General features: G+C 40.5%; 1 protein-coding gene across 1 annotated transcript; it reads right to left on the reverse strand.

Moving 5' to 3' along the window:
- Positions 1-73,967: 73,967 nt before the first annotated feature.
- CD109 (CD109 molecule) lies at positions 73,968-228,437 on the reverse strand. The gene is made up of 33 exons (XM_047763806.1): positions 228,176-228,437; positions 226,726-226,898; positions 198,610-198,638; positions 191,560-191,790; positions 185,384-185,509; positions 166,874-166,913; positions 162,886-162,970; positions 152,818-152,914; positions 152,240-152,381; positions 151,180-151,289; positions 148,196-148,420; positions 147,327-147,428; positions 147,175-147,237; positions 146,630-146,806; positions 143,290-143,442; positions 126,164-126,238; positions 125,263-125,323; positions 120,312-120,453; positions 119,234-119,351; positions 117,395-117,508; positions 114,839-115,057; positions 113,727-113,871; positions 110,103-110,279; positions 94,575-94,656; positions 92,135-92,363; positions 90,856-91,021; positions 88,521-88,711; positions 87,108-87,263; positions 85,666-85,731; positions 82,082-82,224; positions 78,317-78,464; positions 77,221-77,323; positions 73,968-75,250 (listed from the first exon to the last, which is right to left on the reverse strand). Exons 1-33 carry the CDS (start codon positions 228,247-228,249, stop codon positions 75,063-75,065), a joined length of 4,350 nt encoding a protein of 1,449 aa, XP_047619762.1. The 5' UTR covers positions 228,250-228,437; the 3' UTR covers positions 73,968-75,062.
- Between the last annotated feature and the right edge of the window lie 45,700 nt (positions 228,438-274,137).

Below are 274,137 nucleotides of genomic sequence, written 5' to 3' on the forward strand. Positions count from 1 at the left end.
CATAATTGGTCAACCCAGAGAAGGTCCTGGTTGGTTCCTCCTGATTTGGTCCAAGTAACTTCCTGCCACTTCCTTAATCCATTTTACCAATTGATGAGCAAAGGAGTTGAGGAATAAATCATGGATAGCATATTATATTATTCTTCTAGAATAATTTTATGTGGCTAAGAAGTCACCAAATTATCAATCTTTACCTTTGCATTTGGTATTTTGTTCCTTGATATGTCACTAGGTTTGTGCTATGAGACATCAATGCACTTCAAATTATGAATTACTTAAATATCCCCCCCAAAAAAAATAGTCTACCACACAAAATAAACTAGCTTTGCACTGTCTTCTCTTGAATTTTTTTCAGTAGTCTGCATAAACTCTACTGATTCCAAAAAAAACCCATTCAATTCAGGAACCATGTCTCACACATTTTTTTATTTTCATCCTCAGGCACAATACTACTACACAGCAGGATTCAATGGAATTAAGCAATGTTATAGAAGCATTTAACTTAAACGGGTTTCTAACATACGGTCTCTGGAAAAAGAGAAAGAATGAAAGGAAGAAGAATGTTGAGAGAATTAGCAATTATATAGGATGGTTAATTCTCCCACCCATTCTGGTATGTATCTACATCTACCATCTACCGAGAGAGACAGAGATAGACAGATAGAGACAAAAAGAGAGATGATTGAGATTTCTGAGTAAGTGTGAAATGGTAGGTGTGGAACTGCTTTGTTCTTCCTCTCATTTTCTTGTTCTTCCTCTCACATTCTGTAAACTTCTCAAGGTATGTTCACATCACTGAGCTGAGTGATTTTTGCCTTCAAATATTAATATTTTTTTTCATGCAGGATGAATCAAGATCAAAGCCAAATATGCCATCTATTTTTCAGTCCAAAAAAAGAATTTTCTGTTTCAACACTAGAGGTAGAACTGTCTGTGCTAAATTTTGTAAGGGATATGAGCACATCTTCCAAGTGGCATTTTCTTAAGGGCATTAGCTTCTTCACCGCCTAGCTTTCCCTGTTGGTTTTAGAATCTATGCCAGATGAGTAAATTTTTTTTTCTCGCAGGTCCATTTTAGCCCCATCTCCTACTGTGTTCTGTATTTCAAGGCACCACAGTTTCCATTCAGTAGTTAAGCTCCTTCTTCACATATGTGACTGATCCCCTTTATTAAATTCCCTCTGCTGAAAAGCCTATAATGTTCATATCATTTCCTAGCTGGATTCTGGTTGATACAGAACCTAAGCCACTTACCAAGTAAGACAACCTGGCAATTTTTATTTCTCATTATGTAGCTGAAAACCACAGCTGCTGTACATGGGTACCAACTAAGTCTCAGAGACAGAGTTTTAGGTGAAGCAGAAAGCAAAGCTTCATTGCTTTGCCAGGCAAAGGAGGACATAGCAGGCTAACACCTCAAAATTGGGTCCTGACTTGAGAAGGGATAGCAAGGGTTTTATAGGTTTAGCTCAGAAGACAGTGTTATTGATTAAGGTGTCTACATTATGCTCCCTCCATAGATCATTTCAGAGTCATCAAGGCCAGCATCAGTCAGTCCCGTGATGGTTTCTGGTTGCCTTTGGGGTTATTTTTCCTTAACCTTCTCTCTGTAAAGAAGATTGCTTAGGGAGTGTTTCATTTACAAAAACAAAAAACAAAAACAAAAAAAACACTAGGTGCAATATAACTCTAACTAAAAATAACTATTAGTAAAAGGAAGCAATTAAGCAAGGAAGAGATCTTTTGTAAAAAGCCTGAACATTAGGTATGATATTACTCTAACTAGAAAGTAAATATTATTAATAAGTTAGTGGGCCAAGACAGTGCATAACATTAACTCTTAAGTCAGCCTTTTGAGACTGAGGGGAGGCCTAGGAGGCTAAAGGAAAAAACATTTTCCTTCAAAACACAAGGACTTAGGGGCTTGTACACAGCTGCAGTTATGGATTATGTTTGAGTAACTAGGAAAAAAATAGATGCTACTCAGAGAACTAAAGGAAAAAACATGAGTAAGAACATAGCACAAGGGGTAACTCTATCTTTTCACTTCTGAATGTCTCACAATTACTAAGAACCTCATCTGTGGATAGATAATCCTATGTGAAACCCAGATCCTCTTCAAAATTTGAATGCCCAAATACAAAGAAATGTTGTTTGTTAAGTCGCTCATTTAATGCCAGATGGTTCATTTGAATTGGACTGAAAGAGTACTACAAGCCTATCTCCCACTAAAAACTGCATGATTTCATTAGTTAAAGTCATTTCCTCTCTCTCTAGGAAAGTTAGCCTAGATCAGTGGCTCTTAAACTTTTGGAAGATATCAACTCATCTGAGACTCTGATGAAAGCTATGGACTCTTTTCCCCCCCAAAAAAATGGACTTAGAAAATGTTGCATACCACTTCAGGGATTCTCAGACTTTTTGAAGCTTATCTGTTGTTCTTCCAGTGGTCAATGGGCTGATGGTTTTAAACCCCTGAACCAGATCTTAGACTATTCCCAAGGTCCATTTAATCCTTAAGTTTTATGGGTTCGCCTATATCAGGTCAGGAAGATAAGACAGAAGAAAAAGGATATGAGAAGACTGCCGTGGTTATCTTTGATGTTTCTCAATAGACAGCTGACAAAGATTTTCCCAGTCCTAGGACACACTCTTTCCCAAGTGCCTGAGATGAGATCAGCTTCTTGGAGTTATCAACTTGCTGGCAGGCATACAGAGCATACAGAGCATGAGGGCTGGAGATGCAGGCTCACAGGGACTAACAATGGAGCCAGGCTGCTTGCCATCACCTCCCCTGTCTGTGAAAAAGCTGGGGTAAACCCTAGGGGCAGGCAGAGTACAAATATTTCCAAATTTCAGGACAGAAACAGGAAAATTTAATAGAGCTCAGGTTTGACTCAACTGTTCCTACATCATTCGTTTGGAAGGCTCTTTTTCCACCTCCCACTCCCCCACTTTCCTAACTCCCATTCGTAGACTCCTGGTCCCCATCTGTTTCTGAATTGCCTTCTGCATCCACAGACCATGCCAAGATCTAATGGGAACACTTTCCTCTCATGAAAAGCAGGCGTAGTTCTGATCAAAAAAGGAAATGCTAACAATTCTAGAGCATTTTGCAGATAACAGAAAGAAAAAGCATCAGTTTGATATTTAATTTAAATTTGAAAAGCATAGCCTTAATTCTTTTGCTTTGCCATAATAAACATATATATTTTTTCTCTTTTTTGTTTTTCCTTTTTAGGGCCACACCTGCAGCCTATGGAAGTTCCTGGGCTAGGGGTCGAATCAGAGCTGCAGCTACTGGCCTACACCGCAGCCACAGCAATGCTAGATCCTTAACTCACTGAGCAAGACCAGGGATCGAACTTGCATCCTCATGGGTAGGTCAGGTTCTTAACCTGCTGAGCCATAATGGGAAATCCAATGTATATCATTTTAAGATATATTTTTAAGTGTAAGTTGTACAAAATAGTTGATAGTGACTATGTTGGTTATCAGAAGACCTGATCTGTAAGTCTGCCATTAATTATTCACAGGACCCTTGAAAACTTAATGTTTCAAGATTGGGATAAATTACCTCTGAATTGTAAGCCAGCTCCAAAATTCCAATGATTTGGCCAGAACTTCACCATATATATATATATATATATATATATTTTGAAGAATACTGGCCCTCAAGATCTTCCTTCAAAGAAAATAGTATAATATCTAAAGAACTTTGGGAGGTCCTGCAAATCTCTTCCCATCTTCATCTAATCCCTTAGAGATTCCTTATACATTTGAACATATTAAAGGCTATGATAAATTTTATAAAGGAATAGAGGAAGAAACATGCTTAGGGAGTTCCTGTCGTGGCTCAGCAGAAACGAATCTAACTAGTATCCATGAGGACACAGGTTTGAGCCCTGGACTTGCTCAGTGGGTTAAGGATCCAGTGTTGCCCTGAGCTGTGGTTGTAGGTTTCAGACACAGCTCGGATCCCGCATGGCTATGGCTGTGGTGGAGGCCAGTGGCTACACCTCCAGTTTGACCTGTAGCCTGGGAAACTTCATATGCCATGGGTGCAGCCCTAAAAAGAAAAAGAAAAAGAAAAGGAAATTCATTAAAAAAAAAAAGAAAGAAAGAAAAGAAAAGAAACATGTTCAGCTTTGTTTAGTTCACCATTTAGTAAGGGAATTTGAATTAGGCCTCAGAAGTCTTGCATTAAATTCCACCTTTTGATATCTCATGAAGTAGACATTGAGAAACATTGTTCAATTTTTAGCAAATACGTTGGTGGTAGAAAATTATTCTCAAGAAATTGGAGTTGTTAAAAATTAGAAGGAAGTAGACATTTCTAGATCACATCTAGCATTTTATAATCCAAAATCAATACTAATCAAATCTTAAGTGGATCCCTTGATGAAGAATTAAAGTGTTTATAAGGATCACACACACCTGAACCTGGAAGGATGCGCTGGGAGGGGGAGCACTTCCAAGAGACAGTGCTGCTAGCTCCACTCTGAATCAGCAGCTGGCCAGGCTCCATGGCATGACTGACCCTACTCATTGTGCCTTCAGATACACAGAGCCAGATGCAAGTGATTCAGACTTTCCTAACTCAGTAAAGTTCTTAGCAAATATATTGGTTTCCTAGGGCTACTATTTAAAAATGCCACTAACTGGATGAGTTAAAATAGCACAAATTTGTTGTCTCACAATTCTGGATATTAGAAGTCTCAAGTCAAGATGTCAATAGGGCCATGCTCCCTCTGAAACCTGTGGGGGCAGGGGTGATTCTTAAATGCCTCTCTCTAGCTTCTGGTGCTTGACAGCCACCTTTGAGGTTTCCTGGTGTGTAGCTCCATCATGCCAATCCTCCATCTTCATATGGTGACCTCTCTGTCTCTTTCTCACATGCCTATTCTCTAAGGACATCAGTCATATTGAATTAGGGACCCATCCTCCTCCCTCATGACCTCATCTTTAATTATATTTACAACGACTCTACTTCCAAATGAGCTCACATTCTAAGGTCTGCGGCTGAGGACTTCAGCTTATCTTTGGAGGGGACACAATACGATCTATAACAAGACTCTGGGACTTGCTAATAAAGGTCTTAGGTCCTCCTGTGGAAGGCTTTCCCAAGACCACTAGTCATAACAACTTGTAGTATTTATTGCCTGCTCAGGTTATTTATATGTTTGTTTATATATATTTACATATATATTTGTTCATATATTTACATATATGTTTATATATTTATATATATTATTGACATTACATTGCAAATTATTGAATTTACATTCTCATCTAGTGTATGATACACCTTAAATTCTACTGACTGTGAGAGCAACTGAGTTTATCATCTTTTTGTTCATTAAACAATAAAGCTTATTATATATAAGCTACATTTATATATAATTTATATATAATTTATTATATTTATATATGATTTATTATATTTATATATAATTTATTATATTTATATATGATTTATTATATTTATATATAATAAGCTTATTATATATAAGCCTATATTTTCTATATTAACTTCCTCCACCTAGAAATTGGGAAGAGTATGAAGGGAATGGCAAGGAAGGGGATAGAAGGCCTTTGCTTTGGCTGTGTGCCTAAATAACCATCTTCTGAATGATAGTAAACTGGGTATAAAGGATAAGGAATAGAGCTTGTGCTGCAAAGCCTCAATAAGGATCCAAATAGAACAGAAAACTGGAGTTCCTTTGTGGTCCAATGGGTATAGACTGCCCCCTTTTCTTGTTTCTTCTTTAATTTACAAAAATATTCACTGAAGGATTTCTTTAAATTTTCCTTTCCTCTCATATAAGTAATTTTAACAGGTTGTGACTACTTAAAAGAGTGGCTGGGGAGTTCTCTGATGGCCTAATATTTGAGGAACCAGCATTGTCACTGCAGCAGCTAGGGTCATTGCTGTGTTGTGGATTCAATCCCTGGCCAAGGGATTTCCACATGCTATGGGCACGGACCAAAAAAACTCCAAAAAGATCAAAGAGAACAGAAAATTCCAAACAGCTTTCTAAATCTGTGATTTTTTGCTTCATCACAGGATGCAGACATGCAGCCTTCAAGGGGCAACATTACTGCAATGAACTAGGTGAGCCCAGAGCATCAGGACTGGTGCCATGACCACAGAGTAAACTCAGAACTATCACTACCCTTTTGCTCTGAATACCCTTTTCCCATTTGTATGAGTTTTCTATTGCTGCATGACAAATCACCACAAACTTAGTGGCTAAGTTTATGACAAATGTCATATCTCACAGTTTCTGTTGGTCAGGAATCCAGGAATGGCATAGCTGTATTCTTTGCTCAGAGTGTCACTGGGTTGAAATCAAGTTGTCAGCCAAGGCTACCTACAGCACAGGATCCTCTTCTAAAATCATTAGTTGTTGCAAAATTCATTTCCTTATTGTTGTAAGACTGAGGTCCCCGATTTCTGGCTAGATGTTAGCTAGGGTCGATACCAACTCCTAGAGGCCACCCCCTTCCTCACCAAGTGGCCAGCACTGGCACTTCACAACATAGATGTTTACTTTCTTCCAAGCCATTCAAAAGACTTCCCTCTGATTCCGTACTGTTTAGCTAGTCATAGAAAACCCTCTGCTTTTACAGGGTTCACATGATTAAGTCAGGCCCCTCAGGATAATCTTCCTTTTGCCACATAACACAACCTAATCATGAGAGTGACCTCAAAACTCTCACTGGCTCACCCACACTGAAAGGGGAGGGGATTATACAAGCAGACCTCTCTTAATTGTGCTTCACAGAAACTGCATTTTTAACAATAGAGGATTTATGGCCATCTTGCATCAGGCAAGTCTCTTGGCAACATTTTTTCCAAGAGCATTTGCTCACTTCTTGTCATTCTGTCACCTTTTCATAATTGCCACAATATTCCAACCTTTTTCATTATTATTATATTTTGCTATGGTATCTGTGGTCAGTAATCTTTTTTTTTTTTTGGTCTTTTGTTGTTGTTATTGTTGTTGTTGTTGTTGTTGCTATTTCTTGGGCCGCTCCCTCGGCATATGGAGGTTCCCAGGCTAGGGGCTGAATCGGAGCTGTAGCCACCGGCCTACACCAGAGCCACAGCAACGCGGGATCCGAGCCGCGTCTGCAACCTACACCACAGCTCACGGCAACGCTGGATCGTTAACCCACTGAGCAAGGGCAGGGACAGAACTCGCAACCTCATGGTTCCTAGTCGGATGCGTTAACCACTGCACCACGACGGGAACTCCCTGTGGTCAGTAATCTTTGATGTCACTATTGTCATGGTTTGGATTACAAACTACACCCGTGCAAGGCGGTGAACTTAATTAATAAATGTTGTGTGTGTTCTGACTTCTTCATTGACTGGGCATTCCTCCATCTCTCTTCCTACTCTCTAAGACACAGTAACATTGAAATTAGGTTAATTAATAACCCTAATTAATAGTCTAAATGAATAAATAAACCTCTAAGCATTCAAGCGAAAGAAAGAGTCCTACCTGTTTTACTTTAAATCAAAACTAGAAAAGATTGTTTACTGAGAAGGCAGGTCTAAAGCTGAGAGAATCAAAAAGCTAGTTCTCTCATGACAAAACAGCTAAGTGGTGAATGCAAAGGAAAAATTCCTGGAGGAAATTAAAAGTCCTACTCCAGTGAACTCATGATTGATAAGAAAGTGAAGCAGCCCTCTTGCTGATGTGGAGAAAGTTTTAGTGGTCTGGGTAGAAGATCAAACCAGCCACAAAATTCCCTTAAGCTGAAGACAAAACTCAAGCAAAGCCCTAGCTCTCTACAATTCTGCTAAGACTGAGCGTAATAAGAGAGATTCAGAAGAAAAGTGTGAAGCTAGCAGGGCTTTGTTCATTAGGTTTAAGGTAAGAAGCCATCTCCATAACATCAAAGTCCAAGAGGAAGCAGCAAGTGTTGATGTAGAAGCTGCAGCAATTATCCAAAATATCTAGGTAAGATTATTAATAAATATGGCTACAATAAACACCAGATTTTCAATGCAAATGAAGCAGCCTTCTAATGGAAGAAGATGACTTCTAGGACTTTGATAGCTAGAGAGGAAAAGTCAATGCCCTCAAAGATTCAAAACTTCAAAGCACGGGCTGAATCTCTGTTTTAGGGGAAATCCAGCTGGTGACTTTAAATTGAAGCCAAAGCTCCCTTACCATTCCAAAAATGCTAGAGCCCTTAAATCTACCCTGCCTAGGCTTTATAAGTGAACAACAAAGCCTGGATGACAGCACACCTGTTTACCATATGGTTTACTGAATATTTTAGGCCACTGTTGAAAACTACTGCTCAGAAAAAAAGATTTCTTTCAAAACGTTACTGTTCATTGACTATACACTTGATCCCAAGAGCTCTAACAGAGATATACAATGAAAGTAATGTGGTTTTCATGCCCATTAAAACAACATCCATTCTGCAGCCCACGAATCAAAAAGTAATTTCGATGTTCAAGTCTTATAATTTAAAAAATACATTTTGTAAGACTACAGCTGCCATAGATAGGTACATACATAGTGATGGACCTGGGCAAAGTCAATTGAAAATCTTCTGGAAGGGATTCACCATTCTACACGCCATTAAGAACATTCATTATTCATGAGAAGAGATGCAAATACTAACATTAAGAGGAGTTTGGAAGAAGTTGATGTTGATGTTAACCTCTATAAATGATTTTGAATGGTTCAAGGCTTCGGTGAAGGAAATAACTACAGATGTGGTGGAGATAATGAGAAAACAAGAATTAGGAGTGGAAACCTGAAGGTGTGTTGAAATTGCTGTAATCCCATGATAAAACTTTAACAGATGAATTGCTTCATATAGATGAACCTACTCCTGGTGAAGATGCTGTGACAACTGTTGAAATAACAGCAAAGAATTTAGAAAATTACATAAACTTAGTTGATAAAAGAGTGGCAGGATTTCAAAAGTACTCCCTTGTGTAAAATTCTGTCAAACAGCATTGCATGCTACCGAGAAATTGTTCATGAAAGTCCTTTCAATTGTCAATCAAAAATTGTCAAAGTGGCAAACTTCATTGTTTTCTTATTTTAAGAAATTGTTTTGAATTTCACTGTGTTTGATACCTAAAACTAATATAATACTGTAAATAAACTATTCCTTGGTTGATTGATTGATTGATTCTTTTTTTTTTGGCCACCCCTGCTGCATGTGGAAGTTCCCAGGCCAGGAATTGAACCCACTGTACAACAGCCAGCCAAACCACTGCAGTGACAACACCAGATCCTGCTTCACCACAGGAAAACCCTAATTCCTCAATTTAAGAAAAAGAAATCAACATAGCCTCCCCAACCTTCAGCTACTGATACCCTGATTAGTCAGCAGCCATCAACATCCTGGCGAGATTCTCTACCAACAAAAAAATTATAACTCACTGAAGGCAGATGATGATCAGCATTTTTAAGCAATTAAGCGTTTTTTATTAATGTGTGTACATTACTTTTTTAGACATAATGCTATTGCACACTTAATAGACCACAGTATAATGTAAACTTAATCTTAAGATAAACTTATAATGTAAACCTAAACATGAACCAAAAAATTCGTGTAACTTGCTTTATTACAATATTCACTTTATGGTGGTGATCTGGCTCTGAACCTGCAATATCTCTGGGGTGTAATTGTAACGAGAGTGAGGGTCATGAGGGCTCATCTTAGAATTCCACCTACCATGTCATTTAAGGCTTCTGTTATGTGTATCTTGGCCACTTTTATGGCCTTGATGGTGCTTTATTTTATTTTATTTTATTTATTTATTTACTTTACCTTTTTTGGGGGGGGGACTACACCCACAGCATGTAGAGGTTCCCAGGCTAAGGGTCAAATTGGAGCTGCAAGTGCTGGCCTATACCACAGCCACAGAAACGAAGGATCCGAGCCACATCTGTGACCTACAGCACAGCTCAAAGCAATGCTAGATCCTTAACCCACTGAGCAAGGCCAGGGATTGAACCTGTGTCCTCATGGATACTAGTCAGATTCATTTTCACTGAGCCAGGACAAGAACTCTGGTGGTGCTTTTTTTAGAAGTATGAAATATGTGAAAATGATATCAGAAGTCAGAAGCAAGGAAGTTTTCAAAATATTTCTAAAAACTAACATGTTTTAGTTCTTCAAAATTGTCTGGAAATCTATCAATAGGATGGCACTCTTTTTGCTGGTGTTTTTGGGGAGAGGGGATATTTTCAGAGAAACAAGTTCTTTTAAGTTATACAAACCAGCAAAAATAGGAGTGGGAAAGTAAGAGAATTTGTTTCTTTTATGATGGCCACACCTGCGGCATATGGAATTTCCCAGGCTAGGGGTCAAGGTGGAGCTAAGCTGTGGCCTACACCACAGCCACAGCAACACCAGAACTGAGCCACATCTGTGACCTACACTGCAGCTTGTGGCAACACTGGATCCTTAACCCACTGAGCCAGGTCAGGGATTGAACCCACATCCTCACACAGACAACTTTGGGTCCTTAACCCACTGAGCCACAATGAGAACTCTGAGAATGTTGTTTTTAAGTATTTTTCAGTTCAAAAAATACTGAGATATTTTGCACAAGTTTAAATACAAGAGAAAGTTAATCATTGTAAGACTAAGAACAGCTGGAATAGCAGAAAAAGGAGTTTAAGATGACAGGAAATTGCCTTTATGCATGCACACATTATCTATGATAATTTCTTTGCATCTAGGAATAAATGTTTTTTATTCACAGTGAGCTTTTATACTGTCTCTTGATCAATGAAATCCTATCACCAAAGTTCTGAACTAAAGAGACTCTATTCTGCTAGACCAAAATTCCATCTTCCAGTCTCTAGACATATTCCTCATACTCAAGGCCCCAATATTCACAAAATTTGAAAGTAGATGCTTGCGAGTCCTAGGACTCAAAACCAATGAGTATAAGCCTTTTAGTTTGGACTTTGAAACAAATATCTCACATCAAACTAAGGAAAAGCATTATGTGCTACAAATGATAAATGTTGGTGGGGATGTGGAGAAAAGGGAATACTTGTACACAGCTGGTGGGGGAGTAAATTGATGCAATCACTGTGAAAAACAGTATGGCATTTCCTCAAAACTAAAAAAATAAAATTACAATATGATCCAGCAATTCCACTCCTGGATATCTATCCAAAGAAAATAAGAACATTAATTTAAAAAGAACATACACCCCCATGATCATAGCAGCATTATGTACAATAGCCAAGATATGGAAGCAACATGTGTCCATCAACAGAGGAATGGATAAAGAAGATGTGGTGTATATATATATATATATAGGAATATTACTCAACCATAAAAAGAATGAAATTTTGCCATTTGCAACAACATGTTGGACTTGGAGGGTATTATGCTAAGTGAAATAAGTCATACAGAGAAAGACAAATACTATATGCTATCATTTATATGTGGAATATGAAAAATAAAAATTAATGAATATAAAAAAAGAAACAGACTCATAGGTACAGAGAACTAGTGGTTACCAGTGAAGTGGGGGGCAAGACAGGGAGAGGATATTAAGAGGCACAAACTATTGGGTATAAAATAAATAAGCTACAAAGATACAACACAGGAAATTCAGTGAATATTTCATAACTACAAATGAAATGTACCCTTTAAAAACTGTGAATTAATTTTATTGTATGGCAGAAACATATAATTTTGTGTATCAATCATAACTCAATTATTTTTTTTGTCTTTTTAGGGCCACACCTGCAGAATGTGAAGGTTCCCACGATAGGAGTCAAATCAGAACTATAGCTGCCACCCTACACCACAGCCACAGCAACATGGGATCCAAGCCTTGTCTTCCATCTACATCACAGCTCACGGCAATGCCGGATCCTTAACCCAGTGAGCGAGGTCAGGATTGAACCCACATCCTCATGGATGTTAGTCCATTCGTTAACTGCTGAGCCACAAGGGGAACTCCCATATCTCAATTTTTTAAAAAAACATTAGGTGCTATACACCAACTTCTGAAAACATCTAAGAGGAAAAATACAATTCCTCTTATTAATAAGGAATAATGGATAGAAATAAATATGTTTTATATGTATTTTAACATTCTATTTGTTTATGTTGGCAACTGCTCTGTGACAAAAACAAGGTTTTGGAACACCATTCCAAATTGTGTCATTCTAAAACAGAGGTTCTAGAATACAGCCCAAAGCATTTTCCCACAAAACCAGTCCTATGTAGAGCACAACAGGGTATCCAAAGGAGAAGGGGGAGTATAGAGAAAAGGTATAAATTTATGCATTTGGACTTGTATGACTAGCTGATATTTTATTTGTGAGAAAAATTTTCTAAGCATATGAAATCAGGATGGGGATTGAAGGAAACATGCTTTAATTTACTTACTAGATAGACTTTGTTTCATTTGGAATCATTTCATTTGTCTGCTGGTAATAGAATACCTAATTCATGGTGGCTTAAGCAGTTAGTATATTTACTGCTTCCACAACAAGTAGTCCGGAGATAAGTGAACCCAAGGTGGATTCAGAAAGTCAATGATGCTGACCCCTTCCACTATTCCAATCTTCCCTCCTCAGCACAAGTATCTTCACAGTGACTACAGAGTGGCTGTCGCAGCCATGCACATCATCTTTTTGCATTCCAGGTAAGGCAGATGGGAGAAGAAGGAAAGTGTCTCTCTTCTTATCAGAGAAGATCTTCCTCAGAAACTTCAGCTGATACCCCTACACCTCATTGGCTGAAAGTGGCTTTCATTGCACCTGAGCTGCTTCACTTTCATCCATTTTTTAAGTGTCTTTCCTTAGATATCTTTTAGAAAAATTAAAAAGGATGGAGAAAGTTTGTTTCTAAATGCCATTGTCAAATTGAGGTTTCTTGTTCCTTACAGAATAAATAGGGGTCCCCACCTACCTGAAATATTTACTTTTCATAGAATTAAAACTAATTAGCTTTTTGAATTCATGCTCCAAAACATTTATTCTCCACTCTCTGAACAGCTTTTAATGAAGCCAGAGCCATGGGAAAAGAAATTGCAAGACAGCCCTGGTACCTGCCAAGAGTTAAATCTAGGACAAGCTGATGGTTCCCTTCTCCAAAATCAACTCTAGAAAAACTGTAGATACTTGAGGAGATCACAGATTGCATCAATTAATAATGAATAAACAGATAAGGAAACCCCAGAGACTGAAGCCTGCCGTGAACTGGCTCATGTAAGAGTTGAGTAGGGTAGCTGAAGCCTAGGAGACAACAGTGAGGGGAGAGACTGGAGGGAGCCTATTCTGCTCTTGCCTCAGCCCAGTTTGTCTTGAGATATTCTCTTCCTAACCCTCTATCACAAGTATCATTAGCAATTGTAAGGCCATTTGTGATCACAATGAGGAAATATCAGAGCAGTGCACAAACACAGCTAGGGTAAAAAGATTTAGAAAACAAAGAGCACCACCCATCCTCCAGTCTCCAAAGCCCAGGGCTATGGGTTATAATCCAGGAGGAATAGTACTCAGCTGTAAAAAAGAACAAAATAATGCCATTTGCAGCAACATGGATGAAACTAGAGACTCTCATACTAAGTGAAGTAAGTCAGAAAGAGAAAGGCAAATATCATATGATATCACTTATATCTGGAATCTAATATACAGCACAAATGAACTTTTCCACATAAAAGAAATTCATGGATTTGGAGAAGAGACCTGTGGTTGCCAAGCAGGGGAGAGGGAGGGAGTGGGATGCACTGGGAGTATGGAGTTAATAGATGCAAACTATTGCCTTTGGAATGGATAAGCAATGAGATCCTGCTGTATATCACTGGGAAATATATCTAGCCACTTATGATGGAGCATGATGTAGGATAATGTGAGAAAAATAATGTATCTATGTATTTGTGACTGGGTCACTTTTCAGTATAGTAGAAAACTTATAGAACACTGTAAAACAGCTATAATGGAAAAAATAAAACTCATTTTTTAAAAATTTAAAGAAAAAAAAAAGAAATCCAGGAGGCCATCTTCTCTGATACTGCTTTTCCACAAGGGCTTCAAGATAAATCCCTGACTAGAGAGTGAGTAACAGAATGGATCAAGCAGAGGTTATCAGCAAGGGTTCTGTGGTTCCCAGGCTTCTTCCCCCCACCTAGTCTGCTGCTGAGGAGGGGCTGGACCCCATCCTCTCCCCAGCACTCATTACCATATAGAATAGCTGGTAGCCCCAGAGGATCCCACACCAGCTGAAATGACCAACAAGGCATCTGAGGAGTATAATGTATATTTTTTTTAAGTTAACAAACTGGAAAACATACACCATGTGAAGAATTATTGGAACAGAAAAATCCAGATTTTAAATTAAGCATGATAGATATTATCTAGGAGATAAAGGAAGAATAGAGTGAAAAAAGGACAGAATTTAAAAAGGAAAAAAAAACAGCCCAATGGAAATATTAGATATGATGATAAAGTAGTCAAAATAAATACGATAAAGGATTTGGGTAATAGGAGGCAGGTCATTTTAAGATGAATTGTAAGAAGACTGGATTGAGGCAATCTTTTTTAAAAAGCATCAAAAAGGATAAAATGAGAAAAATTTAGAGATATGAAGGCAAAAGTAGAAGCAGCAAAATCCACACAATAAAAGTCTTAAAAAGAAACAATTCAAAATTAAAAAATGAAAGAGTACTTGAATAAATAATGGAGATAACTGCCTTAATATTGATTAAAGACCTCATATTGAAAGGGCCAATTTTGTGCAAACAGAAAAAAACGGAAAACCACACATTGATAAATAAATGAAATCAGAATATTAAAAACAGACAAAATCTTTAAAGATTCCAGAAAGAATAGATCACCTACTAAGGAACGAGAATCATATTGACATCAAAATTCTCAACAGAAGAATTAAATGAAAGAAAATAGTGAATTTATTTCTTAAAGCACTAGAGCAAAAGTTTTCAACCTGTAATTTTATACCATCAAAATATCATTCAAAATATTTTAGTATTGGTGTTCCTGTTTCGATGTCAGTATTAGGCATAAGATGGTCCTCCTTTTAATTCCCCTTTTTAACAATTTTTGACAACTATTACTGTATCTATCCATGAAGAAAAGTACCTCTGTGGTAACTGTGGGATCCAGCGCCATATGCCAAGAGACCCAAAAAGATTCTTGCCCACCTGTGCATCAGGTAATAGGTAGAATGATCTCAGTAGAGGCTGCATGTGGAACCAGGACAAGCTTACAAATCAGCCAAAATCTCTCCTAGCCACAGTCAGGAAAACCAAGAGGCTGATGACTTTGTAGACACTCAGAGATGAGAGAGACTTTGCAGGAGTCCAGCCTTCCCAAGGAGATACCAGCACTCCATTGGGGGAAAAAAAATACAGGTTTAGATGCAATGGAGACAGAAAAGGAAACCTCCAGTGCTGTCCCTCCCCCTAGGTAGCATTGTATGGGACTGAACTAGCTGGAGGAGCCCCAACCCACAGGAGAAAGGAAGAGTGGTGAATAAGTGTGCAGCTCCCCAGCTGTGCAGGACAATGCTGGAGAAATTCATTTCTCTTTTGCAGTAGCACCCACACTATTGAGGTAAGAACTCCATGGAGGAGATCAGGAAAGAGACAGATAAGAATATCAAAAGGCATTAAAAGGACATGGTTTCTTGCTAACTGCTTCCTTGACCACTGCAGGAAGCTTGACCTACAAGCCACTGAAAGAGCCTCACACGAGGATTCCCCTGACCTATGGGCACCCCCCAATGATCCAAGTGCTAAAGCCACACTTCCCCCACTGTTCAGCCAGCTCAGTGTGTTGCTCCTGAGAATAGAGGCCAGAATGAGTCCCAGTAAACAGGGAGTCCTTTCTGGAAATAAGCCAGAGAATGTGTGGCAAGGGAGAATCCACAAGCTTGAGCTGTACCATCACCTCCTGGAAAATAAAAAGAAGCTTGCAGCACCAGCCTGGAGAGTTTTAAGAACCAGAGAAGACATACAAGCTTAAGAATTCTGCCCCAGGAGAAAGGAGAAGTATAGAGCAGATGTAGCCATACAAGGTAGGAGAAAGTCCCAGATACAAAAGGACCAATGAAAGATATCTTCCACCCAAAGACAACAAGTAAAGATTTGAGGAGATGTCTGCTGCTACAAATGAGAAAACATCATTGCATACTCCAATGAACATGACGAAACAAGGAAACATATCATCACCAAAAGATAACAATAGTCATCTAGTAACTGAATTCAAAGACGTGGAATTTTGAGAGTTAGCTGATAAAGAATTCAAAATAGCTATTTTGTGGAAAATCAACAAGCTACAAGAAAACACAAAAACAATTCAAAGAAATCAGGAAAATAATTCATGAACAAAATGAGAAAATTAGCAAAGAGACAAATTTAAAAAAAAGAATCAAAAAGAAATTCAGGAGCTGAAGAATTCAGTAAGTGAAATAAAAAATAAAAAGAATCTACAGCAGAATCAACAAGACAGAAGATAGAATCAGTGAGGTAGAGGACAGAAATTTTGATATAACCCAGAAAGAGAAAAACAAAGAAAAAGGGATTTTTAAAAAGAGCAAAGAAAGTTTGGAACTTTCTATGGAACACCATCAAAGGTACAAATATTTGGATAACTGGAATTCCACAAAGAGAAGAGAGGGAGAAGGTCACAGTGAATCTATTTAATGAAATAATACCTGAGAACTTCCCAAATCTGGGGAGAGATGTGTATATCAGAGTTCATGAAGCTAATAGATAACCCCATTATCTTAATACAAAACAACCTTCTCCAACACATATAGTAATGAAACTGTTGAAATCAAAAACAAGGAGGGAATCCTAAAAGCAGCTAGAGAAAAAAAGATTATAACCTACAAAGGGACCACTGTTATGCTATCAGTAGATTTCTCAGCAGAAAATCTACAAGCCAGTAGATGGATAAAAAATATATTCAAAGGGTTGAAAAAAAATTCCAGCCAACAACACTCTATCTGGCAAAGTTATCCCTTTTATATGAGGGAGAAATAAGGACTATCTCAGGCAAACAAATGTTGAGTAAGTTCATCACCACAAGACATGACTTGAAAAAAAATACCAAAAGGAATTCTTCAAGCAAATAATGAAAAGATGCTAATTAGGAACATGAAACCATACAAAAATATATCACAAACTAGTGAAGCTATATATTTAGAGTTAGATTCACACAACTCTAATTCTGTAATTTTATGGTGTGTAATTTAACTACAGTATAAAGATTAAAGGAAAAGAGTATCAAAAATAATTATAACTTATATAATTTGTTACCAAATAATATAAAAAGAGGCAGATCATGACATCAAAAACATAAAAGAGGAGGAGTAAAAGGATAAGGCTTTCGTATGGGATCAAAGTTCAGTTGCTTTCAGTTTCAAAGGAACTGTTTTATCTATGTTTTATGTAAGCCTCATGGTAACCGTAAATTGAAAACCTACTAAATTAACCAAAGATAAAAAGAGGAATCAGTATACCACCATGGAGAATCACCAATTCATAAAGGTAGGGAGACACAGGAAACAAAAGGCAATGGAACTACAAAATACCCAGAAATCAATTAATAAGAAGGCATTAGTAACATGCCAGTAATTACACTAAATATAAATGAATTAAATTCACCAAAGAGTAGGGAGTGATTGGGTGGAAAAAAACAAAGCTTAACTAAATGCTGCCTAAAAGAGACTCACTTCAGTTTTAAGGACAACAAAGACTTGAAGTTATAGGATGAAAAAAAAAATAATCCATGCAAGTGGAAACACAAGAAAGCAGAGATAGCTATAATTAAATTAGACAAAATAGATATTAAACAAAAAATAGGAATAAGAAATAAAGAAGAACATTATATAATAATAAAGAGGTCAATTCACCAAGAAGATTAAAACAAGAATACACACACACACATATAAATGTACCCAACATTGGAGTACCTAAATATATTAAGCAAATACTAACAGACCAGAAGGGAGAAATAAATAACAATACAATAACAGTAGGGAACTTAAATACCACACTTTCAGCAATAGATAGAGAGTCTAGACAGAAAACCATTAAAGAAGTAATGGACTTAAACCATACTTTAGACCAAATAGACCTAAGACGTATATAGAACAATCCATCCAACAATAGAAGAGTTTACATTCTTTTGAAGTGCATGGAGAACATTCTCCAGGATATATTATATGAGAGACTACAAAACAAGTCTAAGCAAATTCAAGAAGACTGAAATCATACTAAGTATATTTTCCAACCACAGTGCTATGAAGCTAGAAGTCAACAAAAAGTAAAACTGGAAATTTTTCAATCATGTGGAAACCAAACAATACAGTCCAGAACAACCAAGGGATAAAAGAAGATATCAAAAAGGAAATCAATAAATATACCAAAACAAATGAAAAATGGAAACAACACATCCAAACCTATGGAATATTAAGAAAGGTCTTAGAGGGGAGGTCACAGGATAAATACCTACATTAAGAAAATAGAAAGATCTCAAATAAACAACCTAACTTTATACTCAAAGAACTGGAAAAAGAAGAAAAAAAAAAGAAGCCCAAAATTAGAAGAAGGAAGGAATTAACAAAGATGAGAAAGGCAATTAATAAAATAAGAGACCAGAAAAACAAAAGATAAGATCAACTAAACTTGATCTTAAACTTGGAACTTCTTTTTTTTTTAAATAAGCAAAGTTGACAAAACTAGAATAACTAAGAAAAAAAGAGAAAAGGCTCATATAAATAAAATCAGAAATGAAAGAGGAGACATTATAACTGATATTTAGAAATATATAAGATCATAAGTGTCTACTATAAATAATCAAATGCCATTAAATTGGACAACCTAAAAGAAATGGATAAATTCCTAGACATATACAACCTAACAAGACTTAATCATGGAGAAATTTTAAATATAGACAGACTGGTAACAACTAAGGCGATAACAGTAATCTTATCTCCATATACAGAATAACCCAAGATAAGGTGGCTTCACCAGTGAAGTCTACCAAATATTTAAAGAAGAATTAGTACCAATCTTTCTCAAACTCTTCCAAATTTGAACAGGAACACACACCCCCAAATTCATTGTATTAAGCCAGTATTACCCTGGTGCCAAAGCCAGTTAAAGGCACCACAAGATAAGAAAACTAGAGACCAGTAAACCCTAATTAATGTAGATGCAAAAATTATTAACAAAATATTAGCAAACAGAATTCAATAGAACATTAAAGGGATTATACAAAAGAGATTTATTCCTGAGATGCAAGGATTGTTCAACTCCCAAAAGTCAGTAAATGTGATATGCCACATTAACAAAATGAAGTATAAAAATCACATGATTATCTCAATAGATGCAGAAAAAGATCTCACAAAACTTAGCAAACTTTCATGACAAAAACCCTCAAAAAACTGGGTATAGAAGAATATACCTCAACATAATAAAAGCCATGTATGATAAACACACAGGTAACATCATACTCAACAGTGAAAGGTTGAAAGCTTTACCTCTAAGATCAAGAACAAGAGGAAAGTGTCCATTGTCACAAGTGCTACTCAGCACTGCACTGAAAGTCCTCTGAAAGGCAGAGCCACCAGACAAGGTAAAGGAGTAAAAGGCATCTAAATCAGAAAGAAAGAAGCAAAACTGTCTTTGTTTGCAGCTGACATACTCTCATGTATAGAAAACACCAAAACTCCACCAAAAAACCATCAGAACTAAAAAACAAATTCAGTAAAGTAGCATGATACAAAATTAACATACAAAAACCAGTTGTGTTGCTACACTAACAATAAACTACCTGAAAAACAAAGAAAACATCCCATTTACAATAGCATCAAAAAAGTATAATTCTAGGAATAAAATTAAGCAAGGTAATATTCAGTATACTGAATACTATAAGACATTGATGAAAGAATGGAAGGCACTAATAAATGGAAAGATATCTCATGTTCATGGATCAGAAGTTAATATTGTTAAAATGGCCATGCTACTCAAATCCATCTATAAATTCAATGTAATCCCTATCAAAATACCCACATTTCACAGAAATCTTAAAAAAAAATGCTAGGAGTTCCTGCTGTGATGCAACAGGATCAGTGTTATCTCTGGAGTGCTGGAACAAGGTTCAATCACCTACCCAGCACAGGGGGTTAAGGATCTGATGTTGCCTCAGCTGCAGCATAGGTTGCAACTATAGCGAGGATATGACCCCTGGCCCAGGAATTACACGTGTTCCTGGGCAGCCAAAAAAGAAAAAAAAAGTCTAAGGTTAGTATGGAAGCACAGAAGACTCCCAAATAACCAAAGTAATTCTCAGGAAAAAAAAGAACAAAGCTGGAGGCACTATACTTCCTGGATTCATATTATACTTCAAAGCTATAGTGATCAAAATAATAAGGTGTTGGCATAAAAACAGACACATAGGAGTTCCCGTCGTGGTGCAGTGGTTAACGAATCCGACTAGGAACCATGAGGTTGCGGGTTCGGTCCCTGCCCTTGCTCAGTGGGTTAACAATCCGGCGTTGCTGTGAGCTGTGGTGTAGGTTGCAGACGCAGCTCGGATCCCGCGTTGCTGTGGCTCTGGCGTAGGCCAGTGGCTACAGCTCCGATTCAACCCCTAGCCTGGGAACCTCCATATGCCGAGGGAGCGGCCCAAGAAATAGCAACAACAACAACAACAAAAAGACAAAAGACAAAAAAAAAAAAAAACAGACACATAAACCAATGGAACAGAATTGAAAGCTCAGAAATAAACCCACACTTATATGATTAATATTTGAAAAAGGAGCCAAGAATGTTTAAGGAGGAAGGAATATTCCCTTCAATAAATGGTACTGAGAAAACTATATAATCATACATAGAAGAATGAAATTGAACCTCTATCTTATAAAAATTTATTTGAAATGAATTAAGGACTTAAACATAAGACTTTAAAGCATTAAACTTCTAGAAGAAAACGTAGGGGAAATTTTTCTTGTCAATGGTCTTGGCAGTAATTTATTTTTTGGATATGACACAAAAAACCCAGGCAATAAACACAAAAATAAACAAATAGGACTACATCAAACCCAAAAGCTTCTGCACAGTAAAAGAAACAATCAAAAAATGAAATGGCAACCTATAGGATGTAAGAAAATATTTCCAACCATATTTCTGATAAAGGGTTAATACACAAAATATATAAAGAGCTACGGCTCAATAGACAAAAAGTAATAACTCAATTTTTTAAATGGGCTAAGGATTTGAATAGATATTTCTCCAAAGAAATAAAAATGGGCAATACGTATATGAAAAAAATGTTTGACATCACTAATCATGAGGGATTTGAAAATCAAACCACAATGAGATATTACCTCCCACCTGTCCAGATGCATATTACCAAAAAATAAATAAACACACAAGAGTTCCCGTTGTGGCACAGCAGAAACGAAACTGACTAGTACCCATGAGGAGGCAGGTTTGACCCCTGGCCTCGCTCAGGTGTGTTAAGGATCCAGCGTTGCTGTGAGCTGTGGTGTAGGTTACAGATGAGGCTTGGATCTGGCCTTTCTGTGGCTGTGGTGTAGGCTGACAGCTGTCGCTATAATTTGACCCCTAGTCTGGGAATTTCCACATGCCACAGGTGAAGCCCTAAAAAGGAAAACACACACACACAGAAGACAAGTGTTAGTAAGGCTGATGAGTAAAGGGAAACTGTGCATTGTTGCTGGGAATGTAATTTAGTGCAACCACTATGGAAATCAGTATAGAGCTTTCTCAAAAAATTAAAAATAAACTGCCATATGATCCAGGAATCCCATTTCCAGGTATATATGTGAAGGAAATGAAAATACTATCTTAAAGATATCTGCACTCCAGCTTTATTGAAGCATCATTCCTGGGAGCCAAAATCTGGAACAACCGAAGTATCCATTGACAGAGGAAAGTGTAAAGAAAATGAGATCTCTATATAAATGTACATATATATGAATATTATATTATAATAATATATAATGTAATAAAAAAAGAAAATCTTGTCATTGGTGACAATATGGATGAAACCTAAGGGCATTGGGCTCAGTGAAATGTCAGACAGAAAAAGAAATCCCATATGATCTCATTTATATGTGAAATCTTAAAAAGTTGTACTCATAGACACAAGAATACATTGGTGACTGTCAGAGGGCTGGGGTTGGGAGAAATGAGGTATTAATCAAACTTTCTCTCATAAGATGAGTAAGTTCTGGGAATCTACCTTTGGCATGGCATGGTCCCACCGTGATTCAGCAGAAACAAATCTGACTAGTATCATGAGGATGGAGGTTCCATCCCTGGCCCTGCACAGTGGGTCAGGGATATGGCAATGCTGTGAGCTGTGGTGTAGGTCAAAGACACAGCTTGGACCCCGTGGTGCTGTGGCTGTTTATGCCAGCAGCTGTTAACTCCAATTCCACCACTAGCCTGGGAACTTCCATGTGTTTCAGGTACTGCCCTAAAAAGCAAAACAAAACAAAACAAAACAAAACACACAGACAATTGGATTAGGAAGATGTGGTATATATACACAATGGAATACTACTCAGCCATAAAAAAGAATGAAATAATGCCGTTTGTAGCAGCATGGATGGAACTAGAGACTCTCATACTGAGTGAAGTAAGTCAGAAAGATAAAGACAAATACCATGTGATATCACTTCTATCTGGAATCTAATATAAGGCACAAATGAAACTTTCCACAGAAAAGAAAATCATGGACTTGGAGAATAGACTTGTGATGGCCAAGGGGGAGGGGGAGGGAGAGGGGTGGTTTGGGAGCTTAGGGTTAATAGATACAAACTCTTGCCTTTGGAATGGATTAGCAATGAGACCCTGCTGTGTAGCACTGGGAACTATGTCTAGTCACTTATGATGGAGCATGATAATGTGAGAGAAAAGAATGTGTACATGTATGTGTAATTGGGTCACCATGCTGTACAGCAGACAAAAATTGTATTGGGGAAATAACTATTAAAAAATAATGATAACAAAAAATGAAGTTTAAAGATTAAAATAAATAAATAAAAAGAAAAACAAAAAACAATACTGGACTGTATGATTGAAAATTATTGAGGGTAAATTTTAAATGTTCTCACCACACAACACACAAAAATGAAAATGATGAAAATTCATTTCCATATGAAATGATGGATGTAAAACTAATCTCATTTTGGAAATCATTTCACAAATACACGTGTATCAAATCATCGTGTTATATATTTAAACTTACACAATATTATACATCAATTACATCTCAATAAATTAAGAAAAACAAAATAAGACAAAATCATTAAGTCAAAGCTTTTCTAGGGTCTTTAAATTTTCTAAGTCCGTGTTTTGTTCCCCTACATTGTCTTAGTTACTCCTATTGACTGTAGCTATGGTTTAGTGATATGAAGCTGCAGATTTCTTTTTTGGCACTGTCCTTACCTAGTTTTCAATTTTTAAAAAATGGTCTGACTTGATAGGCTTATACTTTTCTACAATTTTCTGGAACAACTTGTATTAATGTAGAATTTAATGATTCACTGAAAATTTGATAAACACAAAATTATTTGGGCTTGTTTTTTCTGTTCCATCTTTTGGGGGGTGGGGAGAAATGGGGCAGAAGGAACATCTTTGACTACATTCTCAAAATTTTTAGGAGTTCCTGTTGTGGTTCAGTGGTTAACGAACCCAATTAATATCCATGAGGATGCAGGTTTGATCCCTGGCCTCACTCAGTGAATTAAGGATCCGGCATTGTTCTTGTTTTCTTGCCTGGGAAACTCCATATGCCAAGGGTGTATCCCTAAAAAGACCCAAAAAAAAAAAATTAATGTTCTTTGGCTTATCTAATTTTCTATTTCTTCTTGCACCTTTTATTTTTTTGGTCTTTATTTGGTCACACACTTTATTTGGTCACACCTGCAGCATATGAAAGTTCCCAGGCCAGGGATGAAATCCAAGCCATATCTGCAACCTATGCCACAGCTTCAGAAAAGCCAGATCTTTTAACCCACAGCACACAGCCAGGGATTGAACTCACCTCTGCAGCAACCCTAGCTGCTGCAGTCAGAGTCCTGGCCCACTGCTCCACAAAAGGAACTCGACACTTATTTTGACATCTCAAATTTTTCTAGCACTTTGACATTTTCATCTAGGTTCTCAAATATATTAATATACAATTGTTCATAAAATTTTTTATTTTCTAAATTTCCAAAGTTTCTATAGTCTCCACTTTTCATTCTCTATTTTATTTGCTTTCTTCTTCTTTTTTTTTGTCTTTTTTTTTTTTTTTTGTATTTTCTAGGGCCACACCCACAGCACATGGAGGTTCCCAGGCTAGGGGTCTAATCCGAGCTGTAGCTGCCGGCCTTGGCCAGAGCCATAGCAATGCCAGATCCGAGCCGCGTCCGCGAGCTACACCACATCTCATGGCAAGATCCTTAACCCACTGAGCAAAGCCAGGGATCGAACCCGCAAACTTATGGTTCCTAGTCAGATTCGTTAACCACTGAACCATGACGGGAACTCCTTTTTTTCTTTAATCTTGCTAGAAATTGGGCAATCTTATTAATCTGCTCAAAGAATCAGCTTTTGGTTTTATTACTTTTCACATTATTTGTTTGTTCTCTATTTTACTTATTTTTCTCACTATCTATATTATTTCTTGTTTTCTTGCTCATTTACGTTTACTCTGTGGCCCTTCCCCAATGTCTTGAGTCAAACAGTCCACTAATTTATCTTCAACTTTCTTGTTTCCTAATAAATGTATTTAAAGTTAAATCCTCTATCTGCTTTAGTTATACCTCACAGAGCTTGAAAACAGAGTTTTTTGGGGGGTTTTGTTTGCTTTGGGTTTTGGGGGGGGTTGTCTTTTTGTCTTTTCTATGGCCACACCTGCGGCAAATGGAGATTCCAGCTAGGGGTCCAGTCGGAGCTGTAGCTGTCAGCCTACACCAGAGCCACAGCAATGCAGGATCCCAGCCGCGTCTGCGACCCACACCACAGCTCACGGCAACACCAGATCCTTAACCCACTGAGCAAGGCCAGGGATCGAACCCACCAGCTCATGGTTCCTAGTAGGATTTGTTAACCACTGAGCCAAGACCGGAACTTCAGAAAACAGTTTTTATTATCAATCAGTTCTAAATATTTCTTGTTTAACCCAAGAATAATTTGGTAACATATATTTCCAAACAGATGGTTTTAAAATAGCTATTTGTTGGTAATCTATAATTTTATTTTATTATGCTAGAAGATTCAGTATATATAACATCAATTCTATGAAATGTGTTCAGTTCCTTTATAGTTAAATATAAGATTTAATTTTTTAAATATTTATACTATGCTTATAAAAGTTGAGTATTCTCTGTTAGGTGAAAAGTTCTCTGTATAGCAAATAGCTGAAGCTGGTTATTTATATTGTTTTTGTCAAAGATATTACTGCATAATTTTTCTCTGCTTGACATGTAATCTTCTGAGAGGATATGTTAAAATCTACAATTAAATTTTTGATTTATGTATTTCCCCTTACAGTACACTCATTTGTCAATTGATTCATTTCTTGATGATTCTAATGGCTTTTTCATAAGTAACATTCTTCTTTGTCCTTTGTGATAGATTTTATCTTACATTTTAACTTTCTAGGTATTGTGTTTATCATCTCTTTTTCATAGGTCACACTTAAGTGTATATCTTTCTCATCTTTTTCAATTTTTCTGCATCTTTTTGTTTTTCATATATTTCTTATAGACAAAAATACAATATTTTTAAAATTCAACCTAGGAGTCATGTATTCTTATTTGGTAACTTTAACCACTTGCATTTATTACAATTGCTGTTATATTAGGTTTTTTTCTATTATCTAATATTTTCTGTTTACTTTGCTTTCCCAAAGTTTTCTCCTTTTTTCTCCTTTCTTGTTTCTAATCAGATTGCTCGTCTTCTTCTGATTAAAAAATTACATAATTTATTTTTATTCTGATACTGATTTTCTTTAACATAAGACTCATCCTCACATTTATTAATTTCTATTGGTTTCTTAAATTTACCACTACATATATCTTCCCCCATTGGTGCTTGTTAAATATTCATGTACTCAAATCTATTTGGCTTTCAATCTCTTTTCTTCTGTATATTTCTCCAGATGTTAATGTTTTCCAGAGTTTTAGTTCTTTGTTTTAATGATTTTATTTTCTCTAGTTCTTTTCTTAGTTTTAGAATTTTTATTAGATAACTCTTACTTCCCTTATTTCTTGTAGCATCTCCTGCTATAGGAGGAGCACATAATTATTTTTTCTTTATTCAGGGGGAAGGGGAGGAGGAGGGGGAGGCAGTGGGGTGGATTAGGAGCTTGGGGTTAATAGATGCAAGCTGTTGCCTTTGGAATGGAGAAGCAATGAGATCCTGCTGTGTATCACTGAGAACTATGTCTATTCACTTATGATGGAGCATGATAATGTGAGAGAATAGAATGTGTACATGTATGTGTAACTGGGTCACCATGCTGTACAGTAGAAAAAAAATTGTATTGGGGAAATAACAATTTAAAAAAATAAAGAATAAAAAAATTTTAATTAAAAAAATTTTAAAAGATCTATTAACAACTTTGCAGTTTACAATATAGTAATGTTGATCATAAACACTATGCTGTGTATTTGCTCTTCAGAACTTAGTTATCTACTAACTGTAAGTTTTTACCCTCAAATAACATCTCCCCAATTACTGCAGCCTCGGCCTCTGGCAATCACTCTGTTTCTACAAGGTCAGCTTTTTTTGACTCAACATAAAAGTGATATCATATAGTATCAGTCTGCCTCTGTCTCACTTATTTCACTTAGCAAAATGCCCCAAAAGTCTATCCACTTGTTATCACAAATGGCAAGATTATCTTCTTTTTCAAGGTTGAGTGATATTCCTTTGTGTACTTATACCCCTTTTCCTTTATCCAATCATCCACTGTTGGATGCTCAGGTTGTTTCCATGTATTGTGAATAGTGCTGCAATAATGGGAGTGCAGATATCTTTTCAAATCTGTTTTCATTACCTTTGGACATATACTTAGAAGTTGGGATTGCTGGATCATACGGTAGTTCTTTTTTTTTTTTGAGGTAAACCCAACTGTTTTCTATATTGGCTCAATCAATTCAAATTCCCACCCACGGTGCATTAATTCCCCCTTTGGGATAGGCTTTTGGTGTCATATCCATAGCCAAGACCAAATTCAAGTAGTTTTTTTCCCTGTTTATGGTATCAAGCCTTATCTTTAAGTCTCTAATCCATTTTGAGTTAGTTTTTGTGAGTGGTATAAGATTTCATTTTATTGCATGTGGCTATCCAGTTTTCCCAAACCCATTTATTTCACCTATACTATTTCATTGGTTTATGTGTCTATTTTTATGCCAGCACCATATTGCTTTAATTACTATAACTTTGTAGTACAGCTTGAAATCAGCCACTGGCAGTGCTCCACTTTAGGCAAGGTGGCTCAGTTGGCTCCCTGGTCAGGTAGGGCCTCTGCTTATACCCCCAGTTGGGTGGGCCTAGAGGCTATGCTTCCTGGTTGAGCGGGCTTGCTGTCCAGGCTCCCTGGTCAGGCACTACTCTGTAATTGGCCATTGTCACTGGCTGGATTCCATTTCTGGGTGTGCTCTGAAAGCAAACGGGGCTGAAGGCTGGGCTCTATACCTGAGAATACAATAGGCTTTGTTCCAAGTTACTACACAATTTTCCTGGTCAGTCATGGCTAGAGTTTACGCTCCATAGTCAGGCAGAGCTGCTGACAGGGTTTTCTGCGCAAGTGGGGATATACGATGGGGCCCAGGGCTGCCAGAATCTCTGGCTAGCCTTCCTGGTCAGGTGAGACTAGGAGCCATGCTCAGCAATTAGGCGGATCAGCAGACTTGCTTCCCCATCTATATGGGGTCATAGAATGGGCCCCACAGCCAGTACAGCCCATCGGCTGGGAGTGCAAAACAAGCAGAACTGTCAACCAAGCTCCTTGGACAGAGAGGGCCACTAGCTGGGATCTCAGCTCAGGCCCACTGACAACAGGAACATGATCTGCCAAAATCTGTAGGCTGATTGCTCTAGACTCCTCCCCACCTCTTCATCTCTGTCTAATCTCCGGGTATACAAAGATGAATTTCTCATCCACCTCCGCCCACCCTCTACACACACACACACACACACATCCCAGACCACAGTGACTGTACCAGAACATGCTGCCAGTATAGTCCCCAAAACAACATAGCTCAGAGTCCTGAAGGCACCAAAGCTTGGGGCTGCCAAACCACATCTCAGAATTTTCTAGTTTATTCTTCAGTTTCTTTCAGGCATAGGCCAAGGGAATAGCACTTTTAGTTGAATGATGTTTCTCCCCAGGAGCACCACTGCCAGGACAAGTCAACACTAGCTTCACCTGGGTAGGAAAAATCCTTCTCCCTAAAGCTTATAGGGAGTTTGTATTCCCTTGTGAAAAGATGAGGCAAAAATTAGGGAATCCTAATAAAATGAATCAGTGGCAATTTTAACAGCATTTGTAAACTAATTTCATCCTCATTTCCTCAAATTTGTTTTTACAAAGATCAATACAATTTTTACATAAATTTTAAAATCCATACATTTACATGGCAGGAAGAAGTCCAAATCAGGACATTTTATAAATAAGAAAATGGCAGAAAGACTGGTGAAATTTTCCCTGCTTTGGGGGACAGAACCAGGACTTGAACCCATATGTTCTGACCACCAATCCAGAATTGTTTCCACTCTACTATGTTGCTTTTCTGATCATGATGCATATGCATATTTTGAAAATAAAATTTTAAAGGAAAACTCATTAAAGTCATAGTGTTTTAACTCACTACAAAATAATTTTGCTGAGCAATTAAAACATAACTATCTCATTTATGACTTTACTTAAATAAACACAGCAGGAAAAAATGAAATTAACTAATCAGAATTTCCTGCTTGGGGTTTGTACCATATAAGGCAATTTTTTTTTCATTTATTTAGAAAAAAATCACCTTAATGCTTATTAACATTTAGAAATATAAGAAAGAGGAGATTTTATTCTCTTAAATTTGCCGTAGATTTTAAAAGTGATGGAGGGTAAATCGTCTGCATCTGTGAGTGAAGTAGCCTTCTCCTATCTTTTGCTTCAAATCCTTCTGTAAGCACACTTACCAAACCTAGCATCAGTGCCAAGATACTAAACAGATAAAACTGAAAGCAATGGCGTCTGGCTGGGAAGGAAAAACAGAAGTAATGTCTCCTTTGACTTGGAGGCATGATTAAAACAAATAATATTAAAAAAAGGAATGCCTTCCAGTTTAGCTACAAGCTTCCCAGTCTGTTGGGGCTAGCCAACTTATATCATCAACTAGGGTCTAAATTAAAGGAAAATTCCTGTATTGACTATTCAACAATGAAAGCTGTTGGAAACTGTTTCCTAACTCATGTTCCCTGTAAGCTCTTCCTATAAATGACTGAGCCATAATCAGCTTATCAGTTGACATGTTTCATAATGGCTTAAAAGGATGTCCTATTTTTCTCTAAAGAAATGTCTTAACATGTCTGTGAATATGCATATACTGCATAGTCTCTGCTCTTTCTTATTTCCTCTTAAAAAGAGTTCACACAATCACAGAAGCCCCTTGAGCCCATCAGTATTACAACTCAGTATGCCACTTATCTGAGATAAAAAGAATCTTACCCTTGGTCCACTTTTCGTTCCCTGACATTATATTTCGTTTTCCCATTCTCATTACTAACCACAAAAATTTGTGGTCATCCAGCAGTAACATGATAGATACCATAATAAAAATAGCTCAAGTTTCATTACCCTAAAAAAATTATACTTAAGCAGTTCCAGCTCTTAACCAAATGATCCCATTCTAAGGAAATATTTAATAATAAAATTTTAAGTCAACAAAATATGCGGATATCTCCTTTTAACTAATTGCAATTGCATGGAATTCATTTGTATATTTATTCAACCACCACTTTTTGAGCACCAGGTGTTGTTCTAGGAGTTGGCAACCTTATTCTGAACAAGAAAGTAGATTGCCAAGATAAGGAAATTAATAAAGTATTTGTATCACTTCAATGAATGACAAAGACCGCAATAGAAATAAAGTAGCAAGGCAACAGGAAGTGATTGTTTCAGAGATGAGGAGGGTGGAAATGGACAGGAAAAGGACAGGAAATGGACAGGGAAAGCCCTTCTGGAAACAAAATTGAGCTCAGACCTGAGTGACAACATGCAGGCAGAATGAGCACTCCCCCGAAACAGCAGGTCACAGTGACCTGCCAGGTGGTACCCATGTGATTCTAAGAAGCTCTTCTCCAAACAGCTGGACACAAGGCAAACTCTGTACCTCCAGGCCTTCTTGTGATCAACACTGGATGTAGGTAAAATTTGTCTTGGGCATCTGAAGTCCTTCTATCCATCCTTCTGTTCCCTCCCTACCCTTTACTGATGTCACTTACTGTCACCTTCCTCTTCCCACCACTAGCAAGCCCTGCATGTAATATTACACTATGATGCAGGGCTTTCCAAACTACTCACCAAAAATCCCTCTGCAGTGGGGCTTGAACCCATGCACACAGGGCTTGTGCCCCATCTGTGCTGTATCCTTCAAGGCAGATATGGAAAACATAACTCATAGATCAGGTTCTCCAGAAACGCAGAGTGACTAGGAAGACTCAGACTCACAAATAACCATCAAGAACCCTCAAAAAGATGTGCATTAACCATGTGGTAGAGACAAACCACATGGTTAAATCACTGTAATGGGAGCTCCTAAAAAGGAAATGCCACCACAGTAGATGTATTAACTTGGAGGCATTAACTTAGACTCATTATTGTGACCATGCATTTTTCAATTTTGCCTGTCTTCCTCCGAGATGAGAATCACATCCAATATGTCCCTATAACTTTAAACCCTCTCAGCATTTTCAACATCCTGGAGGTTTTTATTTCACATTAACTAAATAATTTTGAGGGAGTTCCCATTGTGGCGCAGCAGAAAAAAATATGACCAGTATCCATGAGGATGTGGGTTCAATCCCTGGCCTCGCTCACTGAGTCAGGGATCAGCATTGTCATGTGCTATGGTGTAGGTTGCAGACTCCGCTCTGATCCTGCTTTGCTGTGGCTGTGGTGTAGGCCAGCAGCTGTAGCTTCTATTCAACCCCTAGCCTGGGAACTTCCATATGCCACAGGAACAGCCCTAAAAAGCAAAAAAAAAGAAAAAAAAATTAATTAATTAATTAATTTAATTAAAAGAATTTTTTTGAGAAAAACTCTAACTTGCTATCATAACATCATCAGTTTCATATTGGAGCCAAACTTGATCTTGTTATCTCGTTATCATTATGCTCCCATTTTACAGAGAGAGGGGCTAAGACTTAGAGAAATTCTGTGATGCCCAAGATAAAGGCAGGCACCAACCTTTGTTTTTTATACTAAATTGAAGTATGACATTGCAATTTATCTTTCTAGGTTTAAAATATTCAGTGTCGCCATAACATCAGATAACCTTAAAAAGCAGTTGTTAAGGGTGCACAGGGGGAAAATTGCATTGTAAGATCTAACCAATGGAGTTCCTGTCATGGTGCAGCAGAAATGAATCCGACTAGGAACCATGAAGTTTCAGGTTTGACTCCTGGCCTCCCTCAGTGGGTTAAGGATCTGGCGTTGCCATGAGCTGTGATGTAGGTCACAGATGCAGTGCTACTTGGATCCCACATTACAGTTGCTGTGGTGTAGGCAGACAGCTGTAGCTCCAATTGGACCCCTAGCCTGGGAACCTCCATATGCCATGGGTGTGGCCCTAAAAACACACATAAAAAAATAAAGAACTAACCAAGAAGAGTTAAGATGAGAACTCAGGGGCAGAGAGTCAAGGGTACAAAGACAGGCAGAGAGCACACGCAGCTCATAACAGCATCAAGAGGCTGATTTTAGAATTTTCCAAATGACTATAAAGCATCATTGAAATTATCAACCATACCAGGTGAAGGGTAACCAAACACAGCTACAAAGAGTAGTGTAACCACTAGCAAGACACTTTACTGCCTCCAGATTTTCATCACAGAATGAGCCATATGGACCAAAATATTGGACTGTACTCAGTTTTAGCTCCATAACAGTATGATCAGTAAATTTAGTACAACTGAACGTAAGAATGTTCCCTACAAAAAGGAAAGTAGAAAATCAATAGGAACTGTGTTTTTTAAATGCATTAAATGTACCAGACATCAATAAACCAATAGGTGAACTCTAAGCACTTGTGAATGCTAGGCTTACCCATGACCTACATTTCCTTCTCTTTCTTCTTATTCTTTCTCTTCCTAATTTTCTTTATTTTCTCTATTTGAACAACAGGCACATTTCTTTTATAATGCTAACACATTTTAAAAAATAAAGGCTTCACTGAACAGCATGTGCAACAATAACTGAAAAAAACCCAAGATCACTTGTTCTTCAAGTTTCATGTAACCACAGGGTCACTGGAGGTGTCCATTTTTACCAGGAAGGAAGGAAGGGTACTCGCCTCCAGGGCAATTTCCACTCTGGCCTTTAAGATAAGCTCACTATTTGCACAATTTCAGTTATCTGAGATATTTCTGCTAAAATAAATATATTGGAAAATGCAAAATTTAATCAAAATGGTAGTAAAGTATTTACAAGGAGAGTACTAAGTGAAAGTACCAGGAGTGGCTGGTTGGAAGGGGTTGAGGAGGAAAAGAAGCTGACAGTGCTGCTTCCTTTGGAAGAGGTCAAGGTCTCCCCACAGCCAGGATGTGAGCCGCGCACTCCAAGCAGTGTGTATAAACTTGTTTACAAGTGCCTGAGAAGGAAATGGACTTTGAAAGAGACTTTGTTGAAACTGCTTGGCTTCTTCAGGTCTGAGAGAATGGCATCAGGGGTTAAAGATCCTCCATGGGTTAAGGATCCAGCGTTGTCATGAGCTGCCCTGTAGGTTGTACGAGTGGCTCAGATCCCATGTTGCTATGGCTGTGGCATCTGGGGCTTGTGGACAAGAATTGGGATCAGGAGCTATTTACATTTCAAATACACATTTGCTTTTGAAGGAATCAATTTCAGATGGTTTGGAGGTTTTATTTGGCGCCCAAGCCAGAGGAGAACTCCCATGCTTCAGTTTTGCCTGTCACAAGACAGTGGTGTTTGCATAGACACCTGGTATCCCAGGGTCCCCCAAGGAACCAAAAATCATGCAGGGGACAGTTGCACACAACCAAGAATTTTTCTGCACAAAATATCAATGCCCTGAGTAAAATAAACCAGCCTCAAAAAGACAAACACTTATGACTCCATTTATATGAGATGGGGAATCGTTAAATCCATAGAGAGAGAAAGCAGGATGGTGGTTGCTAGGGGGTGAGAATATGGAAGAATAAGGATTTATTATTTAATAGGTACAGAGTTTCAGGTTTGCAGGATGAAAAGAGCTCTAGAGGTGGACCATCACACAATGGAAGAATAAGGATTTATTATTTAATAGGTACAGAGTTTCAGGTTTGCAGGATGAAAAGAGCTCTAGAGGTGGACCATCACACAACAATGTGAATATATTTAATACAAGTGAGCTGTCTGTTAGAAATTGTTAAGATGGTGAATTTATGCTGCATGTATTGTGCCTCAATTACAAATAATTTTTGAAAACACAGTGGCCCCTCCAATTGAGATACATTAAATCCAAGCCCAATTCTGCATCTGCCAACTTGAATGTCAAAGCCAAAGAACATGCTCCATTCTCTGGATCACTCAGCACTGACCAGGGGGCAGGGAGCACCAGGAGCCAGACAGGCCACTGTCCCATGAGATATAGACAATAACAAGCTAGTGCACATCAAATCCTTCCTTGTGAGATACATATAGAGACTTCATTCCTCTTGGTTTAAGTCCTCAGAAAACACTTCATGTGACTGCCTGTATAAAAATTATTTTTAAATTATAAAACAGAATATAAACAAGGCTTCTTTTTCAACATACTCAATCCTGCTCCAGCGAATTAAGACATTTGACCATGAGCAGAATTGGAAGGGCCTAAGTTTCTTAGGACACAATAGATACTATACATTAAGGAGGAAAGAACACATTCACTTTGCATAATGGCATATCACTATCAAAAATGCAGACTCTTACACATCACTAAGGAAAATTTGACAAGCCTACAGAAAAATAGGAAAGTATTCGAAAAAGCAATTTCTAAAGATATTCAACTAGGCAAAAAAAATATATGGAAATGTGTTCAATTTCATTAATAATTCCAAACGTACTAATAAGATATTTATTGACAAGATTATAAGTGATGTGACTTGACAAGTGGCCCTCTCCATCCCCTCCTCCAAATGAAAACAGAGAATAAATTCGTTGACTAAGAAAAGTCTTCATTGAGCTCTCATCTCACAGATTGCCTTTGTATTTGCAAAGAAAGAGACAGAAAAGAGCATGTAAGATACGTTCCTATTCCAGCAGCCCCTAAAGTACATTGATCTGGAAGCAGGAATAAAAATAAAAACTATATAATACTATCCTGCACAGAAAGACGAAGCAGCTTGCAAATTATAAGACAAAAGAATAATAGAGAGCTCCTGTTGTGGCGCAGCAGAAACGATCTGACTAGTACCTATGAGGATAAGGGTTCGATCCCTGGCCTTACTTAGTGGGTTAAGGATCCAGCATCATCATAAACTGTGGTGTAAGGTTGCAGACACAGCTTGGATCCCAAGTGGCAGTGGTTGTGGTGTAGGCCAGCAGCTGCAGCTCAGATTCAACCCCTACCCTTGGAACATCCATAGGCAGAGGGTGCAGCCCTAAGAAAAAAGTTCTTTCTCTTCTTTAGGAGTTTAGACTATCCAGTACCTGAGCATTCAAGCTTAACCTTGGGAGATACGTGAGTACTTGCTGGGTTTCACAGGAGTAATAGGGAGAAAATCAGCCCACAGCCCACTCACTGTCTATCACAAAAGACACTAGGGGAGAACGGGGCCCTCTCCCACCCTCAATCCACTGAAAGAGACTTGTGCTCCAAACCTTCTCGGGAAGAAGGCCTTAACTTCTTTCTAACTACTTGCTCTCTTGAACTTTGGGGAAAGTCTCATTAAGTACAATATATTACTCTCCCCTTCCTTTTTTAAATTCCCTTTTTCAAATTTCCTGGGCCCTTTAATAAAGAAAGTTCAAACACAAACACCTGAACTGCTAGTTTGGTGGGTTTGGGGGAAACTGGGATACAGGGTATACAAAAAGGGTCTTCACTGTAGCCTGTGGGAGTAGGTAGAGGGGTCAGTACCTAAAGGTAGGAGGATCATGTCCTAAAGGTCTAGCCAATGGCCAAGAGTAGGGAGGCCCCGCCAATACTATAAATTTCTTATTGTCAGAAACAAGTCTTCTCCATTCTTCTACCTTGTTTAGTATTGAACCCAATGTCCATAATAACTGCTCAATTCTTCCTCAGGCCCACTTTGGTGGGGACTCTCAGGTGACATTTTCTTTAAATAACACATAAGTGACTCATTTTCCTCCAGATGTTTCTCTTCTAACTAGGATTTTGGTAAATCATTTTATTAACTAAAATACTCAGTGATAGATTACAAAGGCCATGGGGACAGAAGGAAGAAAGTCCCTTGAGACAAAACATCGCATCTCCAATTCTTCTGGAGTGAATTGCATGTGGTCCAGTTTTGGCCAAGACAATCAATCACTTCTGGTCAGGTCCTGAAAGCAGTGGGTGAGATGCTTCATGCCCAACTCTCCTGGAATGAAATAAAACAGCTATGTCTGTAGAAAACAGGTTGTCATCATTAACAAGATAGCCAAGGAGTCACTGGATAAAAAGTAACTTCTCTCCCTTCACAGGAGGCAGAACATGAGTCTGTCAGGGAATGCTCTTTAAATTAGGGCTTTGAAATTTGGAGAAATTGCAAAATTCTCTTCATTACTACCACTTCCCTAGAGTCCACAAGACTATGCAACAATGACACATCTGGAGGCTTCAGTGCCATTTGGTTTTGAGAAATAAGTGGGATCCCCTGATGTAATATTTTCCTTTATTTAAAATGTTAGCTTTTTGTTAAGAGCAATGTCTTAGCACCAGATGTCTAAAACTACCTTCAGGATGGATCTTATCTCAGAACAGGAGGGTGTATTTCAACTACTTAAGAGGGAAAAAAGACACACATTTCATGCTGCACATCAGAGTAGCCTAGGATGCTAACAGTCTTCCACAACATCTATTATAACTACTCCATCATCACCTGATAAAAGTCTCCCCTAGATCCCTGGGTGATGTGTCCTTCCCAATCAGCAGCCATAAGGGCAGAGAGAAGGAGCTGAAGAGGATTCCTAAGTCTACAGTCAGGACTGCTCTGCGAGATTTTGTGTCCCACTGACCCTGGCACCTAGTCATTCTAATTATTGGAAATGCCTCAAAAATATGTCCTCTGCTCCTGCCACTTCCCTGGCCTGGATTATTGAAATAGCCTCCAAAAACTTCTGTATCCACTTCAAACTAACTCTCTTATCACTCCAAACCAACCCACATATCACATTTGCCTTTATTTGTAAAAAGAAAAAATTTACGTGGTTCATTTTGACACAGTCTCCAGATTAATAATAAATCATTTATTAACTAATTAAATAGATAACAACAATAAAAAATTGCTGCTTGTAAAGTTCAAGCACCTCAATGCAATACCCAGTGGAGTCCCATCCTTTCCCTCCTAAATACAACTCACAGAACAGAACTCACCTCACTGCAGCTAAACACAGACACAGATTGAAGTGGAACTGGATCTCTTTAGGTACCGCTGGGCTATGGCCTCAGCAAAGGTGCAGGTCTTCAGCAAGCCTGGCCTTGAGAAAAATAAGGGACAAACAGGGAATAGATGAGTAGGGCTATGAACAGCCTTGGCAAAAAAGTGGGGCTTCTGACTTGAACTAAAGGGTGAATGAGGTCCAGGATGGGTGGAGCCACCTGAGAGATGAGCCCTTAGAGGCACCCTGAGAACACAGCTGCAGAGATTAACCTTAAACTTGCTTATCTGAGGGAGCATGCAGTGGGAAGGGGGTGCACCAGCAGAAGCCAGTGAGCCTCCAAGGCAGGATGGAGTGAGGATTCAGCTGTAGGTTAAATAGATTCTCATCCAGTCCTTTAGCCTGCTGTGTCTCTCACTCAGGTCTACAAGGCAGCTGAGTTCTGAGTGTGCTGCTGGGAACTCTCGAGTTCTAGATCTAACACTTTGGTGCTAGAACTCGGTGAGCAGCACTGGACTGCCTGCGCAGAGTGCCATTTTGCATTTCCAAGAAGTGAGCTGTATCACAGTTTGTCACCCACTAGCAATGGCTAGCAAGCAGGTTTGGAATGTAATCACACATGAGAAAGAAGCCTTCTCCAGGAGGCAGATTTTACTGGCCTAAGCAATTCTGCATGAAGAGGTAGTAGGATCAACCACTGGGCACAGGACCAAAATGCCTGCACACAAGAGAGGGTGGTAGGGCTGCCATCACTGCAAATTTCTAAAGTTTGCAAGAAGACAGCAATGTCTCAGGTACCACTTTTTTTTTTTCTTGTCTTTTTGCCTTTTTCAGGGCTGCTTCTCACGGGCGTATGGAGGTTCCCAGGCTAGGGGTCTAACCTAAGCTGTAGCCGCCGGCCTATGCCAGAGCCACAGCAACTCGGGATCCAAGCTGCATCTGTGACCCACACCACAGCTCACAGCAACGCCAGATCCACAACCCACTGAGCAAGGCCAGAGATCGAACCCACAACCTCATGGTTCCTAGACGGATTCATGAACCACTGTGCCACAACAGGAACTCCTCAGGTACCACTTTCTAAGACTGGAAACAAGATGGACTTTTCCCCAAAGAAAACTGGTGAGAAATTTTTCCCAGTTGACTTTAAGTTCATTCATTTTGTTTTCTGAGCAGTTGGCATTAGCTGGCATCCTGAATAAACTAAAACCAAGTTTCTGTTACTGTTGTTTGTTTGGTTGGTTGGTCGGTATTGTTTTGTTTTGTTTTATCTATACTTCTTACATCAGATTCTATTGTGTTTCTTCCACGTCCTTAGTCTACACTGCATGCTAGGTTCTGGGGCCATCACTTTCCCTGGTTACTTGCTAAAGTAGTAGTGTCATGACTAACCCACCAGACTTGTTTTTAAAAGTTTTGTCATGGAGTTCCCGTCGTGGAGCAGTGGTTAACGAATCCGACTAGGAACCATGAGGTTGCGGGTTCGATCCCTGCCCTTGCTCAGTGGGTTGTGGATCCAGCGTTGCTGTGAGCTGTGGTGTAGGTCACAGACGCGGCTCGGATCCTCCGTTGTGGCTCTGGCATAGGCCGGCAGCTACAGCTCCGATTTGACCCCTAGCCTGGGAACCTCCATATGCCACTAGAGCGGCCCAAGAAATAGCAAAAAGACAAAAATAAATAAATAAATAAAGGTTTGTCAGAGAGTTGGCATCAGTGATTCTGAAGTCCTGAACCAATGGTACTCCTCATGTGAGTAACACATAGGATCTAGATGTCTACACAGGGGCCTGAAACCTCTGAGACTGAGTCGAATGAAAAATGAGAAGGGGAGTTCCCACTGTGGCTCAGTGGTAATGAACACAACTAGTATTCATGAGGATGCTGGTTCAATCCTTTGCTTCGCTCAGTGGGTTAAGGATCCAACATTGCCGTGAGCTGTGGTATAGGTCACTGGTGCTACGCAGATCCCATGTTGCTGTGGCTGTGGTGTAGGCCAGCAGCTATAGCTCCAATTATACCCCTAGCTTGGAAACCTCCATATGCCATGGGTGCAGCCCTAAAAAGACAAAAAAAAAATGAGAACTGTAATTTCTTTATACTTTTAACTCACAAAGCCAAAAGAATCTGATGTTGGACCTTAATTTCTTATAATTTTATAATTGTAGGAGCTTAAACTCAGATTTTGAACATTTATATACTATTGTGGAAGGACCAAAATTAATAACTGCTTTAGAGGCAAAGGATTTATGCTGAGTTTTATTACTGGGTTTTTTTGCTTATTATTTTTTATGATCACATCTGCAGCATACGGAAGTTCCCAGGCTAGGGGTTAAATCAGAGCTGCATCTGCAGGCCACAGCCACAGCCAACACCAGATCCTTAACCCACTGAGTGAAGCCAGGGGTCAAACCCACATTCTCATGGATACTAGTCAGGTCTGTAACCTGCTGAGCCACAATGGGAACTATCTATTATTGGATTTATTTAATAGTCCCATTTAATCCACCGAAACCTTGATAAATGATGATGGGCCCCGCAGGTGGAATGGAAATTAGAAGAGAAAATTATTTTCACCCTTGGACACAAAGTTGTCTGTTTTTGGTTAATACATTTTAACACATTCCTATACCTTCTGAATGAAAATTATATATTGCCCACCAGTGTTCCCAGAATTAAACCTAAAAGAGCAGAAGTTGGTCATGAGAGATGGCTATGTGGAGGCTGTGATTGGAACTGCCCATAAACAAAGCAGATTATCTCAGTAAAGGGGGATAGCTATGCCCCCAACTGATCTTGACCTTAATGGTTAAGCCCAATGATCAAGAGAAGACAGAGGAGAGGAATGTTAGAAGGAACATTTCCTCCACAGTCCTGTTGCTTCCTCCAAGGTAGGGTAGGCACCACTGGGGTGACACTTCTGACATCTTTCTGCCCCTCCCTCTCTCAAAACAAGGGATGTGTAGTGACTTGGATGATTATCAGTTTGGGGGAGCATGCCCAGCTCATTCCTTCCCTCTGCTTAAAAAATAAGCTGCTTGTGGACACCATCCATTGTGCTACTCCTACAGGAATCAGTTAGCAGAGTTTTGACTCTCATGCTGAACTAGAATCTCAGTTTAGTCCTAATCAGAAAAAAAGATGATATCTTTGTTTCTCCTCTCATACTTCTTTGTTTTATTTCTGTTCATTCAGCACTAGAGGAGGGAGCAGGCAGAACTATTTATTGAGATTTCCACTGCTGTGCTAACACAAGCTGTTAAATTGGTTCCACCTTCCTTGAAAGTATTTCCCTCTCCTTTTCCAGTTCTTTAAGACTCAAGAACTCCACAAACCCCTCCTGAACATTCCTTCCCCAGAACCCCACCTAATTTCCACTCTAACATTCATATTAGTGCAGCCCTAATTTATATGGCATGATCTTATTTTCCCAGGACCTCTAGTTCCTGAGCAACTGGAATCCTGCTTATGTTTATTTGGAATTCCTCCATCTTTATGGCACCCAATATAATATGTGCATGTTGAAAATACTTGTTATATTGTTTTTTAATAAATGAGTATTTTCTCTACATTTATCTGGCATCTAAAAAAATGCTGACAGTTCATTACCATCATCACCACGGTCACCACCACCACCATCACCATCATCACCATCACTACCATCACCATCACCACCATTACCGCCATCACCATCATCACCACCATCACCATCATCACCATCACCACCATCTCCATCATCACTATCATCATCACCACTATCACTACTACTGTCAACATCCATTACCACCATCATCACCATCACCACGCATCACCACTCTAAAAATTAATAACAATAAAAATAAATAAAATTGAAAATGCTGAGATATTTTCCTTCTATTTTAACAGAATACAATAATTTCAGACATCTGAATGTTTCCAAAAAAGGAAAAATTTCTTACATGTGTATTGCTCTTTGTAATATATATAAATTGTGCATGGAAAGTCAAAGGAATTATATATCTCTACAAGCTGAACCTCAGAAATTTTTTGTGTAATTAAGTACTGTGTACTGAGTACCTACTACATACCTAGTCCCATTGTAGGTAAAAGGATACAAAGAAGAAAATTAGATCTGGTTCTCAAGGAGAGCACCCTTGAGATGAGTGAGATCTCAAAGTATGGCCCAAAGACATCTCATCAAAATGCCCGCTGTTAGAGTTCTCATCCTGGCTCAGCAGTATGAACCTGACTAGTATTCATGAGGATATAGATTTAATCCCTGGCCTTACTCAGTGGGTTAAGGATCTGCTATTGCCAGGAACTTAATAGGTGTAGGTCGCAGATGCGGCTCAGATCTGGCCCTGCTGTGGCTGTGGTGTAGGCCGGCAGCTGTAGCTCTGATTTGATGCCTAGTCTGGAAACTTCAATATGCCACAGATGCAGCTCTAAACAAAAAAGAAAGAAAGAAGAATGTCCTGCTGTTAAATATTCAGACTCCCAGGTCCCAGGACCCTCTGAATCAGGATTTCTGAGGATAGGCCCAATAACCCCTCACTAACTGTGCTCCCCCAGAGTTCTCAGTCACACCCAGAACCAGAGTAGAAGAGCAAGATGGAGACAGAAAGTGCTGTGACTGAGTTATGAACCCAACTCTGACCTAGACTGCTCTTGAATGGAAGCAGAATATCTTCTGGCCACCACTTCTGGTGGCAAGTGATGTCTGAGAAGAACCTGATAATGCATAATGAGTTAATAATGCGACAAAAAGGGGAAGGTTGTTCCAGCAGGCATTGGAGGTTTTATTTTCTCATTTTAATCTGCATTTGTTCTTATTCCAAATAAACTCACCCAAAGGGATGTTATTGTGGGGTGACTGTGACTGTTTTTAACACCTGTTATGAACATATTGTTCCATTTTATTCTCATGACAGCCCTTCAGAATACGGCTATTTAATATTTTAAAACCCATTTTACAGATAAAGAAACAGAGGTGAATATTTGTCTAATATCATACACCTAAAAAACGCCAAAGCTGGGATGGAAACAGAAGGACCAGATTCCGAATCCCAATGCCTATAATTTTATTTCTCCATGGCATGCTATGCCCAAAAGAAATTATGCCAACTTCAAAATACATTTTACTATCCAATCTCTTCCTTTCCACTAAGGATTCAAAGGGATTTATACATACCAGATTAGCTTTGATGTCCCCCCAGCACTAAAATTTCACAGATCTGTGAAAAAGTTTCAACCTTGTTAAAGTAAGGTCATCATTAATAGTTTCATTCATGACACACTGCCCTTAGTTTTCAAGCATGTGTTTATTTTCAAGCAAAAACTATGGTCAAATTGGGAAACACCAGCTGGAAAAAAACATCAAAAATTAATGTTATGATTCAAGTAAGAATGCAAAGATAACAGGACAAGGCCACCATGACTGAATATTGTGACATGACATCATATGCATATTATTCAAACACCAGTAAATGTTCAAAAGGAAATTTGTAGAATTAGTTCTGGTTTTGGAATCATTTGTTGGAATTAACAAACAGCCTTTATTATTCTGACTTCTTTCAATCTGACAAATGAGTAGCATAGAAGACATATCCAGGTCTGTCTTTCAAAGAGCAGTGGTATTTGCTTCAGGAGTGAATATTTTTAATTTGTGTTAACTTTTAATTTTTAAAAATTTTATTTGTTCCAATAAAGTGATCTTTAAGATTGGGTGTCAGAGGAAGAATGCAGGATACGACATATCCTTCAATATGCTTTCAACTTAAGTAACTAAAAATTTTGGCTCAATTGATTAAGGAATTTATTATCTCACATGGTAAGAATTCAAAATACAAAACAGTTCCATGAGTGATTGGTTTAGCAGTTCACTGGCACCATAAAGGATCAGGTTCTTTCCTTTATTTATTTATTTTATTTTATTTTATTTTATTTTATTTTATTTTATTTTACTTTATTTTTTGCTAAGCTATCTTCAGCAATTTCACCTCACCCGCTAGCAAATAGAAACCACAGTTTCTAGTTATTATGTTTTTATCACAATGGCCAGACACAGGAAACTGTTTCTTATTTTATTAGTGGGTTAAACTTTTCCCAGGACTCTAGCACACTCCTACTCATCTCACTGGCCAGAACTGTGTGGGATCAGCAATCTTAGCAGGAGGAAAGGGCTGCTGCCACCTGCCTCCTCACGGTGCCCTGTCACCCCACCACCAACCACCCTGCTCCCATAGGGCATCTAGAAATGTTTGGGGACATTCTTAGCCCTCATGGTGATAGAAGACACTTTGCAATTTAGACAGTGATGATCGGGAATGTTAAATGCCCTGCAAATCATGAAATTGTCCCACAAAATAAAGAGTTAACTTAAGAAAACTGCCTGAAATGACCTCCTTTCAACTTTGAAAATCACCAGCATTGGCCCCTTGGCTGAATACAGGTCCTGCCTCTGCTGAAGCCCACAGTCCACAGCGGATGGATCTGGAAAGAAAAACAGGGTTCTACTGAATGGGCAGCACCCTCTGCTCCTGCTATGCAGTGAAAGCCAGTGAGACCACCAAGAGGCAGAGACTCCTGGGAACAAATTCAAGACATTCTTCCTCCCTGAACGCGTAGATTCACACATGACGTCTTCCATAGTTTTTACATGACTTTATAAACCAGCAGCACTTCAAACGTGATCCATGTGGGAAAGCCAATGTTCTAATCAAATGAAATAATGGAAGGAGAAGACTAGGCATTTTTGGTAGGTTGATTACTTTGTGGGACTATTTCATGCGTTGCAGGGCATTTAAACATCCCTGATCTTCATTGTCTCGATACCAAACCATCTCCTATCACCATGACTGATAAAAATGCTCCTTCACACTTACTCCCTTAGTCAAAAATCATAATTACCAGTGCCCTGTTTATTAGTGAAACAGCAAGTTACACTTACCCCTAAACTGCTGCAAGGAAAGTATATATTTTATTTGTCCATGAGCGCCAACTTTTTTCAGTCAAAAGCAACAAAGCACTGTGAGGGTTGACTATGGGATTTGGAACACACCTGCAGTCGGTGACAGCAGGGGCTGGTCGAGCTAGCAGATCTCCTTCTGATTTATGGCATGGCAGAATAGGTCCTAAACTCTGCCAGTTCTCTTTGTTTTCCTTTTCTGCAATTGCTCTGTCTCTTGAAATGAGCCCTGGGCTATACTGATGAAAGATTCTAGTTTATGAAAATGAAATCATATTTTTTTCTTTAAATATCTGAAGGCTGGTCATCGTTAGAGATAAGACATTTCTCTATGGCTCCAATGGATTGGAACAGGGTCAATGGATGAAAGCTATAAGATCATTTTCTAGCAGTCAGAGTTTTCTAAAGATGGAACAGATAAGCGGTTAGGTAAGAATGAGGATGTGGGTTTGGCAGTCTCTGGAAGAGAGAGTTAAGGAATTTTGGACTATATGATATTTAAGGTCCAGAAGCCTCTTAGCCCAGTGATTAAGTGGCCTAATGAACTAATTCCCACTTCCTACTGCCTCACCCATACTTCACTGTGGATTTCATCAGATCTCTTCAGTCCAAATCCAAAAGATAGAGCTAATTTCTATCACTTTAAAGAACTAGCACATTGCAGTAGAACTGAAAAAAATTAGTTATACAAAGAGAAAGAGGTGCTTAGAATGTTTTGCTCATATTTAACTAATGTTTAAGCAACTTTCACTATTATATGATAATTACATATGTTGTATTTATGTGTTATTATAAATACATGTACAAACATGTTATTGTTATTGTATTACATGATAAATACATATGAATAGTATGTTAAGAAAACTTTCACAAATCAAATCCAAATTTCTCCAAATATTCTGCATAGTGGAGATTTTGGGAATCCATCCAAAAATCTCTAAATCACATGCAGTTCCAAAGTGTCCATCTTTTATAGTCTTCGGTAATGTTTGGCTTCTCTCTCTCTCTGGTCAGTTATTAAAAGCATCACCTCATATATTTGCTACACTCCCTTCGAGAGTCAGATATTTCACGTTTCAATATATCTTTATGTCCTATGCATAGATAAGTAGAGATATATATAATATTTCTCTTTTTTGTCCCGCAGCATATGGAAGGTCCCAGGGCAAATTGGAGCCACAGCTGCCAGCCTATACCTAACCCACAGCCACAAGGGATCAAAGCAGCATCTGCCACCTACACGACAGCTCATGACAACACTGGATCCTTAACCCACTGAGTGAAGCAAAGGATCAAACTGATGTCCTCATGGATACTAGTCAAGTTCGTTATTACTGAGCCATAACAGGAACTCCCGATATATAATATTTCTTTAAAAGTGATTAAGTGACCTTTTAGTGCTCCAGTTAGAAAAAAAAAATGACATAAAATTGATGCTCATTTGGGATAGTTTTACTACTTATAAATTCATTTATCCCTTTCCTATTTTAAGAGGAATAGATCTTAAATGATATTCTTTTTTCTAGTACTCACGCAATTACAGAAGAAAAAAAGCAATACGTGTATTCAGGAAAAATAATAAATTATTGATAAATTAACAGGGCCAAGAATTTATTACGTGGAGAAACTTACAAATATTTTTATATACCAATTACTTAATCAACATTTCAACTACAAAAACAATCCCAAAGTTTTATTTATTTTTTTAAGTATAGTTGATTTGCAGTGTTTCTTCAGTTTCTGTTATATAGCAAAGTGACCCAGTCACACACAGTTAGTTCCCTGTGCTGTACAGTAGGGCCCCATTGCCCATCCAGTTCAAATATAACAGTTTGCATCCAAAATTTATTTCTTAAATGGCATTTGTCCAAAAAAATAAACTTTAATAAAAATCAAGAAAATAATGCTTCAAAAATACTCCTTCTGAATTTATGATTTAAAAAGAAATCTAAAATAAAATCAGCTGGTCACAAAAAGACAAAAAATATATGATTCCACTTACATGATGTACCAAGAATGGTCATATTCATAGAGTCAGAAAATAGAATGGAGGTTCCAGGGACTAGAGAAAAAGGAGAATGAGGGGTTCTTGTTTAATGGATAGTTTTAGTCTTTCAACATGAAAAGAGTTCCAGAGATTGTTTGCACAGCAATGTGAATGTATTCAATACTACTCAACTGTATACCTAAAATGGTTAAAAGGGTAAATACTATGTGTATTTTACTACAATTAATAATTTTTAAAAAATTTTAAAGAAATCAATTTCTAATCCATTTCTAAGCATAATCACCCCAGCAGCAGTGGGCACACCTGACATCCAGATGTTGTTTTCTCATTGCTACTTCCAACTAAAGAAGAGGCACTAATTCCAGGGAGTGTAGGCTGAGTCTGAAATATCTTATTGTGCCAGCAAGCAAAGTAGGACTCAAAAAACTGAAGAGAACATATCAAAAAGACACAGGAGCTAGATTAACAGGGTTCTCAGTGCCCAAACTTGAAATGATTTTAGCACCAACATGGATCATGAAAGTCATGGATTATAGCATCTTAAATAAAAACAATCAAGACTTCATAGTAATACCAAACAAACCACAAATTAAATGAGAGAAAATTTCTTTAAAGTAAAATGAGTACAGTGAAAGATTTTTTTAAAATGTCTAATTATGTGTACATGGATGTAATACTTTATTTCTAATTAATTGTAAATTAACCAAAGTCAAAAATGTTAGATTAATTTTAAAAATACAACTATATGCTACTTCCTAAAGAGACACTTAAAATTTTCTTAAGTTAAAAATTATATATAAAAAGCCAACAATAAATATAGAGGGAATAATAGAGCTAGAATGTTTCTTTTTTATAATCTTCATATTAATAATTGGTTCAAGCAAGACCCATCACTGGGTGCTAAAATCATTGATTGCAAATTTGTGTGGAACAGATTATTTGCACAATCTTAAAATATATCCCCACAGACAATTTACTAATTCCAAAGGGAACAAATTACACTTTTATAATGGAGAAATCTGGAAGATACCACCATAACCTAGTGATCAATATCATCAATAATAAACCAAAATTCCAGGCAAGGGAAGGAACCCATGCCTCCACAGCGACCTAATCCTATGCAGTCAGATTCCTAACCCACTGCACCATGGTAGGAACTCTGATCACTGCTTCTTGTAACTTTTTAAATTATTGAAAGTTTACCTTGAAAAACTAACTATAATGTTGTTTAGAGCAAATACTATACAATCTCAGGTTGTCCTTCCACATAAAATTCAAAATTTATAGCCCTGGTTTTGAGGGACCTCAGTTACACCTATGATGTGAGCTAACTATTTAACTAATGATTTTCCACTACATTCATGTTGTTATACTTCAGGAAATACAATGGAAACAAAAGTATATCTAAACAAAGATGAGATACTACTGATTCCATAATGTTCTAAAAACTTAACTCCAGAGGTCCTTCTATATAGTAACTACAGCTTATTGTGCCTAAAGCAAATGAAAGTAATCTCCCAAACACTTAAAAGAGGACGAATCCTGAACTTCCTTCAGTGCTCTGCCCAGAGTATGACCTCAGCCGTTGTGCACCAGTTTCTGCACCTCAGCACTATGGGCGTTTGGGGCACAGTTGTTCCACTGTGGGGGACTGTCCTACATGCTGTAGGATGTTTAGAAACATCGCTGGCCTTGACACGCTAGTTGCCAGTAACGCACACCCTCCACCCTTCCCTTGTCATGACAACCAAAAACATCTCCAGGCATTGCCAATATCCTCTAGGGAGGAAGGCAAAAAATCACCCTATTGGAGAACCGGTGGTATAGACTGACTGACAAAAAAAAAAATAAAAAATAAAAAAAAATAAAGAAAAGAAATAAAGTGTTTGCCAATTCTCTACTTTTCTATTTTAATAGGTTTTATGTATTAAATACCCTGATTTTTTCAAATTTCAGAACATCATGTATTGTAGACTTGAAATTTGCCAAGAGTGTATATCTAAAGTGTTCTAACCACCAAAAAAAAGCATATACGTGAGGTGACATGGTAATTAGCTTGATTGTGTAGTCATTTCAAAATGCACACACACACATCAAAATATCACCTTAGGAGTTCCTGCTATGGTGCAGTGGGTTAAGGATCAGGCATTGTCTCTGTGGCTGTGCAAGTTCCATCCCCAGCCCAGCACATTAGGTTAAAGATCCAGCATTGCAGCAGCTGTGGCTTGGATTCGATCCCTAGCCCTGGAACTTCCATATGCCACAGGTGCAGCTGAAAAGGGTGGGAAAATCACCTTAGATATATACAATTATATAGCTTGAATATATACATCTATCCCTTTAAATATACACAATTTTTGTTTATCAATCATACTTCAATAAATCTGCGGAAGTTTTTCAGAGCAGAAGTTGTAGCTCTACAATTATGGAAAGCAGAATTTGTGCACTTGAAAAGAATGCATTCTGAGGTTGGGGATGCAATGTTCTAAAAATATCAGTTAAGTCTAACTGTTCTATTGTGTCATTTAGGATTTCTGTTGCCTTCTTGATTTTCTGTCTAGATCTGTCCATTTATTTGAGTGGGGTGTTAAAGTCTCCTACAATTATTGTATTCCCATCAATTTCTTCTTTTATGTCTGTTAGTATTTGTTGTATGTATCTGGGCACTCCTATACTAAGTGCATATATGTTGATAAGTGTAATATCCTCTTCCTGAATTGATTCTTTTATAGTGTCCTTTTATCCTTTTAATAATGTCCTTCTTTATCTTTCTTTATGTCCTTTGTTTTAAAGTCTATTTTGTCTGATGTGAACATTGCAACTCCCTCTTTCTTGTCATTTCCGTTTACATGAAATATCTTTTTCCCATCCCCTCACTTTCAATCTATGTGTGTCCTTTGCCCTAAGGTGGGTCTTTCAAAGGCAGCATATTGTAGGTTCTTGTTTTTTATCCAGTCTGCCACTCTATGACTTTTGACTAGAGCATTCAGTCCATTGACATTTAAGGTAATCTTTGAAACATATGTATTTATTGCCATTTTAAACCTTGTTTTCCAATTGATTCTATGTTTCTTCTTTAGTCATTTCTTTTTATTTTGTGGTTTGATGATTTCCTTTTATTTTATGCTTCTGTCCTCTTCTTTTTGATTTTGTGAATCTATTATTTGTTTTTGATTTGTGGCTGCCCCATTTTTCAAGCAGGTTAACCCCCTCTGCTTGCTTTAGACTGATAGTTATAAAGCCTTGAACACATTCTAAAAAAAGAATCTACATTTTCATACTCTCATTCCCCACATTTTATGATTTTGATGTCCTTTTTAACATCTTCATGTTTATTCTTTTTGCCATTCCTTGTGTTTATCATCACTTTCACAAATAGGTTTTTTGTTTGTTTTCTTTTTGATCTGTATACAGGTTTATTTCAGCAATTACTTTCCAATTGTGATTTCTTCCATTCTATATCTCCTTACTTTTTTCTATTTAGAGGAGGACTTTCAATATTTCTTTTAGGATAGGTTTAGTATTGCTGTATTCTTTTAGTTTTTGCTTATCTGAAAAATTCTTTATTTCTCCTCCTGTCTTAAGGATATCTATCTTATTGGTAGAGTACTCTTGGTTGCAAACTTTTCCCTTTTGGAACTTTGAATGTATCTTGCCACTCCCTTCCGGCCTGCAGTGTTTCTGTAGAGAAACCAGCTTATGGGAATTTCCTTGTAATTAACTTTTTTTTCCCCTCTTGCTGCTTTTAGATTCCTCTCCCAATTTTTAACTTTTGCCATCTTTCTTATAATATATCTTGGTGTAGGTCTGTTTGGGTTCATTTTGTTTGAGACCCTCTCTACTTCCTTTTTCTGGATATCTGTTTCCTTCTTTAGATTTGGAAAGTTTTCAGCCATAATTTCTTCAAAAACATTTTCAATTCCTTTTCTCTATCTTCTTCTGGGATCTCTATTTTGCATAGATCGGCATGCTTCATATTATCCCATAAATCTCTTATATTGCTTTCATTTGGCTTTCTGTCTCCTGTCCTGATTGGGTGATTTCCATTATTCTATCTTCCAAGTCACTTATTTGTTCCTCTGCCTTATTCATTGCCTTTAGCTCAGTTTTCATCTCAGCAAGTCAATTTTCTAATTTTTCTTGGCTCCCCCTTATAGTTTCCAGTTCCTTTTTACAGTAGTCTGAATTACAGCTGATAGCTTTTCTTAATTCCTTCAGTATTTTCATTACCTTCTTTTTGAACTCGGTGTCTTTTAGACTGAAGAGGTCTGTTTCATTGTTTTCTCCTTCAGGGGCATTCTCCTACTCTTTTAACTGGAAATGGTTCCTGTGTTTCTTCATTTTTTTATCTTTATCTTACTCTGTGAGTTAAGGGGAAACATTTATCTACTATAGTCTTGGAGGGTTATTTATTTACTATGGTCTTGGAGGGCTACTGTAGTCTTAAATCATCCCTGGGTAGCTTGAATTAGCCTTTTTTTTTTTTGGCATGAAAGCTGCTTTGGGTCTGGATGCCTATAGTTTCTTTCTTCAGCATGTGCTGGCCATTATCCCCTTGATAAAAGGGGTGCAGGTGCACAGTCTGCTTGTACTCCCATTGAGGAAGGGGCCAGGGTGGCACCTGCAGGCACTGCCTGGTCACCAAGCCCTTGGCAGTGGCTGCAGCACCAAGGGAGGCAGGAGCACCAAGCTGCACCTAGTTGCAGGGCCGTTGGCCACAGCAATGACCACTAGGAAGATAGCTGCAACAAGTAGTGCCTGATCATAGGATCCTGAGCAGTGGCAGCAACAGCACTCTGGGGGATGTGGGGGCAGTGGGTGGTGGAGGCACCTGGTCGTAAGGCCTCTGCTACAGTGACAACCCATGGAGTGATGGGGGTGGCAGGCAGTGCCAGATCCCAGGACCCTCAGTGGTGATGAGCCACACCCACATCTAGAGTCTAAGATGTCTCTAGTGGCTTGCTCCCAACTGCATATCCCATGCAAGAAGTTCCTTACCACCTGGCAGCCTTCATGTGCACAGAGAAAGAAGTTCCTATGGTGGTCCCACCCCTTCCTGGCATTCCCCAACAGTGGCATCTTGCTTCTCTGGCAGGTCCAGTCTTCCTCCCAAATTTCCTCAGCTGTGGCATACTACGCCTTAGTCACCTCAGGCAGTTACCATGCAGCCAACCCCAGTTTTCTCCCCAGGACTGGCCTCTGAAGCCCAAGCCTCAGCGCCAGACCCACCCAAGTTTTAAGGTTGGGGGCACTGGACAGTGGCACTGACCATCTGTGCATCTCTGTCTCTCTTCTTTGCTCTCCTCAGACCAGCTGTTGAACTTTTCTCTAAGGCTTTGAGGCTTCCCCTCTGCTGTGGCTGATCTCCCTGCCAGTTAGGTGGGCTCCCAGTGTGCAGATTCCTTTCTCTTTTACAGCTCCCTCCCAAGAGTGCTGGTCCCATCTTGATGCCTTTTTCTCTCTTCTCTGTTCTTTTCTTTTTTTTTTTCCGTTTTTCCTCCCAGTTATGTGGAGGTTTTCTTGCCCTTTGAAGTCTGAGGGCTTATGCTTGCATTCAGTAGACGTTCTGTGAGAATCATTCTACCTGTAGTTTTTTTTAATGTATTTGTGGAAGAAGGTGAGCTCTACATTCTACTTCTCTGCCATCTTGACTTGATCTCCTAGAATTTGTACATTGAAGTAAATGAAAACAATTGGAAGTCTTAAAACTTCCTGAAGCCCAGCCCCCATTCCATAATTTCCCTACTCAAAATTCAACAATACTTTCTACCAAAATAAGTTTAAATTCCTAGTCTTGCCTTTGAGACTCAACACAATTTCATACCAACCTACATTTCTGGTCTTATCCAGAAAAGCACCTGCTTGACCAAATCATCCTAGAAGTTGCACTCAAGTGCCACATCCAACCTCAAATCCCCAAATCAGTAAATTTTCATCCTGAAATGTTATTTCTTCTCCATAGGGTTGTGTAGGTAGCCCTGCAAGAGATAATTACAAAGATGATGAAGAAATTAATCAATCACAGTATTAATTTGGAGGGGTGGACTAAGGACTGGTATTCATAAGTTTCATAATCATTGTATTACTTTGTGTATATTTCACTTTTTAAAGATTTTTTTAAAACACTAAACATGATCTTATGCCCCAAGTATGTGAAATTTCTAAACTTGAGTTACAGGATTTATCATATACTTATAAAATGACTGTAAATCTATAATTGTAGGAGAGATTGTGCTTTTTAAATGTATATCTTGCACATGAAAAAATGTATTATGTAAAAGTACACATGTACTATAATATGCATATAAATGGGATTTTTTTCATATTAGGCACACAAATTTTTCTGATTACATAACGCTTAATAATACTTAACAATAAATAGTCATCTTGTTATATTCACTTTCTCCTATACGTCACAGCCTCAATTGTCAATATTAATAGTAACATTAACAAGACTTAAAGACAATGTCATCTTTGAACTAGAACTGCATCTAATCAATCTAAAAAGTATGAGAGCATCACTTCCTAGAGATGTAGCAAACCCACTTTATGTAAGCAGATGATTTGCACAAAGATATTTGTCAAGTTTAGCACTCAATCAGAATTTACATTTTTTAAACTAAGCTTAATTCTTTGCTGTTATAATTTGGCATCTCTTAACTAAGTTAGGACTTCCCAATTTCTGAATCAGACTCCAAAATGGCCAAATTTAAACAATCAAGGAAGAAACCCATCATACTTGGATCAAATAGCTTGGAAAAAAATAACCTTTCAGGATTTCAAGTGTAAATGAGACCTCTGCCAACTTTAAGATTCTATGTTATGGGAAGAAAAAAATACAGGGATTATGTTTCTCCTTTAGGAGTACAAGAACTTGGTTTAGAACTCTGATTTTATCTCACCTTGAACATTTAAAAAATTGAACGAATCCACTAGAATCTGGGTTCATCATCAAACCACTGTAGCATGTGTTGTTTAGAAAGGAAAATGTCATTTGGGAAATGGGACTGGAAGATTCCCTTTCCTATATAATGGGATGGAAATATTTGTTCTAAAATGGAAGACATTCTTTAAGTTTGGCTTGTTCCACTACAGAGTTTCTCATAATTGAAATGTGTGTAGCCATTCTATTCCTTATTTTTTCCACATAAAAAGTAGAGAAAATGCATAAAGTAGATGAGTAATAAAATTAGAATTAATGTACTCCAGACAAAAATTTTATTTTACTTGCATGAAGCACTCATTTCATTTCCAAATTTCCAATTATTTAGAGTAATTCACAATATTTCCCACTCTGATATTATTCACAAGCTCTAGGGACTAAAAAAGTCAAATATAAATTTGACAAAGAATCTTTCCTGGAATTTGAAAAACATACACTCAGTATGTTACAATAAAAAGACACATAGCTTAAAAAGAATGAGATCAATTCGAGAGTACATGGGAGAGATTTTAGATAAATTTAAAAGGATTACGTCACTTTGTTGTACAGCAGAAATTATCACAGCCTTGCAAATTGACTATAAAACTTGAAAAAAATACCTAAAAAAATAAATAAATGAAAGAAGGTGACAACATGTTATTTCATTTAAATAACATGTATATGATTTCTCCCATAATTATTTTGATATAACTAATTTTCTTCATTTGGACACTGACATACATATTATAGAAATTTGTCTTCATAAAAAATTTAAGTAACTGACTATAGAATTTGGAAAGCATGCACTTGATTATGCTGCCTTAATAACAACCAGTGAACCTTATTATTTCCTTAATGTATGGCACTAGGAGACACAGTATTTGTCTCCAGAAGTAACATCTAAAAGTGGTATGCGTTAACATAGTTACTACAGGATTGTAACCATGCTTTAAAAGTTAAGTATTCTATTTCCAGTATTTCAAAGCCTCATCTTAGACCCTGGTTGAATAGCTCTGTATTCTGTTGTAATATTAAGGAGTACACATGGCATAAGAAGAGCCATCTCTACAGGTGTGAGCTTACTAATCTCTTCAGACATCTACCACATTTCACAATCTTAGACAAGGCAAAATAAACAGTCAGGGCAGACTTGAAGGAGACAATGAATAATGAGGAGAAGCAAAAGAAAAGGGCAGAGTTGGAAAAGGAGAGGGGAGGAAAGTTCTCTTTTTGACTCAGAGGTAAAGAGCCCAACTGTATCCGTGAGAATGCAGGTTCAATCCCTGGCCTTGCTCAGTGGGTTAAGGATCTGGTATTTTCCTGAGCTGTGGTGTAGGTCCCAGACTTGGCTTGGATCTGATGTTGTGGCTGTGGTGTAGGCTAGCAGCTGTAGCTCCAATTCAAACCCTAGCCTGGGAAACTCCATATGCCACAGTTGCAGCATTAAAAAGAAAAGAAAAGAAAAAAAAGAAAAGGAAAGAAAGAGAGAAAGAGAGAAAGAGAAAGAAAGAAAAGAAAGAAAGAAAGAAAAAGAAAGAAAGAAAGAAAAAAAAAGAAAGAAAGAAAAGAAAGAAAGAAAGAAAGAAAGAAAGAAAGAAAGAAAGAAAGAAAGAAAGAAAGAAAGAAAGAAAGAAAGAAAGAAAGAAAGAAAGAAAGAAAGAAAAAAGAAAGAAAGAAAGGAGGAAGGAAGGAAGGAAGGAGAAAGAAAAGAGGAAATCCCATGTGTGTTTTCAGGATCATTTTATGGCAAGATCTGGAAGAATCCACCATTTCAGTAAGTCTCTGCTCAGCCTCTCCTCCCACCACACCCCTTTGATAGTACTCATTAAAGCACTTCATTGAGCACTTTGTCCTAGATAACCTTCCTACAGGTGCCAACTCTAAAGGAAACAAACCCTCATCTGAGCTTCTCTGTCACACCACCTCTCCTAGGTGTCACTCCTTGTCTGGCCAAACATAACCATTGCCTAAACATTTCTGATCTCATATGGAAAACATAAGCTGCCTTATTCATACCTTTTCCAATTTCTACTCATATCCTGAATGTCAGGTACAACCACAGATTTCCTCTCTCCTCTTTGTAAATTCAGTAACAGCAGCTTTAATGGAAATGAAGACTGTTGCCCTGTCACATTCATACCACCTTGAACACCCAGAAACCCACTCAGTCTACTAAGCAGACCCTGGTTGATTGGTGGTAGGTAGAAGGAAGAAAGGAAATTAGAGTCAAAAAAAATGGGCAAGTCCAAATAAAACTCACAGGGAAGAATATGGAAAGCATTCAAGGAAGGAATTTTAGAGATGTACACACCAAATGACAATACTAGATTCAAAAACAAAATCAGAAATACCTATAAGCCTCCAGCAGAAATCTCCAGAGCATCCTAAGTTTTACTGTGAAGGGCAACAGCTAATCTCCCATCAGTTCTGCATTCCCTATGTGGTCATTCATGCAGATCTCACAGGTGTCTCTACTTAGCTAGAATTCACCATATAGAATTGTTTGGTATTCTGATATTATCTGATCTCCTCACATTTCTTGCTCATGAAAGATGACTTACTATGTATGATTGTTATTACAACAAGCTAAAGTTCTTGCCTCCCAGGTTCATTGCTGGAAATTGCAAGGCTAGTCTCTTCTCCTTCAGGAAACCACCCCCAAAACAACTATGAAAATGAGGAACAGAAAGTTAAGCTTCACTTTTAAGAAAATTCAAGGAAAAAATAGGCAGTCCCTGTTGTTGTTCAGCAGTAATGAACCCAATTAGTATCCATGAGGCCTCGGGTTCAATCTCTGGCCTTGCTCAGTGGTTAAGGATCTGGCATTGCTGTGGCTATGGTGTAAGCTGGTGGCTACAGCTCTGATTTGACCCCTAGCCTGGGAGATTCCATATGCTTCAGGTGCAGACCTAAAAAGCAGAAGAAAAAAAAAAAGAAAGATGAAAGAAAGAAAAAGAAAAGAAAAGAAAAGAAAGGAAGGAAGGAAGGAAGGAGGAAGGAAAGAAAAGAAGGAAAGAAAGAGGGAGGGAAGGAGGGAGGAAAGAAGGAAAAGAGAAAGAGAGAACCAAAGAAACTTCATGCTTTTATCATTCCAAAACATGACACATGAGATTGGCCTGCCAAATACATTGAAAGTCAAACAGCAGTATGGGAAGACACCCAGTGAGGAAGCATTTAGCTGAAGATCTCCAACAAAGCTGTCAGAGCACAGGGAGGACAAACTGAGAAGGTAGACAAGTAGGACAAACTGAGAGCGAGTAGGACAGACGGAGTAGGACAAACTGAGAAGGTGTGAAGGCTGCATCAATGAGGAGCAGGCAAAGCGCAAGTAAACCAGGAATCACCCCTTTTTTTAGGAAGCTTTCAAAAGGTAAAGCAGAGTATATGACTATAATGTAGCTGACAATCTCAAGTGGCTGGGAAAAAATAAAAGTTCAAAACATTTACCCACACAACCCTGTATCATAAAGATACACTTGTGATATAAATTTTCTATCAGCTTGAAAAATTCGTTAACTTCCATTTCACATAAACCTCCTATAATACACAATGCAGAAAGAACTCTACTTATTTAAGGATCATTTAAGGGTGAATAAAGAAGAAATAAAAGGAATCACTGGATAAACTTCACTAAAATATCACCAAAATGTTTAGGGTTTGGGGGGAAGAGACTTGGAAGACAAATGGCAAAGAATACTCACAGGATAGATAAAAGGAAATATTAAAATTTAACAAGCTAATTACTTCTATAAAACAGAAACTCAAATACAACTCTTCTTATCAAAATTCCAATGACATTTTTCTCAGAAGTTTAAAAAAAAATCCATCCTAAGACTTATATGGATTCTCAAGCAACCCTGAATAGCCAAAACAATCTTGAAAAGAATAACAAAGCTGGAGGTCTCACAATTCCTGATAGAATATTTTTTCTTTATGGCTGCACCCACGGCATACGGAAGTTACCAAGTCGCAGCTTCCACCTAACCTGAAGCTGCAGCAACACCAGATCCTTTAACCCATTGTGCCATCTTGTGTTGCTGTGGCTCTGGTGTAGGCCAGTGGCTACAGCTCTGATTGGAACCCTAGCCTGGGAACCTCCATATGCTGCGGGTGTGGCCCTAAAAAAGATTAAAAAATAGTAGTAAAATAAAATAATATATATATGTATATAATTTTTACCAAAAACATCCATCATAGTCCTATATAAATTCCATGATTATACTGAAGGAATAAGACTTCAAAGTAGTAAAGCATGTATTATTGAATTAACTACAAAAAAAAAAAAATCAGTTCCCATAGAAAAAGAAACTAACACAATACAAATCACACAGAGGAAAGAGTTGGAGCAAATCAAAGCCAGATGATGAAAGCTGGATATTAAAGAAAGAATGGCACACAGATGGTTCAGGAGCAGAACAGACTCAGCAAAACTAAATTCAGGAAAACAGAGACCAAGTTTCTCCTGCTCCCAATTTTTCGGGAAAGCTAACTGATTGGAAAGATGTCCATCCTGAACTGTAAAACAGCCAACTAGGGCACTGATAGAACTCAGTGGCTAAGAATGTGGGCACTGGAGTCACAGAGTAGGGCTCAAAGCTCATGTCTGCCTTTTTAAGAGGCTATTTAATGTTGGGCTAGTACTCAATAACCCTAAATTCATCTTTAAGCTCAGGACAATAATAGTGCTTTTGGTTGCTGTGTGGATTAAGATGTAATACATTTAAAGCACTTGCTTTACATTCAGCTAGGTCCTAAATAGTATTTCAACAAGCATTAGCTGTATTGCTTAAAAGTAAAATGCTTCAAATTTAGGAAATGACACCACAAATTATTCCTTATTTTCCAATATTCATTATTATTAATAATGACACCCCACATTATTCTTGAACATGAACCAGGGTGATTTTTTTTCACCAGGCTCCAATTTTTCCTACGGATTACTCTCCCCAAACAAGAATAACTTCCATGTATATGATCAGAGCAGAATTTAAGGGATTGTGAGTAAAATGTGCGGGACTTAATCTAGGTCAACGGGGCTCTATGGAAGCCAAGTGAGTGCCACCGGGGGGTGGGGGGTCAGGGGGATGCAGTTTTAACAGTACACACTAGGGAACCAGGCCCCCAGGACCAAGTTCGGGCTCTCCGCCTATGGTCACATGATGTACATACCACCCCATCTTGTCAGCGGCTTCATTTGTAACATTGCACCTACTTTATATGGCACAGAGAAGGGTTACCTGCCATAGGTCAAGTAAGGAACTTATAATAGAGCACCCACACAGTAGGCTGCTGCTCAGACCTGGGCTGGCCACAGGGGGCAGCCAGGCCAGGGGTCACAGAAGAGCATGGAAAGGGCTATACAGTGATTTTCCTTTCTCACAGCAACGTGTGGAATCAATAATCTGTGATTACTAAGTAATCATAACCAGCATCTTGGTGTTTCTTTTGCAGGAGATAAACTGCCTGAGGAGGAAGAAATGGACTGTCAAGACATTCCTGCTTGGAGTTCCTGTCGTGGCTTAGCAGTATCCAACCCGACTAGTATCCATAAGGACTCGGGTTCGATCCCTGGCCTCTCTCAGTGAGTTAAGGATCTGGCATTGCTGTGAGCTATGGTGTAGATCACAGATGCGATGCTGCTCAGATCCTGCATTGCTATGGCTGTGGGGTAGGCCAGCAGCTGCAGCTCCAAATCAACCCCTAGCCTGAGAACTTCCATATGCTTCAGGGGTGGGAAAAAAAAAAAAAACATATTCCTGCTCAAGGCACCTTTGTCTGTAATTAAGCCACCTTCCTTCTTTCATGTCTGATTAACAATCTGATTAACAATAGGGGGACTTTGCCCCCCAGTGTACTGTGCAGAGAGGGCAACAATTTGATGTTCCCAAGCCCAGGAAGGCAATAAAAGGAGTCACACACACACTCACAATACACGCTCACACTCACAGGCTCACACTCATACATACCCATACACACTCTCGTACACACTCATATACACTCACACACACACCATACACACTCACACTCATATACACTCATACAGTCATACACAGTACCACATTCACACACCCACACGCACTCATACATTTACACACACAATCACAGTGATTCACATACTCTCAAACACTTATACTCACACACACTTTCACACTCATACACACATACACTTACACACAATCACACGGCGATTTGCACGCTCACATTTATACTCACACTTATACAGCACTCATACACACTCACACTCACAGTCATACACCACACTCACACATTCCTCTGATGCACCCACCTTGTCACCCTCAGGGCTTGGCTCTAAGGACAGACCAGTGGGCCACATGGCTCAGAGTCCCAGAGTCCTTGAAAAGAACTCCACTTTTAATACAGACCCCACAATTAATGTCTAATATTTCTTAGCACAGCCTTGAGTAGAAAGTAGAGAATGAACAGAAGTCTTTATTGACGGGTCTGTTTCCCAGGATCCTCAAACTTCTGTCCCCGTGCAGACGAGCCCTTGGTTATGAGAGTGGAAACACCCCTAGTGGAGGCCATGTCAAAACAACCTGGACTCGGGAAACCTGAGTTTTAGCCCCCACCCTGACTTTAACCCTGTGACTTGGGGAACATCACTTAATCTCTTAGAGCCCACACTGCATGTGGGAAGAAGTCCCACTGTCCCCACTTGCCACATGCCCTGTTCTGAATACCTGAGAGGACAAAAATCAAAGACCCTGTGGAAAAGGACGGTGGGACCCTGGGACCCTGACCTTCAAATTCCTGCTTTCAGGGTCTCATCTACAAAGCCTATAGCTTCCACACTGCCTCACAGGGAGGCATGGTTCTCTCTGAAAGTTTAACTCTTCTGTGCAACTGAAATAAGGCCAAAACATTTAGAAATTACTAACACCTGGGGGGTAACAGGAGGCGACTAAAGGAGCAACTCCCTGCAGTTTATGTGGCATAAAGCCCTCATCTTCTGCCATCTCCCTGCCCCCAGGCTTCCTGTGTGGAGAGACCATCTCAACCCCTCCTACAGGGGACCCTCCTGGGGCAGGACCAAGCCCCAAGTCCAGCCCAGGAGAGCACAGAGAGGAAGGCAAGCATCCCCTTGTTTTTATTTTCCTGTCTGGGACCCACAGTTTCTCCAGATTCAGGCCCCGGGGAAACGATGGCACTTCAGGGACATGTAACCCCTGCCAGGACTTTTCTCTCAGGGAAATATGTATCACACCCAAGCCTTCACTTCAGGAAAAAGAAGAAGAGAGAGACTGGGCCCCGTGGAGGGCCAGCTCCTCTGGGATAGTAGCAAGGCAATAGTGCACTTTCCTATCAGACAGTCCTCCCAAATGAGAGGGATTCTATAGAATCTCATAAAGCGTTTTACACAGATAAGCTAGTTCAGGATAAAAAAGAGCATGTGGAGGTCTGGCACTGTACACAAAGACAGGCAACCAAAGCCCTGTTAGCAGGTCCATTTTGCTGTCTTTTCTGTTATATTTATTCTTCTTAAGATGTGATTATTAAAGAAAAGAAAAAGAAATATTGAAAGAAAAATATATACTTAAGGATAAAGCACAAATAGGCAGAAAAAGATAGTAATAAATATATGTTAGAGGATTAATGGAAATTCTTGGATTCCACCAGGAGATTAAAATTCCACAAATTCTAGGTCAAGCTTTACTTGCCATAACTTAGTCCTTAACCAAAACAGGCTGGGAGAGTGACTGAAGAAAACGGTAACAGTATCCCTTTCTAAACTGTCCAAAGCCTAATGAGATCTCAGGATTTACTTTTATAACATCAAAAGCACATCCCTGTCTGGATAAAGATTTTATTTAAAAAAAATTATTATGCATAAATTATGCACATCCCGAAATAAGTATCCGAAAAACTATACGGCAACAGAAGTAAGCAGAATATTTTTAATAACGTTATTGTCTGTTCTTACAGACAGGAGAAAAACCTCTTAACTTCATTTCATTTTTAATGCACAAAAGGAATTTTTAAATTAGGCCACAATTGGGGGAGGTTTCCCCTGCTCTAATTCTCTTCTGCCCCCTAGTGGCATCATATTTATGTATTTTTTTCCAGCTTTATTGAGGCACTGATAAATAAAAATTGCATATTTTAAGATGTGCAATCTGATGATTTGATATATGTACACATTGTAAAGTGAGCACCATAATATAGTTCTTTTTTTTTGGTATAGTGGAAACACTTAAGATCTACTCTCCTACCAAGTTTCAAATATGCAGTATTATTAACTTTAGTCACCACACTAGGTATTAGATTCCCAGAAATTATTTATCTTACAACTGAAAAATTTGCACCCTTTGACCAATATCCCTCCTTTTTTCCCACCTTCAGTCCCTGGGAACCATTGTTCCACCCTCTGGTGCTGTGAGTTCGACTTTTTTTGCCTTTAGGAATATTGGATTGTTATATTTACACTATTAGAGTAACTCTCGTGTTAATGCCTATTGTAAACCTTAAAATCAACTTAATATACACATTTGACTGTGTGATAAAACTCCATGATCATTATATTATTAATGAAGTTAAATATGGTTTGTTTGTTTTGTCTTTTGGGTTTTTTTTTAGGGCCACACCTGCAGCATATGGAGGTTCCCAGGCTAGGGGTTGAATCGGAGCATCACCTGCTGGCCTTCACCACAGCCAGAGCAATGCAGGATCCGAACCACGTCTGCAACCTATACCATGGCTCACAGCAATGCCAGATCCTTAACCCACTGAGTGAGGCCAGGGATTGAACCTGCATCCTCACAGATACTAGTCAGATTTGTTTCCGCTGTGCCACGATGGGAACTCCTTACATATTGTTTATTAACTTGAAACAGCTCTACTCAAAGTATTTTCCCTGAAAAACTCCCAGAGACAAATATTCTAGAAAAAGGACATTAATGTGCTGGTCTAAAGGTTTGAATTCTCTTAAAATTCAAAATATGCATTACCATATTAAAGATGAATCACACAGCAGTGACACGTTTTGTAATTTCCTAAACTTTGCCACGAAGAACTTTTCCTTCATTAGACCTGCTGGAATTCTGTAAATTCATCTTGGGAAGTGCTTTTGTGTAGGCATGGTTCCCACTCATTGCTTTCTTTGGAGAATGGCTAAGAATGTCCTTCCCTATTATTCTTCTTCTTTCCTCTCCTCACATTTATTATTCCCTTTTACATCAACTTCAACTGATACTTTCCTGATATAAAATACTCAAGTTGTTTCACTTGAGTATTTTATGTCAGGTTAGCAAGATGATGGACACTCCATATCTAGGACTTCAGCAGGCTCTCAGAACAAAATCCTGGAAGGCTCCAGCAGTACGAGGGGATGGACAGGGGTACATAACATTTTGGATGATCTTAAGGACATTATGCCAAATGGAAAAAATCTCAGAAGGCCACATATTCTATGATTCCACTCACATGACTTTCAAGATGACATTATAGAGATGGAGACAGGCTGCCAGGGGACTTACAATTTGCTTGTAGCAATGTTACAATTTTTCCATCCTTTTGTCCCTTGCAGGAAAGAATTCAAACCAGAGATATAGAACAGTTTCATGCACCAGAAAATTTATTATGCAAAGCAAGGTGAAGTACACTCAGAAGAGTGTGGGGTGTCTGGCTAGAAACCAGAAGCAGCCCCCCAGTGGGGTGTGGGGGGGGTGGTCAGCATAGTGGAAAGTCCCTCCCTGTGCCCAGCATCAGTGGATTGACAAGGTGTATGACAGCTTTAGGTTATATAACTTCTCTCCTGTGCTAAGGTATACCCAAAGAAAACCCACAGGGATGAGGGGTGGTGTGAAACCCACAATGCTAATTTATTATAAATGTGGCATAAGGAACCTGGGTCATTTTGGGTCACCTGTTAGGTCTTGGTGCTGGCAGTTTGGAAAGCCCAGCTGTGCTGTTGACCTTCTACTTGGGCCTGTTAAGGCTGGGAAGTTAGTGGTCCTTCACAACAGAAGGGGTGGGGTGTCTCTGGGCATGTCCTGGTCAGTGTCAAGGTGAGGGAAGAAAGAGAAAGATGACTCCATCTGCCTTGGGGTGTAACGGCCCATGTCTGACTTGCTCCCCAGCAATAGTTTATTGGAATCTCTATGTCTTAGTCCATTGGGACTGCTCTAACAAAATACCACTGATCCAGTGACTTGTAAACAGCAAACACTTATTTTTCAGAAGTTTGTTGCAGGTCCAGCCCTAAAAAGACAGAAAGACAGGGAGACAGACAGAAAGACAGACAGAAAGATAAAAGACAGACAGAAGAAAGGAGAAGGGAAGGAAGGAAAGGAAGAGAAGAAGCAGAGAGAGAGATAATAGGAGAAAGAAGAAGAGAAAAAAGAAAGAAAGAAAGAATACGAAAGATAGAAGAAAGAAAAAGAATAAGAAGAGAAGAAATCAAATAAGAGAAGTTTTTCCGCCGTCCGATGTAAGTGCCGCCCTACTTCTGATCCTTCTCCCTTCTCAGAGAGAAGTAAGTACTCATTAACTCCCACATAACTGTGGGTTTAAGTTTTAATTATGGTCTTACTGAGAACTAGAGCCTGGGAAACAGCCCCTCAGGAGTTCTGCGGGGACTGCTCAGAAGAGACAGGGCCGGGGGCAAGGGGGTACAAGGAAGTTGGGGAGAAGCCAGGATACACATGACTTTTGCTCAGGAGTACACACAGGCAAGTACACATCTCAGTAAAAGATTATTGCCTGTCACAAGGAACAGATATCTCAGCTAATGATTTTAGGGCTTTTCTATGTCTGAAAAGATGCAAGAATCAGGGTTCATTAAATTCCTCTTTAGATATACATCTAAGGGGCTTATTCTCCAAACACAGAATGTCTCATCCTTTTTTCGTGCTGAATTCTTTTCAGGGTGCACAGCCAGTCAGCGACTGGATTGGCTACAGACTTAATCCTTCTGAACTGAATGGTAGGCAACATTCTTTGTGTTACAATATTCATTACTGACATTAGTTAAAACTAAAATATATATATATACATACATATATATATATATATCAAAATATTACTCCTGCAGACTTGGTTGAGGGCAACAAGAAATTAGATAATGCAATAACACAGAGCCATATCTGTTCCTAATTTTATAAATTAAGATTAACTTTCTATTTAGCACTTACATGACTTAATATCTACAGTGTTTTGGAATCAGCTGAAATTCTCCAAATTCCCATAACTGAAATGTAAGAAGGCACATAATTGTTATACTTGAACCATTCCATCTCCTGCATTTCTTTCTGTCCACACTTTTCCTCCTTTCCTTCATCTCTAGTTTTATATCTTTTATTTATTCATGTGGAGAATTTCTTAATTGCAGGTACTTCAAATTCTGTTACTCAAACATTTCTGAGTATCTAAAGAGTTAAAGGAAGTGTTAGGGGCTGTGAGAGACACAATATGAGTGTGATGTTATATTGTTTCTTGCCTAGTATCTATGATACTGTGGTTTGTAAGAGTGCCATTTAAAAAAAGGAAAAAAAAAACAACAAAAAAAGAGTGTCAGGCCCTTTAGTAACACTTATATTATTATGTTATTATAAGTTCACAGTTCAGAACCTACAAAATACCCTGGGTACATGAGTCAGATAGCATTTACCATAAATATGGAGTCAGAAGTTTATGGTATAGGGTAAAAATTTTGGCTTACAATGTGGCTTGTGAATCAAGACCAACACCAAGAACAGAAATTAGTCAAGTGCATAAATAAATATTAAGTAGTATAGTGCAGATGGGAAATCAGGAAGGTAAACCCCCACCACCTAGCCTTGCCTGGCGTATGCAGACACTCACTGCTGGGTCTAGTCCTCATGCCCACTGGGTCCAGATTTGGCCTCAAAACCCCTGACAGAATCCCTCCAGGTAGTTGTTATCAGCTGGTCTTCAAGAGGAATTCTACTTTCCATCCCTACTGTAAAGGTTTATTAAAAAACAGTATGTAAGTTAGCCTCAGATGGAGAGCAGTTACCTATTGTGCTCCCCCTCAGGGTGCAGGCATGCTGAGGGCGGAGGGTAAATATGGGCACTTAGCCATCAGCACCTGGTCCACAGCACAGGAAATGGCAGCTGGGAAAGCCATCAACATGCTGGAAATCACAGTCATGTAAAGCAGTGGGTTTATTCATTCCATAGTCCATAGACTGAGAGTGCCTGGTACTTGCCAGGCAGTGGTCCCGAACTTCCTCTTAAGAAGTTGTGGAGGCAAAAAAAAAAAAAAAAAAAACGTTGTAGAACTTGTGCACAGCACTTACCCTACCTTGGTCTTACTCAAATTAGGGGGCTCTACCAGTTTCTTAGGGCTGCTGTATCTAAGTACCACAAGCTGAGTGGCTTAAAATAACAAACATGTATTGTCTCACAGTTCTGGAGGTTAGGAGTGTGAAATCAGGGTAACAAAAAGACCCTGCTCACCTCTGAAACCTGTGGACGAATGCTTCTTTGCCTTTTTCTAGCATCTAGCGGCCTGCTGGCAAGCTTTGGTGTTCCTTGGGTTGCAGCCACATTAACCATGCCTCAACCTTTGGCATTACATGGCATTCTCCGTGTCGCTGTCTCCATATGACCATCTTCTTGAGAGCTTGTTGGGAGGTTCTAGCAGGGGAGCATGACTACTCATACACCCTTGACCCAGCAGTCTTCCTCCCTCAGGGAAGGTTGTCCTCTTTGAGGGAGAGGAAAAATGCAGTCTCAGGCGGATGCACAGGAATGGTGAGGGAGGAAGGGGACGCGGCTTTGCCGGCCAGGTTAGCCATATCCACCCTGGAAATCAATGGGTGAGAGTGTTGCAGCCAGACTGCCCTCACATCCTGACCATCTTCTTGGAATGCAGCAACCCTATTTCCAAACTTTGTGCCACAAGGTCACATTCTGAAGTTAGGACTTCCACGTATCTTTTCAGGAACACAATTCAATCTGTAACACAAGCTCAACTAGAAAACCTCTCAACCCCTATCATCATTATTAACAAGGGGAAAAAAAGCAATGGGTAAGATGCCAATTTTTTATTTTTATTTATTTTTTTATTAAAGTATATGTAATTTACAATGTTGTACCAATTTCTGCTGTACAGCATAGTGACCCAGTCATATATATATATATATATATATATATATATACACACACACACACACACACACATTCTCTTTCTTTCTTTGTTTCCTTCTTTTTTTTTTTTTTTTGTCTTTTTAGGCTGCACCCACAGCATATGGAAGTTTCCAGGATAGGGGTTGAATCAGAGCTACAGCTGCTTGTCTATACCATAGCCACAGCACAAGGGATCCAATCCACATCTGCGACCTACACCACAGCTCACAGCAATGCCAGATCCTTAACCCAGTGAGTGAGGCCAGGGATCAAACCCGCATCCTCATGGATACTAGTCGGGTTTGTTACCACTGAACCACAATGGGAACTCCTCCTTTCTTATATTATCTTCCATCATGGTCTATTCCTAGAGACTGGATATAGTTCCCTGTGCTGTCCAGTAGGACATTGTTGTTTATACATTCTAAATGCAATAGTTTGCATCCAGTAACCCCAAACTCCCTGTTCATCCCACTCCCTCCTTCCCCCTTGGCAACCACAAGTCTGTTCTCCATGTCTGTGAGTCTGTTTCTGTTCTGTAGATAGGTACATTTGTGCCATCTTTTAGATTCCATATTTAAGTGATAAGATACAAACTTTAAAAATGTCTGCCCCTAATGATCCTGAACCTCTGCTTAACAGCTCTAGGCATCATGCAGTCACCACCATCTGAAATAAGGTTTCTATTTGATTCCCCCTGATATTGGACCAAAATCTACCTACTTGTAACAATTCTGCAACATAAGCTTGCAAGTGACAGCTTTGGGACATTTGAAGCAAAGTGTCAGTGGCCCCACATTTCCTTTCACCAGCTGAGCTTCCCCACCTCCCTTCATCTTTCATCCTGACCCTAAAGGCAGCTCCGCCCCACATGGACTCCAGCTGATCTTCCTTCTTAAACTATGACACTGACAACCATGCAAAACACCCTGAAACACACAGGCTGTGCTGAAGTAAATCATCTCCCTTGTTGAGAAATGAAGCGCTTGCTCTCTTGTCCCTGACTTGTACTTGTTTAACCATCAAGTCTTTTTTGTGTGTCCTGCCAGTTAATGTCTCCCTCAGCCTAAGCTCACACGGTTGTTGTATCCTGAACACTGGGATAACATAAAAGAGAACAAAAGGTGATTACTAATCAGAGTGGAGAATCGTCCCAAATTCTCTCCGTCACTGCCCTGCCCTAGGGACATGACCTTGCAGCAGGACAGACAGAAGAGAGAAAGCTCTGACTCCAGGGTCTCGTGAGATGAAGAGGAAGCTGAAGGCAAGAGAGGAGACTGCGTCTTTGGTGATTCCTGAGAGGGAGTCACTGATAGAAAAAGGAGAGCTGATAGGAACTTCACAGTGGAGAAGAGAGATGAAAGAGTGGGAAGAAGAGGGAGACAGCCTCAAGGCAGCCTCAAGGGTCCACCCCCAAGATGCTCCACCAGCACAGGAAATATCCTCATGGAAACAACACAAAGTCTGGAAGGTAATATCTTGAGCTCCTCTACAGCCTGAAGGGACAAGGGAACGAGATCCAGGGGCACAACACCCCCATACCTGAATCTCTGTAATCTGGGTTCATCACTGTTGACCTTGACCTTGAACATGCTGTTACTTGAACTTTCTTCGAATGAATCACTGTCCATGAATCACTACAGCAGAAATGATGGCCAAGTAGGTGTAGGAAGGGAAAGAGAGCAACACATCAACTGAGCCCTGGTCCACTGTGGGCATCACAGACGACATCAGAACAGGCTGTGGGCTTCAAAGGGACCCACCCAGAAGCAAAAACTCAGCTGGAGAATGGGGGGGGGGTCCCTTCCCTGGGGGGGGTCTCTTCCCTCCTACACAAAGTCATCACAGACAGCAAGAACCAAAACTGTCCACCAACACATGCAGACATAGAGTCACAGCCACAACTGATCAAGCAATGCACAGGTATCAGATATTGCAAAACCTGCCCAAGATCATCCTCTTGGTGTAGGCATTCAGATCTCAGGGAGTGCAATAAACCACCTGGTGGGGAAGAAGTCAACAGATGGAAGAACCAAAAAATCTGCTCTACCCAATAAAGCTTAAGTGGGAAGATACAGCTTGGTGTGGCAACTAAGTGGCCCTGCCCATTTCCGGCCAGACTCCCTCTCCCACCCGAGGCAGCACTGGGCCAAGCAAGGCCTCAGCAGCACAATGGAACTGAAGAGGGTGTTGACATGGGACCCTGGATGGAGAAGCAGGGGCTGTGTCCACTGGCCACTCTTCCTAAAGTGACAGTTTAGAAAGATCTGTCTCCCTGGAGTGGAGTGAGTTAGAGACAGAGAAACTGATAATATATTAGAAAAACTTCACCCCACATACACGAGAGGGGAAGAGGGTCGCCCAGATCTGCCTGGCACCAAAGCCCATTTACCTGTATATGAATGCATCTAGTGAACTCCTGGCAGCCCTGGGATACCATCTGTGCTTGAGGGTGTGAGAGGAGAGTAGAGATTGTGTAGGTCAGAGGCAGGTGTGCGGGAGAACCTCATGGCATGTGGTCCAGGCTCTAGGATTTAGGGTTGAGTCAAAGAGAAAGGGAGAGAGGGAGGGAGCAGGGAGAGGGAAAGGGGGAAGGGGGAGGGGGAGGGAGGAGAGGGGAGAGGGGAGAGAGGGAAAGGGAGGAGGGGGAGAGAGAGAGGGAAAGGGGGAAGAGAGGGAGAGAGGGAGGGAGAGAGGATAAGTGGGGAGAGAGGTGGAGAGTGGAAGAAAGGGAGAGGGAGGAAACTGGGTCAGGGAGGGAAAGGGGGAGGGGGGACAGAAGGAGAGAGAAGAAGAGGAGGGAGAGAGGAAGGGGGAAGAGGGGAGAAAGGAAAAAGGGGGAGAGAGGGAGAGAAAGGAGAGACAGGATGGGGGAGATGGAGGAGAGGGGGAGGGGAGAGGAAGGGGGGAGGAGAGAGGACGAATGGGGGGTGGGGGGGAGAAACAGACTACAGCAGACATTGAAGGACAGTTTCCCCTGGACGTTCTGTGAGCTTTGAGGCATGAGCAGACCCACTCTGTCCAGGGGATAAAGTCTAGCACGGAGTCAGGGAAAGAAAAAGTCACCACTGCAGTGTGGAGACTGGAGTGGCCTTGGAGCAATGATAACTTAGAGGGCATGGCTCCTCCTTGGTTCAATGACAGAAGTGTCAGTGTGGGGAGGGCTGGGCACCTGGGAACTGCAGAGACACTGGCAATACCGGCTGTATCTTAGGAATAAGTTGGCCGCATAAAACAGAACTGATTTACTTTTGTATATTCATTTTCTATTGCTGTGCTACAAATTACCACAAACTTAGTGGTTTCCAACAACACACGTTTGTTTTCTCAGTTTCTGTGGGTCAATTCTGGGCCCTTAGCAGGACTCACTGTCTAGTCTCTGGGCTAAAACCAAAGCCTCAGCTAAGGCTTCAGTCTCTAGGGAGCTCAACTGGAGGAGAAGATACTTCTGTGCCCAGTATTCAGTTCCCTGTCGCTATAGAGGTGTTGGACACTGACGTCTTCAGAAGAGGCAGGACAGACCTGGGTGTGGGGGGGAGATGTGTTAAAATCTCAGACACGTCCAGTCACTTCGCCACTCTACTGGCTTGGAGCAAGTGGCAGGTCACACCCACACTAAAGAAGCCATGGTGGCATGAAGCCATTATGTGTTCCAGGGGTTCCAAGACTAAAACCATCATCAGGAATCAATTCTGATTCAGAACCTAATCCTAAACCTACTGAATTAGGATTTCTAGAATAAACCAAGGGTTTGTTTTTGTTTTTGGTTAAAAACCAGATTCTTTAGTGGAGTCTGATAATCATCCAAGTTTGGAAATTATCATTATAGACATTTTCAAAAAATTAGTTACTACAGCTTTCCACAGTCCCCAACCTGAGTTTCCTATGGCTGAGATATAGATTTGATAATCTAAATGTCTACTATTGTTTAAGGATGTCATTAAATTTATTTCTATATTTATTTATTGATTTTTAGGGCCACACCTGAGGCATATGGAAGTTCCCCCGCTAGGGGTCAAATTGGAGCTACAGCTGCCAGCCACACCACAGCCACAGCAACGCAGGCTCTGAACCGCCTCTTCGAGCTACACCACAGCTCACAGCAACACCAGATCCTTAATCCACTGAACAAGGCCAGGGATGGAACCCATGTCCTCATGGATACTAGTTGGGTTTGTTATCGCTGAGCCACAACAGGAACTCCACATCGAATCTTGTAGCACAATAATCCCTCCTCAAACCTCCCCTCATCCCGTGTCTCACTCTTAACCAGGTTGAGGTAAAGGAGATATGCTGTAAACGTGATTTAAGCTAAAATAAAAATAACACACAATAAACAGATGGAAATTTTCATTTTTATTGATAAACCATGATTTCCTATTGAATACACACTCAAGTTCAATAGCAATACTCTAACATTTAAAATTTAAACATTAGGAATCACCCTGGTTTGACATATAAAGTTTTGGTTTCTGGGAAAATAATGTTTTTTCAATAGTATCCTTTTCATATACAAAACAGCTTCTCAAAATAGGGGATTTATGAATAAAATCTTACAAAGCTTTCTTGTACAAAAGAAATTGTCTCTATCAGATCAACTGCAGCCTACTAAAAATCCAAAACACAAAGCCTTGAAGGACCAGAATGCAGCCACATTCTGTTAAATCTATCAAAGATCAATCTTAAAGATGTATAAATGTAACACAGGCCTATCCTCTACCCTTGATTCAATACACCGGCAGAAGAATGGTGAATGGCCATGAGAAAATAGAATTATTTTTAAATATGTAGCAGTTATATCAATATCATTCCTATTACAGAGACACACATACCAATGCATAAGCACCCTGTGAAGTGAGAAACTCAGCAATCATCTCGGAAACATGTATTCCTGTGTTACAAGACTTGAAATGGCAACATTTTATGGAATGACACAATGTTGATGAGGCACAAGAAAACACAAAACAATTGCTAGAGGCAGTTTTGAAAAAAGCCTGCTGGCCCCAATATATACTTACTTTAAAAATGTACATTTGTGGCTTAGTTTCCTGAAGAAAGTAGGATAATGATCTACTATTCAAAGTGGTGATAAAAAATAACTGCACTTCAAATTACTCCCAATATAACTTAAAGAATTTAATGTTAACATGAATAGCATTTGAATAGATAGGAAATTTTTAGTTCTTAAAAGTGCTATGCCTTATTGAAATTTGACAACAAAACAAAAAATCAGAAATATTCTTCTAACAGAAGGCTTTACTGAGGTTTATCCAAGAGTGAGTCCACTTACTCTAAGTGTCTCAAATTTACAAAGTGCAAGAAAACGATGCACCTAAGAATACATTACGGCACCTGGACCCATGGTCGCCACTTGACAAACTCCAAGTAAGTACTGCCCTTATGTCACGAAACCTTGTCAAGGAGGTATTTACAACATGTTCTTATGGAAATCAGTACTATCCTTCGATAAAGCAGATTAGGGAAAGTAAGGCTGTTACAAATAACTCCAGATTACATGCAGAAGGTTAATAAAATGGCTCCTTTAAAGAATGACAAAGAAAAGTCACACCTTCAATTTTCTTTAAACATCATAGGAGAGCCAGAAAAGGTGAATGATATCAAATGGAATTATATCAAAATAACTGAATTGTATCAAAATAAAGATAATTAGCATTTATTACCAAACTACTTATAGCTAAAGTTAACATAAATGGAAATTATGGTTAAATATTACCTTAAAAAATTATACCTATGCTCAAAAAAAATGGGAGCAGGGAGAATTGTGCTATATATATATATTTCTGATGATTCCCACATGTAGAATCTATCAATTATACATATGCTATCTTTAATAATATGCTATCATTGTGTATATAAGTAATGAACTGTTAGGCAATGGATGTATATCTGGGTTTTATACTAGTTCAATGCTCCACAGATTATAATAGAACCAAAATACTAAACCAAAGATGTTACTGTTGGGATAGTTTTAAAAACATTTGGAATGGATAAGTAATGAGATCCTGCTGTACAGCACTGGGAACTACATCTAGTCACTTATAATGGAGCATGATAATGTGAGAAAAAAGAATGTATACCTGTATGTGTAACTGGGTCACCTTGCTATACAGTAGAAAACTGACAGAACACTGTAAACCAGCTATAATGGAAAAAAATAAAAATCATTATCAAAAAAAAAGAAAAAAAGAGAAAAGAAAACCAGGTCAAACTGCTTAAGCAAAAATTAAAATGAATCTAGAAAAAAATAAAAAAATAAAAACATGAAGTATAACAGAACAATATAATAAATGAAAGCACTTCATTGATCCAGCATATTTTAATGGGCTTTAATTTCTCTTTTAGAATTATAACCAAAGGTAGCAAGATGGTGAAAACCAAGTACAACAGCGTTGTTCTGTCCTTGAATTCTATGCCTACTAGTTATTAGCAATGTTCCATCTCTGGAACCGCTGGCCAGACAAAACTGGAAATGATCTCATACTAAGTGAGGTAAGTCAGAAAGAGAAAGACAAATACCATATGATATCACTTATATCTTGAATCTAATATACAGCACAAATAAACCTTTCCACAGAAAAGAAACTCATGGACTTGGAGAACAGACTTGTGGTTGGAGTGGGATGGACTGGGAGCTTGGGGTTAATAGATGCAAACTATTGCATTTGGAGTGGATAAGCAATGAGACCCTGCTATATAGCACAGGGAATTATATCTAGTCACTTGTGATGGAACATGATGGAGGATAATGTGATAAAAAGAATATATATATGTATGTGTGACTGGGTCACCTTGCTGTACAGTAGAAAACTTATAGAACACTGTAAACCAGCTATAATGGAAAAATAATCATTTATCTAGTCTCAAAACTGGAAGTGACATATGCTAGTGTCTTAATGAGGAAGCGACATATGCTAGTGTCTTCTTTCCATGGGAGAGAAGGGGAGACTTTAGTTTCTATCAGTAAATGAAACTGATGGCCTCTAAAGGACAAGCTTCGGCATAAGCAAACTTAAAGGTAAAATGAAGTTTCTAATGTTATTCCTCATAGCATGGGAAGAAAAGAGTTGATGCTCTTAGTCATTACTGCTATGGGTCCTCCTTTTCCCCAGTGCCTGTGGCTTCTGGATCCTTTCAACCCCACGCCACTGCTGCAGCAGAGGCAGCGCAGAGAGGCCTGAGGGAGGTAGGCAGCCCAGCACCCCTCCCTAACCCCACGCCAGGCCCTTTCGGCCTGGCCTGCCACACTGCTGACCCTCTCTTTCACCTCTTTCTTCTCCTCAATCCCCTCCTCCTCATCATTTTTCATGTCTTTATAACAAAAAGAGATGCATTACAATATGTTACACAGTGAGTTTTTAACCTGAAAATCTGAAAACGTTCACAAAAACCAGTGGAATTCTAATTTTTAAATGGGGAAATATGGTCTCAAAAAGGCTACAGGCCATCTTCCAGTGGCTTTCCATTCTGGTGTTTTCTACAGGAACAGTGCAATACAATCCCCCACTACAGAGCATAAGCTACTGATGATCAGTCTGAGCACCCCCGGCAGTGGGGTAGGGGTGGCGCATCCTTGGCCAATACCCTCCTCCAACCTCACCGTAAAATACTTTCATCTCCAAAGAAAAAACCCCACACAGGAGGGCCCAAATACAAGTGCCTTTCTCAGATCACACTGTTTCAAAGATGTACCACAATTAAAAACTTTTTCCCACTTGAAAATAAATATAAGATAATTATGTATTTGATATTTAACTGCTCTCTAAACATCTATTTTCTACTCACAGGTTTCAGGCTTTAAAAACCTGAATGTTAGTAATTCCTACCTTTGTGTCCAAAACATCCATAAGCAATCCATGGACATCCACTCCACTGTAATTTCTTTAAATTTATGAAAATAAAGACATTCTTTTTAAAATATATTATTTGCATATTTTACTCTTGGATTTATTTTTGAACAGTAGAAAATACTGTCCTGAAGTCTCTTTGGAGTCCATGACAACTATGCTCCCACATCTCCTTGAAAGAAATGCTATGGAGTTCAGCAGCAAAATTAAGCCACTTTTTAGATTGAGCAAAAGATTTTTAAAGTTTTTAATATATCTAAAATATTTCAATATACTTCAAAGGAAAGGAAGAAGGGAAAAGAAGGAAAAGGGAAGAGAGAGAAGAGGAAAAACATGGAAGGGGGAAGAAAGGAATCTTTCTTTAAAATTTCACCCAGATAAATGAATATTAACCTTCTGAATACAGAGCAACCAAGGACCCAGGTGCTCAAATTTCAAGCATTTTCTGTAAGATTCAGAGCAAGCACTAGACGCCCCTGGTCTGAAACTCAGACCTCAGAGCCTAGAAGGTTCCACAGAACCCTGGCCACAGCCACAGACTTCTTTCTATGTCTCTGATCCCCATCAAACCCCAGCTTCTCTCCCAGACCACGGAGGAGGTCAGTCTGTCGCTCAGCAACAGGATTTGGTCCACCCCTGGCTTAGCGTCTCCACAACTAGCATGTGACTGCCAGTCTAGGATCTTCTCTTCCAAGCTACATAAGACACATGTTGCAATGCTCTCTGGCCCTCAGCCTAAACAGAGCTGCATGTGGGGATGCACAGGAGGGTCCCCAGCCCCTCCAAGCACTTCCCAGCCTCCCTCTGCTTCCCTCCAGAGAGAAAAGAGAGGAAGGGTAAGGGCTGAGATGTGTGACCACATTTGCAGTGTAACAACACCATTTCCCTTCAAAAAAAATCACCACCTCCATCCTAAAGCAAGAAGGAGGTCCTGAAACCACAGTGGTCATGAGGTGGGTGCAGCTGGATGCAAAAGATTCAGGCTGAGCTCCTCCCTCAGATGTTTCCTCCCATTTCCCAGGGAGAACCCCAGCTATGACAGGAAAGCAGACACTGATGAATAGCAGTGCTTAAGAGCCTAGGCTCATTTCCTTTAGAAAACAAAAAGAATCTTCTAAAATAACATTATTTATTCTGGAGAAAACACCTACCAAAAAAATCCTAAAAGATTTTAGGAGGGGGAAATAATGAAATATATAGCTGTAATAATTCTGATTTCTGTTCCATATAGAAGTCAGGGGAAGAAGAAATCTAAGCAGCTATACAAACGACCACCCCTCCCCAGCATCACCAATAACCCCACACAAAGAAAAGCACTAATTTTCAAAATAGAAGCAATATTTGATTAGGAAAAAAGACAATCCCACGTGATTTCTGGAAAGGAACACGTTACATGGAGTCCTTAGAAAGCAAATCCCAGCCAAAATGGCAAAGAGAACAGAAGTATGAAGCAGCAAAGGAGGCTGATGGCCAGGTGAGGCGGGGAGGCTGAGACTGTGCGGTCACAGCCCCCGCAGGCATTCATGTCCCCACAAAGGTCGCAGGAGGACAGCTTCGCTCTGGAGTTGTAGCTTCTCACCGCTCTCCTCCCTGTACAAGAGGCAGACATAGGCTTACACACTGTCTTTGTTTAGACACGTTGCCTCTGCCAAAACTTCAGAGCATTTCAATACACTTCGAGTTTTCCATTCTTCACGTAATTTTATTTTTCTTTACAAGAAACAACTGAAGTGCTTAAGAGGGACCCTAACTGAGAACCAAATCCAAGAGAGAAACAATGCTTTTGGTTCAATTTCTGTACCACCAGCAGTTGGCCGGCATTAAAAGAGAGAAAACAGACCACAGCTGCTCCACAACCCAACCACAACCTGAAACTCTTCCTGGAACAGGAAAGACTGTAAACTGAAGATGTCCTGAACTCCTCGAGGGTTCATTTTAGAGCGACATTTTCTAGGCATGCACCATGAAGTTCTAATCATGAGAATGATTGAGGAGAAATATTTCCCATGGACTGTATTTAAAAAATAAATAAATGTGGGAATTTCCATTATGGTGAGGGAACTAGTATCCATGAGGACATAAGTTCGATTCCTGGCCCCGCTCAGTGGGTTAAGGACCCAGCATTGCCAAAAGCTATGGATGTGGCTCAGATCTGGCGTTGCTGTGGCTATAGTGTAGTTCGCAGATGCGGCTCAGATCTGGTGTTACTGTGGCTGTGGTGTAGGCCAGCAGCTGTAGCTATGATTTGACCCCTAGCCTGGGAACTTCCACATGCCACAGGTATGGCACTAAAAAGCAAATATATATACATATAATAACAAATTTTAAAAAACAAAAAAAAATATGAAGAAGGTGGTGCCTTATTTCAGTGTCTTAAAATGTTTAGCACATAGTCTCTAAAAACTATTCAACTTGGGTAAATTTTATAGTACAAACTAATATGAAAACACTATATAATGACTGAATCACCTGGCTTTCTGTACTGGACCTGTGAGATACTAACACAGAATGCAGAGTGTCCACAGCTACCTCTCACATGAAAATGCCCATGACTCTTGTGCAGTCCAATGACTCCCTGAGACACCCAAGTGCTTATGAGACGAATGTTATTACAGGCAGAAATTTGCCCAGAGATCACAGCACCCACAGGAAGGTGGTCTGACTGCACAGAGAGGCATCCTAATTAACCTAGGTGACTTCCAAACCACATCTCTGCTTTGATGGCCTGAATTCCTAACGTTTTATAAAGGAAGAAGTCACCAGTAAAATCAAAGAGGCTCAAGTTATTTTCCAAACAGACTATGTTTTTCTTGAGATGATTTTAAAAATCTGTTAGAGCATGTAAATTTTAGCACAACAAGACTCCCTGGGTGAGGAAACAGTGGAGCCCAGCTGCAGCCTGTCCACAGCAGGTGCTGCTCACACTCTCCTGAAAAAAATCCCACCTTAAAACTGAGAGTTTATAATCATGGCAGAACCTTGGAAAATGGACGTAGCCAGACGCTGTGTCCATTTTTCTTTGTAAATTTTGTAACTGTGAATTAAAAACCTAAAACATTACGAGCAAAGCATCACTTTTTTCATGTGCTAAATGCTATTATTTACTTTTTGTAAATTATTAATTGCCTTCTTTTTTTTTTTTTCCTTTGCTTTTTAGGGCTGCTCTTGCAGCATATGGAAGTTCCTGGCTAGGGGTCAAAGCAGAGCTGTAGCTGCTGGCATACGCCACAGCCACAACAACTTGGGATCCGAGCCATGTCTGCGACCTACACCACAGCTCACGGCAATGCCAGATCCTTAACCCACTGAGTGGAACCAGAGCCTGAACCCTCGTCCTCGTGGATACTAGTTGGGTTCGCTACCACTGAGCACCAAGGAAACTCCTCAATTGTCTTCATTTGAATGGAAAGTTTACCCCCTGCTTCCCCCCATCCCTTCCCCTAAAACACCCTCCCCTACACAGCCAAGCCAATAGATAGCCACCATGAATGAATGAATGAATGAATGAACTTAGGCCTGGCTTAACTCCTAAAGAATCAGGAACTCCAGCACACACTTACTTGGCTCATAGTAATCCACTATGGACACTGAAGCATCTTGTGTATTTGACACTCTAAAGTTTCTCACAGCAGGAATATCAACACAAAACTGGGTTTCATTTACCTTGAAAAATACAAAACAGTTTTAAAGGGTGGCAGACCAAGGCTTCACGACAAAGTAAAAGACATTTCTTTCTCTTACCATCTGAGGAAACAGCCTTAGAAACTAACATTTAGGGAGCATTTCTATGCACCCAGTACCATGGTGAGCACTTTATATAAATTATATTATTTATCTTATAAAACAATCCTTGCAAGATCGGTATTATTCTTACTTCCATTTTACTGGGATATTGAGAATTAGCGTAGGTAAGTAAGCAGGCACCTAAACCAATTTTATAATGATGTCCTTTTAGTGGAAACAAATAGATGACTGCCACATGAAAGTCATTCAGGGACACAAAAAGCCAAAGTAACAACTTCGACTGAGACTCTGGGATTAAGAGATGCAAACTATTGACTTTGGAATGGATGAGCAATGAGATCCTGCTGTACAGCACTGGGAACTATATCTAGTCACTTGTGATGGAGCATAATGGAGGATAATGTGAGAAAAAGAATGTATATATGTATGTATGACTGGTCTCTTTATTGTACTGTAGAAAATTGACAGAACACTGTAAACCAGCTATAATGGAAAAAATAAAAATCATTAAAAAAAAACAGTGGAGGGGGTTCCCGTCGTCAAATCTGACTAGGAGCCAAGAGGTTGTGGGTTCAATCCCTGGCCTCGCTCAGTGGGTTAGGGATCTGGTGTTGCCGTGAGCTGAGGTATAGGTCGCAGACATGGCTCATATCCCACATTACTGTGGCTGTGGTGTCGGTTGGCAGCTGTGGCTCTGGTTTGACCCTAGCCTGGGAATCTCCATGTGCCACAGTTACAGCCCTAAAAAGCAAAAAAAAAAGGAAAAAAAAAATTTTTAAGTAGAGACAATAAAACACGAAAAAAAAAAAAGTAACAACTTTGAGAAAATGTGTAAAGTCAAGGTACATTTGAACACAAAAGTGACAGCTTTATCAAAGGTTACTTACATGAAACTTAGATCTTTCTACTTACAGAGTCTAAGTAAAGGTTGAGTTTTCCAAGGTCATACTCCACTTTCTTCAACGTCTCGCTCAGGGGAAGGCTGTCTGAGGGCACTGTAAAACCGCTGAGGAGGTTAACTTCCATGAGGGCCATTCCGCTTCTAGCTGGGCCCAGAAACCTAAAGCAGAAAGGGCAGGGTGGATGAGGACCCTTTAGGGAAAACCCAAAGCTGTTGGCAAACTACCTTCATGTAGAAATTAAAACTGCCTAGTGCTGGGAGTTCACATCATGGCTCAGTGGTTAACAAATCCGACAAGGAATCATAAGGTTGCAGGTTTGATCCCTGGCCTCGCTCAGTGGGTTAAGGATCCGGCATTGCCGTGAGCTGTGGTGTAGGTTGCAGACATGGCTTGGATCCCACATTGCTGTGGCTCTGGCATAGGCCAGCAGCTACAGCTCCGATCAGACCCCTAGCCCGGGTATCTCCATATGCCGCAGGTTCGGCCCTAAGACAAAAATAAATAAATAAATACATAAATACATAAATAAGTAAAACAAAACTGCCTAGTACTATTCCAAATATTTACTATTTCACTGAAGTAAAAAATCAGTGGAGTAAACTGTAAAAAGGTACCCCCTTTTCCATACAGGTGTGAAATTACAGAGGACGAGAATGGGCCCCTATGACAAGAAGCATGACAGGCCTGCATGCAGCAGGCATGTGCCCATAGGCTGTCACGAGGGCAACCTCTGCCCCGGCAGAGGCAGGCAGCTTCTGTTTTCCCGTGGTTGATTCCAAACTGCACTGTGTTTTTCATTTTCTCACAAGCTGATGGCACCAAGCTCTCCAGCTCTAAGCCAGGAACTGAAAAGGACGCATCCTGGACCATTCAGCAGAAGACTGAGACCAAGTCCTCCACGCCCTTCTCGTCATTGGGTTTGAGAGAAAGAAGACGGGGAGGGACAACCCTTCCTTTTCTTCTCCCACATCCTTGGAGCACATTCTGTGTTTTCTTTGGCAACTTGGAGAGAATGACAAGTCTCGGAAAGTTTTATTACATGGCTCGTCCTCTAACCCTGGGGTACTCCTTGTCAGCCTCAAAGCATCTAGGCACCAACACCATTTTGTCTCCTTTAAAAATCAGTATTTCTCTAAAATGAATAGGTGGCAAGAGCTTTTTGCGTGGAGCCAAAAGAGCTCAATGCGGTGATGGAAAAGTCTTTCTCCAACAGGAAAGTCTCTTAGCATTGTTAAGTTAGTTCCTATTGTCCTTTAAATGGCCAAAGCAAGAAGGGCCAGTAGAAAATCTTACTTTTTAAAGCAGCAAAACAGATGTCTGCCAAACATGATTGACTGAAAAGCCAGAGAGCACAAGTGCTGCCTGTGGCAGGCTGGGCCATCCAGGCAGCTGAAAATGTCTGCTGGCAATGCCCTCAGCCAGAAAAGATGCTACTGAAAACTAAGCCAGGCACTAAAACTTGAGGAGTTTGTAACCAGAGCAAAAGTTACAGATGAGAAGAACAACCAGCCGCTCAAATATGATGACTTCAGGACATTGTCCGAAGTGCCTCGGTTGACTCCGTCTTTCCACCAGCCGGGGAGAGGGGTGGTTATATTACCTCTCCTCAGAGAAACCTTGTCTGAAGTGAGTAAAGGCTTGGACCCTACTGATGAGAAGAAAGTGCTTGAAACACCAGCTCTTCTTTTTATAAAGTGCCACTGAAAGAGTTCATTTAAAATGTTATTTGTAACCCCGAGCAGATTTTTCTCAGAAAGCTGGTAGCAGCATCTAGTCCTTTACATAAAAATCTCTATCCTGACATGAAAACACTTCCCTTCTCTAGGTCCTCCAAAAAAAAAAAGAAAAAGAAAAAAAAGATATAGATATCTTCTACATAGTGAAGTCCACTGCCATTGGTACCTGATGCTGGACTGAGATGTGAAATTCCTGCATCTTTATGTGACCCTAAAAACAGTGAAGCCCCGAAGTTCCCATCATGGCTCAGCAGAAAAGAACCCAACTAGTAACCATGAGGACATGGGTTCAATCCCTGGCCTAACTTAGAGGGTTAGGGATCCAGCATGGCCATGAGCTGTGGTGTAGGTTGTAGACACAGCTCGGATATGGTGTTGCTGTGGTTGTAGCCAGCAGTTGCAGCTGTGATTCAACTCCTAGCCTGGAAACTTCCATATGCCACATGAGCAGCCCTAAAAAGCAAACAAACAAAAAAAAAAACAAAACAAAACCCTGTCCTGGCCAAGAAGAATCTTCAGTGTTGGTGGTGAGACATGAGTCCACCAGATTGCCAGCTTTTCTGATTAAATAAACTTTCCTTTCTACCAGCAACTGCCTCTCAAGTATTGATTTTCAAGCAGCCAGACCTGAGTCCAGTAACACTTCTTTGGGTATTTATTTTTATTAATTTCTGTCTCGGAGACTTAACCAATATTTACTGAATGATGGAATAACTGAAGGAGTGAATGAGAAAAGCAGGGATAATAACAGCATCCACTTTATAAGGTTACTTTCAGGATTAAATGAAATGCCTATGCACGTGCTTGATATAATGCCTGGCAAATAAGTTTGTGATAAATGCAGGTTGCTGTTGTTTACAATAATAATAATAGCTTGATGTTGTTTTTCTGGAACAGAGCCCAGGTGCAAACTTAGTAGAGTATATGGGAGTCCTGCTTTCTCCTCAGCTGAGAAGGAAGCCACTGCAGAGATTCTGATGTCTCCGTGCTGCTGGGCGAAATGCCCAGGAGGTGAGGAAGGGGCAAACACATTTGACATTTTATATCAATGTCAGGAACAAGAAGGCCCAAAAGAGTGGAGACAGTTCAGCAATGGCTAAGAAGGGTGACCACCTGGAGGGACTCCTGGAGACGACCCTGAGAGCATTGGGCAGCTCAGGGCCACAGTGGTGACCTCCAGCCCAAGGTCAACCAGACACCAGGGAGTATTTTAAAAGGGCAGGCAAAAGCTCCTCGATACCAATGCATCTTTCCGGTAACACCCAGCTTAACAGAAAATCATGAGGATAGACTGATAAGGAAGAAATTGTAAGTCTCCTGATTATAAAAATTCAGAAAGAGAACTTTCTGAAGGAGTTGCTCTTAAACTTGCATGTGCATTACAATGAGCAAAAAAGCTGAAGTCTGTGAAGTCAGGGGTCTTTTCCTTCAAGATCCTCAGATGCTCTAGACACAGACCGAGTTTAATTGTCATCTTATTAAAGACTCCCAGAAGCTCAGAGTGCCTAAGTATCCAAGGTGAGGACCTTCTAAACTGGAATATTTGTCCCTGTGTCTAAAAGAAACTATGCCTTCCACTGAACTTGCATGTTCTTATAAAGTTTTGAATTAAGTGCATAACATTAAAGGTTAAATATGAACCTGGAGTAATTATTTAACAGAAAAATGACTAACAAAAATAAATAATAAATTTTGGAATATTAAGCATGTTTCATTAATTTAAAGTTTTTATAAAGTAAACCTGAGTTTTATTAAACATTTTTATTCAAATATGTTATAAATACAAGGACTGCTTGTAAATAATGTGAGCATGTTGAGAAATACTTAGATATAATTAGCAGTATTTCTGGTTTGCAATCTGAAGTGCAATGTATAATGGAAATCTTTGCTAAATCAACTCCTTTATTTATATGGTTAAAAGTATATATTCATATGTATAGTTATACAACTAAATATATAAATAACCATATACATTTAACTAAATCTTCAAACCTACATTTTTAAGGAGAAGGAGAACAAGAAGGAGCTCAGATACTAACCTTGTACAGACACTCAAATTCAAGTGATTGACATCATCATTATTATCTTTAACAGCAATGTCTAAATCAAAGGCTTCTTGATCTTGAATAGATTTTCGGATTCTAGAAGATCTAGAATCTTTCACATTATAAATAACATTAAGCTGCAATAAATAACAAATTAGCATAAATAATAAGTTATCAGCAATAAATTGCCTTCATTGTGTATTCTAAATATTAGGTAAGGATTGTCTTTGGGATAAACCCAACTAGCTCTGCAATCTTCAACCTAGAAAAAAATTAGTTTTCCTAACACAGTATCATTATTAACAAACAATTAAAATGTTTATAAACAATGATTTTTTAAATTGAGAAAATTGTTAGGTCCAAGTATCATAGATCATTGTGGACACCATCCATGGGTATTGTTTTTTTCACAGAAAGTGAAACATTCCCTCGAGGGAAAAAACTAAACTACTGCCAACTTTCTTGAAAGGTGCCACTAACTTCTTTTTTTAATGCTTTTTATTTTTTTCCATTATGGTTGGTTTACAGTGCTCTGTCAATTTCTACTGTATAGTGAACTGACCCAGTTATAGACACACACACACACACACACACTCTTTTTTCTCACATTATCCTCTAACATGTTCCATCACAGGTAACTAGATATAGTTCCCAGTGCTATACAGCAGGATCTCATTGCTTATCCATTCCAAAGGCAATAGTTGTATCTATTAACCCCAAACTCCCAGTCCATCCCACTCTCTCCCCTTCCCCCATGGCAACCACAAGTCTGTTCTCCAAGTCAATGTGTTTCTTTTCTGTGGAAAGGATCATTTGGCAGCGACTAATTTCTAAGCTTTGTTGCCCAATTAGAGTCATTTTTCACAAACTCGAAACTTAGAAACTCTCAGGAAGATAAAATGTTTTTATTCAAGACCCTTAGTTGAACAGGAACCTGTTCAATCGCTACTGCTTTTTTTTTTTTTTAATCACAAAATGTTTTTCAAAGATAAGGAAAATATAACACACTGAAAGTCAACTGGATGTTTTCCAGTTTTACTGTGTGCCCACCGCAACATGAGTGGTGCTGTTGGGACACTGAGGAGGTGTGAGGGCCAGTGCTTTTCTCAAAGGGATCCTAAGATCAGAAGCTTGGGAATGTACTCAACACCTCCTAGGCCTGCACCATGCCAAGGTGAACTGGAATCTGTTTAAATTCTTTACCTCTTACACTTTTTTTGATTACTAAGGTTCATTACTATTAGTATATAATATTGTATTTTCTTTTACTTATACCTAAATTTCTCTCCATCTCCCTCTCTCTCCCTCTCTCCCTCTCTCTCTCTCGTTCTCTCTCTCTCTCTCTCTCTCTCACACACACACACACACACACACACACACACACTGTTCAGAACTAAACATCTAGAACCCACTGTGGATTTACATACTTAAAAAAAATCCTCTCACAACACTGTAAACCAACTATACTTTAATTTAAAAAAGTTTTCATTAATAAAAATTTTATTCAAATAAAAAAAACCCTCTCTCTAAGCCTTCTTTCAAACCTAAGAGGTCCAACTTTTTATGCTGCCACACCTAGATCATATAGCCCTCCATCCCCTGATCATTCTGCAATAACTGTCTGGACATTCTTCAACTTCTTCACCTATAATTGAAAGTGTATTCTTGGAGCAGATGGTCTCTGTGATTTCCTTATCCCTTCCCCAGGCGTGCACTTTCCTTTAGAGACCAATCTCTTAGGGAAACAAAGACAACTACTAAATTTGTCCTCTGGGTTGTCATTAATACCCATCGGCAGCTAAGTGTTAGAGTTGATATTTGGCCCACAGTGGAGCCCAAATGCTCATACAGAGAACTTCAAGAAAGCTTGCCATTTATTTCCAACAGGCTTTTTATCAACCTCAAAGAGGTTCCCATTGCCTGCAAATCTGAGCCTTTTCTGTGCCCTCCTTTTTCTTGAATGCTTACAAAAATATCAAGGAAATGTCATGAAATATAAAGGAAATGTCAATACCTGTTCCTGGGTGATTTTTTTCTTCATTACAAGAAGGGTCGATTGGACCCTACCTTTGGTTTTCTGCGTGCTGACACAGATGCAGGACTAGCAGACATCCTGACCAGCAGGTACCATATTTACTGCATGTCCCTCAAACCACAATAAAAATCATCTGACTTCAGTAATTTACCTACATGTGGTTTATTGGGAATGAATTTCAACCAGTTTGGTGGCTTGAGTACACATAATTTTCAATCATATCTCAAATACCCTGTGTATTTATTTACTCTTGGATTTACTCTGCACACTGAAAGACAGCTTGGGAGTCAGAAGGTCCACATTTTGTTAATAAAGGCCAAAACAAATTATTCACTCTTTTCTCTTTCTATCCTTTTCATTGAATACTGTTCCTATTACCTGTGATTTTTCCTGGATTTTTAAAAAAGCATTCAATGTGTTTTGAGCAACACACAAAATAATCTTTGCATTTGGAAGTTTCCAAATTACACCTGACAATGTATTCTTGGGATTACGTCTTAGCAAGCATGTCTGTTCTATCAACTAGAACAGTTGTACTGGTTTTTGAAAAAAGACCTTTTCTCAATAGCAGCCTTTTTTTAAATTTCCTCAGTAAATCTTTCAAGGTTTGTTTGGTTTGTTTTTCCTAACCAAGCAGGTCATCTTTTTTGGTGCCATCACATATTTTGCATCCCAATAACCTGGTTTCAAGTCCCATGAGTTCATGTGTTATCAATAGTGTCCCAGAGTTCCCACTGTGGCCCAATAGGATTGGTGGTATCTCTGGAGCACTGGGATGCAGGTTCAATCCCTGGCCCGGAACAGTGGGTTAAGGATCCAGCGTTGTCCCAGCTGCAGCTTAGGGTCCAACTACAACTCAGATGTGATCCTTGGCCTGGGAACTCCATGTGCCATGGAGTGGCCAAGATAGAAAAAAAAAAAAAAAAGTCTAATAGCTTCCATTCAGAATTTACATACCACCTCCATTATATTCTATCCCAATTATACCATAAAGGGTAGTGTTCTTTGGATTTTCTTCCTATAGCAGAGCACTGAATACATCAGGATCTAATTGTTTTATTTACTATAAAATTTTACATCAAAGGGACATATTTTCCACCTTTGAGTCAATTACTTGGAATATCATGTTGACCTTTATATTGTTAGATGCATATTAAAAAATTGTAAGTAAAATGCTATCTGCTTATAAACTCACAGTTGAAACTTTACCAGGAAATACAATTTCTGAGTTCTATTTTCACAAAAAATGTGGGAGTTCCCAACAATGCACGCAAATTATACTGGAGGATTTTAATCCTCACTTCAAAAAGCATGTAATACTCTCCCAGTAGATTATCAAACGATATCATTGCTGTCTACTCACTAGCCAATAACATCACTAACACTTTTGATTAAAGACAGAGATTTATTTTGCCTACATCATAGAAATAAATCATTAAGAATTTTACATGTTATCTAAGTTAAAGATTTAGCAGTGCCCCAAACCAAGGAATTATTATAGCAAGTCATATTTAACAGAATAAAAATAAACACTGTTACCTACCTGACAAATAGCAAATCCAAAACCACTTGCGGAAATATTAACTGCAGTTGGTTCTTCCACAGCAAGCTGGATAAAGGTGGAAAAAAGTGAGTAAGAGTCTCTACGATCAGACAAGATTAGGCACACTCAGGATGGAACTAGAGACTCTCATAGTGAAGTAAGGCAGAAGAAGAAAGACAAATACCGTATGATATCACTTATATCTAGAATCTAATATAAGGCACAAATGAACCTTTCTACAGAAAAGAAATACATGGACCTGGAGAACAGACTTTGGTTGTGGAGGGGGAGGGAGTGGGGGGGACTGGGGAGATTGCATCTACTATTCCATTTGGAATGGATAAGCAATGAGGTCCTGCTGTGTAGAGTCACTTGTGATGCAACGTGATAAAGGATATTGTGAGAAAAAGAATGTATGTACATGTATGAGCGGGTCACTTTGTTGTACAGCAGAAATTAATAGAACTTTGTAAATCAACTATAATAAAAAAATTTTTTTAAGTGATTAAGGCTAACTGTCCATATCTAGGTCCTTCCAACCAGCACAAGACAGCACGGTTAGCCCTCGTCAGCAGTGTTAGCAGTCTACACTCTCAAGCACTAAGAACTGTACACAGCCTCACACATCAAAAGCTATGGGTCCACAGCTAAGGGGGGTGAAGGTAGAGGAAGCTCGCATCAGCCGTGTGCAGGTCTGCCCTCCCACAGGGGTTGAAGCACAAAGGACAAGAAACAAGAGTCACCTCCCTCCTTGAGCCTTTCAAGTCTGTGGCTGCCGAGCCCTCCAGAGAACACAAGAGCACTGACTGGGACCACCAAGCCCTTCCCTTTGCCATCACTCTCCTCCTCAGTTGTTAGTGTGGAAGTGACTGCTTTCATCCATGTCCCTCAATTTCCCACCAGGTTAACCAAGGGAATAAAGTTAGCACCTAGCACATGCCCTTTATTCTATTTTCAAGCAAGGATTGACTACCGGTTCTATCAGTTGTCCTAAGAGAATGTGATGCAGCCAAGAAGAACACAGTCTTCAAAATCACAGGTTCAAGTCCTAGCTCTGCTGTTACTAGTAACATGATCTGAGCAAGTTACTTAAACTCTCTCTTAGCCTCAGTTTTTTCATATGTACAGTGGGGACAAAAGTACTTAGTGCTTAGTGTTGGTTTGAGAAGTAAATGCACATATAAGGAAATCTGGCCCAGGGCTTACAAGGAAGAGGAACTCAATTCCTCTCCCAGTAACACATGGCCCACATTTTCTCCTTTTCTAAATCTTTCTGCAGTTCTCAACCTCTCCTCCCTTCCCCAGCTCATCAAACTCAACCCAAGGAAGGTGCTCCTTCCTCCTAGGACAGGGCTGGGAATAAGTCTTTGCTGAAGTCAGCAGAAGGGAAAAAAAGGTGTATTCCTGGAGAAGAAATTCAGAAAACCACCCCTTGTCCATACCTCTGCCGTCTGGAGGAGGAAGCGATTCTCTGTGTTAATCAGAAACTTAACGGGGCTGGATGAGCGGGGCCCGACCACTGTCACTTGGATATCCGTCTTTTCTGTGTTCATCAGGGCTGCAAACTCAGACAGGGCCTTCAAGGCCACAACAGTGTCCTGTTGGGAAAAGAAAAAGCATTGTCCACATAAACAAATATCAGGGCTGGGAGTTCTTGTGGCTCAGCAGGTTAAGAATCCGACTAGTATCCATGAGGATGCAGGTTTGATTCCTAGCCTTGCTCAATGGAATCCAGCAATGCCATGAGCTGTGGTGTAGGTCACAGATGCAGCTTGGATCGATCCTACTTTCCTGTGAGTATAATGCAGGCCAGCAGCTACAGCTATGATTAGACTCCTAGCCTGGAAACTTCCATATGCCGTAGGTGGGGCCCAAAAAAGAAGAAAAAAATACCATGGTCTCCAAAAAGTAAAGTTCAGGAGTTCCCACTGTGGCTCAGCGGTAAAGAACCCAACTAGGATCCATCAGGATGAAGGTTCAATCCCTGGCCTCGCTCAGTGGGTTAAAGGATCTGGCGTTGCCATGAGCTTACTGTAGGTCACAGGTGTGGCTCAGATCCTGCGTTGCTGTGGCTGTGGCAGAGGCCGGCAGCTGTAGCACCTAGCCTGGAAACTTCCATATGCCATGGTATGGCCCTAAAAAGACAAAAAAAAAAAAAAAGCCAATTTCAGGGGTGCTTAGGACATTCACCATCCTTGAGGGAGCTCTGCTTGATTTGCCTTTGGATCTGCTTGACCTGGAGGAGACAAACGGCTCAGAAAATATCCACTGTGTGGACCAAGTTTCTGCTATACCAGGTACCATGGAGGAAGACTGGCTAATCAGACAGGGAGCTAATTTATCCCATGTGAACATTAGATATGATCTTTACATCAATGATGAGAAAAAAATAAAGTTAGCAATTTAAACCTTTAAGTTACTAAACTTTTTAATTGCCAAGTAATTTTATGAAGTTATGAAAAAAAGCAAACACATAGAGTAGAAATATATGTATATTTAATTTTATAAATTAGTCAGTGTTAGATACAAAGCTAAAGAAATTTAAAGTGATCAGGGAGTTCCCTTGGTGGCTTAGTGGTAACGAACTCAACTAGTATCCACAAAGATGAGGGTTCAGTCCCTGGCCCCACTCAGTGGGTTAAGGATCTGGCATTGCCGTAAGCTGTGGTGTAGGTCACAGATGCAGCTCGGATCACAGGTTGCTGTGGCTCTGGCATACAGTGGCAGGTGTGGCTCCAATTAGACCCCTACCCTGGGAACCTCCATGTGCTGCGGGTGCAGACCTAAAAAGCCAAAAAAAAAAAAAAAAGAAAAGAAAAGAAAGAAAAAAGAAATTTAAAGCAATCAGCACTCACCTGAGTAGATGCAAAGCCTCCCAAGCTATTTCTCTGCCTGCTCAGCCACCTCATAATTGGGATTCCTTCAGAAACCTGATTCTGCAGGAAATGTGCGAGCAGCGTGTAGGCGGCCACTTCAATATCCAGGGAGCTGGGCTGCCAGGATTCAGAAAGTCTGGACACTGCCGACACCCAGAACTGCATGCCCCCTGAAGGAAAAAAGTGGTAACTATCTGACCAATCACAGAAAAATTACAGTTTAGACCATTAAACATCCCTACCCCAGTCCAAGTTCTCCTTGATGAGCACAAAAATTGCATATATTTCTATACACGTGTATATTTATGCCAAGCAAATATATGCATATTCACACACACATAAACATGTACTTATATGCTGCTTTTTAAACTATTACAACTTAAACATTTTCATCCTTTTCCTACTACTTTTCTTTGAGGACATTTGATGTAAATACTTTTCCCAAGTGAAATTCTACACATTTGGCTCAAGATCAAAGAGCTATTTAAAAAAAAAAAAAAAAAAGGCAGTTCCCATGGTGGCTCAGTGGTTAACAAATCCAACTGGGAACCATGAGGTTGCCGTTTCAATCCCTGGCCTCGCTCAGTGGGTTAAGGATCTGGCGTTGCCGTGAGCTGTGGTGTAGGTTGCAGACGCTGCTCAGATCTGGTGTTGCTGTGGCTCTGGCGTAGGCCAGCAGTAATAGCTCCGATTAGACCCCTAGCCTGGGAACCTCCATATGCCAAGGGTGCAGCCCTAGAAAAGGAAAAAAGACAAAAAACAACAACAACAACAAAAAAAATCCATACTACATTCCAGAACATCCCAAAATATTTTAGGACATGGTGGAAAGAATCCTGTTCTGGGAATCTGCCGTTAATCAGCTTTAATGTTCTGGAAAATCCCTTTTTTTTTTTTTTTTTTTTAGAGCCACACCTGTGGCATAGTTAAGTTCCCAGGCTTGAATTGGAGCTATAGCTGCCAGCCTACACCATAGCTCACGGCAACGCCGGATCCTGAAGCCACTAAGCAGGGGCAGGAATCGAACCCAAAACCTCATGGTTACTAGTCAGGTTCATTAACACTGAGCCACAACAGGAACTCCAAAATTCTCCATTTTTCATTCTCTGAAAGTTGGTGTTCAAAGTTCAAAATCCCCAAGACCCCCAAGAAAAATGAAGAACCATGGCCAATTTAACAATTTTCCTTTAAATCTTCCTACTTGGTACCTCCCTCCTTAAATATTACTATTTAAATGATGATTACACTGAAGTGGAAGGTTAAACAATTGCCCCTTAGCTAAGCAGAGCAGCAGAAATGTCAAGGACTCCTTCAGCCTCTATGCAATAATCTAGTCCCTGGTACTACAATGGGTATTAAGGATTTAATCTAAATTACTGCTCATAATAATAATAATACAGTATTTTTTTACAGCCTCAGAAGTCCCTAAACACTTTCCACAGTTAATCCCTTCTTGAACTAACATAGCTTTGAATCAGTTGATAAGACCTAAAATTACTTCTGCCCACCCACTCCCCTCTCCACACACACCTGGATCCCTGACTCTAGAGGCCATTTGGGAGGTAATGACACCTGTACTTTTTGTCCTATTGTAGCCCATAAGGACTCCTCATTCCAAAGCTGCTAAAAAATCACATGCACAGCTCACCAATAGCATTTTTTGGCATTTGCATCTCTTTTTGTTGTTGTTGTTGTTGTCTTCTTAGGGCCATGCCTACAGCACATAGAGGTTCCCAGGCTAGGGATCGGATAGGAGCTGAAGCCTCTGGCCTACACCTCAGTCACAGCAACGCCGGATCTTTAACCCATTGATTGAGGCCAAGGATCGAACCTGCGTCCTCATGGATACTAACTGGATTCATTTCTGCTGAGCCACAGCAGGAACTCTGGCATTTGCAGTTCTATTCATTAGCACTTTCATTCACATTTTTAACACTTGCTAAGGGGTAGACCCTGCACATTTTCTCATTTAATCCTCACAGCAACTCTAAAATAGGCATTATTCCCATTTTACAGTGAGGGAAAATGAAGCCCTTAAGGGAAGTAACAGGACCAGAATTTTGGCCCAAGTATCTCCCAAACACAAGGCCTTCATGTCCACTCAAGGCCACCAAATCAGACAACTCAAAGGGTAACTGAAATACAGCAGAACACACCTAAAAGAAAGAAACACCCAGGGCCCCCAATTCTCTAGAAAACACCTAGACCCATCCTGATCTAAACCCGCATCTCATTTTCCATCCCATTCAGATGGAAACTCCGGCCCTGATGTATGGAACTTTCTCACAAGTGCGTGACGGATCCCACCCATTACCTTCTTGTTCCGCTCCTGAAGTTAGCACATTCAAAGCTTCTTTCGCTTTGGAGCTCCTCACGGATGACAGTGCATATGTTACAAGAGCCAGGGTGTAATTGTCTGAAATTCCTTTGTCAAATTCAGACTCCAAAAAGTTGATAGACTCCTGCACATCAATATTGGGCTGGAAAGAAAAATAGATATATTTTACTATTCAAAATAACCCATCACCATGTATTTAAATAAAAAGTATTTTGGAATATTCATTCAAAAAACAATCTCAATGTCTATTAAGCACCCAACTTTGTCCTAGGCCATGGGAATCACCAGCAATCATGGACATTTAAAGTCTGCCATGCATTTTGAAAATAACACTGCTTTTCAGGTTTTATAAGCAAAGAGGCACCCTTCCTTAGAGGGGAAAAAAAGTAAGAAGTAGAGCTTTTGCCAGTGTTTATCCCATTGACTATCATGAACTAACATGAAGGCAAAAAATATAGCCGAAGAAAGATACTGCTCAGATTTGATCTCAGGTGTTGAAGCTCTAAATTCAGGGAAAGTTAATATTCTACATGCCCAGTACTGGTCTAGGAAAATAGTAGGAGCTTGATACAGAAAACAACTGCTGTTTATCATTTACAGTTGGCAACAGCCAGTAAAGGCATCAATCACTGAGACAGTTCTAGGGCAAAATTAAGTTCATCAGCACAGCTCATTCTCATCCAGACATTCAGGCCCATTCAACACACTTTTTAGAGCATGGCTGTAATTTTTACTAAATTATCATATATTATAATTGCTCCAAGGTATTTTAGAAATTAAAATCCTTCACGGAGTTCCCTGGTGGCCTAGCAGTTAAACATTCAGCATTGCAGTGGCTGTGCCACAGGTTTGATCTCTGGCCCAAGAACTTCTGCATGCCATGAGCACAGCCAAAACTAAAAAATCCTTCACAATCTAAACTGGCTAGAATGCACTCCCAAATTCTGAAGAAGTTTCTGTTCCCTAAGAAATTAACTTCCTGAAGATAAAATATGTATTGACTTACCTTACCACTAACAACAACATTTATATGAGAAAACATTTTTAGGAGTCTCTTAGCTACTCTGAAAGAGTGGATCAGTATTCTTAAATTTTGGAATATGGCCACAAAGGCCAAGCAAAAGAATACTCAAATTCAAGGTTTCAAATGTAATGGAAAATGGCAAATTTTTTTAAGTTTCCAGACACATATTTGACCCATCAAGATTTACCTTCCTGATGATTGTCCACCCATTATTTATTAAAGATTAAATACCTGATACTTTTTATATCCCAGGAGAGAAGTCACAATATAAGCCGTAAGGGTTATGGGACTTTGATTGCCACCTTGAAGCTCGCTATGGATCACTCTTCCTGGCTCCCAAAATTCACCATTGGATTTCTGATGTCCTTTGAGCCAAGTATAAGTTCTGTGTAACACATTCTGATCAATATCTATGTAGGGATCAGCTTCAAGGAAACATCTTAAAACAAAAGCTGACAACCTTGGTGAAAAGGAAGGAAAGATTACATAAAACACAGTTTGTAAAGTCCACTAAATTACTGAACAAGAAAACACCAACAATCCCAACACTTTTCCCCATAGGGAGGTTCATCAAAAGGCGACCACAGGGACAAAGTGAAACAAAGTCACAACTCATGGGGGCCAGCAGGCATAGCCATGAAATTCCAGGTCAATTCCCAAAATAGCAGAGCTAGTGAAGAAGTCATGTATCTCAGGAATTCCCATCATGGCTCAGTGGTTAACAAATCCGACTAGTACCCATGAGGACTCAGATGCAATCCCTGGCCTTGCTTAGCAGGTTATGGATCTGGCATTGTCATGAGCTGTGGTGTAGGTTGTAGACATGGCTTAGACCCAGCGCTTCTGTGGCTGTGGTGTAGGCTGGCAGCTGTAGATCCAACTGGACCCCTAGCCTGGGAACCTCCATGTGCCATGGGTGTGGCCCTAAAAAGACAAAAAGAAAAGAAAAGAAAGAAATCATCTAATCTCTACTCATTATTGGAGAGAATTAAGTAAATTGTCCAGGGGTTCATCACCTCTTCCAGGTATTTACCAAGGAAGTGCTCACTGTACAGTCCACTCAACCCTAAAGCAGTGGATGAAGTATATTTAGCTCACAACCAAATTGTAGTGCTTTTAAGTTGAGGAAATGGTTATTTTCTCTTCCAAAGGACAGGAATCAGCATGTTATAGCCTGTGGGCCAAATCTGTCTGGGCCAACAGAGCCCACCCTCTATTTACAGGTGCCTCTGCCCCACTCACGATCCCCGCAAGAGCATTTAAAGGGAGAAAGAAAGAGAGGGTGGAAGGAAGAGGGAAGAAGATGCAACAGAGGCTCCACATGGCCTGCAAGGCCTGACCCATTCATCATCTGACCTTTACAGAAAGTGTGCCAACCTCCACTGCAGAATACTAAATACTGTGAAAGCACATCACTCAGTAAAATACAGGAACCTTTCTATTTATGGATCTAGAGCCTGACTCATGCCAAAAGAAAATCTGAGGTGGATCTATCTCATCCTATAAAAGATTTAGCGCCACAAACATGACCGATATTCACTACAATGCAGTTTTCCTTTATGTCTCAGAAAAATTCACTTCCATGCCCCCTTGGTGTTAGGCATGGCCACAGGACCAGTCCCTGATCATGATAAAGTGATAAGAAAAGTTACACCCAGGCTGAAGCTTCTCAGTGCCAGTGCTGGGCACTCCCGCCTTCTGTCTCCAGGCTGCAGCAAGCCTGGGGCCTCTGGGAGAGACGGTGACACGGGGAGATAGGGAGATGGTGGCTGAAACAAGGAGTGCACAGCCACCTGCTGAGCCACAGTGGACATGCAGCATGAACACAAAGCCAAATAAACTTGGATGTAGAGGGTTGATACCACCGCATACCTTGTCTAACTCTACTGACACAATCAGTCTTCTTCTAAGCAAAAAACAAAACTTAAGATATTGCAAGAGGAGAGTAATCATCCAAAATCATGTACACAAAGACTTCATTCTGGGGGAAATTCTGTGTTCTTAATCCCATCACTGTTTTTTCACAAAAAAATAACAGTAAGAAACAACATTAACTGTACCAGCACAAAATTTGTGTTGATTGTGTCTGACTAGAAAAAGAATTATGGGACGTTCTCGTTGTGGTGAGAGCCCAACCATTATCCATGAGGATGTGGGTTTGATCCGTGGCCTCACTCACTGGGTTAAGGATTCGGCATTGGCATGAGCTATGGTGTAGGTTGCAGATGCAACTTCGATCTGGCGTTGCTGTGGCTGTGGTGTATGCTGGAAGCTGTAGCTCTGATTCGACCTCTAGCCTGGGAACTTCCCTATGCTGTAGGTGTGGCCCTAAAACAACCCAAAAGAAAAAAAAAAAAAGAATTATGTCACAATCACCGCACATTTCTAACCAATTTTTCTTGCCAACTGCACCATCATCTTAAAGTATTTTATTGCTGCTTTTCCCACTTAAAAAAAAGAGGATTTATGACTTATTTTTTCTAAATAAAAATCTCTGATTTATTAGTGTTCTAAGATTGTATTTAAAAAAGAAAATCTCTTTTAAGAAAGCCAGGCTATGGAAAAAACAAGCTCCAAGCTGATACAGACACACTTGTCGATTCATGGCCATCATGACCTAGGGAGAGCCTGTTCCATGACATGGATTTGTTTCACTTGCAGAAACACTTACCAAGTGCTCCCAGAAGGGTCATCATTTCCAAAAGCACTGAAAGAGCCATCCTCCCTCTGATAGAGGAGTTCTCTCTGGTAGCCTGAAGACACCAAAACAGACAGATCATCAACACACTCAACTTACAACAAATGGAAGTTTCTAATCATGACTTCATGGTGAGGAGACATGAGCAGAGAACGGAAAGAAGGAGACGTCCAATCAACTAATGTTAAATATTTTCTGTATTATGTGTCGTGGGAGATTAAAAACATCAGGATTTTTCAAGCAGAATACATAAAGTAAGAACTGTCATATCCCCAAGTGAAAGTAAATTCAGAGGAATTCCATAACATAGACAACAATTCTAGCCATTCAAAAGCAAGTAATTAAAAAGTAGAATAGTTAACCCTATAGCATAAACTACAATGGTTTCAATATCTAGTCACCTAAAATTGATTGCTACCTAAGAAAAATACTAGCTACAGTATCTTAATTAAAGTTTAAGGCTAAAACAGGACATGAAAATACTTTCTATTCTTAGGCCAGCAACAGAAGGGAGAAAACTGCCAAATAATCTAAAGCAATGGCTCTAGAATTTTTTGATTATGGCCGACTGAGGTAAACCCAAGACCAACTAATCTAGCAAACATCAACTACAAGTTCTCACTCAGAAATAACGTGGTGGAATTCCTGCCGTGCCCAGTGGAAATGAATCTGACTAGTATCCATGAGGACACAGGTTCGATCCCTGGCCTCGCTCCATGGATTAAGGATCCGGCGTTGCCAAGAGCTGTGGTGTAGGTCACAGGCTTGGCTCGAATCCTGCATTGCTGTGACTGTGACGTAAGCCAGCAGCTGTAGCTCCAATTCGACCCCTAGCCTGGGAACCTCCACACGCCCTGGTGCGGCCCTAAAAATAAAGAAAAACGTGATGATGGCAATGAAGTCTCACTGTCTCACTACAGAACTAAACTGGGGAGGGAGTGAGGCTCATCACTTCTTTAATAAAAGCAGATGTTTCATATTGCAAACAAATGGCTGCAAATAAGAGGCAGATGTTTTGCATTTGCAAAGCAGCACAAGCAGGTCTCACAGGCCAAACACTGAAAGATTCACCACCCCAGCCCCCACGGAATTAAAATAACACTTTAATCATTAAAAAGTAAGCCTAAGCAGGAGCCAAAACCATTTCCAACTCAGGTCTTCAGCAATGACTCTCTGATAACCAGGAATTCTTCCCTGAAATCTACGGGACTCCACTGTGAGAGGTGAAGGCACAGTGAATGAACCTGCAGCAACGCCATGCAGCTCCAGGCAGCCATAACTATTTGTAAAACACTGAATTAAATCCCTAGTACACTCTAGTAACAAAAAAATTTACTTTATGAAAACCACATCAATGGTATCAATAACTATAATTAGTTATTCACATTTGATTAACAAAACATGAGTGTTAATGTTTAAAATGAGTTAATCCTCTCTTGCCATGTCCCAAACTTTTCTCCTTGAGCTTTTCCACAGGAAACCCAAATGCTAATCTCTGATTTAAGCCACAGTATGACAAAATGCACAGAAGAACATGGTGATCTTTATGACCTATGGTAAAAGAAATGTAAACAGCATTTAAGTGATGACAAAATTTTCTTAATTTGAAGAATGGGGTGTTAGGTTATAATCTTTACTTTTTTTTGTCTTTTTAGGGCTGCATGCACAGCATATGGACATTTCCAGGTTGAATCAGAACTGCAGTTGCCACCCTACACCACAGCCGCCACAGCAACATGGGATCCGAGACTGCTCTGTGACCTACATCACAACTCACAGCAACGCCATATCCCTAACCCACTGAGAGAGGCCAGGGATCGAACCCGTGTCCTCATGGAAACTAGTCAGGTTTGTTACCACTGAGCCACAACAGGAACTCCCAGTTTATAATCTTTACTTTTAAAACTGAAATATTATGGCACAGTAATTAAGTAGGCAATTTAATCCAACATGACTATGTGTCAGGAACTAGTCAAAGCCCTTTTCAGGTATTAACTCAGGTAATTCTTACAAGTCTGTCATTTCCTTTTTCGAGATGCAGAGCAAGGCTGCACAGCTGGTAGGTACTGCAAGTTACACACCAGCCAAGGCAGAAGTGTCTCAAAAGCAGCTGCTTCCTGCTAATTCACAGAGCTCTTTCAACAATTAATATAGGAAAAGTCCTTCACATAGTACTTTTCACATGCTCTCGATAAACAATAGCTAACATGGGTGTAGAAAAAGGCTTTCTAACCATTAGATTTTTAAGAAAAAAATCGACTATGATAAATTGCCTTACACTTTTCCATGGCAAAACACTATAAGCAAAGTTGAAAAACAGATAACAAATTAGAAGAAAATATTTGCAACATATGACAGACAAATGGCTAATCTCCCTAATATTAATACTATATAGATTTTATGTGTACATTTATAGATACCAATACTATTTACTGCTACGTACAGATTACATAAAGACTTTTTTTAATTTAAGGGGAAAAATAAAAAAGTCCTATAGAGAAAAAAATGGACAAAAGACAAGTACAGACATTTCACAAAAAACCAAAGAGAGAAAGACTGACCTTAAGACAGGAAAAAATGTTCAACTTAATAATAGGTGAAATACACATTAAAGCTACATAGTGAGATACCATTTCTCACCCATCATATTAGAACAAATTTTAAAGCTTGACTGTTCAGTGCTATAGAGATTCCAAGGAAACCAGTACTCATCCACTGCCAGAGGGAATTCCAGTGGCACAACTCCATGCAGAAAAATGTCTGTCTATACCTTTTGACCCAGCAGTCGTGCTTCTAAGGATCACCCTGAAGATAAACCTCCAACAATACAAAAATATATATGCAGCCTATTGATAGCAGCCTTATTCATAATTGCAAAAAAAACTTGGAAACTACCTAAATGCCCTCAAATTGGAGACTGATTGAAAAGACTGTGGTACATGTATGTGTGCAGTGGAGTACCACGCAGCTGTGTAAAAGAGGGAGGATTATCTCTCTCAACTGATGCACAGCAATTTCCAGGACAACCTGGTAAGCGAAAAGGGAAAAGTCCAAAAGAGCACATGTGCCTTCTGTGTAAGAAAAAAGAGAAAATAAGAAGCATATATTATTGAGGTACTACCTCACACTGGTCAGAATGGCCATCATTAGTTAAGTCTATAAATAACAAATGCTGGAGAGGGTGTTGAGAATAGGGAACCCTCCTACACTGTTGGTGGGAATGTAAATTGGTAAAACCACTATGGAAAACAGTATGAAGGTTCCTCAGAAAACTAAATATAGAACTTCCACATGACCCAGCAATTCCAACCCTGGGTGTATATCCAGACAAAGCTTTTGTTGAAAAAAACACATGTACCCCTATGTTCACTGCAGCACTATTCACAATAGCCAAGGTATGGAAACAACCTAAATGTCCATTAACAGATGAATGGATTAAAAAGATGTGGCACATATACAATGGAATACTACTCAGCCATCAAAAAGAACAAAGTAATGCCATTTGCAGCAACATGGATGGAACTAGAGATTCTTATATTAAGTGAAGTCAGAAAGAGACTTTCTTTCTGATTTATATGATATCACTTATAACTGGAATCTAATATATGGCACAAAAGAACCTTTCTACAGAAAAGAAACAAACTTGTTGACCTAGAGAACAGACATGTGGTTGCCAAGGAGGGGGAGGGAGTTCGATGGACTGGGAGTTTGGGGTTAGGAGATGCAAACCATTGCATATGGAGTGGATAAGCAATGAGGTCCTACTGTATAGCACAGGGAACTATATCTTGTGATGGAGCATAGTGTAGAATAATGTGAGAAAAGGAATATATATATATACATATATGTATGGGTCACTTTGCTGTGTAGCAGAAATTGACAGGACATTGTAAATCAAGTATAAATTTTTTTTAAAAAAAAGAAGAAAAACAAAACATATGTTAATTTCTGCAGTGAAAGAGAGAAAAAATAAGCTAGAAAATACCTCAGAAAGTTACCCACAAAGGACAGGAAGAAGGGTCCTGAGAGGGAGAGGCAGCTCTTTGCCTTTACAACCTTTTAGAATCAGTTTGACTGCTGGAAGCATGTTAATGTTCTACATATTTAAAAATAAAAAAACCAGAATGGAAAAAATTAAACAGCAGATACTATTAACACTACCTTAGTTCATTCTAACAAGTTTTAGTTTTCATGTAACTCTGAAAAAAAATGCAACATATAAAATCTTTCTTTGTCAGAGTTGCTCAAGGACCACAGAGAAGCAGGGTAATTTTCTAACCTTCACAAATGAAATGAAGACTTTATCCCTCAATTTTCAATTCAGACAGCATAGGTTACTTGTGGACTCCCCTCATGTGAGGGGAGGGGGAGGAGGGGAAGGAAAGGGTGGGGAGGGGGGAGAAGAAGAGGGTGAGGGGGGAGGAGAAGAGGGTGAGGGGGGAGGAGAAGAAGTGGGGAGGAGAAGACATGGGGGGAGGGGAGGGTGGAAGAGAAGGGGAGAGCAGGAGGGGAGGAGGGAAGAGGGTAGGGAGGGGGTTGGAGAAGAGGGAGGGGAGGGGAGGGGCAGGACAGGAAAAGAGGGAGGGGAGCCCTGACCCCTACCACAACAGGAGGTGCCTCTGTGGGAAGATGTACCAACCTGTAAAATAAAATTTAAAAAATAAAATAAAATAAAAGATGTACTAACCTAGAGGCAAGGACCACGTGCCTCACAGCCCTGACTACATCCACAAGGGCAGTTCTGAGCATGAGTTACATACTGTAAATTCGTGGGGGAGGTGACATCATAGGGCTGTCAGCACTGGGGGGGGCTAACCTCCAATAGGTGCTATTAACATCAACAACCAGCAGGCTTCTTCCAGCAGTGGCAGGCAGCCCAGAGGTGGGGGACTCGCAGACACTCCTCAGGTACTGAGTGCATTTCCTGAGCTGGCTTAGGTGAAACTAAGAATCCAAACCTCCAGCTCTGCTCCCTGGGCAAAGTCAAAATGGGGGTTACAAACTGAGAAGGGGGCTTAGGTGACTCTCCCGTGGGCCTCCCTCAAGCCTTCCTTCCTTGCCTTAAGCCAGCCACGCATCCCTAGGAACCTTCAGTTCCTTGTCCTCCAAATCGTCCAGCCCCATTAGAGACAGCTGGCCAGCTCAGCTCTAAGATTTACTGTCAGCACGAGTCCATGTTCCAGAGCAGTCCCCTAAATGGAAGACTTTTCATCACCATCACTATGGGTGAGGAAGGCAAAAACACTGTTTTCGCCAAACATTTACAAGGAAATCAGAGTACTGCCTTTAAGTCCATACTTTTATGAATAGTTCTTGAATTAGAAAATAATCATCTAATCAGAGTAACAGACACTTCTAAAATTTTAAATAATGATGCATAAACTGTTGTTTAAGGCCAGACAAGATCCATAATTAGTGGGTCATGAATTTTCTTTGGCATAGCCGTGAATGTATAATAGTTACAATTTATCACAGCAAATATGAAAGCACCATTCAGAGAAACACATAATAATGTAACATTCTAAACAAATTGGACTTGGTTTACCCTAAGTGTCAAAACTGCACACAAATAAAGGAAATAAGATCAGCTGCCTGTGACTGCATCCATCACTTTCTCTGGTAAGAAGCTGATGAAAAAATACTCTTGGTACTAGAATTATTTGTTATCAATTTCCTTACTCCCTCTAACAGGAAATGGAAAGTGAGAACTTTACCAGCATTTTTCTTTAGCATCTTGACTCCTGCCTCCACCCATTCTATGGCAGCCAAATACAGCATCAGAATTCTGAACCCTACTTTTTTCCTGTTTTTATTCTAATAGAGAAAAGATAATGTGTTTTCAACTAAGTCAGGTCTGAGTCTTACTTGAAAAATGGAGCCACAGGCACTACAAATGAAATATTTGAGGGAAAAAGGTAGTTTAAATCTCCAATCACTAGGTCTGGGATTTCCAGTCTTTATCAAAAACTCTTTTCATTTTACAGGTCAGTTTTTCCTTTTGACAGTAAAAGACATATGTCATTCAATGACATAGCTATTGTTTTGACCAAAAAAACAATGGGTTCAGTTACAGGACTGCTGGGTCAAGTACGATTTGAGGAAAACAATTCACTCTTCACAAATGACATTTAAATAATACAATCACTACTTGTGCCAAAGCCAACTGAATTCCTTAAAAAATTAAAATGACAGTATATTTTTCTGAAAGTGTGGCAAATGTGACAGCAAAAGAAAAAAGTCTCTGAAATGAGACACTGGAGTCATAATGAAAATCATTACAGAGAAGTTTCTGTCCACTATGTGATTTAGTCCAGCGTGTAAAAAGATGTATTTCAAGGAACTCACTGGATTGATGCTAATCGGCTACTTCACAGGCTCATAAGGCAACACACTAAAACCTGTGGTCACTTTTCCTAGTTCGTAAGAAACTTGATGAGAAATAACCATGCACCCTGGAAGCAGCTGAGAGATCCAGACCCATGGACCACACAGGGACAATTAGCCTAAAGCCCAAAGGTGTTAACACTGACATCAAAGCAGGAGCCACAGTGCACTTCCTGAGGGGCCTGCTGAGCTAACAGAGCAGATAGACTGTCCCCTCCAGCAGGGCGCTTGCCTTCTCCTGTAGAAGACAGTCAGGAGAATTCCCATCATGGCACAGTAGAAATGAATCCAACTAGGATCCATGAGGATTCAGGTTCTATCCCTGGCCTCACTCAGTGGGTTAAGGATCCGGCTTTGCCAAGAGCTGTGGTGCAGGTTGCAGACACGGCTCGAATCTGATGTTGCTAGAGCTCCGATTTGATTCCTAGCCTGGGAACTTACATATGCCACAGGTGTGGCCCTAAAAGATCATTTTAAATAATGTTAAGAGTGATGAAGAAAACACAATGGAATAACTCAAGTAAGAGCTACTACGCAGTCAGGAAGAACACCTGGAGAACAAGAAGGAGTCAGAACTGGGAAGATCTGGGGGAAGAGTATCCAAGAAGAGGCAGAACAGATGGAAAGGCCCTCTGTTCTGTGGAGCTGGGCATGCTCCCAATGCAGCCAGATGGAGCCTGGAAAGGGCAGCTTCCCACAGGTGACACGGAACTCTGGCCAGGACCCACAGGAGAACTTTAAGCAAGGAAGTGGCACAATTTTGACATTATCAAAAGATGCCTTTTAAAATACATGGAGATTGGGGAGTTCCCATTGTGGCACAGTGGAAACAAACTGCCTAGTATCCATGAGGACACAGGTTCGATCCCTGGCCTCATTCGGGGGGTTAAGGATCTGGCACTGCTGTGAGCTGTGGTGTAGGTTGCAGACACTGCTCGGATCTGGCATTGCTGTGGCCGTGGTGTAGACCGGCAGCTGCAGCTCCCATTCAACGCCTAGCCTGGGAACTTCCATATGCCTCGGGTACAGTCCTAAAAAGGAAAAAAATTGAAAAATTAAAACAATAAAATACATGGCAATTGTATTGAAGGCGAGTGAGCATATTAAAAAGGAGTCTATTTAGGAAGCTGCTGGAGTGGCCAGGTGAACAATGACAGTCTGAGTGGAACAATCAGCCTGGGGCGGAGACTGGAAGAATCACACTTGTTTTCAGAGGAAGAATGGACAGAACTTACTTGCTGACTTTAGACCCCACCTCCCTAGTTAGATGCAATTAACTGTACTGTAGCTGACAGTTAACTGAGCATTTACTACATGTTAAACAAAGTGTTAGGCAGTCCCCACCAGTAGTAGGTTGAGAATCTGACTGCAGCAGCTTGGGTCACTGTGGAGGTGCAGGTTTGACCCCTGACCCTGGCGTATCTGGCATTGCTGCCCCTGTGGCATAGGTCACAGCTGTGGCTCAGATTCAATCCCTGGCCTGGAAACTTCCATATGCTGCAGATGCAGCCATAAAATTTTTTAAATATAAAATGAATTTTAAAAATTTAGTGTTGAAATATCTCATTGAATCTTCAAAACAGCTCTAAGGAGTGGATGTTTGTCTACCCAGGTCTTATAGATGGAAGACAAGGCTCAGGAAGCTGGCCCTCTGCAGAAGGCAGAGTTCAGAGTCCAGGCCTGCCAGCCCACAGCCAGTCAGCACTGTAACCACGGCTCTGCTTCCCCTCCTGGGGGGGAACCCTCCCACTCCCCAGCTGCAGGCTGTTCATCCTGCCCACACTGTGGAGACAACATGCCTTGTGGATGCTCTGTGTCCTCTAACTCCAAGCAAACATGCAGAAGACCCCCAAACAAGCTTGGAAAACCTGCAGTCTGGTGCCCACCTGGCCAGGATGGGCCTGGGGACCAGGACTGTTTTGGGGAAAAACAAACAAACAAACAAACAAACATTTTTTAGGACATCTGCTGAGCCAGAGCAAAGTATCTAGGGCAGAAACTCAGTTTCTAAGAAATGAGTTATTGCTCCTTGAACAGTTCAAATCATAAAGCTTACTCTCTTGAAAGCATTGATATTTGATTAGCCAACACTACAGTTCATAAAGCATATAAAACATGCAATCAGTGTCATTTTCTAAAATATCTTCCTGTATTTTAAAACAGCCAAAAGAATGCACATGAAGTTGTAAAGCACCTGTCTAGTTCCTATACACACTCTACCTGAAACTGGCCAAACTAATTTCAGATACAAGTCTGAATCTTATTTTTTAAAGGTGCAGAGTTAAATTATGAAAAGCATTTCTAACTTATCTCCTTAAATATAACCATTATGGCAATGTGCAAAGGTCTCACCTGAGTTTAGTGTGGCACACACTGTACCACACAGAGCCCCTGGTACACTGCTTAAACTCATTAGAACCAAAAAGCAGATCTTGCATTTATAAATTTAAAATATGACTGATTCATTTTAATAATTAGTAGATTTTACTAAGCAAACATAGTTCATAGTTCATGAAGACCATTCCAGGTAAAGGACACGTAAAGATGCATTACATGAAGATCATGAGTACCTGGAAGCCATAGGGGAAGTGTTTTAGTATATAAGTACCATTTTTCTTGAAAACTTAGTAACATATTTTTCTACATATATGATGAAACATTTGATTTGTTTTAACCATTCTCTTTAAATAAATTAATATCAACTAAAAAAATATGACTGATTCACAAACATAGGCAGAAAGACTAGTTTTCAATGGGCAGCTTGGTCTTTGGGATCTTGGAGAATTTCCTGAAGGATTTAAGGAGCTGGGCCTGCAGCGTCAGAAATGCCTGCAGGGCCCAGCTCTCATCTGAGAGAAACCATAACACTATCTCCTTCACAGCAGAGCTCAGGCCGCTCAGCCATTCTCTGGGCCAGCCCAGCCCAGGGTGGGGGAGCCCAGAACACTACAGCTCACACTCTTGGATCTGACATCCTAAGTCACTCTAGGCTAAGCTGATGCCCCAGATTCTAACCTCTGGTGTCTCCCCCGCTACAGGACCCATGGCCCTCCCTTCCCATTTTATTAGAACCCCTACAGAGGCCTCCTGCATGCTGGTTACCCTGAAACATCCTGGCCTGATTCCTGGTCCTCCTCTGTCCTATGCTATAAGCTTCCCATAACCTAAGAATGCTGCAAAGTATCGCTATCCCATAGCACTCTCAGCGTGGACTGTGGAGCCAGACTATCCCCAGTCACCATGGTAAATCATTTAACCTCCCTGTGCCTCAGTTTCCTCATCTGTAAAATGGAAATAATAACAGTTCACCTTCCTCCAAGGGAGGTTGTGAGAATTAAATGAGAACACTTGTAAAACATTTACACAGGGATAGTTACTACCATTATTACATAGAATTTAGTTTAGGATAAATAAGTCTTGACATAATGATGGAACCTGGGGGAAAAAGGTCCTGTCAAAAATAGTGTCTTTACTGGAGTTACCATTGTGACTCAACAGTAATGAATCCGACTAGGAACCATGAGGACATGGGTTCAATCCCTAGCCTTGCTCAGTGAGTTAAGGATCCCAAGTTGTGGCTGTGGTGGAGGCCAGCTGCTGCAGCTCTGATTCGACCCTTAGCCTGAGAACTTCCATATGCTGCATGTGTGGCCCTAAACACACACACACACACACACACACACACACACACACACACACACACTGTAGTAACTAAGTTTTATAATTCTTAACTGTGGAAAAGTCAGAAAAATCATTAACAGCTTGCTTCTGGAGGCATTCACTGCAAAAAAAAAAAAAAAAAACTACGTGTTGGAAAGTATTGATCCTATTTGTACATTATACTAAGCAAGCATTTTCCTATCATTTTGCAAGAACCATTCTAATCCTCACCAGTTTGATGGACAGTGGGTCTCCCAAACCGGGCAGAACAACGAACTCAGACTCACACAGATCTTGCTAGAAGTCCCCTAACTTTCATGCCTTCCCATTGTTCACTGGCTTTAAATTTCCAGTTCCAGCCAGGAGGGAATGGCAAGAGATATTTAAAGCGCTGAAAGGAAAAAATATGCAACCTAGAATACTCTATCCAGCAAGAATATCATTTAAAATAGAAGGGGAAATAAATTTGTTTTTCCAACAAACAAAAACTAAAAGAATACAGCAACACAAAACCCAGGCTAAAAGAAATACTGAAAGGGCTTCTCTAAACCAAAAGGAAAGGAAGGAAAGGGAAGAAAAAAGAAAAAAAAAGAGGAAGAGGAAGAACTAGGACTGAGGAAACCCCAATCAGAGAGGAGTCACTCAAATAAGCCAGCATACAGATTTAATCATGAACAGGCTTCAAACAAAATAAAATTAAAAAGAAAAAAATAAAAGAGTCATCAAAATCATAAAATGTGGGCAAGAGATGTTAGGAAATAAATAACCCTTTTTGTTTGTTTGTATGTTTCTCTTCTTAATTTTAATGTAGTAATGAAGTGTTTGAACCTACAGGACCATCAGGCTAAAACACATAATTATAGGAAGGGGTTAGCATACTTAAAAAACACGGAAACCACAAGCCAAAACCAAATATTGCATTCGCAAAAAATGAAAAAAAAAACACTCAAGCAGATAATAACAGGAGACCATCCAACCAAAAAAAAAAAAAAGAAAGGAAGAATGAAGAACCATAGAATCAACTGGAACACGAGGTTCAAAATGGCAATAAATAATCATCTATCAAGTATCACCTTAAATGTCAATGGACTGAATGCCCCAATCAAAAGACACAGAGTGGCTGAGTGGATAAAAAGGCAAAAACCTTCAATATGCTGCCTACAAGAAACTCACCTCAGGACAAAGGATACATATAGATTGAAAGTGAAAGGGTGGGGAAAAATATTTCATGCCAATAGACATGACAGCAACACCCATATCAGACAAAATAGACTTTAAAACAAAAGACATAAAGAAAGACAAAGAAGGACACTACTTAATGATTAAGGGATCCATCCAAGGAGAGGATGTTACTATCATCAACATATATGCCCCAAATACAGGAGCACCCAGATACATACAACAAATATTAACAGACACAAACGGAGAAACACAAACGGGAATACAATCACAGTAGGAGACCTTAATACCCCCCTCACATCAATGGACAGATCCTCTAGACAGAAAACCAATAAAGCAACAGAGAGCCTAAAGGAAACAATAGAAAAGGTAGACTTCATTGATATCTTCAGGACACTACATCCAAAAAAATCAGAATACATATTCTTCTCAAGTGCTCATGGAACATTCTCAAGAATCGACCACATATTGGGACACAAAGCTAACCTCAATAAATTTAGGAGCATAGAAATTATCTCAAGTATCTTCTCTGACCACAACGCCATGAAATTAGAAATCAACCATGGGAAAAGAAATGAGAAAAAACCTACCGTATGGAGACTAAACAACATGCTACTGAAAAACCAATGGGTCAATGAGGAAATCAAGAAGGAAATTAAAAAATACCTTGAAACAAATGATAATGAAGACACAACCTCTCAAAATCTATGGGATGCTGCAAAAGCAGTGCTCAGAGGGAAATTCATAGAAATACAGGCCTTCCTCAAAAAAGAAGAAAGATCTCAAGCTGGCAACTTAACCCTCCATCTACATGAATTAGAAAAAGAAGAACAAAAAAGACCCAAAGTCAGCAGAAGGAAGGAAATTATCAAGATCAAAGAGGAAATCAATAAAATAGAGACTCAAAAAACAATAGAGAAAATTAATAAAACCAAGAGCTGGTTCTTTGAAAAGGTAAACTAAATTGACAACCCCCTGGCCAGACTCACTACAAAGAGGAGAGAAAGAACCCAGATAACCAAAAGTATAAATGAAAAAGGAGAAATCACAATGGATACAGCAGAAATACAAAAACCCATAACAGAATACTATGAACAACTATATGGCAACAAGTTTGACAATCTGGAAGAAATGGACAATTTTCTAGAGTCTTACAGCCTGCCAAAACTGAATCAAAAAGAAACAGACCAACTGAACAGACCGATCACTAGAAATGAAATTGAAGATGTCATAAAAACACTCCCTACAAATAAAAGTCCAGGACCAGATGGCTTCACAGGTGAATTCTACCAAACATATAAAGAGGATCTGGTGCCCATCCTCCTTAAACTTTTTCAAAAGGTCGAAGAAGAAGGAACACTCCCAAAGACATTCTATGATGCCACCATCACCCTCATTCCAAAACCAGACAGAGATACCACCAAAAAAGAAAACTATCGCCCAATATCACTGATGAATATAGACGCAAAAATTCCCAACAAAATCTTAGCCAACCGAATCCAACAACATATCAAAAAGATCATACACCATGACCAAGCTGGGTTCATCCCAGGTTCACAAGGATGGTTCAACATACGCAAATCAATCAACATCATACACCACATTAACAAAAGAAAAGTCAAAAACCATATGATCATCTCAATAGACGCAGAAAAAGCATTTGACAAAGTCCAACATCCATTCATGACCAAGACCCTCACCAAAGTAGGTATAGACGGAACATTCCTGAATATAATCAAAGCCATTTATGATAAACCCACAGCAAATATAATACTCAATGGAGAAAAACTGAAAGCCTTCTCACTCAAATCTGGAAAAGACAGGGATGCCCACTCTCACCACTGCTCTTCAACATCGTTTTGGAAGGCCTAGCCACAGCAATTAGACAAACAAAAGAACTAAAAGGCATCCATATAGGAAGAGAAGAGATCAAACTGTCACTGTATGCAGATGACATGATACTATACATAGAAAACCCTAAGGATTCAACCCAAAAACTCCTTGAACCGATCAATAAATTCAGCAAAGTAGCAGGATATAAGATTAACATTCAGAAAATCAGTGGCGTTTCTGTATACCAGCAATGAAATGTTAGAAAAGGAATACAAAAATACGATACCTTTTAAAATGGCACCTCACAAAATCAAATACCTTGGAATACACCTGACCAAGGAGGTAAAGGACCTCTATGCCGAGAACTATAAAACTTTCATCAAAGAAATCAAAGAAGATGGAAAGAAATGGAAAGATAGTCCATGTTCCTGGATTGGAAAAATCAATATTGTAAAAAGGGCCATACTACCCAAAGCAATCTACAGACTCAATGCAATCCCTATCAAATCACCCAGGACATTTTTCACAGAACTAGAACAAACAAGCCAAACATTTATATGGAACCACAAAAGACCCAGAATCGCCAAAGCAATCCTGAGAAACAAAAACCAAGCAGGAGGCACAACTCTCCCAGACTTCAAGAAATACTTCAAAGCCACAGTCATCATCAAAACAGTGTGGTACTGGTATCAAAACAACAGACAGACCAATGGAACAGAATAGAGAACCCAGAAATAAACCCTGACACCTATGGTCAATTAATCTTTGACAAGGGAGGCAAGAACATCACATGGGAAAAAGAAAGTCTATTCAGCAAGCATTGCTGGGAAACCTGGACAGCTGCATGCCAAGCAATGAAATGAGAACACACCCTCACACCATGCACCAAAATAAACTCCAAATGGCTGAAAGACTTAACTATAAGGCAAGACACCATCAAACTCCTAGAAGAAAACATAGGCAAAACACTCTCTGACATCAACCTCATGAATATTTTCTCACGTCAGTCTCCCAAAGCAACAGAAATAAGAGCAAAAATAAACCCATGGGACCTCATCAAACTGAAAAGCTTTTGCACAGCAAAGGAAACCCAAAAGAAACCAAAAAGACAACTTACAGAATGGGAGAAAATAGTTTCAAACGATGCAACCGACAAGGGCTTAATCGCTAGAATATATAAACAACTTATACAACCCAGCAGCAAAAAAGCCAATCAATCAATGGAAAAATGGGCAAAAGACCTGAATAGACTGTTCTCCAAAGAAGATATACAGATGGCCAACAAACACATGAAAAAATGCTCAACATCGCTGATTATAAGAGAAATGCAAATCAAAACTACCATGAGATATCACCTCACACCAGTCAGGATGGCCATCATTAATAAGTCCACAAATAACAAGTGCTGGAGGGGGTGTGGAGAAAAGGGAACCCTCCTGCACTGTTGGTGGGAATGTAAACTGGTACAGCCACTATGGAGAACAGTGTGGAGATACCTTAGAAATCTATACATAGAACTTCCATATGACCCCACAATCCCACTCTTGGGCATCTATCCGGACAAAACTCTACTTAAAAGAGACACGTGCACCCGCATGTTCATTGCAGCACTATTCACAATAGCCAAGACATGGAAACAACCCAAATGTCCATCGACAGATGATTGGATTCGCAAGATGGGGTATATATACACAATGGAATACTCCTCAGCCATAAAAAAGAATGACATAATGCCATTTGCAGCAACATGGATGGAACTAGAGAATCTTATACTGAGTGAAATGAGCCAGAAAGACAAAGACAAATACCATATGATATCACTTATAACTGGAATCTAATATCCAGCACAAATGAACATCTCCTCAGAAAAGAAAATCATGGACTTGGAGAAGAGACTTGTGGCTGCCTGATGGGAGGGGGAGGGAGTGGGAGGGGTCGGGAGCTTTGGCTTATTAGACACAAATTAGAATAGATTTACAAGGAGATCCTGCTGAATAGCATTGAGAACTTTGTCTAGATACTCATGTTGCAACAGAAGAAAGGGTGGGGAAAAAAATGTAATTGTAAGGTATACATGTAAGGATAACTTGATCTCCTTGCTGTACAGTGGGAAAATAAAAAATAAATAAATAAATAAATAAATAAATAAATAAATAAAAGAGACTAGAAAAAATAAATAAATAAGATTCCAGTTCCTTATGAAACTACACACCCCGCCAGGATCAAAGTCCATCACAAACACATTAGCAGCAAACAGGAGCCTGTAGCTGAGGAAGAAGCGTGACAGTGTCCTGCTGCTCACACTTCTAAAACATTCCACACCATCTGTGCTAGAATCCCAGAGCAAAGACAAAATCTGTCTAATTTGAAATACAGTCTAAAGTCAATTGACTTTTTAAAAAAAATATATTTTTACAAATAAAAGTATGTTTCTAAAGTGCTTACCTTGCCTCATAAAAGAGAGGGCTTTTTCCTTTAAATTCTCTGTCAGTTGTTTCTTTTTAGTCAGGTAGTCCAAAACATAAATATTTGGAGCAAAATTTATCATGTTCTGTTCACCACAGCCATAAGGCATTCGAATCAGTGAGGCTAAGCCATTGATGGAAGAACCAAGAATATCTCCTGAAAGCACAAGATGGTCAATACATTCAGCAAATACTTAATAACTGTACCAACTGGTGGCAGAAAAATATCCACTGAGAGCAGAATGCACCTGACACTGAAGCAATGTGACTATTCCACTGTGTGGAACCAGGCAGAAACTTTACATCAACCTCTAGGAAGACTGGTCAAATAAATGATAATACAGTGGTACTGAATTTATAGATTACTTGACAAATTAAGAGACTTTTAGCTCCTGTGTGTGTGTGTGTGTGTGTGTGTGTGTGTGTGTGTAAGCAAAAAGTAAGTTTTAAAAAATTCTTGAACAAAAATGTCAGGAGTTACATTAGGGAGTTCCTGTCATGGCTCAGCAGTAATGAACCCAACTAGTATCCATGAGGATGTAGCTTCAATCCCTGGCCTTGCTCAGTGGGTTAAGGATCTGGTGTTGCTTTGAGCTGTGGCATAGGTCGCAGACGTGGCTCAGATCCCACGTTGCTGTGGCTGTGGCGTAGGCCGGCAGCTACAGCTCCGATTTGACCTCTAGCCTGGGAACTTCCATATGCCACAGGTGTGGCCCTAAAAAGAAAAAAAATGGGGGGGAATTACATTATGAAACCATCATTCTTATACAGGAAAGAAATTTTTTCTTATTAGTGTTCTTCACATAAATAGAACGTTCTTCTGATTTTCTTACTAATACACTATAAGTTCTTGAGAAATGATGGTTTTAAGGGCAGAACAAAGTAGAACTAACAAGTACAAGCTTTTCTTCTTTTTTTAATTCTTAAAAATTTTGGCGTATGATTGATTTACAATGTTGTGATAATTTCTGCTGTACAGCAAAGTGATTCTGTTATGCGTATACACATATTCATTCTTTTTCAGACTTTTTTCTCAAGTATAAGCTTTTCAATGAATCTCAGGATCAAAAAAAGGTCATAAATATTCTTCAAAGTTACTAATAGTAAAGTTAAAGAAAATATATGCTTACCCACATTCCTTTACCCACATTCTAATACCATGATTCAGGGAAAATAAGTAAAATTTTAGAAATATGAGGCTGAGGGTTTTGTTTGTTTTGTTTTTTCCTTTTTAGGGCTGCACCTGCAGCATATGGAACTTCCCAGGCTAGGGGTTGAATCAGAGCTGCAGCTGCCAGTCTATACCACAGTCACAGCAATGCAGAATCCAAGCCACATCTGTGACCTACACCACAGCTCAGGGCAATGCCAGATCCTTAACCCACTGAGCAAAGCCAGGGGTTGAACCTGAATCCTCATGGATCTAGTTGGATTCTTAACTCACTGAGTCACAACGGGAGCTCCCAGAGGCTAAGTTCTAGTTCTAACCCTACTTTGGTTTATTTTAGAAATTTACATCATTCCTAGTCGAAATACCTAGTGAAAAATCTTCCCCCAAAAATGAATCCCAAACTAGAGGAAGCCCTCATGTGAGTAGGCGGCAGCCATGCCTATGCTCCACGTCTCTCCCTGTAGGTGCTAATGTGGAGAAGTAAGTACGGACTTGTTATTACCACTGCAGGCTATTACCACTGCAGGCTATTTTCAATACGCAGAGTGAATACAAACTTAGACTCGCAAAATTCAAAGAAATAGGCTAACAGTCAATCTGGGCTACCAAATAGGTTTACGTAAAATAAATACAATGTAAAAATAAAACTTGAAAAAAAATTATTTAAATCAAGCTTTAACATTAAATCTCAGAGCACTTAAAAAACCATAGGAGGCAGACTCATTCTAGTGTAAGGAGCAGTGGTCCACATGTCAAATTCAAGACCTCTTCCACGTGTGTGTGTGTGTGTGTGTGTGTGTGCGCATGTATCAGTGTATGTGTTAGTATGTATGTCAGTGTGTGTGTCAGTGTCTGTTTTAGTGTGTGTGTGCATGTTGCATGTGTGTGTGTGTCACTTGGTGTGTGTGCATGTGTGAATGTGTGTCAGTTTATGTGTGCATGTGTCAGTGTGTGTCTCTGTGTGTGCATGTGTGAATGTGTGTGAGCATGTGTCAGTGTGTGTGGGTGAGTGTGTGTACATGTGTTAGTGTGTGTCAGTGTATCCAGCAGCCCAAAACCATGGGAGATGCCTAGGCAGAAGTGTCCCCTTTAATAGAGAACTTATTTCTTTTTAAGAATCATATCTAAGGCTCCCCAAGACTCTCCCTCTCCAGAGAGACTAGCTGTTAGGGGTTATAATAAAAAGCATTATACTTGCAAGTGAAATTTAAAAGAAAGAGCCTCTAGAAGAGTGCCTGGGTCCTGACACCTTGAAGACCTAACAGACTCTTTAAGGGTCATTAATCTAAACCTTTCTCTCAGTTACATACAGCACAGCTACGTAAATAAGCCTTTCATGTGGAAGCTTTGCCTAGAGTGGAAAGTGCTCAGGGGTTATAGGAAGGGGAGGGTGGTAAAGTCAGTGGGCAGCTTCCTGCCGTAAAGGATACTTGTGTCCTGCCGTCCTCAATCTTGGGTTGTCAGAAGCACTCATGGAAATGTCAAAACATAGACGACCTGGGAGTTCCTGCTGTCATGCAGGAAACGAACCCTCCTAGTGTCCATGAGGATGCAGGTTCAATCCCTGGGCTCGCTCGGTGGGTCAGGATCCAGCATTACTGCGAACTGTGGTGTAGGTCACAGATGTAGCTTGAATCCCATGTTGCTGTGGCTGTGGTATAGGCTGGCAGCTGTAGCTCTGATTAGACCCCTAGCTTGGGAACTTCCATATGCCGCACATGCGGCCCTAAAAGGATTTAAGAAAAAAAAAAAAAAAAACACCATACATGCCCTAACGACAGCCCAAAATTCTGACTGAGTAGTTGGAGAGTTGTTTACAAAGCTCCACAGAAGGTCCTGATATTCTTCAGGGGTTGAGAGCCACAGAAGTCAGAAGCTCTGCTCTGAGAAATAGCCCTTCCCTCCAGCCACAGGCCAGTGTGCCTGGCTACTCAGAGATGGGTCTGCATACCAGAAGCAGCAGGATCATCTGGAAGCCTCTTAGAAATGCAAAATCCAAGGCCCCACCCCAAGCCTCCTAAACCAGAATCTGCCTTCACACAAGCTCTCCCAGTGACTCAAGACCGAGAAGAACTGGCAGAGGACACACAGTTCTCATTGTGGCACAGCAGACACAAACCCGACTAGTACCCATGAGGACGCAGATTTGATCCCTGGCCTTGTTCAGTGGGTTAGGGATCTGGAGTTGCCTTGATCTGTGGTATAGATTGCAGATGCGGCTAGGATCCCGAGTTGCTGTGGCTGTGGTGAAGGCTGGCAGCTGTAGCTCTGATTCGACCCCTAGCCTGGAAACTTCCATATGCCGCAGGTGCACCCCTAAAAAAGCAAAAAAGAAAGAAAATTTAAAAAAGAAAAGACACCTATAAACAGGTGAGAACATATACTATCATATACAATTAAACCAGTAGGGATTGTGAGACACTCTGTTCTTACCAATTGCAGTGACCTGGACTCTCTCACTTCCACTCACTGTATCAGGAGGAAAGGAGAAACTCAAAGTTTTCTGGGTAGTTTGCAGCTTTCGGTCAGTCAAGTCTAGTAAGATGGATTGTGAATACGACTTTTCGATTCCTTCAGCCTGTTGATTAAAAGGAACACAATTAGTAGGGTCTATCCTCATCTGTTTACAGAGAACAATATGTGGTCAATAGGTCAACAGCCTGGCTTATGTACGTTTAGATAATTACCCACCATGTTTTTGATTCTTGCATCAAATCTGTTAACAAATGTTTACTTTCTAGAGTTCCCATCGTGGCTTAGGTGGAAAACAAATCTGACTAATATCCATAAGGATGCAGGTTTGATCCCTGGCCTCGCTCAGTGGGTTAAGGATCTGGCATTGCTGTGAGTTGTGGTGTAGGACGCAGATATGGCTCAAATCTGGCATTGCTGTGGCTGTGATGTAGGCCAGTGGCTACAGTTCCTATTTGACCCCTAGCCTGGAAACCTCCATATGCCTCGGGTGTGGCCCTAAAAAGACAAAAAAAATAATGTTTACTTTCTAGTTAAATTAGACAAAACTTTTCATGGCATGGCAATAGAAATGACAAAAGAAAAGATTAAAGATCATGAGAAACTCTCTGAGGCAGGTCCTATTATTTAGTATCCAGAGACAGAGATCAAATATCATGTGCAAAGGCACCCTAGTCAGAGCTGAGATGCAAACTCAGGGCCATCTCATTCCAGAACACATGTACTTATCCACCATGCTGAGTTGTCTTTTTGTGCATAATGTCTTCTCTGAAAAAAATCTCTAAAACTGCTTCTACTTGTACTAAAGAATTCCAAAATTCAAAGTCTACATGTCAACTTGGCATGGGTTAATAGGGTCCCAGTATCACACAGGTTGTAAATGTAACTGAGTCACACTATATATCTAAAGATGACACTGGCAATTACCTTTAAAACACATATATGATGTGATTTTACATTCAGATGAGAAAACTATTAGGCATTACTGGGAAGGTGGAGAAGAGGATCTAAGAGGTCTTGGCCGCAAAAGCACCTTCTGTTTCCTTTTCAATCATTTAGACATTAGTATTTACCTTCACTAAAATCCTCTGGGTGAGAGCGTCTGAGGCAGCAGGTGAAATCGCTGTGACTGTGATGAGAACTTCCCCCAGACTTGTCGGCCTGACCGGGAAAAGCACAGTTGCGCCATCTGCACTGGGAACCAGGACGGTCTGCTGGTGTCCTGTGGCATTTATTTCATTCGAAGCCATGAGAATATCAAATTCATCACTTTTCTCAACGATGATCTTAACCTGGAAGAACATTATAAAGGTTTTGCATAATAAATTGCTCCCCAGCAAAATGTTGCTTTAAGTGCAGTTATATCGTGTGTCCCAAGACTAGAGGAAGATGAGACAGAAAGGTTTGGCCGAGGACAGGGTGAAAGAGTACCAAAAAGTCTAATTCCATCGACCTCGAGACATGTGGGGAAAGGGCAATCTTAGAGTTCCCATAGTGGCTCAAAGATAACAAACCCAGCTAGAATCTATGAGGACACAGGTTTGATCCCTGTCCTTGCTCAGTGGGTTAAGGATCCAGTGTTGCGGTGAGTTATGGTATAGGTTGCAGACTCAGGCTTGGATCCTGTGTTTCTGTGGCTTTGGTATAGGCCGGCGCACCTATAGCTCTGATTCAACCCCTAGCCTGGGAACTTCCATATGCCATGGGTACAGCCCTAAAAAAAAAAAAAAAAAAAAAAAAAAGGCCTTCTTCAGTTCCACTTCTAACATTAAACTCTCAAACTCTCATTTTCCCAAGCCATTGAGTGGTAACACTGTGCCCAGAAGGGTTATTTCAAGTCATGGCATTGCCACCCGCCTGACAGAACAGTGTCAGCCTGGCACACTGGTCTCATTAGAAAAACCTGAGACAACATCTCTGCTAAAATTATTTCAAGAAAACTACGACTCAGACGTAAGTCCTGAAGCATTATGTCAGTTGTAAACTTTTATAAAATATGTCAAAGTTGCCAGGCTCATCAATAATAGCATTTCTCAGGAGTTCCCATCATGGCACAGTGGCAACGAATCCGACTAGGAACCATGAGGTGTGGGTTCAATCCCTGGCCTCGCTCAGTGGGTTAAGAATCTGGCGTTGCTGTCGTGTAGTGTAGGCCAGCAGCTGTAGCCCTGATTCAGCCACTAACCTGGGAACCTCCATATGCTGCAGGTTCAACCTTAAAAAGCAAAAAAAAAAAAAAAAGAATAGCATTTCTCCATTGTAAATCAACTATAATTAAAAAAAAAAATTACTGGAAAAAAAATAAAAACCCCTTAAAGTCATCAAACTTTTTTTTTAAAATTCTGTCTCTACCAAACAAATTTGTGATGACCAGTTTCCAAGCTATCTTGATATCAGAATAAGGGGATCTTGGGATCAATGAAAAAAAAATAACATCTTTTAAGAAATAGCTTGTAGTCATCTGGCTTCAAAAAAAAAAACAAACAGAAAACGGCATTTCTCTGGGACTTCCACTGTGAATTTATTTTCTCATCTGTTTTTCAAAATTTATTTTCTCATCTGTTTTTCAAAATATTTCCTGTAGGGATAATAACTATTATTCCTATCTTACAGATGAATGAACTGCAATTAAACTATGTGTTGCAAGTGCAGTAACTGGACACTGAGCCTGGGCTTTGTGACTCCAGCTCTTCTGCTCTTTATGCCATGTTGAGATTTTTTTTGGGTTTTTTTGTTTTTTTTGCTATTTAGGACTGCATCCAAGACATATGGAAGTTCCCAGGCTAGGGTCAAATCAGAGCTACAGCTGCCAGCCTACACCACAGCCACAGCAACATAGGATCCAAGCCACATCTGTGACCTACACCACAACTTGCAGCAATGCCAGATCCTTAACCCATTGAGGGAGGCCAGGGATCAAACCCGTGTCCTCATGGATACTAGTCAGGTTCATTACCGATGAGCCACAATGGGAACTTCCTGTTGAGAAAATTTAAAAGGAAAATTATAAAATAAGAAACAATTTACTCTCTAGACACAGTGCTTTAAGAGATGATAGCCTTTTCAGGTAAGAATGTTCATTACAAGCTCAACTTTCTCTGGAGGAAAATCATTTCATTAACACCATGACAGGCTCGAAACAATGTGCCCAACCCAGCCTCCAGGGAACTGACTGGCTGAGGAGAAACCAGGCCTCTAACTCAAAAAGCCTTGAAAAACAGAATACTGTACAAACACAATGACAACAAGTATAACTGCATGAGCGAGGTTCCTCAGGAACGGTGCCTGAGTTTCAAACCCAGTCTTGAAAGGAGTACCTTCTTGCCAACATCAGTGGACACAGAAGCAGCAATGCATTCTAGAAGTGGCAGGGGAGCAGAGGAAATGCAGGGGGACAGGAAAGAGAAGCCGTGAGGCAGAGAGGCCATGCTGAACACTAAGGTGAGTATGCTCAGACCTGCTAACAATATCCTGTGACAGTAACAGGTGGAAGAAATTGAGGGCAAAGGATGGCTATTTTAAATCTCCCAGAAAGAGGCAACATGCTTAGATGCCCTAATACTACACAAACCAATCCCCGCACCTTCTTCCTGAAGTGTAAATGATGAACAAAACCTTGAGTATATTACCTCGGTGGCATCTTTCAAATAATTGAATATGGTCACTTCCAAAGCAAATTCTTCTCCTCTGATCACAGAGTAGGGAAGATTCAAAAAAATGAAAAATGGCTGGAAGGCTTGGAGCTGGAAAGAACACAATGAATACAGATTTTACTCAAGTCCAAGTGCTTCACATTTTAAGCAATTCAAAGCAAATCTCAGCAAACCTGTGACACTGACAACTTCACACAGAAATGTCCTCTTGCCTCAACAGAAAACAGTCACTTATCCCCAGTGAAGGGGGTTACATTGATTTATGTTATTTAACATAGCCATCACTACATTTTCCTAAATGCTTTCTAGGAACTAGGGACTTTACACAAATTATTTCATTCAGTCATCACACCTGTGTAGGCAGGAGTTGTGTTCACATTTTTAGAGAAGAAATCTTAAGTTCAGACTTTGTAACTTAGATAAGATGACAGCACTGGTGAACGGAGAGCAGGAACCAGACCCCGGCATGCATGAGGCTGAGGCCAGGCCCCCCTCTCACCTCTGTGCCATGCTGTTGATTCCACCCTCTGCTCTTAACGCCACTGGCCAGTGAAACAGCATCTGTAATGGACTCATGTAGAAAGTCCAAATGATGTGCCTGCTACCTCTGTGAGACATACACACATGTGTGTTCCTTATCAGTCACAAAACTCTGATAGCACTAGCCACGTTTCCCATCAGCACAGTTATTCCCTCTTAGAGGTATGTGGACCTTGGTGGAAGTGTCACAGACTGTCACAACAGGGTGCTGTTGGCACTTAGTGGTTGGAGGTCTGCATGCTCAGGACAGTCCCAGACAAGGAAGAGTTGTCTCCCTGTCCCTCATGCCTCTTGACTGTCCCTTCAGACGTTCATGTGGACAGACTACTTGCTGACAATGACCTGGGCTTACAACCTAACTCCACTTTGTATATAGAAACCCAAAGTATCTGTCAATACAGAGTGAAATTTTTATGAATACAACTATTTTGCAAAGCAAGAGAAAATTACACTGTTTTATTTATAACTTTACCAAAAGTTGCTCACAATTTCAAACATGTACATCAACACAGACTGCACCACCCAAGGTTTCTGAGTTGCTAAAACAATACATGTACATCAAACCTTATTTGCAGCTGTAACACACAGAGCTATTTTATGCATGGCACAAATATTTAAATATGTTACTATGCCTTTCGGTGCCACTATGCTTGGTCACTTACATACTGACTGTATATTATTTTATCATATATTATTTACCTTTTATTTCTCCTTAGTATTTCACTTAGGGCATCTTACTAATTTTTTGAGTAAGTAGGTATATTATATTGTCTATGCATTTCATTTTGGATGGAAGAGGGGCCAAACAAAATTTCTCCTATAAAAGGCTGGCTTCAGGTATGATAGGGGAAAGCTACTGGTCTAAGACCAATCATGGTTATTACATTCCTCCTGACAATGACGGCTTAGGAAGTGACATGAGATGCAACTTGATCAAAGAGATGTGAAGGATAATTGCTAGGGACATTTTTAGAAATTCTCCTTGTCCTTAAAGAGGGACACACAGGAACATTCTTTTCTGGCCTTTGAAAGTCATTGGACTCAATCAACAATAAACTTTCTATTCAACTCTTAATACCAAGCTAACGCATATAGATAGCAACTCAGATTCTAAAACGTAAAACCGATGAAAAACAGAAAGGAAATGCCAAGGAATCTCTAAACTGTAATCCACATTATAACCATCGTTTTGTAAAACTCACTTGCAGAGATGACCCCTTTCTTTGCTTCGGGGCTGTAACCCTAATATATTAAAGCAGCCCTTTAATATATTACCTCCACTGGAGCAGGTGTTAGTCCAAAACCTAGATCCTCAGAGATCACAAAAGCAGTTGCAACCCAAGAAGTGATAGAATCAGGTACAGTAACTTCAAATTCTTGGTAAATCCTGGAACTGAGGTATAAACATAAAGATCACAAAACCAAGAACTGACACATTTCAAAACAGGCCACCAAAATCTCAAATCACTTTTTGGAAGAATTAAAATTTTCCAAATCATTGACATCTCTAAATTTGTTTAAAGACTTAATCGTAAGGCAGTAGATCCCAAGTTCTCAAGGACTAGGTCATAATAAGGTCATAATACCACATACTGATCCATATTACAACAAAATCTTTCTCCAAGGTTATATCTTCGAATTAACATCACTTTCATAAACTTTGTATATGAAACTTTATATATATTAGTATATTATACATATATGTATTAGTATAGCTAATATATTTTTTCAAATTTAACTCACTTCGTTTCTCTCAACATGCAAAAAAGGTTCCCTCTGTGTCTCAAGTCAATGCTGCCATTTGCTTTTTGGGGGTTTACTGGGTTTTGTTGTTGTTGTTGTTGTTTTGAATCTGGCTTAGGTCTTACTTCAAGCACCTATATTTTGAGTGCCAATACGTGGGGACTTCCTGGTTTACCTGCTCAGCCACTGTATAGGTAGCACAGGGTTTGTCAGCTTAGCTAAGGTCCTCCAAGGCCATACCTCCTCTGCCGGTGGCTCACAGGGATGTAATGTGAGCAGCCACAAGGCACAGGGTAGGTTCTTCCCACCACAAGGCAGCAATGGTACCCTGAGCACTCCTTCCCCGATGAGAACCCCAAGGAAGTCAAATTTGCCCCTCCCTGGAGAAAGTCCCATCTTCTCCTTGATGACCCTCTCGCTGCCTCGATCTGCATGGACTTTATTAAACACTCGATTTAGACATAATAAGCCTCATTCTAAAAATCCCTCCTGGTCTATTTAGTTCTTCATCACACTATGTTTGTACTTACCCATGAGGAAGAGGGCAAAACTTACTGAAAACAAAGACCAAACAAAATATACATGGCCAAAGAACTTTATAAAATTTTACCTCATTTTGGTGTCCAGCCAAATCCAAGTCTCTGGAAAATGTTTCCTGACACGAGGACTGCTACCCAAGGAAAAGTCATGAAAATCTACCAAGTGACCTTCATTTTCCTCCACAAACCTCTCGGCCCACTCGACACTGTCATCTAAAAATAAACATTGATGCCATTAGGAAAAAGTCACTAAAGAGAATGATCCCCAACTCAGTCCACAGAATCACGGCACCCTCAGCCAACGGGCCCTGAGGGTTTGTCTGGTACAATCCTGTCATTTTTCACAGACACATTAGACCCGGGGAAGTCACATGATGTGACCACATGACCATGTGGCCACTAAGAGCAGAGCCATACCCCTCCCCAAAAAAAGTTCAATGCCAAAATCCACTTATAGATCAGCTGCTAAAAATAAGTTAAATCCTATTTTTAAAGCCACCTCCAACTCTGCCATCCTCCTCTCCTCAGCTGCCTAGTGCTGACTGCCTTTGCCTACACCAGCCACAAGATGTTACAATCATCCAGGTCATTAGCCTTTTTCTTTTAAAAAAAAAAAAAGCCCTGTTGACATAAAGACGCTAGATCATCTATCTCTATCCTTTCAACTTTATTATAAGCCTAAATTGTTTCAAAATAAAATGTGAAAGGAATTATACTATAGAAAGTACTATACAATAAAGGTAGAAGGATGGGTGGGAAGAGCTGCACCCACAGTCTGTGGGGGATGCAGACAAAGGCACAGTAGGAAGGGCAGCACAGGCAAAACATCTGCCATGCAAAGAACGCTGGACAGAATCTGAATGATGAAGAGGACGGTAGGCTAGCAGAAAAAAATTCATGTTGCATTTTCTCCATCCCATTTCCCTTATGTCTCCAGATAAAAGAGTATCCCGTACAAGAGTAAAAAGTAAGCTAAGTACAAAAGCATATCCAGAACACAACCACACATATTGGGGAGAGCAGCATAAAATGCAGAGAGAAAGAAATCAGCCCCAATGCGGCCAATGATCTCTCTGCTGTGGAATGGCAAAACCAAGTCGGAATGGCCATTGCCTCCCACATGCCAGGCATGCTGTTAATATCAGCTACCAAGTAATGAATAATAAACTAGAGCTGAGAGAAGACAGGTAACTCCAGACTTGTGAGGGCAGGCAGTGCCAGCCACTACACATGTTTCTGGATTTATCCTCACAACAAGCCTGCAACATAGGTCATCTTATTAGTTCCATGTTTCAGGGACAAACCCAAAGTTTAGGGAGCTTAATGGATTTTCTCAGGGTCATAAAGCCAGAAGCATTTAATGGCAAATTCCTTTCTTAACCACTATGCTGTTTCACAGCCGACAGAGAGAAAGAATTAAGGATGGTTCTGGGTTTCTGACTTGGACATCTGAGTAGATGATAGTTTCATTAACAAAGATATGGGATCATATCACCCCAAGGCCTCCTACATCAGTCAAGTCACACTGGAAAAATGAAGGCTGTGAGGACAGAAAAGATCATAAAATTGGTTTGTAACATATCAAATTTAAGGTATTCGTGGGGCATCAGGGAGAAGAAACATGAGTAATATAAACAGTCGAATTGCTCATAGTTGGGGTTTTTTGACCACTCCTGTGGCAGGCAGAAGTTCCCAGGCCAGGGATCAAAGTGGAGCCACAGCTGTAAGCAGAGCCACAGTAGTGACAGATCCTTAATTGCTGAGCCACAAGGGAGCTCCCAGAGTTGGGTTTAATGAGGAAGGTGTCGTGGAAGAACAAGGGACCAGGGAAGAATTCTACCCAACTGATTGACCACATGGTCAAGGCACTGGGGGGAAATAGGTACAGGAGGAGTCAGTGACCCAGAATAATCAGAAGTCATGACCAAAGAAGACATTTAACAGAAGTAGGGGAGTGAATGCATGTACTAAGGAGGGCAAGCATTTGAAGTGTGAGGGTAAAGAGCAAAGAGCCTGTTAGATGGACCAACCACATGGACATTCAAATCTCCCAGGATGACAACAGGAGTAAGACTGAATCTTTTTTTTTTTTTTTGGCTTTTTAGAGCCGCACCCAGGGTATATAGAGGTTCCCAGGTTAGGGATCGAGTTGGAGCCGCATCTGTGACCTACACCACAGCCACAGCAACGCCAGATCCTTAACCCTCTGGGCAAGGTCCCAGATCGAACCTGCATCCTCATGGATTCTAATCAGGTTCATTAACCACTGAGCCACGAAGGGAACGCCCAAGACTGAATCTTCTCTGACAATCATCAATGTATAGACAGGGAAAGGGAAAGTAGGTGACAGAATGCTGATTAAAGAATCTGTAGGAGTTCCCGTTGTGGCTCAGTGGTTGGCGAATCCGACTAGGAACCATGAGGTTTCAGGTTCAATCCCTGGCCTTGCTTGGTGGGTTGGGGATCTAGTGTTGCTGTGAGCTGTGGTGTAGGTGCAGACACAGCTCGGATCCCGCGTTGCTGTGGCTCTGGCATAGGCCAGCGGTTACAGCTCTGACTCGACCCCTGGCCCTGGGAACCTCCATATGCCGTGGGAGGGGCCCAAGAAATGGCAAAAAGACAAAAAAAAAATCTGTAATTGAAATTTTTTTCTGGCCACACCTGTGGCATATGGAAGTTCTCAAGCCAAGGATCAAACCCACACCACAGCTGTAACCTGCACCAAAGCTGCAGCAACTTGAGACCCTTAAACCACTGTGCCACACAGGAACTTCCTGAAATTTGGTGGCTTCAAATGATAAGGGGATTTTTAACTGTGAGTTACTGAACAACAGTCTTGAAGTAGCCAAGAAAATACTGAACACTAGGCACCTACTGACCCTGAACCAGAAAACAGGCAAAAACATTAGTGTCAATCACTTGAGAAGGTTTCTAGAAACATAAGATGCAACATGGGAATCAGGTTTCTTCCATCACAGTGAGAAGTTAGAAGATTCGCAGAAAAGGTGAGGGATACGACAGGTATCACAACCACAGAATGAGGACTGCAGCGGCCATCAGGATTCGATGAGTGAACATAAACAAAGATGGGTGAGAGCTGAGAAACACAGAGAGCCTTTCATCTGCAAAGAGCATAATGACTTCGTAAAATCTTTGAGATGACAAAATTATCCTATGAACCTTACAAAGAGGCTCAGGTATCTTGTGGTGTCAAGAACCAACCCAAAGCTGGGGAATGTGAGGTAACTGCGAACACCAGACAGAAGTAGGGAATTCACGGCTGTGACAGCTCTGGGGTCTTTCAAGATGATTTCATATAAAAGAAAAGAGAACAACTTCTAGAATCAATCATTTTCATTTATACATTTACTTCCATCAAACTGTTTTATGACTTCTTCCAAAAAGAACACTTCTTTTAATGAGGTAAGTGGTCAACTCTATTCAGCAATTCAGGGAACGAGGATGTACAGATGTGACCCTACCCAGGAAGAACTCTGATTGATGAGGCGCACGCACGTGTGTGTGTGTGTGTGTGTGTGTGTGTGTGTGTGTGTGTGTGTGTGTCTGGTGTACGTGTGTGTGTGTCTGGCAGCATACTTTAATGGCATCAGGATGATATTCTAGGTGAACAACAACAAGCTGGAGAACAAAAATGTTTCAAAAATACAATGCTTCTTTTAATTAATTCCAAAATAACACCACGCTGTTGGTGAGAATGTAAACTGCTACAACCACTATAGAAAACAGTATGGAGGTACCTCAGAAAACTAAATATAGAACTACCATATGCCCCATAAATACCACTCTTGGGCATATATCCAGATAAAACTTTCCTTGAAAAAGACACATGCATCTGTATGTTTAATGCAGCACTATTCACAATAGCCAAGGTATGGAAACAACCTAAATGTCCACTGACATATGAGTGGATTAAGAAGATGTGGTATATATATACACAATGGAATATTACTAAGGCATAAAAAACAAAAAAAATGCCATTTACCACAACATGGATGGAACTAGAGACTCTCATACCAAGTCAAGTAAGTCAGAAAGAGAAAGACAAATACCATACGATATCACTTATATCTGGAATCTAATATACAGCACAAATGAACCTTTCCACAAAAAATAAATGCACGGAGTTGGAGAACAGACTTGTGGATGCCAAAGGGGAGTGGGAGGGAATGGGATGGACTGGAAGTCTGGGATTAGTAGATGCAAACTATTGCATTTGGAATGGATAAGCAATGAGATCCTGCTGTATAGCACAGGCAACTATGAACTATATCTAGTCATTTATGATGGAACATGATGGAAGATAATGTGAGAAAAAGAATGTATATATACATATGTGTGTGTGTCTGTGTGTGTGACTGGGTCACTTTACTGTACAGTAAAAAATTAACAAAATAAAAATCACTATTAAAAAAAATAAAGAAAATAACACCACAGTTTGCAATACAAATTAGAGGCATAGGATCTTCCAATATGTCCAAAAATACAACTGTATCAGGAAATTATAGAGAGAAAATGGAATGCATTCATTACAAAGATCTAAACATGAGCTGAGGAGTTCCTATTGTGGCTCAGCAGCAACAAACCCAACTAGTATCCTTGAGGACATGGGTTTGATCTCTGGCCTCGCTCAGTGAGTTAAGGATCTAGCAGTGCCTTGAGCTGTGGTGTAGGTCACAGATGCAGCTCAGATGTGGCATTGCTGTGGCTGTGGTGTAGGCCGTGGCTACAGATCCAATTCACCCCTAGCCCTGGGAACTTCCATATGCCATGGGTGTGGCCCTAAAAAAGAAAAAGAAAAAAAAATTTTAATAACAGGAGCTGAAAGAACATTCCATGTATTTGCAAGTACATTATACCTCAAACACTGTAGGATAAGAGAAGAGAAAATGGAAATTACAATATCCACGTTCAACCAGAAAGTATTTATATTTATGTAAGTAACTAAATACATGAGATGAAAGGTATAAAGACTTTAAAAGCACTTTAACAGGTTTTACTTACAAACACCATCAATGAAATCCTTCACGAGGTTTGCATCTGTCAATACCCAGAGGCCACACTCCTAGAAAGAATAATTTTAATTTTCTTTTAAAAGTTTAAATGCTCTCTAAATTGCTAGTCCCCCATACTCCTAACTCACTCTTGTGCATTGGTTTCTGTGCAGCATGTGAAAATATTTCCCTTTTCTTAAACTCTTGCTGATTTTTGAGAGGTTAGGTACATACATGAGCATATGTTCCCTCTCTCATACCTGGACAAACACACGCACACGCACACACACACACACACGCGCACACACACACAAGCATGCATGCATGCATGCACAGGTGCATGTGCACATACACACACAAGGCAGAAAGAGCCATTTCAAAGTCAAGGAAAGGGATATAAAAGAAAGGAATTATTTGTTTAATGATAATTCCATTATTTCTCTAAAGGTAAATCTATTCATTTTCCTTTAAAACTAGAAAGATGACTATCTTCCCATTTCAAATTATACTTGTATAATATACTGCACTTCTGCAAAACATTTAATAAAAAGTTAACATTTCAGGAAGTTCCTGTTATGGCTCAGGGGAAACAAATATGAATAGTATCCGTGAGGATGCAGGTTCAGTCTCTGGCCTCGCTCAGTGGGTTAAGGATCCAGCATTGCCGTCAGCTGTGGTGTAGGTCACAAATGTGGCTCGGATCTAGTGTTGCTGAGGCTGTGGTATAGGCTTGCAGCTGCAGTTCTGATTCGACCCCTAGCCTGGGAACTTCCACATGCCACTTTTTAGGGTACAGCCCTAGAAAGACAAAAAAAGTTAACATTTCTTAATTCAGATCATTAACTCTGAAAGTGTTTGCAACAGTAAAAGAGCGTAATGTATTTGCAAATTATATAGCACACTAAACATACCTGAAAGACTGCAAAAGAATTCATGAACATGCCTAAATAATATCCTGTGTTATAAAGTTCCAATTCATGGACCACCTAAGGAGAAGATAAAATATACAGAATAAATAGATTCATATAGACCTGTTCTGCTCTCTGCCACATTTCTTATACATAACTTAGCTAACAGACAGCCCTATGCTTATCAAATTTGAAAATGACACAAATGGAAGAATAATGAGTATGTAAATATAATGTTCATAATTTCATCAACCAAAATTACATTTCTTATTTACGCTAATTTTTTATTCTGTTCAGCAATCCAGAGTTCCTAAGATGAGTGGGCCTGTTGACAAGACCAACACGTACAGGTTGGCATTAAAAAGGACTTGGAGTTCCCTGGTGGCACAGCAAGTGGAGGACCTGGTGCTGTGACTTCAGCAGCTCAGGTCACTGCTGTGATACAGTTTCAACACCTGGCCTCGGAACTTCTGCATGACTCATACTTTTGGCAAAGATAAATGGGTTAAATTTGATGGTTAACACAAGTTCTAAAGAATGTCAATGAACTAAATTCTTTGAAATAACAGAGACAATTCACGAATGAGGAAATGCAAATTACGAATAAGCAGAAAAAAATATTCAAACTCACTGATAAAGTGATGCAAATTACATCAGTGAGACAGCTTTCGAAAACAAACATTTGCCCATATCACATTAACAGTGCTATTTTTTTTAAAGAACAGTACTCATGGCTAGCAAGATGAATAAAATAGGCTAAAAGATTGCATAAAATTGGCACCACCATTAAACACAGAATTAGAATAGGACCCAGCAATTCCACTCACATATATATATACCCAAAGAACTGAAGACAGGAACTCAAAGAGATCTCTGTATGACAATGTTCATTGCAGCACTAGTCACAATAGCCAAAAGGTAGAAACAACCTAAGTATCTATCAACAGAGGGATAAACAAACAAAAGGTGGAATATACACACCATGGACTATTATTCAGCCATGAGAAGAAAAAAAGTTCTGCTACAACACGGATGAGCCCTGAAAACAGTGTGCTCTGTGAAATGAGATGACACAAAAGGACAAATATTGTATGATTCCACTATGTGAAATATCAGGAATAGGCAAATTCATAAACAGAAGTAGATTAAGGGTATCAGGGTTGCTATATGAAGTGGAAAATGGAAGTTACTGCTTCATGGTTACAGAGTCTCTATTCAGAGTGATGAACAGTTTCAGAAATAGTGGTGATGGTTGTACAACATGATGAGTGTAATTATTATTATGAGTATTTGAATATTGTGAGCATTATTATAAAAATACACCAAACTTTATTTTTTAAAATGAATGCAATGGCAAATTTTATTATATATATATTTTACTATGGTAAAAAAGCTAAGATAAAATACCCTTTTGATAACATTTTGATACATTTCCCTATTTACATAAGCATTTAAGACAGACAAATTAAGAAAAAGGTAGAAATAAAAATTATGAAAAATTCTAAGTAGAAGTTTAGAAACGCATCAAGTTTAACATTAAACACCCAAACCGCTGCTTCTGCTATGCTAACAACCACTGCTTCATCCACAGTAAGTAAAGAGCACCAGAAGAAAATAATAGCATGAGAAAACAGAACATTTCATAATGTCTCAACAGGTAGGTCAGTATAGTTAGTCTGACCATAGACAACAGAGCCATGGCCAGACAGGACAGAGGTGAAGGGTTTTAGTTCCATAATGCAAACTCTGCCACAGAACACCAAGAAGTGCAGGATGGCTTTCTGCTGACAGTGTGACTTAATGGATTATCTAGGAAGAAGCACCTCTTGCATAAAGTAGTCCTTCTTTCCTCACTAGCTGAGTGAAAAGGCACTGCCAAAGCTATAGCAGGGGAAGACTGGTGTCTGAAGATTAGTCCTGGAAGATCTAGGACACTTAAGTTAATCCAAGGCATGCAAGAGTCTATGGGCAGCACATTTTTAACAAGAACCAAAGAAGCCAGAATAGTCTCTTATCATAGGCTGCTGACTCCCTCCTCCAGAGCCAGCTCTGGAGAAACAGTAAAGGCAAGAAACTTGGATGAGTGGAAGGAGAAAACCATTGGAAGAGGAAAGGACATCCTGAATTGAAGTGCTGGAGGAAGTGGGTGGCAAAAAGCTGCTAGAGGCAACGGTCGGATGATAGGATGGAGGGAAGGTTTATGTGCGTGCCAAGTGTCTGTGTGTGTGTGTGTGTGTGTTTTCCTTTCTCTTTTTTACCAAAGTATGGTTGTTTACAATGCTGTGCTAGAGTTCCTGTTGTGGCTCAGAGGTTAACGAACCTGACTAGTAACCATCAGGATGTGGGTTTGATCCCTGGCCTAGCTTACTGGGTTAAGGATCTGGTGTTGCCGTGAGCTGTGGTGTAGGTCACAGGTGTGGCTCAGATCTGGTGTTGCTGTGGCTATGGTGTAGGTCGGAAGCTATAGCTCCAATTGGACCCCTAGCCTGGGAACCTCCATATGCCAGAGGTGCAGCCCTAAAAAGACAAAAAGACAAAAAAAAAATGTTGTGCCAATCCTGCTATACAGCAAAGTGATAACCTAGCAATCCCGCTCCTGGGCATATATCTGGACAAAACTACAATTCAAAAAGATACATGTAGCCCTAGGTTCATGCAGCACTATTCACAATAGTCAAGACGTGGAAACAACCTAAATGTTCATCAGCAGATGAATGGATTAAGAAGATGTAGTACATATACACAATAATGCCATTCACAGCAACATGGATGGAACTAGAGATTCTCATACTAAGTGAAGTAAGAAAGAGAAAGACAAATACCATATGATACCACTTATATCTGGAATCTAAAATATGGCACAAATGAGCCTATCTATAAAAGAGAAACAGGCTCACAGACATGGAGAGCAGACTCGTGGTTGCCAAGAGGGAGGGGAGAGGGAGAGGGATGGATGGGGAGTTTGGGGCTAGTAGGATGCAAACTATTATATTTAGAATGGATAAACAATGGGGTCCTGCTATATAGCAGAGGAAGCTATTCCGGCCTCCTGGAGGAAGGCTTTTCAGTTCTGCTCTTGCTTCTCTTCAGATGGTACCATTTCTTTCAATTTCTCTGCCCAAACCAGCAGGCAGCTAGCCCGCTGGCAGTCTGGACAGGATGATACAGGTCAGCACCTCTGCCCTTCTGCTGTGAATGAGAAAGGAAACAGAACCTGGACCTCCAACTCCTCCAAACCCTCAGGGCTGGGGGTCATCACCACAGAACACTGCTTCTTTCCAGGCTGTTTTTCCCTAAGAAAAAGCTTAAAAGCGAACCACTGAGTGGAAGAAGGGAGCACAGAGACCATCAAGAATAGTTTTCTAGTTCCTGACGTCCACCCTCCCCCTCTTTAAACTCACAAGACTTGCACAGATGGGAGCCTGGTGTTCAGCCTTACCCTACCCTAGGAATTTCCAAATGCCACAGGTGCAGCCCTAAAAACCAAAAAAAGAAAAGAAAAATTAGGTGGACAGACTGAAGCAAAATGTATAAATTCTCACAAATGGACTGATTCTACAAGATGACCAAATTAGCCTACACATATATATCATACTTCCTGATGTTTTGTTAATCACGATACTTAATTAACGGACATAGGTTATAAAGTCTAGATTTCAACTGACAATGGCTACAAGGATACATCAAGAATTTAAAATAAAAATGAAATGGCTGAGGCTGGATTAAGATAGAGGAATAGAAGGACCTGGAGCTCTTAAAAACAACAAAATTCACAACTAAAGGCTCAGCAATCTTTAATCAAATGGACCGGAAACCTTCAAAAAGATATCCTACTCCAGAAGACAAAAAGGAGGCCACATCCACAGGTAGGAGGGGTGATTTTGTGATATAAGCAAACCCATACCTCCTGGGTGGGAAGCCCCACAGACTGGAAACTAACTGGCTCACAGAGACTCACCTACAGGAGTGAGAGAGAGTTCTGAACACCACATCAAACTCTCTCATGTGGGGATCTGGCACTGAGAGTAAGAGTCCTGGAGCATCTGGCACTGAAGGCCAGTGGGGCTTGTGCACAGGAGATCCACAGGACTGGGGGAAACAGAGACCCCATTCGTAAAAGGTGCACACAGACTTTCACGTGCACCGGGTCCCAGGGCAAAGCAAAGTCTCCATAGGAATCTGGGTCAAACCTGACTGCAGTTCTTGGAGGGCATCCTGGGAAAACAGGGGGGAATGTGGCTTTTTGGGGGGAAGACATTGGAAGCAAAGCTCTTGGGAATATTCAGCAGCCTTGCCTTTCTCTGGAGGGTGCCATTTTGGGAAAATCTAGCCCCACCTGTCAGTTCTGAGAAGCCCCAGGGCAAATAACAATCAAGGTGGGACCACAGCCCCGCCCTTCAGTAAAAAGGCTGCCTAAAGACCCCTCAGATACACAGCTGCCTCTAATCCCATCCAGAGACTAAGCCCCACCCACCAGAGGGATTTGAATCGGCTCCACCTACCAGGGGGCAGGCATCAGCCCCTCCCATCTGGAAGCCTACAGCAAGCCCCCATACTGACTTCAGCCACAAGGGGGGCAGCCACCAGAATAAAGAGAGGCTACAACTCTATTATCTGTAAAAAGCTCACCACACCAAAAACCTGTAAAAATGAAAAGACAGAGAACTATAACTCGGATGAGGGAGAAAGGAAAAACCCCAGAAAAACAGCTAAGTGATCAGGAGATTCTCAGCCTCCAGGAAAAAGACATTAGACTGTTGATGCTGAAGGTGATGCAAGACATTGGAAATAAACTGGAGGCAAAGATGGATAACTTACAGGAAACACTGAGCAAAGAGATACAAGATATAAAACTTCAACAAGAAGAGATGCAAAATACAATAACTGAAATAAAAAATTCACTAGAAGCAGCTTACAGCAGAATACAGGAGGCAGAAGAACGAATAAGTGAGGTAGAGGACAGATTAGTGGAAATCACAGATGCGGAACAAAAAGAGAAAAAAGATTGAAAAAAAATGAAGAGAGTCTCAGGGAACTTTGGGACAACGTTAAACGCACCAACATCCATATTATAGGGGTGCCAGAAGGAGAAGAGAGAGAGAAGGGGCAGTAAAAATGTTCCAAGAAATAACAGCTGAAAATTTCCCTAACATGGGGAAGGAACCACTCATTCAAATCCAGGAGGCATAACGAGTACCATATAAAATAAACCCAAGGAGGAACACACTGAGACACATAATAATCAAACTGACCAAAATTAAAGGCAGAGAGAAAATCTTGAAAGCAGCTAGGGAAAAGAAACAAGTAACATACAAGGGAACCCCAATAAGGTTATCAGCAGATTTTTCAGCAGAAACTCTGCAGTCCAGAAGGGAGTGGCATGATATACTTAACGTGATGAAAGGAAAAAACCTCCAACCAAGAATACTCTACCCAGCAAGGCTCTCATTCAGATTTGAAGGAGAAATCAAAAGCTTCACACATAAGCAAAAGCTAAGAGAATTCAGCAACACTAAACCAACCTTACGACAAATACTAAAGGCAGGAAAGAAAAGATCAGCAATAGGAAACAAAAATTCCACAAATGACAAGGCTCACCAGCAAAGGTATATGTACAGTAAAGATACGAAATAATCCATGCACAATTATGCCACCAAAATCAGAAATCATGAGATAAAGGTGGGTACAAATGCGGGACACCAGAGATGAACTTGTAATTAAGAGAATAACAACTTAAAACAATCTCATATACATATAGACTCTTACATCAAAACTTCAGAATAACTGCAAGCCAAAAATCTACAATTGATACACAAACAAGGAATCTCTGGAGAAGAAATATATCTCATATTAAATAAGTGCATAATCCACCATGAATGGGGTCATTTGACATCATTCTTGGAATGCTGAAGTCTTCTTACATCTGATTCTGATTTCCTCTCCATCAAAGAACTTATGATAATTATAATTAAATAATGCAACTGTACAATTAAATAATACAGTTCCACAACTGTATTATTAATAACCATTTCTCTCCATGGTACAATGTAAAGTCTATAATGTCTTGTTTATAACATCACCTAGAATGGTGTAATGCCTTTATTGAAGAATCAATGAGATGGAACAAATTGTGAGGACATATTTATATAGTTACACTGTTTTTTAACCAACTTATGCATTTTATATTTTACTTATTTTCAGAGGGTGTATTATTTTTGTTATGCTTACCAGTTAAGTTATTCTTTTTACTATGCTATATAAAATATTTAATGGTATATAAGGCTTTCTTCTTTATAAATTTTAGTTGCATAATATACACAATTTTAATATAATGCTAATTTTTAAAGAAAAATTGAAATGTAATAGATAAAACTAAGTAGTAAAGATGAAAGCCATAAAATTGGGATAAAGTATAGAATAAATTTCCTATTTGTCTCAGCATATTTTCCATTCCACTTCTCCAGTGGGAGTCACTTAATCTGTTTCTTAAGATCCATGCTATAATAATCTGTGTGAATGTAACTGTGTGTAAATGTATGTATTTAATTCTTAAAAAAATAAATAAAAATAAATAAATAAATAAAAATAAAAAAATAATAAATAAATAAATAAATAAAAAACTTCCAACAAAGTCCAGTACCACATGGCTTCACAGGTGAATTCTATCAAACATTTAGAGAAGAGCTAACACCTCTCTTTCTGAAACTATTTCAAAAAATTGCAGAGGAAGGGATTCTCCCAAACTCATTCTATGAGGCCACCATCACCCTGATACCAAAACCAGACGAAGATACCACAAAAAAAGAAAACTGCAGGCCAATTTCACTGATGAACATTGATGCAAAAATCCTCAACAAAATCCTAGAAAACAACATCCAACAATACATTAAAAGCATTGTACATCATGATCAAGTGGGATTTATCCCAGGGATGCAAGGGTTCTTCAATACCCACAAATCCATCAGTGTGATACACCACATTAACAAGCTGAAGAATAAAAACCATATGATCCTCTCAATAGACACGGAAAAAGCCTTTGACAAAATCCAACACCCATTTCTGATAAAAACCCTTCAGAAAGTGGGCAGAGCAGGAACCTACCTCAACATAATAAGGGCCGTATATGACAAACCCACAGTGAACTTCATCCTCAATGGAGAAAAGCTGAAAGAATTCCCGCTGAGATCAGGAACAAGAAAAGGATGTCCGCTCTCACCACTACTCTTCAACATAGTTCTGGAAGTCCTAGCCACAGCAATCAGAGAAGTAAAAGAAATAAAAGGAATCCAAATTGGAAAGGAAGAAGTAAAACTATCACTATTTGCAGATGACACGATACTATACCTAAAGAATCCTAAAGATCTACCAGAAAACTGTTAGAACTCATCCATGAATTTGGCAAAGTCGCAGGATACAAAATTAATACACAGAAATCGATGGCATTTCTATACACTAACAACAAAAGAGCAGAAAGAGAAATTAGGGAAGCAATCCCGTTTACCATCACATCCAAAAGAATAAAATACCTAGGAATAAATCTACCTAAAGAGACAAAAGACCTGTATTCTGAAAACTATAAGACACTGATGAAGGAAATCAAAGATGACATAAATAGATGGAAAGACATACCATGCTCTTGGACTGGAAGAGTCAATATTATCAAAATGACTATACTACCTAAGGCAATCTACAGAATCAATGCAATCCCTATCAAACTACCAAGGACATTTTTCACAAAACTTGCACAAAATATTTTAAAGTTTGTTTGGAAGCACAAAAGACCCAGAAGAGCCAAAGACATCCTGAAAAAGAAAAATGGAGCTGGAGGAATCAGGCTCCCGAACTTCAGACTATACTACAAAGCAACAATCCTCAAAACCACATGGTACTGGCACAAAGACAGAAATATAGATCAGTGGAACAGGATAGAAAGCCCAGAATTAAACCCATGCACCTATAGTCAACTCATCTATGACAAAGGAGGCAAGAAAATACAATGGAGAAAGGACAGCTTGTTCAATAACTGGTTCTAGGAAAACCGGACAGCCACATGGAAAAGAATGACATTAGAACACCCCCTAACACCATACACAAAAATCAACTCAAAATGGATTAAAGACCCATGTATGAGACCAGACACTATAAAGCTCTGAGAGGAAACATAGGCCAAACACTCTCCAACATAAATGACGGCAACATCTCAGATCCGCCTCTTAGAGTCATGACAGCAAAAACAAAAATAAACAAATGGGACGTAATCAAACTGAAAAGTTTCTGCACAGCAAAGGAAACCCTAAACAAAACGAAAAGACAACCCACAGAATGGGAGAAAATCTTTGCAAGTGAATCAACTGACAAGGGATTCATCTCCAAAATTTATAAACACCTTCTGCAGCTCCATTCCAAAAAAACAAACAACCCCATCCAAAAATGGGCAGAAGATCTAAACAGACAGTTCTCCAAAGAAGGCATATAGATGGCCAAAAAACACGTGAAAAGATGTTCAACATCATTCTCATGTTTCTCATTCATAGAGAAATGCAAATCAAAAAAATGATGAGGTACCACCTTACACCAGCCAGAATGGCCATCATCCAAAAGTCTACAAACAATAAGTTCTAGAGAGGGTGTAGAGAAAAAGGAACACTATGATACTGTTGGTGGGATTGTAAATCCATGCAACCACTGTGGAAAGCAGTATGGAGATTCCTCAGAAAACTAAACATAGAACTACCATTTGATCCAGCAATTCCACTCCTGGGCATCTATCCAGAGAAAACCATGACTCAAAAAGACACATGTACTCCAATGTTCATTGCAGCACTATTTGCAATAGCCAAGACATGGAAACAACCTAAATGTCCATTGACAGAGGAGTGGATCAAGAAGACGTGATACATATACACAATGGAATATTACTCAGCCATTAAAAGCAACGAAATATTGTCATTCTTAGCAACATGGATGGACCTAGAAATTATCAGGCTAAGTGAGGTCAGCCATACAATGAGACACCAACATCAAATGCTTTCACTGACATGTGGAATCTGAAAAAAGGACAGACCGAACTTCTTTGCAGAACAGATGCTGACTCACAGACCTTGAAAAACTTATGGTTTCTGGAGGATACAGTTTGGGGGGCGGGAGGATGTGCTTGGGTTGAGGGATGGAAATTCTGTGAAATTGGATTGTGATGATCATTATACAACTACAGATGTGATAAAAACATTAAAAAAAAAGAAAAAATGAAATGGCTAATGAATGAGAGTTCAGTTTGTGTAACACTAGGTGTTCATCTATTTCTTGGTTAGTATGTTGTCTGCAGGTTAACATGATTCCACTCTCTCAATATACCACAAATTCCTGATTTAACAGGGACTATAATTATTTATAACCACTATGTACAATCAAAGTAGAGGGAAAAGGCCAGATGGCGGAGGAGTAGGGGGAAACGCTCGCTCTCTCCCACAAACACAGCAAGAAAAACACATCTACAGGTTAAACAACTTTCACAGAACAGCAATTATTCGCTGGCAGAAGAACCTAAACTCCAAGAACGGCAAGAATCTCGTGACATAACTGGGTGAAACAAAACAAAAGAGAAGAGTGAGAGAAGGGGAATTGGGGCTGGATGGGCACTCCCGAAAGGGAACTGTGGAGGAGAAAGGGATCCCACACCCTGGAAAATCACCTACTCGATGGAAAGATCAACTGAATCGGAGGGATCTCCAGATGCAGAGAAGAGCGCAGCAGTAAGTCTGAGTTCTGAAGAGCAGAGTGAAAACTGAACAGATCATCTGAACTACTGGCACAATCACTGCAAACCAAGACGCTTGGGTGGGGGCCGAGCACCGAGACCTCAGCTCTGGAGGTTAGTCCCCAGGAACAGGCTAGGGTGGGCGGTGCTGAGACTGCTTAGGGGACCAGGAACCCGTCTGTCCAGTTCTCAGGGCAGAGACTGTCTGGGAGACTAGGAAGCCGAGCATTGCAGGTACAGGGAGCAATACGCTAAGGGCTGGAGGGTGGAAAGCCACATCAGAGGGAACCCGGGAGAAGAGCTGGATCTGAAGGAGAGACAAGGCACCAGTGTTGGGGAGGGGAGAGGAGAAGGGGTGGGCCACCATAGAATACTCCCCACACCATAGTGAGCTCACTTGTCCACCAGCTATCAGAAAGCTGTGCCTTCCAGTATATCCCCCCTCCCCCAACCCTGTGTGCACATGCCGGACCTGAGGCTGCCTGGCAATCCAGTTGGCTGACCTCACCATTTGCAGGAAGCCAACCACTGCAGGGGCTTTCCCTGCCCTGGCCTGCCTGCCTTCTGAAGGGGCTACACCCCCGCAGAGCAGCACCCAGCACTGCCAACCCCCCAGGAAAAGGCCCGCAGCCCAGAAAAGCTAGTACAAGCTCGGCCTGGCCATACAAATATGCCTCTATTACATGTAATCCTGCCAATCCCTGCTGCCCTGAGGAAGAGCCCCTTGGGTTCTCAGCAGCCTGGTTGGTTGCTCCCGCCCTTGGGGGGTGCTACACTCCCGTGGAACAGCTGACCAGCACCATCAGCCCCCTAGAAGAGCCCCACAGCCCAGTAACACCAAAGCAAGCTCTGCACAGCCGTATGAAATCTGCTTCCATCACAGTGCACACCTCCCAGTCCTGTCTGCCCTCAGGAAGTCCTCCCTTGCTTCAAAGAGACCCTGTCAGCCCCGCCCACCCCCAAGAAAACCCACGTTGCCTCAAAGAAGATGACCAACAAAGAAAGCACCTGGGAAACATTCCAAAGCAGTGACAAGGCAAACCCTGCCTGGCCACGGGGAGTACAACTCCACCAAGAAAAAGAAAACAACAAGCAAGACGAAGAAGCTGAGAAACCACCCCCAGTTAAACCAACATGAGATCTCACCTAAAGCAGTCAACAATGAAACAGATCTCTGCAGTCTGACAGACCTGGAGTTCAAAAGGGAAATAGTGACAATACTGATGGAATTAAGAGAAGATATGAATAGTAATGCAGACACCCTCAGAAAAGAACTAGAAAATATAAGGAGGAGCCAAGAAAAACTAGAACATTCACTTGCAGAAATACAAACTGAGCTAAGGGCAGTAAAAACCAGAATGAATAATGCAGAAGAACGAATTAGTGATGTGGAAGATAGAATAATGGAAATCACCCAATAAGTTCAGCAGTCAGAAAACAAAATGAAAACACATGAAAGCAATATAAGAGACCTATGGGATAATATAAAGTGGGCCAATCTATGCATAATAGGAATTCCAGAAGGAGTAGAAAAAGATAAGGGAATGGAAAATATATTTGAAGAAATTATCACTGGAAACTTCCCAAATCTAAAGGATGCTGATTTCAAGATACAGGAAGCACAGAGGGCCCCAAACAAGTGGAGCCCAAATAGACCCACATCAAGACAAATTATAATAAAAATGGCAAAAGTTAATGATAAAGAGAGGATCCTAAAAGCAGCAAGAGAAAAGCAAAATGTCACCTGTAAGGGAACCCCCATAAGGTTATCAGCTGATTTCTCTACAGACACTCTACAGGCTAGGAGGGAATGGCAAGAGATATTTAAAGTGCTAAAAGGAAAAAATATGCAACCTAGAATACTCTACCCAGCAAGAATATCATTTAAAATAGAAAGGGAAATAAAAATTTTTTTCCAACAAACAAAAGCTAAAAGAATACAGCAATACAAAACCAGGCTAAAAGAAATATTGAAAGGGCTTCTCTAAACCAAAAGGAAAGGATTGAGGAAGCCACAGTCAGTGAGAAGTCACTCAGATAAGCCAGCAAACATATTTAAGCATGAACATGTTTAAAACAAAATAAAATTAAAAAGAAAAAAAAAGAGTCATCAAAATCATAAAATGTGGGCAAAGGATGTGAGGAAATGAATTCTCTTTTTTTAATTTTTTCTTTATTTCTTTTTTTTTGTCTGTTTCTCTTCTTAATTTTAGTATAATAATGAAGTGTTTGAACTTACAGGACCGTCAGGCTAAAACACATAATTATAGGAAGGGGTTAGCATACTTAAAAAACACGGAAACCACAAGCCAAAACCAAATATTGCATTCGCAAAAAATGAAAAAAAAAAACACTCAAGCAGATAATAACAGGAGACCATACAACCAAAAAAAAAAAAAGAAAGGAAGAATGAAGAACCATAGAATCAACTGGAACACGAGGTTCAAAATGGCAATAAATAATCATCTATCAAGTATCACCTTAAATGTCAATGGACTGAATGCCCCAATCAAAAGACACAGAGTGGCTGAGTGGATAAAAAGGCAAAAACCTTCAATATGCTGCCTACAAGAAACTCACCTCAGGACAAAGGATACATATAGATTGAAAGTGAAAGGGTGGGGAAAAATATTTCATGCCAATAGACATGACAGCAACACCCATATCAGACAAAATAGACTTTAAAACAAAAGACATAAAGAAAGACAAAGAAGGACACTACTTAATGATTAAGGGATCCATCCAAGGAGAGGATGTTACTATCATCAACATATATGCCCCAAATACAGGAGCACCCAGATACATACAACAAATATTAACAGACACAAACGGAGAAACACAAACGGGAATACAATCACAGTAGGAGACCTTAATACCCCCCTCACATCAATGGACAGATCCTCTAGACAGAAAACCAATAAAGCAACAGAGAGCCTAAAGGAAACAATAGAAAAGGTAGACTTCATTGATATCTTCAGGACACTACATCCAAAAAAATCAGAATACATATTCTTCTCAAGTGCTCATGGAACATTCTCAAGAATCGACCACATATTGGGACACAAAGCTAACCTCAATAAATTTAGGAGCATAGAAATTATCTCAAGTATCTTCTCTGACCACAACGCCATGAAATTAGAAATCAACCATGGGAAAAGAAATGAGAAAAAACCTACCGTATGGAGACTAAACAACATGCTACTGAAAAACCAATGGGTCAATGAGGAAATCAAGAAGGAAATTAAAAAATACCTTGAAACAAATGATAATGAAGACACAACCTCTCAAAATCTATGGGATGCTGCAAAAGCAGTGCTCAGAGGGAAATTCATAGAAATACAGGCCTTCCTCAAAAAAGAAGAAAGATCTCAAGCTGGCAACTTAACCCTCCATCTACACGAATTAGAAAAAGAAGAACAAAAAAGACCCAAAGTCAGCAGAAGGAAGGAAATTATCAAGATCAAAGAGGAAATCAATAAAATAGAGACTCAAAAAACAATAGAGAAAATTAATAAAACCAAGAGCTGGTTCTTTGAAAAGGTAAACTAAATTGACAACCCCCTGGCCAGACTCACTACAAAGAGGAGAGAAAGAACCCAGATAACCAAAAGTATAAATGAAAAAGGAGAAATCACAACGGATACAGCAGAAATACAAAAAACCATAACAGAATACTATGAACAACTATATGGCAACAAGTTTGACAATCTGGAAGAAATGGACAATTTTCTAGAGTCTTACAGCCTGCCAAAACTGAATCAAGAAGAAACAGACCAACTGAACAGACCGATCACTAGAAATGAAATTGAAGATGTCATAAAAACACTCCCTACAAATAAAAGTCCAGGACTAGATGGCTTCACAGGTGAATTCTACCAAACATATAAAGAGGATCTGGTGCCCATCCTCCTTAAACTTTTTCAAAAGGTCGAAGAAGAAGGAACACTCCCAAAGACATTCTATGATGCCACCATCACCCTCATTCCAAAACCAGACAGAGATACCACCAAAAAAGAAAACTATCGCCCAATATCACTGATGAATATAGACGCAAAAATTCCCAACAAAATCTTAGCCAATCGAATCCAACAACATATCAAAAAGATCATACACCATGACCAAGCTGGGTTCATCCCAGGTTCACAAGGATGGTTCAACATACGCAAATCAATCAACATCATACACCACATTAACAAAAGAAAAGTCAAAAACCATATGATCATCTCAATAGACGCAGAAAAAGCATTTGACAAAGTCCAACATCCATTCATGACCAAGACCCTCACCAAAGTAGGTATAGACGGAACATTCCTGAATATAATCAAAGCCATTTATGATAAACCCACAGCAAATATAATACTCAATGGAGAAAAACTGAAAGCCTTCTCACTCAAATCTGGAAAAGACAGGGATGCCCACTCTCACCACTGCTCTTCAACATCGTTTTGGAAGGCCTAGCCACAGCAATTAGACAAACAAAAGAACTAAAAGGCATCCATATAGGAAGAGAAGAGATCAAACTGTCACTGTATGCAGATGACATGATACTATACATAGAAAACCCTAAGGATTCAACCCAAAAACTCCTTGAACCGATCAATAAATTCAGCAAAGTAGCAGGATATAAGATTAACATTCAGAAAATCAGTGGCGTTTCTGTATACCAGCAATGAAATGTTAGAAAAGGAATACAAAAATACGATACCTTTTAAAATGGCACCTCACAAAATCAAATACCTTGGAATACACCTGACCAAGGAGGTAAAGGACCTCTATGCCGAGAACTATAAAACTTTCATCAAAGAAATCAAAGAAGATGGAAAGAAATGGAAAGATAGTCCATGTTCCTGGATTGGAAAAATCAATATTGTAAAAAGGGCCATACTACCCAAAGCAATCTACAGACTCAATGCAACCCCTATCAAATCACCCAGGACATTTTTCACAGAACTAGAACCAACAAGCCAAACATTTATATGGAACCACAAAAGACCCAGAATCGCCAAAGCAATCCTGAGAAACAAAAACCAAGCAGGAGGCACAACTCTCCCAGACTTCAAGAAATACTTCAAAGCCACAGTCATCATCAAAACAGTGTGGTACTGGTATCAAAACAGACAGACAGACCAATGGAACAGAATAGAGAATCCGGAAATAAACCCTGACACCTATGGTCAATTAATCTTTGACAAGGGAGGCAAGAACATCAAATGGGAAAAAGAAAGTCTATTCAGCAAGCATTGCTGGGAAACCTGGACAGCTGCATGCCAAGCAATGAAATGAGAACACACCCTCACACCATGCACCAAAATAAACTCCAAATGGCTGAAAGACTTAACTATAAGGCAAGACACCATCAAACTCCTAGAAGAAAACATAGGCAAAACACTCTCTGACATCAACCTCATGAATATTTTCTCACGTCAGTCTCCCAAAGCATCAGAAATAAGAGCAAAAATAAACCCATGGGACCTCATCAAACTGAAAAGCTTTTGCACAGCAAAGGAAACCCAAAAGAAACCAAAAAGACAACTTACAGAATGGGAGAAAATAGTTTCAAACGATGCAATGGACAAGGGCCTGATCTCTAGGATATATAAGCAACTTATACAACTCAACAGCAAAAAATCCAATCACCCAATGGAAAAATGGGCAAAAGACCTGAATAGACTGTTCTCCAAGGAAGATATACAGATGGCCAACAAACACATGAAAAAATGCTCAACATCGCCTATTATAAGAGAAATGCAAATCAAAACTACCATGAGATACCACCTCACACCAGTCAGAATGGCCATCATTAATAAGTCCACAAATAACAAGAACTGGAGGGGTTGTGGAGAAAAGGGAACCCTCCTGCACTGCTGGTGGGAATGTAAACTGGTACAGCCACTATGGAGAACAGTTTGGAGATACCTTAGAAATCTATACATAGAACTTCCATATGACTCCGCAATTCCACTCTTGAGCATATATCCGGACAAAACTCTACTTAAAAGGGACACATGCACCCCGCAGTTCACTGCAGCACTATTCACAATAGCCAAGACATGGAAACAACCCAAATGTCCATCGACAGATGATTGGATTCGCAAGATGGGGTATATATACACAATGGAATACTACTCAGCCATAAAAAGGAACGACATAATACCATTTATAGTAACATGCATGGAACTAGAGGCTCTCATACTGAGTGAAATAAGTCAGAAAGAGGAAGACAAATACCATATGATTTCACTTATAACTGGAATCTAATATACAGCCCAAATGAACATTTCCACAGAAAAGAAAATCATGGACCTGGAGAATAGACTTGAGGCTACCCAGGGGAAGAGGGAGGGAGTAGGAGGTATCGGGAGCTTGGGGTTATCAGCTACAACTTGGAATGGATTTACAATGAGATCCTGCTGAGTAGCATTGAGAACTGTGTCTAGATACTTACATTGTAACAGAACAAAGGGTGGAAAAAAATGTATACATGTAAGTGTATCTTAGCCCCCATGCTGTACAGCAGAAAAGTAAATAAGTAAAATAAAAAAATTAAAATTTAAAAAATTTTTTAAATTAAAAAACAAAGTAGAAAGCACTTCAAAATTATCTAAAGTGGGAAAATAAAAAAAAAATTATCTAAAGTGCTCTCCAACATCATTCAGAATTATTCCCATCCATTTCCCAGGACTTTCTCAAGAATATTCAACTAAAATATAATATCGGAGTTTCCTTTGTGGCTCAGTGGTTAATGAACCTGACTAGGATCCATGAGGATCTGGGTTTGATCCCTGGCCTCTCAGTGCATTAAGGATCTGGCATTGCCGTGAGCTGTGGTGTAGATCACAGACGCAGCTTGGATCCAGCATTGCTGTGGCTGTGATGTAGGCTGCCAGCAAGTGCTGCTCCGATTCGACCCCTAGCATGGGAACCTCCATATGCCACATGTGCAGCACTTAAAAAAAAAAAAAAGCAATTAAAATATAATATGAAAATAAGGAAAACTCTAGGTGGCATTTCACAGATAAGACAGCAAAGACCACACAGCCTTTTTCCAACATGAGAACTAGAGTGCATATCCTTTTCATTTAAAAGCTTTACTGATTCTTGAGTTACACCTGAAAAAGAACTAATGAAATTTCCTTTTGACACTTTAAGTAATGCAATAAAGTTTCTTTTTTTTCCTCTTTTAACGTGCATCTTTTTTGAAGCTTCATAATTAATATTTATATGGAAGATGCCCAGAAAAACTGAGTAACTTCTCATAATGATCCAAACCATCACCTTTAAATAGCCTCTCCATCTAAAAACAAAGGAAGATGTGGGGTGGACAGAGAGTCATTAATGTATATTTTTATCATGAGAAAATGGCTATACTCACATTTTCCATTGTAATATCATTTGAGATGTTCATCAGATTCAGACTTTTGTCGACAGCTACAATCCCAACTACTGAGTCTGGCTGTGTCACAGAGACCCTAAGAGAGACTTTCTCAGATGGTTCAGCATTAGCTTTACTCCAAAACAGCTGTATCTGAGAAAGGGAGAAGACAGGATTGATAAGTTGCCCTTCTTTTAAGCATTTCCTGCATGTCTTACCATTAGCAGATCAATAGGAAAATCTAGCAAAGATTTGACATTTGCCTTAGCTCAGGGACCATTCTACAATACACAAGCCTTCTTTAGGGAAGGGAGTAAAAAGAAACTTCAAGGAGTTCCTGTTGTGACTCAGCGGTTTAAGAACCCGACACAGTGTCCGTGAGGATTCGGGTTCAATCCCTGGCCTCACTCAGTGGGTTAAGGAGTAGGTCACAGATGTGGCTTGGATCTCATGTGGTTGTGGCGTAGGCAACAACTGTAGCTCTGATTCAACCCCTACCCTGGGAACCTTCACATGCCGCAGGTGCAGCCCCTTTAAAGACAGAAAGAAGGAAGAAACGGAGGAAGGAAGGAAGGAGGGAAGGATGGGAGGAGAGAAGGAAGGGAGGGAGGGTGGGAGGGGGGTGAAGGAGGGAGGGAGGCAGGAAGGAAGGAGGGAAGGAAGGGAAAAGGAAACAAACTTCACTCACAGCGCCTCTCACAGAGGCATAAATCAGAGTTTCACTTCACTTCCCTACATTTTCTCCTCCCTTTCTCCACCTCCTGCCCCACAGTTGCCCACCTGGAGTGCTGAAGAGAAGACAGGTCTGGCTTGGGGGCTGTGTGGCAGTATCCAGGAAGGGGGAGAGGAAGACAGGAAAGAAGAAAGAAACTGACAACACCCACATGCTGGCCCCCTGGACTCAGAAGGGGGTGGGTGCCAGTGAGCTCCTCAGGCCTCAAGCATGACTTTCCAAGGCAGGAGGCCATCAGACCGAACACAGGCAGGGCCCTTAGCTCTGTGTCCCCACAGCTGCCTGAACTTCCCGTCACTACACTTAGCAAAGCTAGGTCCCACAAATACTCCTTAAAAGGCATTAGCTCTTATCACAGCTGAACCCAATGGCTTTGTCATGAGGCCTCTTCCTACTAGGAATGTTGCTCTATTTCCATTCGCCACTGCCCTCATCAAAACAGCCTTAACGCCGTCGTGCCCCCCAACTTGCCTAAATTTCAGAAATGTTTTTCCAGACCAAAAGCCCCTGATTTCCCTTTTCTTAGAAAACTTGCAATTGTGAATGCTTTCTCAGCCCCTTTGAGAAGTGAGCAGGAATGTCTTTCTGGAGGACCTGGGAGCCATTCTTTTCAAACGTAATCTAGAAAGAGCCCTGACTGATCTCCCAGTGTCTGTGGGCGAACAAGAGCCTAACATAGAAAGTTAGCAAACACAGATGACCTAATCCTTTGACCAGCTCCTCCAGTACTTTTCCACTAACTCAGCCAGCACCTAAAAACCTTCCTCCTTGTGCTTCAATAGAGTCAAATGCAGTCTCTCTCCCCCACTACAACAGTCCTGAGTAAAGTCCTCTTGCCTGTTCAACCTGTCCAATGCAATTTGTCTTTGCCATGCCTCTTAAGCCACTGCACTCAGTTAATTTTTCTCCACTTAGATCTTAAAGAAGGGAGAAGGATGAGCATCATATTCAAACCTTGCACTTCTCACTCTTCACTCTGCACCTCAGAGACCCCACAGCCGCCACCTGCACTTCTATGTGCATGACTTTTATTTTATCTCCAAATATGTAGTTTCTTTGAGAGTAAATGCAGTAAATGTTATCCTTTAAAAGTTAGAGGAAGAATTACCTTTGCAAACACAATGGAAACTACTTCGTTATCTCTCTTAAGAAATTCCTTGGAACTATGTTATTTATATACTCTGTTTCCTCAAAGTGGATGAACTTCTACACTGTGGCTTTTTTATTTTTGGGTTTTTTTTAATTTTTTTATTTAAGTATAGTTGATCTATAATGTTGTGACAACCTCTGCTGTACAGCACAGTGATCCAGTCATGCATGCATACATATTCTTTTTCTCATACCATCTTCCATCATCTCACTTTCAGAGATGTGTGCCTCCATGTTCAAGCCTTACTCCTATTTTAAAACTCACCTTGGTCAGGGGATTTATGGGGTCACCAAAAGTCAAAGATTGTGCTCTGGAACTAACAGAATAGAGCATTGTCTTTTCAAGAATTCTTTTCACAAGACAGAAAAGAGAAGTTTGTCTTATATTTTGACAGTCAAAGTTAGAGTTAGGAGTTCTCAATAAAAAAAAATCCATGGATGATGACTGCCGCTTCTCAAAATTTTAGCAAATTAAGGGGGAAATGCTATCAGAGTGTACTCTGCAAATCAGTACTTTAAAGTAATGGTTATTTTGCCTCAGAGGTCCTGAAAAGATAGCCTTTAGTGAGAATAATGGCTCGTTTTCATATGCATGAGATAACTGAGTTTCATTCATCAGTCTTGCAATCCAATGACTTCTTAGAGTCTCCTACACAAGCTATACACCTTAGATTATAAAAATCACTGCTGTGTTTGGAAAACAAACCTCATATAGATTCCAAGTGCATAGTAGCCACACTCCTTGTAAATCTGCCCTGGGTTAGTTTCCAGGATGAAACAGAATAAACCCCAGCCCAGTCTGCTTCCACACAACACTATAGACAGCCTCCTACACCCTTCATGTCACTCCCACACCAGCATCAACAGCACACAAATTCTATATTGCCCTGGAATTCTAGGCCAGAGCAATATATGTACATATTGCTTTTAGGGGTGCACCTGAGGCATATGGAAGTTCCCAGACTAGGAGTCGAATTGGAGCTACAGCTGCCAGCCACGGCCACAGCCATAGCCATGCCAGATCTGAGCCACACCTGCGACCTACACCATAGCTCATGGCAATGCCAGATCCTTAACCCACTGAGGGAGTCCAGGGATCAAAGCCGCATCCTCATGGATACTAGTTGGGTTTGTTTCCACTGAGCCACAGTGGGAACTCCAGGGCCAGAGCAACATGGACTCCACCGTTTGGGAAAACCTGAAAGCAAGCTTCATGGATTTGAGTTAAATTCTTAAATCCAGGAATCATAACTTACAAACTAGACCCACAATGTCTAATAACTCAACATGTGAAAACAGATCTACAGTAATTAAATATGAAGAGATTTATCCATAGTTCTAGAAAGGAATATAAATTTCTAACAAATTTGGTGTAATGATATTTTTCTAAAGAAATATTATTTTTCAGACTTCACTAATAGGAAGTTTCCTTTTAAACATCATTATCTTAAATCTTACCTTATTTTTAAAAACAAGCTGAACAGGAATTTTTAGAACATCATTTATAATTTCTCCATCATCTTCAATATAATACACAATGATACAAGCTTTTGGAGCCCAAGAATTTTCTGGTGTTAAGGAGAAGGTTGATGAATTTTGCTTGCCTACAGCCACCAACTGCCCCCTGGACACCACCTGAAAAGAACAATACATGAGTTTTATTTTATGCAGAAGCTAGTGAGCATCTCAGTGGCAACTGCGTTCATCATAATTTTAAGCATATACACAAATTATTGACTTAAACCAACTTTGAGGAGTTCCCATTGTGGCTCAGTGAAAATGAATCTAACATCCATGAGGATGCAGGTTCTAGCCCTGGCCTTGCTAAGTGGCCTTGCTCAGAGTAAGACCAGTGATCAAACCTGCAACCTCATGAATACTAGATGGGTCTTAACCTGCTGAGCCAAAACGGGAACACCAGTAAGTTCAGTTTAGCCATGAGGTAGACACTATTTAAGATGATTCCATAATAGATCATAAATTTAGACTGTACAAGTGATTACCATATAGCTTAACTCCTTCAACTGCTTGTTGCCAATAACCACCAACTCAAAAGGTAATCCCACCTAGAAAAAAATATTTTAATTAATATAGAGTATTTAATACATACCAATGGCCAAGACAGTCCAATTATACTGTAATTATCAAGCATTACCTTTATATTTTCATCTCTTGTTTTCAGCTGGATGTATGTTTTACTGGGAGACTTAAACATACCATGAACTGCCATGCTACTCACACTATCAAGAAAAAAGGCCTATAACAAAAGCAAAAGGAGTCATAAGTTTTTAGTAACACCTTGAGAAAGGATGCTCTCTGATGAGCAATCACTGAAAGGCAAATTCACTTTGACTTCTTTTCATGCAGGAAAAATACATTTCCCAAACATTGGGTCATCATTTTACAGCTGATACTCTAAAGAAAGTGACAGCTGTACAACAGTAAGACAGTCTCCATCACTGTAATCTAAGAGGAAAGAGCACAGTCCTAATAGCTTCCTTCTGAAACAAAGGAATATGATCAGGAAACAGTGTGAGAAGAAAAAATGAAATGAAAAATGCATCCCTTCCTCTACAAGCCACTCAGTCCACCATCATGAGAGTAACACTCCAGAGGCCACACTGGCCGGGCTGAGTAACCAGGGAAAGGAAGCAAGTGGCTGGGGAGTGTGGGTCCCACGGCAGAGTGTAAGTGGGGAAACAATGCTCCCCTTTCATCTCAGCTCTGACTGAGATGAAAATACAGCTTCAAACGACTGCAAATCACCTAGCCTGGGAGTCAACAACTTCTCCCCCATATGTTCAGGTCACTATCTTACTGTGCTCTTCAAGTGGATTCACAAGGAAGAGTTCGGTCTAACTTAACCATTTCATGAAATCACTTTTAACCCTCTTCCCTGTCCTTTTAAATATAAACATGTTCATTTCCTGTGCACTCTGACCTCCCAACAGGTTGAGGGCCCATCACAGGATTTTAATGTTACTGCTGCTGTTGCAGTAACAGAAAGATGGAAAACAGAGGCACCTTCAATTGCAGCTCACTGGAATCAGCCAGGATTGGGAATTCAATCTTGAAGACTCCATTGTGGGGGACAGTATGATTTATGACCTGGATAGGCCCTGCCTCTTGATCCATACTGTCCCATCTGCTCCAGGACTTGGTATAGTTTTTCTGGGTCACCGTTATAACAACATTATTTCTTCTTTCTTCGGGAGTCAGTTGACTGCCATCAGAGCGGGTCACCTTCACCTGATGGTCAAAAGAAAACACTTTAAAATTAGGCAAGCGAGAGAAGCAAAGGATTTAAGTTTCATTGAACCCAGCTCTCATCTGTGCTGCTCCCATGAAACTGAACTCTCTAAAGTCACCAGCAGCCCCCAGCTTCCAGAATCAGTGGTCTCTCCAGGCAGTCTCCACTCCCTTCTTGGTATTATGGCTCTTCCTGCCTTCCACGGCACCACAATAAGCTCCTTCTCTTCATAGTCCTCTTTCCGCATCCCTTCAGTGTCCTTTGCAGCTCCCCTTCCATCTCCCTGTATGTGGGGACTTGTCAAAGCCTTGTTACCATTTACCCTCTGAGGGCGCAGCACTCCTGCCTCCATATCCCAACCTGTCTCTGAACTCAGCTTCACCCCCTCCAAGCCCACCAGCAGGAAATATCTACTTGTGCATCCCTGACATACCAGATTCAATATCTCAAAAGCTGAGAAACCACCCCACCTTTCCTACTCTTGCTAACACTACCATTCTGCCAGACTGAACATCTCTGAATGTCTTCCCCCCCGCACCTGCCAAATCAACTCACCCCAAGTCCCAATAGGGATAGAGTAGGCACAGGGAGTTGCAGAAGTCCCAAAAAGGGGCCATAGATAGAGAGGGAAACCTAGGGGATGTTGAGAGATCACTGTATATTGCTCCAGAAAGCCATCAGAACAAGGCAGGCTTGCTTGACTAGTGGAGGTGTGAGACATTGGGTGGGGGATGGGGTGAGGCCTGCATTCAGATTCAGACCAAGGGCAGGAGTTTCAGGACTGCCCTTCTGCTGACTTGAATACACACCTTACCGGATACTAAGGAGGAGCTACTGCTGGAAGAAAGAGGAAGAGGTGGTCTTTTCTGACCCCCACTCCCCTTGGATGATAAAACTCTAGCCCACGGGATCCTTGGGGAAGCGCTTCCATGCCTGCCTGCCTGCAAGCATCCTAATACATCTATTTATTGCCCATCACTTTATCTCTCGATGAATTCCTTCTGTGTGGAGGCATAAAGAACCTGAACCTCAGTAAGTCCAGACATCAGCTGAGTGACTCCAATTTAAAACCATGGGTTCAAGTCTACATCTGGGTTTTGGCTGGATTCAGGCCATTAGTGCTGTGAGTTTCAATTCTACATCTACGTGCTCATGACCCACATCCACCACTACAAGGCTCCCTACGGTCACATGCTGGGCTGCTGGCCTCCTCCCCACAGAGCCCACCCAGTCTCCCTGGAACACTGTTTGTGCTGCAGCTCTCCCACGTTCATAAGCCCCATGCCCTTCACTGCCCAGAGCATGAAGCCCAGTAACACATGAGACACTGTGGATCCCATGGAACCCCCAAGCCTCACCTCTTGTCTTCTCTGACCACTCCTGGACAGAAGCTCTCTGCTGCCACCACCCTGGTCCATTTACTGTCCCCTGAAGGTTCTGCCAGCCAACCAAAGCTCTAGCCTTGCATCTCACCTTAGCTCGTTCCTCACCTGCCACTCATAAACTCAAACACTAAAAATGCTGTTTATCTTGTAACAAGCATCTTAAACCATCCCCTTCCATAAAGCATTCCTGAATGACCCCCATCCCTATCCCAAAGCCAGCTCTTCCTTCCCTCCGTTCATCTGGAAGTTACCATCTGCAGATTCCTGGGTCATTTTATCTGACTGTCCAAACTATCGAAACCGTAAGATTACTAAAATCAAGAGCTACCTAAAATTTCTCTTTTCTCACTAGACCAGGGATTATTGTTTTAAATCCCTATTGAAATGCATTCGGACACTGACCTCATCCTGCCTCAAATTACAGCTGTGTGTACATTTTCTTGTCACTGCCACAAGCACTATGAATCCAGGGTAGGGACTGGTCCTTCTTGTTGGGTCAGTAAGCAGCATGCCTTGCACACTGCCAAAATTCACTCCATTAATAAATGTTACTTCAATATTCTCACAAATAAAATAAGTAGATTTGTGGATCATTTTTAATGCTACATCTATGCTAGAATTAGAGTTAGTCATTATAAAAATCAAACTGAGTTCCCATTGTGGTGCAGTGGAAATGAATCTGACTAGGATCCATGTTTGATCCCTGGCCCCGCTCACTGGGTTAAGGATCTGGAGTTACTGGGGGCTGTGGTGTAGGCCAGCAGCTATAGCTCGACCCCTAGCCTGCGAACCTCCATATGCTGTGGGTGGAGCCCTAAAAAAAAAAAAAAGCAAATTGAAATGGAAGTTTTTTGACTAGCATCTAATTCCACCCATTAATTTATAAAAGCTTTAATGTCACAATCCAAATCTAATGTAAATTATTTATTAAATATATTTTGAGGAAAAGGTTTATTGGAACTACTTTGTGTTTGTTCATTTGTTTTTTGTTTTGTGTTTGGCTGCCCCATGGCACGTGGAGTTCTTGGGTAGGTATCAGATCTGAGCTGCAGTTGCGACCTACACCGCAGCTGTGGCAATGCAAGGTCCTTTAATGCCAGATCCGTGCCGGGCTGGGAATCAAATCTGTGTGTCCTGGTGCTGCAGAGATGCTGCTGATCCCACTTCACCAACAGTGGGAACTCCTGAGCTACTCTTAGATAAATTAGATAAAGGTCATTTGGAGACCATTCTACCCGCCTCATAAATCTAAAAGGAGAAAGTACGCCTCTTGGGGTTTAAATTTTTTGAAAAGCACTGTAAGTACAAATTCTCATTCTCTTTCACTAAACTGGACTTACTGCTTTAGGTGATGAATAAATACACCAACTTACTGTGGCTGTGAAGTTGAGAGATGGCTTTAAGACAGTGGCATAATCAAAAAATTCAATGATATAATTATGTTGCTTGAAAAACACATTGGAGCTTGCATTCCGAGAGATACCTGTTTTGGAAATTGCACCATTTAGAAAGTAATACGTGACCAACAGCTTCCATCCATCAAATCCCTCCATCTGAGCTACTTCTCAAAGAGAGTAGGATGTCAGGGCACAAAGGTCTCCCTGGCGGTGCCCCAGAAATAACTACACACCCTATTAAGTCCTCTGTGGGTCCCCTCTGAGCACCACTGGTGCCCCCAGCAGTGACCTGAACCAGCAGACTCAGGCACTGACACAGTAGCCTTTTTGCTCTTTCAGGGACTGGTGAAAGCTGTTAAAAAGCAACAGAAAAGTCCAAGTAATTAACCTTTATTTTATTACTCAAAAAGAAAACTCTCTAGAAGTAGGTGAGACTTCACAAGATGTTATTTTAAAAAATAAAAGGATGGAGTTCCCTTTGTAGATCTGAGTAGCAGCCATGAGGACACGCTTTGATCCCTAGCCTCTATCAGTGGGTTAAGGATCCGGCATTGCCATGAGCTGTAATGTAGGTCGCAGACATGGCTTGGATCTCACATTGCTGTGGCTGTGGTGTAGGCCAGCAGCTACAGCTCTGATTGGACCCAAGCCTGGGAACCTCCATATGCTGTGGGTGCAGCCCTAAAAAGACATAAATAAATAAATAAATAAATAAATAAATAATAAAAGGAGGCTGGTTAGTCTACTGAAAGGTAGCTTTTCCATGTACCCTTCAAGTAGAAAAAAATATAGAGTAGCGACGGAAAAAACTATAAATACCTATCGCATGTGGCTAAACTACAGAGTCTCAAAGAAAATGTTTCCCCTTCATTACAAAAACATTCTGCAAGTTAGACTAAAAGTTACAACAATTTCAGCATTAATTGGCATCCTTAGGCAACAGTGCCCTCAAATGACACTGATGGGGGAAAAAAAGGAATAAGATAATAGAGCAACAGCACATAAATACTTTACCCTCACTTCAAAGTCTACAAACCTGTAAGAGATTCTGTCACTGTCGCTAAGATTTCTACTGGCCCAGGGGAAGACAGGTACATGTGTTCAGAAGGCCTATCTGAAAAATCCATTACCTTCTTCATCTCTTCATCGTTAAAGGAGAAGTTTGCAGATCCATTTATCTGTTTTGTTAAAAAGAAATTCAATTTCATGGAACATGATAAAGAGGATAATTTGGTAAAAAGAATATACATATATACATACATATATATATATACACATATGTATGACTGGGTCACTTTGTTGTACAGCAGAAACTGACAGAACATTGTAAATCAACTATAATAGAAAAAATAAAAAATCCTTTTATAAAATTCAATTTTATTCTTCACTTTAACAATCCAAATTTTAGAAATAAAACTCAAACTAAGTGGAAAAAAAAAAAAACTAAGTCACAACAATAGAGTAGCTCCATTTCCATTTTAATCTCATTTGTCCAAAGCTAGAAAGCTCCTAATTTTCTTACTGTCAACTTCTTGTTAATTAAGTACAAAATCTTATTTCAAGAAAAAGTACACTTACAGTTTTCCCCATTCAAATTATATCTGCAAAATTTACCTTAAATGTTTTTGTAATATTTTTCTTCACACCCCAAAAGGATAAAGGTAAAAATGTAAGTGTTACATCTCCTTTCACTGGCTTCCCATATGTATACCTGAAAAATAATAAGTGGAGTTAAACTTATAAGAATTATATTAAAAACACACTCACTACAAGTTTTTAAAACTAAAATATCATTAGGAATGTCCTTAATAAAAAGTGATCCTTGATATTAAGTCTCCAAAATGGCAAGACTTTTAACTACAATATCTCAAAACAGTTCAAAATCCATACTTTACCCAGCCTCTAAAGAGAAAATCTGATCATAATTGGAAGCGACAGTTTCCTGCTGAAAGATCTTTTAAAGATTATGAAAATCTTCTGAGAAATCTGGACTGCCCCATTAACGGCATGCCCAAGCCACAGCAACTCGGGATCCAAGCCACATCTGTGACCTACACCAAGCTAGATCCTTAACCCACTGAGCGAGGCCAGGGATCAAACCTGGGTCCTCATGGATACTAGTCAGATTTGTTTCCACTGCGCCACAATGGGAACTCCACTTTTGAACATTTTTAAACGTTAGGTGAAATTGCATTCATCATGGCCCATTACTTCATGCTCTAATATTAACCAGCGGGTTAAATAAATGGGCTCATGGCTATTGAAAGTTCACTTTTTGAAATAAAATTTAAATAACTAATTTTTTCCATAGCACCAAAATTATCTTCTTGAGTCAAATCTCATCTCTGTTGCTTTGCATATATGTATTAATTGTATCCCCACACATGACAGGACAGTCTCTGTGTGAACGAGAGGCAAGCTCGGATAAGCCATTTAACTATCAGAAACCTTGTTTAAATGTGTTTCCTGGGTTCCATCTCTATAGCAAAATGCTTGGTCATTCCAGTCATAGAAGTTAACTCTGTGCTCCACAAACCTGACAATAAACTCCTGCTTTCTGATTCCCTTAGCTGAACACAAAAAAAACAGCCTCTCATCTAGATTAACTCAACTCAAAAACCAGTGGTAACCTATGGACAATTAGTCTATGACAAAGGAGGCAAGAATATACAATGAGGAAAAACGTCTCTTCAGCAAGTGGTGCTGGGTAAGTTGGAGAGTCACATGTAAGTCAATGAAGTTAGAATGCACTCTCACACTGGAGACAAAAATAAACTCAAAATGGCTTAAAGATTTAAATATAAGACAAGACACCACAAAACTCCTAAAAGAGAACATAAGCAAAACATTCCCTGCCATAAACCAGGCAAATGCTTTCTCAGGTCAGTCTCCCAAGGCAACAGAAATGAAAGCAAAAATAAACAAATGGGACCTAATCAAACTTGCAAGCTTTTGCACAGCAAAGGAAACCATAAACAAAATGAGAAGACAACTTATAGACTGGGAGAAAACATTTGCAAATGACGTGACCGACCAGGGACTTAATTTCCAAAATATAAAAACAGCTCATACAATTCAATAACAACAACAAAAAAAAAAAAACAATCAACCCAATACAAAAATAGGCAGAACAAAAAAAGAGCAAAATAACGTCATTTGCAGCAGAATGGATGCAACTAGAGATTCTCATACTGAGTGAAGTAAGTCAGAAAGAGAAAGAAAAATACCATAGGATATCACTTATATCTGGAATCTGATATAAGGCACAAATAAACCCTTCCACAGAAAAGAAACTCATGGACTTGAAGAACAGACTCATGGTTGCCAAGTGGGAGGGGGAGGGAGAGGGGAAGGATTGGGAGCTTGGGGTTAATAGATGCAAACTATTGCCTTTGGAATAGATAAGCAATGAGATCCTTCTGTGTAGCACTAGGAACAATGTCCAGTCACTTATGATAGAGCATGATAAAGTGCGAAAATAGAATGTGTACATGTATGTGAAACTGGGTCATCTTGTTGTACAGTGGAAAATTGACAGAACACTGTAAACCAGCTATAATGAAAAAAATAAAAATAAAAATCATTATAAAGACAGACAAATGGGCATAAGGTTTTATTTATATTTATTTTTTTAGCTTTTTAGGGCCACACCTGAGGCATATGAAAGTTCCCAGGCTAGGGGTCAAATCGGAACTACAGCTGCTGGCCTACACCACAGTCATAGCAACACAGGATCTGAGCCGTATCTGTAACCGACACCACAGCTCACAGCCACACCAGATCCCAGACCCACTGATCAAGGCCAGGGATCAAACCCTTGTCCTCATGTATACTAGTTGGATTTGTTTCTGCTGTGCCACAATGGGAACACCAGGCAGAAGATTTAAACAGACATTTCTCCAAAGAAGACATACAGATGGCCAGCAGGAACATAAAAGGACTCTCATAATAGCTAATTATTAGAGAAATGCAAATCAAAACTATACTGAGGTAGGAACTGCACACTGGTCAGATTGACTATCATTTTAAAAATCTACAAATAGACCCTTAGCCTGGGAACCTCCATACGCCACAGATGTGGCCCTAAAAAAACAAACAAACAAAAAAAAAAAAAATTGGAGTTCCCATCGTGGCTCAGTGGTTAACAAATCCAAACAGGAACCATGAGGTTGTGGGTTCGATCCCTGGCCTCACTCAGTGGGTTAGGGATTTGGCATTGCCGTGAGCTGTGGTGTGGGTCACAGACGTGGCTCAGATCTGGCGTTGCTGTGGCTCTGGCATAGGCCATCAGCTACCGCTCTGATTGGACCCCTGGCCTGGGAACCTCCATATGCCCCAAGTGCGACCCTAGAAAAAGACAAAAAGACCAAAGGAAAAAAATCTACAAATAATAAATGCTGGAGAGGGTTTAGTGAAAAAGGAAATCCCTACACTGGGAATATAAACTGGTGCAGCCACTGTGGAAGACAGTATGCAGGTTCCTCAAAAAACTAAAAACAGTTGCCATATGATCCAGCAATACAACTCCTGGGCATATAGCCAGACAAAACTATAATTCAGAAAGATAACATATATTCTTATGTTCACAGCAGCACTATTCACAATAGCAAAGACATAGAAACCACCTAAATGTCCATCAACAGATGAATAGATTAAGATGTGGGACATATATACAATGGAATAGTAATTCAGCCATAAGAAAGAACAAAATAATGCCATTTGCAGCAACATGGATGGAACTAGAGATTCTCATACTAAATAAAGTAAGTCAGAAAGAGAAAGACAAATAGCACATGATATCACATATCTGGAATCTAATATATGGCACAAATGAACCTTTCCACAGAAAAGAAACTCACGGACTTGAAGAACAGACTTGTAATTGCCAAGGGGTAGAGGGAGAGAGTGGGATGGAGTGGGAGTTTGGGGTTAGTAGATGCAAACTACTGCATTTGGAGTGGATAAGCAATGGGATCCTGCTGTATAGCACTGGGAACTATATCTAGTCACTTATGATGGAACATGATGGAGGATAATGTGAGAAAAAGAACATATATATATGTATTATATATATACATATAAATGACTGGGTCACTTTGCTCTACAGTAGAAATTGACATGACACTGTAGATCAACCATAATGGAAAAAATTAAAATCAAAAATAAATAAATAAATAAATATCCAAAAAAAAACCCAAAAAACAGGCTCACAGTCACAGAGAACAGACAGTTACCAAGGAGAAGGGAGCAGAGGAGGGATGGGCTGGGAGTTTGGGACTAGTCGAGGCAGATTATGATAAAAATAGGATGTACAAACAACAAAGTCCTACTGTATGGCACAGAAAACTCTGTTCAATACCCTGTGGTAGATAAACCATAATGGAAAAGAATATGAAAAAGAATATACATATGTGTGTGTGTGTCTGTGTATGTGTAAATACACGTGATTCACTTTACTGTAAGCAGAAATTAACACAACATTGTAAATCGACTATACTACAATAAAATTTTTAAATGATAAAATATAACACACTCCAAATTAAAGAGAATAAAATAATCCATCTTTAAATGCACCATCTTCCCAAAGAAAAACAGTACAGCTAGTGGAAACCCGGTTACAGCAACTTCAGTGTCAAATTCCTTCATTCAGAAGAGTCCTCAGAACCTAACACTGCTTGCTTCTCTGAGGGAGTGCGGATTCAACCCCAGTCTGCTACAGTGGGTTAAGGATCCAGTGTTGCCACAGCTGTTGAGCAGGCCACAGCTGCAGCTTGGATTCGATCCCCAGCCCAGTTTCAAGCCCTAGGCCAGGAACTTCCATAAGCTGCAAGCCAAAAAAAATGAAAAAAAAAAAAAACCTAACACTGCTCGTACCTTGTCAAATAACTGCATAACTAAAACACCAGAATATCATGGGGGTTTTTTGCCTTTTTTTTTCAGGGTCACATCCACGGCATATGGAAGTTCCCAGGCTAAGGGTCAAATCTTAGCTACAGTTGCTGGCCTATACCACAGCCACAGCAATGCCAGATCTGGGCCACATCTGCGACCTACACTGCAGCTCCCAACAAAGCTGGATTTTAATGCTCTGGGCGGAGCCAGAGAAGAACCCGCATCCTCATGGATACTAGTTGGGTTTGTTATCACTCAGCCATAACGGGAACTCTAGAACATCGCATTTTAAGTTATATCATATTTACAATATTCTCAGACACAAATTTTTTTTTTTTTGGCTTTTTGCCTTTTATTGAGCTGCTCCTGTGGCATATGGAGGTTCCCAGGCTAGGGGTCTAATCGGAGCTGTAGCCACTGGCCTACACCACAGCTACAGCAACGCGGGATCCGAGCTGCGTCTGCAACCTACACCACAGCTCACGGCAACACCAGATCCTTAACCCACTGAGCAACGCCAGGGATCAAACCCGCAACCTCATGGTTCCTAGTCGAATTCATTAACCACTGCGCCATGACGGGAACTCCACAAATATTTTTAATTTTGATTATAACGTGAAAAGATTTAGCTTTCCAAGCCTCACCTAATTCATTTATAATAATTATGAAATGAGAATACTGACAGTTACTGTTCTATAAAGAATCTGGAAATTAGGGAGCTCCTATTGTGGCTCAGCAGTAACGAACCCAATTAGTATCCGTGAGGATGCAAGTTCCATCCCTGGCCTGGCTCAGTGGGTTAAGGATCCAGCATTGCTGTGAGCTATGGTGTAGGTTCCAGACACAGCTCAGAGCTGGTGTTGTTGTGGCTGTGGTGTAGGGCAGCAGCTACAGCTCCAATTCAACCCCTAGCCTGGTAACCTCCACATGTCGAGGGTGCATCCCTAAAAAGACAAAAAAAAAAAAAAAGAATCCGGAAATTGGGATAAACTAATCATTCCAAAAATAAAAGCTCAACAATTTTTAAAAAGGAAATCAAAGATTTCTAGGTTAGTATCATTAACAAAAAAAGGATCTTTTTTTTTTTTTCAGAAAATAACCATAGCACATCAAGTTTACAAAATAATAATAGTTTCTGTTTCTCATAACCTTTTTTTCCCCATGTCATTTCCAAGAAGCAAATGTCTCAATTCATCAAATAGTAAATACACTCTAATAAACCTTAGGTTAAATTATATTTTTGAAAATTCTAAAATTTTTAGAATTTCCAAATTCCTTGTCCACAGGAGTTATGGAAGTGACCAGATGTATGTCATGTTACTTTCTTTACAGTCCTTTAGAACCTTCTATGATGAGGGAAAAGAATCTTTTATTTTAATGAGGTAAGAATAGCGAGCAGATTTTCACATCAAAGCTAATCAACAAATGCAGATTTTTATTCATCTTGGTTAAAATTTTCAAAACTAAAAAGAGAGTGTTAACTTTCTTCTCCAGGAAATTTTTAGTAACCTCTGCATATTAACTAGGCCCTGATGGGATAGATGACCACTAGTAACCAAAACTATTATCCACTCATAGAGGTGACTGCAATAGCTAATATGAAATAATTTTTTTTTCTTTTGAGGGTGGCATATGGAAGTTCCCAGGCTGGGGTCAAACTGGAGCTACAGCTGCCCACCTACACCACAGCCACAGCAATGCCGTATCCTTAATACACTGAGCCAGGCCAGGGATTGACCCCAGGTCCTTATGGATTCTAGATGGATTCATTGCCACTGTGCCACAAAGGGAACTCCCTGAAATAAATATTTAAAAATTGTATCTAGCCACGTTTCTGTCATGGCTCAGTGGTTAGCGAATCCGGCTAGGAACCATGAGGTTGCGGGTTCAATCCCTGGCCTTGCTCAGTGGGTTAAGGATCCAGTGTTGCTGTGAGCTGTGGTGTAGGTCGCAGACGTGGCTCAGATCCGTTGCTGCTGTGGCTCTGGCGTAGGCCAGTGGCTGCAGCTCCAATTGGACCCCTAGCCTGGGAACCTCCATATGCCGCTGGAGTGGCCCTAGAAAAGGCAAAAGACAAAAAAAAAATCATATCTATAACTCAATAACAACCACCCAAATGGTATGACAGCAGCACTCATCTTTTGAAGTATATCCAAGGAACAAATGGATTTAAAGTCCTACTCTTTAACCCCAATTCAGTGATAAGACCAAAATTACTGCCCATGCAACTTACTTTGGTTCACTCAAAATAACAGGATTTTGATTGGGTATGGAGGCATCTATTATGCTACACAAAGCTTAAAACTGAAATCTTAGGGGTTACACTGCTTATCCATTTGTCTTTCAATAAGTATTTATGGGAAGCCCACTCCATGACCAGCACTGTACTGGGCCCCAAGGTGAGGCAGTGACCACCACAAAGACCCGACCCCCTTCAAAGGACTGGACTAGCCATGTGATTAGTGTTGTGAGAATTCTAAGGCAGAGGCAAGTAGTCATGCTTTGTAATTGTCTATGCAAAGGCCCCTTGCTCAGAAAAAGTGTTCTGCATTCTTGGAAGCAAAAGTAAAGTTTGGGAGGAGAGTTTGGGAGGGAAGAGAAGGTGCTGGGTGAGATGTTTCAAAAGTATGAAACTAGAAAAAAAAAACTTTGATAAACTAAAAATTTGAGCTCAAGGCAATGGTCTGGAAATTTTCATGCAACACAGTCATAAAATTAGATGTATCTTTTAGTCAAGAAGGAGGAAGGGGTGGGAAAATGAGGAGGAAGAGAAAGAGAAGGAAGAAAAGGAGAAGAAAAGGGAACTCTCCTACACTGTTGGTGGGAATGTAAATTGATGCAACCACTATGGAAAACAGCATGGAGGTTCCTCAGAAAACTAAATATAGAACTGAAATATAGCAATCCCACTTTGGGGCATCTATCCAGAAAAAAACATAATTTGCAAAGATGCATGCCCGCCAATGTTCACTGCAGTGCTATATACAATAGCCAAGACACGGAAACAACCTATATGTCCATCAATAGAGGAGTGGATAAAGAAGCTGTGGTACATAAATACAATGGAATATGACTCAGCCATTAAAAAGAATGAAATAATGCCATTTGCACCAACATGAATGGAACAAGAGACTCTCATACTAAGTGAAGCAAGTCAGACAAAGACAAATATCATATGAGATCACTAATACATGAGATCTAATAAAAATGATATAAAAGAACTTACAAAACGGAAACAGACAAAGATTTTGAAACCAAACTTATGTTACCAAAGGGAAACATGGGGGGATAAATTAGGAGGTTGGGATTGATGTATACACACTACTCTATACAAAATAGGTAGGTAACAGGACCTACTGTACAGCACGGAGTAATCTACTCAATACTGTGTAATAACCTACCTGGGAAAGAATCTGAAAAGGAATGGATATATGTATATGGATAACCAATTTAATTTGTTGCACACCTGAAACTAATACAACATTGTAGGTCAACTGTACTCCAATAAAATTTAAAAAGAAGAAAGAGAAGGAGAAGAAGAAGAAAAGAAACAACAGCAAGTCTGGATGCAAAGTAGAGAAAAGGTAGGATGTGGTAAAAATGGAGCCAGGAAACACTTTTAAGAAACTATGACAGTAGTTGAGAGGAAGATGACAATGGCCTGGATCAAAGAAGCAGCAGTGGAGAAAAGTGGGTGGATTTGAGGAGATATTGGATAGTGACTGGATATGGGGATTGATGGAGCTGGAAGAGCACACTGACTTGGCAGTGAAAGAGATGGTGGAGGATAGAGAGGAAGAGAAGAACCAGGTTTGGGGGAAGATGATCATTTAAAGTATCTGTGGGTAGTTCCCGTTGTGGCTCAGAGGTAACAAACCTGACTAGTATCCATAAAGATGCAGGTTAGATCCCTGACCACACTCACTTGGATAAAGGATCCAGTGTTGCCATGAGCTGTGGTATGCGTCGCAGACAAGGCTCAGATCCTGCGCTGCTGTGGCTGTGGTGCAGGCCGGCAACTGCAGCTCCAAATTGACCCCTAGCCTGGGAACTTGCATATGCCACAAGTTGATATATGAATAACTTGATATATGAATCGTAGACACGTCTTCACCCTTGTGTCACAGCGATTTTTTTGCCGAAAGTATGTGAAGCCAGAGTCTGCAGACATTCTGGCGTGTGGACTGCTTCTGCCAGGGGACTCCCTGCCACCGCTTGGCACAAACCCCCACCTGGAGACAAATGCTGTGAGCAAACAGTGCTGAGATGGGGCCCAGCTTCACCAGCTATTACAAAAAAATTCTGAAGCTTTCACAAACCAAAGCACAGATATGGACACATCAAAAATTACTACAAGGCACTTCTTTGAGAAGGAAAAGCAAGCACCTCTCCAAAGGGGCTGGGAGGCCCTGGTGTAAGTGAGGTATGCTAAGGTTTGCAAGCCTTTGTCAGGTCTGGAGGGAGAAGGGCAGTGAGGAGGGCCAGCTGAGGGCGGAAAGGAGCTGCGATGCCCCCCCTCCCAGGCTGCCTCCTAAGGAGACCTAGCTGCCCCACCCACTATCAGGTGCCCAGGAAGGGGCCTGCACAAGTGTCATCCTAGTCAAGTCCTTGCAAACCCTAAGGGATGGAAAAAGACAGCAAATGCAGTTTTTTTTTGGGGGGGGAGGGCTGCACTCTCAGCATATGGAGATTCCCAGGCTAGGGGTTGAATTGGACCTACAGCTGCTGGCCTACACCACAGTCACAGTCATGCCAGATCCGAGCCTCGTCTGCAATCTATACCACAGCTCACGGCAATGCCGGATCCTTAACCCACTGAGTGAGGCCAGGGATCGAACCCAAAACTTCGTGGTTCCCAGTCGGATTCATTTCCACTGTGCCATGACAGAAACTCCACAAATAAATTTTTTAAAAAAATGTTATAACAGGGAGTTCCCATTGTGATCCAGTGGGTTATGAACCCAACATAAGTGTCCATGAAGATGCAGGTTCAGTCCCTGGCCTCGCTCAGTGGACTAAGGATCCAGCATTGCCATGAGCTGTGGTGTAGGTCACAGACACAACTCGGATCCTGAGTTGCTGTGGCTGTGGTGTAGGCTGGCAGTTGTAGCTCCGATTCAACCTGTAGCCTGGGAACTTCCATATGCTGCAGGTGAGGCCCTAAAAAGCAAATAAGTAAGTAAATAAATAAAAATGCTGTAATAAATCCTGGAATGACGTGAGGGCAACTCCAGCCTATACTTTTGAGAACCACTGATCTGGAACTCTGAGGATGATCTGTGCAAAACAAGACTCTGTGCTGTTTGAGCCAGTAGATCAAAATCACTTATGCCACTGGACAGCACTCACTTCAGAGTGGGCTGAATTGGATGCTGAGTGTGGGTTTCTGACTCCTTTGCTAATTGCAATAACACAACCAAGACTCAACTTCCACTGTTGACAGAGAAAAAAAATAGCACTTAAGGGGTAAGTCAATTTAATCCATGTCACCTGAATGAGGAATAAATAAATGTACAACTTTTTTTAAAAAATCTCTATCAGATAAAGCCCTTGACAAGTCTTGGACACCAGACTCTGGGAATTATTTTAGGACTAGATCAGCTTGAAGCGGAGAAATGGGGACAAAGATCTGTGTAGACGTGGTCCATGCTTAATTATTTAATTTGTTTCCTGACCGTTGGGGTATTTTAATAAGCAACACATTTTGCTAATGTTCTGAAGTATATAATGAGCTCTTCGTCACACAGTTTCATAACAGTTTATAGTCATAAAAGGCAATATGATACTTACTTAGCTGTGACGGTGCCATTTAAACTCTTAGAGTTTAAAGAACAATATAATGGTGTCTGCAATGCAACTTCAAATTTTGGTAATACTAGAAAAGAAAAGCAAGAATATTTTAAACAATCCATTTTCCTGTCATTTTCAGGTTAACAAACTAGAAAATACAATTGTTCTAAAGGAGTCAATAACTGGTACTATGAGCTCCAAACACACATGAACACATAGATGAAAGTACTTCAGTCCACTCAAAACCCTACGAGGCTGGAAGTAGACAGGGAAAGTGGGGACCAGCTACCATAGACACTTGTGTCAGTGGAAGCTTCCATGTGAACACTAGAAGAGCTTTTATCTCTCTCTCTCTTTTTTTTTTTTTTTTTTTTGCTTTTCAGGGCTGCACCACAGCCACAGCAACGCAGGATCCAAGCCAAGTCTGCAAACTATACCACAGCTTACAGCAACGCTGGATCCCAACCCACTGAGTGAGGCCAGCGACCAAACCCAAGTCCTCATGGATACTAGTTGGATTCATTTCTGGGGAGCCACAGTGGGACCTCCTGAAGACCAGGCTTTTCCATTCAACTGTTGCCCATCAGCATGGCCTTATGCTTATTAAAACACTTCCACATCACTTGGTAAATAGCTGCTCTGAGCAGCCCCTCCCTGGGACTCTTCTCCACTTTGGCCACTAAAAGCACATCTGAGGCCCAAGACTGTCCTTCTCCTGCCTGGTAACACAAAGCAGTCACAGAGGACCCATGTCCTTTGAGACCATCCAAAGCAAACCTGGTGACAGTCTGATGCAAGGAAGTGCTCAAGAGAAAGCTGTGCAGCAGAATTTCTAGTAACTAAGTAACTAAGTAATCTCGTAACTCATAGTTACTAGTACTAAGCTGTGGCTAAAAAGCAGATACTAGCTTCTGAAAGCAATCCCCAAATTAGAAACCCCTACTTTAGTCAGCTCTATGTAATTAAGATATAAAATATTTTATAAACAGTAATATTACTTAATATAAAGCACTTCACCAGAGTAAAAAATTTTCCTTCCAATCTGTAGAAATCTATAGAAATATTCTTCTCTAATTTCACCAACCAATGAAATAGATTGGTCTCATAACAAGGCATCTCATCATTCAATTAATACAAGAGAAAAATCAAGATGACCAACAAGTCAGCAGGACAGGGCAGACCCAGGCCCAGGATAAAATCCCGTGGCTTCCTGAGATACCCTGAGGCCCAAGACCAGGCCAGGACTGGAGAGCCAACAAAGCCCCCTGATGCAGAAGTCAGGGGCCACTCACAGGTGGAATTTCCTTAAAACAAAGAAATTAAAATGTCCCCTCCTCAGAGGGCCTGCACAACGCAGGTTCAATCCCCAGCCTGGCACAGTGGGCTAAAGGATCCAGTGTTGCCGCAGCTGTGGCTCAGATCTGATCCCTGGCTTAGAAACATCCATGGCTGCCGGGGCAGCCAAAAAAAAAGGTCCCCTCCTCAAACATCACAGGTGGATAATCAATCCCCCTCCTCACTACACCCCCTTTAACAACATACAAGCACCTATCACCATCTCCATGTGAAGTTGCAATAGCCTATAAAAACTTTGGCCACCTCTGGCCACCTCTAGATCAGGCTGTCCAAAAGAAATGTGAGCCACATGGTGTACTTTTAAATTTCTAGTAGCCACATTTAACAAGTAAGAAGCAAGTGAAATTAATTCGGGTAATATTTTTACTTAACCCCATAAGTCCAAAATATTATTATTTCAACATGTAATCAATATAAATAATTATTATTCATGAGCCAGCTTTCTTTCTTTACACTGTCTTCAAATTTTGGTATTTTACACACTTAGAGCACAGTCCACTTGGACTAGCCACCTTTTCAATGCTCAACGGTTACCAGCCACAAATGGTAAGGGACACCTGAATCAGACAACATAGTTCCAGATCAGTTAACAAAGACCAGCATGAGGTAAGAATGGTTTTTGCATTTCTAGTTGGTTGGAAAAAATCAAAAGAACATTTCATGACATGGGAAAATTAAATGAAATTCAAATTTCCATATTCATAAATAAAATGGTATTGGATCACAGCCACTTTCACTTACGTATTGTCTATGGCTGCTTCATGCTACAATGGCAGAGTTGAGTAGTTATGACAGAGACATATGGCCCACAGGGCAATATGCTATCTGGCTCTTTCTCAGAAGAAACGTTGGGCTCCCTGTGCTGGTTGATCATGAGACTGAGCTGTGATGATGCTGTACCATAGCCACAAAGGTGTAAGCAAACGAGTTTCCAGGATTTCTACTGTCTCAAAAAGTAACAGAAATCAAAGGAAAAAGCTCATGTAACAACCTCAAAATAGATGTTCCAAATATACTAATACTGGGATCCCAGACCTTCATTCTCAAAGTTTCCCTCCTCATCTACCAACAAAATAATTGGGTCACCTTGTTTACATCTATGTTTCCAACTGAGAAATTATGAACATGGCACCCACAGGAAAAGGGTTTACTAATTAAAGCCTGTCTTTACCAGAGCTGACCTAATGGAAATATGGAAAATAACTGAGGTAATGCTTTAAAAAACACTGCACAAAATTTTAAATATATTACAAATACAACAAAGTAGAAAAAGACTAGATAAAAAAGTGCGTAAGAAAAAGACTAGAAAAAAAAACTAGATCGGAGTTCCCAGGTGACTTAATAGTTAAGGATCCAGATCCAACATAGTCACTGCTATGGCTTGGATTTGATCCCTGACCCAGGAACTTCTATAAACCATGGGTGCAGCCAAAATAAAAGTTTTCTAAAAAGATTACATTTTTCCAAGGAAGATGTATAGATAGCCAACAAGCACATGAAAAAATGCTCAACATCACTGATTATTAGAGAAATGCAAATCAAAACTACCATGAGATACCACCTCACACCAGTCAGAATGGCCATCATTCATAAGTCCACAAATAACAAATGCTGGAGAGGGTGTGGAGAAAAGGGAACCCTCCTGCACTGTTGGTGGGAATGTAAGCTGGTACAACCACTATAGAGATCAGTATGGAGATACCTTAGAAATCTATACATAGAACTACCATATGACCCAGCAATCCCACTCTTCGGGATATATCCAGACAAAACTTTCCTTAAAAAAGACACATGCACCCACATGTTCATTGTGGTTCTATTCACAATAGCCAAGACATGAAAACAACCCAAATGTCCATCAACAGATGATTGGATTAGAAAGATGTGGTATATATACACAATGGAATACTACTCAGCCATAAAAAAAAGAATGAAATAATGCCATTTGCAGCAGCATCGATGGAACTAAAGACTCTCATACTGAGTGAAGTAAGTCAGAAAGAGAAAGACAAATACCATATGATATCACTTATATCTGGAATCTAATATAAGACACAAATGAACCTTTCCACAGAAAAGAAAATCATGGACTTGGAGAATAGACTTGTGATTGCCAAGGGGGAGGGGGAGGGAGTGGGGTGGTTGGGGAGCTTGGGGTTAATAGATAGAAACTATTGCCTTTGTAATGGATTAAAAATGAGATCCTGCTGTGTAGCACTGGGAACGATATCTAGTCACTTACGATAGAGCATGATAATTTGAGAAAATAGAAGTGTACATGTATGTGTAACTGGGTCACCATGCTGTACAGTAGAAAAAAAACTGCATTGGGGAAATGACGATTAAAAAAATTTTTTTCAATTAACCAAGGTTAAAAAAATAATAAAAATAAATAAAGTTAGCAAATAAGTAAATAAATAAAGATCACAATAACACAACTACTGGCAATCTTGTTCCTACTCCTCTTTATAATGAACTTTTACCAAGAAAAATGTTTACACCTATAAGAAACACCAGGATTTTACCTCCATTTGGGTTTTTGCTCTAAATAATCCATCTCTCAGAAATTTCTCTTATCTCTGTGGAAAGCAATAAATGTGTTTTCCTTCAAAATAAGTTGAAGAACTCTTACCATATTCTGAAACCTGAAACGACTGATAATATGTCTGGTCCTATTGGGAGGAAGAAAAAAAAGACAAGAAAATAATGAGTTCTTATTTAATTATTTTGCTTGTTTAGCTCACAAAAAACATTTAGAAAAAATTTTAAATTACATGTATAATGATTTAATGAACAAAATGATTTACCTTAACCTGTATAAGTTTATTTTCAGTGATCTGCAACATGAAGTCTGAGATTTAATGAGTTTTTCTTGCCAATTCACTAATGTAAGACCTATCTCAATGGCCTGCATGTCACTGAAACAAACTCCTTAATCTGACTTCCATCTTTTGTGAAATGAGACCAAAATAATTAGGTAATTTAGGAATTTATGCAGCAGTGATAACACATGTCAAACTAACAGGAAATAACTTCAAATTTGGTTTATATCCTTATCAAAGCCAACTAATGGAGACAATAAAGTTACACATTAATCAGATATTTAAAATATCAAGGATAACAAATTATCATAAACCGACACTTTTTATCCTTCTAATTCCTTCTAATTTCTACCATAACTCTTAATACACTCTACCCTATTTTAACATATCATTATTTCCTGTTTCTGAGATCAACAAGAAAATGTGTAGCCTAGTTTCTTTTTTCTTCAACTCCTCATATTCCTATGTCCATTCTAAATCATAGGCAACACATTAAATAGAACCCCTTCAAAATAGTTAAGAAATTCCACGAATGTCTATTCCAATTCTGACTCCCTAAGCTTACAAAGCAAATACACAGATCAACTTTTTAAAAAATCATTCTTGTTTAATCTAAAGTTACAGTGCATAACCTAAGCTAATATATTACAAATCAACTATACCTCAATAAAAAATAAATAAAATTTTAATAAATAAACTGTACACCAAGTTATTTTTTTAATCTCAAAAGAAGGATACAGCTCATCTCAAAGTATAAGACAAATGTAACTACTTACATGCCAACAAGATAACTGCCTAACACAGGAAAAGAAACCATAAGAAACCAAAAAGACAACCACAGAATGGGAGAAAATCTTTGCAAACGATATGACTACAGGGCTTAATTTCCAAAATATACAAACATCTCATACAATGAAATAACAACAATAACAACAACAACAAAAAAAAATGGGCAGAAGCCCTAAATAGACATTTCTCCAAAGAAGACATACAGATGGCCAGTAGACACATGAAAAGATGCTCAACTAATTATTAGAGAAATGTAAATCAAAACTACAGTAAGGTACCACCTCACACTGGTCAGAATGGCCATCATTAATAAGTCTACAAATAACAAATTCTGAAGAGGGTGTAGAGAAAGGGAACCCTGCTAGTGGGAATGCAAGTTGGTGCAACCACTATGGAAAACAGTATGGAGGTTTCTCAGAAAACTAAAAACATAATTGCCATGTGATCTGGCCATCTCACTCCTGGCCATATATCCAGACAAAACTAAAATTCAAAAAGATACATGTACTCCTATGTTCATAGCAGCACTATTCACAATAGCCAACACATAGAAACAACTCAAATATCCATCAACAGATGAATGGATTAAGAAGATATGGGACACATACACAATGGAGTACTACTCAGCCATAAAAAAAATAACAAAATAATGCCATTTGTAGCAACATGGATGGAACTAGAGATTCTCATACTAAGTGAAGTAAGTCAGAAAGAGAAAGACAAATACAATATGATCACTGATATCTGGAATCTAAAATATGAGACAAATGAACTTATCTACAAAAGAAACAGACTCACAGACATGAAGAACAGACTTGTGGTTGCTAAAGGGGAGGGGAACGGTTAGGGTTGGACTGAGAGTTTGAGACCAGCAGATGCTTACACACAGAATTGATAAACACCAAGGTCCTACTGTACAGCACAAGGAACTATATTCAATATCCTGTAATGAGTCATAAGAGAAAGGAAAAAGAGTAAAATAATAATAATCATCTAAAACTTGGCTTCCTTGTTGTCATTTATAGGAGATCCCAAAGAAACTGTGTCGATCAAAGTCTTTAAGAATCGCCATATTTGTACAGCACAAATGAACCTATGTACAGAGAAGAAACAAACTCATGACCATGGAGAACAGAAGTGTAGTTGCCAAGGGGAAGGAGGAGGGAGTGGGATGGACGGGGAATTTGGGATTAGTAGATGCAAACCATTGCATTTGGAGAGGATAAGTGATGAGTTCTTGCGGTATAGCACAGAGAACTATATTTAGTCACTTGTGGTGGAACATGATGGAGGATAATGCGAGAAAAAGAATGTGTGTGTATATATATATATATGTATATGTATAACTGGGTCAATTTGCTGTACAGTAGAAATTGACACAACATTGTAAATCAACTATAATAAAAAAAATTTTTTAAATAGAATCTCCACATCTGTAACTACTATCTTAAAGTGTTTTCTTGTCATATATAGGAATGTTATCAATTATATGTCTCTGATTCATTTATAAATTCTAATTTGTCATCCTCAAAAATAAAATCAAGAAGGCAATCTACCTGTAATACTGCTTTACTGATAACATAGGAAATCTAATCTTCAGTAAGTTGCTTTTTGCTTTAGACCTGAGGTTGGTCCACGAAGGGTGTGGAACCAGCAATGTGACAATGATGTGGTCTGTTTGTCAATTTCCTACAGCAAACACTGAGTGAGTGTACATATAAAACATCACAAGAGGAGTTCCCGTCGTGGCGCAGTGGTTAACAAATCCGACTAGGAACCATGAGGTTGTGGGTTCGGTCCCTGCCCTTGCTCAGTGGGTTAACGATCCGGCGTTGCCGTGAGCTGTGGTGTAGGTTGCAGACGCAGCTTGCATCCCGCGTTGCTGTGGCTCTGGCGTAGGCCAGTGGCTACAGCTCCGATTCAACCCCTAGCCCGGGAACCTCCATATGCCGCAGGAGCGGCCCAAGAAATAGCAACAACAACAACAACAATAACAACAACAACAAAAGACAAAAAAAAATCACAGGAGGCTCTGTGAAGGTAGGTCACAGCCCTCAGCCTCAGAGGGTCAGTCTAGAGCTGCAGGGCTAACGCAAGGCTGACCTGCCTAGAGCTCCGTGTACAATGCTTCTGTGTTACTCTCTCCTCACTCGACTCACCCACACTTCCACTGCTACCCATCTTTCAAGATTAGGTCAAACATTGCTGCTTCCCTGAATTCCCAACGGAAAAGTCACATCTCTGCCCCAGTGCATGCCAGTCCTTTTTTCTTTGTCACTTATACCCTACAGCATAAATATTTAGGTATAGGGCTTATCTTGCTGCAAGTTCTTCAAGGACCAGGTTCATGTTGGACCATTTATTATCCTTTGAGGTGCCAATCTAACAGAGTGCCTGGTACCAAAAAAAAGGGCTCAAAGGATATGTATATTAGATTAAAATGGCTAGTCTTGACAAATGTGGAAAATCACCTAGTTTATTTGGGCCTCCTTTAAATAGCCTTGAAACCAATTTTTAGGCAAGTATTTGTTTAACGCATAAGTAAATTACATGAGATTATATTTGAAATGAATTCTCCCTGCCTGTATCCTATATTACTCATCATCCCTACAATTCCCAGATTTTCTATCTCTCTTTACCATCCCCTCTCCTTCATTCAGTGTATAAAACATGTCACACCTTCTGCTCTCCTGGTACCCTTAAGTATCTTTCTGTCTCCTTCTTTGTTTCCTTAATGATCCTCTTTTCTGATCCTGACATGTTGGCCTTTCCCATTCTCAGAACAATACTCTTCCCTTGAGTGAGCCCACCAACTCTCAGGGTGTTAGCTGCCATCTCCACATTTAAAGACTCCTAAATCTTTCTCTCTGGCCCATCCCTTGAGCTAGAGATTCAGACTCAAATCTATCTCTGGACACCTCCACCTGTATGTTCAACAGAAGGTCCTTGACATCTTTATCTGGATTGTAGCCTCCACCAGGGACCTTTTCTTGATGGCCTTCCCCACACTGGGTTAGATGTCCTTCCCTGCAGGGAGCCGAGGAGATGCAGGAGGCCGAGGAAGGGAACTAGCCTGATGGCACAGTTCCGAAGGCAGGAAAAAAAGCCTACCCGCCGGCACAGTTCCGAGGGCAGGTTTAGAAATGGGAAAAGGGCTTACCTGGTGGCACAGTTCCCAGAGCAAGTTCTAAAAACAATGAGGCTCACCTGCTAACCCGACAACAACGGCAACAATAACAAAATGAAGGCTTTGCACAGCAGTGCAAGAATAAAAATCGCTTCTTGGAAAAATCAGTCTTTCTTATTATTTACTTATTATTCAATCTTTCCTGTTATTTGTTTGTTATTCTTTGTTATTTTCCTATATTGTTTTGTGACTCAATAAAATTGGAACAACAAAAAATTGGAACAGTAATAAAATAACAAGAGCTTCACTTTGGTTGAATTCCCCCTATTCAGATCCAATGTAGGTAAAAACAAAGTATTCATTAGTTTGTTACAAGTATGAATAGGTTTTAGAGTTAGGTAATTGTGGAATGTACAATAGGTTAGAATAGGTTAGACATACATTATTCTTGATGGAAAAACATAATAATAATCTTACTTTTCATGAATTTTGTAGGAGGCTTTTAAGTTTTAGGAAATTAAGTTGCTTTGATATAAAAAATATTTTCTCGGGAGTTCCCGTCGTGGCGCAGTGGTTAACAAATCCGACTAGGAACCATGAGGTTGCGGGTTCGGTCCCTGCCCTTGCTCAGTGGGTTAACGATCCGGCGTTGCCGTGAGCTGTGGTGTAGGTTGCAGACGCGGCTCGGATCGCGCGTTGCTGTGGCTCTGGCGTAGGCCAGTGCCTACAGCTCCGATTTGACCCCTAGCCTGTGGCCTAGCCATATGCCACAGAAGCGACCCAAAGAAATAGCAAAAAAAGACAAAAAATACATATATATATTTTCTCATACTGTCCCCTGACCATACACTTTGAAGATAGTACCCCAAGCTTTAATCTAAAAAATGAATTTTTGTAAATTCTTGTGCTCGTGACCTTTCTAGTTGTTAAAGATTAGCTTAAAACAGTAACAGGTGGTGCTTGCTAAAAGTAACCGCAAAAAGTTTTGTGCCGTTTTTTACCGAATCGCCTTCTTTTCATATAATGTTTTTTTCACATGATGTTTTGTACCCATTATAGTTTTACATGATGTATTGTATCTGTTTTAATTAAGAGCCTTAGAACACAATGTATATCTACTGTACCATGTAATCTAAAAGTTTAACCTTTAAAAATATGACCTAAGCACTGTAATGTAAGTTACAATTAAGCTGTCTATATAAACTGCTACTTATGCTAATAAAATTTGAGCAGTCCAGCGCCCTGAAAGAAGGGACAAAGAGGCGCAAGTGCCGACACTGTCCATCCCCGCAGGGACACCCTGGCTGCTGGAGCTGGACTCAGGCACTTTCTCTCCCATAAGGCCTGTGTATAACTCAATCACTTTACCTAACGTGTTAGTATCCACTTTGTATCCATCACCTGCAACGGACCGTGAAGTCACAAGGGGCTCAGCACCTAGTTAAGCACGCCTTCAAGGTCTGTTGAAGGAAACTATGAATAAATGAATGAATGAATTGACTTTTTGTCCTCAGGCCAGTTCTTATGGGCTCATCAGATCAGCCTCAGTTATTATATAGCATCTCCTGTAAAAAACTCAAATAACCTTCTCATGAGTAGAATCAGACTACATTGAGGAGGCACAATCATCCGTCAAATGACCCATGCAGTAGTTTTAACCCTCTCCCTGCATATGAAAGGACATGACCATCAGGAAGTGGAATAAGCCAGCTATCATGGAAAACTGAAGGAAGAGTGGAAGGAAAGTGCTTCTTTCCACTGTCACTTAAATTGTTCCAATAAATTAAGAAATCATTTTTTAATCGAGTGTTGACAATGTCCTTTATACCAGATGAGGTTTTCCAGGGTATTTATAAGCAGAGAAGTGAAAATCAGGAAATAAATTATTTTACTGTCCAAGGGGTTTGAAAAGTAGAAATGAGTTTTGTCATTTTGAACATATGGTCATTACGCAATCGGCCATACCAATTTTCACAATGAGTTTAGGTTTAAAAATATTTTTACAGGTATCTGGAATCTAATATACAGCACAAATGAAACTTTCCATAGAAAAGAAACTCATGGACTTGGAGAAGACTTGTGGTTGCCAAGGGGGAGGAGGAGGGAATGGGATGGACTGAGAGCTTGGGGTTAATAGATGCAAACTATTGCATTTGGAGTGGATAAGCAATGAGATCCTGCTCTATAGAACAGGGAACTATATCTAGTCACTTGTGGTGGAACATGATGGAGGATAACATGAGAAAAAGAATGTATGTTTGTGTGTGTGTGTGTGTGTGTAACTGGGTCACTTTGCTGTACAGTATAAAATTGACAGAAAACTGTAAACCAACTATAATGGAAAAAATAAAAAGCATTAAAAACTGTTTACAAAATATATAATCAAGAATGGTAGAAGAACAAGTTAAGAATGTTGCCTATAGCCTGAACTCTACAGGGCAGACCATTCTCAAGAATCTGACCTTTAAAGTATAACACTTTTCCATTCACAAAGAGATAAAAAGTTGCAGAACTGAGTAACACTGGTCTTGTTGGAAGTTTATAGGAACAGGTGACAAGGCCCACTGCCAAAAGCTGCAAGAACAAAGGATTCCCACACCAAGAAGTTTGCAAAAACCAACCACAACCTCCTCCTCTTTTGGTATAAAAGCAGCCTGAATTCTGACTCTGGTTAAGATGATTCTTTGGGACACTAGTCTATCACCTACTTAAACTGCTGGCTTTCTCAATAAAGTAGCTATTCCTTGACCACTGCACCCCCCCCAAAAAAAAAGAATGATAGAAGATACTGAAATATTTTAAGTTAATAATAATTCAGGGAATTAGCAGCAGTTTATGCCACATACAAGCACAAAAACACTGGGGAAAAAAAAGTACCTGCATTAGTATAGAACAGGGATCAGCAAACTTTTTCTATATAGGGCCAGATAGTAAGTATATCGGGCTTTGCAAGCCAGAGTCAACACCAGCTAATGAGACGAACTGTATGCCAATAAAACTTAATACACAAAAACAGGTGTTGGGCTGTAATTGGTCTTTAGTTCAGGGTTTGCTCATCCCTGGTCTAAAGAATAAAATTTATTTCCAAATTATTCTATATTAGTCCTAGCTGAACTAAACTAAATTTGACTGAATCAAACTAAAACTAAAACCATGGAACAAAAACAACCTCAGACCTTTAGCAGGAAGTACAAGTTCCATTTAGTAAACAACTTGCCTTCACTTCCAAAGAAACAATCTGCTTCAAAATAAGTTTTTAAGATTTATTCCAGCTCATCAAGTACAGCGGGTGCCCATTCACTCTGCCAGCAAATGGGGAGTCTGACCTGAAGACCTAAATACTTGGGCAGCCTGACTGCTAAGAAAACACCTTTCTGGACAAAACAATACGAAACTCATCAGCGCCTCCAGAGCTCTGCTTTCCCCAGTATAGTCTCCGTTCTGGAGAAAAGCACGCCTTTAGGAAAGCTGCTCTTCAGCACACCTATCCACTCTCTATTTGTATTAGACGTAAGCCCTCCCCAACTAGATTTTCTACACAGCTTCCACAGCAGAATGGAAAGTAGAACCAGGATGCAATCTCTTTAATTATTTTGTCCCTTTATCCCTAAGTCAACAGTTCACTGTGATGGTTTACGTTAAGGAAATCAATCAAATGAAAGGGAAAAGATGGAAAACACACCATTTTCACTACCTTCCTAAGAAATATGCTATGACTACAGTGCAAGTTAGAGACATGAATAACTAAAACTATCTATTCCAGTTACAGATTTCCCTTCTCTAACCATGAAGCCATCCAGCTCTCAAGAAGGTTTCTATTTTTAACAAACTTCAGAAAATATGGCACACTACATGACTGCTACAAAATATAGATTTTTTTTTTTTAATGCAGGCAGCTTCTTTCAATTTTTGCTGCTGGAACAAAAAGAAATGCCAGAAACAGAATTCAAGGGCTGGATGGATTATCTTTCTTTGCACATGTATGTTCATTTATGGTCATTTTAACTGCCCAAAAGTCAGCTTTACTATTGATCTCCAGGGTCTGGATTTAATTTTTATTTAAAGATGAAGAAAGGCACTACACGTTTTAAATCCACACATAACAAGTTGTTAAAATGGAACTATTTCAGACTCAGTTTTGGCTTTGTCCCCCAACATAAGAAATGCCAACTACAGGCATGCAGTTGCAAGAACAGCACCAGGACCTGCAAAGCTTTCCAAAAACTGGTTTTGCAACTCTCCAGAAAGGAATTTTGGGAGAAAGCTATTGATGTGCTAAGAGTCACACACTCCACCCCCAGAGACCAGGAGAGAGTAACTGCCCCTCACTTCAGGCCTAGAGGAAAGGGCTTCCATCAGAGGATCCAGAGCACTGGACATGATGGGGGAGTGACCTCAAGGTGGAGCTGGAGGCACTTGACACACCTGAGAAACCTCAGCTGCTGTCCCCTGTACGGAAGGCTGAGTGGAGAGAGTGCTGTGTCAGGTGACCTGGGCCTGCTGAGTTTCGGGGAGCAAAGAAAACACGAGCTTTTGTGCTCAACTAAATGTGCAAAGGCACGCAAAGAGCCAGCACGCAGTCTTCTATCCTGATCCAAACCAGCCTCCCCGGGAGGCTTAAGGCAGCCGCAGCAGATGGAGCGGGAGCTTCAGGCTGCCAGCTGGAGAGGAAAGAGTGGAAAGCATCAAAGACGCTCCAGCTTAGAGGCCTCCCAGCCCCCAAAGTAGGCAGGGGTGCTCCACAGAACCCACAAAAGAGCCCCAAGAAGAAAAGGTGTTCTTTTTAAACACCTGCCAAGCCCAGAGAGCTCTGCGGCCAGCTAACAACATATTCAACTGCCATTTTTGTAGAACAGATACTGGCCCATTCACATGTCACCCTTTGGGGTCAAGTGGGAGTTTTTTACCCCTCACCTCTCTTGCCTCCACCTGATCAGATCCTGCAGGAGTGCAGTGCAGCCTAGTGAGTTGGGGGTAGGCAGCCAGAAGACACAAATTGAGAAAAGAGGGCACTTAATTTTATCGGGGTGGGCAAATTAATTACTGAATGCAGACGTCTGTGTGTGTACTCATAACCAAAAATGACAAGACCCAAGAATAACCAGAAAAATAGTGGGATTTGCCCTCCATTTCAGGCATTGGGTACATTTGTCTTTTCTCTAAAGTTTACATTCTTTTCTCTAAATATATATCTGTTGACTGGATGATATTTCCCTCGTGAATTCTTACTAAATTTTAAGTTCTTTGCTAATTTTACCGTAAAGATCAAGGAGGGGAAAACAAAGGATATTGCTTGATTACTATTTTATAGGTATTGAGGCTAAGTTTAAGAATAGTAGAAGGGATCAGAATAAAGCTAAAAATATAGAACTTTCCTGTTGTACGTTAGGAGGAAAGAAACACTAGCCAGTAAACTTCTAAAGATAATAGACACAGACCCTACTTGCAAGGTGCTTACAGTCAGGGAAGGCTTCAGGTAATAAAAGCTTTTGCTTGAAGAGTCACAAGACTGTGGACAAGTCATTTGAGCTCTGGGTTTCAGTGGTCTTTGGGAGACTGTAAGATTTCTGGGAAAGTAGGAGAAAGGAGAAGCCAGGGAGGAGCCAGAGGTTTGAGTCTTAAATACAGAGACGACATGTCTTCTGCAAAAGAAAAGGACGCACATGGGATGGGTGTGGACAAGGCAGACATGTAAATCTGCCCGAGGAATTTACAGAAACTCCTAGGTGATGACTTCCCTGTTTTCTTTAGGAAATACAAAAGGAGATTATCTACTGAGAGTAAGGCAGAAGGAACCAGATCTCCCCATGAGAAAGCATCTTCCTGAATCCCTCCCTCCTTAGAAAGGACCTCAAATACTCTGGTGCCATCAAGACTGCAGCTAAACATCTGAGGAACTGAAGGTGCTCCACACCCCACAGTTACTCACAGTGGTAGGACTTGGGGAGAATGGATCTAACTAATAACCAAGACACAGACCACGCAGAGCTCCGAGGCATGCAATGCCACAAGCACGTTCATACTCCTAAAAACTTTCACCATGTGCAGTATACATACATTATGATGTGTATGGGGCTTCCTAGGTAGAAAAGAACTAACTAGAAGCAAACTCTCTTTAAAAACAAATGAAAAAAATCACTCATTTAACCCTCTCTGTTCCTACTGAAAGTGGAAAGGATTAAGGTTTTCAAAAACATGCAATATGACCAACTCTTGGGCATCACTCAATGAAGAGGAAACAGCAGAAATGTTGATACAGATTTGGACTGAATGAGAAAGGTCCCCAGAGGCAAGGTTATTCCGTTTCCTGCTCATTCTCCTCCTTTCACTCCACCCAGGGCCTCAGGACTTATTTCAGTGCCTCACCTCAGTACCCAGCACCACTGTCAGCAGCCAGAGTCCAGTGAGTTATAACTTCCCAAAACTCCCTCCATGTCATTGACAAATAAGCATCATATAGGACTATAGGGAGTTCCCTTCGTGGCTCAGCGGTTAACAAACCTGACTAGGATACATGAGGATTTGGGTTCAATCCCTGGCCTCACTCAGTGGGTTAAGGATCCGGTGTTGCCATGAGCTGTGGTGTAGGTCACAGATGCGGCTCGGATCTGGTGTTGCTTTAGCTCTGGCATAAGCCAGCAGTTGTACCTCCGATTAGACCCTGGCCTGGGAACCTCCGTATGCCGCGGACGAGGCCCTTAAAAAAAGACAAAAGACAAAAAAAAAGACTATACACACATCGCATGAATGTCAAGCTTCTGTTTTTGATGTTGATAAGATATAATCACTGAGTCCATGGTTTTAAAGGGTCCAGGACCTCCCTGTACTTTCTGTGAATCTATCTCAAATTAAAAAGTTCTTTTAAAAATTAATCTTCTTGGAGTTCCCATTGTGGCTCAGTGGATTAAGAACTTGACTAGAATCCATGAGGATGCAAGTTTGATCCCTGGCCTCACTCAGTGGGCTAAGGATCTGGCATTGCCACCAGCTGCAGTATAGGTCGTACACGTGGCTCAGATCTAGCATTGCCTGTGGCTGTGGTGTAGGCCTAAGGCTATGACTCCAATTCAACCCCTGGCCCAGGAGTTTCCAAATATAGCAGGTAAGGCTGTAAAAACTAAAAATAAAATAGCAAATTTTGTCATATACACCTTAACCACAAAAAAGAGAAAACTACACAGATGATATATCTGTATGTATGACTGATTCACTTTGCTGCACAGCTGAAACTAACACATGGTAAGTAAACTTTACTCCAATAAAATTTTTTCAAAAATAAAACTACACATTAGAGTTCCCATCGTGGTACAGTGGAAATGAATCTGACTAGGAACCATGAGGTTGTGGGTTCTATCTCTGGCCTTGCTCAGGGGGTTAAGGATCTGGCGTTGCCATGAGCTGAGGTGTAGGTCGAAGATGTGGCTTTGATCCTGCATTGCTGTGGCTGTGACATAGGCCAGCAGTTGTAGTAAATAAATAAATAAATAAATACTACACAGATCAGTAAATTCTGTAGTAGAGATGTTGTGTAAAAGGACCCACAGAAGAACAGAGATTGAAGTGTTTACCCCCTGCAGGCTGACACTCTAAGAAATCAAAATTCTAGGAGTTCCCACTGTGGCACAGCAGAAACGAATCCAACTAGGATCCATGAAGACACAGATTTGCTCCCTGGCCTCACTCAGATCCTTTCCTTAAGAATCTCACATTGCTGTGAGCTGTGGTATAGGTTGGCAGCTGCAGCTCAGATTAGACCCCTAGCCTGGGAACCTCCATATGCCACAGATGCAGCCCTAAAAAAAAAATAGAAATCAAAATTCTAAAAGCAATTCCTTCTTCCTTTTCTTACTACACGCAAGAGAGAACTTGAGGTCTTTCCCCCAAAAAAAGCAGCCTTCTTTCAAGCAGAGCCCAGCAACTGTATTTTGGAAGCTTCATCTCCATTCCAGAGAGAATGACCTGTCACAGGCTGCTCCAAGTTCTTGATTCAGTTCTCATCACCGGCCGGGGGGCTTACCAGCTGCTACCTGTAGAATGCCTTAAGCATGAGAACTATCAAAAGATGTGCTGTTCTGCAAAGGACAACGGCTCCAGACCCACCTTGACAGGAGAAGCAAACTGACCAGGGGAAGCTGAGCAGGGAGGCACAAAGATAAGGTACATCTGGAAAGCTGCACAAAGCTGTGCGACCAGCAGCCCTTACCTGACCTTCCGCAACAACTAGCTCAGGGGAAAGGGGATGTAACAACTCAAAGCAGACTGTTTTTGGATTACATAACAACCTGACTCCCACAGAATATCACACAGGGCTTCCAAACAGTGACTTCAGACCTGGGGCTACTGAGCTTCCTACCTTGTATTTCCTGTCCACCAGCCCAATACTGGCTTAAAACTGAGACAAGGAGTGAGTGAGAAACTGAAGTCAGTTGCAGCCAGAAGAGTTTATGAGGTTGTCTAGTCCAGGGGTCCCCCACAGGCTGTGCCCCAAATCATGCCAGAAGCTGCTATAAAAGTACAAGTTGTGCCCTCAAAACATGCTTTAGAAAGTCTAGGCTGCCAGGGAGACAAGCCCCGCTACCACCTAGAGGGGAAGGAAGTAGCAGGGTCTCACCACTAGGGAGTTCAAAGAATAAATCAGGGGCTGCCTGTTCCACCACCCAGAACTGCCTCTCACTAGAAGGGAGGGAAGCTGAAGAAGCCTGCCTGTGGTCACAAGAGCAGGACTTCTCAACATGTGGTCCTGAAAACAAACAGGATTTCTCAGAATGCTTATTTAAAATGCTGGAATCTAATATACAGCACAAATGAACATTTCCACAGAAAAGAAAACCATGGACTTGGAGAATAGACTTGTGGCTGCCCAGGGGGAGAGGGAGGGAGTGGGAGGGATCAGGAGTGTGGGGTTATCGGATGCAAACTATTGCTCTTGGAATGGATTTACAATGAGATCCTGCTGTGTAGCATTGAGAACTATGTCTAGATAGTTATAGTGCAACAGAACAAAGGGACGAAAAAAATGTATATATGTAAGTGTAACTTGGTCCCCATGCTGTACAGCGGAAAAAATAAATAAAATTAAATTTTAAAAAATGCGAATTCCAGAGGCTCAGAGGGCTGAGGAGCCCTTTTATCTCTGGGAGATTGGGGGAGCTCCATCCTTAACCTCAATCAGTGGGTTAAAAATCCAGTGCTGCTAAAGATGTGGCTCAGAGATGGTGTTCCTGAGGCTGTGGTGGAGGCCTCAGCTGCAGCTCTGATTCAACCCCAAACCTGGGAACTTCCATATGCCACAGATGTGTCCATAAAAAGAAAATAAATAAATAAATAAATATTTTTAAATGAGAAAAAAAGATTTGCAACTACTTGGGAGAATCAAGAATACTAGTCAAGAGATAAGGTAACTAGAAAATACTACAAAAAGTGAAAATACCAAGCAATATCTAACTTCTAAAACAAATTATCTTCCCAAAGTGTATTTGTAAGAGGATTACCAAATTAGAGCACACTTTTCCACTTGACCTATAACATACATGATGTCAAACATCTCTGTCAGAGTTTCCATTGTGCACGTAGTGAAAATGAACCCGACTAGTTTTCCATGAGGATTCAGGTTCAATCCCCGGCCTCACTCAGTAAGTAGGTCAAGGATCTGGCGTTGCTGTGAGCTGTGGTGTAGGTTGCAGACCTGGCTGGGATCTGGCATTGCTGTGGCTGTGGTGTAGGCCTGCGGCTACAGCTCCTATTCAACCCCTAGCCTGGAAACCTCCATATATTGTGGGTGTGGTCCTTAAAAAAAAAAAAAAAAAAAAAAAACATGTAAAGCATGCATCTACGGTGGAGTATTACAGCTAAAATAAACCTCTACCCTCTGACAGGAGAACCCGGTGTTCCAGGAAGTCAGGGGAAAATGGATGGAAGAGGCTAAGAGACAACAAGAGGTCAAAGGTCAAAGTGTGGGCAAGACACACGCCTCCTCCAGAGAGTGCAGTCCCCATTCAACACAATCGTATACCTTCAGGATGTGCATAAGTAGAAAACAAAAAGTCAGTGCTCTTCCTAAGTTGCACTAATTTTAAGAGGGCTTAAAATAATAATCATCATCTTGCTTTGCAATGTAATTAAACTAACATAGTAAAGTCTATATGAAGACCTAGAGGGCTTACTATGCTCCATCATCATATACTACACAATGAAAGAGAGAAAAAGAAGAAAAACCTAGAAAGTTTGCTGGGTCCCAATAATTACTCATCATTAAAATCCTGAAAGTAAAAAGCAATACTTGAAATTCAAAAGCAATTTATATAACCCAGAAAGGTTAACAGTATAATAAAGGACTCCTTCACTCTTATTCTACAAACAAACATGTTACAGTTGCAGAAATGCAAAGGAACCCATAAAGTGTGTTGTACCAACAGGATAATAAATGGAAAAAGTGATTCAAAACATACCACTCTATCTGCACAGTCGCTACAAATCAAAGCTTTGGTGCAGCCTGTATTTTTAATACATTATCCTTCAGTAGTAATACTAAAATCTTTCCAGGTTTTTTCCTAACAATGTTTTTGTTTTTTCCTAAAAATTTTTTCCTTAATCCTCATGGGATTTCAAAACACTCTCCTGAAAATAAATATTTTTCTCCTCCCTACAAATTCTACTGAGAATGGGCCACTGCCTTGGGAAAATAAAAATATGGTCTACTAATGGTGGATTATTTAAATGATGAATATATTTCCTCCATAATCGTTGTTCACAGCTAAAGGAAAGGGGTTTAATAATAAACATGGAGTCCTAGAGTGCTGTGCAGGAAGGAGTCAAGGAAAGGTCAAAACTGGAGACCAAGGCTGCTTCCCAAGCACTTCTTTGACTATACTGACCCCTTGTGGCACTTTAAGGAGTTTTTTTTTTCACCAAGGGATTTTTTTTTTCCCTTCACTTTGCATCGCCTGGGGGAGCCCCCGACATTATGAGCATAGAATCATCACCCAGAACACCTCAAAGATCCTAAATTTTATTTGCCAATTATACCTCTATAAAGCTGGAAGGAAAAACATGCCATCACCCCTAGCAACGATGGGACCAATCTGCATGCCTTCAAAATGATAAACAAGTTTACAAGGTGGGAAAGGGGGGCTTTATACTCAGTTTGAGACCAATGGCTATTATATTGCTTTCATGCATTTATGCAACAAGTTCTGACCTCTGGCTGTGTGCAAAGCACTGCATAGGTCCTAAAGACATGGGGGAACAAGCCCTCACACAGACTCTGCTTACCAGGCCCTGCTGTCCAAGTGACAGGACTGGACCAGGAGAAACACAGAGGGCTGTGTTCAGAGGAGCAGGCCATCACAGACAATGCCTGAGGATATAGGCAGGGAGTCAGAAAAGCAGTAGAAAAACAGCAGTGGAAAGGCTCAGGGAAGGATGGGCAAGTTTAAGAAACTTAAGAAACAATACGTCTAAAGCATAGCGTTCAAGGGTAAGTGTACCATTAAACAAAGCCAGATTTCGTGAATGTTTTTCATTTCTCAAGCACCTCAATTTTCTTAAGAGCATGTACCTTTTTTCCCTATGAAAGCAATATGACAAGCCACGAACCACTACATGGGAAACCTATAACCTCAAATCTTTCAGCCTTTCTCCGCTATTCTAGTCTCCTCTCTCCTCTGGTACATATTCTGTGAGGCACTCACTGCACAATTTAATCCCTCGGAGGCTGCCACCCACAGGGCTGAGGTCGTCCTGCCTAGTCACTGTGCAAAGGGGGTCACTGAGTGGACAAGCGAGGGCCACCAGAGGGAGCCACTGGCCCCAAAGCTCAGGCGCTCGGACTGACACAGACCATCTTTATCTTGAGGTGGCCTAAGCGACCCCCAAGGGGCCTCACAGACTCTGCACCTTGGGACTCCTCTGCTGTCTTCCCATGTCATGCCCTTCTGTCACCCTTGTGTAGTCACTTCACTCCTGTCATGTCAGTCGTCTCCCCACAGCAATCCTGAAGATGGAGGTCAGGCTTAGCTTCCTGGCCTATTGCAGCACCATAAGCCCTCAATACGTATCTGATGGAGGATGGACAGGAGCATGGACAGACAGACAAACAGCTGATTCCTGGGGAACTATAGTGAAATCAAAAAGCAAGAACTGAGGAGTTCCCGTTAAGAACCTGACAGAGTGTCCATGACGACGCAGGTTCAATCCCTGGCCTCGTTCAGTGGGATGAGGATCTGGCATTGCCGTGAGCTGTGGCGCAGGTTGCAGACATGGCTCGGATCCCATGTCGCTGTGGCTTTGGTGTAGGCCAACAGATGTAGCTCCAATTCAACCCCTAGCCTAGGAACATCCAGATGCTACAGGTGCAGCCATAAAAAGAAAAGAAAGGGGGAAAAAAGGAAGAATTGAGAATAAAATCCTAACTCCTTAAAACGCACAATAAACTTCCTAATCCTCAGCTTCCTTTGTCCTCGGCATGCTCCAGTATCCCATTTGTCCAAATCTCCAGATACTCGAGGTTCTCCTGTACTTCCCACCTCCTCACAAGTCTTTCTCCCGCCCACGTCTCACCAACGTCTACCTTTTCCTTCTTCTCTACACACCCACGTCTCACCAACGTCTACCTTTTCCTTCTCTACAAGCTCAAATGTCTGGTTCACCTGTAGTTCATCACAGCTGCTGTGGACACCCATAACTGCTTGCACACCTTCTCATTTCCTCTGTGGCACAACCGCACCTCAGGCTCGGCGAGCTCTTCATCCTCACGCAAATGTGCAAAAACCATGGGCTGACGAAGGGGACCTAGTTCTGCTTTTAGGATGTGGCCCAAAAAAATGCTAACTAAAGGAAAATTTTTTAACTTAACTTATGAAGTACTTGGTATGTTTATCTGACCTCAGGTCGGATGCTAATGAATGATTATTCCTTCTAGGAAAGTGGTTCTCCATGGAGGAGGGAGAGGGAACATTTGGTGACATCTGGAAACATCTCTGGTTGTTAGGACTTGAAGGGAGGGGAGAGCTGCTACTGGCATTTGGTGGCTAGAGGTCACAGAGGCTGCAGCGCGTCCTACACTGCAGCCTCACAACAAAAAATTATTTACTGTCATGTCAGATGTGAGAAGCCCCATTCTAATAGATTATTTTTTAAAGCTCTCATTTGTGAATTTATATATATTTTAATAAATTCCAAAGAAAAGAATTAAGACGTATTCAAGTAATCTTCAAACACAGCACATGCACAGGAGAAAAGCTGAGACAGAGACACAAAGGGTATCTTAATGGTCCCACCCCATTATCTCAGGGCTGAGAGGTTGGCAGTAAGCAGGTGGAGAGCTCGGGAGAAAGGAGGACTGGGGAACAGAAGACTGAGATGGCTGTTTGAGGTCACTGGAATTCTTAAAACAAAGATAAAGTACATTAGACCAGTGTCATCAGAAGTCATCATTCTGAGACATAAAATTTGCCAAATATAAAAAGGAAAAAAAGGGGGGAGTTCCTGTTGCAGCTCAACAGGTTAAGAACCCAACTTGTGTCCATGAGGATGCAGTTTTGATCCCCAGCCTTGCTCAGTGGCTTAAGGATCCAGCATTCCATGAGCTGTGGTGTAGGTCACAGGTGTGGCTTAGATCCCCAGTTGCTATGGCTGTGGTGTAGGCCAGCAGCTGCAGCTAGGATTTGACCCCTCGTCTGGGAACTTCTATATGCTGCATGAGTGGGCCCTAAAGAGAAATTAAAATAAAATAAAATAAAATTTTCCAAATAATAGCTATGTATTTATTACTTAGTTTTAAAATATTCAAAGTATGCAGGAGTTCCCGTCATGGCGAAATGGTTAATGAATCCAACTAAGAGCCATTAGGTTGCAGGTTTGATCCCTGGCCTCGCTCAGTGGGTTGAGGATCCTGCGTTTCCACGAGCTGTGGTGTAGGTCGCAGATGCAGCTTGGATCCTGAGGTACTGTGGCTGTGGCGTAGGCCGGCGGCTACAGCTCTGATTAGACCCCTAGCCTGGGAACCTCCATATGCCATGGGTGCAACCCTAGAAAGACAAAAGGACAAAAAAGACAAAAAAAAATAATATATATATATATATTTTATATATATATACAGTAAGTATATATTTATTTTATATATATATAGTAAGTACAATAAACATCATTTAATTAGTTTTATAATAAAATATGAAATGTTTTAACCTTTAAATGTTACATTAAAAAACAACATTGATTATAACTCTAATATGTGATATAGGCTAACCCACTGATAGTAATAATTAATTAAAAATAAGCCACTTAAATTATCTAGAGTTCAGATAATATTTTTCAGTTCATTGAATAAATGACTTGGGAACTATTTCTCTCGCCTGAACTATTTAAATCATTTGAACATTTCCCACCAAAATATATCTATACTCACGTTCACTTGAACTTGGATGGACCAGTCACCAAGTATTGGATGGGAAGATAACTGGAAAGTTTTGGAAACGACTCCAAGATCACTTTGTTCTGACAACCACTGCTGGATCAAATTGGACTTAGGGTCCTACAATGAAAACCATACATGTTAAGTACATAAAGCCTGCCCATGTCCACAGAGTCCTAAATGGTTCTGTATGAGGCCCTGCAGGACTCCAGACCCACCCACATCTGGGACAGAGAGAGCATTTGGCCAGTGTCGGCCCCACACTACTAAAAACATCAAAATTTCTTTTCAGACTCTCCTGAGAACACCTTCATTTTGCTCTGTTTTTGTTTTTGTTTTGCTTTTTAGGGATGTACCCACAGCATATGGCAGTTCCCAGGCTAGGGGTCTAATCAGAGCTGTAGCCGCCAGTCTACACCACACCCACAGCAACGCAGGATCCAAGCCACGTCTGTGACCTACACCACAGCTCATAGCAACACCATATCCTTGACCCACTGAGCAAAGCCAGGGATCAAACCTGTGACTTCACGGTTACTAGTCACATTCGTTTCCACTGCACCACAGCGGGAACTCCAATTCTGCTCTACTTTTTAATTCTTGGCACCGAGTGTCCTTCTGCCAGAAACATGACAAAGACAAAACATCACCAAACCGTTGTTGCTGCTGTAGTTGAAAGAAAATCCTGTGGGCCAACAGGCCCGTGTGTTAAAGGCCCCTGCCTCATCATTACCACTCAACGCCACTCAGTCACTATGCTTTTCTTTTAGGGGAGATTAGTCTCAATTATGTCTGAGAACACCAACACGCCAAGAGGTCAGGTTAGCCCTCAACTGCAAGGACCAGCGTGGTCCGACATCACAGCCCCAACACGAGATGGAATTCAGGATTCAACAACAGCACTCATAGGATGTCAGCCAATGGAATGCATGAGAGACACCACTGCCTTCCCCTGCTCTCCCAGACCACCAGCCCTTCTTGCAACATTCCTCCAACCCAAGCCAGCCCAGCAGTCATCCCAGACTCTGTCCACATTCCCAGCACTGTCCACTCTGTCCCTTTAATGTCTCTGGCACGTGTCTTCTTGCCATCCTCATGTCCAGCTACCTCATCCTACTTTCTAACTATTGCAGCTCTCCCCCTCCTTCCGCACTCCTCCCATAAGGCTTCCCCACCCCCGAAAGTGTCATCCATCCAAACCACAAGGCTGAGACTCAGGCAGAAATGCTGGCACAGCTCCTGGCATGATGCAAGCAGCGAGGAAACAACAGCCTAATGGACCACCAGGAAACAATGATTTTGTGGAGCTGCAGCCTGAGAGCCACACTCCTTGGCAGAATCTACAAGGCTTAGTAAGCTGACCCCACCTACACTTCTAGGCACGTCTTTCTCCAAATACAGATTTATCTGCAACTTACCCCCAAACGCACATGCATCTAGGCTTCTACAACTGCAGAAGGCCCTCCCACAGAAGGGGAGGCCCTTCTGGTCCAGCTGGTGAAATAAGCTCCAACTTCATGCCTTCTACACATGCCTCCAACAGGCAGGAGTGACCACTTCCTAGTGAGCCCCTAGTGCATCTGGAGTTTGTGTTTTTGACATACGCTACTGTTTACAGTACCCGTTTGTTATCTGGGGGTTTTGGTGGTCTCTGTCATTGTTACTTTTGGGTTTCGCTGTCTGTTCCCTGAACTATGAACTCCTGGTAGCAGGAATCAAATATTTCTCCTGATTCTTAATCTCTAGCCTCTAACTAGAGGGAGTGGGTTGGCCCAAGTATTAGAAACCAGAAGAAACCTCTTTCCCCAAGTCGGGGAAAGTGTGAAAACTAGGTGAGTACAACGCTGAGAACTGAGCAGGAAGTGGTCTAGGAAGGGAGAAACTAATTGTTAAAACCAAAGACCAAAAGCAGGTCAAGAATAAGCAGGTCACCATCCTTGACACGCCCTGGGGCAGCCAGCTGGCTCTCCCTCTGCAGAGTGCAAAGGATTGAAAACAAAAGAAGAAATATAAAGAGCTAATAAATACATGCTGTCTAATAATTAGGGGAATGCAAATGAAAACAATGAAAAGCCATTTTTCTTCTGTGACACTGACAAAAATAATAATTCCCAGTGTTGTGTAAAATGTACAGAAAGAATTGTGCAGAGGTACAGAGTCCACTGATGTATTATTTAGGTAAAGATGCACATTTTCCCACGGCCCTACAAACAAAGGAAATCTGAATGGAGATCTTTGCTGACCTGGGGGACTTGGAGGGTTAGGAGTGAAGGAGATAATATCTCTTGTTTTCCCAAGCCAGTCTCGGCTCTGGGCATGGGACCAACAAGGAAGACACAGAAAATGTAGAAACACCGGAAATCTTCACAGAGCACAGGAGGGTCTGAATAGGCAGTGTACTGCAGCATCTCAGCAGAGCCCAGCATTCACATGAGACATACACAGGACAGCCACGTGGCTGGAGACACTGGAAAGTGGCCCCTCGTGCTCCTGGAGTCCCCTCTGGATGGCCTTGGCTCTCCCGGTGCCTCCACGCAGCAGAGAGCCTGCTGCCTATGCCAGACCATTTTGGCGATAAACTCCCTGGCTGGAGAAGGCAGATCCTTCTGTCACTCCTGGGGGCCCTGGACAAAGTGTGCGTCTAGCATGAGGAATCAGAAAATCCAAATCCCTTCCACAAGGTGGCCCCTCGCTGGGCCAGGAAAGAGGTTCTGGGTTGCCCACCACTGCTCCAGGCGGAAGTGTCAGGGCACAGTCACAGAGCAGACCCCAAGCCAAAAGCACCTGCTCCAACAGGGTCATTCACTTGTACCAGGAGCAACACCTTCTTCAGGAAGGGAGGTCGGGATATAAGCCAGCATGCCAGCTGCCATCAGTCTTGAAGGCACTTATTTCCATGGTGTAAGGTCAGACTGGCTGGAGGAAGCCAGAATTAGATCAGAGATTTATTCTACCATAATAAGGCCTCTAAAGTCCCTTTGCTTCCTAAGATGGTCAGTTCCTGGGCAGGGAAAATGAATAATACCCAATAATACACTCCCCTCAAGCACTGAAAGTGCCTGAATACATTCTGATGTCAATATTTTAGCTATATCTAGTCATTCTTGGCTCGGCGAGACAGGTCCCCAAAAGTTGGCCTCCCCCAGTTCTAAGATGCACTTCTCCATATTCGCCTGCAGGTGGTGCTGTGCTAATGAGGACAACTTTGTCCAAGTCAAAGGCTCCTGCTACACCTGACCCACTTTTTTCAGGGAAGTTTTGGCAAGAAAGCATGTCTCAAGACTAGAAACATCACAGTGGTGAACCGGGCCCACGGGACTGTGCAGATGGAGGAGTGCCAGGTGCGGGCGTTCACAGTAAGGCTCTGATCTGGCCTCTGCATGTCTCAGGCAAAGAGGTAGCTGGACCTGGTTCACGTCTGCATCCTCGCTGCTGGATGCAGCCAGCAAGAACGGCAACCATGTGCAGACTCATGTGCTGGTCCCAAAGACAGGGGCTTCCGACGGAACTTCAGTCTGAACCCCCTCCCTTCGCCAAGAGGGCTGCACATCAGCCAGGCCAGCAAGTCTCTGAGCACTTCTGGGAAAGCCCAACATGAGAGGCTGTCCAAAATTGGAGAGAGGAGCCAAAAGAATCCACAAATCAGAGGTTTCAAAGACTGACGCTAGAGCATAATAGAAACAAATTTTTGCTTGTTTTTTAGGGCGGCACTGGCAGCATGTGGAGGTTCCCAGGCCAGGGGTCAAATCGGAGCTACAGCTGCTGGCCTACACCTGCCAGCCTACACCACAGCCACAGCAACACTGGATCTGGGCCTCATCTGTGACCTACAACAAAGCTCATGGCAACACCGAATCTTTAACCCACTAAGTGAGGCCAGGGATAGAACCCACATCCTCATGGTTCCTAGATGGGTTTGTTACTGCTGAGCCACAATGGGAACTCCTGAAGCAAAATTTTTTAAATGCACAGACCAGAGGTTCAGAATCAGCAGGTTTGTTTTGAGTTATTACCTAGAACAATTTACTGACAATTTACTGACGCTTATTCACCTGAGATATAAAGGAGACTGAATGTAAAAAGACACAAGCAGACATTCACCTCTACTTCCCCCATTTTCACTTACTAAATGGTTTCTGGCATTTAGTAAGTTCTCAGGATCTGTGGATAAATGATGAAGGATGGCAGGTTTCCTTCCATAAACACGTTCGGAGAGTTACATGAATTGAGAAATGCTGTTCACTCTGGTGACTTGCTTTATTCCAACAGAGCAAAGGCAGAAATTCACAGTTGCAAACTCTGAAATATACCAGTTCCATTCCAGGAATATGCTTGAGCATGCCAACCAATATGACATTTGCTACAAATACATCTGGGCTTGAAGTTATATGTATACATGTTTGTTAGCTTGATTTTTGTCCAAATGTTTGCTTAGCTTATAACAACAGAGAAACTGGAGTTCCCGTGGTGGTGCAGCAGAAATGTATCCGACTAGTGACCATGAGGATATGGGTTCAATCCTTGGCCTCACTCAGTGGGTGGGGTGTTGCCATGAGCTGTGTTGTACATCGCAGAAGTAGCTTGAACCCAAGCTGCTGTGGCTATGGCATAGGCTGGCAGCTATAGCTCTGATTTGACCCCTAGCCTGGGCACTTCCATAGGCCACAGAGGCAGTACTAAAAAGCAAAAAAAAAAGAGAGAGAGAGAAAGAAAGAAAGACCTAAAAAATTTTAAAATAAAAAAGTTTTTTAAAAGAAACTAAGAATAGGAAGACACTGAAGTAAAAGGCCCGACTTTACCTTCCATTCTTTGTTATTCATCAGAACATTTACAATAACCACAACCGCAACCACTATCCTGACACGGGATTTTTCAGTTCTAAACTGAAGGATGTCCCAGAAAATGTGGGACTCCCTGTTTTCCATCATCATCAAATGTCTGTATTCCTACAACAAAGTTCATGGCAACACCGAATCTTTAACCCACTAAGTAAGGCCAGGGATAGAACCCACATCCTCATGGTTCCTAGCTGGGTTTGTTACTGCTGAGCAGGTAACAAACCCAGGTCCAGCTGCATCTCAGCTGTCCTCAGCACGGTTCTCACAGGAAGCCCTCAGTCTGCTAACCACACTGCCTCCAGAGCTCTGAGTGTTCCCGCAGTGGCAAAGGCCAAATGACTCTGCACCAGGGGGGATTCCTGTAACAGCTCATGATTAGTGAGCACGCACATGTTCCAGGCACAATTCTAAACGCTTTACTTGAGGGGACATCTCAGTGTTGTTTTGATTTGTTTGAATCATATCACAAAAGCTTCTGTGAGGTATTATTATTATTACACATTTTACAAATAAGGAAACTGAGGCTCAGAGAGGTTAATTAGTTTCCTCAAGGTCACAGGGCTACAATCTATCCTTAGAACAGACAGTGGCCCTTTTAAGATGTTCAGTCAAATTACGTTTTGTGTCTCTCTTCAGACCTCTCCAGTGAATTCTCATTTTACTCAGAATAAAATTCACCAGCCTGTCTATACCTGTCCCCTCACTTCCTGGGCACTTTTCCCCAAGGCACCTAACAAGCTCCCACCTCAGGGCTTTTGCATATGCTGTTCCCTATGCTGTTCCCTCTATTTACACAGTGCCATTCTTTTGTTTCCTTCAGGGCTCTGTTCAAATAGGACTTCTCTAACAATGCTACAGAAAACACTGAACATAAACTCCCTCTCTCTCTTATACACACACACACACACACACACACACACACACACCCCATTCCCTTTATAAGTATTTGTGTGTTTACTGTCTGCCCACTGGAATAAAAGCTCGATGGAATGGGGACTCAATCTATTCTGCTCACTGCCCTATCCCTTCTGAACCTGGGACATAGAAGTTTAATAAATGTTTGACAAATAAATGAATCCAGGAGGAAGCCAGGACCAGAGCCCAACAGGCTAACTTTAAAGCCTGAGCTGTTAAGCCAGGGCTCTACACTGTCTTCCTGGAGAGACAATCCCAGGATCCCACAAGAGGGAAGCTTACCCACGGGAATTCTAAAGCACCCCTGCACCAACAACGTGAGAGAACATCCAAGAGAGCCTTGGTGAGAGGGCTTGAAACCCAGTCCCGACTCCCACCCCAACCCCCCCACACACTTCATTTCCATCTGGTACTCACCTTAATTAGAATGTTTAAAGAGGTTTTGTAAGGCTTAAAATCTGAGAAGAGGGTAATGATCCGAAACTTCACTTCTTGCTTTGGTTTATACAGGGGCTTGTCTGTTTGAATGAAGACAGTTGTCCTCTTGGTCTCAAAGGATAAGCGCGTACTATTGGAGAATAAAACCTCGTTCTGAGCATGTCCAGTGACACGGAGCTCATACATCTCATCAGCACTATTCAGAGGTAGCTGGGAAAGCAATCAGACACATCAAGGTCAAGTTATTTTATCCCAAAAGTGTTTTTAATTACAAGTTCGAATTGAAATTTTAAATACACAGTATTATCAAAAGTAACTGCGATGTTTGAAAAATAAGTCCCTCCTGGGCACCAAAATGGAACAGTTTGTTTTCCCGCTATGGGTACCCTGGGGGTTGCTCTCCAGGTAAATCCTAGGGCTCCTGGATGTTGGGAGGCATGTCCCTTAGCTGTCTGGGCAGCCACCTGGCCACTTCCTATCCTAAATGCAAACTTGCTTTGCTGAAATCAGAACACCCAGGGAGTTCCCATCTGGCTCAGTGGTTAATGAACCCAACTAGGATCCATGAGGATGTGGGTTTGATCTCTGGCCTTGTTCAGTAGATTAAGGATCCTGCACTGCCCTGAGCTGTGGTATAGGTCGCAGACGTGGCTGGGATCTGGTGTTGCTGTGGTTGTGGTATAGGCTGGCAGCTGCAGCTCTGATTTGACCCCTACCCTGGGAACTTCCATATGCCAAGGGTGGGGCCCTAAAAAAAAAAAATCAGAACACCCAGCACCCTTCCGCACTCTCCTCCATTCCCCGCCCTGAAAGGCACCTCTGCACAGACTTGTCTGCTGGCCGTGCCCTCTCCAGGCTCTCTCGCTGCTCTAAGGTGCACATTCCTCCTGTACCTTGTGCATTTGTCATCGTCCTGGTGAAGCTGATGTAACTGTTTCAATCACCAGTGGAGACCCTACCTTCCAGCCCTAACCAAAAGCATCACTTCACTCCCAACAATCCTTCTGATGGGGCTCGAACTCTACTGTAGGAGAAAATGTCCCGATAAAAAGGTAGAAAGAAGAGAACCCGGCCATGATGACTAAGCGAAGTCCAGCCAACTGCCCCTAACTACCCCTCCTCCACACATCTGCTATGTAAAGTTTCTCCTGCAATTACAACCCTCACTCCAGTCCAACCACCCAAGCATGGACCCAGAAGAGCTAACCCATAAAAGGCTGTGAAACCCTTCTTCAGGGCTCAGACTCCTCCATAGAGTGATCTCCCTCTGAGTCCACCCATAATAAACCTGAGTTCTCCAACTCTCCGAGTGCTCACTTGGTTTCTCGACAGGTAAAAGAGCTAATACGTTGCAGCCACAGAGCTACTGGAGATAGTTACACTACAGCTACAGGGCTGTCGCTAGAGCTGATACACTACAGCCAAGGGACTGCTGGGCAGCTGCCGTAACATTTCAAGCCAGGAAACCAGGGCTTGGAAGAGAAGAGGAAGCTGTACCAGATTAGGGCTGAATTTCCAACCAGGAGGAGTTACACTTCACTCTCCCAAATTTCCATCTGGTGGTCTTAAAATGTCTCCCAATTCTCTAACCTTTCTCCCTTCAAAAAAGTGGAGTCTGGAGTTCCCGTTGTGGCTCAGAGGATTAAGAACCCAACTAGTATCCATGAGGACTCAGGTTTGATCCCCAGCCCTGCTCAATGGGTTAAAGATCTGGTGTTGCTGTGGCTGCGGTGTAGGCCAGGAACACCAGCTCCAATTCAACCCCTAGCCTGGAAACTTGCATAGGTAGCAGGTGCGGCCCTAAAAAGACAAAAAAAAAAAAAGGTGGAGCCTACATCCCCAGTGGCTTGCTTCTCAAGAGTAGAATTAAAAGGACAGCTTCTGCCTGGCTCTCTCTTTCCTGGGGGCAGTCAGTGCCTCGTGAGGAGGATGCTCACAAGGCCTGTGCAAAGACAGGCCCAAATGGGGAGGGACAGAGGCCAGCTGCCACCACCCACCTTTCAGCCCGTGAGCAGCAACCCTATGAGGACTCCGGAGGCCGGAGGCTGGCGAGGCCCTCAGACGACTGCAGCCTCGTGAGACCCCAAGTCAGAATCACCCAACTATGCAGCTTCCAAATTCCTGACCCACATAAACAGTGGGGATAATGAAAGCTTGTGGTTGTTTTACAGCGGAGTTTAGGGATAACAGCTTACACAGTGCATACCAAGCACACTAGTGGATATTCATAATAATAAACCTGAGATTCTAAAACACAAGCTGCCTCCCCTTGGCAAATAAGATTTGTCCACAGAGAGCTCAGAGAAGATTTTCCAGAAACAGTAGCCACCAAAAAGCTAGCAATATGGATAAGAATACAAAGGAAATATAACAAACCACCCAGAAAACGGCCAGCAGGAAATAGGGAGAAAAATACTGATGTCAGCAATTTACTTGAAATTGCATTTTTTAAGTAAGATGAATGAATGGGTGGAGAGATGAGCAGATGGAGAGATGTGATGAGCAGGTGCGGTAAAATGTTACCAGTAGATTCGAAGTGGCGGCTATGGAAGCATCATATGAAAATCAGATTTTTTTGTAAATTCAAAATTTTCATAATAAAATGTTAGGAGAAACGATCAGTAAAGTCAGTTTCCAATGATCTCTGGTACTCAATTTGCTTTCCTTTAATAAATAAACACTTACTGAGCACCGTTTAGCTCCAGGTTGTTCCAGGTGCTTGGGGTTCAATGTGAACCAAAGGTGGATGCCCCCCAAGGGCTGAGGGTCTCCCTGGAAATTGAAGTCTTATGTTCCATGCTCCCAAATGACACTACAGTCCTCAGATACTTTTAAATAGTCCTTAATACTGTAAGCCAGGAACCAGCATATCATTTGCTTATATATGGCACGGATTTACAAATAGTTCTTGCTTTAAAAATATGACAGTTGGAGTTCCCGTCGTGGCGCAGTGGTTAACGAATCCGACTAGGAACCATGAGGTTGCGGGTTCGGTCCCTGCCCTTGCTCAGTGGGTTAACAATCCGGCGTTGCCGTGAGCTGTGGTGTAGGTTGCAGACGCGGCTCGGATCCCGCGTTGCTGTGGCTCTGGCGTAGGCCGGTGGCTACAGCTCCGATTCTACCCCTAGCCTGGGAACCTCCATATGCCTCGGGAGCGGCCCAAAGAAATAGCAAAAAAAAAAAAAAAAAAAAAAAAAAAAAAGACAGTTGATGGAATTTCTTTCTATGTTGTAGATATAGTTTGATCTTTTTTAATGGCACAGAGGCCCCAAGATAGTGGTTTGAAGACATGTCAAATTAACCATGCAGAGGCCTGAAACAAAAGAGATCTATGAAAAACGAGGAATCCAAAGAGAGAATCAGAATGAACACAAAGGTGTCCGAAACACATTACTCTGTCCCCTAGTCCATCCTCCATCAGGGAGTGGACACAGGGGAGGTGGTACTGTCTTTTTGCTCTTTTCAGTTACCTCAACTAATTCTCTTTCTCAATCCTCCCCCGGTGGAAACTCCACCTCCCCATATGTAAAATTTAGGCAATCTGGGCCCCTCAAAGCCTCACTGCTAATTGTAGAGCTGGAAAGGCAGGAGTGACAGTACGGCCTTGGCACAGCAGATCTGCGTGTGCCCATGAACCAGGAGGTGTCATCGCAAGAGAACAACCTCGTGAGAGGAGGCAGGGAAAACACAGTGGGTGTTAAGCCGTCTTTATGAAAGACTCTTCCATAAGCTGTAACCTGCTTCCCACGCGGAGTGGACCCCAGAGGCAACTAAAGCTCCTGACTCCCTGCTGGTCAATTACCTTCTGCCTTCTTGGGGCTCCAGTTACTGAAAAAGGGCCCCAGAATTGGTAATAAAGGGGTTGCCTGAAAAAAGACTCCCTTCTCTCTTCTATAAGAACCAATCATTACCCCACCAGATTCTGGATCCTGTGTGTTGAACTGAGGTCACAGGGCTGGGGAAAGACAACCCTGTCTGGCAGCCGGACAAGAGTCTGGAAGTGTACAAAAATCGAGGGTTTTGGAGTTCCCGTTGTGGCACAGCAGAAATGAATCCAACTAGGAACCATGAGACTGCAGGTTCAATCCCTGGCCTCGCTCAGTAAGTTAAGGCTCTGACGTTGCCATGAGCTCTGGTGTAGGTCGCAGACTTGGCTCGGATCCTGCATTGCTCTGGCTGTGGTGTAGGTTGACAGCTGTAGCTCCAATTCGACCCCTAGCCTGGGAACCTCCAGGTTCCCTAGGACAGATGCAACTCTGAAAAAAAAAAAAAAAATCGAGGGTTTTGATCAACAAAATATCAACCAACATCTGACTTGAGCATGGCAGATTTTCAGTTATGCTAAGCTCTCTGGGTAGGTGCTGGTTCTCTGCCCAGAGTACACGGAGAGGCATGCTCAGAAAGGTTCTTCATGGGCAACAAATGACCTCTTATTCTAATCTGGGCCACCTAAAGCCATTTCATCTTCTCTGAAAGACCAACTGTCTTAAGGAAACAGAGACAACACAATAGTATTTATCCCACTTTACTTTGCTAATAATTCCAGTTACCAGAAGTAATGGAGATGTCAAACAATTTTCAAAATAAAATTGAAATTTTAAGATGGCACTTTCTATTTTAAAATATATTAGGCATTAAACTTTCAAAATATTCAAATGTCAAAAGCCACTCCCTCATTTTAAGTTGGATTTATTTACAGAGAGACTAAAAGAAACTTTTTCTAGAATATTTTGCACAAAAAATAATTTTGTACATTAAGCATAAATTTTTTTTATTTACTTCTCATTAGAAAGCTGATTTTACTGTATCAAAAACAGAAACCATGAGCTAATCAGATATTTAAAACACTTTGTTTAGGACTGAACCTATGGCACATGGAAGTTCCCAGGCTAGGGGACGAATCGGGGCTACAGCTGCCAGCCTACACCACTGCCACAGCAATACAGGATCTGAGCCACATCTGAGACCTATACCACAGCTCACGGCAATGCCGGATCCTTAACCCACTGAGTGAGGCCAGGGATTAAACCCCTATCCTCATGGATACTAGTTGTGTTCGTTGTAACCTGCTGAGCCACAATGGGAACTCCCAAAACACATTTCTTTTAATACATCCAAAATAATCATATTTATTAGCAAATACTCATGAAGACCTTAAAAAATAATCTAAAATATTACATTTACGATTATCATAACACAAGTACACCTTGAGAGGAGTCTATTTTAATTGAAAACTCATAAAAATGCAGAACCTTGTATTTTTTGCCAAGCATTATCAAATTTTCCTAGACACTTTGTGACTAAGTTTTTTAAATTTTGTTTTACAAAAAAGGGATCTAGGGAGTTCCCACTGTGGAGCAGGGGAAACAAATCGAACTAGTATCCATGAGGATGTGGGTTCAATCCCTGGCCTCACTAAGTGGGTTAAAGATCCGGTGTTTCCGTGAGCTGTGGCATAGGTCACAGACACAGCAGCTCAGATCCTGAGTTGCTGTGGCTGTGGTATGGCCCTAAAAAGCAAAAAAAAAAGGGGGGGATCTAGTCCTAAATATAACCATTAGCAAAGCTTTCAATAAACAATTGCTATATCTACATAAAACAGAAATAGTATAATAGCAAAGACAAATACAGGATGTTGGGGTTAGTATTTCATATACCTAAGACTTTAAAGATTAAGAGTAGCCAAATTTGCAGTCAAGGGTGGTTGGGACTCATAGGATTTATATAGGCATCACTGGAATCAGCCAGAGTGCACTCTTCCCGTTTATGCACCTGGTCCTTTCAGCCTTTCTGCACTCCAGTCTGCACAACTGGAGACCTCCTTGAGGAAACCAGACAGTTATTGTGCTTCGAGCTGTGATTCCCGAACTTAAATCTTACCCACTTCTGCTACAGGACATATATAGAAGTAATTTCTATAAAAGATCATTCGGGAGCACTCTGTTCTCTAAGAAATCCTGAAATAAACGTGGTTTCTGAATGTGCTTGATAAGTAACCTTCAGGAGGGAATGGGAGGAGTTCTTGCCATGGCACAGCAGACACAAACCCGACTAGTACCCACGACGAAGCAGGTTTGATCCCTGGCCTTGCTCAGTGGGTTAGGGATCCAGAGTTGCCTTGATCTGTGGTGTAGGTTGCAGATGCGGCTAGGATGCCAAGTTGCTGTGGCTGTGGTGTAGGCCAGTACCTCAGCCCCGATTTGACCCCTAGCCTGAGAACTTCCATATGCCGAGGGTTTGGCCCTAAAAAGCAAAAAAAAAAAAAAAAAAAAAAGGTAATGGGAGAATGTGGCTCATCAGGTAATGCCGACCCCATATAAGTGTGCAGTGTGTCAGGGTCACAGCCATAAGTCATCAGTCCCAGAAAAGTCCCAGCCGCCACACTGCACCTGTGCTCTGCTCAACTGTATAATCACTGACACTTCCTTTTGCCTCAGGCTGCAACACAGCTCAGCGAGGCACTGCCCTCTCCCAGGACAAAGAAACAGGTGGAGCATTAACTGCACACCCAAGATGGTAAGGCTCATTAAGGCAGAAGCAGGACCAAACCCGCCCTGGTCCCTGTGCTAACAGTCCAGTGAAGTTCTCTATTTTACAAGAGCAAACTCTCCCCTGATTTCATTATTAGAAGAGGCTAATAACCAGTCTCCCTGAAGTATTATTATTCTTAAATAATCTGAAGGTGGGAATCTAAACTTAAGCCAAACTTACAAGGAATGTAAATCAATATAAAAGTCAATAAAATATTATTTTTATGGCCACACCCACGGCATATGGAAATTCCCAGGCCAGACCAGGACTGAATCCAAAGCGCAAGTGCACCTACACCACGGCTGCAGCAACACCACATCCTTCAACTCAACTCAATGAGCCAGGCCTGGGATCCATCCTGCACCTCTGCAGCAACCCAAGCCACTGCAGTCAGATTCTTAACCCACTGCACTGCAGCAGAAACTCCAAAATATTAATTTTTTTATTTCACTAATGCAAGGTATATTTCTGAAAACAAAATTTTAAATAAATACTTACTGATGGAAGAATAAGTGTCTTGAAAGAGCCTAAAAGGAAAAAGAAAACAATCATAATTTGAATATGATGATATAACAAAAATTCAGAAGACTCTCCTAAGACTCTTTCAGATGTAGAGGGAATGAAAAACTTACAGAATCACAAACTTATCTGTCAAACGAAAACAATTTTATTAAAGCCCAAAACACCTGGGAGATTATTACATATCTTTGTCCTAAAGAATTAAGACTTAAAAGATTATCAATGAAAGTTTCTGTTGTGGTTCAGTGGTAATGAATCTGACTACCATTCATAAGGATGCAGGTCTGATCCCTGGCCTTGTTCAGTGAGTTAAGGATCTGGTGTTGCCGTGAGCTATAGTGTAGGTCCCAGACTCAGCTTGGATCTGACATTGCTGTGGCTGTGGTGTAGGCTGGCAGCTGCAGCTCCAATTCAACCCCTAGCCTGGGAACCTCCATATGCCACAGGTGTGGCCCTAAAAAGAAAAAAAGACAAAGACAAAGACTATCAGTGGGTGACCCTCCCCCCAGAATTAGTTAAGTTCTCCTCTTTTGTATTTTTGTTGTCAATGTTGCCGCTGCCCTTATTGTTGTTTTAAGGTTGTCTGTGTCTGAGGACATTTCATGCAGAAGGAAGCTGCGATTCATTTCTCATGTTCTCATAACCTCATGATAAAGGGAAAAAGGAAGGCATTAGTCAAGGCAGGGTGAGCTAGAACTCATAACTGACCCATTAGTATTAGAATGATGCAGACTTTTTTTCATGTAAGTTCCTAGGTAAAGACTGCTAATTCAACCCATGCCAATTTCTCATCAGATCTATTTATTCCAAGGGGGAAAATATTTCTAGTAAAAAATAAAAGAGTACTTCTCCAAAGTTCCCATTTAAGTGACATGCATTCAGAGGTGGTGACAGGTCTCTGTTCCTTCACTCACTTAGAAGCACTTACTTAGTGCCACAATGAACAAGACAGATGTAGTCCCTGAAGGCCACCCCGGGGGAACAGGCAAACAGAACAGAGCAGGGATTAGGTCAGTGACCCCTGCAATCAGATGAGATCACCATACATTAGTCCCATCCTTGAACACATGAACTGATTCTCCGGGCTGTTTTTTTATCCACAAAATGGGGATGCTCATAGGACAACGTCACAAGGTGGCTGTAAGGAACAAGTATGCCAATGCCTGTAAAAGGTACAGAGGAGTGCCTGGCTCGTAGGAAACACTTGCTAAGGATAAGTTATTATAGGGTCAGGAAGCTTGAAGAGTTACCCTGGCTTGTCAGTGTGCCTTTACGGCAGTGGGCTTCCAGCCTTTAGAATGGAGCACAAAATCAGTGTAAACAGGTGTCCTGTCATGGCTCAGTGGAAACGAATCTGACTAGGATCCATGAGGATGCAGGTTCAATCCCTGGTCTCACTGCCGTGAGCTATGGTGTAGGTCACAGATGTGGCTCAGATTCCGAGTTGCTGTGGCTGTGGTGTAGGCTGGCAGCTGTAGCTCTGATTTGACCCCCAGCCTGGGAATCTCCATATGCTGTGGGTGTGGCCTTAAAAAGACCAAACAATCAGTACAAAGAGTTAGTACATGTTACCCCATGTCAAGTTAGATTTATTAGGTTATTTACACATGCTTTCTCAACGAAAATATTAGATATCAGAAAACCTGACTTTCTTAGTTTTTCTCAATAAGATAATACAAATAAAGTTAGTTATTTTCCACTTACATCCTTATAAACTGTCTTGCCCACTCCCAGATGTGTGCACACCACTTTGCTGCCCCAATAATCTTGGTGAAATGCAAACATGTGTTCGGGAGCAGAAAAGCAATTCACCAAAATCACTTATCACACAGCACAGATCAGTTTATCTAATAACCACCACCAAAGAGCAAGACTCTCACATTATAGGACCCCAGACACAGAGTGCCTTGAAGGAGTTCCCATCGTGGCTCAGCAGTTAACAAACCCAACTAGCATCCATGAGGACGTGGGTTCAATCCCTGGCCTCAATCAGTGGGTTTAGGATCCAGCACTGCTATGAGCTGTGGTGTAGGTCGAAGATATAGCATGGATTCCATGTTGCTGTGGCTCTGGTGTGGGCCCGCAGCTACAGCTCCAATTGGACCCCTAGCCTGGGAACCTCCACATGCCACAGGTGCAGCCCTAAGAAGACAAAAAGACAGAAAAAAAAAGTGCCTTGAAAAGGTGAAAGAGGAAGAATAACTGAACGGATCTAGGTCCACACAGAAGGGCTGTGATAGCAGACAAGCAACATCAACAGAGGCACCTACAGAAAACGATACAGAGTCTAAGACTGCCCGTGGAAAAGGAGGGGAGAAGCTTCCAAGCTTCCAGGAGGAGCAGCAGCAAGGACAAAGGAGTGGAGGTCAGCGGGGTCGGGGTGGCGTGGGGGGGAGTTGTGTAAGCAAGACCAGAGGCAGGAGGGGCAGTAGAGGTGGGGCTGGACCAGGCCAGGGAAGAAAGCCCTTTCAGCCCAGAGCCCTTTCTCCCTAGGATGGTCCGGGTCATGCTGTTATCCCAACATTCTGATTTATAATTTGTCCTGGATTTGCTCTACCAAAATATATATAGGAGGTGGGCTTAATTTGCACAAGAGATAACTCTTAAATTGTGTAACCATGCTTTGGGAATATCACCATTTTGGGGAAAAATCTGCTGTTTATTAAGTTCTGATTTTTCATGGGAGAGGCATATTCTATACTGAACTGAAGGGAACCTGAGAGTCCCTATGATGCTGCACCAACTAAACTTGCTGAAACACTCAAAAGAACCATAAATAGAGACAACTGACAAGTCTTGTCATGTAAAAATATTTGCTAAAAAGAGGGAGGGTACTCTGTAGGCAGACTCTGCAAAATATTTGGGCTGAGACGCTTAAACAGTTCAATATGGGAAAAAATGGAACTTGAGAACATCCTCCATACATCAGAATTTTCTCCGATGTTACCAGGTAGCTCATCACATGTGGACAGAGTGTTTTCTCAACTAAAAATATTATGGTCACCGTATACCAACAGTGAACAAGCAGAGTTTGAAATTAAATTATAATGCCCACTGACATTAACACCCCCCAAAAAATGAAATACTTAGGCATAAATGTAACAAAATATGTAAAAGATCTTTATGAAGAAAACTACAAAACTCAGATAAGTGAAATCAAAGAGCTAAATAAATGGAGAGATAGTCAATGTTCATAAACAGAAAAATTCAATAGTGTAAACACATCAGCTCTTCTCAACTTGATCTAAAGATTCAATGCAATCCTGATCTAAAGGTTCAACGCAATCCTGATCAAAATTCTAGCAAGTTATGGATGTCAACAAACTGATTCTAAAGTTTACATGGAAAAGCAAAAGACCCAGAATAGCTAACACAATAATGAAGGAGAATGAAGTTGGAGGAATAACGCAACTAGACATCAACCCTTACCATAAAGCTACAGTGATCAAGACCATGTGGCACTTGCAAAAGCCCAGACAAATAGACCAATGGAATAGAACAGAGAGCCAAGAAATAGATGCCAGATACACCAACTGGTATCTGACAAAGAGGCAAAGGCAAAACACTGGAGTAAAGGGAGGGAAGCCAGGAGGAGATCTGGGCCCAGAGGAAAAGCAAGCCACCACTGTTGGGGAGGCAAGAGGAGAAGGGGCAGACCACCATAGGAATATCTTTCTCGGTGCACACGTGGACTGTCAGAGGGCAGGGAGCCTCTGGTGCAGGCCATGGGCAGCATGGCACCTCCTGCGCAGGCTAAGTGCAATGGGGCACTTCTTTCAGGATTTACAGGTGGCAGGATCAAACCACTGCAATCATCTCAGACTCCAGGGGTGGGCATGACTTGCCACCTCTAGGGGTCTGTGAACAGGCAGCACCTGTGGCCCCTGTCACCTCAGAGGTTGGCAAAGAAAAGGGCACTGCAACTGAGCATCACCCATTGCTGCTCTCACTCCCGTGGTAACACACCTGCCCTGCTGCTGCCTCTGCCAAATGCTCCGGACACCACCTACCCCCGCCTGAGGGTCACTGCCACTTCCCAGGCCCCTGAAACCAAAAGCAGCCTCCACCACCTCCCCATGAATCCTCACCACTGTCAAGGGCCTAGCAACCAGGCAACAGCTATTAGCCCTGCCCATTGCTTTTATCTTCCTGGAAGCACATGAAGCACACTATCAAGGGGATAACAGCCTGCACGCACTGAGGAAAGAGACAGCAAGCACCCATACCAAAAGCAGCCCCCGTGCCAAAAAAGAAAAAAAAAACAAATGGTCACAAAGTACCCAGGGATGCTCTCGCATATAAATAGCCCTCCAAGACTACAGTAGTTGTTTTTGCTGAACTCACAGAATAAGAAAAATATAACCACAATGAAGAGGCTCAGGAAGCATTCCCAGTTAAAAGAACAGGAGAATTAGCCTGGAGGAGAAAACAATGAAACGGACCTCTGCAGTCTAACAGACACTGAGTTCAAAAAGGTGACAGCAAAAATTCCAAAGGAATCAAAAGTGGATATGAACGAATTAAGAGCAGATATGAACAGAAATGCAGATTACTTTAGAAAAGAAGTAGAAAACATAAGGAGTAGCTGCGAAAAATTAGAAAATTCAGTTGTAGAGAAGTAAGCTGAATTAAAGGCATTGAAGAGCAGAATGAATAATGCAGAGGAACAAATAAGTGACTTGGAAGATAGAATAAGGGAAATCACTCAATCGAGGACAGCAGATAGAAAACCATACAAAAAAACATGAAAGCAACATAAGAGATCAATGGGATAATGTAAAGCAAGCCAATCTATGTATAATAGGGATTCCAGAAGGAGAAAAAAAGAGAACTGAAAGTATACTTGAAGAAATTATGGCTGAAAACTTTCAAAATCTAAAGGAACTAGATATCAAGATATAGGAAGCACAGAGAGCCCTAAACAAGTTGAACTCAAACAGGCCCAAACCAAGACATATTATAATAAAAAATGGCAAAAGTTAAAGAGAGGATTTTAAAGGCAGCAAGAGAAAAACAAAGAATTAATTATAAGATAACCTCCATAAGGCTATCAGCTGATTTCTCTACAGAAATACTACAGGCCAGAAGGCAGTGGCAAGATATATTCAAAGCTCTAAAAGGGAATCTTTTGTACACACTAGAATACTCTACCCAGCAAGAGTATCATTTAAAATAGGAGAAATAAATAATTTTTCCAACAAATAAAAACTAAAAGAGTACAGCAATACTAAACCCATTCTAAAAGAAATACTGAAAGCACTCCTCTAAATAAAAAAGAAACAAGAAGAAACAGGATGGAGGAAATCACAATTGAAAAGTACTCAAATAAGCCAGTATACAGATCTAAAAGGAAAAAAAAAAGAACACCTATTGACCTATTGTAAAAGCAAAGATAAACACAATTAATGGCAAAAGGATAAACATAAAGATGTGAAAAAAGGACATCAAAATCACAAAATGTGGGGAAGGAAAGTAAGAAAATCTTGACTCTTTTTGTTAGAATGTGTTTGAGCCTATATGACTATCAGGCTAAAGCAAGCAGATATAGGAAAGGGTTAAAATACTTGAAAAACAGGGCAACCACAAATCAAAACCAAACAATACATTCACAAAAACTAAAAAGAAGAGGACACAAGCAGAAAATAAAAGGAAATCATAAAACCAAAAAAAGAAAGAAAAGAAAGGAGCAAAGGAGAAACATAGGAATCAATAGGAAAACAAGATTTAAAATGGCAATAAATACATATTTAATAATAATTACCTTAAATGTCAATGGACTTAATGCTCTAAACAAAAGACACAAGAGTGGCAGACTGGATTAAAAAAAAAAAAAAAGACCCTACAAATACTGCCTATTAGAGACTCACCTTAGGGCAAAGGACACATAAATTGAAAGTGAGGTGATGGAAAAAGATAGTTCATGCTAATGGTAAAGACAGGAAAGTGGGAGTAATAATACTCATATCAGACAAAATAGACTTTAAAACAAAGGCTATAAAGAAAGACAAAGGACACTATTTAATGGTTAAAGGATCCATCCAAGAAGAGGATATTACACTTGTCAATATATATGCCCAAATATAGAGCACCCAAATACACACAACAAATGTTAACAGACAAAAAAGGTGAAACTGATGGGAATACAATAATACCAGGAGATTTAACACCCCACTCACATCAATGGACAGAGCCTCTAGACAGAAAATCAATAAGGCAACAGAGATCCTAAATGACACAATAGAAAAGTTAGACTTAATTGATATTTTCAAGACAATACATTGAAAAAAACAGGAATATACATTCTTTTCAAGTGCACATTCTTTTCAAGTCCAGGATTATCACATACTGAGGCACAAAACTAACCTCAAGAATTTGAGTATAGATATTATTCCAAGCATCTTCTCTGACCACAATAGCATGAAACCAGAAATCAACCACAGCAAAAGTAATGAGAAAAAATTGACAACATGGAGACTAAACAACATGCTACTAAAAAACCAATGGGTCAATGAGGAAATCAAAAGGTAAATTAAAAAATAACTTGAGACAAATTATAATGAAAAGACAACCATTCAAAATCTATAGAATGCTACAAAAGCAGTTCTTAGAGGCAAGTTCATAGCAATAGAGCCCTTCCTCAAAAAAGAAGAAAAATCTCTAATCAACAACTTAACCTACCACCTAAAAGAATTAGAAAAAGAAGAAACAAAACCTGAAGTCAGCAGAAGGAAGGAAATCATAAAGATCAGAGACGAAATCAATAAAATAGACATTCAAAAAAACAACAGAAAAAAATCAATAAAACCAAAAGATGGTTCTTTGAAAGGATAAACAAAATTGACAAACCTCTGGCCAGAGTCACCAAGAAGAGGAGAGAAAGAATTCAAACAAAATAAGAAATGAAAAAGGAGAAATCTCCATGGTGATACTGCAGAAAGCCAAAAAACCATGAGAATACTATAAATTACATGCCAACAAATTTGACAACCTAGAAGAAATGGACAACTTTCTAGATACATACAGCTCACCAAAACTGAATCAAGAAGAAATACATCAATTGACCAGGCTCTAGAAATGAAGTTGAATATGTAATAAAAACACTCCCTACAAAAAAATTCCAGGACCAGATGGCTTCACAGGCAAATTCTACTATACAAAGAAGACTTATACTCATCCTTCTTAAACTTTTCCAAAAGGTTGAAGAAGAAGCAACATTCCCAAAGACAGCCTATGAAGCCACCGTCACCCTAATACCAAAACCAAACAAAGATACTATCCAAAAAGAAAATTACAGGCCAATATCTTTGATGAATATAGACGCAAAAGTTCTCCACAAAATTTTAGCCAACCAAATCCAATAACACACTAAAAAAAAAAAAAAACAGGTGTTCCCATGGTGGCTCAGCAGAAATGAACCTGACTAGTATCCATGAGGACGCAGGTTCAATCCCTGGCCTTACTCAGTGGGTTAAGGATCCAGCATTGCTCTGAGCTATGGTATAGATCACAGACATGACTTGGATCTGATGTTGCTATGGCTATGGTGTAGGTCGGCATCTGTAGCGCCAATTCTACACCTAGCCTGGGAAACTCCATATGCGGTGGTTGCAGCCCTAAAAAGACAACAACAAAAAAAAAAATCATAAACTACAACAAAGTAGGATTCATCCCAAGTTCACAAGGATGGTTCAACATACACTAATCAATCAATGTAATACACCACATTAACAAAAGAAAAGTCAAAAACAATATGATCATCTCAACAGATGCAGAAAAACCATTTAACAAAATGCAACATCCATCCATGATAAAAACTCTTACCAAAGTGGATTTAGAAGGAACATACTTACCATAATAACAGCCATTTATGAAAAATCCATAGCCAATATAATACTCAATGGCAAAAAGCTGAAAGCCTTCCCACTAAAATCTGGAACAAGACTAGGATGCCCACTCTCACGTCTTTTATTCGATATTGTATTGGAAGTCCTAGCCCCAGCAATCAGACAAACCAAGGAAATAAAAGGTATCCAAAATGGAAGAGAAGAGGTAAAATTGTCACTCTATGCAGATGACATGATACTATATATAGAAAATCCTAAGGACTCCACACAAAAACTACTCAAACTGATCAATGAATTAAGCAAAGTAGCAGGATACAAGATTAAAATTCAGAAATCAATTGGATTTCTGTATACTAACAATGAAGTTTTAGAAAAGAAATATAACAATACCTCTTAAAATTGCACACCGCAAAAAATAAATACCTAGGAATAAACCTAACCAAGAAGGTGAAAGCAATCCTGAGGAACAAAAACCTAGCAGGAGGCATAAACCTAGCAGGAGGCATAACTCTCCCAGACTTCAGACAATATGGCAAAGCTACAATAATCAAAACAGTGTAGTAGTCATACAAAAACAGACATACAGACCAATGGAACAGAAGAGAGAACCCAGAAATAAACCCAGACACCTATGGTCAATTAATCTTTGATAAAGGAGGCCAGAACCTAAAATGGGAAAAAGACAGTCTTTTCAGTAAGTGGTGCTGGGAAAACTGGACAGCTGCATATAAATCAATGAAACTGGAACACACCCTCACACCATGCACAAAAATAAACTCAGAATGGCTTAAAGATTTAAACATAAGACAAGACACCATCAAACTCCCAGAAGAGAACATAGGCAAAACATTCTCTGATATCAACCATACTAAAGTTTTCTTAGGTCAGTCTTCCAAGGCAATAGAAACAAAAACAAAACTAAATCAATGGGACATAATCAAACTTTCCAGCTTTTCCACAGCAAAGGAAATCATAAAGAAAAAACAAAAAGACAACCTACAGAATGGGACAAAATAGCTGCAAACAATGCAACCCACAAGAGCTTAATCTCCAAAATCTGCAAACAACTCATACAACTCAACATCAAAAAAACAAACAACCCAATGAGAAATAGGCAGAGGACTTGAATAGACATTTCTCCAAAGAAGACACAGGGATGGCCAATAGGCATATGAAAAAATGTTCAGCATCACTAATTATTAGAGAAATTCAATCAAAACTATAATGAGCTACCACTTCACACCAGTCAGTGTGGCCATCCTTAACAAGTCAACAAATAACAAATGCTGGAGATGGTGTGGAGAAAAGAGAACCCTCCTATATTGTTGGTAGGAATGTAAATTGGTACCACTATGGAAAACAGTATGGAGGTACCTCAGAAAACTAAGTAGAGAACTACCATATGATCGATCCAACAATCCCACTCCTGGGCATATATCCAGACAAAACTTTCCTTGAAAAAGACCCATGCACCCATATGTTCACTGCAGCACTATTCACAATAGCCAAGACATGGAAACACCCTAAATGTCCAACAACAGATGAATGGATTAAGAAGATGTGGTACATATATACAATGGAATACTACTCAGCCATAAAAAAGAACAAAATAATGCCATTTGCAGCAACATGGATGGAACTAGAAATTCTCATACAAAGTGAAGTAAGTCAGAAAGAGAAATAAACGCAGTTCTTGATATGGCACAGTGGAAACAAATCCAACTAGTATCCATGAGGATGCAGGTTTCATCCCCAACCTCACTTATCAGTGGGTCAAGGATCCTGCCTTGCTGTGGCTGTGGGTATAGGCTGGCAGCTGTAGCTCTATTTTGACCCCTAGCCTAGAACTTCCATATGCCTCATGTTCAGCCCTAAAAAGAAAAAAAAAAAAAGGAAGCAGGGAAGAAAGAAAGAAAGAGAAGAGAAGACAAATATGGTATCATTTACATGTGGAATCTAAAATATGGCACAAATAAACCTATCTAAAGAAAAGAAACAAACTGGATTAGCAATGAGATCCTGCTGTGTAGCACTGGGAACTATGTCTAGTCACTTATGATGGAGCATTATAATGTGAGAAAAAAGAACATATACATGTATGTGTAACTGGGTCACCATGCTGTACAGTAGAAAAAAAATAATGTATTGGGGAAATTAAAAAACATCAAAAAAAATCTTTTTCATCTAAAAAATAAATAAATAAAAAGAAAAGAAACAAACTCACAGAGAACAGACTTGTGGTTGCCAAGAGGGAGGGGTAGGGAGTAGGATGGACTGGGAGTTTGGGGTTGCATCCTCTCCTATTGCATTTGGAGAGGATAAGCAATGAGGTCTTGCTGTATAACACAGGGAACTGCATGTAGTCACTTGTGGTGGAACATGATGGAGGATAATGTGAGAAAAAGAATATATATGTGTGTGTGCGTGTATGTATATATATATATATATATATATATATATATATATATATATATATAAATAACTGGGTCAATTTGCTATACAGCAGGAAGTGACAGAACACTGTAAATCAACTATAATAAAAAAATTTTAATTAAAATTTAAAAATGAACCTAGATATAGATCTTACGCCCTTCAAAAAATTAGCTCAAAATGGATCAGTGATTTAGATATAAATCTACAAAACTCCTAGAAGAAAGCATAGGAGATCTGGATGACCTTCGGTATGGTGATACCTTTTTAGATAAAACACTGAAAACACAATTCATGAAAGAAACACTTGATAAGCTGGACTTAATTAAAATGTAAAACTTCTGTTCTGCAAAAGACAATGTCGAGAAAATGAGAAGAAAAACCACAGACTGAGAAGAAATTTCCAAAAGACAAATCTGATGAAGGATTATAATCCAAAATATACAAAGAATTCTTAAAATTCAAAAATAAGAAAAAAATATTTAACTCCATTTAAAAAAACATGCATCAAAGCCATTAACCAACACCTCACCAAAGAAAATATACAGGGAGTATATTACTGGTTATGGCTCAGTGATAACAAAACCCAACTATTATCCATGAGGATACAGGCTAAATCCTGGCCTAGCCTGGTGGTTAAGGATCTGGCATTGCTGTGAGCTGTGGTGTAGTACACAGACATGGCTCACATCCTGCATTGCTATGGCTGTGCTGTAGGCCAGCAGCTGCAGCTCTGATTCAATCCCTAGACTGGGAACCTGCATATGCTTTGAGTGCAGCTCTAAAATGGAAAAAGAAGAAAAAGAAAAAGAAAAGATACAGATAGCAAACAACCATATAGGAAAATGCAAGTTAAAACATCGAGATACCACTCCACACCTATTAAAATGGACAAAATCCAAAATACTGACATCAAATGTTAGCCCATATGTAGAACAGCAGGAACTTTCATACACTGGGGATGGGAAAGCAAAATGGTACAGCCACTTTTGAAGATGATAGTTTCTTATAAAACTAAACATACTTTACCATACAATCTGGCAATCATGGTATTTGCCCAAAAGAACTTAAAACTTATAGCCACACAAAAAATCCTCACACAAATGTTTACAGAAGCCTTATCTATAATTGCCAAAACTTGGAAGCAACCAAGATGTCCTTCAGCAGGTGAGTGGATAAATAAACTGTGGTGCATAGAATGGAATATTATTCAGCAATAAAAAAGAAATGAGTTATCATGCCAAAAAAAGGCCTTTTTTAGGGAGGACACTTAAATACCTATTACTAAGCTAATCTGAAAAAGCTACATGCTATATTATCTGAACTAAATGACATTCTGGAAAAGGCAGAACTATGGGGATCATTAATTGCTGGGGGTGTGCAGGGAGAGACGAACAGGCAGAACACAGGATTTGAGGGTAGTGAAAATACTCCGTATGATGTTACAATGACAGGCATGTGACATTACACACTTGTCAAAACTCACAGAATTTACATCAAAAGTGAACTCTAGGAGGTCGCAGTGTGGCTCAGCGGTTTGGAATTGGACTGGGATCCATGAGGATGCAGGTTCGATCCCTGGCCTCATTCTGTGGGTTAAAGGATCCTGTGTTGCCGTAAGCTATGGTGTAGGTCTTGCGCTGCTGTGACGGTGGTGTAGGCCAGCAGTTGCAGCTCTGATTTGATTCCTAGCCTGGGAACTTCCATATGCTGCAGGTGTGGCCATAAAAAAAGAAAAATAATAAAATAAAAAAAAATAAAAAGTGAACTCTAATGTAAACTGTGAACTTTGGTTTTCCAAAGAATCAATGCAGGTTTTCCTCGATAAAAAATAAAAAAAATAAATAAATAATGATCATTCTTGTGAGTGATGTTGATAGTAGAGGAGGCTATGCCTGGGGACAGGGATAATATGAGAAATCTGCCCCCCAAAATAGTGTTTATTTATTTGAATGTTCAAGTTGAACATTATTATGATACTGGTCAGAGAATCTGAACAAGTAAGCAATGGATTATAATCTACTAAATAAAATAAGAGTCTATTAGTTTGTGCGGACATGTAATTTAACAGATGACTAAATGAGGGAGAAGAAGTTATTCTTTACCATAGAATTCCAATTAATAAATGTAAGAGAAATCATGGAGTTAGAAAACTTCCCAACTATCACGGTAATAATTGATTCAGGCAAAGAATCACCAAACTTGTGCGTAGAAGTGGGAAGAGTGAGACTCGTGAAAAATAATAAACCACTGCTATTTGAAGCTCCTGAGTGTTGGGTGGTTCATTCACAGCAAGAGATAACTGGTACACATTTAGATTTAGAAAGATTAACTAGCAAACCTCTCGCACATGGCTGGAGCCAGTGCAAGAGGCTCCAGCCATGAGCAGCCACTGAGCTGAATTTACTGCAATTGTAAATACACTCCACACTTCTAAGCCCTAAAACAACAGAAGAGCATGTAATCTGCTTCCATAAGTTTTATAGTGATTACAGGCTTAACTGATAATATTCACGAACTCCTGGGTTAAATTAAATATACTATTAAAACTATTTCACCTGTGTGTCTCTACCTTTCTAAGGTGTTTACCAGAAGATGTTAAATTACCTGTGTGGCAGTAATATACTTCTCTTGGACAATGCTGGTCGAGGGAACAGAAGACTTAAACTTCTGCTTAGAAGCAATAAAATGAACAACAGATCTGACTGCATACAAAGTTTAAATTTTGTGAATAAAATATAACAAAAAGTACTACTTACAATGCCCCCACAGCATAACACGTATTAACTTGTTTAATCTTCACCCTAACCCTATTATTATCCTTATTTTACAAATGAGAACTTGAGTCACAGAGACATTAAGTGACTTGCTTAGGGTCACATAGGACAGAAGTAATAGAGCCAAAAGTCTAAGCCACTGTCTCTCAGCAGCAGCACTTTTTTTTTTTTCTTTGCTTTTTAGGGCTGCACTCATGGCATATGGAAGTTCAAACTAGGGATACAAGCTAGGGGCCAAAATCAGAGCTGCAGCTGCCAGCCTACACCACGGCCACAGCAATGCCAGATCTGAGCCAAGTCTTCAACCTACACCACAGCTCATGGCAACGCTGGATCCTTAACCCACCAAGTGAGGCCAGAGATGGAACCTGAGTCTTCATGGGTACTAGCCGGGTTGGTTACCACTGAGCCACAACAGGAACTTCAGCATCTGTACTTGGTTCTTGCATTCTACCTCCCTTTGACTACTGTAAATGCTACACAGCCTGGGAAGCCTCTCTGTGCACCTGGCACCCGTTCCCTCAGTCCCAGAGGTTCAGCATCACAATCCTCTTAGTCTCTGTTTCTCCTCAAACCTGTTAGTCATTTAGAACCTAGATCCTCCTTCCATGCTTCTCCCAGCCCTTAGCTACACTATAGGTACTGCAGCAGTGAGCCAAATAAAATAATTTGTGTTACACGAGAACTTCTGGAAAGGATATAAAAACTAGACAATTTCTCTTTTTATCAGTTCTTCACACTACACAGTTTTGATGCCTCTGAAGTTAATTTCAAGATCAGGAAGATCCATCTTCAAAGGAAAGTTCACCACATCTGTCTAAGGTCGGGGTCCCTTGGAGGCGGACTCTGAGATGGTCTTTCACGTGCAAGGATGCGCCTGGACGAGGACCCTGAGAAGCAAAGGGGGGATTGGGAAGCAGGATGGGGAGAGGGGGAGCCTCAGCACAGGCTCCAGATGCATCCACAGGGGGTGCTGTCCTGAGTTGGGGGAGGGGCTGGACCCAGAGGGAGGGCAACACTTTCCAGAGGGTGCAGCCCCCAAATGGGCTGGGAGAGAGCCATCGGCTACACATCCCTGATGGGGTGGGTCTGGGTGATACAGCCTGACACCCATCCCAGTGTCCTGCAGTGGAATAAAATCAAAAATATTAAACTGCAGGGAGCCGGGCCCCAACACACCAGATGACTGAAGAGTCACTGGTTTTTCATGACTTTAAGATAAATCATCGAGGTTGACTATTTTGAGAGCTTAGTGCTTCCTTTCTACTAGGGCCTGACTCACCAGTCACCTGCCATCACTGGCAAGCTCACAAAGACTAAAGAATAAATGTGTAGGAGTGGGGAGGATTTACTTTTATCTAAGTGACACCAAGCAAGGAGAAAGTAAAAAAAACCTTTGAGGAGTTCCCGTCAGGGTTCAGCAGTTAACTAACCTAACTAGTATCCATGAGGATGTGGGTTTGATCCCTGGATTCACTCAGTGGGTTAAGGATCCTGCATGTGGTGAGCTGCGGTGTAGGTCACAGATGCAGCTTGCATCTGGTTTTGCTGTGGCTGTGGTATAGGCCACCAGCTATAGCTCCGATTCGACCCCTAGCCTGGGAACCTCCATATGCCATGGGTGCAGCCCTAAAAAGAGCAAAAAAAAAAAAAGCTTTGAGTCTACAATCCAAATAAATCTAGTTGGTTAATTAATTGGAGGGCAAGTATTTCTGATTTAAAGTGCAGGAAATCCCATTCGTGGAATTTTTTTTTAATGTAACTCTTCACAGAGTCAAAGCTTTGAGGGGCTTTCTCATTAGAGAAATTGAAAGATGGACTGGGCCACATGCCTGGGTCTCCCTGCTCTGACACATGACCATGTCCTTCACCCAGGAAACACCCAGAACCAGAAACAGAAGCTGCACCCAAAGCTGCAGTGTAGGGCAGAGGGGCCCCATCCACCCACATCTTGCTGATTCAGGGAAGGACCCAAAAGACGTACAGAGAGATCCAATTTAGGGCCTCCTCACTTGTCTCATGTCCTTATTCAAAAAGTCAACTTGAGGGAATTTCTGTCATGACTCAGCAGAAACAAACCCAACTGGTATCCATGAGGACACGGGTTTGATCCCTGGCCTTGGTCAGTGGGTCAAGGATCTGGCAGATGCAGCTCAGATCCCACATTGCTGTGGCTGAGGTATAGGCCGGCAGCTGTAGCTCCAGTTTGACCCCTAGCCTGGGAACTTCCATATGCCTTGGTTGTGGCACTTAAAAAAGAAAAAAAGAAAAAAAAACATAAACTTGAAGTACTTGACATTTTTTTCAACTTGTTGTCTTCCCTCTAAATGTACGGAGGCAGCCTGGAATTTCCCAGGCACTTCTTAAGTATTATTGGAACATCCTAACATTCTAGCAAGAATTTCCAGCAGCAAACTATAAAACTGGGAGCAGAGTGGTGGGAGTGCAGGTGAGAAACAGTCATCTCTTTCTCGGTGGGTGCCAGGTTGAGGATTAAACAGTATTTGCAAACCATGAACTTTTTTCCTCTCTTTTACAGGAGCTGCAGTCACACAGAAGAAATAGTCACCACATCTTAAAACATTGCATGAGCTCTTAATCACGGACTAAATCCTTCTCGTGTTACTGAAGGTAACTCTGTACAACTCAGATCGTTTCTGTGTTTAACCAGAGAACATCGATCTTAAAACCCTTCCAGTGCTTTCTCCCTCTCAAAGCCACCAAAGCCACTCAAAAGAATCCTTGTTTTAAGGCTTCACACTTGGCACAGGCCTGAGAGCTGGCCGTCGTTTGATTTACAAATAGAGTCCAAGCTATTTTTAAATTGTGTAATAAGCATACACAAAAACTAACCTTTCCTTAACTTTTAAACACCCTCTGTAATGCCATATGCTACCTCTTCTGACTGCTGTGCTCAGCAAACAGCTCTGGGGAGACTCCCTGAAGGAGAATGTGTAATTGGAAAGCCAACTCAGTCTAGAAATAGTCTCTATGGAGGAAAAAAAAAAAAAAAGGATTTTTCATTTATGTGCCTTAGTGTTTACTGCTTAATTACTTTGGGCAGCTCTCTGCTACTCAGTAACATACAATAATAAACTTAAGGAAATCACTGTTTTAGCTGAAAATTTTGAACCTCTTTATCAAGTTATTCTTCAGCATTTTCTTTGATCACAGATGGGCAAAGTGGAAAATGGGTTTTCTACCACATAATCCATGGAAGACAAAACCTTAAAATATAATGTTTCTGCTTCACGGTATAATGTCACTTTTAAGCCAAGGAAGTCTTTAGTCAATTCAATCCATGCAGAAAACACAAGTATTTTAAGCAAAACCAAACAAAAAACTTCCTTTGATCCCTTGCATATTCCTTTAATTTTTTTTTTTGTCTCCTGCCTCCCCTCACAAATATCTCAATAAATACGTTTCACAAATAATGTTTTGTTCCATTAGACTGCTAAGTATAAAAAGGTCAAAAGCCTACTAAAAGTAAAATAAATAAAAGAAAGCCCGCTAAAAGTAAAATAAATAAAATAGCACAATGTAAACTAAATGTGAGGTTCTATACAAATGAAAAACCAATCAAGCCAGGCTCTGGGCTGCTAAATGTACAGAGCATTTATTATGGCAAGGTTGGGCCAAGTCTGGCTCATGCCTGTTTTTGTACAACTAAAAACATTTTTGCATTTTATTTTTTTATGGCCCCACCCATGGCCTATGGAAATTCCTGGGCTAGGGGTCAAATCAGAGCTGCAGCTGCAGGTCTACACCACAGCCACAGCAACACAGGATCTGAGCCATTTCTGTGACCTACACCACAGCTTGCAGCAACTCTGGGTCCTTAACCTGCTGAGCGAGGCCAGAGATTGAACCTGCATCCTCATGGTTACTAGTCCGGTTCTTAACCCACCCAGCCACAATGGGAACTGGGTTTTGCATTTTAAATAGCTGGGAAAAATAAAAAGAATATTTTGTGACTCATGGAAATTATATGAATTCCAAGTTCAGGTTCCCAGACCAATTTCCCTTGCTGTACAAGGACACGCATTTGCTACACACTGACTGGCTGCTTTCATGCCACAAAGGCTGAGTAGCTGCAACCAAGACCACAGGCAGGCAAAACCTAGTGCTGACTAGCTGCCCCTTTATGGAAAAAATTTACCGGCCCCTATGGGATGGTGAAGGGAACTTTTTAGGAAGACTTCCGTCTTCCTCAAGGGATAAGGACTAAGGCTGAAGGCCCACTTGAGTCACAAGCAAAGAGCCACCGGGCCTCATGCCAGGCTCGTGCTCAGGAGGGAAGCACCAAGCTAACATCTGAGGCTGGGAGATGCTCGGCACAACATAGCTGACCTTCCCAAGTGTTTCCTGCATGCCAGGCACCATGGAAAATGTCTTAAAGCAGTACATGACTAAAAGAAAAAAGAAATGAGTGAAATTAATTTTAATAACACAGGTGTGTAATCCCATTTATGCAAAAGATTACCATTAAATGTGTCATCAAAAAGAAAAAACTGAATTTTATTGCATTTTTGGCATTCAGTATTCAAAATCCAGGGTGTATCTTATAGTCCATCTTAATACGCATAAGCCATATGTCAAGTTCTCAAAAACCACGTGTGGGAGTTCCCTTCATGGCTCAGTGGTTAACGAACCCCATTAGTATCTATGAGGATACGGGTTCAATCCCTGGCCTTGCTCGGTCGGTTAAGGATCCCGAGTTGTCACGAGCTGTGGTATGGGTGGCAGACGCAGCTCAGATCTGGCGTTGCTGTGGGTGTGGTGTAGGCCAGCAGCTACAGCTCTGATTTGACCTCTAGCCTGGAAGTCTCCATAGGCAGAGGATGCAACCCTAAAAGGAAAAAGAAAAAAAAAATGTGCCTAGTGGTTAACATACTGGGTAGTGCAGCTCTAAAACATTGTCTCTTTTCATCGTCACGACAACTTTTTGGGGTGGGTACTATTACCGCTGCTGTTATGCAGACGAAGAGGTCACACAGGTAGTAAGAAGTAGTACTAAGGGTCCAGTTCCATATTAGCTCAGGGGACCCTTTAGGACCTGGTGTATCTCACAAGCTGAACAGTACAGACCCCATATTTTATTCTTTCTAAAATATGAGTCCCAAAGCCCTCACCCACCCTCTCTGCTGCTCTTCTGTATCAGGACACACCCACTCTTCCCAGTTTTCCCTCTTACCCCTGTTTTGTTGCCTTGAGCCCCACTTCTTTTTTTTTTTTTTTGTCTTTTTAGGGCTGAACACATGGCATATGGAGGTTCCCAGGCTAGGCATAGAATTGGAGCTACAGCCAAGGGCCTACACCACAGCCACAGCAACTCGGGATCCTTAAGCGAGGCCAGGGATCAAACCTTCATCCTCATGGATACTAGTTGGATTCATTTCCGCTATGCTACAATGAGAACTCCTACAATTCCACTTCTTACTCACACTTAGTCTAGACAATGAAATTCCTCTCCTCCACCCCCAGCTCCCAGCAAGGTGTGCAACCCCCACAAACAGCCTTTCCTGGTTTCCACTCTCCTGCGCCCCCCCCCCCCACAATGCCATACAAGTGCCTGCCCTGCATTCCAGTAGCTGTGTCTGCGACCTACTGGAGGGTCCCAGGTGAGGGCATCACCAGGGAACAGCTCCCATTCTGTGCTTCTTTCTCCAGCTTTTATAACTTATCCTGCCTTCCTACAAAGAGAGGACAGATCTGTACAATTCAGAGGTAACAATGGCAAGATTTTCTAAAACCATATTTCCATGTTATTCTTTATCTCAAGGTCAAACTTGAAAATACTTCTTTCCTTGCTCATTCTCTTCTATCTCTTCCCTATATCAAAGGAAAAAGTACATTTTTTAAATTTTTTATTACAGTTGATTTACAATGTTCTGTCAATTTCTGCTATACAGCAAAGTGACCCAGTCATACATACATATACATTCTTTTTCTCATAATCTCTTCCATCATGTTCCATCACAAGTGATTGGATATAGTTCTCTATGCTGTACAGCAGGATCTCATTGCTTATCCACTCCAAATGCAATAGTCTACATCTACTAAACCTAAATTCCCAGTCCATCCCACTCCCTCCCCTCCGCCTTGGCAATCACAAGGTTGTTCTCCATGGGTTTTTTTCTTTTCTGTGGAAAGGTTCATTTGTGCCATATATTAGATTCCAGATGTAAGTGATATAATATGGTATTTGCCTTTTTCTTTCTGACTCACCTCACTTAAAATGAGAATCTCTACTTCCATCTATGTTGCTGCAAATGGCATTATTTTGTGCTTGAAAAAGTACCTTTTTTAAGAATGACCCCCTCACCCATGCTTCTAACCCCTGAATTATCCACCTACCCCTTTGCATCAAGCTTTTCACCTCTTTACTGGGCCATTTGAGAGACAGTCCTCCTAAGTCCTTTCAACCCTCAAACTCGTACAGAGTGGAATCCTGCACAAGTGACATTGAGAGGAAACCTATGGCAGATGAGTTGTGAAGACCTCTGGCAGACTGCATTCCAGGGAGAGATCCGGGTGGGTGCAGAACCCCCAGGTCTGAGCATGCCAGGACCTGTATGAAGGCCAGAGTACCTGGGGATGAGGTGGGAGTTGTAGGAAACGAGCTCAGGGGGGCTCTGCAGGTCACTGGAAGGCCACTGGATTGAGAACAATAGGGCCATAGTGTGGGAGATGAGGGGGAGACAACCAAGGTGGCTTAAAAAAAAAGTTCCTGTTGCAGCTCAGTAGAAACGAATGTGACTAGCATCCATGAAGACTCAGGTTTGATCTTTGGCCTTGCTCAGTGGGTTAAGGATCCGGCATTGCCATGAGCTGTGGTGTAGGTCACAGGCACAGCTTGGATCCTGTGTTGCTATGGCTATGGTGTAGGCCGGCGGCTACAGCTCTGATTGGACCCCTAGCCTGGGAACCTCCATATGCCTTGGGTGAGGCCCTAAAAAGACAAAAAAAAAAGAGTGGTCCACACTTTCTGATTATATTTTCTCACCACTCATATATTACTGAAAACTTGGCTTTTGCTCCCAACAACTGACTCAAAACCATTCACTGGAAGATCACCCACACCCTTGTCTTTGTCTTCCTCTCTTCTCTGACCTTCTTGGACACTTCAGACTATTAAAACCTTCCTTGTCATAACTCTTTCATCCCTGAGTCTCTGACACATCTCAGCATCTCCAATCCATTCATCTGGGCTGCTCTCTGGCCATCCATTTCATCAACCTCCTTTCCTCCTCCTAAGCTCCTGCCATCAGGTTTGTTCCTTCCGTAAGCTCTGATCTTGGGTATCCCATGTCCTCCCACCAAAATTTCAAATTGTGTCTGCCTCTATGAAAATGGTGAATTAAACCCTCTCCCCAGCTACAATTTCAAAGCCACCTGTTGACCATCTCTAGCCGATGTCTCCTCACAGTCACACCTAAAGCGGAATGGGACATCTCAGAAAACACACACAGCCCTCTCTGTCCTTCTCACAACTGCCACTCCCAGGCCAGCACGCCCTTCCCTTCTCCCGTATATGATGAACTGTACCCACAACATGCCAAATATGTCAGCAGAGGTGGGACATTCATGAATGGACATTTGTACAGCTCCCGGTGGAAAAGATAACAGTACCAGGCCTAGCGTCACACACAAGAAGCACTGTTTACCAACCACACTGAATTTTCTATACAAACAAGAAGCAAACAGTCTCCAGCCTCTGCACTTGTCATGTTATACGTATCCTTCTGCAGCTTCTGAACCTTCTCTAATGCTTCTGCCCTGGCTCCCATCCATTCACGTTCTGCACATAGCAAATAATCGACGCATGATAAACTGGTAAGGGGACATGTTATGGGGAAACAAGGAGTTACCACACTGAAAAGCTCTCTTAACAGCAGAAAGGATCAAACAGCAACCCAGCCCAAATTCTTATAGGATCTGCCTTCTATTTCCACCACAGGCCCTCAGTGAGTCACCAGGACTGTGACTCATTCTGTGTGAGGAGAGGAGAAGCATATACTTCACTTGGAGTTGAAAGAATCAGTCTGTTCACTTTCAACCTCACTTCATCACTGATTCATAAGCAAACTCCAAGACATGTTTCTTTACTGCTTTAAGTGAACAACAAGGCTTAGGGCTTGCAAGGCACATACAGGAATCTGGGCGGGGCCCGCAGTGGCCATGAATCATCACAGACTTGCAAAGGCTTGCCTCTCAAGCTCAAGCTTCCAGTACTTGGTCGAGAACAATCCATGAGAATTGTGCTAACTAGAGGGCAGTTGTGCTCATTTGAACGTGGCTGAGAATCACTTGCGGTGATTGCTTAAAATAAAGTTTAGATTCCCTGACCTGACCTTTGTCTTGAGCATGTGACCATGAACCTGCACTTTAAGAAACACAGCATCTAGTTTCAGAAGAGATCTGAGGCACCTCACCCCCACCCCAACCCAACCCCAATGCAGGAACCACTGGTCCATAAAGAGCAACTGACCTTGAACTGAAATAAGAAACTGGCACAAAAATGCACTTCTTAGGTCACCTTATTTTCTTTCATACCACAAAATTCAACATTTGCAAATATACCCTAAGTCTCACACACAGTTCCCACAGTTCTAGATTCCTAGAGTGTAATCAAACTAGCATGAGATTGTAAATTTGGGGGCCTTGGTCTGTTTCTAGCTCTGCCCCCAACAGGTGGGTAATTCACCTTCAACAAGTTCCCAAACACCACCCCTCAGTCCCCATAAATGAGGTGACTGATTGGGCTTTTATCTGAGGTCTCCACCTGCTCTGACAACTATGAAGCCCAAACAAAATGAGGAGAGCTGGCACTGCATCTTACAACTCTTAGATCCAGATCAGATTTCATGAGATCCAGCTCCAAACTACCACACACAAAGAAAATGATTTTCAAGGAAGACAACGGGTACTGCATGGCATCAATATCCCGAAGTAAAGTAAAAAAAAATTATCAATATCCCAAAGAAAAGCAAACGGAAAAAATATTTCATACTCTTTCAGGCAGTAGAAAACCTTGAAATTCAAATCCAACAGAAGCAACTTCACGTTCAGGCTGTGCTGTTAACCATGTTAACCCAGGAAAACTAGTTGTTCTCTCTCAGCTTCGGTTTTCTCATCTTTCAAATGAAGATAATAGTGCCTTCCCCGTCGAGTTACTGAAGTTAAAATTGTGCATAAGGTCCCTGGTGCTATAAGGAAACAGTAATACCTTACATCCCTTCCATGCCCTCCTCGTGAGGTGCCTTTAGAATTCCCTGTTCAAGATCATCCCAAGAGGTGACTCAGAATTGCCTCTGACCTTGACTGCTGCCATCACCTTCTAGTGACAATGGCTACCATTTTCTTGAATAATTCCTATGAATTTAAGTGCTTTAAACATGTTACCTCATTTCGCCCTCACAATAACCATATAATTGTGCAAGGCGGGAACCACTGCTCTTCGGATGAGAAAACCAAAGCCTAGTGAGAAGGTGACGGCTGACAGCCGCACAACCACCAGTGGAAGGGCACCCAGCTAGCCTGGCTTCAGAGCCCAAGCACATCATGACCTCACTCTGGTCCTTTATCCTCCTGCTCCACCTGCCTATTACTACTTATCACACACAATACCAAAGACATGAATGAAGGGCCCCACACTCTTTAAAAACAATTCTCATGTCACTACGAGTTCAGACAGAGCCCCACAGGCACAGCTGCCTGTGAAAACCTTCCCTGGGAGACCTGCCCACACAGCACACTAATTAATGTACTCTCACAAACACCATGGCACTGACGTGGATCTACGAGCCATGAAACATATGTTCCATATGTTCCGGGAGGTTTGTTTCCACCAGAAAGCCATCCAAACTAAATTGGATTTTTTTTTATCTTTTTGTCTTTTCTAGGGCCACACGCACGGCATATGGAGGTTCCCAAGCTAGGGATCTAATCGGAGCTGTAGCCACTGACCTACACCACAGCTCACGGCAACTCGGGATCCTTAACCCACTGAGTGAGGCCAGGGATCAAACCTGCTACCTCATGGTTCCTAGCCGGATTCATTAACCACTGAGCCACAATGGGAACGCCTATAATGTTTAATTCTTAAGGAATGGGAGGTAAACACCGCATTAGCTGTCCAAGACTTTAGGACAAGAAGAAAAAGCAAATTATTAAAAGCTACAGACATGGTCGTAGAGCCCACCTCACCCAAATCCTTCAGTGGGAAGATGGGAGCAGGCTTGGCACCACAAAGAAACAAGCAGGAGATGACCTGCTAGGCACCCAATGTTTCAGTTGAGATTTTCTGTTTAGGTTTTTTCCTAAAATCAGGCGTTAAGTGAAACCAGCGACAATGAGTTCATTAGTGGGGAAAAACAGTTTACTATTTGAAGTAAATCTCATCTAGGAAAAACAATGAAAGTTTACAAGAGAACATTTCAAATTGAGATAATGGGAAATAAAGTAGAAATTATGGTTTCAAGGACTCCATATGTTTTAATAGATGATTAGATAGTTCTCATTTATGACCTGGGAATTCAAATGTTCTTAATTTTTTTTAACATGACATGGAATCCAAGGCAGCATCACGGCAAAGTTAAAGATCAAGAAGGTAAGAAATAAGGTGACAGACTTACTCTCCAACTAAAAGATAGTCTAACTTGATTTCAAATACCAATAACTGCTCCATCTTCCTTACTCTGAATATTACTACCTGTTGATTTTTACCATGTTTTATCAATAATATTTGCTTAACTCTTTCATACCACAAAAGATAAGATTATGAACCTAGTTCTATTCACCATAGAGATGATGCTAATGACAATGATGGTGATGATGGTGATGGTGTTGATGGTGATGATAGTGCTGGTGATGGTGGTATGATAATGACAAGTACACTTCAATGCCTGAATCTCACCAAAGAGGCATTAATACACCCTAGTCACCTCTTCAAAGTTTATTAGATACACTTTTTCTCAAGGGCTATTTAGGAAGGAAGGAAGAAAGAAAGAAAGAAAATTGATCCTCAATAAATAATGAATAAATATGTTTAAAAATTAATATGCTGGAGTTCCACCATGGCTTAGCAGTTAACAAACCCAACTAGTATCCCTCATGACACGGGTTCGATCTCTGGCCTCCCTCAGTGGATTAAGGATCTGGCATTGCCGTGAGCTGTGGTGTAGGTCACAAACACGGCTCAGATCTCGCATTGCTGTGGCTGTAGTGTAGGCCGGCAGCTACAGCTCTGATTTAACCTCTAGCCTGGGAACCTCCATATGCCACGGGTGTGGCCCTAAAAAGACAATCAATAGATCAATCAATCAATAAAATGAATAAGCTAACTGTAATGTAATCCATGCTATGGGCCTCAAGGATGGAAAAAATTTTTCCCCAGATCAGCCAAACAAATAAATGAACTCTCAACAGGGGCTCAAGATGGTGGAGGACTAAGACAGGGTGCTCACCTTCTCCCACAAACACATAAAAAAAAAAAAAAAAAAAAAACTACATGTAGAACAATTCTCACAGAACACCTATTGAATGCTGGCAGATCTTTAACTTCCAAAACGGCAAGAAACCCTCCACATAACCGGGTAGAATGAAAGGAAAAAAAAGAGAGAGAGAATAAATGAACTCTTCCTTGAGGATAAGCCATACTTTTCTGCCTTTATTAAGGTATAGTCTGTCTGCAATTCAAAACCTTTAGCTATAACTATTTCTGACACAAATTAAGCTAAAAATACATTCTGATTATAGTGAAATACTGCCCTACTCCTGTGGTTTCTAAGACCAGACCTGCTAGAAACAGTTCCCCTCTTACCCAGCTCTGCTAGAAGATGAATCCTTGTTAAAACCAATTTTTTCTTGGCAGGAACTTCTTGGAGGCCCTCATAAGAAAATGATTAAATAATCAGACCTAAAATGTATTTATTTGTGTTTATGTGACAAGGAAAAAAAAAATGAATCCCAGGGAGAACCAGACCCCATTGATTTAGAAAGTGCTCCTTTATCTACATATTGTTACACCTCCAGAAATTAGATAAAGCAGCGGATGTGAAGACAAGGAGGGAGGAATGTCTTGGTCCTTAAGTCCTAACCTTACAGGAAGCATCTGCTCTGAGAACAATGACTCACAGCCCCTGACAGCAAAGTTAACTGTTCCCCTTTGAAAGAGAGAGAGTTCTCCAGGCAATGGCGTTTGCCAGCTGAGTCCAAAAGAGGCCCCAGAGAGCAGTGCATTTTCTCTCTCTTTCTCTCTTTTTTTTCAGGGCCACTCTTGGCTATCAAAGTTCCTAAGCTAGGTGTTGAATCTGAACTGCTAGCTGCCAGCCTACACCACAGCCACAGCAAGGCAGGATCCAAGCCAAGTCTGTGACCTACATCACAGCTCAGGGCAATGCCAGATCCTTAACCCACTGAGCGAGGCCAGGGATCGAACCTGCATCCTCATGGATCCTCGTTGGGTTCGTTACCTCTGAGCCACAAGGGAACTCCCATTTTCTCTTTCTTTTTCAAAGATCCATTCTGTTCCCAGGGTTGTGTTGTCTGACCAGATATTGGGCACTTTCCAAAAGCACATGACACACTTTCCTCCCAAAGGAAAAATCTAGGAATAAAGTTAAAAGCCAAGCTACAATAACACGCACCCCAGTGTTTGTACTATTTGCACAAAAAAAAGAAAGGAAACAGACAAAGGAGAATGCAGAAAAGACAATGCAGGAGAAATTCTAGAAAAGAGTATGCAAATGTCCATGCAAAGCCCAAATGTTTATCAAAATCATCCTTGTTATTCTGGACCTTTGCACTGCAGTAAAACTGCCACACTAGCAGAGCCAAAATGATAATTCTTATTCAATAAATGATGAAGGTGGAACTCCTCAAAGTGTTTTCTGCTGTGACTCAGTATTTCAGTATTTTCTTTATCCATTCTCCTAAGACCAAGATTCATTCATTTTCAGAATAAATAGTTCAATCAAAGTAGAGATTTGCCTCCATGTAAAAAGGAAATTACACTTCCTGCATCTTACTCTACAATAGCATTACTACTGACAATGTTAATGGCTGTCATTTATTGAGTACCTAATGGTACTGGGTACTGACTTTAACTTTATAACTGCCCTGGGAAGTACATTATCCCCATTTTATTTCTTTTAATTATTTTTAAATGATTTTTATTTTTTCCAACTATAAGTTGGTTTACAGCATTCTGTCAATTTTCTACTGTACAGCAATGTGAGCCAGTCACACACACACACACACACACACACACACATATATACATCCTTTTTCTTACATTATCCTCCATCACAAGTGACTACGTATAGTTCCCAGTGCTATACAGCAGATCTCACTGCTTATAGATGAGGAAATTGAACTACCTGCCCAGGATCACACATCAGTGCTAAGACTCAATCTCAGAGCTTAAGCACTAACTACACTTCATCTCCATGGAAACAAAGTCTCTCAGGTTCCTGACATCACTGCTACAAGAGACACAGTGGCTTGGCCTCTGCACACATCACCTCTTTCTGACTCCTATCCCAAACTCGCCCACCCAGTCTATCAACTTCCCAGAGAAGAAAGAACCTTGGATGTATATAAACTTTGGTTTTATCTCATTTCATGATAGTGTTCATTTCTTTTTTTATTTATTTATTTTATAGCCTCACCCACAGCATATGGAAGTTCCTGGGCCAGGGACTGAATCTGACCCACAGCTACAGGCAACACCAGATGCTTTTAACCCAGTGCACAGGGCGAGAGATCGAACCCACACCCCCACAGCAAACCAAGCCACTGAAGTCAGATTCTTAACCCACTGCACCAGGGCGGGAACGCCTGGTGTTAATTTCTATATGCTAATGAAAGACAAGCATTTATATAATGAACTACTGTGGAATCCCATCCACCCTTCGTTTTGTGCCCTTAAATGATTTTTTTAAGTTAACTCTTGGAGTTCCTTTGCGGCACATCAGATTAAGGATCTAGCATTGTCACTGCAGTGGCTTGGGTTGCTGCTGTGGCACAGGTTTGATCTCTGGCCAGGGAACTTCCATATGCCATGGGCGTGGCCAAAAAAAAAGTTAATTCTTAACATTACAGGAATTTATGCCTCACTTTCTAGCCTCTAACTAAACATCTAAAACTGCTTCTAGCCACCATATCCATAGTTGGGTGGTAGGATTTTATAACAACTGATTTTAGTTTATTTTCTTTACTTCCACTGTTTATCAGGTTGCTAGCAGTGAGTGTATATTTACCGTTTCAATTAGGAAAAAAAATCAATGTTTGTTTTAATGAGGAAAAAAGTTTACATATTTAACTATTTACCCACAAAAATTATTTTTCCCTTAGTATTGAAAAAGACATTCATTGACCCAATTTGATCCTGGGCCTGGTTAGATACCATACTTAAAACAGGAGATGTGGGTTCTTTTACAAATGGCTCCCATTAAAAACTTCTGCATTATCTTTCTTTTTTCCTGTTACTTAAGAAACTAAAAAATATTCTATAAAACTAGACATTAACTCTAGCTCTTCTTTTCCTCCTCACAGGCCTACTTAGTAAAATCCTCTGCACCCAATAAAGAAATATGGTTATACATGGTTTGTATAAACCCTACATAAATATGATTTTGTGTCACATCTCCTCTTCTGGGCATACACTGGCTGGCATCCCCAGCCTCTGGCACAGCTGAACATGGCCATCAGAAGTGGAAGCATATGAGCCACATCCAGGAGTGGCCATAAAAACCTCCACGAAAGAAACTCCATGCTCTTCCCCTGCACCCATGCAGGCCATGTACTGATGATGATGGAGGCACAAAGAGGAAAGAACCTGGGTCTCAGGATCTGCACCAGGAAGAGCATCCCAGGAGCACCGTTTTCAACTCCACTTGCCTAAGAATTCAAAGTGGATTCCATAAGCCACTGAAAAAGAGGAGCTTCTCCATTGCCCCATCTAGCACATGGCTTTATCGACACACTCCACAGTTACATAAGACTATCACAGAAGCATAAGACTCTGCGGTTTAGCTTACCTTTTTCAAAGACTCCTTCTGCTTCCAGGACAGAGACGGTGAGGTTGGCTGCCATCTTGACCAGCTCCGCTTTCACAGTGACCTGTGAGGGGCTGTGTTCCAGAAGTTCCACCCCAATAGTCACGTTTCCTCCCGGCCGGATGATCCCAGGGGCTGTTACCAGAAACCTGGGCCTAAAGAGTTCCCCACGGGGGGAAAACAAAATTTCTTATCCTCATATCTCCATTCTTTTGAGATCCTCAAATTTCACAGATAGGGAGACAGACCCGCATGCTTGTCCATTGCAACTATTCCAAATAATATTGACCCCCCTGCTCCATTTAGCAAATAAAATGCTGTTGAAACAACAATAATTCTCACAAATCCATTTTTTCATCCAGTTTTCTCGAGATTTAATTGATATATAGTGCCATGTAACTTTAAGGTGTACAGATAATGATTTAACTTACATACATTATGAGATGATTATCACAATGTTTAGTGAATAATCATCTCATAGATACAAAATTAAAGAAAAAAGATACATTTTTTCACTGTGATCACAACTCTAAGGATTTACTCTCTTAATAACTTTCATACATAATGTAGAGCAGTATTAAATATATTTATCATGTTGCACATGCCCATCAATCAATTTTAATGCAGTAATTTGTGCACCGCTAGAGGACAGTGTCATTATTTCCATGTTACAAACCAGAAGTAGCACAGGATGGCTTACACTGGGACATGCAGACAATACTTGGAAAGTACAAGCCTCTGTACTTCTCCTTTACAGAAGACATCATCCCAGAGTGATTTTTTTTTTTCTTGGCTTAAAGGCCCCCCCACCCACACACAAACACACACAAATACACATACACACAAACATGCACTTGTGGATTTTACCTGTTTCTTATCTTGGGCATCTACCCAAGAAAACATCATCTAACCAACACCACTGATCAAAATATACCAACTGAAATGAAACTATCAGTAGTGATATTTCCAGGTGGAGCAGAGCATAAAAATCGCTAAAACAGCAATTTCTCTGCCAAAGCTAGTGGTTAGGGATCAAGGGCAAAAACTCAGGGCGGGAGGGGGGGGGGGAGTGATTTCCATTAATGAGGTGTCTCCTTAGTTATCTTCCTACAAAGTCTGCACCTGAACCCATACTTAAGCCACCTCAGCTACACCTTGCCGATGCCAAAGTTCAGACATCTTGTTTGGAAAAACAGGCATGCAAAAAATATCTTTAAGAGAAGAAGGCACATTATTTGAAAGCAAAAAGTTGAGAAAAGCGCAGAGGCAACGTGGACTAAAAATAAAAGGACTGTCTTTAAGAAAGCAGTTATGGCCAAAGACGCTGAAACAACCTCGTGGCTGGAGAAAGTCACTGCCCCCTGCCGAGCTGAACGATGTAGGATCTGAGCTCCAAGCCCGCGCCCCAAGCCCGCGCCCCAAGCCCCCCTACCCGGGGGCCGCCGCCAGCGCCGAGCTCCACATGCAGACCAGGTGGGCGGCTGTCACGAGCAGGGGGCCCAGCATCTCAGCGGCGTCCGCCAGGCAACGCGAGCTCTCGAGGCAGTCGGCAGGCACCGCGGGGTGTGGCCCTCCACCTCTTCCCGGGTGTCTCCCTGACTCTGGAGTTCAGCAGTCTGCACTGGGCGCGCCCGCCAGTCGAGCGAGGGATCTAAATCGAGCCGGGACCCGGCGGCTCCTCCCCTCCCGCCTCATCACAATGGCGCTCCCGGGCGATCAGCCTGGCCCGGCCCGCGCCCTACCTCCCGGCGGGAACACCGGGCGCCCGCTTCCCGGCCACCGTGCCCCTTGGGCTGTTTACACTAGCGCCCCAGCAGCGGTGCCCAGAGCGCCTAAACAGTCCCATCCTTGTGTGGAGAAATTCATAGCGGCTCTGCGGTGGAAAAAAATCAGTCATTGTCCTGCAGACTCTGAGTCAGAACTTTGGAGAAATGGCAAACGCGCGCGCGCACACATATGCACACACACTCTCACACAACACACACACACACGTGCCAAACAGAAGTGTATTTTCTGGTACTTCTTTAACCTATAGAAGTAGACACAAGAGAAAAACTTGTTTTCCTTAAAACAAAAATTGTTTGCCACTCCAGGAAAATGTGGTTGCTCAGTTTTTGTTTTTGTTTTTGGTTTTGGTTTTTTTTGTTTTTTAAAAAAAAAAAACAAAAAAAAAAGGAAGAGAATTCTGGCACATAATAAAGTTAGGTGTTGCTCCTGGAACTCTGAGAAACAATTATGCGGGGAGATGCTACAGAGAGTACCCATTAGCACCGTGACGTTTGGAGCGATTTGTGTAAATACAGAAGAGTGGCTTTCCTGCCCATGGAGGCCAGTGGCCCAGGGTGCCCTGAGCCCCAGATCCTGCGTCCCCACTGGTCTGCAGCCCCTTCCCAGCTCCTTGGCGCTGTCACCAACTTCAGATGACTCAGGTTTCACCATGACTACACCATACAAGCAGAGAACTTCCAGAAACTGTTGGAAAACGGGCACATTCAGTCCCTCGCAACTTGAAGTTTCTAATTCATGGGGGAAAGTTTTAGACGGTGACATTTTAATACCAGGCAAAATGCAGAAGAAGAGGTCAGCAAAGAGTAGCCTCCTCACAGAGCTAGGCGCTAAGTAAGGGGAAGAGTAGCACCTAGACAAGCTGTGGTTTTGAAGTCCAGGAACTTGCCTTCCTCTCCTTCCTGTTCCACCCTTTTTCACCCGTGCAACAACTTTCAGAGGCTCTGTGTCCTCACATCTCCTACACATTCCTATCTTTAGTGGCAGATTTCCTGTACAGGCAGGGCTTAGTTAAAATAAAAAAGGTCGGAGTGAGTCCTTGGGTACAGGTCCAGTCCCTGATGCAGCGGTTTACTGCCTGTATCGTCTCCCCACCTCTGTCGCTCTGGGTCAAGAAGGGGCTGTGTCAGAATGTAAATCAGTGCTTCTCAAACTCTAGCGTGTATGAGAATCACAGTAAAAGGGAGATGCTGATTCAGCAGCTCTGGGATAGGGACTGAAATTCTGCTTTACTTCTCAACCTACTATGGGCCACAGAGAGTCTAAGGTAGAGGTAATTTGGGAGCACTTTGATGAGAAAAAAACTAGTTGGGAATTTAGAGAAAAGGCTCTTCAAGTTTTACTTCATAAAATGGATCGATAAATCTGGATTTATTCTAGAGGCAGGCAAATGTAAAAAGGACTCCAAAAGATTAGTTGTTAATGTCGTATTCCAAGAAGACTTCTAGAAAGGGTTAGAACCACCTAGTTGTTTTATAAAATTAAATCTGTGCAGATTTTAAATTGATGCAACCTCCCTGTTTATGTGTTCCTTCTCATAATAGGTAAGAAAAGCTTAACCATACGAAAATTTAACCATGTGGATTTACACAGAGATAAAGCTCAATAAAACTAGTTAAATGAATTAATGAAAAATGCTCTTCTCAGACTTTTTTTAATTAATTAAGAAAAAAGTTATCTGAGGAGTTCCCGTTGTGGCGCAGTGGTTAACGAATCCAACTAGGAACCATGAGGTTTCAGGTTCAATCCCTGGCCTTGCTCAGTGGGTTAAGGATCTGGTGTTGCCGTGAGATGTGGTGTAGGTTGCAGAGTTGGCTCAGATCCCGCATTGCTGTGGCTCTGGCGTAGGGCAGCGGCTACAGCTTGGATTAGACCCCTAGCCTGGGAACCTCCATATGCCTCGGGAATGGCCCTAGAAAAGGCAAAAAGACAAAACATAAAATAAAATAAAATAAAGTAGAGTTGATTTATTAGACCAAGCCCATGTGCCCAACGCACAGTGAGGCCAAACAAACCAAAACTTCAGAGTTTGGAGTAGAGAAAGGTTTATTGCATGGCCGTGCAAGGACACCAGTGGCTCATACCCCCAAAATATCCCGAACTTCAAACTTTGGAACCAACATTGCAAAGCATTTTTAAAGGCCAACTGAGGGAAAGGCGTGGTTGGTTGCAAACTTTTTTTTTAATTGCTCAATGAATTGTATTACACTTATAGTGGTACAATGATCATCACAACCAAATTTTATAGCATTTCCATCCAAAACCCCCAGCACATCCCCCCACCCACCACCCTGTCTCATTTGGAAACCATAAGTTTTTGAAAGTCTGTGAGTCAGTATCTGCTCTACAAAGAAGTTCATTAGTTCATTGCGTCCTTTATTTAGATTCCACATGTAAGTGAGAGCATATGATGTTGGTGTCTCATTGTCTGACTCACTTCACTTAGCATGATCGTTTCTAGGTCCATCCATGCCACAGCAACACAGGATCCGAGCCACGTCTGCAACCTACACCACAGCTCATGGCAATGCCAGATCCTTAACCCACTGAGCGAGGCCAGGGATCAAACCCACAACCCCATGGTTACTAGTCAGATTCATTTCCGCTGTACCACAATGGGAACTCCTGTTGCAAACTTGATGCAGAAATCCTTTGTTCTTGTAGCTGCCAACAGAGGTCAGGTCATGATGTTCCTGTAGACCTGCAACAAAATACATGTTACACTTTACAGAGAGGAGCTAAAGCAGAGGATATGGGGGATGGCCTGCCCCAAGAAGGCCCTAAAGGGTCCTGCTCTGTTACAGTTTTACAATATCATGCCAATTTCTGCTATATAGCAAAGTGACTCAGCTCTACATATATGTACATTCATTTTTATCTAATATTATTTTCCGTCATTGTCTATCTCAGGAGGCTACATATAGTTCCCTGTGCTATACAGTAGGACCTTATTGTTTATCCATTCTAAATGTAATAGTTTGTGTCTACTAACCCCAAACTCTCTGTCCGTCCTACTCCCTCCCCCATCCCCTTTGGCAACCCCAAGTCTGTTCTCTATGTCTGTAAGTCTGTTTCCTAGATAGGTTCACTTATGCCACATATTCTACATATGAGTGATATCATGTGGTATTTGTCTTTCTCTTTCTGACTTATTTCACTTAGTATGATCATCTCTAGTTGCATCCATATTGCTTGAAGCATTTCATTTCTTTTTACGGGTGAGTAGATTATTTCATTTCTTTTTACGGCAGAGTAGATTGTGTATATTTACCACATCTTTTGTTTTTTTTTCTTTTTATGGCCACACACACAGCATATGGAAGTTTCCTGGTTAGGGGTCAAATCGGAAGTGCAGCTGCCAGCCTACAACACAGCCATAGCAACGCTGGATATAAGCCTCATCCTGTGACCTATTCCACAGCCCATGTCAATGCCAAATCCTTAACCCACTGAGTGAGGCCAGGGATTGGACTCGAATCTTCATGGATACCAGTGGGGTTCTTAACCCACTGAGCCATGATGGGAACACCTGTACCACATCTTAATCCATTCATCTGTTGATAGACATTTATGTTGTTTCCATGTCTTGGCTATTGTAAATAGTGCTGTAGTGAACACAGGGGTGCATGTATCTTTTTGAATTAGTTTTATCTGGATATATGGCCCTGAGTGGGATGGCCAAATCACATGTTAATTCTATTTTTACTTTTCTGAGGAAACTCCCTACTGTTTTCCATAGTGGTTGCAACAACTTACAGTCCCACCAACAGTGTAGGAGGGTTACCTTTTCTCCACACCTTCTCCAGCATTTGTTATTTGTAGACTTATTAATGATGGCCATTCTGACAAGTGTGGGGTGGTACCTCATTGTAGTTTTGATTTGCATTTCTCTATAATCAGTGATGTTGAACATCTTTTTATGTGCCTACTGGCCATCAGTATGTCTTCTTTGGATAAATGTCTATTTAGTTCTTCTGCCCATTTTTTGACTGGGTTGTTTGTTTTTTGTTGGTTTTTTTTTTGCTGTTGAGTTGTTTGAGTTGTTTGTATATATTGGAGATTAAGCCCTTGTTGGTTTCATTATTTGCAACTGTTTTCTCCCAATCCGTAGGTTTTCTTTTTTTTATTTCCTTTACTGTGCAAAAGCTTGTATGTTTGATTAGGTCCCATTGGTTTATTTTTGGTTTTATCTCTATTGCTTTGGGAGACTGATTTTGTACAGTTGATGTCAGAGAATGTTTTACTTACGTTCTCTTCTAGGTGTTTTATGATATATTGTCTTATATTTAAGTCTTTAAGCCATTTTGAGTTTATTTTTGTGCATGGTGTGAGGGTGTGTTCTAGTTTCATTGATGTACATGCAGCTGTCCAGTTTCCCAGCACCACTTGCTAAAAAGACTGTCTTTTTCCCATTTTATATTCTTGCCTCCTTTGTAGAAAATTAATTGATATCATGGTATCTGGGTTTATTTCTGGGTTCTCTGTTCTGTTCCATTGGATCTGTATGTCTGTTTTTGTACAAGTACCACACTGTTTTGATTATTGTAGCTTTGCAATATTGTCTTAAGTCTGGGAGAGTTATGCCTTCTGCTTGGTTTTTGTTCCTCAGGATTACTCTGGCAATTCTGGGTCTTTTATGGTTCCATATAAATTTTTGGATTATTTGTTGTAGTTCTGTGAAAAAAAACATGGGTAATTTGATAGGGTTTGAATTAAATCTGTAGATTGCTTTGGATAGTATGGGCATTTTAATGATCTTAATTCTTCTAATCCAAGAGCATGGGAGTATCTCTCCATTTCTTTGAATCCTCTTTAATTTCCTTGATTAATGTTTTATAGTTCTCAGTCTATAAGTCTTTCATCTCCTTGGTCAGTTTTATTCCTAGTGTTTTATTTTTGCTGCAATTTTAAAAGGTATTTTTTTTTACATTCCCTTTCTGATATTTCATTGTTGGTACACAGAAATGCAACTGATTTATGAATATTAATCTCGTATGCTGCTTCTTTGCTGAATTTGTTTATCAGAAATAGTAGTTTTTGTTTGGAGTCCTTAAGGATTTATATATATAGTATCATGGCATCTGCATATAGTGACAGTTTTACCTCTTCCTTTCCAATCTGGATACCTTTCATTTCTTTTGTTTATCTGATTGCTGTGGCTAGTACTTCCAATACTATGTTGAATGAAAGTGGTGAGAGTGGCATCTTTGTCTTGTACCAGATTTTATCAGGAAGTCTTTCAGCTTTTCTCCATTGAGCATTATATTGGCTATAGGTCTGTCGTAAGCCTTTATTACGTTGAGATACGTTTTCCTTTGTTAAGAGTTTTTATCATGAATGGATGCTGGATTTCATCAAATGCTTTTTCTCCATCTATTGAGATGATCATGTGGTTTTTGACTTTTGTTAATGTGGTGAATAACATTGATTTGCATATGCTGAACTATCCTTGAACTTGGCATAAATCCCACTTGGACATGGTGTGTATAAAACAGAATTTAAATGTGATTCCATTTTTATAAAAATAAAGTGTGTTTATGTGTACATATACATTTTCTATATACACGCATACAATTATATATATAGATATATAGATATATATGCAGTAAAGAAAGACTTGAAAGATATTCACCACAACGTTATCCAATCCAAGTAATTACCTAGATCTGTCAAGTTTTCTACAATGTATACATACATATAATTTTTCTTTCAAAAAGACAAAACAAAAATGATATTGTTTTAGTGAGCAGTCTTCAAAGGAGTATCTTTTTTTTCTTCTCTTTATGACCACACCTGTGGCATATGGACGTTCCTGGGCCATGGGTGAAATAGGAGCTGCAGCTCCAGCCTATGCCACAGCCACAGCAATATTGATCTGAGCTGCATCTGTGACCTATGCCACAGCTTGCATCATCACAGGATCCTTAACCCACTGAGCAAGCCCAGGGATCAAACCTACATCCTTACAGAGATGATATTCTTAACCCACTGGGCCACAACAGGAACTCCTAAGGAAGGATCTTAGAAACTCTTCAGAATAAAATTCATGAATTTAACACACAAAAAAAATTATTATATCTGTTCCTCCTATGAAAACTGAATGGCCTTTGATGTAAGAACCTCACACTGTTCCTATGTCCCTCTTGATATGTCTTTAGGGTGTAGTTCAGTGAGAAAAGCAGAACCACTAGTAGACAGATCCTATGCAATTACACGAGCTGGTGGAGCAGCCATAGCCTCTGCATCTAGTGTTAAGCCTAAGTCACTCTAAGTCAGCCAGGAAGAAAAATCTACATGTGGACCAGAACAAGGAAACTAGAACCCGTGTCTCTAGTACCACCTCCAACTCTGACATTCTGGTACCTTGCAGGAGAAGCTTACTGCATAAGCACTTGGCCCAGAAATCAAGAAAACTCAAGGAGGAGATCATTTGAGAATTGGAGAACCCAATGCCACCCTCACCCATCAAGTCATCCAGCACCTCAGTAACAATCTGGGCTAGTGGCCCACCTGCTTAGCACCCTTGCCTGACCTTCAGAGAGTGAAGAACATAACTCCTACTTCACTACTGGATTCCAAATTCACACAAAGTGTCTCTTGTGGCCAACACCATCTTATGACCATACAGGGAGGGGGCCCAGTACAAAGCTACCAAACTCCATGTTTCATCAACATGGCCTCTGTATCTACCCCTTTTAACCATACTTCTAGAAAGTCATGCTTTCTCCCTACATAAGGCAACTATCCCTCACGTAGCAAAAACAAACTGATTCTTTCTCCAAAAGTGTATATGAAGCCCCTTCAACTATCTTTGGGTATTACCCCTGCCTCTTCTAGCTGGATTATGTCCTCCCTTTTGTGTCTTATAACTTTAATCCTAAAGTCTGAGGTTAACTGGTGTTTTGGAGGGGTCCATATCCATGACATGCAGAATTCCCAGGTTAAGGATCAAACCCAAGTCACAGCAGTGGCAATGCCAGATCCTTAACCGCTAGGCCACCAAGAAACTCCTTGAGCTAACTGCTATTAACACACATCAGATGGTTATTATTTTTATATATATATATATATTTACATATATATATATACACACACACACACATACATATGAAGGAAATGTAAATAACAATACAACCCTTATTTCTGCTACTGGTCACGTGGTTGTATTTACAACTACTTCTCTTACAGCCTGTTCCTCTGCCCTTGGTACCTCAGCACCCAGGCTGCTCATGGTCCTTTGTATCTCCATTACCAAAGGGGGCTGAGCCGTTACTAGCCCTCCTTGTTATCATATTGTTTTCTACTGATTTTATTCTCAGGACTTGGGAGGACTAAGCTATGCCCTCGTATATCATCTGCATTCCAAAAATCCTCCTTACTTCCACTGGGTAGGGGCAACTCCTTGACAATCAGGATCATTCAGTCACTCCAGCCAGTACAGTAACCTCTTCCATGACTGTTGATTCAGTAACAGGAGGAGCCCCAAGGGGCCAGGTTCAATGGCCAGTCCAACTGCACCATTGCAGTGTCCCCTAGTGGAAGCATTCCTCTCTTGGGGCCTGCAACCTCTAAACCAGCAGAGCCTGCTGTTGTGGGAATGAGAAGCAAACATTTCAGCGGTGGGTCACTAAGGGTGATGGAGGAGCCACTCTCATTTCCACACTCCCTTCTCAGACCCACGAGGCTGGCTTTGAGAGAAACTTCGAGAAAAACGTCAGTTACCAATGCAGAGCAGAGCCCACCTCCTCAGTCTGTTGTTTGATTTTTACACATTCAAATTGTATAAAATTTCAGAAATATTATGTATGAAATGAAGGTCTACTTACATGTAGCATTTATTTGAGAACTGTTTAGACTGAATCCTGCACAGGACACCAGAATCTTTTTTACCAGAGGCAGAGGAGGAAATCCTCATCCACAAGGAAGATAAGGAATGATATTGAAATTAACTAGGAATAATCACGGAACCTGTCCTTAACTTTGTATATGAGAGCCCAAAATTTACATTAGGATCCTGTGTCCAACCAAACTATCAAACAAGAATGGAAATAGGATAAAAACATTTTCAGAAATGGAATGGCCCAGAAATTTGCCTTCAATAAACACTTTTTAGGAAGTTACTTAAGGAGGACATATTTAGCAAACTGATGAAATAAGCCTAGGAAAAGGAAGACAGGCAATTCAGGGAAAAGTGTATATAACCTGAGAGAGAAATTCCAACGGGAAGAATAATTCTAGGAATAAGGGCTCAAGGGGAAAAAAGGACCTTAATAAAATAGATAAATGTGATGGAAAAATAGGGGACAAAACTGAGACTATGATAATGTTAAATGCTGTAATGAAGGGAAGGAAATTTAGGAATTCCAAGGAAAAGAAAAAACTGTATAAAAAAAGGACCCGTAGCCAGAATTCATTAGTTGGCTCTGTACTGAGCAAGAACTACATAATGTTGATATAAGTATGGTTTACTTATTTATAACTTATAAAATCAGTGTTATTAAAAGGAAAGTATTAAACTCTATCCTGTCTTTCCAATGGAAATTGTATCACTGGTAACCAAATAATAGACATGGGAAGTTTCTCTTTAAAGAAATTTTCCAGTTAGTAAAATGTAAACTGAACATTAAGAATTAGAAGTATCACTGTATCACAACTCTTGATTAATGAATAGATCTAGACCAGTACTGTCCCATAGAACTTGCTGTGAGGATGGAAATATCCCATATCTTCCCTAATTCAGAAGCCATGAGCAACATGAGGCTATTGAGCACCAAACATGTGGCAAAATACACCCAAGATACTGAATGTTTTACTTAATTTCATTTGAATTAATTTCAATGTAAGTAGCAGCAAGCAACTACCATACCAGATCATGCAGACCTAAACAATGATCATAAATGGCTTCTAGGATTACAAAAAGAAATATCCAGATACTTATAGTATCATAAGTCTCCCTATAGAAGAATCCAGAACTGTGTGAGTGGACTTGTCAAAAGAGGAATCTGATTCCAATTTGCAAGGAAATATAGGGGAACATTTAATTACCTCAGGGAAGTATTAGCAAAACCCAGACTGTAGGATACTTTGTCAAATAATCAAATTTCTTCAAAAATAAATTGCAATGAAAAACAAAGAGAACTGAAAGAAATTATGGGTTTAAAGAGAGTTAAAAGATAATTAGTGACAATGTATGAATAATGTTTGGCTCCAGATCCAAACAGAACACTGAAAAAAAGAATTATCCCATTTCGAAACAGGTGAAATTATGCATATGGACTAGGAATTGGATGATATTAAAGAATTTTTATCAATTGTTTAGGCTGGAGTTATATTTTTTGAAAGGGTCTTTATCCTTTATAAATACATACTGAAATAATTTGTGAGTGAAATTTATGATGTTTAGGATTTGCTTCAGGAAGATGCAGAAACCAAGTCAGACCCATTAGTATGCCTATTATCAAAAAAGTGAATAAATAAGCCACAAAAAATAACAAGCATTGGAAAGAGGGTAGAGAAACTGAAACTCTTATGCACTGCTGGTAGGAATGTTAAATGGTACAGCCACTATGGAAAACTTCGTGGCAGTTCCCCCAAAAAATTAAACATAGCGGAGTTCCTATTGTGGCTCAGTGGTAACGAACTGACTAGTATCCATGAGGACCCGGGTTCAATCCGTGGCCCTGCTCAGTGGGTTAAGGATCCAGTGTTGCCATGAGCTGTGGTGTAGGTCACAGATGCGGCTCAGATACCGCATTGCTGTGGCTGTGATGTAGGCCAGCAGCTGCAGCTCTGATTACACCCCTAGCCTTGGAACTTCCATAGGCTGCAGGTGCATCCCTAAAAAGACCAGAAAAGGGAGTTCCCGTCGTGGCGCAGTGGTTAACGAATCCGACTAGGAACCATGAGGTTGCGGGTTCGGTCCCTGCCCTTGCTCAGTGGGTTAACGATCCGGCGTTGCCGTGAGCTGTGGTGTAGGTTGCAGACGCAGCTCGGATCCCGCGTTGCTGTGGCTCTGGCATAGGCCAGTGGCTACAGCTCCGATTCTACCCCTAGCCTGGGAACCTCCATATGCCGCGGGAGCGGCCCAAGAAATAATAACAACAACAGCAACAACAACAACAACAACAACAAAAAGACCAGAAAAAAATGATGTGGTACATATATGCAATGGAATATTAGTCAGTCATGAAAAAGAGTGGAGTAATGCCATTTGCAGCATCATAAATGAACCTAGAAGTTATACTAGGTTAGACAGTGAAAGACAAACATTACGTATGTAGAATCTGAAAAAAGATATAAATGAACTTATTTGCAGAACACAGACTTTGAAAAATTTAGGTTACCAAAGGAGGCAGGACTGAGGGTTTGGGATTGGCACATGCACCCTGAGGTATAGGGAATGACTGGCCAATGGGGACCTGCTGTATAGCACAGGGAACCATGTCTAGCCACTTGTGATAGAACATGATGGAGGATAAGTAAGAAAAAGAATGTATATATTTACATATATATATATATATATATATGCACAACTGGGTCACTTTGCTGTACAGCAGAAATTGACAGAACATTGTAAATCAACTATATAAAAAAAAAAAGCCCCTCAAGAGAGCGGACCCCAGCCCTTCATCTCCATAGCCCAGCAGCAGCAGCAGCAGCTCTGGATGGTTCCAAATGCCCACTGCCCCATCAGCCTGTCTCCTACAGGAGGGAACTCCAGTCAGTGCCAGGCTTTCAGGCTCCTCCCACCTGGGACGCTGATATTTCACATCCTGTCTGCCCCCAAAATACAGCACACCTTCCAGGCCAATGATTCTCACCAAGGTTAAGCCTTGGCACGGAGAGCAAATTCTCTGCCCATTGGTCAGTATTTGCTTCCCCTGAGTATAGTATATCTATCCACCATCCTATTTCAAGTCATAATATCATCAAGCTTCAATGGGTGTTATAAGAGGATATTCACCTCCATGGGCTAAAATGCACTAGCTTGCTGAAATTCTACCAAATCCCAGATTTTTGCCAAAGGGAATTGTATAAAGAAAAGAGAATTTTAAAAAGATGTAACTACAATGACAGAAATCTATACCTAACATATTTAGAATGTAAACTGGAGAATTTTATTCAAAAATAAAAATTTAAAAAAATAGCATCATGAATTCACCTGTACCCCTGGTGTTTCCCAGTTTTACTCTCAGTGGGGACCCACCTCAAGATCTATGACTCAGCTCTGACATCTCCTTCATCCTGTGGCTTGATCTGCTCTGCTATGCAGTCAGAGCTCACCTAGAGACCACATTCATCCATGAACATGTGATCATTTTGGCCCTGCTCCCTTCCCAGGCTCAGCTCACCCCAGAGCCACACAGTTGCTCTTCTCAGCTCTTGTCTTTTGCAGGCACCAGATAAACACTTTGTCACCCACCTCCCACAACAACCACCAGATTAGTCTTATATGTGGGCTTTCCGAGAAAGATAATTTTTTCATTTTTAGATAGGTGAAGAAATCAGGTATTAATAAGAACTACATTTCAGATGCTTCTTTCAATTACTGAAATAATTTCTTTTGGCATACTCCCTTTTATTTTCTTTTAATTTCTACCTTTTTTACAAATAATTATCTAGGCATAACCCATGCATCAGAGACCATCAGGTACATTGTCAAGAAGCCCCAGGCTTCAATTCAGCCTGGAAGACCACCTGCCAAGAGAGAAGAAAACTTAACTCAGGTATCCTGTACAGCTCCCCACCCCCGGAGTCAGAGAGTAGCAGAAGCTTATTGAACACGTCAGAGAAAGGGTGGGGTCTCCATTTGCAGGACTGAAAAGTGAGCAGGGATTCTCTTCAGAAGTCAAAATAGGATCCCTGTGGGGCTCCCACTGTGGCACAGTGCGTTATGAATCCGAATGCAGGAGTTCCCGATGTGATGCAGCAGAAACGAATCCAAGTAGGAACCATGAGGTGGTGGGTTTGATCCCTGGCCTCGCTCAATGGGTTAAGGATCTGGTGCTGCCATGAGCTGTGGTGTAGATCGCAGACTCGGCTAGGATCCTGCATTGCTGTAGTTGAGGTGTAGGCCAGCGGCTACAGCTCTGATTAGACCCCTAGCCTGGGAACCTCCATATGCCTCGGGTGCGGCCCTGAAAATACAAAAAAAAAAAAAAAAAAAAAAAGAATCCGAATACAGAGGCTCGGGTCCAAGCTGTGGCTCAGATTCTATCCCTGGCCCGGGAACTTCCATATGCTGTGGGTGCAGCCAGGGGGAAAAAAAAAAAAATAGGACCCCTGCATTTCCCTCATTGCAGATGTGGCAGCAAAGAGAAGCAGGGCCTCAGGGCGCCTGCACAGGCCACCCTCCTCAGCCGCGGATGCAGAAGGGCCAGGACAAATGCAGAGGGAAGGCACTGTACTCCAATGGACCCCTCTGCTCTGTTGTGCAGAGAGAGGCCCCCAGCAGACCTCAGCAGGCCCGTCCAGGGGTGCACCAGCAAGGCTGAGGAACGCCTGACTGAGAGGGCTCTGTGCTAGGCTTTTGTTCCTTCGCTCTCTCTCTTTCTGTCTCTCTCTCTCTCTCTTTGTTTTTTAGTTCTGTTTTGGCCAAACCCACAACATGTGGAAGTTCTTGGGCCAAGGATCAAACCCACGTCACAGCTGTAAGCAGAGCCATTGCAGTGGTGACAGATCCTTAACCCACTGCACCACCAGGGAACTCCCTCTCTCTTTTAACTTAAAGCTTAGTTCATACAACAGGTTACATGAACTTTTGTCCCCTCACAAAAGTCACATCAGGAACTCCAGTCCTCTTCCTCTCCTCACCAAGTATTTGACCTTGTCCGTCCAAAACAAGCAAAACCATAACTTGGAATGCATCCTTCCATTCAATAATCTTACAAGTGAGGTAGAGTACATTTTCACATATTAATTGCCTTTCTTTTTTTCTTTTCTTTTTTTTTTGGTGTAGAAAAAATTTTGTTTAATCTTTTTCTCAGAAGAAGGGTATTTGGTACAACTAGGTGAATCTTGGCATTCTACTTTCATCTTCGGGAAACTGCTACATGAAACTCTTTGTCCAATTTGTCTTAGGTCGTCTTTTCCTTACAGATTTATGGGTACTCTATATGTTCTGGATGCTAAAATGTTATTTTTTTTGAAATGTTACCTTAATATGGAAACAACAAGTATCTTGCTGTCTCTCATTGTATTTTAGTCTCTTGTACTACAGAAGATTTTTTTTTAGGGCCACATCTGCAGCATGTGGAAAGTTCCCAGGCTAGAGGTCGAATCGGAGATGCAGCTGCTGGCCTACACCACAGCCACAGCAACACCAGATACAAGCCTCGTCTGCGACCTATACCACAGTTCACAGCAATGCCAGATCCTGAACCCACTGAGCAGGGCCAGGGATCAACCCATGTCCTCAAGGATACTAGCCAAGTTCGTCTCTGCTGAGCCACAAGGGGAACTTCCAGTACAGAAGCTTTTAATTATAACATGGGCAAATATATCAGACTTTTACTTAACGGGTTGTGCTTTTTTGTATCTTCTCTTAAAAAATAATCTCTTCCTATGGCAATCATAATCTCCTATATTTCCTTTGAGCACACTTAAAGTCTTGTTTTTCATATTTAGTCTTTTAATTCATCTAAAATTTTTTATGCACAGTGTGAAGAAGGTGTTTAATTTTACTTTTCATATGAATCCACTGTCCCAACACATATAATAAATCATAAATCTTTCTTCCATTGATTTTTATTGTCATCTGTAGCGGAACCTTCTAATTTGTCAATATCGTTTCTGCTCTTCCTTCTGCAGTAACAGGTTTTTAGCTGGAAACATGGGCATCCATAATTAATTATGTCACGCCTTACTTGCAGGTGGATGTGGCCATGTTTCAGCCAAGGAGTTGTTAGTGGAGGCAATATGTGCAACCTCCAGGAAACGTTCCTAAAGGGAGGAGGTGTGCTTTTTTCCCTTGCTTAACCTCTTTCCTGTCAGTGTAACACAGACATGTTGGCTGGAGCTTCAGAAGTCATCCTGAACCATTACTTGAGTTTAGAAAAGTAGGCCGTGCACAGTGACATAAAAAAATAAAAGTCTAGGTCTCTGACATCCTCTGGACTAAGAGGTGAGAGGGAAATAAATATCTGTCTTGTTTAAGCCATTGCTGTTTTTGTTTTGTTTTGTTTTTTGCTTTTTAGGGCCACACCTGCAGCAAATGGAAGTTCCCAGGCTAGGGGTCTGATTGGAGCTGCAACTACCAGCCTACACCACAGACACAGCAATGCAGGATCTGCGCTGAGCCTGTGACCTACACCACAGCTCACAGCAATACCGGATCCTTATAACCCACTGAGCAAGGCCAGGGATGGAACCCACATCCTCATGGGTACTAATCCAATTCATTTCTGCTGAGCCACACTGGGAGCTCCAAGCCATTGCTGTTTTGAATTTTGTCACTCACAGAAAGCAATTATAACTAATACATATAGATCAACTTGCCATAAGTGCTTCAGTCCTTTTCTTTTTTAAAAGTTTTTATTAGTGTACAGTTGGTTTCCAGTGTTGTGCCAATATCTGCTGTACAGCAAAGTGACCCAGTTTTACATATATAAATGCATTTCCTTTCTTATATTATCTTCCCTCATGGTCCATCCCAAGACTGTGGATACATCCCTGTGCTGTACAGTAGGACCTCATTGCTTATCCATTCTAAACATAACAGTTTGCATTTACTAATCCAAACCCCTGTCCATCCCTCTCTCTCCCCCTCCCTCTTTATATCTGTGAGTCTGTTTCTGTTTCATAGATAGGTTCATTTGTGCCATATTTTAGATTCCACATCTAAGTGATATCACATGGTATTTGTCTTTCTCTGTCTGACTTACTTCACTTAGTATGAGAATCTCTAGTTGCATCCATGTTGCTGCAAATGGCAATATTTCGTTCCTTTTTTATGACTAAGAAATACAGCGTTGTATATGTGTACTACCTCTTCTTAATCCATTCACCTGTCAATGGACATTTAGGTTGCTTGCATGTCTTGGCTCTGGTGAATAGTGCTGCTATGAGCATAGGGGTGCATGTATCTTTTTGAATTAGAGATTTCTCTAGATATATGCACGAGTGGGATTGCTGGATAATACGGTAGTTCTTTATTTAGTTTTCTGAGGTACCTCCATACTGTTTTCCATAGTGGTTGTAGTTCATCTATTTCTAAGCTATTATTTCTCTTTTATTGATCTATTCATCTATCACTGGTGTAGATACCATAACTTTATACCACATGTATAATTGACATAATTTTGTATTGAGTTTTGGCATCTAATAAGTTAATTGCTTCTCCTAGTTCCTTTTCAGAATTGCTTCTGGCTATTCTTTGGTTATTGCTTCTCCATAAGAAATTTAGGATGTCTAGTTTCATAGGGAAAATTGCGATGGCATTATTATTTGAATTTTATTTAATTTATGGATTAACTTAGGGAAAGCGACACCTTTATGAAATTGAATGGTCCTATACATTCATATAGTATGGTATGAATCTATGTTATTTTTTTTCAATGACATTTTGTACTCTTTCTAAATAAAGGTCTGCATACCCTTTGTCAGATTTATAGTCCTTGGTGTTATTGTAAATTATATTTTAAAAATTGTATTATCTAATGAGTTCATGATGGTATAAAAAATACAGTTAATTTTTTTATGTTGATCTTACACTCACCAATTCTGCTGAACTCATTAGTTCCAAGAGTTTATCTGAAAAATCTCTTGATTTTTGCATTTAAAGTTAGCCCTCCATATCTGCAAGTTCTGTATCCACATATTCAACTAATCGCAGAATGAAAATATTTGAAAAAAATTTCCAGAAAATTCCAGAAAGCAAAACACGAACTTGTCAGGAACTGGCAAATATTTACATGGCAATTACATTGTATTTACAATGGCTTGCATAGCATTTACATTATATTAGTTATCATAAGTCATCTAGAGGTGATTTAACATAAATAAGGGAGAATGTGCATAGTTATATGCAAAGACTATGCTATTTTATATAAGAGCATCCCTAGATTTCAGTAGGGGGGTGGCTGAAACTAATCCTCATTGGACACTGAGAGACGACTATAATTAATAGTTCCCATCATGCAACCACAGGGATGCGAAAAATTAGAGTTTAACTGACTTGATGGTGAGAGCATCAAAAGTCTTGAAACAGGTTAAGAACAGCACAAGCAAGAAATTTGGTTCCAGTAGTAGAGCCTCATCAGTAACACAGTGATGGGACTAAGGAGGCAGAGCTGGAATTTGGAACAAGGATAGAAGCCAGCACTTTCAGGAGGATATGCCAGCTCAGGACCGGAGGTGGGGCCATGAAACAGAACTGGGGTAGAGGGTGTGGAGTAATTCAGGCATCAGACACAGTAGCCGAACCAGACAATACTACTCTCATGAAGGGTGATGGGAGGTCATTTAATGCAAATGGGTTTGAGTAAAAAGTAGACTGCCTAATCTGAAGAGACATGGGGATAGTTGCTTTGTTTTGGTTGCAACACTGAGTGCTGGTAGGCAGTCCCACTTCAGAGCAGGAGAGAAAAGACCTGGATCCAAGCCAGCAGTGGACCACTGGACACCAGTGTAGATCAAAGCATTTTAATTCTCATAAACAGTGACAAAGGAGATATTTTTTTTGAGTTATAGTGTCTCTCCAGGGACTGTAGTTAATAAACACTTCTTTTTGCAAATTCCCATCACCGCTTCTGGGTTCTCTTGTATTTTTAACATTTTCATTACAGGACTCAAAATTTTAGACTGTGATCCTCTGCATTCTAGATGTCCGTATAAGGGGGCCCTAGGTCACATTATGATGGTATGAAATAGTGCTGTCACCGGGAATAGGATGCTTCATCTTTTGTGTTTGAAGGTCTAAGAGCAGAAATGAGGAGGAAAAGTAACTGGAATGAGAGGTCTGATGCTTGAATTCATCCAGCTTGCATCTTGAACTCTGGAAAAGCCTGTGTGTCCCTCTGGGCAGAGAAGTCAAATGTTGAGTGCAGTCCGGTTTTAGATGCAGCTGTTCTGCCTCAGCTTTGCCACCTAGTGGTCTAACAGTGATGTGACGTGTTCCTGGCATCTCCCTGCCATTTATAAATATCATAACCTCATCTTTTTCTGTTCTTCAGGGTAAATGCTGACTGGGTCAAACTGAGGAGGAAAGGAAAGTAAATGTCCCTGTCGCAATGTGACAGTGGCAAACCAATTACTGATTAAAATTCTTAGGAAAATATAAGAAATGTTATTCTTACATCTGTTGTATAATTAGGAGTCTATCTATGAGAAGAGTGTTTCAATGTCACTTGCTTAAACATCAGCAAAACAGATCATCAGCAGCCTCAGCTTACACCAGGGTGAGATGACTGGTGAGGAAGTCATGTAGAATGTGAGGAAGGACACGAAGAAGAGACCAGAAGGGTTTCAGGACATCCACCTGGACCAAGAATAGCATTCTAGTCATCACTGCAGGCACCATCGTGGACAAAGGAACTTTAGTTTGCCTCACTAAAAATCAAAGGCACTCAGTGCCAAGCTCAACCTTGGGACAAGTTCTACCCATCTTAAAAACACCTTTCATTTTTTCCCCCACCCTTTCTTCTGTTGTACAGTGGGAAAATAAAAAAAATTATAAAACAACAACAACAACAAAAAAAAAAAAAACACCTTTCACTTGTACTCCTGGAACACAAGTTCTCCAGGATCTGAATATTAAAATTTGGTTACTTATTCTAAGTAGTTTCCATTGTACTGCCTCCTTTGCTGTGAAAAGAGCTTGCCCTAGACCAGCACCACAATTCTCAGTGTAGGCCTGAGTGATCCCCCAGCTTCAGCCGTCTCCTGAAGCAGCATCGGCCACCATGTAGACCCTGGAGTAGAACTGAGCATCAGTATCAAGCCCAGGCTCTAAATCTGAAGCCCTGTACATGCAAAGTCATCTATCTCAGGGACCTCTCATGGCCAAGTCACAGCTCCCCCTCTAGTTTATATGCACTCAAAAGGCAGCATTGGAGTTCCCGATGTGGTGCAGCAGCTTAAGAATCTGCTGTTGCTGTAGCTGTGGTGTAGGCCTGCAGCTGTGGCTCCATGTCTGGCCCAAAACCTCCATATGCATAAATGAGGCCAAAACAAACAAACAAACAAAAAAAAGGCAGCATCAACTCAAAACTCCATGACAATTCTAACCTCTGATTCGGAATTACACAGTGCTACCCTCTTCTGTACTGTGGATTTTGTTTGTTTTTACTTTTTGTTTATTTGGGTTTTAGGCCAAAAAAAGATTTTGCTTCCCTTTTTTTTGAAAAGTCTGAGGCATGAGGAGGTTCCTGGGCCAGGGATCAAACCCAAACCATAGCAGTGACCTAAGCCACAGCTCAGATCCTTAACCCTGAGCCACTGGGGAACTCCAGGTTTTTACTTTTTGTTGATTGGAAATCATAGATTAAAATAAGCCTGCTCTAAGGTAATGCCCAGTAAAAACCTGATCTCACCTGTTTAAGCTTAAAAGAGTGGAAGAGGAAAATATACATGAAGGGGATATCTCTCCTCCCCATGCTCAAGGGGGAAAGGAAAGGAAGCAAACCAGCATTCATGGAACACACCAGTGCTCCAGGAATTCTGCCACGTGTGTATTATTTGAAGCTTCAGGAAAAACTAGTGAATGGAAGAGCACAGCACCTTGGTTCAGACCCTACAACTTACCACCTATACCCACAAGTAAATTGCTCACCACCTCCAAGCCTTAGGTCCTTGTCTGTCAAGAGGCAGCAACACTATGAAGGGGGCCATAAGGAGTAAATGAGATAGAGAACTTGGCACAGAATGAACTGTAGTAGCTATAAAAATTAAGACAGCTGTTAATCCCATTTTACAGATGATAAAAATCTCAGTTCTAAATTGTTAGGGGTTTTTTTCTGGGGGGGGGGGGGACTAGGGGTTATTATTTTTTTTTTACAGCTGCATATGGAAGTTCCCGGGCTAAGGGTTGCATCAGAGTTTCAGCTGCCAGCCTATATCACACCACAGCAACTCGGGATCCAAGTTGCATCTGCAACCTACACCTCAGCTTGCAGCAACGCAGGATCCTTAACCCACCCAGCAAGGCCAAGTGTTGCATACTCACAGAAACTATGTTAGGTTCTTAACCCACTAAGCCACAACAGAAACTCCCAGTTCTAAACTGTTTTAAACTCACTACGACTTTTTTAAAAGCCAGGGATAATACACTATCAAAAATCTACACTTGAAGGCGTTCCCAGCGTGGCTCAGTGGTAATGAACCCGAGTAGTATCCATGAAGATATTGGTTCAATCCTTGGCCCTGCTCAGTGGGTTAAGGATCTGGCATTGCTATTGCTGTGGTGTAGGCTGGCAGCTGCAGCTGCAATTCAACCCCTAGCCTGAAACTTCCCTATGCCATGGGTGCAGCCCTAAAAAAAAGAGACCAAAAAAAAAATCTACACTTAGAGCCATATCTGGGAACTGACAGCTGGCATTCCATTGATTACTATGGAAAAAAAAAACAAAATGCTAGCGAGTTTCTAAAGTCTATTTTAAAGTGACCCAGGTTGTTGTTTTTCACCCGTATCAAGTTTATAATGAACTATTAGAAAGGAAAAGATTTATCTTTTCTAACTTTCTCCAGCTCCTGTCAGAAAATTTGAAAAGTTTCCAAAATTTGAGGAAATAATGGCTGGTGTGATCTTGTTCCATCAAGAGAGCTGAAGCTATCTCTGGCAATTCCATTCATTCCCAAGTCAGGGTCCAATTACGGAAATGAAGAATTTCCTTAGGCAACATTGAAGTCCAAAGGAATTATCCGTGACATGATTGATACTGCTTTCATAACCTTGCACTTACACAGGGCCCAAATTATTAAATTGCTAATTAATTAATTAACACACATAGGCTACAGTTAGGAGAGAGCAGAATGAACTCCTTCCCTCATTCACAATGGGGTAAAGAATTTAAGAGACCCCTTCTGTGAAAGAATGGTTTTTATTTTGTCTTGGGGGTTTTTTGTTTTGTTTTTGTTTTTTTGTTTTTTTTTTTTTTGTCTTTTTGCCATTCTAGGGCCACTGCCACAGCATATGGAGATTCCCAGGCTAGGGGTCTAATCCAAGCTGTAGCTGCCGCCCTACGCCAGAGCCACAGCTCACGGCAACGCCGGATCCTCAACCCACTGAGCAAGGCCAGGGATCAAACCCTCAACCTCATGGTTCCCAGTTGGATTCGTTAACCACTGAGCCACAACGGGAACTCCTGTGAAAAAATGGATTTGAATAGCTTCAGCTTTGCCTATACCAAAGGACACTTTCCATAGAAATACTAGACATCTCAATAAAAATTTGTCAATCTCCGGAAGTCCCTGTGGCTCAGTGGATTAAAGATCCAGCATTGTCACTGCTGTGGCTCTGGTTACAGCTGAGATGTGGGTTCAACCCCTGACCCAGGAACTTCTGCATCCCACAGCGGTAGCCCCCAAAATTTGTGTACATACACACACACACACACACGATATGAGAAATTTAGTTATAAAAATATAAATTATATTTGGTAGTTTTCACTAAGTTAAATTATTTTTAGTTTGCTGCTTCCAAACAAGGAAAATTATTAATTTTTTTTTGTCTTTTTGCTTTTTCTAGGGCCGCTCCCGCAACATATGGAGATTCCCAGGCTAGGGGTCTAATTGGAGCCGTAGCCGCCAGCCTATGCCAGAGCCACAGCAACTCGGTATCCGACTCTGCAACCTACACCACAGCTCACGGCAATGCAGGATCCTCAACCCACTGAGCAAGGCCAGGGATCAAACCCGCAACCTCATGGTTCCTAGTTGGATTCGTTAATCAATGCGCCACAACGGGAATTCCGGAAAAATATACATTTTTTTTTAAAACATAAGAAGTTTGCTTCCTAATAACTCAATTTTTAATCTGCTATGTGCTTCAGTCCATATCACCAACAGCACTTGATAATATCTTCCAAAGTACCATTTAAAATACAGAAATTTTTTATTTTATGATTTTTATTTTTTCCATTATAGGTGATTTACAGTGTTCTGTCAATTTCTACTGCACAGCAAAGTGACCCAGTCACACATACGTATATACATTCTTTTTCTCACATTATCCTTTATCATCTTCCATCAAAAATGACTATAGTTCCCTGTGCTATACAGCAGGATCTCATTGCTTATCCACTCCAAATGCAATAGTTTGCATCTATTAACCCCAAACTCTCAGTCCATCGCACTCCCTCCTCCTCCCTCTTCGCAACCACAAGTCTGTTCTACAAGTCTGAAAACATAGGAATTAAAGAGTAATAAACTAGGAGATCCTCTGTGTCTCTACAACTAAAGGACCCAGCATTGTCACTGCAACAGTTCAGGTCACTGCTGCAGCACGGGTTCAATCCCTGGCCCAGAAATTGCACATGTCATAGGCATGACCGAAAAAAAAAAGGAGTAATAAACTATATATATATATATATATATATATATATATATATATATACATACATATATATATATTTTTTTAATTCACTTCAAAAAATGTCTCTGAGTTCCCGTTGTGGCATTGGCGTGAGCTGTGGTGTACATCGCAGACTCGATTCAGATCAGGTGTTGCTGTGGCTGTGGTGTAGGCCTGCAGCTGTAGCTCTGATTCGACCCCTAGCCTAGGAACCTCCATATGCCTCGGGTGCAGCCCTAAAAAGCACACACACACAAAATTTCTCTTGGAGTTCCCACTGTGGCACAACAAGATTGCTGGTATCTCTGCAGTGCTAGGGCACAGGTTCGATTCCCGGCCCAGTACAGTGGGTTAAAGGATCAGGTGTTGATACAGCTGCGATGTAACTCGCAACTGCAACTCAGATCTGATCCCTGGCCCAGAAACTCCATATGCTGCGTGGCAGCCAAAAAGGAAAAAAAAAAAAAATCTACTTGTCAAGAGAAATTGTTGCTTCAAGGGCTAGGAAAGACCAAGACATTGACTGTAAACCAGAAATTAAGATGCTCTGATAGAACCCCCTTGAATATATTATGAATCAGATTATTCACTTGAGTTCTCATTATTCCTGAAGAGAGATGGAATATGACTTCTCCAAAATATATACTTAAGTCTAAAGCATTTTTAAATTTTTTTAAAACTCAATGAATTTGGGGAGTTCCATTGTTGTGCAATGGAAATGAAATGGACTAGTAACCATGAGGTTGCGGATTCAATCCCTGGCCTTGCATAGTGGGTTAAGGATCCTGCCTTGCCATGAGCTATGGTATAGATCACAGATTTGGCTAGGATCCAGTGTTGCTGTGGCTGTGCTGTAGGCCAGCAGCTATAGGCTATAGTTCTGATTTGACCCCAAGCCTGGGAATCTCCATATGCCGCAGGTCAGCTCTAAAAAGAAAAAAAAGAAAGAAAAAAACAAAAAACCACCTCAATGAATTTTGTTATATGTATAGTTATACAACCATCATCACAATCCAATTTTGCAAAATTTCCAATGAACACTGGAGTACATGTATCTTTTTGAGTCATGGTTTTCTCTGGAGAGATGCCCAGGAGTGGGATTGCTGGATCATGTGGTAGTTCTATTTTTAGTTTTTTGAGGAATCTCCATACTGGTTTCCATAAGGGTTGCACCAATTTAAATTCTCCACACCCTCTCCAGCATTTATGGTTGGTAGACTATTTGATGATGGCCATTCTGGCTGGTGTAAGGTGGTAACTCATAGTAGTTTTGATTTGCATTTCTCTAATAATTGGTGATGTCAAACATCTTTTCATGTGTATTTTGGCCATCTGTATGTCTTCTTTGGAGAATTGTCTATTTAGATCTTTTGATGGGACCATTTTTTGATGGGACTGTTTGCCCTCTTGTTATTGAACTTCAGGAGGTGTTTATATATTTTGGAGATTAACCCCTTGTCAGTCACTTCATTTGCAAATATTTCCTCCAATTTTGTGGGTTGTCTTTTCATTTTGTTTAGGGTTTCCTTTGATGTAAAGAAACTTTTAAATTTAAATTAGGTCACACCTGTTTATTTTTGTTGTCATTACTCTAGGAGGTAGAGTAATGACATACTCTCGTTTATGTCAGAGAGTGTTCACCCTATGTCTTCCTCTAAGAGTTTTATAGTATCCAGTCTTATACTTAGGTCTTTAATACATTTAGAGTTTATTTTTGTGTATGGTGTTAGGAAGTGTTCTAATTTCATTCTTTTACATGTGGCTGTCCAGTTTTATCAGCACCAACTATTGAAAGGACTGTCTTTTCTCCATTGTATATTCTTGCCTCCTTTGTCATAGATTAGTTGACTATAGGTGTGAGGGTTTAATTCTGGGCTATTCTGTTCCACTGATCTATATTTGTCTTTGTGCCAGTACCATATGCTTTTGATGACTATAGCTTTGTAATATGGTCTGAAGTCGGGGAGTCTGATAGTGCTTTTCTAAGAATTTGTCCATTTCTCTAAGTTGCCTGCTTTATTGGCATATAGTTGCTTGTAGTAATCTCTTATGACCCTTTGTGTTTCTGTGATGTCCATTATAACTTCCCCTTTTTCATTTCTAATTTTATGGATCTGAGTCCTCCATCTTTTTTTCTTGATGAGTCCGGCTAAATGTTTATCAATTTTGTTGATCTTTTCAAAGAAACAGCATTTAGTTTCATTGATCTTTTCTATGGTTTTCTTCATTTCTATTTCATTTATTTCTGCTCTGATCTTTCTGATTTCTTTTCTTCTGCTAACTTTGAGTTTTGTCTGCTCTTCTTTCTCTAGTTGCTTTAGGTGTAAAGTTGGGTTGTTTATTTGAGGTTTTTCTTGTTCCCCCGAGGTAGGCTCATATTGCTATATACTTCCCTTTTAGAACTGCTTTTGCTGCATCCCATAGGTTTTGGATTGTTGTGTCATGTTATCATTTGCTTCTAGGAATTTTTTAATTTCTTCTTTGATTTCTTCAGTGATCCATTAGTTGTTTAGTTGCATGTTGTTTAGTCTCCATGTGTTTCTTCTTTCTGCAGGTTTTTTTCTTGGTGATTTATAGGCACATAGCATTGTGGTCGGAAAAGATGCTTGATATTATTTCAATTTTCTTAAATTTACTGAGGCTTGATTTGTGGCCCAGAATGTGATCTATCCTAGAGAATAGGATATACTTCCATGTGCACTTGAGAAGTATGTGTATTCTGCTGCTTTTAGATGGTATGTTCTATTAAGTCCATCTGGTCTAATGCATCATCTAAGGCCTGTGTTTCCTTGTTGATTCTCTGTCTGGATGATCGGTCCATTGCTGTAAGTGGGGTGTTAACATCCCCACTAATATTGTTTTATTGTCAATTTCTCCTTTCCAGGTTATTAGCAGTTGCCTTAAATATTGAGATGATCTTATGTTGGGTGCCTATATATTTACAATTGTTTTATCTTCTTTTGGATTGATGCTTTGATCATTATGTAATGTCCTTCTTTTTGTTTCTTGGGGGTTTTTTTCAGGGCCGCACTCAAGGCATGTGGAGTTTTCCAGGCCAGGGGTCAAACTGGAGCTGCAGCCGCCAGCCTATGCCACAGCCACAACAACATCAGATCCGATGTCTGCAAACTACACCACAGCTCATGCAACACTGGATCTTTAACCCACTGAGAGAGGCCAGGGATTGAACCTGCAACCTCCTGGTTACTAGTCAAGTTCATTTCCACTACATGAAAATGGGAATTCCTATGTAATGTCCTTCTTTGTCTCCTATAATACTCTTTTTTTCAAGGTCTATTTTTTCTGATATGAGTATTGCTACTCCAGCTTTCTTTTGATTTTGATTTGCATGAAATATTGTCTTCCATCCTCTCACTTTCAATTTGTATGTGCTCCTAGAACTGGAGTTGGTCTCTTGAAGACAGCATATGGGTATTGCTTTTGTATCCTTTCAGCCAGCCTATGTCTTTTGGTTGGGGCATTTTGTCCATTTACATTTAAGGTAATTATTAATATGTATGTTCTCATTGCCATTTTATTCATTGTTTTGGATTTTTTTTGTTGGTCTTTTTTTCTTCTCTTGTGGTTTGATGACCATTTTTAGTGTTGTGTTTGGACTGCTTTTTCTTATTTGTGTGTGTATCTACTGCAGATTTTTGGTTTGAAGTTACCATGAATTTTTTTTTGTCTTTTTGTCTTTTGTCTGTTGTTGTTGCTATTTCTTGGGCCGCTCCTGCGGCATATGGAGATTCCCAGGCTAGGGGTTGAATCGGAGCTGTAGCCACCGGCCTATGCCAGAGCCACAGCAACGCGGGATCCGAGCCGCGTCTGCAACCTACACCACAGCTCACGGCAACGCCAGATCGTTAACCCACTGAGCAAGGGCAGGGACCGAACCCGCAACCTCATGGTTCCTAGTAGGATTCGTTAACCACTGCGCCACGACAGGAACTCCACCATGAATTTTTGATAGAGTCTATATATATATGCATTTGTTGGTCTCTTACTTGCAAGTGCATCTCCAGTATCCTGTATTTTTACCCTCCTCTTCTCAAACTTTTTGGTTTTGGTAGCATATTTGTGTGTGGATGATTTCCTACCTTTATTATTTGTATGCCTTTACTGGTGAGCCTTGTCATTTGCAATTTGTTTCTTGTTGTGACCTTTTCTTTTCCATCTAAAGAAGTTCCTTTAGTATTTGTTGTAAAGCTGGTTTAATGGGGATGAATTCTCTTAGCTTTTGCTTGACTGTAAAGCTTTTGATTTCTGCTTCAATAAAGCATTTTTATAAAATTACGTACATTTTTTTTCTTTTTATGGCCATACCTATGATGTATGGAAGTTCCTGGGCTAGGCAGTGAATTGGAGCTGCAGCTCTAGGCCTAGACAACAACCACACCAGATCAAAGCAGCATCTGCCACCTATGCCACAGCTTGCAGCAATGCCAGAAACTTAACCCATTGAGTGAGGCCAGGGTTTGAACCCACATCATCATGGACACTATGTCAGGTTCTTAACCTACTGAGCCATAAGAGAAACTCCAAAAATTACATTTTCAAAATGTTTTTAATATGCACCAAAAGTCCTAGAAAACAGACACCACTAAATAGAATTGAAAAGCTTTAAGTCTGCATTCACCAGCGTTCTTTTAATCCTATTAGTTAATATAAAATCAGACAAATTATACAAAAATAAGACTATCATCTGAAATGTGTGAAGGATTCCTATAAGACCAGATACTATAAAACTCCTAGAGTAAAACATAGAAAAAAACACTCTTTGACATAAATCACAACAGTATTTTTTTGGACCCATCTCCTAGAGTAATGGAAATAAAAGCAAAAATAAACAAATCAGCTCTAATTACATGTAAGCTTTTGCACAGCAAAGAAAACCATAAACAAAATGAAAAAACAACATATGGAATGGAAGAAAATATCTGCAAATGATGTGACCAACAAGATATTAATTTCCAAAACATACAAACAGATCATACAGCTCAATATCAAAAACAAACAAACAACTCAATCGAAAAACTGGCAGAAGAGTTACATAGACATTTCTCCACAGACTCAAACACAAAGAACAGATTTGTGGTTTGAAAGGGGGAGGGGGGAGGGAGTGGGCTGGATGAGGATTTGGGGGTTGGTAGATGAAAACTATTACATTCAGAATAGGTAAGCAATGAGGTCCTACTGTATAGCACAGGGAACAAAATCCAGTCTCTTGGGATAGAACATAATGGAAGATAGTATGAGAAAAAGAATGTGTATCTATCTATCTAGATAGATAGATAGATAGATAGATAGATAGATAGATAGATAGATAGATAGATATATGACTGGGTCATTATGCTGTACAGCAGAAATTTGCAAAACATTGTAAATTAACTATACTTTAATTTTAAAAATGTGGATGCAAAAAGTTTTTTAAATAGATATTTCCCCAAAGAAGATATATAGATAGCCACAAGACACATTTTAAAAAATGCTCAAAATCACTAATTAGAGAAATGCAAATCAAAACTACAGTGAGGTACCACCTCATGCTGGTCAGAATGGCCATCATTAAAAGGTCTACATGGGAGTTCCCTTCGTGGCTCAGTGGTTAATGAATCCAACTAGGAACCATGAGGTTGTAGGTTTGATCCCTGGCCTCGTTCAGTGGGTTAAGGATCTGGCGTTGCCCTGAGCTGTGGTGTAGGCTGCAGACGCAGCTCAGATCTGGCATTGGTGTGGCTCTGGCATAGGCCAGTGGCTATAGCTCCCATTAGACCCCTACCCTGGGAACCTCCATATTCTGCAGGTGTGGCCCTGGAAAAGACAAAAAAAAAAAAAAAAGTCTACAAATAACCACTGCTGGAGAGGGTGTGGAGGAAAGGGAAGCCTCCTACACTGTTGGTGGAATGTAAACTGGTACAACCACTATGAAGAACAGTATGGAGGTTTATTTAAAAATAAAAATAGAGTTACTATATAATCTGGTGATCCCAATCCTGGGCATATATCCAAAGAAAACTATAACTCAAAAATATACATGCACCCAAAGTTCATGGCAGCACTATTCACAATAGTCAAGACATGGAAGCAACTTAATGTTCATTCACAGAGGAATGGATAAAGTAGAGGTGATATGTACATATGTGTATATTATATATATATATATACACATATATATAATACATATACATATATAATGGAATATTACTAAGACATAAAAAGAATGAAATGCATGAGGAATTTCAAAAGAACATAATGTTTGTCTATCCCTTGTAGGTAAAATATTTAAAATATAAAATTGAACTGTCAATATGTAAAACATAGTGGAGTCTTAAGGTCTTTCCATTCAATAGGGTCTTTTTTGTGTATTCTCTTTCAAACACGAATTTGACCATAAACTTCTTTCAAAAAAGGATGTACATTCAAAGAAATGGAAAGATATTCCATGCTCCTGGGTTGGAAGAATTAACATCATAAAAATGACCATACTACCCAAAGCAATCTACAAATTCAATGCAATCCCTATCAAATTACCCACGACATTTTTCATAGAACTAGAGAAACAATCCAAAAAATTATAGGGAACCATAAAAGACCCAGAATTGCCAAAGCAATCGTAAGGAACAAAAACCAAGCAGGAGGCATAACTCTCCCAGACTTCAGGCAATATTACAAACCCACAGTCATCAAGACAGTGTGGTACTAGTATCAAAACAGACATATACACCAATGGAACAGAATAGAGAACCCAAAAATAAACCCAGACACCTATGGTCAATTCATCTTCGACAAAGGAGGCAATAATAGAAAATGGAAAAATGTCTTTTCAGCAAGTGGTGCTGGCAAAACTGGAGAACTGCATGTAAATCAATGAAACTGGAACATACCCTCACACCATGCACAAAAATAAACTCACAATGGCTTAAAGACTTAAATGTAAAGACAAGACACCATAAAACACCTAGAAGAGAACATAGGCAAAACATTCTCTGACATCAACCTTACAAATGTTTTTTTCTTAGGTCAGTCTCCCAAGGCCGTAGTAACGAAAACAAAAGTAAACCAATGGGACATAATGAAACTGACAAGCTTTGGCACAGCAAAGGAAACCATAAAAAAAAAAAAAACCTACAGAAAGGGAGAAAATAGTTTCAAATGATGCAACTGACAAGGGCTTAATCTCTAAAATATACAAACAACATATATAACTTGACAGCAAAAAAACCAACAACCCAATTGAAAAATGGGCAAAATATCTGAATAGACATTTCTCCAAAGAAGATATACAGATGGCAGAAAAGTACATGAAAAAATGCTTAACATCATTGATTATTAGAGGAATGCAAATAAAAACTACTATGAGGTACTACCTCACACCAGTCAGAATGGCCATCATTAATAAGTCCACAAATAACAAATACTGGAGAGGGTGTGGCGAAAAGCATACCCTCCTACACGTTTGGTGGGAATATAAATTTGTTACAACCACTGTGGAAAACAGTATGGAAGTACCTCAGAAAACTAAATATACAACACAGCAACCCTACTCTTGGGCATATATCTGGACAAAATTTCCTTGAAGAAGATACATGCCCCTCTATGTTCATTGCAGTACTATTCACAATAGCCAAGACATGGAAACAACCTAAATTTCCATTAATAGATAAATGAATTAAGAAGCTGTAGTATATATACCACTCAGCCATAAAAAAGAATGACATAATGCCATTTGCAGCAACATGGATAGAACTAGAGGCTCTCACACTAAGTGAAGTAAGTCAGAAAGAGAAAGACAAATGCCATATGATATCACTTATATATGGAATCTAATAAATGGCATGAATGAACCTTTCCACAGAAAAGAAAGTCACGGACTTGGAGAACAGACTTGTGGTGCCAAGGGTTGGGGGAGGGAGAGGGAGTGGGATGGACTGGGAGTCTGGGGTTAATAGATGCAAACTATTGCATTTGGAGTAGATAAGCAAATAGATCCTGCTGAATAGCACAGGGAACTATATCTAGTCACTTGTGATACAATATGATAGAGGATAATGTGAGAAAAAGAATGTATATATGTATGTGTGACTGGGTCATTTGCTGTGCAGTAGAAATTGACAGAACACTGTAAATCAACTATATTGGAAAAAATAATTCATATTTTTTTAAAAAAGCATGTACAAGGGTTCCCATTGTGGCTCAACAGGTTAAGAACCCGACTAGTATATATGAGGATGCAGGTTTGATCCCTGGTCTCATTCAGTGGGTTAAAGATATGGTGTTACCATAAGCTGAGGCATAGATGGCAGATGTGGCTAGAATCTTGCATTGTTGTGGCTGTGGCGTAGGCCAGCAGCTGTAGCTCTGATTCAACCCCTAGCCCAAGAACTTCCATATGCCACAGGTGTGGCCCTAATATATATATATATATATATATCAAAAGAACCTATCTACAGCCATAAAAAGAATGAAATAATGCCATTTTCAGCAGCATGGATGGACCTAGAGAATATCATACTAAGTTAATGAAAGACAAACTTATTTGCAGAACAGAAACAGACTCACAGGTTTTGAAACCAAAGGGGACAGGTGGGGGTAGGAGCGGAGTAGGGGATTGGGATTGGCATATGCACACTGAGGTATGTGGAATGATTGGCCAATGGGGACCTGCTGTACAGCACAGAGATCTCTACCCAGTGTTCTGTGATGGTCTATATGAGAAAAGAATCTGAAAAAAGTATGGATGTGTGTACATGTATAAATGAATCACTTTTGTACAGCAGAAATTATAATATTTTAAAACAAGTATACATCAATAAAACTTTTTAAAATGAAAAAAGTAGCAAACCCTCATGTGTCATATTAAATATGGTTGTATTCATATAAAACTTTAGGAATACACCCATCGGAAAAATTAAGTTTTGTTGTATCAACTGCCAGGTCATCTATTACCCAAATTCCACTCATCTCAGATTGGAACAACAATTAGTTATAAAATACCAACAATTAGTTTCTAAGCCAGGATATCCTCCATTAATCAGAAAATATGAAGTTATATGTGGAAAGAATTCTAACCAAAACGAATTATTAAGAAGGGCTGACTCAACAGCACTGTGGTTTCACATACTAGTTAAAAAGAACAGAGTTGAATCTTAATCTTCTAATCTGCTTGAGTCATTCAATTTTGAGTTGCTTTGCATGCACTTTTAGTTTATTCCTGAAGGTCATTCTGTTTCCTTTGTTTCTTGTATGATTTTCCCAGCTGATTCACTATCTGCTCCACTGATATGTCACAGTATTTGCAAAAACTGATTTATTTTAAATTCCCTGAAATTGAAATAAAAGAATGATATATCTTCTAAATTTTTTAGTATATTTAAATTTTACTTATCAGTCTTTTCCAGACTTTTCACAGAGGCAAAATTACCTATATCTTTTTAAGTAACTGCTTTTACAGCTTTCCTATAGCAAATAATGAAAGGAAACTGACAAAGAAAATGCCATGTAATTTATAATCAGCAGCTAACTTCACATATTACACACCTATCATTGAAGTGACTTCCAAGACTAAGCAAAATTGTACTCAAAAGTTCTCAGATGCAAAGGCAACACAGGAGGCATAGAAAATTAAAGGAATTTTGAAGTTTCTAGTTATAATAATACCCACATGTCTGTGAATATGTTACAATAATAACCCAACTGCTAGGTTGTAAAGCAATGAGAAAATTTAAACTATGTTATAAAAATAACTGAGTGAGAAGTTCCCATCGTGGCGCAGTGGTTAACGAATCTGACTAGGAACCATGAGGTTGCGGGTTCGGTAGCTGCCCTTGCTCAGCGGGTTAATGATCCGGTGTTGCCGTGAGCTGTGGTGTAGGTTGCAGACGCGGCTCGGATCCCGCGTTGCTGTGGCTCTGGCATAGGCCGGTGGCTACAGCTCCGATTCAACCCCTAGCCTGGGAACCTCCATATGCTGCGGGAGCAGCCCAAGAAATAGCAAAAAGACAAAAAAATAAAAAAATAAATAAAAATGGGCTTTGATGAGTCAAAATCAAAAAATAAATAAAAAAATAACTGAGTGCATGCTGTCACAGACACATGACCAAAAAACTGTTCACATTTATCTACCTTATTTTTGTTATATCTTGACCACTGTTTGAGGATACCAGTCAGTACAGCTGCCTGAAAGAAAAAGGACATGGGAAAGTATGTCTAGACTATTAATTTTTCAAATTCCTTTCTAAAAATAGTATTACTCATTGTCTGGAATACATTAATCATATACAACTGGCTCTCTAGAAAATATAAATTAAAAATATGTCCTCTAACTTCCATAGCTGTTAGAGAAATATTTATACTTCCTTGGACAGTAATTAAGATATATTTCCTTTGGAGTTCCCGTTGTGGCTCAGCAGGTTAGGAATCTGACTAGTATCCATGATGTCGAAGCTTTGCTCAGTGCGTTAAAGATCCAGTGTTTCTGTGAGCTGCAGTGTAGGTCACAGGCACAGCCCGGATCTGGCATTGCTGTGGCTGTGGCTGTGGCCAGCAGCTGCAGCTCTGATCAAACCCTAGCCTGGGAACTTCCATATGCTGCAGGAGCAGCAAAGGGAAGGACAGGAAAGAAAAGAAAAAAAAAAAAAGAAAAGGAAAAGAAAAGAAGTATTTTCTTCAAAGTACATTTACTTCTACATGATATGAGGCTCCATAAATATTTCTTAAGCTGTTCTGTCTGCTTAGAGCTGGAATGGAAGATAAGTCAGGCAAGGTTCCTGTTCTCCAGGAGTGACTCAGACACTATAAACTGTCCTAGATAACTGCAACACAATAATAAAGGTATGTACAATACACATGAGAACACAAAAAAAGGGACACTGTCAAGAGATCTTTAAAGAAAGGTGACATTTTAGTCTAAGGACAAATAAGAACTCACTGTGTACCAAAAAAGCAAACAAGGAAAACATGATGTGTAGTCCAGTGTGTAAAGCACAGACAGCAGGTGCAGGAAGGGGTGGAAGATGACTGGAAACTTGGGCCAGTCTGTGAGTGTCTTGTATTCCCCACAAAAGAATTTGGGTTATATTCTAGACAAGTAGTCTCCAAAATCGGGTGAACTTGTAATTCCTGTTGTGGCTCAGCAATTAACAAACCCAACTAGCATCCAGCAGGACGTGGGTTTGATCCCTGGCCTTGCTTGTGAATTAAGGATCCAATGTTGCCATAAGCTGTGGTGCAGGTGGCAGAGAGGCTTGGATCTGGCGTTGCCGTGGCTGTGGTGCAGGCCAGCAGGAGCAACTCCTATTCTATCCCTAACCTGGCAACCTCCATATGCTGTAGGTGTAGCCCTAAAAAGACAACAAATAAAATAAAATAATAAATAAGAGTGGTGTGCACTCACTCAAGAGTGCATGCAAACTGGTTCAGGGAGAAATCAGAACATCTATTTGCACTTACATTCCCTCGTCCTTTTTAATTTTGAGTGTTTGTTGAGTATTAATGTATGTGCATAATTTATAAAGAAAAATACACAACTTGGGTCCACATTCATAATTTTTATTGATGGAGTATATAGTCAAAAAATGCGAAGACCCAGGCAATAAGCTACCATTGAAGGGATATTTAAAGAAGTAAGAGTATCAGACCTTTATTATGCAGAGATAGCATTAGGGCACATGTGGACAATGCTTTAACAGGGAACAGGAGAAATATTTTTTCCAGCTTTGTTGAGATAATGACATATAACATACATAGGTTTAAGCTGTGCAATGTGATGATTTAACACCTATATATACTGCAAAATAATGACAACATTTACAACTTGCTTTCAACAACTTTCAAGTATATAATACAGCACTGTTAATTACAATCACTACGCCATACATTAGATCCTCAGAACTTAATAATTGGGAGTTTGTACTCTTTGACTAACATCTCTTCCATTTTCCTCACACCAGCTCCAGCTTTTGGCAACCACCATTCTACTGAGTTCAGCTTTTTTTAGATTTCACATATAAGTGAGAACAAACAGTATTCGTCTTTCTCTATATGAGTTATTTCACTTAGCATAATGTCCTATATTGTCACAAAGAACAAGGTTTCCTTTTTTATACAGCTAAATAATATTCCATCATATTTTCTTTATCCATTAGTCATGTGGGTTGTTTCCACAGCTTGGCTATTGTGAAGAATGCTGCAGTGAATGTGGTAGTGTGGAAATTTCTTTGAGATCCTGATTCCATTTCCTTCAGATATACATCCAGAAGCAGAAGTGCTGGGTCATGTGGCAGTCCTATTTTTAATTTCTTGAGGAACCTCTGTACTCCTTTCCAAAGTGGCTGCACTAATTTGCATTCCCACCAACAGGGCTCAAGGGTTTTCTCTTCTCCACATCCTCACCAGAACTTGATACTTGTGGGCTTTTTGATAACAGCCATTCTAAGAGGTATGAGGTGATATCATATGTAGTTTGCCTTGCATTTCCATAATGATTAGTGATGTTGAGCATCTTTTCATGTACTTATTTGGCCATTTATATGCCTTCTTCGGAAAAGAAGTCTACTTAAGTCTTTTACCTATTTTTTAATCAGATTGTTTGGTTTTTATGCTATTGAGTTGTACGAGTTCCTTATGTATTTTGAATATTAACCCCCATCAGATAGAGGGTTTACAAATATTTTCTCTCATTCTTTTTACTTTACTGATTGTTTCTTTTTTTTCTTTTCTTTCATCTTTATAGGGCTGCACCAACAGCATATGGAAGTTCCTAGGCTAGGGGTCGAATGAGAGCTATAACTGCTGGCTTACACCACAGCCACAGCAATGCTAGATCTGAGCTGCATCTGAGACCTACACTATAGCTCACGGCAACGCTGGATCCTTAACCCACTGGACAAGGCCAGGTATAATACCTGCATCCTCACAGATTCTAGTCAGATTCGTTTCCACTGAGCTACAACGGAAACTCCTGATTGTTTATTTTGTTGTGGAGAAGCTCTTTAGTTTGATGTAGCTCCACTTGTTTATTTTTTGCTTGTACTTTGGGTATCATAATCCAAAAACTCATTGCCACAACCAATGTCAAGGAGCTTTTTTTCCTGTTTTCTTCTAAGGGGTTTTATGGTCTCAGGTCTTACATTTAAGTCTTTAATGCATTTTGAGTTAATTTTTGTAAACGATATAAGTTAGGGGTCCAACTTCACTATTCTGCATGTACTTATACAGTTCTCCCAAACCAGTTATTGAAGAGGCTATCATTGGCACCTCTGTCAAATATTAGTTGGCCTTGTAAGGGTGGGCTTATTTCTGGGATCTCAATTCTATTCCAGTGGTCTATGGTTTCTATTTTTATGCCAGTACCATCCATTTCAATTACTACAGCATTGCAATAAAGTTTGAAATCAGGAATTTTGATGCCTGAAAGGGGGTGTATCATAAGGAAAATAGAAACCTTAGACTTGTAGAAATTTTCCTACTAATCTGATTCTTTAAAAACATTTTAAACCTCCTCCTTAAATAATTACATTAGATGGAACACTGTAAATCAAATAAAATAAAACAATTTTTTAAATTGCATTAGGTCACTGTTTTAGTTACACTGATCTGTGTAGTACTTAAAGTTTTAATGTTTCTCCTTTTCAAAAGTCTATTTTCTGAGCAAATATTTTGACTAATGCTCTATATAAGTTAGAAAGCTAATTTGAGAAAAAAATGATCAATGGAATTTAACTGCTTTAGCAGAATTCTATAAGGAAAATGTCTCCAAATGGAAAAATATCACATAATAATATGATATACCTTAAAGAAAAGTTACTAAATCCTAGAGATTCAAAACCATAAAATGAAAAGAATTTTGAAATTAACCCAAAGAAATTAACTCTCAGATGATTAACTCTCGAGTTTGGCAAAAAAAAAAAAATTTTTAATTAAAAAAAATAAAACGAATAAAATATCTCAATAATCATTATATCTCAATAATCATCATAATTTGTAATTATGATTATTTATTTTAGAAGAAAAGCTGGGATAAAGAAAGGATGATTTTATAGGACCACACTGTTCATCAAAAAAAAATCCTTTACCAATTTTACTATTTCTAAATTTAGTGGTTCAAATATGTGTCTCTCCATTGAGATTTTTACTCCCTGCATATTCCTTTCTACTTGAATTCTCACCTTGGTTGTCTCACCAAGGCCAACATGATAAGGCATTGTGAAAACATGATATGCACAGTGAAAGAAGCACAGTTAGGAACTTCTCAGCTCACAAAGATAAATGAAACATGGTACCAACTCCTAGGACACCTACAGTCACAAAAAGGAACTAAAACAGCCACACAGGCAACTACTAACCATGTAATTCCAGATAGAATGTGATAAGTATTTTAAAGGAGGCATAATTAGGAGTTCCCTTTGTGACTCAGTGGTTAACAAACCTGACTAGGATCCATGAGGATGCGGGTTCCATTCCTGGCCTCAATCAGTGGGTTAAAGATCCAGCGATGCCATGGGCTGTAGTGTAGGTTGCAGACACAGCTTAGATCCTGCATTGCTGTGGCTGTGGTATAGGCCAGCAGCTGCAGCTCTGATTGGACCCCTAGTCTGGGAACTTCCATATGCTGTGGGTGTGGCCCTAAAAAAAGCAAAAAAAAAAAAAAAAGAGGTATAATGAAAATCCAAATGGAGCTCCTCTATATTGTTGAAAGGAATGTAATTGCAGCAACTGCTATGGAAAACAGTATGGAAGTTCCTTTAACAACTAAAAATAAAGTTGCCATATGATCTGGTGATCACACTCCTGAGTATATATCTGGAGAGATCTCTAATTTGAAAATATACATGCACCCCAACATTCATAGCAGCACTTTTTACAGTAGTCAACACATGAAAACAACACATAAATGTCCAAGGACAAAGAAGATGTGGTATACATATATAATGGAATATTACTCAGCCATGAAAAAGAATGAAATAACGCCATTTGCAGCAACATGGATGCAACTAGAGATTATCATACTAAGTGAAGTAAGTCAGAAAGAGAAAGACAAATATTATATGATATCACTTATTTGTGGAATCTAAAATATGACACAAATGAACTTATTTACAAAATAGAAACAAACTCAGAGACATAGAAAACAAACTTATGGTTACCGGAGGGGAAAGAGGGTGGGGGAGGGATAAATTGGGAATTTTGGATTAGCAGATACAAACTACTATACAAAACATATAAATAGGGAGTTCCCATTGTGGTGCAGTGGAAACAAATCCAACTAGTATCCATGAGGATGTAGGTTCAATTCCTGATCTTGCTCAGTGGGTTAGGGATCCAGCGTTGCCATGAGCTGTGGTGTAGGTTATAGACAAGGCTCGGATCCTGTGTTGCTTCACCTGTGCGTAGGCTCAGAGCTGCAGCTCCAATTCAACCCCTAGCCTAGGAATTTCCATATGCCTCAGGAGCAGCCCTAAAAATAAAATAAAATAAAATAAAATAAAATAAAATAAAATAAAATAAAATAAAATAAAATAAAATAAAATAAAATAAAATAAAATAAAATAAAATAAAATAAAATAAAATAAAATAAAATAGATAAACAACAAGATTCTACTGTATAGCACAGGGAACTGTATTCAGTATCCTGTAGTAAGCTGTAATGGAAAATATTATGCTAAAGAATTTATAGAGGTGGGATGAAGATGGCAGAGGAGTAAGACATGGTGCTCACCTTCTCCCAAAAACACATCAAAAAACCCAAAAATCCCATCTACATGTAGAACGATTTGCACAGAACATCTACTGGCAGAAGATATTAAACTTCCAAAAAGGGCAAGAAACTCTCCACATAACTGGGTAGAACAAAAGGGGAAAAAAAAAATGAGGGAGAGAAGAGAGAAAAAGGGAATTAGTATGGGTCTAGCACTCCTGAGAGGGAGCTGTGAAAGAGGAAAGAAATCTGCACCCTGGGAGCCCACTTAATTGGCGGGGAGATCAGCCAAGATGGAGAGGGAAGATCAAAGCCCTAGAGAAAAGTGCAGCAGCCAGACTGAGGAGGTCAAAGCAGAGTGAGAGCCACACAGACCATCAGCACCACTGCCCTGGACACCACTGCCCTGAGACACTTGGTCAGGGGCTGGGTGCTGAGACTCAGGCTCTGGAGGTCAGTTCTAGGGAGAGAACTAGGGTTGCTGTGTGGAGACAGCCTTGGGGCTAGGGAGCAATGTGCCATGTGCTGGGGAGCAGAGCACCACAACCAAGGGAGTGAGGGAGGAGGGGCAGGACTGCAATAGGAATATCCTTCTCTGTGCATGAGTGGGTTCTCAGGCAGCAGGGTCCCTCCTGCGTGGGCTATGGGAAATGGGGGCAAACTGACCCAGCCATCTCAGACTCCAGAGGTGAGTGTGGTCCACCACCACTAGGGGTCCATGAACAGGCATCACCTATGGCTCCAGTCACCTCAGGGGTTATCACAGAGGAAGACACTACAACTGAGCACCACCCAGTGTTCCTCCCCTAGGCACTACCACTGAGCACCACCAGTGTTCCTCCCCTAGGAATATCCTGTGGCTGTCACTGCCAAAGGCTCTGGTCACCGCCTACCCCTGCCTGAGGGTCACTGCCACCTCTCAGGGCCCTGCAACCAGGAGCAGCCTGTGCCACCTCCTCATGGGTCCCCACCACTGTCAAGGGCCGAGCAACCTGACACTGGCTACTAGCCCTGCCCATTTCTTCCAACTCCCTGGAAGCACATGCAGGCTGTACACCAGCATGGGGATAACAGCCTACAGACACTGAGGAAAGAGAAAGCAAGCATCCAAACCAAAATAGCCTTCCAAGACTACAGCAGCTGTTTTTGCTGAACTCACAGAATAAGAAAAATATAAGCAAAATGAAGAGGCTCAGGAACCATTCTAGGTTAAAAGAACAGGAGGGGGTTCCCATCGTGGCGCAGTGGTTAACGAATCCGACTAGGAACCATGAGGTTGCGGGTTCGGTCCCTGGCCTTGCTCAGTGGGTTAACGATCCGGCGTTGCCAAGAGCTGTGGTGTAGGTTGCAGACGCAGCTCGGATCCTGTGTTGCTGTGGCTCTGGCGTAGGCTGACAGCTGCAGCTCCAGTTAGACCCCTAGCCTGGGAACCTCCATATGCCTTGGGAGCGGCCCAAGAAATGGCAAAAAGACAAAAATAAATAAATAAATAAATAAATAATAAAGAACAGGAGAATTTTCTGAAGGAGCAAACAATGAAATAGACCTCTGCAGCCTAAAAGACACCAAGTTCAAAAAGGTGATAGTGAAAATTCTGAAGAAATTAAAAAATGGATATGAATGAATTAAGAGCAGATATGAACAGTAATGCAGATTACTTTAGAAAGGAACTAGAAATATAAGGAGGAGCTGAGGAAAATTAGAAAATTCACTTGCAGAGATGTAAGCTGAGTTAAAGGTACTGAGGAGCAGAATGAATAATGTAGAGGGACAAATCAGTGACTTGGAAGATAGAATAATGGAAATAACCCAATTAAGGACAGCAGATAGAAAACCATATGAAAAAACATTAATGCAACATAAGAGATCAATAGGATAATATAAAGCAGACCAATCTATGTATAATAGGGATTCTAGAAGGAGAAAAAAAAAAAGAAAAGGAGATTGAAAATACATTTGAAGAAATTATGGCTGAAAACTTTCCAAATCTAAAGGAAACATATATCAAGATACAGGAAGCACAGAAGGCCCCAAACAAGTTGAACTCAAACAGGCCCATACCAAGACATAATAGTAATGGCAAAAGTTAAAGATAAGGAGAGAACTCTAGAGGGAGCAAGGAAAAAAAATTAATTATAAGGGAACCCCTATAAGGCTATCAGCTGATTTCTCTATAGAAGCACTGCAGGTCAGAAGAGAGTGGTGAGATACATTTAAAGTTCTAAAAGGGAAAAACTGGGAAGTTCCCATCGTGGCTCAGTGGTAGCAACCCTGACTAGGGAAAATGAGGATGCAGGTTCGATCCCTGTCCTCGCTCAGTGGATTAAGGATCTGGCATTGCTGTGAGCTGTGGTATAGGTCGCAGACACGGCTCGGGTCATGAGTTGCTCTGGCTGTGGTGTAGGCTGGCAGCTGTAGCTCCAATTCAGTCCCTAGCCTGGGAACCTCCATATGCTGAGGGTGTGGCCCTAAAATACAAAAAAATAAAATAAAATAAATCAAAGGGAAAATACTGCAGCCCAGAATACTCTAACCAACAAGAATATCATTTAACTAGAAGGAGGAGGAATTCCTGTTGTGGTACAGTGGAAGGGAATCTGACTAGTATCCATGAGGATGCAGTTTGATCACTGGCCTCGTTCAGGGGGTTAAAAATCTGGCATTGCCGTGAGCTGTGGTGTAGGTCGCAGACATAGCTCAGATCCCAAGTTGCTATGGCCAGCAGCTGTAGCTCCGATTTGATCCGTAGCCTGGGAACTTCCATATGCCACAGGTGCAGCCCTAAAAAGCAAAAAAAATAAAATATAAATAAATAATTAGAAGGAGAAATAAAGAATTTTTCCAAAAAATAAAAACTAAAAGAATACAGCAATACTAAACCCATTGTAAAGGAAATATTGAAAGGTCTTCTCTAAATAGGAAAGAAGTAAGAAGATATAGGATGGAGGAAATCACAACTGGAAAGTAATCACTCAAATAGGCCAGTCTACAGAAACAAAAAGAAAAAGAAAATTCCTGCTTGTTAAAGTGATGATAAACACAAGGAAGAGCAAAGGGACAAAGATGAATATGTAAAAAAGGACATCAAAATCATAAAATGTGGGGAAGGAAAGTAAGGAAATTTCGACTCTTTTTTGTTCGAATGTGATTGAGCATCAGGCTAAAGCAAGCAGATATAGGAAGGGGTTAACATACTTGAAAAACAGGGCAACCACAAATCAAAACCAAAGAATGCATTCATTGTTTAAAAATGTACTTTTTCAAGAAAATAATGCCATTTGCAGTGACATGGATGTAACTAGAAATTCTCATACTCAGTGAAGTAAGTCAGAAAGAGAAAGACAAATACCATATGATATCCTTTATATGTGGGATCTAAAATACAGTCCAAATGAACTTAACTACAGAAAAGAAACAAACTCCTGGACATAGAGAACAGACTTGTGGTTACCAAGAGGGAGGGGGAGGGAGGGGGATGGACCAGGAGTTTGGGGTTAATAGATGCAAACTATTGCATTTGGAGTGGATAGGCAATGAGATCCTGGATAGGACTACATCTAATCACTTACAATGGAACATGGTGGAAAATATTATGAGAAAAAGAATATATATATACAGAACTGGGTCACTTTGTTGTATAGCAGAAATTTAAGAACACTGCAAATCAACTATAATAAAAAGAATTTATAAAATATGTAACTGAATCACTTTGCTATACCCCAGTAACTAACACAACATTGTAGATCAAACTATATTTAGTTATAAATAATAAATAAATGGGTGAGCCATTTTCCAAAAACTTAATAAAAATGGTAATAGCTAATACATAGAGACTTATTACCTACCATATGCCACGATTTACATGCATTATCTTTTTTATTCCTTATAATAACCCTAGAGTTGTTTAACAATAATAATTGTTTCTATTATAATCTTCATTTTACGGAGGAGCTAGAGTCTTTTGAACTAGGCACTCTGCTCAGAAGATATTCTTTTCCCATGCAAAGTTAGAATTTGAGGGAAAAAAATAAGCCTTCAAATGGTCTACAATTGAGTACAATTGTAGTAGTTCAAAATGGTAGCCCATGTGCTTATGAAACAGCTGCAACTTGGCTGGTCTTAATAAAGATGTGGTATAAATGCAACATACACACTAAGTTTTGAAGATTTAATATTTAAAAAAAGAAAAAAGGGAGTTTGTGTCATGGCTGAGTGGTGAACGAACTCAACTAGCTCCATGAGGTTGCAGGTTCAATCCCTGGCCTCACTCAGTGGATTAAGGATCTGGCATTGCCTTGAGCTGTGGTATGGGTCACAGACTTGGCTCAGATCTGGCATTGCTGTGGCTGTGGCATAGGCTGGCAGCTGTAGCTCCAATTGGACCCCTACCCCAGGATCCTCCATATGCCATGGATGCGGCCCTAAAAAGACAAAAGACAAAAAAAAAAAAAAAAGAATGTAGCATATCTCATCAAGTGTTTTGAGTTGATGTTGAATTGGTAAAATGTTTGATTTATTGAGTTAAATAATGTACATTATAAAATTAATTTCACCTTTTTTGTTTTTTGTTTCTTGTTAATGTGTCTACTAAAAAAATTTAAATTACACACGTGGCTTGCATTATATTTGTACTGAACAATACTGGTTTAGAATGTTGGTAAAGGAAGGAATAAGCAACTAAAAAATAAATAACATCAATAACAATCTTTTACAGCAGTGAGTAGTCAGGAATCAAATGCCAAAAAAAGCTGTTATCTTACACTTAAAAAAAATCCTCTTGGGAAAATTACAAAACAAAACAAAAACCTCCTCTGTGCCTGGAATCATTGACAACATAGTAGCAAGAAGTACAAGCAGCTCCCACCTTGGTCTGTGGCATCCCTCACATTGGTCTGTAGCATCACTCACCTTAGAGACAGCAGGAGCAGGGACAGCCTGTAACAGAAGTTAAAGCAATGCTCAAAACCACAATGGGGGGCTTGGAAAAGGGACACGGGGCCCAGTGAAAGAGCTCCCAGTAACCAAAGCTGGAACCATTTGCGCAATAAAATTGGACTATAGGAGTTACTGTTTTAGCTCAGCGGGTTAAGAACCTGACTAGTATCCATAAGGACTTGCGTTCGATCCCTGGCCTCACTCAGTGGGTTAAGGATCTGTGTTGCCAGAAGCTGTAGTGTAGGTCATGGAGGTGGCTTGGATACCACGTGGCTATGGCTGTGCAGCTGCAGTTCTGATTCAACCCCTAGCTCAGGAACTTCCATATGCTGCAGGTGTGGCCATAAAAAGCAAAAATAAAAATAAAAAAGGACTATAACCCAAAGTATAAAATAAATAACTGTAAGACTAACTAACATAAGTAAATGATTGATGGAATAAAAAAACAAATAGGAGAGAACTGAGACATTCCCCATACAAAAAAATTCTGCCCCCCCAAAGAGGTGAAGCCTAAAGTCACACCCAGCACATACTGACTTCCTTCTAGAGAGAAAAGAATGGGGTGATGGGGGAAAAAGAGGAACTTTACATGAGGAAAAACCTGACAGACACCACCTGAGGCATGTGATGAAGTTTATCACCAGTGATAACAATCAATGATTAGTTATGCTAACAGCACATTCCCTTGAAATTACATAGTGAGGACAGCACTTTATCCCTTTGGGGTTTCTCTCAAAAACCCATAAACCCTGTCTAATCATAATAAAAATATCAAACAAACCCAAATTGAGAGAGTTTCTTCAAAACCTACCAGTATTCTACCAAACTGTCAAGGTCAGCAAAAATAAGGAAAGTCTGAGCAACTGTCACAGTTTAGAGGAGCCCAAGGAAATGCAATGACTAAATATAATGTGGCATCTTGGATAGAATCCTAGGACAGAAGGACATTAGGTAAAAACTAAAGAAATCTGAAAATAAAGTGTGAGCTCCAGTTAAGAGTTATCTATTAATATTGGCTAATTAGTTGTAATCAGTACATCATACTAATGTAAGATCTTAACAACAGGTATGGAACTCCTTGGACTAGCTCCATGACTTAACTATAAACTAAAACTTCTAAAATAAAAAGTGTGGGGGGCTTTTGTTTGGCGGTTGGTTTGTTTGTTTGGTTTTAGTTTTAAAAAGAGACCTGAGTTCCCATTGTGGTTCAGCGGGTTAAGGGAATGCAGGTCCCATCCCTGGCTTGGCTCAGTGGGTAAGGATCCAGTGTTAAGGATCCAGTGTTGCCATGGCACAAGGCCACAGCTGCAGCTCCAATTTGACCCCTGGCCCAAGAACTTCCATAGGCCATAGGTACAGTCATAAAAAGAAACAATAAAATTTTTAAAAAATTTAAAAAGGACCACCTGGAGTTCCCTTAAGGCTGTGGCACAGCAGGTTAAGGATCTGGCATTGTCATGGAAGCAGCCTGGGTTGCTGCTGTGATGAGGTATAAGCCCTGGCCCAGGAACTTCCACCTCCCAAAAACAAAATAAATAAACAAATAAAAAATAAAAATAAAAAGGACCTGTCTCTGTTTGAAATCTTTCAAGTCTATTGGAACCTTTATTCCCTTTATAACCTTGCTATTCAGAGTGTGGTCACTTGTGAGCTCCCTACAGATTCCCAGTCCCATCCCAGATAGTCCAGTCAGGGTCCATCAGAAAAAGAGAACCAAAAGGGTGTGGTGTGTGTGTCAGAATTATTATAAGGAACTGTTTCATGCAATTATGAAGGCTGGCAAGTCCAAATCTGCAGTATGGGCTGGCAGCCTAAAGACCCACAGGGCAAATGAAGTCTGTGGCAGTCTGCTAGAGAATTCCTCCTTGTTCAGAGGGTAGGTCTTCTCCTTCTATTCAGGCCTTAGATTAAGTGAATAAGGTCTACTCACAAGACAGCAGGCAATCTCCTTTTACCCAGAGTTCACCGATCTAAAGGTTAACCTCATTCAAAAACATCCTCCTTTTAAGTTGACATAAAATTAACTGTCACCAAATACTGTGTTATCACGTATATGTGGACTCTAAAGAATAAAACAAATAAATGAATATAACAAAACAGAAACCGACTCACAGATAGAGAGAACAAATCAGTGGGGATAAGGTACCAGGGGGAGGGGCAAGACAGGGGTAGCAGGTTCAGAGATACAAACTACTCGGCATAAAATAAATAAGCTACAAAGATGCACAGCACAGGGAACGTAGCCAACATTTTATAATAACTTTTTTTTTCTGCTTTTTAGGGCCACACTCACAGCATATGGAGCTTCCCAGGATAGGGGTCGAATTGGAGCTACAGCTGCCGCCTACACTACAGCCACAGCAACACCAGCTCCGAGCCGCATCTGCAACCTACACCACAGCTCACATTAATGGCAGATCCTTAACCCACCGAGTGGGGACCAGGGATTGAACCCACAATCTCGTGGTTCCTAGTCAGATTCGTTTCCCCTGCGCCACAACAGGAGTACCTCTAATAACTTTAAATGGAGTATAATCTATGAAAATTTTGAATCACTAGGTTGCATACCTGAAACTAATATATTGAAAATCAACTATATCCCAGTTCTGCAAAATCAATGTAATTTACCACATTAACAAATTAAGAAATAAAAAACAGATTTCCCACTGTAGTACAATGAGGTTGGTTGCAGCACCAGGAGGTAGGTTCCATCCCTGGCCTGGCACAGTGGGTTATAATGATCCAGAATTGCCGCTGCTGTGGCTCATGTCTGAGCCCTGGCCTGAGACTGCTGGGTGGCCCAAAAATGTAAAAAATTAAAATTAAATTTAAAAAATAAAAGCCATATAATGATTTTTTAAATGTTTAATTAAACCACCACATCACACCTGCTAATGCTGAACCTGCATTTTAAAAGGAACTGCCTTGGTGATTTCCTGCATTCAGGTTTAAGTGGCATTGCTCTACAAGATTCCCAAAGGGCCAGAATCCTCAGAGTTTAAAATCTACATGATGATTTCAGTAAACTCAGGAACAAGGCCTTGTTCTAGTTTTAACATGATAACCTTCCTAGCATTTACCATCTGGAGGTCAGAGATGCCTGCAGGTGCCACCCTTCCCAATGGACCCTCTCAACTTGTTTCCACCTGGCCACTCTTCGGACCTGGCTGACTGCACCGGCGGCTTTTGAGCCTTCCCACCTACAGCGAACTCTTGAAGAGCATCTCCTTATGTTATTTTCCCTTTCATCTCCAGTTCATTCTTACCCACGATAACTGCCTGTGGTCACAACAGCTCTGTTCCACCCCCACTCCAACCCCCCAAGGCAGGCCAGTGCATTTTCTTAGTGCTTCTAGCTTAGCAAATGCCAAGCGAACCTGTTCCAATTAGATCTGTGGAGACATAACATATACGTCAGATGATTCCATAGGGTGAAAGTATGAAACTGCTGTTATTGGGTTATTTGACC

Source organism: Phacochoerus africanus, chromosome 2 (genome assembly GCF_016906955.1).
Source record: "Phacochoerus africanus isolate WHEZ1 chromosome 2, ROS_Pafr_v1, whole genome shotgun sequence".
In the NCBI taxonomy this organism is placed as follows: domain Eukaryota; kingdom Metazoa; phylum Chordata; class Mammalia; order Artiodactyla; family Suidae; genus Phacochoerus; species Phacochoerus africanus.

Bases quoted from the DNA above. Each gene is read 5' to 3' on its own strand.
- CD109 (XM_047763806.1), bottom strand. From the start codon at position 228,249: ATGCTGGGCCCCCTGCTCGTGACAGCCGCCCACCTGGTCTGCATGTGG. The intron at 162,971-166,873 runs GTAAGAGTTCTT...TTTCTTTTCTAG, and splicing joins GTTTCAGGTTTCAGAATATG to TATTACCAAAATTTGAAGTT. The intron at 91,022-92,134 runs GTATTTAATCTT...TTTTCTTTCCAG, and splicing joins TGGGATATAAAAAGTATCAG to CCCAATATTGATGTGCAGGA.